The sequence below is a fragment of the Chlorocebus sabaeus genome, chromosome 15, assembly GCF_047675955.1.
Source record: "Chlorocebus sabaeus isolate Y175 chromosome 15, mChlSab1.0.hap1, whole genome shotgun sequence".
Classification (NCBI taxonomy): domain Eukaryota; kingdom Metazoa; phylum Chordata; class Mammalia; order Primates; family Cercopithecidae; genus Chlorocebus; species Chlorocebus sabaeus.
The window spans coordinates 58,298,856-58,587,213 of NC_132918.1; the positions used below are offsets into that span (position 1 = coordinate 58,298,856).

The 288,358-nt window shown below is 38.7% G+C and overlaps 2 protein-coding genes, 1 long non-coding RNA gene and 1 pseudogene across 3 annotated transcripts; 1 reads left to right on the forward strand and 3 right to left on the reverse strand.

The window, feature by feature from the left end:
• Positions 1-9,253: 9,253 nt before the first annotated feature.
• Positions 9,254-129,168, reverse strand: DNAJC13 (DnaJ heat shock protein family (Hsp40) member C13). The gene is made up of 56 exons (XM_008009117.3): positions 129,052-129,168; positions 112,437-112,517; positions 100,243-100,318; positions 99,331-99,480; positions 98,872-98,913; positions 95,962-96,162; positions 93,310-93,516; positions 93,120-93,215; positions 92,649-92,740; positions 90,427-90,593; positions 90,245-90,324; positions 89,996-90,165; positions 89,460-89,559; positions 86,476-86,583; positions 85,624-85,779; positions 84,365-84,421; positions 83,075-83,196; positions 80,815-80,890; positions 80,485-80,580; positions 79,256-79,399; positions 76,066-76,148; positions 73,571-73,724; positions 70,455-70,558; positions 70,206-70,365; positions 69,081-69,143; positions 67,856-67,957; positions 65,966-66,070; positions 64,705-64,907; positions 63,623-63,707; positions 59,873-60,027; positions 59,316-59,361; positions 57,282-57,436; positions 55,714-55,915; positions 53,762-53,877; positions 52,859-52,937; positions 51,342-51,477; positions 48,749-48,933; positions 48,253-48,327; positions 47,193-47,312; positions 45,668-45,847; positions 44,787-44,954; positions 42,430-42,543; positions 40,487-40,603; positions 36,645-36,822; positions 34,765-34,856; positions 33,191-33,290; positions 31,374-31,448; positions 31,054-31,166; positions 24,890-25,059; positions 24,686-24,728; positions 24,173-24,346; positions 22,399-22,578; positions 21,918-22,058; positions 19,863-20,006; positions 17,445-17,544; positions 9,254-10,095 (listed from the first exon to the last, which is right to left on the reverse strand). The coding sequence occupies exons 2-56, from the start codon at positions 112,502-112,504 to the stop codon at positions 9,989-9,991; spliced, it is 6,732 nt and encodes a 2,243-aa protein (XP_008007308.2). The 5' UTR covers positions 112,505-112,517; positions 129,052-129,168; the 3' UTR covers positions 9,254-9,988.
• A 189-nt stretch (positions 129,169-129,357) lies between these two features.
• Positions 129,358-136,694, forward strand: LOC103241668 (uncharacterized). Its single transcript, XR_012095586.1, has 4 exons — positions 129,358-129,525; positions 134,870-135,036; positions 135,782-135,867; positions 136,281-136,694. It is a non-coding gene; the product is annotated as an uncharacterized lncRNA (long non-coding RNA).
• A 9,206-nt stretch (positions 136,695-145,900) lies between these two features.
• LOC103241667 (60S ribosome subunit biogenesis protein NIP7 homolog pseudogene) lies at positions 145,901-146,432 on the reverse strand (annotated as a pseudogene).
• Positions 146,433-165,743: 19,311 nt separating this feature from the next.
• Positions 165,744-223,181, reverse strand: ACP3 (acid phosphatase 3). The gene is made up of 11 exons (XM_008009118.3): positions 222,850-223,181; positions 212,974-213,069; positions 209,601-209,687; positions 208,991-209,143; positions 204,184-204,282; positions 199,110-199,202; positions 196,538-196,670; positions 191,572-191,654; positions 188,767-188,870; positions 184,760-184,929; positions 165,744-170,563 (listed from the first exon to the last, which is right to left on the reverse strand). The coding sequence occupies exons 1-11, from the start codon at positions 222,967-222,969 to the stop codon at positions 170,445-170,447; spliced, it is 1,257 nt and encodes a 418-aa protein (XP_008007309.2). The 5' UTR covers positions 222,970-223,181; the 3' UTR covers positions 165,744-170,444.
• Positions 223,182-288,358: the final 65,177 nt, after the last annotated feature.

Below are 288,358 nucleotides of genomic sequence, written 5' to 3' on the forward strand. Positions count from 1 at the left end.
TGCTTGCATTTTTGGAGGATTTCTGATTAGCCTTTTATTGAGTACACAATTTATAGGAATAGTCACTTATGCCTTAGTCTGGCTTAGTAAAACAATGGGGCAAAGGAGGCACTCAGATATGCATTTTTCCTACAGGAGCAGAGGGATGACTTTGAGGTCTGTCAGTCCTTTGTCCACAAGGAATTTCCCTGTGAGCAAATTGTGAGGGAAGCATGTTGCTTTTTATCTTTGTAGCCATCTTTGTTAGGAATAGAATGGGAGGCAGGTTTGCCTACATGGTTCCCAGCTTGACTTTTCCCTTCGGCCTAGTGATTTTGGGGTCCCAAGATTTATTTTGCTTTCACAGTACATAAGACCCCCAGAGAGGAACAGAATCAGCATCATATAGTTTCTTCATTCCCCTATCCCATGACTTCACCCTGCACTCTTTTACCAATCAGCAATTTGCACACTTCGGCCCACTCAAAAACCCTTAAAGTCCTCAGCCCCAACTCCTTTGGAAAATGGATCTGAGGCATCCTCCTCATTCAGTGGCCCTATGATTATAATTAAACCTCTTTCTCTGCGGCAACCCGATGTCTCAGAGTGTTGACTTACTGTACACATAGAGCAACAGACCTATCACAGTTACGTTGTGCTATGATTATTTTGCTGCCCAACTATTCTAAACTCTTCTCCCAGGTACGTCAATCTTCTTTCTTCTCTCAATATGTTCAAATACGTATATTGCCTATCAATTTCATCTTCTTCAAGAATTTGTTCCCAGAGCCTCTAACCTGTTCCATCTGGATGGGTAGTTGTCTAACTCAGCTGCAAGCCGTTGTCTTAATTTGAAATGTCTTTTCAATACCATTTGAAGAATTCCACCATTCGTTTGAAGAAAACTAAAATATTTCACCCCAAATATACTTCTTTGACGTATCCTGTAAAGCTGTTTTTTTGTTTTTTGTTTTTTTCAAGACCAAGTCTTGCCTGCTGCTCAGGCTGGAGTAGAGTGGCATGATCATGTTGGAACCTAGTTTTTAGATTCCTTCCTGGGCAGGGGTCGTCACGAGAGACCACTTGACACGGAAGTCACAGCGGAGAGATTTATTGCTAGCGCGCTAGGGTCCTATGTCCGAAGTTGGCCACAGGACCCCGAATGCCTAGTACAGACAGTTTATAAAGGCAAAAACCACAAAAATTCACAAAGCTTGAGGCGCAAGATGATTGGAGCAGGTTATGGCCTGAGCAAGGTGTCTTACTCTGATTGGTTGGTTTGAACCTGGTTTGAACCCGCGCGGGGTATTTCCCGGACTTGTTCTTCTGTTTGAGTTCCAGGAATTTGGGTGGGTGTTTTAGATAGCCACACGGACATCGGGCGGGTGCTTTAGATGGCCACCTGGTCATTGGGTGGGTGCTTTAGATGGCCACCTGGTCATTGGGCAGGTGCTTTCAGATGGCCACCTGGTGTGGCTTTTCTATAGCTTCTAAGTTTCTAAGTCTGTAAGTCTCTAAGTTTCTAAGTTTCTAAGTCTATAAGTTTCTAAGTCTAAAAGTCTAAAGGTTTCTAAGTTTCTAAGTCTATAGGTCTCCAAGTTTCTAAAGGTTTCTAAGTTTCTAAATCTATTTTCAATCATGGCTCCCTGCAGCCTCAACCTGCAGGCTCAAGTGCTCCTCCGCCTCAGCTTCCTGAGTAGCTGGGACCACAGGTACACGTTAATAACTTTGCATGCTTTTTCTCCTATTCATCTGCCTTATGTCAGTTGATTTTCAGTGAACCTTCAGAGGGTGATGGGCAAGTTTACACTTTGGCCCCCACACTTTTTTGGGTACCCCCTGCTTTAGTACAGAACATCTTTCTGGAACTTTTTACAAAAGAATGGGAGGTAAATTTGAGACCTCGTGTGTGTAAAAATTTCTTAATTCTGTCCCCTCACTTAATCAATAGTTTCACTGGATATAGAATCCTGGGTTGAGCTTTTTGAAGGCATCACTCCCTTGTCTTCTTTCACTGTTATTGAGCAATCCAGTGCTATTCTGATTCTTGTTCTTTTCTCAGAAACGTTTCTTCTTCTCCTGCCACACCCTGGAGGGTTATAGCATCTTTGTTTTCATATGGTAAAATTTCACAATTACGTGCATTTGTAAGGGTTGATTTTCATCTACTGGGCTGGCATTCGGTGGTGTTGGTGTTACTGGAAAGAGGTCACAATCCAGACCCCAAGAAAGGGTTCTTGGATCTCATACAAGAAATAATTCAGGATAAGTCCATAAAGTGAAAGCTAGTTTATTAAAGAAGAAACAAAAGAATGGCTACTCCATAGACAGAGTAGCCCTGAGAGCTGCTGGTTTGGTTGGCTATTTTTTTTTTTTTTTTTTAAAGATGTAGTCTTGCTCTGTCGCCCAGGCTGGAGTGCAGTGGCACGATCTTGGCTCACTGCAACCTCTACCGCCTGGGTTCAAGTGATTCTCCTGCCTCAGCCTTCCGAGTAGTAGGGATTACAGGTGCACACCACCACACTCAGCTAATTTTTGTTTGTATTTTTAGTAGAGACGGGGTTTTGCCATCTTGGCCAGGCTGGTCTTGAACTCCTGACCTCGTGATCCACCCGTCTCAGCCTCCCAAAGTACTGGAATTACAGGAATGAGCCACCGTGCTTGGCCAGCTATTTTTATGGTTATTTCATGATCATATGCTAAACAAGGGGTGGATTATTCATGAGTTTTCCAGAAAATTTCCTTTTTAGACTATATAGGGTAACTTCTGGATGTTGCCATGGCATTTGTAAACTGTCATGGTGCTGGTGGGAATAATTTGCCATGCTAATATATTATAATTGGTGTATAATGAGCAGTGAGGACCACCAGAGGTCACTTTCGTTGTCATCTTAGTTTTGGTGGGTTTTGGCAGCTTCTTTACCACATCCTGTTTATTAGCAGGGTCTTTATGACCTGTATCTGTGATACCGGTCCTGTTGTCCTCCTGTCTCATCCTGTGCCTGAGAATGCCTAACCTGGGGATGCAGCCCAGCAGGTCTCAACCTTATGTTACCCAGCCCCTGTTCAAGGTGGAGTCACTCTGGTTCAAACACCTCTGACACTGGGACTCATAAAACAAACCCCAAAATGAAGGCCTCAGAAGCAGCCTCAGAACCAGAAGTTTTTCTGACTTTCTTCTACCCTCTTCTACCCTCCTGCTGCTCAGTTCCATTCTCCCCCAAGGCTAGCCACAGAAACTAGAATCTCTCTTCCCCAAGGTGGGTCAGAAACCAGAACCTCTTTTTCCCAGTCAGCCATAAAACCTAGAATTATTACCCTTCCCCTCCACCTTTCTATGTAAAAACTGGCCATAAAAATTATCCGACTTACCTTGTTTGACTACGGGTCAGAGGACCCCTATTCCAGAGGAGGACCCGCCCCATACCCAGAAGGAAGGACTGCGTGCTCAGATAGGCCAAGAAGAGTCTAAACAGACCTTACTGGGTTTCCCCACGTAGTCCCTTAGCATTTGATCTTACCCTTTTGTCCAATCATAAACACGGCCAAAGTATGGCTGTCAATACTTTGTTGAACCTAAGCATCAAAGTGAACAATATCCCCAGGATCTTTGGGCTTTCATTCTGAAGGCTCCTGTGTATACTCATTAAATAAATGTGTATGCCTTTTCTCCAATTAATCTGTGTTTTGCAAATTGATTTTTCAGCAAACCTTCAGAGGGTGAAGGACAAGTTCCCTTGGCCTCTTCAGTGGCATAGTCTTCCTTACTGGGAAAGGGCTTGTATTTTTTATTTTGTTCTCAGCCCCCTTTTCAAAACTAGTATTTTTTTTTTTTTTTTTTTTGAGATGGAGTCTCACTCTGTCGCCCAGGCTGGAGTGCAGTGGCACAATCTCAGCTCACTGCAAGCTCTGCCTCCTGGGTTCACGCCATTCTCCTGCCTCAGCCTCCCGAGTAGCTGGGACCACAGGCGCCTGCCACCATGCCTGGCTAACGTTTTCGTATTTTTAGTAGAGACGGGGTTTCACTGTGTTAGGCAGGATGGTCTCAATCTCCTGACCTCGTGATCTGCCCGCCTTGGCCTCCCAAAGTGCTGGGATTACAGGCGTGAGCCACTGCGCCCGGCCGAAAACTAGAATTTCTTTTGGGATCTAAGTTTTTTGGATAATGGGCTCCCTGAACTGGGTCTATTTTTCCATCTTACTCTGCTTAACAAGATTTCCTCAACGTTCTCTGTCAATGGCTTCTATTGTTTTTCTTCTATTTTTATTTAAAAAAATTTTAAGACCTGATTTTCTGTGGGAGAAATTTTTCGAAGTGGCATCCTGTTGTTTTGTAGATGCAATGCTTATCTCTGAGGGTATAGTTAGACAGCTTTCTTTTCCAATGCTTTCTTCTTCCTAGTGTCCTCCAGATTTCCTTTTTTCTTCCTGTTTTGGCCTCTTTTGTGCTTCTACTGCCATACCTGGAGCATTCACACTAAGGGCTGCCTTCGAAGGCTCTCCGCAGTGCTGAGTCGCTTTAGGAAAACTTCTGCCACAAGAAGGGTGTGCTATCATCCAGCTGTGCATCACTTGAAAAGTTTTCTGCTCCAAATTCTAGATTTGCTTAGGTACTCTGAACTCACCTTGATTGTTTTAGTGTTGACAAGATTGTCCTCAGGTCAGCTCTTACATTTAAAGCTGGGAAAAATGTTCCATTTCCTGCCTTGGAATGCTGGGAGACCTGATAGATACATACGAAGGGCTATTTTGAGTCATGTAAAATACTAAAATGTGAGATTGGGGTTTGAGCTTAAGTAACTCCAGTGACTTTCCTGAACTTATGCATAGCTAAATATTTGTAGAATTACTTCCATATGACCTTTCCTTTTGAAGACAAATGACTCATTCTTTCATTGACTCATGCCACATCTTCGTAAATGTTTCCCTGAAATAGAGACTGAGGGCATGAGTTCCTCTTTTCCTGCTCACAGGCATTGGTTAGGGTCCAGGGAACGAAGCCAGTGTTCTCTGTAGACCTTAGGTTTATCTACTGCCATTGGCCAATAGCTGAAAACTCTTCATACAGGATAACTGCATAACTTGTATATAAACCATATTCTTTTCAATGTTAAAAAATTTAAGCATGAAACATTCTTATTTGTGTAAATAACAGAGTTTTCATTAACAGCTCTGGGCCTTTCTCTTCTCTTACAAAGTTATTTTCATTAACAGCTCTGGGCCTTTCTCTTCTCTTACAAAATTATTTCCCTAAATTGGGGATTTGTAAAAATGATGGAAATGTACACATCTTCTTTCATAAGCTTGATGGCAAAACAAACGTTTTATTTTTATTTTTGAGACGGAGTCTTGCTCTGTCGCCCGGGCTGGAGTGTAGTGGCCGGATCTCAGCTCACTGCAAGCTCCGCCTCCTGGGTTTATGCTATTCTCCTACCTCAGCCTCCCGAGTTGCTGGGACTACAGGTGCCTGCCAAATCGCCCAGCTAGTTTTTTGTATTTTTTACAAAAAAAAATACAAAAACCCCATAGAGACGGGGTTTCACCAGGTTAGCCAGGATGGTCTCGATCTCCTGACCTCATGATCCGCCCGTCTCGGCCTCCCAAAGTGCTGGGATTACAGGCTTGAGCCACCGCGCCCGGCAAAACAAATGTTTTAAACTGGCCACCCTATTTGCTGTATTCAGGGGACCCTGGAACCCACAGTAGCCTCGCCCACCTTTTACTCCCTAAGTTTGGAAATTAGTGGTCAATAATCCAGACGTGAAGTTCTTTGCTTTAAATGCTAAATGACATATTAAACAACACGTGTAGTAACAACTAGTAATAGGAAAGCACTGATGACCAGGAGAAATGCCTGAAGTTTCCACTACAATGGAGGAGTTAAAGAATTTATTTCACAGAAAGTCATCTATGGGAAACAATAATTCTGAGAAGTGATCTAGTTCTGAGGTTTTTAACTGGGGTGACAGTGGGACTGAGTTTTTGGGTATTTTTAAAATATGTGCTTTTGGGCATTTTTGCATAAAGGGTTTATACATATTTCAACAGATTCTTAACACCAAAGTAAGATTTCCTGACCAGGTCAAACGGGCATTTTATAGACAAAATTAATGCCCAATGTCAGAAACCTAAGCAGGGCAGAATCTGCCTGACAAGCCAGTGTTCTTCCTTGACACAACCTCACCGCGCCCAGCTCCTCATTCCTAGACGCTCTGTCTACAAGGCTGACACCCTATTAGGTGTTTACATCTGTTCTTCCTGATCTCCTGAACATCCCCACGAGGGAGACATTAATGACCCCCACTTATTGGTGACAGCTCCAAGGTCACTTGGTGAAGGCCAGAACCACAGTCCAGGTGGCCCCAACTCGGTCCATACCAGCTCCAGGATACCTTACTTCTGTTCTCCTGCCCTGATTTAAACAGACCGGGTGACACAAGATAATGGGTACAACACTGAATTCAACCAAAATCCACACAAACATTTGGGGTTAATATGAGGATGGAATCAACACCTTGGGCATCCAGGAGTGATTCTGATATAACCTGGATACTCAAAACTTAACATATACTCAAAAAAAAAAAAAAACCACAACACAAGAAAAACAAAAACAAAACTGGAAACGCTCCGAGAAGCCAGGCAGTCACCCAGTTCTAACTTAGTGCCCATTCCAAGTTTTGGTGTGTGCTGTGGGCCAGCCTTGGGGGTCTGCCTCCCCAGCTTCAGGACAGGCCGTAAGTTGTTTCTGAAGGTGCTTGAGTTGAATTTATACCAAGTCCCATCAAGGCTCAGGTGGCTCTGGCTCCAACCAGCCCTTTGTCCTACTAATCTATGAGCAAACTCTCTTCTTCTTTGTTACTGGTGCTCCAGCCAACACTACGTATTAGTCTGCTTCGACTGTCATAACAACATACCATAGACCGGTGGCTTAAACAACAAATTTATTTTTCACAGTTCCGGAGGCTGGGAAGTTTAAGATCAATGTGCCAGCAAGTTAGGTTTCATTCTGAGGCCTCTTCTCTTGGCTTGTACTTGGCTCCCAGTGTGCTCACGTGACCTCTTGATGCAGAATGTCAGGTGTCAGGGGAGAGGTACCGGTGGGCTCTCTGGTGTCTAAGGTATTATCCCCATTATGAGGGCTCCACCTTCATGACCTCATCTAACACTAATTACCTCCCTGAGGCCCCATCTCCAAATACCACTGGGGGTTAGGGCCTCACCCTATGAATTTTGGGGGAAGATACAACCATTTACTCCCAAACAACTAGCTTCCCTGAAGTCCTTGTCCTCCTCTGTCCCATCACAAAAGTAGCATGAGTACACGTGACCATGAAACTACATATTGCAAAAGGAGTTTCATTTAAAAGAACACCTGATTAACTCCTCATTGGACAGAAAGCACATCCATCCAACTCCTCGTAACCACTGGTTTTTATCTTATTTCAAGGGGACTGATTTTGATTTTTTTTTTGTCATAATACCCCTATTTAATTCTCGTAACACCCCTTTGAGGAATGGGCTCAGAATTAACCTTATTTTGTAGATAAGGAAACAAAGTCTGCCTCCTTGGTCACACTGCTGCTGGTCAGTAAAAGGAGGGCCATGCATTCCTAGAAACTCAAGTAGGCAGTTAAATTCCTAGTCAGAGGAGGTTGCGAGAAAGTTTATCTGCAATATTTTTTCCAAGTGCTCTTCCCAAAATCCTAATAAAGCTTATTTACACAATTTTCATATAATGAACAATTTCAGCATGAGAAGGATTGCTGAAGTTCTAGACTGAAAGGGATTCTTGAGCTGAGCATCTGGAGATGATCCTCGGTGGACGGACGAGGGTCCAGCATGGTCTCTTGCCCATTTCCAGTTTCTGCCTCTGCACTGCTCCTTAGATGGACTGTGGGTTACTAGGGTGTATCTCTTGAGTTTTGCTAAACAGCCCCTCCCTCAACAAACATACCAAAGTGATCACTCTACACTGCTGTTTAAAACACAGATCTCATTCCTGAATCACTATTAGGTTTGATGTTAATGTGTCAGCCCGGCACTTTGGACACCGTCCAGCTGGCTCCTCCCTGGGTCTCAGGCTGGGTTCTCTCTGGATCCTTATCCCCCAGCCATACCAGACAACCCCCGCCCCTCCAGGTGTCCTATATACATTTTCCTGTTACCCTGCTCAAGCTGTCTCACTTTTGTATCTCAGGACTGGAGCAAACAACTTCATACTTAAATCTCAGATAAAGCCCCCACCCTCAAAGATCAAAACTCAACCTTCCCCATCACGGACACTTGCCTGACATTGCTGTCGTCTTAATGGCTCAGAATACACACCTCAGTGTCACATTAAGAGTTTTGATTTCTTACTCTGTTACTTACTAGTTGTGTGACTTTTAGTAAGCTGCTTTACTTATCTGAACCTCATGGTCTTCACCTGGAAGATGGGAATTATATCAGTACCAGGCCCACAGGTTTGTTCTGAGGATAAAATGAGGTTATACAATACTTTGCAGACAGTAAATATTCAGTAAAGGTTAACTATTATTGACATCTAAACATCAATGATTGCAGACTACTTTAATGGGTCTTTATTGTATTCACAATACTTATATTCTTAGTATTTAAAAGAAAAAATTTCTATGTTGATTTAAGCTCTCCTAAATACCTAATCACAATTTAGCTGTTATAATTTCTTTCAGTGAACATTTTTATGGCCATCTATTGTCTAGAAACTAAAACTCTAGTTACATATTAAAATACTTCCATTAACATATTATTCCATAATCTGTGAGGGATGATAAACTTCATGCAAAAGTTTGAATTGGTGATTTGGAATAGGAGTAAGTTTCCATTTTGGCTGTTCTTACACATCAACTGTGGAATAAACTCGGTTCTTGCTTTGAAAGGAAACTTGGAAGTGTGGGTATTTCCCCATTCTTTAAGAATTGTTTGTTTATATTCTCCATGTTTATATTTTCTTGTAATTTGTGGTCACACTAGAAAATCTATGTGCTGAGACTTGCTATTTGAAAAATCTTCTGGCTATTTAATTTTCTCTTCTTAAAAATAGAATTAATATCACACATTATTAACAGCCTGACCCATTCCTGAGTGTTGTATGAAAAATAAATGAGATGCTGTGTCTGCAGACTTAGATGTGGCTGCAATATTAAAGTTAGGAATGGTTACGAATGTAAGATGAAGTCTGTTTAATACTTCATCTGTCTTAGAAATAAAGATATATGAGGTCTTCAAAGGGAAAGATTAAACTAGAACAAATATATCTCATTAACAAAGCAGTCAATTCCCTTTATTTTTAAAATTTTATGTACACATATGAATGATCTGTATAATGTACATTCAATATAGAAAGCTTTATATATTTGATAGTGTATAGAACATTTCACAATTACACTAATCTCTTACATAACATCTTGACATCCACTTTTAAATTTTTTTGCACAAGCTCCTCTTCATTCAATTTGGTAAAGCCAGTTATACATACTAAGGTGTACTGTGAGCTTTCAGAAGTTAATGATTGAGGATGCCAGTGAGGAGTGCAGGGACAAAACCTAATAGTCTTGGACGGTGGGGGGAGGATGGCCACGCAGACTTGATGCAGGAGAGGGAAAAGTGACTTAGCCCAATTTTTGTTGACTGTAGCTCAAACCTACAGTCATGCTAATTCAAAAAAAAAAAAAAAATTACAAAAACTAGGAAGAAAGTTTTGTCTTTTTGATTCACAGTTTTGTAAACAGATATAAAGGAACAAATGTGCTTACATACACCAAGAAAAAAAAATTCTTGTGTACCCACTTAGGTTGATCCACAGAGTGCTTTCTTATAACGTGATACAATTAGAATCACTGACTTTTTTCCTAAAAATATATTTATAGAAAAAGGAGTAACACTGTCATGAAACCAGGAGAAAGGCAGTAAGAGTTTGCTTCAACGTATCAGCTGGAGGAATGTGGACTCGGCACTGGCCTTTCAGCGTTTATTGTCTGTCGTGAATATTTCAAGTCTGATAGCCAAGGTCGCCTGCCTCATGGTCTACGGGAGGTGGCAGGTTAGACATGACCGACGTGGATGTACCTGCAGTAAGGTAGCCAGCAACTCCAGGTCCTGCAAGAGAGAAAGGAAAACACACACCTCTAGAGAGCAGAGTCAAGTGAAAACACTGACCTTTATAAAAATGTCAGAGCCTGTTCAGGCTCTCCATCACACAAAACTCATCATCTATTTCAATTACCTAAATGTGTATCCATACCTTAATCAACAGCTACACAGTACCATTTTCATGTTTGCCTATACTATAGACTAGAAATCATTTCAAAATGTATGCTGGACAGTAACATTGGTGTGGAAATATGGAAAAAATTTTCCTTCTTACATTTGGGAATCTTTCATTTTCAATCTTTCAAAAAATTCCGAGCACTGAAAAGAACTATGTCGAATGGACAAAAATGGAGACAAAAGAAACTACACTCAGCCCATCCAAAAATCATATGTGACAAAATTCAACATAAACACTTCTGTCAACACTCAAACTAACCTATTTTCATTTGGTGCAAAGAAATGCTATTATAACAAGTAACACCAAATGAACAAGGGTTGCTACACCAAGGACTCTAAGAAAAGGAAGGCTCTGGACATCCATCTATCATAGGTTAAAACAAGAATGCTACGTGAAAGGGTATTGATATTTTAGTCATATATTTCTCCCTTGATTCTGTTTCTATTGCACGAAAATGCTATATATGCCAGCATTTACCATAGGTCCCATGGGCATATTAATGGCTTTAGCCCTCTAGAGTTTATTTTAAACATTGCATAAACATTTAATTACATCTCAGAAGCACTGTACAAACTAACAAGTACTTGGAAGGGACACTGTAGCGTAATACTGCATACTGAGCAATAGTTTTAGCTGAAATTGTAGGAAACAAGGCAAACAACTAAGGAACATTGAAGGGTTAGGACTAGAAAGGCAGTGGGAGTGGCATGCATTTAGCAAAACGTTTCTCTACCTGCTTCAGAGAGCTACACAGAAGTTAGCAAGCTGCCTGGCAGAGCGGATCTAAAGCCCGCTCCTGAGGTGAAGGGGGCTGCTGCCAGTTAGAAGGGAAGGAGAGACACCTGAGGGGAAAAAAGAAATATAAGCAGCAAGGGAAGTTGTGAGGAAGCGCAAACAGCAGAGTAGTTTGATGAAGGTAGAAACAGGGATTGGTGGAGGACAAAAGGCCACCATTCAGATTCATCTTGTTTTTGACCTTAAAAGTATTGGTACTATGGATGTGAAATGGCTTGCACAGATACACGGGCAGAGATGACTCAGTCTGTTGAGCTGTAACTGAAGCCAACCAGAGTGCCCAGGTACTTGGAATGCTGTACTTATAAAAACCTTGTACTTGTAGAGCTTACAAAAAATATTTCCCCTTTTTAAGGTACTGTGGGAGCCTGCATCTATCAACTCCTACCTTGAGCCAATCAGGATGCCAGGCCTTTCACCGTCTGCTCAGGAAAAAGGCCAGCAGGTCAACAAAGACCCTCTAACAACACAGTTCAGAGCTGCAGCAGCACCCTGTGATCATTTCCCACCACCTGTCACTCTCTGAACTTTAGGCTGCAGCACCATTACTGCAAAACCATCCAGTAGGTCTCATCAAAGATGTAACCCTTAACAGTAAGACCTCAAACACTCCAGACTCTGTGGTTTCTCAGCAATTCTGATTGTGGGCTCAACTTGGTTCCCATCAAAATAGTAGGTTACGAGACCAAACCACGAATGCTACATCTAGAAAGTGGATTAATGATGCAGTTCTCAAACTGTGTGCTGAGGCACCCTGGGGCATTGCTGGATATTTATTTATTCCCTTCACCCATGTGTGTGTGTATTTAACAGATGGCAGTCTATGTTGCCTTGAACTCCTGGGCTCAAGCAACTCCCTTAAGAGCCCCCCTTATCCAGGCCTCGAACTCCTAGGCTCAAGTGATCTTCCCACCCCAGCCTACTGAGTAGCTGGACTCGGCCTGTCCACGTGGACTACAGGTGCCTGCCACATCATCCAGCTAACTGCTGGTTATTTTAAATTTGAAACACAGCGCCATCTGCTGACTACCATACAAACAACTACTTTCAAGTTGTCTTGCAATTACTTCATAAACTAATTAGGTATTTCTTTTGGCTTGGGGATGGATGAAAAAATTACTGCGCTACTAAGGGCACTGTGAACTGAGAAAATGTGGGAACCTCTGAGCTAAAATCTAAATGGTGAAACGATGGGCTTGGAAGAAACCAAATTTTAGTACCATCATTTGCCTCTTTAGGAAAGGCAAATCAAAATCAATTCCTGGATAGTTCTACAAATGAAATCCGAGGTGCTCTCCCCAGCCCCCTGGCGTCTCCTTGAGGATGTGTCTGGTTTCTTGGGGCTAAAAGGTGCTGCTTGGTCACTTGCATGGAATAGAGCAGTTGTGTTCTCCAGAGAAAGACGGGAAGAACAGGGGCTGCTGGGAATGGGCATGTGGCAAGTTTGCACAAGGCTGTTGGACTTCAGAGAAATGAGAAAAGATGGAAAATTTACAGAGAATCCCACAAAACCGAATTGGCTACCATGATGAAGTATATATGTGAAAAGTTATCTCCAATTCTGGCTCCTAAAAGCATCTTTGCCCTGGCTTCTGTTCCTTTTCCTGTTATTCCTTCTTTTGCTACTGATTTTCTAGGTGAGGTAATTTGAGAATTTTCACTGCTGAAATTATTTTTTATGAGGCTCTCAGACAGCACCAAGCTGTTCTAGAACCTAACAAATGGCTAAGTGAGTAACCACAATTTATCTGCATTCACAGGAAAAATTCCACTGAGGCACCTTTAAATAAGCATTTGTCACAAAACAAAATATGCCAGGCTAGAGAAACTATGGAAATAGGCAGTCTCATTTCAATTTTTCAACATTGAGTAATCCTACCTAGCTAGGACTTTAAAATTTTTACCCCAGATCTTGAGCATGTGACTGAATGACATTTACTCAGCCGCCAGAGAGAAGACAACATAGTTTTGGTCATTTTTATCTTACTTCGAAGTAGTAATTCACTCCTTTGTCTTTCCCCATGTCCTAAATAAAGTTCACCTAACCTGCCAAACTCACCTAAAGACATCAGTTAGAAGAAAGGGTTGGTGATGTGTGTTGTCACAGCAACCTTGATTTCTTCTTTTTTTTTTTTTTTTTGAGACAGAGTCTTGCTCTGTCGCCCAGGCTGGAGTGCAGTGGCGCCATCTCGGCTCACTGCAAGCTCCACCTCCCGGGTTCACGCCATTCTCCTGCCTCAGCTTCCCAAGTAGCTGGGACCACAGGCATCCGCCACTACGCCCGGCTAATTTTTTTGTATTTTTAGTAGAGATGGGGTTTCACTGTGTTAGCCAGGATGGTCTTGATCTCCTGACCTCGTGATCCGCCTGCCTCGGCCTCCTAAAGTAGGCTGGGATTACAGGCGTGAGCTACCGCGCCCAGTCAGCAACCTTGATTTCAATGATTACAGAGGGGCGGGGTACAATCTGTATCTTCTGAAGTTTGGAAGTAGCACAGGGCACATTTTAATTAAATGCAATCCCAATTCAACACAACACTATAAATTCCTGGAGTTCCACATCATGGTATTTTACCATTATTAGAACTACATGCCCCTTTTATCAAACACATGATACACAATACATCAATGAAAAGCTCAAACACAAAAAACATTTGGCAACTCAAGCAATGAGCACACATCAATCCAACTGGTGGTAAATTTACCTAAATTATCTCTTAATTTGCCTACATCATCTGCAATTAGAGGAAGATGTAGGGTTGACACCTCATATACTACAATTTCAGGCAGACGGCAAGAGTTAGCAGCTTTAACTCTTGAAATAGTTGGTTCATTTTTAATGTAATTTAATTAATTAATTTTTTTGAGACAAGGTCTTGCTCTGTTGCCCAGGCTGGAGTGTGGTGGTGCGAGCTCAGCTTACTGCGACTTCCGCCTCCTAGGCTCAAGAAAGCCTCCCGAGTAGGTGGGACTACAGGCATGCACCAACATGCCTGGCTAAATTTTTGTATTTTTTGGTAGAGACGGGGTCTTGCCGTGTTGCCTACGCTGGTCTGAAACTCGGACTCAAGCAGTCTGCCCACCTTGGCCTCCAAAATTGCTGGGATTACAGACAAAAGCCACTGTAGCCAGCAAGTTGGTCCTTTCAAATAGGACAGACTAGAGCTGACGAAAAAATCTCAAAAAACTAACATCACTACAGAAGAGCATCCCAGATTGATAACATGCCCAGAATTTCACAATTCTGGGGCCAATAATGCTTACGGCTTGTCCAGACTGTTCTACATGGACATGTCTGCAGGCTTCAGTAATGGCCTTCTGGAAGACTCATTATCTCCAAGTCCCTTCCTGGTTGGGTTTTATATCATCTCCCCACTTGGCCAGGCCTGTACAGAACTTGCTGTCCCTTAAGCAGGCTCAGGGATGGGAAGAAATTTGTATACCCCAACTTTTCTTTTTCCCTAACCTTCTTCTAATCCCTTCACAGCCACTTTTCATATCTCATTCAGAAGCTACCCCACAGATCCAAGTAAAAGGAAAGGCAAGAAGCTTTTTACTGCCTATACCTTTTCCCTATAGTTACTAGAGCATGTGGATGGGGGTGAGGAACAAATGAAGTCCAGGTTTCTGAACATAAACCCCTATTTCTTCTGGATTCTAACCACAGACCTTTTAAAGGTTCACACTCTAAGTCAAGGACACATGTTTTTTATTTCATCAAGTCAAAGAATGACAGATAAGACAGAACAAAAGAATTAGAACAAGCTTTCCTGTAGAGAAGCTTAAAATATACATACTACTATTCTTCAGGGCCAATTTACTCTTAGTTAAGAAAAATAAGGCTGAACAGGCGCAGTGGCTCACACCTGTAATCCCAGGACTTTGGGAGTATGAGGCGGGTGGATCATTTGAGGTCAGGAGTCCGAGACCAGCCTGGCCAACATGGCAAAACCCCATCTCTACTAAAAATACAAAAATTAGCCAGGCATGGTAGTGCATATCTGTAATCCCAGCTACTTGGGAGGTTGAGGCAGAAGAATCGCTTGAACCCAGGAGGCAAAGGTTGTAGTGAGCTGAGATCATGCTGCAGCACTCCACCCTGGGCAACAGAGCAAGACTCCATCTCAAAAAAAAAAAAAAAAAAAAAAAAGGCGGAAGTGCTGGCTCAAGCCTGTAATCCCAACACTTTGGGAGGCCGAAGTGGGCAGATCACCTGAGGTCAGGAGTTTGAGACCAGCCTTTACTAAAAATACAAAAATTAGCCAGGCATGGTGGTGCATGCCTATCATCCCAAATACTTGGGAAGCTGAGGCAGGAGAATGGCTTGAACCTGGGAGGCAGAGGTTTCAGTGAGCCAAGATTGCACCATTGCACTCCAGCCTGGGTGACAGAGCCAGACTCCGTCGCAAAAAAGAAAAAAAAAAAAAAAAAAAAGGGCCAGGTGTGGTGGCTCACGCCTGTAATCCCAGCACTTTGGGAGGCCGAGGTGGGTGGATCACCTGAAGCCAGGAGTTGAAGACCAGCAGGGCTAACATGGCAAAATCCCGTCTTTACTAAAAATAATAATGATAATAACAATAATTACAAAAATTAGCTGAGTATGCTGGGGCAAGCCTGTAATCCCAGCTACTTGGGAAGCTGAGGCAGGAGAATCACTTGAATACGGGGAGCAGAGGTTGCAGTGAGCTGAGGTCACGCCACTGCACTTCGGCCTGGGTGAGAGAGCGAGACTGTCTCAAAAAAATAAATAATAAAATAAAAATAAGGCAGATTTTTTTTTCAATCATATCATCCTTATACACAAAGTAATGAATGTAATGCCATGAAAATGTGGTATATAAATTTTTGGACAGAGGCGAAAGAGGTAAAGTTTTTATAGTGCCTGTAAGAACAAACTCCTACTTAGAAGCTATAGTTTTAACACCAAATCTGAAGAGAGATATGGGATAGACTAAGACCACGGTCTAGGTATCTGCTCCATAGATATGAGGGACAGGGGATGGAAAAGTTAAAATAAAAACCTATGACACTGCTCTGAACAGGACAGACCTGCAGCCAAAGCACTGCATGTTTATACATTTCAGGACTCCGCTCCAACTTTAGGAGTGTCAATATTAAAGTGGTTATGGTGAAGAAAAAAAGTGTCACACCAAGTTTAAAATTAAAACCAGGTAAAACTTCCTCCAAAGCCCCTAGTTTTGAATATTCCAGATTGAGTCTTCATGATTTTATAAACTTCTATACTAGCAATCAAGATTAAAACAATTACAATGGTTTAGAAACCGTGGGTGATAAGTTTTTCTCTTAGTTTATCTCTATCATCTTCGGTTAGGAGAGAATGCAGGGCTGACATCTTTTTATATACTACAATTTCAGGCAGACAGCAAGAACCGCCTCATATTCCTAAGGTTAACTTCAAATTAAAAACTTTTATACCAGACAAGATACTGCCTCTTTAGCATTCAGCAATAGTCTGACTTTCTTATGTTGAAGCCTATATGAAAATGACTATTCTAAAATTATGCAATTAGTGTGTCAAACAAATGTTCTGAGTTTTAAACATAGTATCCTTTGAAACCAAAGCAATAAAACATCCTTTCATTCATGATACCTATATATTCCACCCCCATAAAAGGACATACCCTAAATATTTAGCAAAACCATAAACAAATCACTGGAAACTTAGGAGAATATCTTTTTTTGAGGCAGAATCTCACTCTGTCACCCAGGCTGGAGTGCAGTAGCACCATCTTGGCTCACTGCAAGGCTCTGCCTCCCAGGTTGATGCCATTCTCCTGCCTCAGCCTCCCGAGTAGCTGGGACTACAGGCGCCTGCTACCACACCTGGCTAATTTTTTGTATTTTTAGTAGAGATGGGAGTTTCACCGTGTTAGACAGGATGGTCTTGTGATCCGCCTGCCTCAGCTTCCCAAAGTGCTGGGATTACAGGCCACTGCGCCCAGTCAAGAATATCTTTTACATACAATTATACATATTGGAGTTTTAATCTGTTATTCTGACAGATATGGAACGACGATATGTTTCTGATACTGATATTCCTCAGCAGATAATTATTCATTCTCTTTACAAGATAAATACTTTAATACAGACATGCTCCAAATATATTCTATGACCCAATTAACTGGATCAAAACTGAAAAAAATACATGCTTTAGTCAGTACCTATTCAACACAACAACAGTTTGCAAGCTATATAAGGCTAAATTAACCAGAGGTCTACCACATGCTCATAGCACCTCCGAGAAAGGTCAGCCAGTAGCCTAAGAAACACTCTAAACACAATTTTAAGTCTATTTAAGGCAAAAGAAAGGTCCAAGTGGCTTCTGCCAGGTGTCTTATGATAACCAATTAGGTATGGCTTACCTGTGAGGTATCCTGCTGTTTGTGACTCAGAAATGAACAAATCATGTTTCTGATCTTTGAAGGCACTCCAGACTGAAGAACGACACAGGATTTCATTCACCTAGGGAAGTAAAACAAGCCCTTTGAACATAAAATCAAGGGCTGGATGTTGGAAGACAAAAAGAAAAACCAACTTCCAAAGCAACACGGAAGAAGGCCAGTGAAGAAAGACCCAAATATGGAGCAAGAACTAGCATTCATCAAACACGCCATAGCAGGCACTGTGCCAGACACATCTCATTAAGGCAGACCCAAAGAAGTCCTCGAGTCAGTCGTCCTGCTAAAGCTCTGGACTCTTATTATTTGAACCTACCATTACTGATTTATATGTAATTCAAGGAGGAAGATTCCTATGCAGAGTATTTTCTTGTGACAGTAACAGATGGCTTGACAGTGTATGGGCTGATGAGCTATTCTCAAGGAAGGAGTTTGGGGAGAACATACTGCCAAATTGAGCTAAAACTTAAAGCAGTCTTTCAAATTATGACCTAAAGACGTTTATGAAACAACCAGGAGGGTTATGAACAGTATGCTTGAAAAAATAAAACTGGTTAATATAGAAAGCATCAGAGTATCAGAAGTAAAATGGGTACATGTATGTACTTGAAATACATACACATATTATGAGTATAAATAATATATGTGTGAGAATATGCACTAAACTAAGATGAATGATATTTCTGGGTGACAAAACATTCAGGAAATGCCAACTTAGTGAATATCTTTTGCACATCAATGTTCATATCAAATATTTTACTGAGCACCTCTTATGTGGTAGGCACAGTGAACACAAAGATGAGAAAGAGACCGTCTCTGAAGTGCTTACAATCTAGTAGGGGAGACAGAGTCAAATAATTCCGTGGTAAGAATTAAAGCAGGGTTATACAAGGGGACTGTGTGAGTCCAAGGAAGAGGCACCTGCTCCAACCTTGGAAAGAAGCAATAGTGGAAGTGATTAGTTGTAAAGCTGGTAGGGGAGTTCCTATTTAGAAACTACTATACCTCTTTTCCTCCCCTCCCTAGGGTGTAGAAAGTGGGTGTCAGGATTACTTTGCTAATTTCATTACCAGGAATCCTGAGGCAAGTCAAGGACAAGACAACTGCCTGCAAGTGGTACGTTTGCTTGGCGTTTAGAACACTCATAGGCAAAAACCAAGAAAATACTTTTTAAAACACACCAGTTAATGACTGCAGCAATACATGCTGCTTCTCTTCTTTAATATCATTTTAAATCATTTAAATGATCATATCGATAGAATGACAATGGCATGAAAAATGTTTCTTTACTTGAAACATACAAATCCAGTAAATTCACTACAGGAAAGCTGTAGCTGAAGTCAGTTAAAACCTGTAGAAGATTAGCAGAGGAAATAACCCAAACGTCCATCAACAGATGAATGGATAAGCAAATTGGAGCATTTACATACAATAACATATTTAGACATAAAAATGAACCATTGATAACATGGATGATGCTTAAAAACACGTTCAGTGACAAGACAGACACAAAGGGTCACATGCGTATGATTCTATTTATATGAAATACGCAGAAGAGGTAAATCCAGAGACAGAAAACAGATTGGTGGGTGCCAAAGGTTGGGGGAAGGAAGAAAGGCAGAGGAGCTGCTGAATGGGCACAGAGGTGATGAAAATGTTTTGGAACTAGATACAGTGGAATTTGCACAACACTGTTAATGTCCTAAATGCCAATTAACTATTCACCATAAAATGGTTAATTTTATGCTATGTAAATTTCATGTCAATAAAAATGAGCATTAGTAGATGGGGCTATATAGTAACAATGAATGAGGAACTCCTTAAAGGCAATAATAAAAATAAAACCGAGGAGGAAAATTAAATTACTGAACAGGCCTAAAGTCAGCAAACACGTGCAGCTGAAATACACTAATACACACAGGAAAAATGAAGTCACGACAAAAGAAAAAAAACCCCAACACTTTATAAGCACCAGCAAGAAAGGAAATGAAAACAAAAATGATGTTCTACATCTTTTAAAATAGCATTATGGGATGGTTAATGAATTTCGTTATCAATACCCATGAATAACTCCTAGAGCTGAAAGTTAAGCAGCACTAAATGCTGCATATTCCGTGCTAAAGGTTTCCAGCATTTTTCTTCCTGAAGTGTACAACATGCCATCACTATCCAGGAGAATCCTCTTGAATACTGAGTGTACGGTTTATGCTTTTTCATCAGTTATGAGGCAGGTATGCAAGTCCATCCTTGGGCTCTGGATCTTCTCCAGTTACAGCCAGCAGAACCATATCTGTATGTGGAACTTGAACACAGGTTCGTGGATCATCCGCAGCCAAGACCCTGGCTTTCAGAAAATCAAAAGTTGCCTCTATGCAGACTCACCTGTTCTCCATACTGCAAACTTCGAGTCATTGCCTTGAGAGCTTTAACAATCTGAGCCTTAGTGGCTGCTGGGCTGTCCAGGTTTTCCAGACCAATGCCTTCGAGTAATTTTAAGAGGTATGGAACCAAATCTGCTTTTAGGGCCTAAAAAAAATATTAAGCATATATAAACATATAGAAAAAATGGAAATCATCCACTGAAGAAATAATTTTACCCCCAGGACCATACCTGGAAGGCAGCCTGTGCACCATATTTTAATGCCATATATAGGCTTAAGTATCTAATGATATTTTTATTTAATGAGATCTTATTCTGTGCCAACCATCCTAAATGCTATACATCAATTATTTTATTCAATGCACAAAGGGTAAAACAGTAAAAAAATATGTTCATAATCACAGAGCTGGGCAGTACTAAAATATGTATCTGGAACCAGAAAATATAGAACCTGAGCTTTTAGTTCCTGTACTGGGCTGCCTGCCCTAATAACACTGTACTAACAGGCAACGATCTCTGAAATACGTTAGTATATTTTCATATTTTCTTCAAACATCAATCTTTGTGGTCATCGTACATTTCATATCGGCCTAATAAAAGCTGAATAATAACCTGGTATCACAATTTTCACTACCCATTTTGAAACTCAGAGGGAATAGGTAGAAATAAGACACTTAGTGAGTGCACCTCTTTTTTCAGGGACGATTCTCGTAACAACCCTGCGAGATGTCATAACCTTATTTTACAGATGAGAAATCTGAGCATTTTAAGGTTAAATATCACGTCTAAGGTCAGAAAGCCAGTAAGTGGTAGTACCAGCTCATGTTCTTTCCTACACATCAAACTTCTCAAGCCAATCATAAGTCTGAACCTCAGAGCATCCAATATCTCTTTGAGATGTACCCAACAGCTCTGCTTGCCTCAATGAGGGTCCAGCGGGTAAGGCTGAGGAGCTGGGAGAATGGGAAGCCCAGGTAATAAAGATGCAGGGCCTTGTATTCTGTCTAAGGATACCAGATGTCACTTAGTCATCTGGCAGGTAATGAGAAACCACTGAATGGTTTTTAAGATGAAGAATGGCTCAGCTGTATTTCAGAATTCTATTTAAACACTTTATTATTTTTTATCATATCTATTTATGGGAAATAAAGTGATGTTATGATACATGCATACAATGCAGAATAATTAAATCAAGCTAATCAGCATATCTACCGTTACAAATACTTTTTTGTGGAAACATTTAAAATCTACTCTTACCAATTTTGAAATATACAATGTATTATTAACTATAGTCACCATACTGCACAATAGATCTTTAAAGCCTTATTCTTTCTAACAGAAACTTTGTACTTTTTGACCAGCTTTTTCCCATTCTCCCCACCCCCAGCCTCTAGTAATCACCATTCTACTCTCTGCTTCTATGAGTCTGATTGTTTTAGACTCCACTTACAGTCAGATCATGTGGTATTTGTTCTTTGAGTTACATTTTAGAAAGATCGCTTTTGTAAGTTTTTAAATTTATTGCATGTTTTTTGTTCTTTCAACATCTATCTACATGGATATCCATCAAGTCCAGTTTTCATTAGGTGGACAGTCTCTTTGAAAAAGGCATTATCTTCGCATGTTTCTTAAACATGACTTAAACAAAGGAATAAATTAACAGAATGAATTTTTCCAAAGAGGATGAAGCACATTTTACAAATCAAGCTAAGCAAGCTAAGCTAAGCTAATTGCACAATGGATAGCCAAGATTTAAATTTTATACACCATAAAAGTACTTCGAGTTGGTAAGACTGTTGGCAGCTGGCCCCATTTTTCTGTGTGTGTCTATATACACACACCAATATACATGTATATATGCATACACATAAACACACACATATTATATACACTGTATATGTATGTGTATGTATATATAAGATATAAAATTGTGTATACACAAACTCACAAGTGAACTCTCATCAACCTTAAGGAAACCAAATCAGTAGCAAATAAGTGAAAGTCTATTTGGTATGTTTGCTTTCCTAAAATGGTGCTAAATCTAGAAAGTCACTTACTTGTGCTACTAATTCACTCTGCTCCTTCTGAAACATTCGATTAATTGCTTCACAGGCTAGACTGACAGTATCTGCTCGCTTTTTCATTCCATTCATCAGTGGGCCAATGGTCTCTAAAGATGCCATGGCTCGAACACACAGCTAAGTGCCCAAAAGAGAAGGTTACTTGTAGAGTAACAATATTTATATAACATGGTAAATACTATAACAAAATAAGTAAATACATAAAAAAGAATCCCTTTCAGTTTAACAATGAACTGAACCAAAATTTAATCTATTAATTATATCATCTAAACTGGTATTTATCAAAACTGATTGGTAAATACCAGTTTTGATAAACCCAGAACTAATAAAATACCATGTGGTTCATATGCAAAAAGACACATGGCAGAAAGGGGATTTATATAATACTACAACTTAGTCAAGAAGGGAGCGCAGATAAATTCTGGAGCTTATAAGCTACTAAGTGATTCATCAATACCTCATTTTCAGACAAGGCATGGATAACGCGAATGGCACTCTTAGGAATGGCATTGTTCCTATGATTCATTGCCTGGATAACTTTGGGAAGATGGCCCAATGGCGGGACCTGATCTGCCAGTTGAGGCTGTGCACTGAAGAGACACACTGTTGCCATTGTCAAGGTTTCCAGAGTTTCTCCCTGCAGGTGTAAAACAAAAATAAATCAACTATAAAATACTCACACCATCCTAAATATCCAAGGTAATGTATCTGGTGTTCAAAACTAGGGATTCAAAAGTTCTAAGTGCTGATACTTGAAAACAGACTCACAAATCTGAAGAGAACAACGAACTTCCCATTTTCTTTGATAAAAGGCATGAATCCAAAGGACTTTAAGAATGTGCTATTTTAATAAAAGCAAGATTTCACTAGGTTAGGTATACCTAATTTCTACTGCAAGTTTAAGAGATCATGTCCCAAATGATATTACTAGAAATTTTTAGACCATGCTGCAGGTATGTTAGTGTCAGAACAATAATCCAGAAGAATGCAGAACTAGTGAAATGTTTTTCCCAGTTTCATTAAAAATCCTACCATTTAACATGTCTGGCTCCCACAAAGCACTTTCTATTGTGGATAATGGATTGGAAAGACCTTCAGTTTATACCACTAGATGCACCCATCCAGAACCATAATAAAATGCATCTTGAATTAACATTAAAATTGGAATGTGTCCAAAAAGAAAAGTGACATAGAAGGAAACTGCTATGTGCTTTCCCTAAGTTTTAGCTTCTGAGAACTGCATTTTCCAAGCAAACTATGTATGTAGTAAAAATCCTATTAGAGGAATATGACTACAGAAAGTAGCACTGGTAAATACTTGGCAAGCTAATCACGTTTCTGAAATATGTTTTACTAAGTTAATGATAATAACTAATAATTTCTAAGCACTTGAAATGTGCCAGACATTATGTTAAGTATTCTATATATATTAACTCATTAGAACCTCAGCCTCAGAGACAGGTGCTATGATTATTCTATAAACGCAGCAACTGAGGCAGAGTCATGAGGTATTGCTCAAGGTCACAGAGCTGGTCAGTGGTATGGCCGGGACCACCTAATAACACAACTCAGGCTCTTAATCACCTTATTCTGTAGCCAGGCTGTTTAATTCAACAACAATCATGTAGGTCAATTGTCTTCCATCTCAACAAAATCTTAAAACTTCTGAAAACAAAAAAGACTTTGAAAAACAAAATCTTATATACTATCAGGGTATTTGGCTTGCCAAACCAAGAACAAAGATACCTTTTCACTCACTCCTGCTTCCCAGGTAGCCTCAGCCACAGATACAGGATTCAACCACATAGTTACTACTCTTCTGTCAATTTCTTTGACTAGGGTTATCCCTGCCATATACATAAAGTAGAGTGTAGCACATGCCCAAGCAGAACACACTCTCAGAGGAACACTGAACACTTAGGTTTCTCCTTAAAATTACATATTCATTAGAGATGGACAGTAAAAATCTTCTTTTAGGGCTTCTGTAATTTTTAGAAATAGCATCCTCTCAATATAGATACCTTTAACTTTGGTTCATAAACATACTAAAGAGTTTCACTTTTGAACATGGCAAAAAAATGATCGAGGGGCATATGTGAATTTAAATGTGGCTGCTACACTGAAAGAGCTGGCCAGTTCCTAATTCACGGTCTTTGTGAATAAGGTTGTAAGAGAAACACCAGTCTAGTTAGCAAAGTCTTTGAAATGTTTTGCTGATGACTGAAGCTTACATGAGGATTGTTCTTCTCTAGGAGCTCAGTTAATTTTTCTAACAGTGCAATAAGAAATTCTCTAGGCTTTCTTAGAACCCAGGCTGGTTGTGCAATAAAGATCCTCAAGAAGACTCCTCCAACAGCAAGTTCACCCTCTGCTTCTCCAAACACCACGGCAAAATCGTCAGGTAACTTTAAATAGAGAAAGAACCACAGTCAAGGCACTTAATAATCTGGAAGCTAGAAATGCACACCATATTAAAGAATTGTTTATAATGTTAATCAGTCCACAAATAGCCATTAATGTAATCAAATTATGAATTTTTTCTTAATAAAGTTCAGAAAGGGTGCTCTTCTTACTAACTTCAAAAGTAAGTATTCCAATTTTTATGTTTGAAGCCTTATTTTTGAGGGGAATACCCAAGAGTCTTAATGACAAAGTAGTTACAGGCTGGCATTAAACTGACTCAGTAGAAAGTTAAAACAACTAAATCAACAGAAAATAAGATGTAAAATAAAAGCATATTTTACCTTCCAGTTTGCCTCAGGGTTGTCCTGCTGATTTTTAAAGTGCCTTGGGGAAAAAAAAGGGATGAATACCAAACTTCAGTCACAAAATACATTTTCATTAACCTTTAGCATAAGTTTTAGAGGTGATAGGCACAGTAAGAAATGTTTGCCCCTCCCAGTGATTTTATTTAAAGGCTATAAATTATTGCCTTTGTTTTTACTTACTCTAGCATCATTTCCCTAACTGTTGTGGACACTTTATCTCTGGAATTATCATTCCAAATTAACTCAGGATTTTCATGAGTTCCTTCAAAAATATGTACAGCAGCTTCAGGATTGTCTCTCATAGCATCCATGAAAACACTTGGTAGAAATTTCATTAACATAATTCGAACCTATAGGAGGAGGTTTGAGAATGAAAAAGACACCTATTAGAAACATCTCAATATTTTGTTTGTATTTTGCTAATAAGATAGAATATCAATATAATTTGCGTTATGACTTATGTGGGCCATAACCATTACCTAAAAGTTCTGAAGTGAAAAAGATAATCCTCGGTTTATGCAAAGGTACCTTTAAATAAGAGTCAGTACGACCTGATCCTACTTACCTATCAAGTTTCATTTTCTCTGTTCTGCCATGGTGACCAAAAAAAAAGTTTCATTTTTACCCCCTGCCTCAGTATCACTAGTATGGTAAAGTTCCCAGAGCACACCTCATAGGTCTTGCCTTACCTGTGCAGAATGCCCTTAGCCAGGCCTGTCCCTTCCAACTCTCCCTTATAGCCCCTGTCCGCACAAACTAATTTTTCTCATTCTACCTCTGTCTTACAAGTATTTTCTAGTACATTTATTTTGTTGCATGTTTTATGTTACACTGTGTCTTTTTGCAAAAAAGGATTTAAAACACAGTTTTTAAAAAATACATCTAGCATATACATGCAGACAAAATGAAAATTAGTGTGAGGCATGGGGCAAAGGGAAAAATGAGGGTTGAGAAAGTGTTTTTCCTTCAGATCATCACGTTTATCTCCTTCTCTGGGTCAAATTCTGGGCTCAAATCTTATCTTATGGAAACCCTCTAGGCCCAATCTTTCTTACTCATTGCTTGTATTCTCAGCTCTTGGCACATAACATATGCTTAAATACTTGAATAAATGAAGACTAATATGAAGTCTGTACACAAAAGAAACATAAAAAGCTCCGTAACTGCCGGAGATATACTACAAATTTAGCTCTGAATTTCCTAGCAGCCAATGAGCTAAATTTCAGTTACATAACAGAACACCCACAAAATAAAATCATGTCAGTTGCTTCAGAGACACCCAACTATTTCTGGAGGAAAAAAGCAATTTCTCCTGGGGTTCCCATGGAAGGGCATTTGTTATATATTAAATAAAACCACCAAGGTGAACTCAACAAGAGGTTTCACAGGCTTATTTCTTCCTATATTCCCTATGATGAGAGTATTGTGCTGCAATATAACTAAACTCTACAAAGGACAAGAGAAGGTAGAGAAAGTGATTAAGTATGTCCTTCTTGGTCATCAGCTCCCTGAGTGTAAGAACAATGCTTGACCTGCTCACTGTGGTATATCTGCCCCTAGTAGCTCATTCTCACAAAGACCAGAGAAAAACATGCCAAAGCAGCACCTAAAAGTTAGAGCAGGATTTAAAGGCCATTTATTTTAATTTTTTCACTGTGGAGCTAAAGACAGACAAGTTACCCAGAGTCATTAAGTCCATGATCTGTGACTCATAAAGCAAGAGTTTTGCTCTGAACATTATGCTGCCATCTTGCTATACCAGGCCAATTACTTCACCTTTAATACAATTGCTTATTGCTGTTTTTTATCTTTTTTTTTTTTTTTTAATCAGGATCTCACTCTGTCACCAGGCTGGTGTACAGTGGCTTGATCATAGCTCACTGCAGCCTCAAACTCCTGGGCGTAAGTAATCCTCCCTCCTTAGCCTCCTGAGTATCTAAGATTACAAGTGCACTACCATGCTTGGCTAATTTCTTTTTTTTTTTTTTTTTTTTTTTTTTTTTTTTTTATTATTATTGAGCTTGGCTAATTTCTAACTTTTTTTTTTTTGTTAAGAGATGGGGTCTACCTCACCCAGGTTGGTCTTCAACTCCTGGCCTTAAGTAATCCTCCTGCCTCAGCCTCCTGAAGAGCTGGGATTACAGGCATGAGTCACTGTGCCTGACTGTTGTGTTTCAGGTTTTTAACAAAATCCTCTTCTGAAACATACTTAGCTGTCTAATAAGAATCACTGTTGAAATCATTCTACATAAATTTTAGGGCAGAAATATCTGATATGTCTTAACAGATTTCATTATATACTAGTATTTTAAAAAAAACTCCTAATAACTAACCTGTTTTAAAATATTTTATAGCTCGAAACAAAAATTGAAATTTTTATGGCAAGTAAACTAAATTTGAAGTAATAACCTTTTCAGAAGTGAACTATATGCTCGTAATAAGCTGTATTTGTAAGTGACTGCTACAGAAATCATCTATTGACCAGTTGGGTGAACTTAAAATGTCTTATTTAAGAGCTATATTTATGAGTCTTAACAAGTTGATACAAAAGCAAACTTTAATTGTACTTAGGATAAGTGTCTTAACATGAGTCCTTTCATTTCTAAGTTTACTTAATCTAACCTACTGTCATCTGATACTTTTTAAAAAGGCACATTATTTGACCCTGTACAAAATCAAAAGTCTCTTCCTATCATATTTCTGAGAATGCTTTAGTATTCTAATTTAATTCAATTAATGAATGACCCAAGTCTATCATCAGTAAAAAGCAGTATTAAAGCTAATTTTACCAGGATGTTTAAAGCATTTCAAAGGCTAAGAACTACATAAGTTTATTACTCACTGGTGTGTATACTATTAAACATTTGAGCAAAAAACTTACATAAGGCAAATACTGTGACCAAAAACCTTCAGTTACGTTCAGGTTACTCAGATATTGTAGAACAGGGGTTGGCAAACAAGGGGTCACATCTGGCCTGCCATCTATTTTTGTATATAAAGTTTTGTTGGAACACAGCCACATCCATTTGTTCATTTACTGTCCATGGCTATTTTCCTGTCACAACAGGAGAGCTCAATTTTTGTAACAGAGATCACATGCCCCACAAAGGATAGAATATTGACTATATGGTCCTCTGATACGGTTTGGCTGTGTCACCACCCAAATGTCATCTTGAATTTCCACATGTTGTGGGAGGGACTCGGTGGGAGGTAACTGAATCACAGGGGCAGTGCTGTTCTGTTCTCATGATAGTAAGTCTCAAGGGATCCGAGGGTTTTAAAAAGGGAGGTTTCCCTGCACAGTCTCTCCTCTCTTGAATGCTGCCATGTGAGACGTGTCTTTCACCTTTCGCCATGATTGTGAGGACTCCCTAGCCACGTGCAGATGTTAAGTCCAATAAACCTTTCTTTTGTAAATTGCCCAGTGTCGGGTATGTCTTTATCAGCAGCATGAAAATGGACTAATACACCCTTTATAGAAAAAGTTTACTGGTCCACCCCTACCTCACACCATGGATAAAAATTAACTCAAATGGATCAAAAACATAAACCTAACAGCTTATACTATAACACCAAGGAGAAAACATAGCCACAAATCTTTGTAACTGTGGATTAGGCAATGGTTTCTTAGATATGACATCAAAAGAACAAGCCTAACTAAAAAGAAACTGGACTTTCTCAAAATTAAAAATTTTCGTGCTCCAAGAAAGTGGAGAAACAATCAGGAAAATGTGAAAAAATATTTGAAAATCATATCTATAATAAGGGACTAGTATCTAAAACATATAAAGAACAATTACAACTCAATAATAAAAAGATAAATAATCTCAATTTAAAAGTTAGTGAAGGATGTAAATAAACATTTCTCTTAAAAAGTTGTATAAATGGCCAATAAGCACATGAAAACATTAGCCACCAGGGAAATGCAGATCGAAACCATGATATAACACATCATACCTACTAGGATGGTTGTCATAAAACATATAACAAGTTAGAGAAGAAGATGATAAATACATTGCTAGGGGAATGTAAAATGGTATTGCCACTTTGGAAAACAATCTGACAATTCCTCAAAAGGTTTAATATAATATTATCATATGACTCAGAAATTCCACTCCTAATAAAAACACATGTCCACATAAAAACCTGTACACAAATGTTCACAGTAGTGTAATTTAGCAGAGCCAAAAAGTAGAAACAATCCATGTGTCCATTGAGATAAATGGATACCAAAACATAGAATACTATTTGGCAATAAAAATAAATTTACTAATATTTGCTACAACATAATGAAAACATTAAGTGACAGAAGTCAGTCACAAAAGACCACATATAGTATGATTCCATTTATATAAAAAATGCCCAGCATTTGGCAAATCTATACAGAAGGAAGTAGATTAGTGGTCGTCAGGTGCTAGGGGAAAGGGAGAATGGGGAGTGACTGCTAATAGAAATAGGGTTTCTTTTTGGGTTGATGAAAATCAAACCTAAAATTGATTATGGTTGCTCAATCTGTGAATATACTAAAAACCATTGAATTGTACACTAGGTATGTGTGAACTGTATGGTATGTCAACAATATTAATAGCTCAAGAAAACTGTTACCAAAAAAGAAAAAAAAATTTTGGCCAGACACAGTGGCTCACCCTGCAATTCCAGCACTTTTGGAGGCCAAGGCGGGTGGATCACTTGAGCTCAGGAGTTTGAGACCAGCCTGGGTAATATGGCCAAACCTTTCCACCTCTACAAAAAATACAAAAATTAGCCAGGTGTAGTGGTGCACGCCTGTAGTGCCAGCTACTTAGGAGGCTGAGATGGGAGGATGGCTTAAGTCTGGGAGACAGCTTGCAGTGGGCTGAGATTGCACCACCACACTTGCAGCCTGGGCGACAGAGCCAGACCGTCTCAAAAACAAAAAAATTTACTGACCACAGTTCTAGAATAGAATCTCTTGCAATTAAGGCATTGATACTTGTGTTTTTTCTATACAGAAAGTTTAAGTGTAAAAACAGTCAGCTTGATAAAATTTGTTCCGCACATATTTCAAAGGTCAGAAATATAACCAAAGGGCTCAGTTGATTCCAGTACATATTTAAGCACCTAAAACACTATTGAAAAAATAACTAATATTAGATATTACAGTTATGTGCTACATAGCTCTAGCTTTAAGAAAATTCAATATTAAATATTAACTATTTTATAGACCCTCCTGTAGGCTTCCAAATGTAATCTCCCTTGTCTCATCGACCCTGCTGAAGACTATGAACTTATTACTAAAGTAAAACTGTTTCAGGTCCTATGATAGATTCTCAATACCTAGACTGAGAGATCAAGCAAGAAAACAACAACTGAATACAATTTGTTTTATTAATGTAAAAAGTGTTTAATTAGCCTTGGCCTTTTTTTTTTCAAACTGAACTTTACATGGAGGCACAATGTGTACAAGGGAAGCCACCCTGGCTTTAAATAGAGGTAGGGGACCTTAGCCTCCCCCTTATCCAAAGTGCCTTTGTGGACCTGCTTGAATAATGATCCCTAAATATCAGTACTAATAGACTTCAAAAGAATCACTTTGGAAGCATGTTAAGAATGGAGACTCCTGGGCCCCACCCTGGATCTACTGAATGAGACTCTGAAAGTGGGACTCCTGAGCCTTTATTTCATGGTTCCCCTATGACTCTAAGGTGCTGCTTTGTGGTCAGGCACAGAGGACTCTTCAGTGAGTACTACTTGTGAAACTGACTTGGTAACAAAATAAAGGGACATTGATACCACTTGCACCTGAATGAAATTCTATTCAGAACTATTGCTTTAACAGGTTCCTGCTCTTCAAACTGGACCATGGATCCAGAGATCATTTGGTTATCTCCAGATTTAGGATAGAAGATCTCCCTGAAGAGTTAGAAGCCAGAGGTGCTGTTATACTCATGTCCCTATATGAATTCACTGCTGAGGGTGACAGGTGTGGAATATAAAAGACACAAACCACCATCTCCTTCACTAGTTATTTCCACAGGCCAATCCTTGAAGTATGAAAGTCTAACCTATTTTCCGTCATAGTCTTGATATACTTTTTGTTCTCTCTTTGAGGGAGATGAACAGTTTATCACCATAATCCAAACATTCTCTTAAGACTTTTCAATTCCAGCACAGGCTGCCCTGACTCTAGTTTTCTCAAACAGTAATATATAAGAACAATTTCTGGAATGTCAATTTTCCAACTTTCACATCACATCATTTCTTTATCCTCACCATCTCAGATTTTACTAAACTTCTTGAAATCAGTATCAAAGTAACAAAGCTTTAATAATTAATTTCCTTTCAAGAACTTATTTTGTGCCTACCTTTGGACCTATTAGTTTATCTGCTGTCATTTTAGCAAAAAGTTCTGCTGTCTGGGCTCGAACTTGTGGATGTGTTGAATTGCAGAACATATCCAGTAAGTAGATCAAAGCACCTATGAAGGAAAAAGAGAATTAGTGCTTATACAGAATTTCACTTTTCTAATCAGAATTCATTTTCAACCATATTTCAACTCAATGTAGTTTTTAAAAACTGTAAACATTCTAAAGCATTCTTCTAGTTTATCAGGCTGTAAAATGCAGCTCAAAATAAGTTTCATTATACTGCACATGACTAGCTAAGAAAGCACTCTATACATTACCTTTTGCCATTGCTTCTTTGATTATTTTTGTACTTGATGTCAAAGCATAAAGAGTTTCCAGAACAAGCTGACGACCTGCAGAGTAAAAGACATTTCAAGGAAGGCATCATCAGGTTAGCTTATATTTACTTGGCACCAGCTCTGTGTCAGGCACTTAACTAGATGTTCTACACAGGATGTCATATTTAATCTTCGTAATAACCAGTGGGACAGGTATTTTCATGGCCATGTTATCAGTGAGGAAGCTGAGGTCCAGTTTAACCTGCCCAAGGTCTCACAGCTAGTAAGTGGTATAGTTGAGTTTTGTATGCAGGTCTGATTGACTCCAAAGTCCATACTCATAACCACTATAAAACCCTGTCTTCCTACCTCACTGTTCACTGCACATCCAAAAATCTTCTAATTTCCTGACACCCAGAGGACACTCTAATCAGGCATCTAAGATTTTTACCTGGTGCTACTGTCTTGAGGGAAAAAGTAGGAAGCAGCAGTTATAAGACTGGGTTCCATTCTAAGACATAATTGCATCCTTCTGGACAAAGCCTGTATGCCTCTTACCCAGTCACTACCATATTATATGCAAGTATAGCTTACTGGACTTAACTCTTCTAGAGTCAAATGGGAATGACAGACAGGCGGCCAAAGGAATCAAGTGCTGGCAAATAAGGTAGAGACTGCAAAGTATTAGGCTGATATGAAAACAACAAGAACAGTAACAATGTACCTTGGCAAACAGAGTAAGATAATTTAGTCTGAAATCTGAATGATAGAGAGTAGGTTAAAATATCTAGACGCCAGCTATTTTCCCTGTAAGATTAAAATATTGACTGGACCATATAAGTATAAAAATTGTGAGTTCCATAACATCCTTTACTTCACCAACCAGTTTAGTTTTCATTGTTTGAAGTCTCACAAAGCTACTGAAAACCAAGAAAAAAGAAAAACAAACTAAGGTTGCAGGTATGATAAAAACAATCTGCAAATGACTTTACAAAGCTGCCATTTTAAAGACCTGTTTCAAGCATATCATGTATTGAAGAGAAAAAAAATTCCATGGAAATTCAACTCAATTTACCAAACATAACACCAAAAATAAGCAAGCCACTGGTATATAAGATGAACGACATGGTTCCTTCTCTTAAGGAGGTGGACAGACATGAATTCAAGATTAACATGACTTCTAAGGGATTGGCAAAGTCAACTAAGCAATGTATTCTGGTTACTGGTGAGTTTGGAGTTACATGTAATTGCCTACAAACTCAATATTCCTGCCTTTGAAAAGCAATCTTAGGGTTGGTTTTAGCATAATTACAAACCATTAGACTAGGTAATTGTACACAGTAGGGCAGGCTATATTCAGGAAATAAGGTTGGGATATTTTTTAAACCACCTTGGTATTTTATCTTATTAATATCAAATCAGCAAAAGACAAAGTACACAGATTTGAACACTAAGCTGAATACAAGGCCATCAGTATCTTAAGCATGTTTTCTATCATCCAAGATTACTTATGTTTAGTAAGCCATGAAATATTAGTTAATTCTCAATTACCCATGTGTGTATCTCAACAAACTGAAAATCCCAGGTTATTTTCCGTTGGTTTTGGACCTCTCTCACCCCCAATTTTCAACTTTTGACATGGGAAATGCAAGACAGTAACCTATGTAAAACATAATTAGGAAGACAAATCTAGTGTAAAGAACACTTTAAAACTAAACATAGATGACATTTGTTTGAGGTTTTGTATCAATTATGCAACAACTCCCTTCCATGGGCTGATCCTGCTGTGGTTTCCAAAATTCCACCTGTATACATACTTGATGGCAACGAATGCAGAAGAGCCAACAAACTGGACAAAACCATTGATTCAGCAATATTATTGACACAGTCTTGGTTAGATGTCACTATATTCACAACCTGAAAATTAATCAACAGGATAGTAAAAGTTTCAGAAATAATTTTGAACCTAAATCAAATTAAGTCATATAGACTGTACAAGTGAGATAAATGCTTGGGGGACGAAACATTTAACTTTTAGATAAGAGTTTAATTTTAAAAGATTGCCTTTATTACTTTAATCTCTTTGGAAATAATACGTTGAGGTTTCTAAGAAGCCTTCAATCCTATACCCATACATGCTCCAGAACTAAGGTACATACTATAGTGTTTTCCAATTACAAAGTTTGGATGGTGGCTGGTGATCAGGAAAATAATGATTCTCACTACTGGGACTTTTTTACTTTTAGAGGAAAAAAGTAAACGTCTTCAGCACCCAGCACAACAGACTGGGGTTTTCTTTCTATTATAAAGAAACAAGTATGTTTTTCTTTCGGAAAGGATGACCACTCAAATCTTTTAGAGTATACATCTAAACATCATTGGTCAGCGTCTCAGTGCAACATATCCTAGATTTAATAACATTTATTTAAAAAGTTACAAGATGCTTGAAGGAATTAAGTAGAAAACATGTTTTTCAATTGAAATAACTTGCTTGTTAAGCTTGTTGACCAATTTAAGGTTTTTTATTCTATTAAAAATCTGTTTTAAGCCAAAATGTTATCTAAGAACATGTTACACAAATTATTCATAAACCATCTATATACCTGTCACTGCAGGGTTACATTTGGTGTTCTGTGCAATAAACTGTGTTACAAAGATGAAGATCTCAGAAATAATCCTGGGAAGTCTGGGTTGCCTGGGCAAAGAACTACTTGTGACTAAGGACTTCTTGCTTCTCTCTCAGAAGAAAAGGCTACATTTAAACAGCATCCTATGAGACTAGTGGCTTCAATATCCTGAACAAGGGGACTCCAACTTCTCTTGGACTCTTAAGACCCATGGGTTCTGGCAGTTGGCTTTTTTAGGCCACTCCTATAACAGCAGCACACCCAGGTGTCTGTCTGTAACCCTCATAGAAAAGGTAGCTTTTGTACTAGATTTGTAAGAAGGGAGATCAGCTGAGGGGGAGGAACAAGGATCACTCCTCTGGAATGCAAACCCACAGTAGGTAGCCAACAGATATGGCCTCAATATGTCTCTCCATGGGAACACAGCAATCAGGGAAACCCTGCATCATCTTCTTGCTGATGTGTGGCTTCTAAGCTTCCCCAGTAAAGCCCATTCCTTAACCCATACCTGACACTGTACAACACTATCCCAAGCCCTAACACATAACAGAAAGAGAACCACTTTGAACGACATTGTGCAATTGTGCAATATTCACTCTTTAAATTCAGCATGTTAATTCAAGTTTCAAACAATACTGATGTGGCTTAATAGGCAAAATGATGAAACAAAAAAGCACACTTCAACTTCAATGACTGATCAAGACTCCAATCACACATGGTAAATGGTAGGAAAAGTAACATGCTTTAGTACAAAACGTTTTTACCTCTAAAGCCAACTGCTGCACTTGACCAGCTCCATGAACTCGGAGAAGAGAAAATATCAACTTAAAGTGCCCAATGCATTCACTCTCAGAACCTAGAGAATAAGAATAAAATGGTTTTTTATTTCCAAGAGATGTTTGAAATTATTTAGCTTCAGAAAACCGATATACACTGTTGTTTACTGTCAATTTTAAGTCTCTGATAACCCTTTCTAAACATCTGTGACATGAAGTAAGTGGTTGACCTCTAAGCAGCCATAAGTCTGAAAAGGCAAAATGTAAGGTACTAGAGCTTTTTAGGTTTACTTTGTTTGCATTCCCATCCCCACCCCTAACCCTCAGGCTAAGACCTTTATCAAATAAACAATCCAAATATAGCTCAAAAATCTAAAGTGTAAGGTAGTAATTTTATTCTTTACCTCTAGACCTTAGGGTTACCCCCCTCAACCTAATTATACTTTGGGAGACTCTGACATGATTTGGCTTTTAAATAAGACTAGGTTAGAACTCTGCCACTTAACTATAATACAAACAAACTGGTATGAATATACAAAGCACTCCTTGTGAAAATACATAAAATGACATGGTATTTCCATTCCTACCTACCTCAAATCCTAATCCCATATATTTACTCCCATTTTGTTGTTAATAAAACAAAAGCATGAAACAGGTTTTGTTCAGCATATTCTTCCTTTTCTATATGGTAGTAAAACAGTGTAATTTCTTATCTTTTGAGGATTCTTAAGATAACTCAGTAAGCCTCCTTCAAATTAAAGAGTCTGAGAATATTCTATAAATATGTTGCTTTTAAATTCATTTTCAAACCACTTCTTAATAGGGAATAACTGTCAAATACATCAATGACACACAAACCATACTTCTAAATTATAAGAGAGAGTTAATTCTAATAAATGTGATAGATATTATCAGGATTTCTGCACAGGCCTTTCTTCAACTTTTTACAAGTTCCGAATCAACAGTCTGTTCTGCTACAACTTCTTTGTATCTAACATACCACTAGCAATATTCGACACTTTGACAACTCCAAAAAAAAGACAAAGTTTTCTTCAGATTTTATAACACTGTCTTTAATAACATCCCAATGTACGTCTTGTAAATGCGTAATATTCCCAATATTTAATTACTGTTATTTTATTTAAATAACTTTTTGGCAATAACCCAAAAGTCAGAATTTTAATAGTACTTTAATACATACTAAGAAGAGTAAAAATGTACCTGAAAGGTAATGTTCAATGTTATTTTAAAAGATCAAGTAATTTAAATTGAATTTGTATTATTTTAGGTTTATATTCTATATTTACTATCAAAGTTATAGTTGAAAGAAGCTGTTAGACTTTCACTCACCCATCTCCCTGGAGTCAGGCTAGAGTAATATTTTTGAAAATGTCCTCTTAAAGATGATTAAGAGTAGGAACTCTCACATCTTTATTTCAATTTTTATACACCAAAAACTTCAGGCAATTTTTCAAAAATATCAGTGCCCATATGCACATGGCACTGGTTAGAGACCAGAAAGGAGGCAAAAATTAGATTACTTCTTATTAAATAACTCTAATTCAAGCACTTATACTTGATATGTTAACTTATGACATCAATGTGAAATTTTATGCTATCAAACTATTCTGCCTTTTCAACTCATTTAGATACATATTCTCATAGAGACATGAATTTTTCTAAACATGGTGCCTTGACCTCTCTCCCCAGCTTAACTTTTATTGTAAAAATATTACAGGGTCAATTCCCTGTAATGTTATGTTAATACAGTATAACCAAGTATAATTTTCCCTGATCAAATTGATTATTGGAATTTTTAGGGCTCCTGTATTATATGGGTCTTACTGATCAAAGGTTTAGTCACATACCTGGATTATATTTTATGACATTTCTCAGAGCCTCCAAAGCCATTTCTACTCTCGGTAAGCGATCTCCGTGTTGCTCTGACTCCACTTTTGCAGCATGTGTGATGGCCATGAATGTGTGCAGGTACTGGGCCTGGGAGCCTATATAATCCAAGAGACTTGCAGCAAATGCTTTTGGAACCTAATCAAAGCAGACAAGTATTTAAAACACATGGGTGCCCTAAGAAATAACTCCATAGCAAAAGAAAGAACTTTAAGCTATGGAAGTGAATAAACATGATAAAATTATACATACATACGAATACACTTATGCATTATAGGGGACATGTAGAGGGCAGGAAACATTATACGGTATTTCTCAACTTCCAGAGATCTGATATACTCCCATTAGTATCTTAGTGTAACAATTCTGAGATTAGAATACCTCCTCCCTTTATCAATCGAAGTAACAGATAGTATGATATAGAACTTCTAAAATTTGGTTATATTTTTATAATTAGAAGTTATATACAATTTAGAACATAGATTCAAATGACAATTTTCAAAGGGACTTCACAAGTCACTTAACTCATTCTGCTTAATAGCTATTTACATATATATTACTCTGTGGTAAGTGATACACATTATGGCTTAGTAAATTTTTCTTCTAAGAGCAAACTCTAAAACAAAGCCTCACTTCTTTCCTTCTTACAAACAAATCAACCACTAAATCCTCTTTGCCACCTCCTACAAGTCAGGTGCAGTGGCTTGCACCTGTAATCCCAGTTTACTTGGGAGGCTGAGATAGAAGGACTGCTTGAGGCCAGGAGTTTGAGACCAGCCTGGGCAAGATAGTGAGACCCCTGTCTTTAAATAGAAAAAACAAAAAATGAGAGCAAAAACTCCCTGTATGATCCCCAAGCGCTCAGAAGAAGCTCCTCAGTTGTTTCTGGAAGTGATTAGGAATCATCAAAAAAGATGATCTGATGTGACTCCAGTCATCTTCTAAAAAAATCTTTATTTCCAACCTATATTTTCTCCTAATACTGGCCAGAGGAAGCCTCAGGTCTGGTGGTCTGATATCCCTTGTGATGAAATGAGCATGTAACTGGCCTTGTATGTCCATGAAGGACTACTCAGTTAAAGGCCATGGCCCAGTGGGATAGCAGTAGGCATAAAATATAAGAAAAAGTTGGGCAAGGAACAACTTCTTATGAACAAACTTCATAAAATTCAGTTCTTCAACAATCAAGATAAAGAGGCTCACAAGCTGTCAGTGGTCACCCCATCACAAGCATTTGGTATTATTTCAGGTATTATTTCAGTGTAGAGGCACACCTCAGAGATAGTGTGGGTTCAGTTCCAGATCACCAAAAGAAAGCATATTTTTTGGTTTCCCAGTGCATATAAAAGTTATTTTTATATTATACTGTGGTCTACTATTAAGTGTACGATAGTATTATGTCTAAAAAACTATGTGCATACCTTAACTAAAAAATGCTAACAATCATCCAAGCCTTCAGCAAGTCAATCTTTTTGCTGGTGGGAATGTCACCTTGACGTTGATAGCTGCTGACTAATCAGGGTGGTGGTTGCTGAAGGTTGGGGTGGCTTCCCAAAGTAAAACAATGAAGTCTGCTCTATCAACTGACTCTTCCTTTCGTGAAAGATTTCTCGGTAACATGTGATCTGTTTGATAACATTTTATCCACAGTACTTCTTTCAAAATTGAAGTCAATCTTCCCAAACCCTGCTGCTGCTTTATTAACTCAGTTTATGTAATATACTAAATCTTTTGTCATTTTAACAATGTTCACAGCATCTTCACAAGATTTCACCTCAAGAACCACTCTTTGCTTAGTCACAAGAAGCAACTCCTTATCTGTTCAAGTTTTATCATGAGATTGTAGCAACTGAGTCACATATTCAGGATCTACTTCTAATTCTAGTTCTCTTGCTAGTTCCAGCCTATGTGCAGTGACTTTCTCCACTGGAATCTTGAGATTCTCTAAGTCATCCATGAGAGCCAGGAACAATTTCTTCCAAACTCCTGTTAATGTTGATATTTTTACCTCCTCCCATGAATTACAAATGCTCTTATGTATCTAGAAAGGTGAATCCTTTCCAGAAGGTTTTCAATTTACTTTGCCCACATCCATTACAGGAATCACTATCTATGGCAGCTATAGCTATATGAAATATATGTCTTAAATAACAAGATGTGAAACTTGAAATTACTCCTTGATCCATGGGCTGCAAAATGGATGTTGTATTAGCAGGCATGAAAATATTAATCTCCTTGTACATCTCCATCAGAGCTCTTGGGTGACCAGATGCATTGTCAGTGAGCAGTAGTATTTTGAAAGCTCTTTTTTCCTGAGCAGTAGGTCTCCACAGTGGGCTTATAATATAATATGCATAAACAGATGTGTTGTCATTCAGGCTTTGTTTTTCCATTTATAGAGCACAGGCAGAGCAGATTTAGGGTTTGTTTTTTTTTTTTAATAATTTCAACTTTTGTTTTAGATTCGGGGGTAGGTGTATAGGCTTGTTACCTGGAATACTGAAGTTTGGGGTATGATTTCACCCAGGTACTGACTACAGTATCAACCTTGACCACCCCCCTCTTCCCTCTAGTAGTCTCCAGTGTCTATTATAGCCACTTTTATGTCCATAAGTACCCACTGTTTAGCCTCCACTTATAAGTGAGAACAGATTTATCAATCTTAAAGTTCCTAGGATCTTCAGAAGGGTAAATGAGCACTGGCTTCAACAGAAAAGTCAGCAGCTGCATCAGCCTCTGCCAAGAGAGTCAACTTGTCCTTCAAAGCTTTGAAGTCAGACATTGATTGCTCCTCTCTAGCTAAATCCTAGATGGCATGCTCTCCCAATAGAAGGCATTAGAAACTTTAGTGTAGTGACCTTCAATTATCTTAGCTAAGTTTCTGGGTAACTTGCTGCAGCTTCTCCATCAGCACCTGCTGCTTCACCTTGCACTTTTATGTTACGAAGATAGCTTTTTTCTTTAAACCTCATGAACCAACCCCCTTAGCTTCAAACTTTTCTTCTGCAGCTTCCTTACCCTCTCTCAGCCTTCACAGAATTAAAGAGAGTTAGGACCTTGCTCTCAATTAGCCTTTGTCTTATGCAAATGTTGTGACTGGTTTGATCTTCTATCCAAATCATTAAAACTTTCCATACATCAGCAATAAGGCTGTTTCAGTTTCTTATCATTCATGTATTCATTGGAGTAGCACTTCTAATTTCCTTCAAGAACTTTTCCTTTGCATTCACAACTTGGCTGTGTGGCACAAGAGGCATAGCTTTCGGCCTATTTCACCTTCTGACAAGCCTTCCTCATCAGGCTTAATCATTTCTAGCTTTTGATTTAAAGTGAGAGACCTGTGACTCTTGTAGGGTTATTAACTGGCCTAATTCCAATATTGTTGACTCGGAATAGGGAGGCCACAGGAGAGGGAGACTGGGAAATGGATGGTTGGTGGAACAATCAGAACACATACAGTTACTGATGAACTTCACTATCTTATGTAAACAATTAGCAAGAGCAACATCACTGATCACAGATCACCGTAACAGATATGATAAAGTATGAAATATTGAGAGAATTAGTAAAATGTGACAGAGACATGTAGTGAACACATGCTGCAGGAAAAATGGTGCCAATAGTTGTGCTTGGCACAGGGTTGCCACAAACCTTCAATATGTTTTTTTTTAAAAAGAGAAAAGCAACATAGTAAAGAAAGTGCAATAAAATGAAGTGTGCTTCTATACAGTGTGACTACACTAGTAACTTTCAGTAACAGATGATCAAAGGTATCAGATAAAATTAAAAGCAGAGAGCTTACCTCCAGTTGGAAAGTAGGAACTTCGTTATACACCCTAACAAAAATCTCCCCTACAATAAGTTCTTTGGCATGATCACTGTAGACAAATTCTGATCCATAAGTTTTGTCACAATCACCCTTTTTAAAAGATGAAAATAGACTGTTAGATGTAAATCTATCCATGTTCAGTTTAATAACTTAACAGATAAGTAACTTGAGAGATCTATGCATTTTCTAGAGAAAAAATGTGGTGTGATACATGTCACAGCACTTAAAATGACTTTGGAATAGGCACACAATTACATTTTTTTTATTCCAAATATTACTATTATTAACTCATTTTAAAATTTCAAAGGATCAGAGGTCAGCTAACAAAGGTCTCAGAGCAAGAGATTATAAAGCAAGTATGACACTTTATTCTTCTTAATCAACTCAGCAGACATCAGACCTAGTAAGATGTAGTACAACAGAGTTGAGAAATGAGCATATTTGGACTGGGTTTTAAAAAGTAATACACTGGGCCGGGCACGATGACTCACGACTGTAATCCCAGCACTTTGGGAGGCTGAGGCAGGCAGATAATGAGGTCAAGAGATCGAGACCATCCTGGCCAATACGGTGAAACCCTGTCTCCACTAAAAATACAAAAATTAGCTGGGCATGGTGGCACACGCCTGTAGTCCCAGCTACTTGGGAGGCTGAGGCAGAAGAATCACTTGAACCTGGGAGGCGGAGGTTGCAGTGGGCAGAGATCACACCACTGTATTCCAGCCTAGTGACAGAGTGAGATTGTGTCTCAAAAAAAAAAAAAAAAAAAAAGAAAAAAGAAAAAAGAAGTAATACACTGAACAAAAGTGCTGAAAAACAAAAGAGGAATGGGAGAAAAACAGTTCCAAAGAGGATTAGGAATGAAACCAAAAGGAATTTAGGTTAGACTAAAATAACATGTAAAAGTATACAATAAATTATAAAATGCTAAACAAAGAGATGTTATTATGTCTATTCTGGTAAAAGATAATGTACAGAAGGCCGAGTGTGGTGGCTCAAGCCTGTCATCCCAGACCTTTGGGAGGCCAAGGTGGGCGGATCACCTGAGGTCAGGAGTTCGAGACCAGCCTGACCAACATGGAAAAACCCCATCTCTACTAAAAATACAAAATTAGCTGGGCATGGTGGCGCATGCCTGTAATCCCAGCTACTTGGGTGGCTGAGGCAGGGCAGGAGAGTCGCTTAAAACTGGGAAGCGGAGGTTGCAGCAAGCCGAGATTGCGCCATTGCACTCCAGCCTGGGCCAACAAGAAGGAAACTCTGTCTCAAAAAAAAAAAAAAAAAAAAAAACAATGTACAGAAATGTGAGACCTGTCCTCCCTAGCTCTGCAATTCTCAAAAATTTTATCCATAAAGAGTTCTAAGTACTAACATGGAATGAGCTCAAAAACGCTAAATAACAAAGATGTTACAGTAATAGCTACTCTAATTTCCAAAGCCACACACATAATTATCTTCAAAGTCATCAAGATTCAACCATCTAGTGTATGGATTATCCAGGTCTTCTCCTTATTGCCCATCCTACTGCCTTTTTTTTTTTCCCCATGGCTTAGTAATAGCTTCTCCACTAAAAGGTGGTACAGCAGAAAAAAATGTTCAGTTTTGACACTGGAAAGCAACTTTCACTTACTAGGGAAAAGAGGCTGGAGTGAACAACTAAAATAAGGTTTCTGGGTTAAAAAACTGGTTAAAATAGAAAACAGCTGTATATAAGTGGTAACAATAAAAAAAAAATCCTGATGTATTACTACATACAACACAATACTCTTCTTAAATGGGCCAAATATTAGATGGCAGAAAGCCATACTGACTGACACTAAACTGAGAAATAGTTTTCTGTTCTAATCAACACTGCTGTATTTCCAGAGATTCCATCAGAATAAATTACCCAAGAAATTTATAAAACAATGACATACTTTTTTAATCATGTTTTCTTGTTGGGATTCAAGAAATTCAAGTAATTCTGCTCTTGTAGAATTGTTCCATATCAAATACGGACTTTCTGTGTTGCTGTTAAGCATCTTCAAAATCTAGGAGACAATATTACTGTTTTATGACATTTAGTGAAAAAAATTATCGACATTATCAATTATTAAAATTGTCTATCATATGCCAAACACTAAAATAGTTGCCTATAGTATAATGGACCTCAATAATAAGTATCTCAATAATTCTAACAAGTTTGTTGATATGACCCACTTTATGGATGAGAAAAACTAAGGCTGCAAATCATTGAATTATTTGTCCCAGGTCTTACAACTGGTAACTGGTGAAACTGGGATCTGAAACTGAGTCTGACTTCAACATTCTCAAAATCTGCTGTGCCATGGTGAAATTCAGTATTTTTAAAGTATTTAATAAACACATTGTGAATACAAGCTTGAAAAGAATCACAACACAATACCTTTCCATACATGTATTTGAAAACAAAACCTAAGTCTTTAAGAAGCATACCTGTAGGAAGGAAAATAAAATTTATGGGGAGAAAGCCAGATTTTCTTGACCACACCCTGATACTGAAGGCTGTGCAGTCATTCTGCAGGCATAGATTATGGCTGCTTAGGCATCTGGTGTGCTTTCCTATTGTTAAGCTCTCCTCAATTTGAAATGTAAACACAGACATTTCACAATTCCTTAAATGTCTGAATAAAAAGCTTTTATTTTTACAGAGGTCTACTGCTAATAGGAAAACAGAGGAGTATGACCTCCACCTTATACAGACATGCAAGCCTTGTTTTCAAAGGGCTAATTTCTAGTTAAGCATTTTATTAAATCAAGATGGAGCTCATGTCAACATTTAATTTTGAAATGCTATAAAAATTTTTTAGTGGGAATGGCTATAGAAGTTAATCCCGAACTTCTTGTCATTTTTGGAGAGAATGCTTTCAGTCAGCAAAATGTATCACATGGTTGAGTGAAAAGTCCAGGAAAATAACTAACATCAAGAGTAGTCCTGGTTGTCTAGTGTTTAGGAAAAATAGTAAAAACAAAAACAAGATTAAAAAACAAAAACAAAAACAAACAAAAAAAACCGGTGGCATCGGCCGGGCGCGGTGGCTCAAGCCTGTAATCCCAGCACTTTGGGAGGCCGAGACGGGTGGATCACGAGGTCAGGAGATCGAGACCATCCTGGCTAACACGGTGAAACCTCGTCTCTACTAAAAAATACAAAAAAACTAGCCGGGCGAGGTGGCAGGCCCCTGTAGTCCCAGCTACTCGGGAGGCTGAGGCAGGAGAATGGCGTAAACTCGGGAGGCGGAGCTTGCAGTGAGCTGAGATCCGGCCACTGCACTCCAGCCCGGGCGACAGAGCGAGACTCCGTCTCAAAAAAAAAACAACAAAAAAAACAGTGGCATCTAGAGCCACTGCCTTTCACACATGGGGCCTGAAAAGCATGGCAAGCACTGAAAACTGGACTCAATCACATTGGATTAAAAACAAATAAGCTGTTTAAAAGTTGTAAAATTAGTTTGGAAACCTGAGGATTTTGTCACTTACAAAAGTAACGGTTCATCATTAGAGGAAACAAAAGAAAAATTGTCTACAATTCTGCCATTCAAAAATAATTACAGTTAACATATTGGTACAAATCTATCAATCCATTTATTTTGTTATACCAAAAATAGGATCTAGGGTCTTCATTTAAAATCTTTTAATGTCTTTCAGTACTCTTTTTACAATTAAAGGATAATAGTAACCTATTTAATGGATTTCTATAGTTTATCTAATTCTTTAATGCTATATTCTTAGATTATTTCTCAATAATCCTTGCAAAAGAAGTTAAAGAGGTTGGGAGATCTATCATGTCATACTGATTTTTGTAATGCAGCTATGTATGTACGTAGATATATATACATGTACACGTGTATATATGTATTTACTTTCACGATTTTAACTCTGCATCTGAATAAGCTATGGCTTACAATAAATAGCTTGAAATAGACTCTGGGTCTCTTGTCTCCCAGTAGTCTGCCATTGTGAAACACCATTCCAACTTCACTCTCTTGTCCTGTCCCCTTTGTGACTCAAGGTTGGTAAGAATTATGATGGGCTCCACACCTGAGAAACAAAGTTAATTTGCCCTCGCAAAAACTGGACTTGTAGAACTGACATCATTAGCATCAAGCCATTATAAAGTGAGTTTCTTGCTTGAGAGAACAAATGTGAATGTTCTTAATTTTTAGGTTTTCTAGATCAATATTATTGTATTACTTTACTGCTTAAAGGATCTTGCACTATTCATTAAAACCTAGGCTACCTCTGAAGCACATACCTCAGTCACACTAGCCACAGCAAGTTTTCTAGCAACATAGGGTGTCAGCATGCCAGCTAAGCTTTTCCTTATGGTTGGATTCTCTGGAGTTGCTTGTTCTTCGGCCAAATACCCTCCAAGGCGACTCAGAGCATGGACACTCAGTTTGGCAAGGCTGTTGGCTACCTCCTGTTACAAAAAAATTAAGTTGTTAAAGTAGATTTGTTATCTTACACAGCTACTATAACTTTACCGAATCACACTATATGGAACATATTTAAGGAGTAAAAAGCCAACCAAACAAAAAGGGTACAAGAGTACCTAACATTGATATCAGAAAGTTTATGTGTTGGGGCTTGTTTTTTTATTTATAAGAAGGACTAACTTATACCCAATGCAGTATATCTAACAGACAACAGGAAGAAGCACATTTGGTGGTAATGTGGGAAGGAGGGGATAGGTAGGCAGCCCTGCCTGCTAGAAGCACACATTTACAATATGAGCAATAAATGAGAGCACATAGAAGAGACAAAAAAAAAAATCTATAAAAATCAGACAAGTACTCAAGTATTTAGGGGAGCTAGCCTCAATTGCCTGATGGTAACATTATATTGTCCTGTGTTACACAACCATAATTTTGCAATCATAAAGTTGACTCTGAGAAATTAAGAAAGTATTAAATTATGTCCAGCAAATGCCACTGCAAATTCCCTTGCCTTGAATCCTTTCAGCATAAGCAATTACGACTAAAAGTTTTGGGTCTTAAAAAGCTATAAACCTAATTTTCCTGAAAAACAATTTATCTCTGGGGACTCTGGATAGCTGCAGCTTTGCTTTGCATTAGTTTAGCACTAACGTATAGTTTGGGTTCAAATTCAGTATTAAAGCAACGTTAAAGTTACCTGCTGGTTTGTTTCTTCACTTTTCTGAATGCCACTCTCTTCTAGTGTGTAGTCATAATTAAACAGAAAACCAAGCAGATACCACAAAATTCCAGCCTGAAATAGGTGTGTCTGTAGCCAGAAATCCACGGCAAAAGAACTGACACATTCTACCCCAAGAGAAGCCACCCGGGGAATACTCTGAGAAAAAAGAATGAGAGAATAAGTTGTTACAGAGTTTAAAAAAAAAAAAAAAAAAAAACACACAACTAAGAGGAACCGGTTATGCGTGTATGTCAAGCTAACTACGTTATTTTGTAAAATGTTTACCTCTTCTTATATTTTCAATTCCAATTTAAATCTGAATCCTATATCCTTTAAAGCCTAAAATTAAAAGTGACCTCATAACGAGATACCAGAATTACAACCTTTAAGGCTAGTGTCAGAAGACTTGGGAATAGTTTCCTGTTTCATTTCTTCTAATTTTTAAAAATAGTGACATGGCATCAATAGCAACTTACATGCTAGTGATCTTAAATATAACAATAACTTTTGTGCAGTTGTAAAGATTTATGTCAGTTTCTATTCTGTAATCAAATACTTCTAAGGACATCAAGTAGATATAGTAGAGGAGATACTTTCATCAGTTCCCTCACTTATTGATACTTTAGTATGAGATCAGCATCTCAATCCTATTTTATTCAAGACAATTCTCACTCTGCCCAGTTATCTAAGACATCTCTCTCTCCCTCCCAGACAACTATCACATCTACCCACAGTCAACCTTCCTCAGGTCTGGACTGGGAGGAAATAGTAAGTTCTCAGATCTCTAAAGCCTTTCCCACCAAGCAGTGCCTGAACTCTCCAGTTTTCAGGTTTTAATGCCCCCCTCTCTTTTCTTTCTTTCTTTTTTTTTGAGACAGGGTCTTAATCTCTTGCCCAGGCTGCAGCGTAGTGGCCCAGGCTAACTCTGAATCACATACCTTAGTCACACTAGCCACAGGAAGTTTTCTAGCAACATAGGGTGTTAGCATGCCAGCTAAACTTCTCCTTATGGTTGAATTTTCTGGAGTTGCTTGTTCTTCAGCCAAATACTCAGCCTCCCAAGTACCTGGGATTACAGGCGCGTACCATCACATCCAGCTGATTTTTGTACTTTTTGTAGACAGGGTTTTGCAGTGTTGGCCAGGATGGTCTCGAACTCCTGACCTTAAGTGATCTGCCAACCTCGGCCTGCCAAACTGCTGGGATTACAGGCGTGAGCCACCACACTGGACTGGCCTTTTGCTTTTAATAGACTTATTACAGGCTTCTCTTTTCTCCCTGCCACTCATTCCCATGTTCAGATGGAACCCACTTCCCTTTAGCTATATCAATTTAGTCTTACTCTTTGCAGGCCAGCCTAGAAACAAAGCCTCCATTTACAGCAAGGCTTCTGTGAAAAACACTTTTAGAAAACAATATGCTTATAAATTAGGAACTGGCTAGTTGACAAAAAGACACTTTGCTGTCTCCATATCTAGAAAGCATTAAAGATTAACTCTACCTTGCCAAAATATAGTACCCGACAGAGATCCTTGATAATGCTAGGCATTTCCGTGATCTTCTCTCGGCATTCTTCAAACTGAGCAGCCACACTATAGCATTTACTTATGTGTCCACACACCTACAGACAACACAACAGAGCAAAAAAACCAGTAGAGTCACATAGGCATTCCTTATTTAACACATTAGAAATCAAACCAGCAGAGATTTGTGAATAATGCTTAATGGTATATACAATGCTCCAAAATTAAATAGAACGTCTTTACTAGATCACTAGTCTTTCTCATCAAGATCTATAAATGCTGGGGTAGTTGGCAAACCACAGCCACTACAACCCATGGGCCAAACTGACCATGGTCTTTGTACTACCAAAGAGCTAAGAATGGTTTTTAGATTTTTAAAGGGCTGTAAAAAAGTCACAAAAGAAAACGTAACAGAGACTGTATGAAGCCTGAAAGACTCATATATTTACTCCCTGGACCTTTATTTTAAAAGTTTGTTGGCCTCTGGATCAGAATATCACAATTTTATTTACACAATGGACTTCAAAATAGAGGATGGAACTCAACAGCCAGTACTCGTTTTATATTCTGAATTTTGCTGGCATAAGCAAAAGGCCAAATAAAAAGACACACTCTACAAAGCTCTTAATGAACTCCTGATGAATTTCCTATCTTATAACCTTAAATGTTAAGCCAGTTAAAATACTAGGGATAGGAGAATGAGGGATGGAAGATATGTGAAACAAGAATGGCATAAAGCTGGCTAATGGAAACATACAGGTTCAATAAACTCTTCTCTAGAAAGAAAACTTAAGCCAACAGATCACAAGTGCTTTAGTGCAGTTGATACACAGATCAGCAGCATCAATGACACTTGGAAACTTGTTATAAAAACATACTCTCAGGCCACCACCCTAGACCCACTAAATTAGAAACTTGGGGTGGGGTGGAGCTCTGCAACCCACAGTTGAAATAGCCCTCCAGTTGATTCTCATATATGTTAAAATCTGAACCACTGATCTAGTGCAATTTTCTTGGAACCACAGGTTTTAGCCTCACCTGTACTGACATGTCACTTGGTTTACTAGAACGAGTCAAGACAGCCACACAGCGACTAAATGCCTCTTGTAACACCTGCAGAGGAAGAAGTCAGCTATTAACTCTCCATTTTGACTTCAAGTCTGAAAGGCCTTTTCTAGCAGTAATAAAATATAAATAACCCTTTAATGTTAAATATTTGATACATAAATGTTTGATCAACATTTGCTAAATAAATAGTAAACAAAGGACTCCTAAAAGTTTCTTTTTACGCATTTCTAATAAGCTACTTTGTAAACAATATTACCATTATCAGTTTTGAACCCAATACTTTCCAACACACATTATGAAATAAAGCTCCACTTCTATCTTTAATTTGGTATGAGAATAAAGAAAATATTGTGTTATCTGCTAAAATAAACTAAAGAATCTGCATTTGTAGTTGCTAAATTCTTCACTGCCAAGAGTCATATGTGTGTAAACTGGCTTAAAAAGCACAAAGGTCACCCCGTATTACCTCTAGTCCATTCTCTCTTCTGAGCTCTTCAGCATTGAGGGCTGAACAGTTGACAGTATGGAAAGCTAGCTCTGTAGCCGCAGGCAACAATGGTGATTCTTTTGAGAAAAGGAGGTCATCTGAAGTTTCCATTGTTATAGTCCGAATAAGCATGGGGTATCCTGCATATTTATAAGGCTGTAAATCTGAAATAACCAATGTTAGTGTTAGAAAAATGAAACAAAATTAATTATGTTGTGGTTTCAATTTTGATACCATGTTCAATTATGTTGCCTTAAAAAAATAAAAATGGGGCCGGGCGTGGTGGCTCACACCTGTAATCCCAGCACTTTGGGAGACCGAGGCGGGCAGATCACAATGTCAGGAGATTGAGACCAACCTGGCTAACATAGGGAAACCCCGTCTCTACTAAAAATACGAAAACGTTAGCCAGGCGTGGTGGCGGGCACCTGTAGTCCCAGCTACTCAGGAGGCTGAGGCAGGAGAAAGGTGTGAACCCGGGAGGCGGTGCTTGCAGTGAGTGGAGATCTCGCCACTGCACTCCAGCCTGGGCGACACAGTGACACTCCGTCTCAAAAAAAAAAAAAAAAAAAAAAAAAAGATAAAATATTTTATCTTAACATCTTAAATGTCTCCTCATTCCAGTTGATAAAAAAGAAATTAAACCTACTATAAAATCCCTTGGATCTTTCCTTTCTAGTAAACTTAGTTATTTTTCTAAAATGTTTCCACTAGAAATATAACATTTTCTGGTAAATTAACTGCCCTTGGTGTATAGTTTTGATCCTTTGCTGAATACCTACTTTCTATGCTGATTTTTGTAACTTTTCACCTCATCATAGACTGCAAGGTACAGCAAATGCACCAGAAATTCTATTAATATTATATGCACATCTTTAGAAAGAAAAAAGATTGAAGATATTTAAATGACAGTGAATATTTTATATTAAGTTTTCTGGATAACAAGTGCCCTTTTCTATTTTACCAGTTATCTTAAATTTTTACCAGTATTTTCTTCAATTTGAAAACACTGAATACAATTTCTTACTAGAAGTACAAAACAGAAAGTTAATTTTTAAACTGCATTTAGTTAAATCTATGATTTAATAACCAAATTTAAAAGTGAAAGCTAGTAAACCAACATGCCTAATTACTCCTTTCTTTCCATATTCTTTTTTCAATCTAACCTATTAGGCAGAGAGATGCAAATTAATTGGCTGTGACTTTAAAAGTATCTCTGTAATTCCAAATTGAAATCAGCATAAATCTTATTGACTTTTGAGGCTGACCAATAATCTGCCTTAAAACTCATTTCTAAACTGGCTTTTTAAAAAAAGGTCCCTTGGAACAGGTCCTAATTTTCCTAAAAAACAAAAAAAAACCAAAAAAAACAGTGACACATACATGGTAAGAAAGAACAGTGAATAACTAAGTCCTGTCGGATCAGGACCTCCACCTCAGAGCTTCTTGGGTATAACCCCACCTTGGGAAAAGTTAAAGATGACCTTGTTAACAGAGAAACCAGTATGGGCCATAATTGTATCTTGTGGCTAATAATTTAGTTATCAGCATTAAAAGACAACCACGGGTTTTGAAAAAGGTTTCTAAACTCATTCCGATTAGTGGCAAATGCTATATAACTAAAATGTATTATAAACTTATTGTTAAACTCATGTAAAAGTAAATCAACTAATCAGTGCTCTCTTTAATAATCCAGCTGCTAGATCCTCAGGCTGTCCCCTCAAATACTTACACTGCAACCCCATCTCTTGTCTTTAGTTACCCAACACTCTCCATGCTTATCTCAAATCCCCACAGTCCTCTTCCTTCTCTCCCAACATCCCATTGCAAATGGCTCTCCCACTTTGTGCTGTAAATCAAGTTCAGTTCCCAAGCCAATGGGCATCTGCTATATTGAACCCAACCCCTCATCACCAACAAAGGGGGATGTTTTGAACGTACTCTTGGCTTTCTGGACTGCTACTGTTAGGGCTACTGCAAATGGCCCCACAAACACTGGATAATCCTATAATCTGAAATCATACCTATTTCATCTATACCAGTGTTCTTCAAACTGTCCCACAGGACTAGAGGGTCCTGAGAGCTACAATAGGAAATAGAAAATATGAGAAGTACATCATCATTTGAAGTTTCTACTGCGTTTTAAAAACCTGAATGCTCTTAGTGTTTTTAACCTTCAGAGGCTTTTAAAGTTATGATAGGCTTTCATATGTCATTTAAGAAAAATATGAAATGATCTTTAAATTCCAGATTCCATTCTAGATCTCATTTAATACGTTTGCTACTAAACGGCTAAACACAAAAACTAACCAAATAACTGCACAGAACGAAGATGTCAGAAATGCAAAATACTGAAAAACATAGGTATGAAGGGGAAGATATAAAACAAATATTTTGGGCCTTTCTTTAGAAAACTACATTTTCCTTTATTTAAAACACAATTCCAAGAGTCTTTTGCAACAATAATTCTAAATCTATTAAAATATGCTGTAGAAACAGGTAATATGGTATAGGGTTAGCTGTGATAGGGTTAGCTGGAGGATAAATTAAAATCTGAGAACAGACATCTTACCTTCTTTATGACGGTTGAAGAGGATGCTCTGTGTTTTTAGAATTAAAATTATATTCTCTGGATCTGGTCCATCCACTATTTTTGCTGATTTGGTACATAAAAATTCATATGCTTTATTTACTTTTTCAAACATGTCCTATATGTAACCAAAGATAATTTAATGTTAATTTGGAACGTCCCAAAATTCAACTTAAACAAGATACATGGTTTGTATTTTATCAGTAACTTTAGCTATTATTTTATTATTTATATTAAGGAATTCATTCCAACTGTAATCTAGCTGGTATACTGCTAAGGTGAAACGTTGTTTCAAATAGTTGTCTAATGATCACAGTACCATTTACTGAAAAATTCTTCAAATAAGAATATTAAATGTATCCTTAAACACATCATGTTAAACTCATACAACTAGAGACAGATTGCATCTATATAACAAAAATTATGAGCTACTATTAAGCACTGTGCTAAATGCCATAATCTCATTTAATCCTCAAACAGCCATGTAAACTGTGTACCATTATTATTCTCATTTTTTTACATGAGGATGCTGCAACTTAGATGTAATAACTTGCTTAAGGACACAAAATCAATTGGTGGCAGAGCTAAGAGGTACAGCCAGGTTGGCCACCTAACTCCATGCTCTTAAACTGTTACACTGTATGTTTGGTTGATCTATATGTTGATTCTTGTGTGAGTATCATATTGTTTTACTATTGTAGCTTTATGAAGTGTTATAATATCTGGTAAGTTAAGTCTAGCAATTTAAAACAGATTTCAAAATTTCTTCCTTTCTTATTTTTTCTCCTAGATGAATTTGAATTAATACGAGGTTCTCAAAAAACCCCCTAGGGTTTTGATTAAAAATACCTTAAACATATAAAAGTCAGATCTTTTCAATGTCACGTCTTCTCATTCAGGAATACTGTCTGTTTTTTTTCCCAGTGAAAACCAGACCTTGAACCCAGTGGAAATTATTCCAAGTTTCTAGCAACAGAGTCCTGGTTTTGGTGGTTCTTATGTGATTTCATCTTTTATGAAACTTCATTGGATGAGGCGGCATCAGGGAATGATGATTTAAAATCTGAACCAAAGTTTCTATTTTTTCAGTTAGAGTGATATGAAATTGGATGTCATTGGAAAAAATTACATAAATTGCCCAAAGCAATCTGAATAGCAATGGTATCACCTACAACCTATAAATAAATTAAGTGCCCCTGCATTCCTTATTTTCAATTATTCTTATGATTGCCCATTAGAGTTAATTCTCAAACAGACATGGATAAGGAGACACAATAAAACCTATAAGTTACTAGTCATAAAGGCCACTCTTCTGGTAAACTGAGGGAGCATCATCCATGCAGAAGCTATGGGCATGTGGTTAGAAGTTTATTAAACATACACTGGGTATGTATTATGAGGCGGGTACTGGCACAGAAGGTAATATACTTTCTCCTACTAAATAATAGTAGAGCAAGAGGAAGTCAGCCCAGTGCTCTAATTCCAACAGCAGTACATACCCTCCCTTCTGGATTCTTATCAGGGTGGTACTTTTGTGCAAGTCTGAAGTAAGCTTTCCTAATCTTGCTCTCATCATGCCTGTTAAACAGGAAAATTGTTTTATGAGTATAGTAAGGCACAAGAAAAAATGTTTACAAAACCATCCAAAATATTTTAGGAATATTACTTGTATCAAGAATTGTATATGATTATATATTAGTCTTCAAATTAAACCCAGGAAGAATTAAGTTTTTATATATGTATTTTTTACATGCTATCTTTACGGGTGAAAGATAAAACTTAAAAGTTCCCTACGGATTCACTTTAAATTATGAAATTATACTTGAGTTGGAAGAACTACAAAATATATTGTTAAAAATCCACTAACTTGTCAAAATGTCCAAAATGCCAATTTCAAATTCTATAATTCTAAGTTATTATATCAGTCTTGACAAAATACAGTTTTAGTCTATACTTAAGTTTTCAATTTTTCCATAACATACTTAGTCTACATAAAACTTCACTGATAAGACAAATCTGCATTCTTTCATAATCTGTCATTTGGTGTCCTAGGTATATTGCTATCAAATCTCTTCCACATGCGTAACACAAATTACAAAAGGAAGGGAAAAAATGAATATGTGAATGGCAACTGTGTGTCAGATATGGTGCTAGGTACTCGACATACATTTTTCCAATTAATAGAGAAATGAATGTACCAGCAAGAAGAGGACACAATTTGGCTAATAAGTTTGCAATAAATCAAAGTCACACAGATATAGTTCCATATGGTTATTCCCAAGGTGTACATATCAAAATACAGGCAAAAGATTTTAAAATGACTGATTTAAATATAACTTAGTCTTTGATACTGATACTTTAAGGTGGGACAGACATTTGCTACTGTACTGAAAACAACTCACGGTCCCTGTCCTTGAGGCAGATTAAGCACTTCATAAGCATCATCTATTGACATCATAGGTGGCTTCTTCTCTACTTCTTTCTTCCAGGCGTCAAGAGTATCTTTTAGTAGCTTAACCTTAAAGACAAAAGATTAAAATTTATATCAAAGTAAAACTATTTCAGAGTCTAATTTTTAAGTTATAGAATCATTGTGCTGTATTTATTTAAATGGATACTTTTAGCTGTCCAATTAACAGCTTTCTGAAATACAAATAACCAAAATCACCTGAGCACTGCTATATAGTTGGGCAGAGCAAGGTATTTGTTACAAGGCAATATTCCTCTATTTAAAAAATTTTTTAAATTCTCTGCCCATTTGTGTTATATATTAGGCTTCAAATTAAACCCAGGAAGAATTAAGATTTTTTTTTTTTACATGTTATCTTTATGGGTGAAAGATAAAACCTGAAAGTTTTAATTTTTAAAGTGTCCAGAAACCATGAAAGACATCAAAATTAGACGATACACTGTAGGAAGAAAGCAAGCAGTATATTGTGGTGTGCTTCTCAAGGTGATTTAACATAATTATAGGTATGCTAGCATTCAAACAAATGTAAAGGACAGAGAACACAAGGGAATCTGGTTAGCAAATGGGAAAAAAAGATCTAATATTTATTGCCTGCCTACAAGCCAAGGAGCTAGGTACTTTACAGACTATCAAATTTAATTCTTGTTTAAAATTTCATCAATAAATAAAAACACTGAGATTCTAAAAGCTAGCTGCATGTTTCCCAGTTCAGTGGTAGAGCTGGATTAAAACCTAGGTCTGACTAAAAAGCCCATATCTAGTATCTCACGTTGAATCCTGAATAAGTACCCGAGTCTACCTGCATTTTTTTGGTCACTGTATTGTAAAGAGGTGGTGACTAGCAGTACAAATGGCAATTATTCTGAAATCTTTTAGATGGTATTAATGGTGTAAGTTCCACCACGGTAACAGAACAACATGGGCACAGGTGCCCACAGATATACAAAGACTCAGGTTAGAGGGGTCCCAAGGGCACTCTGGACCAGTCAACAGTGCATACTGTTTTATAATTGAGGAGATCACACTCATTGCCTCTTATGTGTGCCAGGAATTACGCTTATGTGAATTCTTAATAATCTTCACAAACACCACCAGATAGCTGCTATTATTACCAATATTTTAGAGATGAGAACTGAGGTTTAGACAAATAAGCAATGTACTGAATATTAAATAGAGTTTTTTTTTTTTTTTTTGAGACGGAGTCTCACTCTGTCGCCCAGGCTGGAGTGCAGTGGCGCCATCTCCACTCACTGCAAGCTCCGCCTCCCGCGTTCACACCATTCTCCTGCCTCAGCCTCCCGAGTAGCTGGGACTACAGACGTCCGCCACCACGCCCGGCTAATTTTTTGTATTTTCGGTAGAGAGGGGGTTTCACCGTGTTAGCCAGGATGGTCTCGATCTCCTGACCTCGTGATCCGCCCGCCTTGGCCTCCCAAAGTGCTGGGATTACAAGCGTGAGCCACCGCGCCCGGCCATTAAATAGAGTTATTAAATATTATGGCCCAGCTGAAATTCAATCCCAGACTGGCTAACTCCACCATCTGTGAGCTTAATCAACCTGCAATAAAGACAAGTTTCCACCAAGCTATTCTAGTATGTCATACTATATACATACAATTATGTTATCTGCATGAAGTTTGTTTTGTCTTTGTCACAAAAGACAAAGACTGCAATATTCTTAATACTCCCTTAAAAAATTATCTTTCAACGTGAGATCTACCCAAATATAATGAACTATACTCAGAGTTGCACAGTGCTTAGTGCTTAAGAAGGAATACTTAAGAAAGCTATTTTCCTTCTTACTGCAGGAGGACAAAATACCCAGAAGTGTTTAGAGGCCTTTTTTTGTGGCTTAAGGCAGCACAAATTAAACTGCTGACTTACCGGGTCTTTAATTGGCCAATCTGGAAATCGGAGTGTATCACACAGTTGTTTGAGGTAATAAATATTACAAAACAGTTCATTTTCTAGTTGTGGATAGCTGATCACAGGAATGGGACAATACTGATAAAGTGCTCTTGTGTTACTCTGAAGGCGAGGTGTGAAATCAGCGAGATGGGCAGCAATCTTCTCTATCATGAGGCGCCTACAATCATAAAAACCTCCAGTCAAGCTTTATGAAGGGATTATTTTAAAGAGAAGGTTAAGATACATAATCATGCAAGATAGTTATATGAATCATTTATAGAATAATTCAATTACTATCCTAAAATGAGAGCTTTTAAATATGTTACTTTGGGCATTTTATTGTATAAACATGGAAAAAACTTATCTATGATACTTATCTGTAAAGAAGATCATAGAGAAAAGGGCTGATACTCTCAGTCCTTCCTATTAAAAAATCAGCCATTAGAAAGGCAAATGGTACGCATCTGAATGCATGAGGGTGTAGCTAGGAAACTCAAACTTGCTATTATCCAAAGAAGCTCACTAGATGGCATCTATTTCAACAAACTTACTGTAGTCTAGGATCTGGCCTCAGATAAGCAGAAACTTATCAGCACAAAGAGCAATCCATCTTTTAGATAGGGCCTTATATTAGCCAATCTCAGGAGAAAAATATTACACAGAAGAACTGTGTTGGTAATTTATTAATATTGTTACATATTTTTTCCCAATGAAAAATATGACTGCCATACAGAATATATTCAAATTGGTGGCTAACACATGACAAGTCCATAGGACATAAGTCAAATGATAACAAGCAGGTGGCATGGAGTGTGTGCAGTCTGACGAGGATCAGTGATTGACGTAGAAGATCTAATGCCATCCAGCTAGGGGAATTGAGGGGTTCTCCAAAAAGAGACAACCTTGACACTAGAACTATGAAGTGTCAAGCCTTGTCTGAACAGAAACTGGCTGGGCATTGTCATCTGCTTCTGGAACTTTCCTTTTTCTGTGTTTCCACAGAAGGTTTCTCCTACGGCATTCCCCCACCAATAAAGACATACCTTAGGAATGCTAACCTCCAGATTAAGGACAAAAAGGTGTTGGGGTAAGGGAGCCCACATTCTAGAATAATTTCGGGTATCTCTGGTCTGATCCATTGATCCAAATTATGTGGGCATAGTTTTTAATTAGTGGGAGTATAGTCCTACTTCCAAATAGCCAGAGGTATGTCTTGATTTTATCCCAATTTCCTATATATATTATCAGTTCATTACCTAAAATCTGACTAGTTCTATAAACTGATTTAAAAAGTACCAGTGGTTGGTAGGCCCTACTGTTATACAAAGTTCTGTTAAGGTAATAGTAATTTTGTCAAATCTTGTTAGAACACAGAAAACCTTAAGGCCTTATGGAAATCCATCATTTGATTTGGCATCAATGATTACCGCCATTTTAGATGATAAAACTAGTGAAAACATGTCTTTTAACAGAAGTTAAAGCAGATGGCGAACAGCAAAGACTAAATTATAAAATACAAATCATTCAATCAACTGGTTATTTACCTCATTTCACTGCTCCAGATTGCTTCTGGAGTATCAAATTCTCCTAGAAAAATCTCAGAAAACTTTTCAGGTTCATAATTTTCTAAGTAACAAACCATTGCTTCAGGTAGGATGTGCCCAAGTATACTTCTTTGAAAAATATCTTGTCCTTTTGTCTTCAAAACAAAACAAAACAAAAGGTAGTCAAAAACATTAAAGTTACCTTTCAATTTTCTAATAAATGATTTATGGTTAGAGAACACTTCAAGAAAGGAATACAATTGGAACAAATTGCTTTTATGCTTTGGGAATGTAGATGGAAACACAGCAAAATGTGAAGTGGAAGGTATCTGGTACAAACTGGCTTGGCATTCTGAGACAGAACCAATAGCCTCTGGTACTGCAGCAGTCTTAGCTTTAAGTGTCACAAGCTGCCAGTATTATTTAGGATGACTGGCCTTTGACCACGTGTAACAGTAATGGACAAACAGGAGGAATATCCCACAAAGATTTACATCAATTATCCTGCATTATATTGTTGGCTATAGGTCCCACCTGTACTTGCTTCCGTTTCCAAAAATAAGTTCAGAAGATCATTAAGAGCCTGTCCTCATGAAATGTAGCTAGGATCTAGATGGAGAATTTCTACTTAAAGTAATTATAATTAACTGTTTTGAGAAGTCCATATCCTCTGGCAGGTCAAATGGGGTCAGGATAATGATCATACTAAATTTTAAACTCATTTCTTTATTCAATGGAAATAAAATCCCAAGGGCTAGCTAGGATTTATACAAATAAATGCTTATTTCCTTCTAGGAAAATTTAAGACACTTTACTTATCTAGGATAAAACAAAGAGACAAGGGAAAAAACCCAAACATGGTTTTATCATGTGGTGCAAAGACAAATTAGAAGATGAATATTTTCAGGCTTTCTGCTAATAAGAGTAAAAAATTCACTATCTGTTAAACTTTTGGGTAAAGAATTGCTAGTTGTATTCTTGAATACTATTATTTGGTAATTCAAACATCCAGATTTGTGCTTTAAATACTGTTTTGCTATAATTATTCAAAATACTGTTAGCTGAAATGATATAAATCATTTCTAATATAAAATTTGGAAAAAATTACATTATGCATAATGGCACAGAAATAAAGGAAGAAAAAGAATGCCCAAATGTCTAATACTACATTAAGGTACTATCATTAGAGACTTTTTAACTTGTTTATATTCTCATTTTCTATTTGTATAAAGCTGTGGAAATTATGCTGCCATGGCCATCTTTCATATTAGACAAATGGGTCACTTTCTAGGGCTTCACTGGCTGCTCTATAAAACATACAATTTAGTGTCTATTGTCAAGGTGGTGCCAGCATTCCACTGTTAGTCTTCTAAACAGTGGTCTGGTTTTGGTTTATTATTCTGCTCTATCTGATCCAAAAAGAAGTCCATGCTCCATGAAAAGTTGAACATATTTCAAAACATCCTTCAGTTTCAACAATAAATATCTCTTTGTAGAAGGTAGATATTAAGTTTAGATTGTCCAAACTACCTAAATAAGTCTTTTTTGTTTGTTTTTCTTTTAATTCCCAGCTTAACTCCTCAGTAAAACGACAAGAACACTTGAGAGCATGTGAAAATCTGAGTAGCTTCGAAAAAGAAACCTAGCACTTCTGCCACTTTGGGATCTGAACAAAAAGGCTGAAGTCTTCCTGAATTTTAGCTGACAATGTAAGACTCAGGTGAATTATTTACGAAAATCACTAATCTAAACCTTATACAGAGAACAACTTATATTCATGGAGGTGTCAGGCTATGATTCACAGCTGCAATCTCAATTATTAAGTCTAATGGGTCAGTGACATTTATTTTCCTTTAAAAATATTACCTTAGACTTTGTATGTGCAAGGTACCACAAACGATGTAAGAACAGAGTAAAACAATACCTGCCCTCAAGTCCTTATAATCTAGTAAACATAATACACAGCTCAGGAAACTTTACAGTGCCAAAACAGCTTACCCAGGGCTAAGTATTCAGAGGATTAATCTGGCTTACCTCTTCTGACTTGAAAGCCTGTTTGGTATGTGTGTATTTCAAAAATCTAGAAAGAAAAATGAATTATCTATCAGATATAAAAAGCGATTTAGTTTTTGTAACCTTAGTTTTCTAAAGACTAGATTTTTTACAGCTAAATAAAACTCACAAATGGCAACTCACATAAATCCATATTCCCAAATTATTTAATTTCTGAATAAGGCAAGAACTAGAAAGATTTTTAAAGTGTAGTCATATTAAAGCTATGTGACAATATAAAAAATTATTAAATTTTAAGCAAGCAAAATGTAAAACTGCATGTACGATATGAATATGGCTATATTAAATACATACTTAAATACTAGATAATACATTCTTATGCTAGATGTGGTATAGTGGTACAATTCTGAGTAATTTTCCCCCATTCTTCTACTTTCCAAGTCTTTAGATATTACTTAAATAGCCTTTGTAATGAGAATCTTAATAAAAGCAATGATGTACTCACAAAAAATTCAATTAAATCAGTCCATGTAAAATTCAAATAATACTTTTAAATAGATTACCCTTAAAGTTCTTACCGAGCAACAGGAAGCACATTGGAACCTGTGTACATCATGATAAAGAAAAATACTCCACTCAGATAAAGGCGGGGTAACTGTGGGTTATCTTGCATGACATGGTATAACAAAATAGCAACCTTCTCAACAAGGATAGGGTCAAAGGTCAGCAGTAGCTGAAAAAAAATTAACATGTTTTCATTGGGTTGTAAAAAACCTGCATCATCACTTTAGGTTTTTTATTTCATATGCTGAGGTTATAGCTCCTTATGTAAGTTATAAAATAAAAACCCATGGGAGTCAGTAAGCTCATCTACCAGACCCACAACAGATTTCAAAAATGATTCATTCTACAACATTTAATGCAGAAAATCAATTGAGAGTTGATCAAAATGTATTCAGAAAAGCCCAAACATGCCTGAAGCTAGCTTTGTCATAACGTTACAGGTAATATTGCTTCTTGTGCAAGAATCTTCCTAAAAAGACTTCTCGGTTTGTTTCAATTCAGCTGAGCTGACATAAGAATCCCTTGAAGGCTTCTTGAGAACTCAAGGAGCAGAGCAGAAAATAATGATCAATGAAACAGCCTAAAAAGTAGATCCAGAAGTGCAGGTAAAAGGCAAGAGGGTAAACAAGTCATCTGCTACCAGAAAGTACCAAAAGATGTGGCCTCTAGAAATCTGAGCTACAAATACGGGAATTTCTGGGATTACTCTAATAAATCTGGGCTAATTAAAAACCATACAGAATTGCTATTAATAAACTTCTGATAAACAATAAGTTTTATCTATGAAGCTTAATAAAGGTGTCGTTCCAATTTTCTATAAACACCTGCTTCCAATGAATCCTCAATTTTGGGTCAAATGCTCCCAGTTAAAAAAAAAAAAAAAGCCAGGCTCAGTGGCTCACGCCTGTAAGCCCAGCACTTTGGGAGACTGAGGCAGGTGGATCACAAGGTCAGGAGTTCAAGACCAGCCTGGTCAATATGGTGAAACTCCATCTGTACTAAAAATTAAAAAAAATCAGCTGGGCGTGGTGGCGGGTGCCTGTAATCCCAGCTACTTGGGAGGCTGAGGCAGAAGAATTGCTTAAACCTAGGAGGAGGAGGTTGCAGTGAGCAGAGATTATGCCACTGCACTCCAGCCTGGGTGACAGAGTAAAACTCCATTTCAAAAAATAAATTAATTAATTAATTAATTAATTAATTTACAATAAAGAGTAAGTAGCTCAAATTAGGAGGCCAAAGTTCTATACTCATGTGAGACTAAACAGCTATGTGTTCTTTTAAGTAAATAACTCAAATTTCTCCATGCTTTGGTATCTTATGTATTCCATAAGGTATTTAGATTAAGCGTTTCATACTATTACATATTTTAAAAAGGAAACATACAGTCATATAGGATTTTCCCTAGGTGTTAATGGCAGTAGTTCAAGACTTGACATTATGGAAATTAGCAGCAAACACACACAGAAGCGCACACACACACCCAACCACCCACAGTATTTCAATCTGTCACTATACTAGAAAACCTAGAACATTTATTCAGCACACACACACACCAGAGTATTTCAAACTATCACTATACTAGAAAACCGAGAACATTTACTCACTGTATCTTGGACCACTCTAAAAATTCTGAAGCTCTAGCAGATGGTAAAAATGAGTACTGCTCTTAAAGTCAAATGAATTATAGATATCCCTTTCCAACCAATGAAGATAACATTCCCGGAAAGTACTATAGCCACCTAACTGTGCTTTGGCAAGATTTGGGTCTCCCAGAATATAAAAAATTAAGAGGAAAACAAAAATAACTTCTTAAAAATATTTTTTTAACTCAATATAAAAAAAAAAAAAAGGAGTCACACACTGTTCAAAGAAGCTAGATTTATCAATACAAATATCTTTAATCACATTGTTCAGATCTTACTGAAAATTTTTGGTTAATTAAAAGAAAGCCTCCCTCCCCCAAGCTTCATGTTATGCTGAGCACATTTCTTAAAAGTTTTTCCATCGATCCTTCCTAGCCTGAAATTTAATGCCATTTGTATTTACTTTTTCCTTTCAGTTTCGTAAGACTTAGAAAAATGGGAGAGGTTGATCTTCTGGGTGTGGTGTTTTATCCACATGTTGAGAGGGTCTATCAAGGAGAACACATTCCTCTCTCTGCATCACCTCAGATATGCAGCCACATGGCCCCACAGGGAGGGGGATGTGGTAATAGTTTAGAGTCCTCAATAACTGCAGTGCTTTTTCACTGAAGGATCTGAATGGAAATGTCCACAAGAGAAAAGCACAGAAATGTTAAAATGTGAGTATGCTTAAATAACAGAAATTGGCAAAAAAAAAAAAAAGGCATTATTGTATTGTATTTAGAATTATTTTTCAGCATCAATGACTTACATAGGTATTTAGGTAGTATATAAGTGAATGTAAAAATATATAAACTGAGTTAACTCTTCTCTCCCATTGCAGACCAATGTATAACTGAAAGGTACAAATGGCACAAATTACTGGCATAGAACTTAATAAAAACATTTGCCTGAAATCTCTAGGACCTGACTTATTTGGGTTTAATGCTAATCTGAAGTTTAAATAGCTTAATTCCAAAAAAGCAGAATAACGCAAAAGAAAAAGGGATGATTGGAAACCTTTTAAGAAATGTGCTCAGCATAACATTAATTCCAGCTCACTGCTTTGAATCATTGGTATCAATGAAAACATAACTAAGAATAGTCAAAATCTAGGGCAGAAGCTAGTGAGACTGCTGTGATTACTACTTAAGATATAAGCCACCAAGTCCACCCCTGTGGCCTGCTGGTGTACCTCCCAATAGTCTTAACAACATCAACATACAGCACAAACTGGAGTAGATCACTTTTCAGATATTAAAGAGGTGTGATTTTAAAAATAGGTAAAAAATAAACTCTTTTAGCACAATTCTGGAATCTGGAAACTTATGTTTAGGTTCAATCTTCCACAGCATATTCAGCAACTCAAGAGTAAGTGAAATAGCCAGGTGCGGTGGCTCACGCCTGTAATCCCAGCACGCTGGGAGGCCAAGGCGGATGGATCATTTGAGGCCAGGAGTTTGAGAACAGTCTGGTTAACATGGGGAAACTCCTTCTCTACTAAAAATACAAAGTAGCTGGGTGTGGTGGTGCATGCCTGTAATCCCAGCTACTCGGGAGACTGAGGCAAGAGAATCATCTGAACATGGGAGGCGAAGGTTGGAGTGAGTCAAGATCCCATCACTGCACTTCAGCCTGGGCAACAGAGAGAGACTGTCTCAAAAAAAAATTAAAAAAATAAAAAATTAAGTGAAATGAATGTAATTCAAAGTTCAGGCTTTTTTTTCTTTTCTTTTTGAGACAAGGTCTTGTTCTGTTGCCCAGGCTGGAGTGCAGTGGCATGATCACAGCTCACTGCAGCCTCATACTCCTGGGATCAAATAATCATCCCACCTCAGCCTCCCGAAGGGCAGGGACTATAGACGTGTGCCATCATGCCTACCGGTTATTTACTTATTTTTTTGTAGAGATGGAGTCTTCCTACGTTGACCAAAGTAGTCTCGAACTCCTGGACTCAAGCAACCCTCCCGCCTCAGCCTCCCAAAGCACTGGGACTGGAGGTGTGAGACTCCACAACTGGGCTGTTTAGGCTTTTTGAAAATGGAATAGACTGCAACAAAACAAAGACTGGTACTGATAATAAAATTAAGAGAAAATGATTCTTAAAATTGCTCCTAGTTTGATTACATAAAAGTAACTCACCTGAATAATATGGGGAAGGCAAGTGCTATCTGACAGCAGTCTTTTCACTTTGGGTAGAGGCCGAATGATGGCATTGTCTTGATCCCTAGAAAACATTTTCTCACGTCAACATTTAATGTATTTATTAAAATTTGTATGTTCAGAGCATATGACATTCTACTAGGCATGAAGCAGGTTACCTTACTTTTTTGTTAATGAAGACTAAGCTCTCATACAGCTGGGAACATGATTAGGTATTTTGGTTTAAATCTATTTGGCTGCTTAATATGACTTCATTTCCTTCCATAAGATTTCCTTGAAAAACAGTATCCTAGAAGAGCCAAAGACTCTTATTTATTATTTAATTGATTAAACTTGGTGTTGTCCAACACACTGTCAGTGGATATTTTCCCCCAAAGGGCATATCAAACTTTGTTACATAAATTTAAACCTTGATTTAACTATGTTTGGTATTTTCTAAGTATTGCTTTAATTTTAATGCTACCTTATTTCTAAATACTAATTGTATAATTTTTGAGTCCAACTGGAACCATGAAAACTTCAAGTGTTTTAAAATGTGACAGTTTCTCAGTAATTTCCATCACAAGACATCTTCAGTACAGTAATGAATCCAAATGATTTATATGTAAATATTCCATAAAGATTAAAAAGTTCCATGCAAGTGTTACATTTATGACTTAGAGAACAAATTCTCACCTTTACTGGTCAAGTGGGGCAAGATGTGGGCCTACACTTGCCTTCTATAGCAGGAATAGCTAGCCTGTCAGATCAATAGCTGGCATTCACCACTGTCTATGGACTGCAGTATGTGTAATTCAAAACATTCACACCAATTCACAGAAATTATAATATTGTAAGTCTCAGTTTTGTAATATTATTTGAAATCTCCCAGAGAAAGCTGTTTTACTTTATTAATAAAATTTGCAAATTCTTTATATCCATTTCAAAAAATGCCAAAAGGTCAAAGCAGCATTCCTCCAAGGCCACAAATAGGAATCTTTGTTTTAAACCACCAGACTGATTCTATGATGTTACTAAGGAAGCATATCAATTATCCATGAAAACATTCAATTACATTTTACCTGCTTGGAAAATATCCACACATTGTGATCAACATGTTCAATATAAGGGTAGCAAGGTCAGTTTCATTCAGGACAGCCTGTCCACTGGCTAAGAGACACCACTTAAGCTGGGGTATGGACTGAAGTGGTCGCCATCCATCCATGCCTTGAGCCCAGCATCTGGTTTTTGCATTTAACATTCCTTTGGTCCACAATTCTTGCATCTTAATGGATGGAAGGCATTATTACAAACAGACAAAATAAAATGAAAAACCTCACTAATGTTTTCTACCTTATAGTAAATATATACTAAACTATGAAACAAACATGCAAGTACACTATTTTAGGAAAATCAAGTTTTGTTGACAGGCCTTTGGGAACCCACATTTGGTTAATACAAAAACAAAAAAACAAAAAAAACCAACCTACCACCACTTTGTCAACCTGCAGAGCATAAAGAATACAGGAAGGAGTAAAAATGATAGGTGGAGTGCTAAATAATTAAATTATATGAGAGCAGAAGGGTTGGTCCTCTATAAAACTATTTTTGCCCCAATTCAAAATGAGCCTAGGAGGCTAAAGATTGGAGTCAGGATCAAATATCAAGATAAAGAGGAAAACTGTCCTTAGTTCTTGGACTGAGTAATTTTCAATGAATTTTAGACTGCATACTAAAACGTACTTGTTCATACCATATAGAGACATTCTAGTTTGACATAAGTACTAAGAGAGCTTTTTTTTTTTTCTTTTTAGGAGATAGGGTTTCGCTATTCATTGCCTAGGCTGGAGTGCAGTGGGTGATCATGGCTTACTGCAGTCTCAACCTCCTGGGCTCACATGACCCTCCCACCTCAGCCTCTCAAGTAGCTGAGACTATAGGCATGCACCACCATGCCTGGTTAATTATTTTTTATTTTAATAGAGACAGTGTCTTGCTATGTTGCCCAGGCTGGTCTTGAACTCCCGGCTTCAAGTGATCCTCCCACAGTGCTGGAATTACAGGTGTGAGCCACTACACACAGCCAGAAATTATTACATTAAAGTCACTAAAAACCTGAGTGCTACATCCATAACAACAACTTTTAAACAAGGCTTGAAGGCATAATTTTATATGTATGTTTGGTTCTCCATTTTTCATGTGGAAACTGAGTTGCAGGGCCCTTGGAGCTAATAACAGGAATTTAAATGACAGTTTTAAAATTTTCCACACCTCTATAAGTGCTAAGCAGGAGGGCATAAGAAATGCTGAGACCTTCACAAAAAGTTTCTCCAAGATACATACCTCATGAAATCCATACGGGCCACTCCTTTCTTTGTCTGCGTTGCCAAAATACCATTCCTTTTCACTCTCTCTTTTCATATCTGGAGCAGCTTCAATTACATTGCTCTAAGTTTAAAAAATATTTAAATTATTTTCCAAGGCAGAAATCTAAGAGACCAGATGTCATAAAACAAAGTTGCACAGCAGTACTTTGGAGTGGTTTATATCCCTTTAAAAGTTAACCTGAAATTTTAAGTGACCTTATTTTAAGATTTAAGAGTTCAGGACAAAATGCCTAACCTAACAGTCCAAAAAAACTATTTCCTTATTAATATACATTTGAAGTAAATGTTTCCTAAGTTCACACTCAGCAATCTAAGCTAAATTCAGTGACATCTACATTCCCCATTGGTCATCAATAAATACCAAGGACACTAACATTTTAGTAGCAAAGAATATTGCAAATAGTTACGTAAATAGCTATGTATCATTAATCTTAAGCAATAATGCTCAAAATATTAAAGTTCTTTCGGGGGAAAAACTTACTCCAACTAAGAGTTCCAGTAAGTATCTGAGATCAAAGCATTAAAATGCTAACAGCAAAGTCAGTTTTCGGTGGTTTTATATACTTAGTCTCAATTTATTATCTATTACCCTTACTACAAATAATTCTTACAATGTTCTCTATCACTGTTTTACAAGAATCTATGTTAAAATTTTTATGTAGTTGGGTTATTTTATCACAACATGGTTCTTACGTTCTTCATCTTTCTTTTTTGAGATAGGGTCTTACTTTGTTACCCAGGCTGGAGTGCAATGGCACAAAAATGCCTCACTGCAGCCTTGACTTCCCAGGCTCATGCAATCCTCCTGCCTTAGCCCCTCAAGTAGCTGGGACTACGGTGTGTGCCACCACATCTGGCTAATTTTTTGTTTTTGTCAAGACAGGTTTTGCCGAGTTGCTGAGGCTGGTCTTGAACTCCCGAGTTCAAGCGATCCTCCCGCCTCAGCCTCCCAAAGTGCTGGGATTACCGGTGTGAGCCACCATGCCCGGCCTGTTCTTTTTCTTACAATCACCTTCTTTGAGAATGAAATAACATGTTTTAAATACTGCCATAATTATCACCTTTCAGTTAGGCTCATATAGAGAGGTACAGCAAAGCTGTTATGAGCATACAGACTTCTGGGTCTTAACTGAAGCTCTGCCACTTATCAGGTGACCTTGGGCAACATAGTTAGCCTCTGTGTTCCTTAGTTTCCTCATCTGTAAAATGTAGATAGTAACCACCTCAAAGGGCTGTTGGGGGATTCAAAAAATTAATGTATTATATGTGTACCAGAACAGTACCTGTTGTAATGGTATATAACAGAATATGCCATATACTAAATACTCGATTAGCACTTTCGGTCACAATTCACACAAAATCTAACATGACACATCTCCTTACATCAGGAAATTAAAATACCAAAAAAAAAAAAAAAAAAAAAAAATCAAATGAGCTAAGGATAGATTCTTCTATAAGTTAAGTATCAGTCCTCTTGGGAGTTTCAGTAAGGTGTCCAGACTCCTTTAAGGCAAAGCATATTCTTACTGCTTGCCAATGTTAAAAGTACTAGTTACATATCTAATGAATTCCGTTTATATCCTGAAAGTCACATTGCCTCAAGATAAGCCATATTAGAGATACAGTTACTATAAGTGAAAAAATAAAACTCAACCGTTACTGTCCATTTTGGATTGTTCTTAGAGTGGTTTCACATTTTCTGTGTGAGATCTCCGAGAACTAGTCCTCTGTAATTACTAGAGAAATATGTGATTGATCATATATTTTCAGATTTCTATGATTCTTTTGACTCCAAAATTATACTCAAAGAATGTTAAGTTTGTAAAACCTAAATAAGGATACGTACTTGCAGTGGTACTGTAGCTCGGCTTACATGGAGATGTGCAAGGGTAAGCAAGTCCACAAGGATTCTTATTCCATTTGAATCCATGAGATCCTTAACATTTTTCTGGAAGAAGAAAACATTTTTTTTTGTAATCTAAACATTTTTCACAATCTAAAACCTTTCCCAACAGTACCTTTCCCAATAGGTACTACCACCTACAAGGTCCTCGAAGAGGAGAATGTTTGGAATCTTTGGAAATAATTGATACAACTGGTATTACTTGGTCTTTTCAGCATTTTGTGTTCAAGGAACCTGAATTCCAATTGATTAAAAGGGCAAAATTATATTACAAAGAGATCACTTAAGAATTTTTACTTAAATATGTTCTGAAGAGAAAACAGCCCACAAAAAAAGAGTAAACAAATTGAAGACTGTCATGATAAACTCTGGTTTTACAATTATTCTGCCAAGGTCTTTTTAATATAAACAGATTATTCTGTATCAGAAATAAAGTCTGCTATATTAAACAATCCTTTAATGTTCCAGTTTGTTTTCTTAAACTTAAAATAACTGGTAATTTCTTAGAAGAGACTATAATTTCAATTAAAATTTCTTTGTACATATAATTACACTTCAGTTTAAAACATTTGCATTACTTACTACAAGAATAAAACTACACAAATTGGTATTAGTATCAAAGTTTTAAGAAATGAAAATCTGCTTATGCTTCAACATAAATTGTGAATTAATTTTATATTACAACTATGAATTCCTCTTGTTCAAAATGAGCATGAACCTATTAAAATGTCTTCAAAAAGAAAACAGTAAAATGACTAATCTTGTAACTTCCAATTACTTTTTATCTGCAAAATGTATACTGATACTTTCCATTTTATGTCAAGCATATATTTTACTTAAAATTTAACCCTAGAAAGTCCCTAAAGAAAAATAAGCTAATAATTTTTATTATTAAAGATCATTTTAATGTATTAAAAGTCATCCACTGTTCCTCATTCAGAATTTTATTATCATTCATTCATTCTGCACCTATAATATTAAGACAGACTATACGGGGAATACTGACAAAAACGTTTCCCTCCAGGAGGTTAGAGCACACAGAACTTTCTGCCTAAAAAGGAGAAGACAGAAAAGAACACTCCTTGGATAATCAACTCAAACTGTGAGTTTATCTTACATTACTTATATGACTTGGAAATAATAATGTATGTATGCGAAACTACTGTACCTTATTAAGGATCAACTTGTTAAGGAAGAGAATCAACCTATCTCGTTCAAGTTTATCTGTGCACTATTGAAATAAATAAGAATCTGGTCAGAACTGAATAGAAATAAAAATTAAGCTATTACTATTACTAGACAAAATCAATCAACAGCCTATAAGTAATGTCATCTTTTAAACATTAAAGAGAAAAATCATAGAAATCTGTCAATTATTGCAATTCCTTAATGAATCCTGAAAATTACATTCTTTATAACTTTATATAACTTGTCTAATTTCCCTAGAAAGGCAGACATTGTAAAGTCATCAAACAGATTAATATATAGCTTTAAGGACATATGTAAAAATTGAAGTAAGTGAAAAATTGGTCCAAATGATACTTTAAGTAAAAGGACTGTAAACACAAAAAAAGTATAAAACATACACTGCAACAAACAGATAGCAATCAAATAAGCTGCATAATTAATTTGTCCCCTTCACCATGTTCCAAGTGTTAAATCACAAATTCTTAAAAAAAAAATTTTTTTTTGAGACAAGGTCCTGCTCTGTCATCCAGGATGGAGTGTGATCACAGCTCACTGCAGCCTCAACCTCCCGGGTTCCAGTGATCCTCCCACTTCCAGGTGAACCACCAGGTACATGCCACCATGTCCACTAATTTTTTTATTTGGCAAACTGTATAAAATTCTTTGTAAAGTGCTAACTCAAGGTTTCTTTTTTGGAGGCTTAGCGTTGTAGTTTTAAAAGGTTTTTGCTATCTTCACACTTTTAAATTTAGTATGCTAGCATCAATTAAGATTTTTCCAAAATGGAAAAATCAAAGGTACATACAACTCTAGAAGTCACCATTTCTTTTATACACCTGTCCAACTCATCCATACTTAAAGACTGACAAGTAGGTCAACTAAAGTCATTTGAAAATAGTAACTGAAACACATACAGTGACAAGAACAAATTCTAACCCATTATTCATTTTCATATTCATCTCAGATTTAAGTATAAATTACAGTAAAATGAATGCAGAAAGTTACAGCAATAATGTGATCAAACAGAATTTAAATTTAGTTTTAAAATTTAACACATGCCCTAGTGACACTATCAAATAGTAATTTCCTTAAATGATATCCTTACCCTCTCTAACATTCCAATGATATATCTGGTATCTGTAAAAGGTCCTATTTCTTCGTGACATCTGCCATAAACAATAGCAAGGGCTTGTAAACATAAACACTTCATGTTTACTTTTGGGGTGAGCAAGAAGCGATGATAAAGCTCATTGAAAAATTCATACCTAGATTAAAAAAAAAAAAAGTTCACAATAGAAATAACCATGAAACCAACAGTGAGAACAAATGCAACAGGATATACAGAGTAGCTCACGATCTCTTAATTGATCCACTTTCTTCATTCTCATCTTCCTCCAATAGTAATCTCAGGTAATAGTCTCCTATTTTAATTTCCTCTGCCAGGCACTCGTATTTAACCTTCATAAACAAAAGCAAATTACACTATTTTAGTTTACAATAGATTTTGGCAATTTCTAATAATTGTTTCTTATAATTCTTTCTGTTCAGAAACTTATTTCTTACAATACTTGTTAATTCAATATTGTTAACATGACTATTTTAGCTAAATGCTGAGAATTACATACCAATTTTATAAATGTCAGACTTGCCGATAAAAACCATCACAGCACTATGTGGTGTCAATTAAAAAAGGAAGAATAAAATCTGCTTTATTCCCTACTGGGTTTGCCATAAAAAAGCAAGGAGTAGATGGTCCTGCATCACACATAATTTGCTCAACACACATACACTACTTCAGGTCTTCCCTCTATCCCGCAGCTCTACCCCCGGCGATGTGCCAAGACTTAAAACCAACACATCAACTACATCTTACACTTTCGTAAAGAATTCCTTCTATGTCAAATCACCCCATTCTACTAAATTGAGGTGATAAATGAGGGCAAAGTCAAACATCAGGAGTTAGGCCAGCACCACCATGCTTGCACTCAGGTTGTGTGTCTCAAGGAAAGATTTCAGGCAATTATAAAAAGGAATTCTCAGATCAAAATTCTTTTTCCAAAGTCTAAAATAATAGATTTCTAAAAATATAAATTATATAAAACCAAATATATATCTTCATTTCACCTTTTCTCGCTCTGTCTCCCAGGCTGGAGTGCAGTGGTGCGATCTCCACTCACTGCAAGCTCCGCCTCCCAGGTTCATGCCATTCTCCTGCCTCAGCCTCCCGTGTAGCTGGGACTACAGGTGCATGCTACCACACCTGGCTAATTGTTTTGTATTTTTAGTAGAGACGGGGTTTCACTGTGTTAGTCAGGATGGTCTTGATCTCCTGACCTCATGATCCACCCGCCTCGGCCTCCCAAAGTGCTGGGATTACAGGCGTGAGCCACCGCGCCGGCTTCACTTTCTATAAAGTCTAAGCATTCAATTCATTCAATTTCTATTAAGCATATACTGTGTGCCATGCACTATTCTAGGCACTGGAGACGCAGCAGTTGAACAAAGGTTTCTGCCCTCACAGGTGAAGCCCATAAAAAAGTGAAATATATTTGATAGCTGGGTAACAGTAAGTACTACAGAGTGAAATAAAGCAGGAAATGGGGATACGGAGAGAGAATGTAAATGTAAATATGTGTGTATGTATAAAAGGGGCTGCATTTTTAAACAAGGTATCCAGGGAAGGCCCACTCAGATAACGACATTCAAAAGATCCAAAGATGAGAAAACAAGTTATGAGGCTATCTGGGGAAAACCTTATTCTAAGCAGAGGAAACAGCAAATAAAAAGACCTTGAGGCAAGAACGTGAGTTTGGTGTTTTCTAAGAAGCCTGTTTGGCTGGAACAGAGTGTGTGAGAGAGGGAGAGGAGTAGGAGATGAGATAAAAGAAACAATGCTTAGCATGGGGGGTTACACAGATTTTGGCTTGTAATTCATTTTAAGGACTCAGATTTTAACTGAGATGGGAAACCACAAGAGCATCAAGGGTTTGAGCACAGAAATAATGTGCTTGCTATTTAGCAAGGTAACTCTGCTATGTTGATAACAGATTCCAGGGAAGCAAGAGTAGAAGCAGTGATACTGTTGCAATCTACCATCAAGAAGGTCTGAATAAATTTTCAAGGTGTACTGTATGGAATTTGCTAAAAAACCTGATATGGGGTTTAAGAGAAAAAATAATGTCAAGGGTTTTCACTAGAAAGTAAGGACTAGTCATTATCTAAGATCATAAAGAGTGTAAGAGACATAGGCTCAGGGGAAGAACAAGAGCACAATTTTGGAGAAAAGTTATAGGTACTTATTAGATACCCAATTATGAGTCTAGGTATGAAGTATGAAGTCTAGGGCTGAAAGTCTAAGCAAGAGATAAAAATCTGGAAGCCATCAGCAAATAAAAAACATTTAAAGCCAGACTGGGCAACATGGTAAAACTTTGTCTCTATAAAAAATACAAAAATTAGCTAGGCATGGTTGTGCAAGCCTCTGGTCCCACCTAGTGGGGAGGCTAAGGTGGAAAGATTGCTTGAGCCAACGAGGCAGAGACTGCAGTGAGCCAAGATGGCACCACTGCAGTCTAGCCTAGGCAATAAAGCAAGATCCTGTCTCAAAAAAATAAAATAAAATAAAAACATTTAAAGCCATGAAACTTAATGATTTCATTGAGGCAACGAATAAAAATGAAAGAGGTCAAAGAACTGAAACTTTGGAGCCAGCCAACATTTAGTGGTCAGCGAGATGAAGCAAAATGAGTAAGGAAAACTTGATAAGTAGACAGTGAAGAAAGAGAAAATCTAGAAGAATACAGACTCCCAAAACCAAGTAAAGACAAGTTTTTCATTTTGCTAAGAAAAGAATGAGCATATTCAAAGTATTACACGTTTTGGAAATGCAACTGGGTTAAAGATCAAAGCCTGCAGGATCACTCACATGTTCAAATTTAAAGCTATTATAATAGTCTAAATTACATATGGTTATAATATACTTCAATTATATATACACCCACACATACAAAATTACCTACCACCATGACCTTTCTTGTTTTTTCTGCTCTTCACATCAATAGTTTAACAGAACAGCAAAATATGGTCACATTCCGAATCAATTAACACACAAAAAAATCAAACAAGTTACAAGGACCAACGCAAACAGGATATGTTTCAACGAAAAAAGAACTCAAAGGTCCCAGAAATGGGGGAGGAGAAAAAAAAAAAAGGAAAGAACAGATTCGGAATGCACAGAATCAAATTTATTAAAATTCTTACATGATTCCTCAGGTACAAAGCTAAGTTACTTAACAACATTTTTTATTTTGTCTGACACAAAGATTAAAGTTTTCCAATATTTCCTACATAACATTAAAGGGGAAAGGTAAAGACAAGTTATGTAATCACAATTAAAAAAAAAAAAAATCAGTCCCCAAATAGTACATGCTTTATTTTTAAGATTAATATACTGGAAAAATCAAACTTTACCTCAAACTCATGGTGGTTCCAAGAGATCACATTAGCACTTCCAAGCTCTCTGTCAATATTAAATGCTCTCATTTCAGATTCAAGAGTATCTTTCAGTTCTTCTCGTGTTTTGAAATTCCAAATAAGGTTTGACTTGGCATGGTCTTGACCAAACCTAGACATACATATTATCAGGAAATAGCAGGATGAACTAAGCATTTTAAAAAACCTATAAATATCCCTTACTGTACCTTATAGTACATTATAATAAGAAAAAAAGTGGAATAGACTTTAGCAAGTGTAAGTAAAGAAAATAAAATCTGTGTAAAGAAGTAGAGTAAAATATTAATGATAGAATCTTGGTGGTAGGTATACAGATATCCACTGCAAAATTCTTTTACCTTTTGTATGTTTGAAAGTTTTCATAGGCCAGGCGCGATGGCTCACGCCTGTAATCCCAGCACTTTGGGAGGCCGAGGCAGGCAGATCACGAGGTCAGGAGTTTGAGACCAGCCTGGCCAATATTATGAAACCCCATCTCTACTAAAAATACAAAAATTAGCCGGGCATAGTGGCACGTGTCTGTAGTCTCAGCTACTTGGGAGGCTGAGACAGAAGAATCCTTGAACCAGGGAGGTGGAGGTCGCAGTGAGCTGAGATCGCGCCACTGTACTCCAGCCTGGGTGACAGAGCAAGACTCTGTCTCAAAAAAAAAAAAAATTTTTTTTTCATAATAAAAAGTTGAGGAAAAAAGGGAACCTAAACTATACAACAAATCTGTGTGAATTTTTTTAAAAATCTGATATTTCAACTTCAATGTTTATTGCTAATACAAAATTCCAGTTAGAAAACAATTCTATTGGCTAGGCGCGGTGGCTCCCACCTGTAACCCCAGCACTTTGGGAGGCCGAGGTGGGCAGATCATGAGGTTAGGAGTTCAAGATCAGCCTGGCCAACATGGTGAAACCCCGTCTCCAGTAAAAATACAAAAAATTAGCTGGGTGTGGTAGCGCATGCCTGTAATCCCAGCTACTCGAAGGCTGAAGCTGGAGAATCGCTTGAACTCGGGAGGCAGAGGTTGCAGTGAGCAGAGATCACGCCATTGCACTCCAGCCTGGGCAACAGGGCGAGACTCCGTCTCAAAAAACAAAACAAAACAAAACAAAACAAAACAAAACACACACACACACACACACCACAATTCTATTGTCAGATACAGAACTTTAGGTTGGGGAGATAAGAATTGCTGGACCTTTGGGTAAAGCATGTGGAATCAGCAACAATCTATATATGTTAGGACTTTACAGACTACCCAAGAAAGAATACTGCAAACTGCCAAGCTATGACTGAGCATTTTCCACGTATCTTCCTCATATGCTTGGAGTAACTATTGTAAAACATTTGGGAACAAGTCTAACTGGGGATGAACGGGCTTCACATATGCTTACTTTCAAGTCTGCAATCCGCCTAGAAAGTTTCATTTCAGGCCGGGCGCGGTGGCTCAAGCCTGTAATCCCAGCACTTTGGGAGGCCGAGACGGGCGGATCACGAGGTCAGGAGATCGAGACCATCCTGGCTAACACGGTGAAACCCTGTCTCTACCAAAAAATACAAAAAACTAGCCAGGCGTGGTGGCGGCGCCTGTAGTCCCAGCTACTCGGGAGGCTGAGGCAGGAGAATGGCGTAAACCCGGGAGGCGGAGTTTGCAGTGAGCTGAGATCCGGCCACTGCACTCCAGCCTGGGCGACAGAGCCAGACTCCGTCTCAAAAAAAAAAAAAAAAAAAAAAAAAAAGAAAGTCTCATTTCAGAGTTCCAAGGAAGTTCTATGGGGCGCAACACAACTGAGAGATAAATCCAAGGCATATACTTAAGGATATACTACATACATACTGTATACTTTAAAAGTAGTGTGGGGGAGTTTTCAAAGGACATATTTTTCTTTACTGGCCAAGGTATAATTGATATGTCAGTTTCTAGAGTGAGTACTGTAAGTTATCTAAAAGAAGCTTTGCAAACTCCCCAAAATGATTGTTTCCCTGTCCTATGTGTATGTGTGTGTGTGTGTCCGGGAAGGGGATGCAGGGTGAGGGTGAGATTAGTGGATGGGAAGAGGTTACCACATTTGAAAGGAGGGAAGGCTCTTCTATCAGCTAACTTGGACACTCATTTCTCACAAGTCTTATGTTATTATCATCTGCCTCTTTTAAGACTCCATTTCCAACTAGGAATTATGCAATTATTTCTAAGCCCACAATAAAGTATTTTAAAGTAATCATCACTAAGCCTTAATAAAGTCTTTCATGTAATTTTAGTTCCTCAGACTATCACTCTATGAAAAGCTTTAATTTTAGGAGCATCTCTAGTCACCCCAATCTTAACAGTTATAGTTCCTGAACTTGATGGCATAAAAATACCTGTGGCATAAAGCAATAGTTTCAGGGAAGAAAAACGTGTCATGGTGCTCTCATGGTAATACTAAATTTAATCTTTACTGGGAAAGAGACCTAAAGTTTACCTATAATAGAAGAGATCCCAATTTGCTTCTATTTTTATTCTTTGTCTTCTCTTTCGAAGAACTACTGGCTTCTGATTTATATTCTGGAATAGAAAAAAACTTCATAGTGCTCAATCTGGGGCTACCAAATAGGCTTAGTCAGAAGATCATCAATTTATAAGTGATGAGAAACATTTCTTTCATCAAATTTTGACGGAAACAAAAATTAACGGAATAAATAAAATCTCTAAAACATGAATATAAATGTAGGATATTAAATTATATCACATATAATTTGACAACATATATTTCCATAGTGTTACTCAAGTATTTTCCATGTAGTCTAAAGCTGTTTCAACACCAAATTTTGTTAAAGTTTACAGTGATTAATAAAATTTATAATAGTCAAAAACAGTGACTTGTTTCAAACATTTACATGCAGTTAACACAAAAGTCTTGGGACAACAATAAACGCAAAAGATTACAGGTTGTTAAAGTGCTACCAAAGCCAAGAGGAGCAAGTACAAATTGAAATAGCTAATGGAGAAGAAATGTGTCTACATTCAAACACATGTGAAGTAAGACTTGAATTTATTAAACAAAGAATTATCAAAGATGACTCCACATGCCAGGCAGCTTAATGCATTTCACACATGTAGCAGGAACTTACTTACACTCACCATATTGTTTTTGTCCTGAATTTAGTCATAAAAAGGAAAAAAAATTAAAAATAAAAACAGAATGAGCCTAGATCTGCTAAATTATATCTATTACACATCAACATAAAATTATCTTCACTTTAAGACTAAAATAGGTGCACGTGCTTCTCTAAGCCTGTGACTCAAATTTTAGGCACTCATAAACCCTCTGAGAATTCAGAGAGAGCGATGGCCCCTGTTTCAGAGATAGGCACATACTTAAGGTTGCAACTGGAAGAGAAGATTTCAAGGAATTCTTAAAGTCTATATATGGACCAGAGGTTAAGAATCTCTGTTCCAAATGAAACCTATGTATATATCAGACATGAAAACTCTAATCCTCATTGTGATAGAAACAAAAAGTAGAAAGTGGTATAGATTAAAACATGGAAGTCTGTAATTTCATTAAAGTGTAAAAAAAACCCCAGACTAGCTGATATAGAAAAAAAGGTAAAATAAATTTTAAAAAATATTGTTTGAAACATAAACCCTGTAAGTTATATAAGAAAATGTTTCCTACAAATTTTAATTCTGTGCACTATCATGAAAGCTAATGCAAAGTGGTTTGAATAAAGTATATAAATAATTCAAAATTTGGTTTAATGACAAACCTTTTCTTAAACTTTCTAATTAAGAAATACTTTCTTCAATCCCTCCTCCCCTCCAGGACAAAAGGCTGGCAGTCCAAAGTAATAAAGATGTAAATGCTATACAGAAAAAGGGCAAAGAGCTCTCCCTAAACTAAGTGACTGAATTGGAGACTCAGGCTAACAGTTCTAACTAGCTAAAACAAATCCCTAAACTGAAAACAACAAAGAAAAAGCAATCTTACACATTAGCCAAAGGTTACTACTAATAGCACAGAGCATCAGCTGCAAATGGAACTGACTTCATAAACACTGATTATATAAGAAATGCAGATTATTTCAAGAATCACCAGTTAATCTTGACAATGATTAGTTTTCAGACTCTAACTACAGCATAAGATAATTCCAAACTTTGATGTTAGTGTTTCTATTGACAAAAGTCACAAAGATTATTTGCTGTTCCCTAAAGAAATTAATGTTAACAATAGGACCCACGCAGAAAGGAGATAAGCCGTTGATGCTAACCAAAAGATCTTCTTGACCAGCATTTATCTGGCATCATTATTTGCTCAAAACTTTAGTAATACCCCATGGAAATGATACCAACAAACCAGTAAAACATTTTTTATATTAAAAATATTCTTTTCCCTCTAAATTGTTTTAAAATAGCAGATTATTGTCTATAGTTTTAGCTAAGACAGTTTGTGTTCATGCTTATGCTGGATAAATGTTACATATGAAGTCTGATGCCAAAAACTTATCTGCAGTATGATAACTATATTTAACAGCTTGGAACAACTGTTATTTTAGAAATCAATTTTAACTACCTGAAGCCAGGAGCTTGCAATTTTTAATAACTGTGAAAATCATTCATATCTGTAGATTTTTCAACTGTTCAAATGCTATACCAGTATTATCCTGACCAGATATGTATATAGTGCCTTTACTATTATCTTGCTTGTATATCAAAGAAACCCTATAAGATAGAGAAGGGAGGTATTGTTATTCCGATTTATGAAAGAGGAAAGTAAGGTTCTAAAAACCCGTAACTTGGATTAACAAGTAATGAAACTAGGCTCAGAGGTTAACCAATTCAAAGTTCAGTATTCTCTTTACTATACTACATAGCCACCTGAAAGCCCGTCTAATGATTCTTTATATTGAATATATCACTTATATAAATTAGCAGTAATCTATTATTCTGGAGCTCTAAGGAATTGAACATTGATCCCAATTTCAGATAGATACACAAGACCATATTTGTTCTGCTATGCTTACGTATTCTGGCAATCCATAAGAAACCCACTTGTTTTAGATATTAAAGTTATTTTCCTTGAATAAGGCAATAGCTACCATAAATAAGGAGAAAGTTAAAGAGGAAGAATGTACATGTGATCAACAAAAACAGAGATCAAGACTGCTTCTACAGGACATCTTAATTCTTACTTAACCACTGCAAAACCCATTATAGATAGAAGAATGCATTACTGAGTCAGGTTCTGCAGAACATAATGCATGCTGAAGAATGAGACTAAAACTGTTTTAGATCTAACTTTGATGTGAGAAAAAATTACTACAAAATTTAAGTATACACAATACATTTAATTTAAAATGTGAATCTTATCTCCAAAACACTTGTCTGGCTAGTTCTGAATAAAAAGGCTAACAGGAAGAGCACCTTTATTTTCATAGGTATAAAACAAAGTCCAGAGAAGAAGGGAAATAAAAACCTAATCATCAACTCATTAAACTATGAATTAAGGAAAATGTACATAACAGTATGAATTAGAAATTAGGTACCATTCATTTTTAAGCTTCAGACATTCAGCAAGAAATATATCAATATCATCTCTGTGAAGAGCTGGAACTAAAGTAGACTAGGACACACAGAAGTGCTAGGAATTTGGAAGCAAATTATATTTTTACCTCTTTTTGAGCAATGCCCATCCTATCCCTCCAGTGCATCAATACAAGATCCACTTTTTCTTTGGCAAATTTTTCAACTTCTTTAGCAGCTTTTCCAGCTAGTCTTTGCCACTCTGGAACTTTACTAAATTTTCCATACTGATCCTGTAAAATAATGTTGAAATCCATTACACGCCTGTTTGCAAATTTATTTTAAAACTCTATGTAAAGCTGTGTCATTCTATCTATCTTATAAGGTAAATGCTGGATGTTATGGTTCAGCGAAGAAACAAACTGAAAACTTCTACAAATTATACTTTTTATCCAAAAAACTTTAACTTTTCTACTTAGTTTTCAAGATGATTCTTTTATGAGGGGTGGCAAGATGCAAGTGGGAGCTGGGTGCAGACAGAGAAGGATGACAGAAAAAGAATACATATAAGAAATTATTATAGTAGTTTATCACAAAGATGTTTAATTTTTCCATGGATGGCCCAACCCTTATAAGTAACACAAATCTTGTAGGGAAAAAAACCCTACCTATAACTTTTTTCATGGTCGGCCCCTTTTACCAACAACATTTATCAATCTCATATGTGCAAAGTACATTTACACACTTATTGGTACTCCAGAACGTACAAATAGGTGAATTAGAGAAACAAAACATAGAATAAAATGACCACTATTCATAACATTAATTTGTGGTGATAGGTGCATAACTCTGGAAATATACCACAAATTATTTAATTGTATACTTCAAAAGATGAATATTACAGGCCGGGCGTGGTGGCTCAAGCCTGTAATCCCAGCACTTTGGGAGGCCGAGACAGGTGGATCACGAGGTCAGGAGATCGAGACCATCCTGGCTAACACGGTGAAACCCCGTCTCTACTAAAAAATACAAAAAACTAGTCGGGCGAGGTGGTGGGCACCTGTAGTCCCAGCTACTCGGGAGGCTGAGGCAGGAGAATGGCGTGAACCCGGGAGGCGGAGCTTGCAGTGAGCTGAGATCCGGCCACTGCACTCCAGCCTGGGCGACAGAGCGAGACTCCGTCTCAAAAAAAAAAAAAAAAGATGAATATTACAGGATGTAAATTTTACCTCAAGAAAGATATCAATAGTTAAATATTACTATTCAATGTAATGAATTCTTTGTTTCTAAAATTTTTAGCGTGTTTCAAAAAAGACATATATATATATAACAGTACCCTTACTCCTAAAAAAGACACACTTGGGACAATCATACTTACCATTGCTATTTTCACATTGTCTCTAACATGCATCCGATCAGCATCCTTCTCAGGTACGAGATCTGAGCTGTCCAAGTACGCCAGCAAGCCTGGCGGCTAAAAACAAAGCACAAAAACCACTTTCAAAACAATGTGAAAAAGAAAATTTGTCCTTAACAACCCAAATCAATTAATGCTATGGCTTAGCTATTGAGGGTAAAACTTTAGGGTAACTCCTATGATAAATACTTTTTCAATCAAAAACAAATCATCCCCTTTTAACGATACAGATAACTTGTTCGAGTAAATTTTATTAGACAGTATATAAACCTAATTTCTCAACTGACTTACCAAAATGCGTTTCAACAAGTTTGTTGCAGTTGGATTATCAGCTGTCCAGAGTCCCACTAAATGTCTACTTAGCTGTCTGAAAAAAGCAGACGTTGAGAAAGGTTTGCTGCTTTATCTCAGCTAGAACAGAAAGGAATTTTTAAGAACAAAATATCACATAATTATAAAAAATATGGCTACAGTAAAAAAAAAATCATTCCGATGTTAAAAATAGTTACTAAAAAATCTAATGTGGCGAGTTATAATTCAAATGTTACTAATATTTTGGAATTTTCTAAAAAATAAAATGTTTTCCTAATACGCTCATTTTCAATAAACCTGAACATGAAAAAAGTAGTTTTTATCCCATTTAAAGAAAAAAACAATAAAAACAATTAAAGTTGATGACACAAATAATTTGCATAACAAGTCCTACTAATACAGTGACAATGGCATCCTGGCATTTTTTGGAATTCTGAACAAGCAAGAAGTCAACAACTATGTTCTAATATAACTGTTTTGGCAAGGTCAGAGAGAAAATTATTTTCACTTCTAGAGTCTGGGCAAAGACCTAAACCACTTATAGCAAATTATTCAACTCATCTCACTTAAAAGCTCTAAGAGTATATTTTAATTCAAAGTAAAAATCTAAGATCCAAGTTCAATCTATGGTTTAGTCATTTACTAATTTTAATCCCCATGTCAACATCTGTCTCCTTAAACTGAAAGCTCCTCATAAGTAGAAACCCTATTTTACTCACCAGTGACCCTTCTGTGCTTTGGTGGGGATTCAATTACCATAGCTACAAGAATGGTCATGAAACCTATGAGGGAAATAACCAAATAACCACCTACAAACATATGTTTTATATATGTTATATTACTGAAGAACAAAATTTAACTGCAAAACTCAAAATATACTTTGTCACCAGAAAGTGAACGCTACTAAAACTGTTCATTCCTGTGCCAGTTTGAAAGCTAACATACTAAAGTAATTAAACTTGTAATTTCCTTCACTGGTATTTGGTAAGTTATGCCAGTGACTCCTAAAAAGGTTTTAGTTAGGGACCAAAGAGATAATACTTTATAACAGCAATTTGTAAAAGATAAAGCAATGCAAATAGAGTGATATTTCTATTATACATTGACAGATCTTTAACAGTCTAATTCAAATATTACTAACCTTTTGGAATTTTCTACAAATTAAAATGCTTCCCTAATACAGTACTTGATCACAGTAGGGGAATTTAACTGATAAACTATACTAAAGAGGAACACAACAAGCAGGCATTTAACATGGGGGGCGGGTTAACGGAATAGGCTATCAACAATCTCTACTTTTAATGAAAGATGGTGTCTAGCACTGCTAATAAGACAATACTAGGAAAACATCCTTCTTATCTTTATCCTCTAAGACTACTTTTGTTGTTAACACAAGTGAGGGAGGTAGTTTCTTCTAATAGTATAAATAGTAAAAAAAAAATCACTGGCAAGGCAGCATACCATGACGTATAATAACTACACATAGGTGACAAAGAAAATGTACAGTATTGCAACAAACTAAACATTTAACTCAGCAACTTATGCTATTATTTAAAAAGTCAAAAAATATAATTAAAAATATTTATGATACTCATTGTTTTTACTAATATGAATCATAGTATGGTATGCTTAAGACAGCTAAAAGGGTCACATGCTAGAAAGAGGGTTAAAAGGGCTGGAATTCATGTAGTGTGGAATAAATGAATACATTTATGTGTTTATATTTGAATGACTATTAGGAAAAAGGGAATCATTTAATTAAAAGAGATTTAGGTTAAGTCTAACTTAGGCTGGATATGTAAGGTTTTCTGTGGTTTGTTTTTAAAGTAGAGTATTTGACCAAAGATATTTAAAAAGCAACTATGTGAGGTTTTCACATGGCGTCATGTGCATGCAAGATGGTCACAGGAATGTAAGGAGAAAAGGCCTGAGCATGTGGTTCTAGTTCCATAAGCTTGTAAGTACTCTTTTCCATACTGGTCCCATGACTGTGGTGTCAGAGCCTGATAATAGGTTACTGGGGGGGAAAAAGTAAACAGTGTTTTCCCCCAAGTTATCCACAGGCAGGGACCGTGATCATTTGGGCAAAATCCTTCTGTAAGGAAAGGAAAAGAACTAGGTGGATCAAAAGAAAATGTAATATTTGTGTAATACAAACACATTTAGTTTTATGTAATATCTGAATCAATTATCTATAGACAGGAAGTTAATTTTTTGCAAATTGAATTAAATCACCTACCTATTTGTAAGCATCCTTTGATCTGAGCTTATTGTAAACATCGCTGTATGCAAGTGTCGAGGTAAGGCACCTTCACTTAGGGCAAGCTCCTGCATTTTTGTAGCAATTTCTTTATCACCTTCCTTTGGAAAAAGGGTAAGATGATCCCTAAGGCGGCAATCCAGGACAAACTATCCAAACTTTAAAGAACTTATTTTACATCTTTAAATGAAAAAAACATTCAGTATGTAATAAAAGTTTAAAATGCATCTTCCACTCACCCAAAAATAACATAGGTGAGTAGTAGCACAGGTAATTTTTAAACCTTTGGAATAAGGTAGACATGTTTCCAGACAACTTTACCTCATAAACTATGCTTTGCTAAACTTAATATTAAAACTAGGTTCAATTCCTTGCGTGTGTAGTTGCCAACAAAAAGGAGAGGCTTGGCTATCGCAAGTTCTGTTAAATTTGGGTACTTCAGAAGCTAATACTGAGCAAAGAACCCATTAGCTAAAGGGAGAAAATTAGCCTTTGGTTGTACATACACACTAAAAATGCAAATAAACTTTGATGTTCCACCCAGTTCAATGCCTATATATAATTACAGCTACTTAAGGGCATACTAATTCTGTGATTGTGTGCTATACTTATGCACAGCAGATGAATTTTTTGGTAAAAGTAGAATTCTTAAATTGTATTCAAATTGCTTCTACGACAACAAAAGAATACAAGAATCCAAAAGCCATTTAGACTGATATTATTGTAAACATCAAAGTATGCAACAGACATTCATAGCCACCTTATCTTTTAAAAAATATAGAAACATAAAGCAACTATCTTAAAGAAGCAGTATCTTCGACAAGATCATGCCCCAATCTCTAGAGCTCAATTACAAATATGCTTTAGCAAGAACTTTTTTGTTGCCTTATTTGATATCATTTTGCTATGAACTAACTCCATCAATAGAGTTCTATTCAATCTCAAGATTTCAACACTGTCAACATTATCCTTCCAAAAAAGAGCAACAGATAGAATAACTTTTAATTACTTTAAGTAAAATGAACAAATAATGCAGTAACAGATTTATCTGCTCTACAACTTCACTTACTATGAAATTAAAACTTTTATTATTGAGGATTGTTTCTGTAACAAGCTTAAAACTAATTTCTAAATAAAGATTTATAATTACTTTTCTTATTCAGAGAAATGTTTATTTCCCAAAAAGACTGAAAGGCAATATTGTCAACTTCAATTAAAACAGCCTATCAACATTCAAGTAAGGTTAAAATTTCAAAACTGTTCTCTCACCTCTATTATTGCCTTCATAACCAACCCAGCTCCTTTTATTATTGCCATGGAAGGATGCTTTAAAGTGAGGGGAAAAAAAGTATCAAAAAATAAAGAAGAATTTTATTCCAACACATTTAGCTGTTACTCTTAAGAAGGATATACATTTTTACACAAGGTATAAGCCATAAAATTAGTAAAGGATATATCTCAAAGTCAGTTTGGTTAAATATTTTAGGTATTTTCAAAATATAGCCTTAGAGATACAGACACATAAACAAAAAATTTATGTTAGTAGGAAACAGCCAACATTTATTTGAATAATTATTTGAATGATACTAAAATAATAAAAACATAAATATCATATATACATACATGTACCTAGTAAGTACTATAGTACTGTATAAAATAACAAACGTTTTCCTGTGTTTATGAAGAGCCCTGCTAAAGCTCATTTTATTATTTGGGAATTTGTAAAGAAAAGGGAACTTTGGGCCTACCACAGAAAAATGAGTTTTTCACGACTAAAATGGAGGCCAGGTGTGGTGGGTCATGTTTGTAATCCCAGCACTTTGGGAGGCTAAGGCAGGAGAATCGCTTAAGTTCAGGGGTACGAGAACAGCCTGGGCAACAAAGGGAGACCCCGTCTCTACAAAACAAACAAATAAATTAGCCGGGTGTGGTAGCATGTGCCTGTGGTCCCAGCTGCTCAGCAATTGAGGTGGGAAGATCACTTGAGTCTGGGAGGCTGAAGCTGCAGTGAGCTGTGACTGCATCACCGTACTCCAGTCTGGGCAACAGAACAAGACCTTTGCCTCAAAAAATAAAAAGCAAGGTATAGAAAATAGGCAGAGTGTCAAAACAGCAGTCAACACCCATCAACAGGGCTCTACATGAAACACCAAGAAATCTGTATGCTCAAAATGTACCAATATGATAAGGTACTAGGTACATTTGTCTATATTATAGATCAAGCTTGTCCAACCCACAGCTTACATAGATATTTATATTTACTCAAAGCCAACCCAGGATGGCTTTGAATGTAGCCCAACACAAATTCTTAAGCTTTCTTAAAACATTTTTGTGATTGTTTTTTCTTTTAGGTCATCAGGTACTGTTAGTGTTAGTGTATTTTCTTCTTCTTCCAACATGGCCCAGGGAAGCCAAAAGACTGGACATCTCTGCTGTAGAAGTATGCAAATGTTATCTCAGAAACAGTGATCCTAAAAGTGGTTCCCTTAGATTCACTGCTATCTGATAAGAAAAATATAAGCTCTCACCTGAAAAAGTTTAAAAAGGGTTCTTCCATTGGATGCTACCATCTCTAAAAGCATATCAAACTGCTGCCCTTCAGTTGTCTCACTATATGGAGCACAGAGGGCAAAGGTAAGGAAGTCCAAGAGTGAACTAATAACTAGGGCACCAGTCCCATGATCCTGAAACAAAGCAACAGATTCTCTTAAAGACTTGAAGATGGGGAGCTTCAGTTACATTGTAATAATAATGTGTTCCTTTCTGTTATTCTATATGTCAGACATAAACATTGACTTTAATTTCTCAACATGAGGTTCAAAGTTGGATGACTCTTTAGTACTTGCTTTGCTCACATAGTGAATCCATTATCCATCATACCTCAAAAGGAACAATTAAAATTCAGTCAAATTTCAAGAGTATAACCAAGACTTCTCAAATGTGTATAACAAAGGTTAATGTTTATTTGCATAAAAGAAATCTTTGCCAATATTTAAAAAACTCTGGCAATCTGCTCATGTTCCTTCAAGATGCTATAGAATGGCCATCTCCAAAATTGTTATCAGGAACTGATGAACACAAGATTTGGCTTAATTTTCTTAGAGCAGTTTATTTAATGATGACATTTTTAAAGAAAGAAAAAACAAAAATTGGAGTACCACTGTGAAAATCTAAAGGCTTTGACATGTATCCTTCCCAGATGAATGGATACAGTCCTGAGACAAAATATTTTATTATCAGTGACCAAGCTGAACTGTGACCAATACTGACCAAAGCTGGGGGCTATAATAAAAAAACAAAATCATCCATGTGGCACTTCTAGATTATCTTTCAATAACGGCATGAGACCTACCATGAAGACAAATTTAATTGTAACTTACCACATGGGAATTAAATTTCTCCAGTAAGTTTTCCAGAAACTTCTTTGATGAGAGAAGAGAAGCTTTGTTCAGCTGTTCTTGTCTTAAGTCATAGTCATCATGCATGGGCTGTTGATGAAAAAAAAAAAAGTGGTAATTCATAAGCAGTCCCACGTGCTAGCATCACACAAAAGTCATTTATAAAGAGTATTCAAATTACACACTGAAACAATTAAAAACCATTGCCTTTAAAGTGTAAGACAAAAAGGAAACTCGTGATAAGCAGGCAGAAGTGATGATTTACCATGATTTTGATCAGACTTCACAGATAATTTGCCCAACAATTAACTCAACATATACACAAGGTACTCTCTCAAAAGTCACAGATCTTATTAAAAGGTAAACAACATTCGCCCAGCCAGAATTTTAAAACTAAAATTTGAAATAAAACTTAGCATTTAAAAGCATGTACTAAACAACAAATACTTGTCTCAAGGGTGATTTTCTTTTGACTATTGAAACATTCCAGCATGATGGTTAGGAGTACAGTTCCAATCCTAATTTTACTACTGACAATAACTGGGAGACATTAGGCAACGTAAGTTACTTTATGTAACTCTGAGTTGCATTTTCCTCAGCTGTAAAGTAGGAGTGATAGTATTTATATAAGATTACTATAATGCTTAGATGAGATAATTCATGTAAGATACACAGCCAACACCTAATATGTAATGAGGGCTCAATGTTTCATAGCACTGTTTACTTTTTTTTTTATTGTGGTAAACTACATATAACACAAGTTACCATCTTAACCATTTTAAATGACACTGTTCAGTGGCATTAAGCATTCACATTTTTGGGCAACTATCACCACTACTCATCGCTAGAACTTTTTTCATTTTCCCAGACTGAAACTCTGTAATCATTAAACAACAATTCCCCATTCTGCCTTCCCCCAGCCCCTGGCAACCACCATTCTACTTTCTGTCTGTGAATTTGACCTCGTATAAATAAAATCATAGAGTATTTATCCTTCTGTGACTGACTTCTTTCACGAGCATCATGTTCTCAAGATTCATCCATGTCGCAACATGTGTCAGAATTTCCTTCCTTTTTGTTTCTGCTCATTTAGCAAATACTGTACGTTGCTATGGTTAATTGTACAAACTTTGGAGCCAGAAAGTGGGCATGAAGCCTCCTCTACCACTTACTAGCTACATGACCTTGAACAAGTTACTTGGGCCTTAAGTCCTTCTCTATAAAATAGATATAATAGTAGTAACTTCTAAAGTTCATTGGAAGACTGAATAATATATGTGAAATTCATAGAATAGTACCTGAAACACAGAAAAAAATAATTATTGTTTATTAAACAGCTTGACAAGGCCCGTTAAAGATAAAAATAAAAATTAAACATTATCATCCTCAGGAAGCTGACAGATTGAAAAAAATACACCATGTTTAGAAATAGCAATAATCCAAAGAAGAAATTGCTAAGAAAGATAAGTGTTATATTTACGAGGGTAATTTCACTTCAGGGAGGGATAAATCACTACCACCTTCAGGAATAGGAAAGCTCCATTTATTTTTAAATTTTTTAATTGTTGTGGGTACATAGTAGGTGTGTATATTTGGTAAGCTTCATTTAAAAGCTGACTTGAGCTCTTAATGAATGATGAGCAGGGAAAGAATTCTGAGCAGAGGGAATATATGACATATTAATATATAGAGAGGTCTCTGTCCTTGGCTCCTGACATATAGCACCTAAAACTCTTGCAGACAGGGGTACTAGCAGAATCTTTTGTTGCAACAGTCTTTTACCCTGGTTCCTGACACAGAGCTCCTAAGGCCTTTGCAATTTCCTGAATGACAGGGGAGCCTGACACAAAGCTCTTTACCCTTAGAATTTCCTGGGTGATAGGAACATCTTTTGTTATAATAAAGCAACTCTCCATATCATTGTTATTTTAAGTTCTAGTTATCTCACTACTTGTTTGGAACAGTAAATATAATTAATTCACTTTTGGGGATGCAAGGTTTTATAGAAGTGTTTACTTATGTTTATGTGCCACTAAGCTTGCCTAAAACACTTTATATAAGGAAAAGTCCCAGGTACTACACACAAAACTGAGATAATGAGAAACTTCAAAACTATACTAAACAATTGTTTCTCCCTCTGTACAAGCTGCCACTGAGTTAGATCTTTACTGCGCAACAGCTTTCAGATGTACCTCTTCTTTAGCCCCTGTGACTACCCTAGCTCAGCAACTCATTTCTTACGTGACAATTTGGTCTACCTGCCTCTAATTTTACTTCTATTCTCCACATACTACCAGTGTGGGTTTTTAAAAACTCAAACCTGATCACGTTACTGCTCTCTTGCTAAAAAATCCTTACAAAAGGATGCAAATCTAGCTCCTCCCTCCTGATACAGAAGGTTTTTTATTACTGTCTGCATACATCTCTAGCCACAACTCCTGATTACCTAATTACCCCCCACCCATACCTCATAACCCAACCATATTTAATTATTTGTTGCTTTCCAAACATGCCTTTGTACATGCTATTCCCCACCCAGGAAGGCCTTTCCAGAGCTAGAAAATTCCTGCCTGTCCTTCAAGATTCAGATCAAATGTAACATCTCCCAGAAAGAGTGGGTGAGAATCTTTCATTTCCCCTCTATCACCAAACAAAAAGTGCTGCTTTTCAAGATCCTATGGCCCCTACTACCTTACCTTGTACAGATATGCCTACCTTACCAAACTGTTAACAAAGTGAAGGAAGAAAAGAATTTCTGTCTTATAGATCTTTGAATTTCTGGCACACAGAACATTGCCTGGTATATAGAATATGCTAAACAAAGGTTTATCTGAATAACTATGAGAACAATTTAAAAAACATAGAAACGAGAACTGATTGGTACAATGAAAATCTGGGGATTGTGGAAATCAAAACCACCAGTCAACTTAAGAAAAACCAGTTTCCTTAAGAAAACTACGACTTACACACATAAGGGCACAAAGCATATCAACTGCTGCATGGATGACTCCATTGTTGCTCCTTTTGAGTGCTTTTACTACCTTCACCCCGAGACGCTCGCGAAACCTTTTGAAACAAAAACCAAGCATATAATAGTAATATCAAAACATTTTAAATTGTTATATTATTGAAATAGGTCATATTAACTTTCCATTGCATTACTGGAACAATGACGTATTTTAAATTCCACCTCTGAAATGTATCAGTCTTCATAATAGTTTTTTCTTCGAGAGGGAAAATACTTTTTAGGGTTAACTAAAACTAAAAGGCATGTAATTTCCCATTCAAATTCAAGAGTCAGGAATATTACTGGTGAGTATGGGACCAATATTCCGCTTCTGCTCCCCTCACCTTCCTTTTTCATTTCTCATGAATACAGTACCATATCACCCTATAAAAGGTATCTGGTTTAGTCAAGGAAAAGGAGGTGAATCGTTCTTTATTTGCCATTTTGAGTAGTTCAAATTCTCTAAGAGAAGTTAAGTTTCAGAAGACAACTTACTTTGGAAGCTGAGTGAAAGCTAGGAAACCAGCTTTGGATGCCACAAGCCTCCTCACGGCCTGGAACTGACTCTCAAGTTCCGCATTTGAAGCAACGACATCCCCTTCTTGGGACAACAATGCTGTTATGGCATTATTAATCAGTTTTTCTTTGTTTTCTGAGAAGAGACCCTAGGTGAAGAAAGAGTATTTCAAAAAAGTTTCCATACCAAAAGTCAGTAACAATGAACAATTATAAAACTTATCTTACATCTTGTGTTACTGCATGCAAGACTCCACTGTATGAAATATTAGCATTGAACCTGAATACAGCATCTGCAAAGTTGCCATCTGTAAAGAGATTAAGAGGTTCAAAAAGAAGATACGAATTCCTAATTCTTAAATTATTAAGTAGATGGGTGGAAATGTAATTACATTTAAATCAATACTTACTTGGAGGCGTAGCTAAGAACCTGAGGTGAAGGCTCTCTACTTCCTCATCAACAGGCATGCTGAGTAACCCCCACCGCTGACCTTTATGGGTTGGTGTCATTTTTACACAAACATCTCTATTACCAGAGGCTCTTACTCCATCCAGCAAACTTGCTAATAAGGAATCTCTAAGTAAGAATAAAAGTAAAAAAAGGTTTTAGCATTGATGATTAAGGGGAATTCTGATCTAGCATGAAGCATAGGCCCTTTAGCAGGTAACCTGCTCAGGGACACACTACAGTTACAATGGGAAACACAAAGAGTGGGGCTAAGGAAGAGCTCTAATACTAGCTCTTCACTGTGCTGCTACATGACATTGCACAAGTTACTTAAACACTAACTTCAACGTCTCTTTCTCTCCCTTTATTTTTAACAGCTTTACTCAGCTCTAACTTACAAATCACAAGTCATCCAATTAAAATGTACAGTTTGATAATTTTTAATATTTATACAACTGTATAATCACCATCATCCAGTTTTGATATATTTTCATCACTCCAGAAAATTTCCTCATGCCCATTTGCAAAAGAACACTCCCCAGCCCCAGGAAACCACCCATCTATCTCTATAGTTTTGCTTTTTAAAGAAACTTCATAAAAACAGAATTACAGAATATGTAGTCATAGGTGTCTTATTTTACTTATCATACATAGGCTTTTAGGATTCACTCAAGTTGTTGCATGTATTAGTTCAGTCCTTTTTTACTGCTGAGTAGTATTCCATTGTATGAACAGACAACATTTTGTCTGTTCATTCACTGGCTGATCTAGACATGGATTGCTTCTGCTTTTGGCTATAATGAGTAATGATATTATGAACATTCAAGTGCAAGTCTTTCTGTGGGCATCTTTTCATCTCTCTTGGATAGATACCTAAAAGTGGAACTGCTGGGCCATATGAGTATGTGTTTAATCTTTTAAGAAATTATCAAACTGGTTTTCAAACTGGTTTTATCATTTTGCCTTCTTACCAGCAATGTATGAGAGTTCTTTTCTCCATATCCTCGCCAACACCTGGCACTGGCAGTCTTTTTGGTGTTAGTCATTTTAGTGAATATGTAGTAGTTTGCATTTTTGTTTCCTAAAGATTCATGATCTTTTCATGTATTTACCATTCATATTTCTCCAGTGAGGTATCTATTTGAATCTTTTGCCCATTTACTATTGGGTCGCTTGGTTTTTTGGTATTGAGTTGTAAGAGTTCTTTACATATTCTGGATAGAAGTCCTTTATTAGCTATATGCTTTGCAAAGATTTTCTCCCTATGATCTGTCTTTTTCTAAATGGTGTCAAAGTTCTAAACTTTAATGAAGTCTAATTAACAACCTTTTTTTCTTCTTTTCTGGATTGTGTTTTTGGTATTACATCTGATAAATCTTTTCCTAACCTCAAGTCACAAAGAATTTGCTGTACTTTCTGCATGTGAGTATTATTGGGAATAAGAGGACCTTCTTCCTATGGTTACTGTCAGGACTAAGCAAGATAATGTATATAAAGCATCTGATAAACAGAGCGTTAAGATCCTTCCTCTGATTAGAACATCTGTACTTTTTTAAAGATGTTCTTTTTCCTTGAATTCAGGACAGGAAAAAACATAACCATTGCTTAACATTCCAGTCTTGTTGACCTTAGATTGAAAGCTCTGTAAGGCAAGAAACCGCTACCGGTCATATGCCACTGGAAATACTATAAAAACACTATACAGGCCAGGTGTGGTGGCTCATGCCTATAATCCCAGCACTTTGGGAGGCCAAGGCGGGCGGATCACTTGAGGTCAGGAGTCCGAGACCAGGCTGGCCAAGATGGAGAAACCCTATCTCTACTAAAAATACAAAAAAAAAGAAAAAAAGAAAAAAATTAGGTGTGCATGGTGGTGCACGCCTGTAATCCCAGCTACTAGTGAGGCTGAGGCAGGAGAATCGCTTGAACCCGGGAGGCGGAGGTTGCAGTGAGCCAAGATCATGCCATAGCACTCCAGCCTGAGTGACAGAATGAGACTCTGTCTCAAAAAAAAAAAAGGAATTTGAAAATAGGATGGTCATTTTAAATATGCAAGAAAATGTCTTTTCCCAAGTTGAACAATTTTAAATTTCTAGACTATAAATCTTTGATTTTCCTTGTTGACCAAGCACTGTGCCTTGCACATACTAGGATTTCAAAAACTTAAATTAAAAAAAAAGATACCTTTCTGTTGAAGAATATTTCCGTACTTGCCCTTTTATAAATTCAATGGTAAAAAGTTGTGGATTTTCTGAGTCACAGACCAATGCAAATACCTAATGAAAAAACAAAAAATAGCTTCAACAAAAAAATGTTTATGGTTTTAGAGTATTTCATTATAAAATGCATCGCTTAGCTTACAAAAGTATTTTAAGATGTGACTTGTTTACAATGTAAGAGTTTAAAACTGCTTAAAAGTCTCATTCAAATTTTCAGTTATTGAGTAACAAGTTCCATTCTTTATATATACTTGGAAAATAACTTTTGTAATAATCATTGTTCTATGATCAATTAATATAAATATGTTAAGAGTTAAATACAAATTCTGTCCATTTCATATGCTTTAGCCATGAGTAAACATTAAAATACAAAGAAAATTATCCTAATTTATCAATAGAAAGAAATCTCATTTAAGCTAATAATGCTGAAACTTACTTCTCCTAAAGGCTTCAATGTTGCAATATTATAGGTTGCTGGATCACGTTCTACTAAACATGTTTCTGTAAGTGCTAGAACTCTTTTTACAGGCTCCTTCAAAAAATAAAATTGAGACATATTAAAAAGTTATTTTTTAAAAAGTCAAAATCAGATGAATAAATTTTCATTTTTAACATATGGGTCTTACCGAATGTCTAGGTGATATTTTTTGGACTACAAACTCTGCTAAAGATGTGATGGATTCATCAGTGCTGTATTTTCCAAAGCGAAGATTCAAATATTGCTCAAATTCTAAAGGCTCTTTCCTGATCCGCAATGAAATACCTATGTAGTTACCAGCATGGTCTATTGCACTTTTAATAATCTCTTCTCTTTGTTCTGATGCAAATAAATGCTGCACAAATTTAGAAATTTAAAAAGTCAGAGTTGAAACAACTGAAATGTGTCTATAGCTAATCAACTCATAGGAAAGGTATTAAAGTAGAAATTCTAGACAAAAAAGAGGTAGGTCTTAGAAGCAAATAAGCAGTTGTTTCAATGAAAAGACTATTACTAAGTTAAAATAATAAAGTCTGGGATACAGAGCCTGGCAAGTAACTCATTGAATGGCAATTATCTCAAAATTTCTCAGGTTCTGGTTCTCATCACCTTACGCAAAACAGCACGCTGGTTCTTCCAAGAAGGGCCTCCAAGGAACCCCAGTCAAGCCACTGGGGGTGATGGGTACTGTGTGGGCAGGACTCTCAGTTTCAAACAAGGCAGCTCTGATTTAATCTGTTTTACATAGTGGGCTTCTTTGCAAGATGATGCTGAAGAATGTTTAAATGTTTACAAGTCATTGGCCTACTAATGTTACAGACCAACTTTCCGGGCTCTACTTACAAAGATAAGGAAACAGGCTACAGGATGAGTATTTGTCATTTGAAATGCTTGCGATCAGAAGTATTTCAGACTTCAGAGTTTTTCAGCGTTTGGAATATTTTCATTGCACTTACCAGTTGTTGAGCATCTCAAATCTGAACCCAAATGTGAAATGCCCCAATAAGCATTTCCTTTAAGCATCATGTTGGCACTCAGAACGTTTCAGATTTTGGAACATTTTGAACTTCCAGATTTGGTATGCTCAACCTAAACTTGCATTTGGTGCCTAGAGGCCAGAAATGCTAAATGTCCTGTAAAGGGCAGAGTAGGTGTCCCACACAAGAAAGAATTGTCCTGCTCAGAATGTCAATAGCTCCCCTGCTGAGAAACGCTGGATCACATCGTGTTTAAGAACCTGATCTTATTCCTAGCAACTTTTTATAGTCACCATAGATGCAAAAGGTATTAAAGGTTTGTTGAATAAATCTGGTATAGTACCATATTTATAGTGAATTGATTCATTTTAGCTACTGTCTTACAGTGAGAAAGTGGATTAATTCAAATCAAAACTTCTTGCTGCCACCAAGTAATATAAAATGTTGGCAAAAAGAAGAGTATCAAACAATCTCCATCCTTAATATTTCCCTTATTATTCTGTTTTATGGCTTGGTTGAATTACTGTGAGACAGTTATCCTATTAAGGCCTGACAGGCCATATTCTTGTAATCGGGTATGTTTACCAACAAGATGTTAAGCATTCCAAATTACCACTGACTAGGGAAGACAGTTTATGGATAGTACTAAGACAGCAGGCTTTGGGCTAGGAGAAGGGCCTTCATCTTTTGGGTCTAGCCTCAGAGGTAACACACAGAGGTTTACCTGTGTGTTCCTCGATGAGGAAAACTAGGATGGTACCCATCAAGTGGGGAAAGAGTAAATCTAAGATGGAAAAAGGCCTGTAACTCTGAAGAACACAACTATATTTTGTACATCAGATTATCTAGCCCCCATTATTGTTTATTTCCCTTTTGCTAACATCTACTCTTATATATGTAAAAGTTCTAGGCTTACTTTGGCTCTGCTACCAAGAGAAGGATATTTTATCTACAAAACACTAAATATTGAAGCAGCATTCCCAGAACACTAAGGTAGCTACAAAAATCAAATTTTCAAGAGAAAGGAATTTTGCAATTAAGTTCAAATGAGTCTCTCCATTTGGAGACCTTCCTCTACTGTACATCTTTGAGATAGAAAGGCAGGATATATCTTTAAAACAAAATAGTTATCTATACTTCAGCTTCTATTACTGATTAATAGGGTCTCAGCATCTTAAGTAGCTTCTGTTACACCCCATAATTTACTTATATATAGTTCTGAATTTCAGAACAAAAACATGTAATGAATTCCAAATTAAGTTTCAATGAATACTCAGATTTCAGATTATAAACAGCTAGGCAGAGGATGAACGACTCTCAAAAAGTAAGCGATTTTAAATTACTTTTTCAATTTTTTTTTTCCTTTTTGTGCAGAACAAGATCTCGCTATGTTGCCCAGGGAGGTCTCAAACTCCTGGACTCAAGCTATCCTCCTACCTCTACCTCCCTAAGTGCTGGGATTATAGGTGTGAGCCACCCTGCAAGGTTTAAATTACTTTTTCAAAGAAAGCTTAGAAACTTTTTGGTAAGACAGTAATACCAATGAAAATAACAACTGTAGTCACTGTTTACAGTACTAAGCCATTCATTGTGTGTAAAGCATTTTACATAAATTATCTCACCAGATCCTCACCCTCCTCCTTTTGGAAAGCAGCAAATTGAGATTCAAGCTCAGGTATCTTTGATACCAAAACCTGCACTCTTATGCTTCTTCCCAGAGGACTCACGTGAAATTTCTAAATGAAGTATAAAAAGCTTTGCTTTCCTTCAAATGGTCATGACCCTTTTAAAGGGTTTTTTTCTTTTTTAAAAAAAGTACTTACCAATCTACTAAATCCTCCATAAAGTATACAAAATCCTCCTTGATAATCTGAGAGATCTACAAATCCTTCAATATTTCTATAGTCATAGGAACAGAGTACTCTGTTGGTTGCTGGATTAATTTGGTCAAAGCCTCCAGGAGTTACTTCCAAAATTACGGGTTTTCTTGAGTCACTCCAGTGATGCTTATAGCAGTTGTATCTCTAGAGACAGGAACAGTATTACTTTTAGGTTTGTAAAATAAAACTATATAAAATAAAATTTAATGTATCAGTCACTATCGAAACAACCAAAAATCTAATCATCAACATAAATATTTAGAACTACTATCCAAATAGTTAAAAATATGATTAATGTTAGCCATTTGGAGGTGTTTAAGAATGTTTGCACTAATTGAAGACAGTATACTCCTTTTTAATTAGCAAAGGTTTGGGGCTACAATATTTTGTGAAGCTATTTTAAGCCACTCTATGTGAATTTATAAAAAGAAAAGAGGAAATCCCACATAGAAATGTATTCTGAAAGAGTTTTATTGGAAAAAAGATCCACTTTCTTTGATGGATTCTTTTAATCCAATTTCAATACTGAAAAGAGCTAAGTCACATTTCAGGGAAGTTGTAATATTCAATTTAAACAACCTGAATCAGCTCAGTACATTAATGTGTATTTTATTTCCACATACCAAAAAAAAAAAAAGCTGAGGCCTACATTTGACCTTAGGCTTTTCTAACCACACAACTGGAAAGTTATTTTCAAGATTTTAGATCATAATAGCAAGTAAAATTCCATTTATATAATATTCTTTCACAAATTAAAGTAGCTGAGTGTCAGAAATTATTAGAATAGTCAATATCCATTTACTATCCAGTTATAGTCTTTAAAAAGAAAAAAGGTTTAATCAAGGCTGCTAAGCAAAATGATGCGATATGAAAGAAGAAAATAAATTTAAAATAAAAGAAAATTGAAGCAAAGAGAAAATAAGGATAACAAAGTTTCAGATGTGAAATGAGTATCCTCTCCCCCACCGACATGCCACAAAGTTTTCTCCCCATCAGTATGAAGTGGGATACACGGTCATTTACCATTTTTAATGTAAAAAATCAATTGGCTGCTCTACGGTACAACTATTTCTAATACTGAAATAACAAATTATCTTCCAGGTTTTCAGAAAAGAGAGTGAGGCACTAAGTAATGAACACCTCCACTAATATCCCAACACTGAAGTCAGCAATGACCTTCACAGGACATCAAGTCTCCTCAACATTACTGATCTATGCATCACACACACACATAGTTCCATAAAAGTAATTGTGCAGACAGACAAGGGGCCTGCATTAACCTAAGAATATAGAACCTTGATTCCGAACTAAAAGATCAATCAATGCCACACCTCTCCTGCAGGAATGGGAGAAGAAGGTAGGGCACAAAAATTGTGAAGCTTTCCAAACTACACTTATGTACATGCCTCGAGACCACTATATAGAATATTCTCCATTCCTCCCAGCTCATAAACAGCTGCCATTAATGAGATGTGCTGATAGAAACATCATTATATCTCAGGATTGCACGGACCAACCAAGAAGGACTTTGAGAAACCCTGATTTAGAAGTATATCTAGGGCAAATGGAGGTCTTAGAGCCAAATTCAACTTAGGCAAGAAGAGTGCCGTTTAGCCAGCACAGCATTTGGGGTGGAATCTAAATTTGTTTTTAGGATGATATAGGTGTCACTTTGAGCCCCTTACTCCTGATGTAAAATTAGGTAAACTATCCTTTGGGCTATCTTCTAGAGGTACTGTTTCTACCACAAGATTTTGAAAAGTATTAAGTGGCGGAAGTTAACTGGTACAAAAGACAGCTTATATAAAAACTCTAAGTATGCTTTTGAAAGCAGTTGTTTCCCAAACAGATGAAGTATGTCACCTGCCAACATAGAATATTAAAATAAGCACACCAAGTTATGATTTATAAAAATTTGACCACGGCTCATCAGGAACAAGAAATAAGCAGCTCGCCGGTTGCCATTAAACTATTTTAAAAGGCTGCTGAGCAACCAGTCAATTGCTGGAGTTGAAATTAATGAGGTTTCTAGGATGCTAAAACAAGCAGCAGAATATTCATAGAAAGGACGAGGGCCTAAGACGGACAGGAGAAGGGTGCTGTCCGCATATTAGAATTCAGTTCCTGCCTTTTGCCAAAAGCTAGGGTTCTGAACAGTACTATAAATTTAAGCATTATTTTTCCCCATTATAAAAGTAATACCTGCTAATGGGAAGAAAGTTAATTATTTCAAGAGAGTGTAAAAGCATACACGCCTATTCCTCTTTCCCAGAAGTCTCTGATTTAGTTTAAATGCTGCTGTTACATTACTGGAAAAGGCCTGGGAAAGTTAAGATGACTCTGATATGCTACCAGTTTCCTCCAAAGCTGTCAGTGTGCCATGCCAAGCTTCAGTACAGGCCAGATCCAGTCCAAGAACATGGAAGACGACAGTTTCAATATGCTCAAATCTTAAAACTTGAACACTTCTGAAATAAGAAACTCCTACACGAAACAACGAATGCGTGTTCCAACAAGCACTATCAGCAGAGTGATGCTCTCTAGTATTGTTTGGAATACTGAATAAGGACTACCTGAATGCTTATAGTGTTGCTTTTAATGCTCCAAAGGTTTTTTTGCCTGATTTTTTTTTCCCATCTACCAGCATCAACATTCTTAAATCTAACTGTTCATATTTGAGTTTCCTATTAAACTACATCATGTATCATATGGTAACAGGAGACATTAAAATTTTGTTTCCGTTTTTTCCCTTTAGCTTTGCTACAAACGGAACACACAGATTACGAAATGATTTTTACAATAAAGGGCAACATTTGAACAAATAAAAATACATAATAAATGTTAAATATTTACCCTTCCTGTGATTTTTCCCTCTGAAAAATCGGTTCTAAATCTCTGAAAGAGAAAACATAACCACAGTTTATAACAGACTGGTAAGGAAGACTTGGCTCAGTCCCTTCTACTCAAAGCAAGTAAAATCCTGACTTGGTAACCTGGACACTAAAAACTTATTCAAGTTATAGTTTAAGAATATTCAATAAAAAGAGTATGAAACCTTATTGAAGAACAAGATAAACATACAATGCTTTCTCCTGCATATGCAATTAAAAAAAACTAATAAGAAACTCTCAAATATAAAAGATTTCCAGCCTGTTAGAGAAAAGTGAACATTCCACAGTGTCAAGTTAAAGGTCAGTAAGAAAAAGTAATCATAGCGCGTATAGAGAACATTAATTTCTCTACTTATATGTAACTACTTCGTTTTAAAAAGAGAAGAAAGAAATTTCATTTATGAACATGGAATCTTCTTACTAATGCTTCTGTAAGAAGTTCTGTTCTGTGCTCTGTAGAAAATTTTAAAGTTTCTGACTTTTTTCCACTGCCTTTACGAAATGTGAGGTTGAACTCTGTTCCTTGTCCTTTTCCCACAGGGCTGATGCTGCAAATATCTCCATAAGGCCACTAAAAAAAAAAAAAGTTATTTTGAGTGGTGCTACTATAACACAGTAAAATGTAATGCTTACTTTTGTCATTTTAATTTCATAATCACTGATTAAATCAGCAAAATTTTACAAAATAGAGGTCTAGAAGTTGTGTCTTATAGTAATTCTGTAAAGAAATTCTTTTAAAGGTTTTTAGTCAGAAAAATTCAATATGCATTCTTATTTTAATGACATTAATCCAAAGAAATTAGAAAGTGACAAGAACTGGGAGGTGAAATTTTATGATTACTTATAAATTTGTTAATAAGTTTGTGAAACATGCCTAATTTGGAATTAAAATAGGCCAGAATAACTTTGAATATGTTTACTTATAAATGTTCAGGTTACTCTTGCCTTTATACACACATAATCCTACTTCCATGACAAGTATTTTATACCAACTGGACTCATGACTTACATATGTTTTTATTACAGTAAAAAGTATAAGCCTTTAAAAATTATAGAGAACTAAACTACTAATCGTACATAAAGGAGGTGGCCACAACTAATAGTAACTTCAAGTTATACCCTTGAGAGCCTAGAAATAAGCATATTCTCCCCCTCCTCTTTATTTATTATTTTTGATCCCCAAATCAGAGTATTACATAAGCACATCAATCTCTTTCAGATTTGACATTTCTATCTTAAAGTACTGATTTAAGGGAGGGTAATGGGTCACAGCCTGGCTTTTAAAATTCAAAGGGAGTTCATACAAACACCTAACAGCTTCCAACAGGATTACCTGATTTGTTACTTCTAAGGTATTGGGATTATATGTAGTAATCGCATGAGTTCCAACTGAAAAGACACGCTTATACCTACAAAAGGAAAACAAGTGCTTAAATTTAGTGTTAAACAAAAAGATATTTTATAAGAAAATATATAACACAAAACAAACACTTCAATAAATACACAGAAATGTATTAGTTGATTAATGGTGACTAAATATAGCTTAGTTATATATTCTCACCTTTTTAAATGTTCTAAAATGTTATTTTTATTAAAACCCACCCACTCATTTTACTGTGAACTATTAACCTATCTAAGTAGAAAAGTATGACTTATATGCAAGCAACCTTGTGTGTTGCTAGTATAAATTAAATTGGGAAAGCATCAGCTGAGGATGCTGAAAGATTCTAAATGGGAAACTTTTATTCTAAAAAAAGACACTGCATACCAATGCTTTCAAAATACCCTTACAACAAAGCCATTCGGAAAGGAAGGAAAAGCTATGGCCTGGGGCAACTGGTCAGTCCATATCCTGGAACACAGCCATATCCTGGAAATCTTAATAGTTTCTACTTAAGCAACTACCTATTACATCTCAGTGTTGCAATTTTATAGAAGTAGGAAGCCTATACCACAAACAAGCAGTTTTCACTTCTCACTTCATTTCCTTTCCTTCAAGTAACATATTTGAAGGAGAAAAAACATTTGGGTATCAGTAATCCTTCAGAAGAGAGAGGAATTCATAATCATAAAAGGAAATTGAATTAGAAAAATTTATTTAAAGCAAAATAGTTCTTTGGAAATAAAATATTAAAATGGATAAAACATTAGTATATATAAAACAAAATTTAGGAAAACAATTCACACAACCATACAGACAAAAATTTTTTAAAATGTTGTGTATAACTCTATGCTGACAAATTTGAAAATTAAGAATAAATCAACCTTTATATGGAAGAATTTAAGAAAGCTGCAAAGAATTACATCCACCAAAAGCACCAGGCTCAAATGATTTCAAGGCAGAAGAAACCTAAGAGGACCAAGTAACTCCCGTGCTTTTTAAATTGTTGCCGATAACTGAGTAAAGGCAGCTTCTCAATTCTTTCAATACTACTAAAATCTGAAAAGACAATACAATAAGAAAAAAAACCCACAAATCTATTTTCAAAGTTAATATTAGCAATATCAAGTTGCACTTTAAAATAGTAATACATCGTGACCAATTAGGTAAACACTTCAATATTAGAAAAATCTATTAATATAATTGGTTATATTTATTGAAATATCTATTTGTATTTTAATATGACATTTTTAAATTTTTATATGGATATGTAGTAAAGATTTATAAAATTGATCATTTTTCTCTTGTCTATTTTTAAAATCAGTATATTATAAAAATTAGAAAGGAAATGATCAATTTTATTAATCTTCACCACATATCCATATAAAAAAGTACTGCTACATTATAAATGCTTTTTTTCCTAATTCTACATGTCCAAAGTAGAGTGAGAAACTAAAGAATTACAGCACTTCCCTCTAACAAAAAAGCAGTCATTTGCTTCTTTTTAAAGTGGAGTGAGGGTTAGGGGACTGGTGAAGTAAACAAGCTATCTAAAGAGCTTAAAAGTCTCAAAACTTCAAAGCCTTTATCAATTAATAGGAACTAAAACAAAGAAATAAGATTTTGCTCAATCTTTGACTTAAAAGCTGCACAATGAAATCAAATGTGTGATGAGATGTGAATTCACAAACTATTTTTCAGAATCACCCTGAAAGTCAAACATGAAAATGCTTATAATCCTGAAATAAAACAACAGAATTTATTTTATTCTGGGAGCAAAAAGTGAAAGAATGCCTGAAATGTTCCAAATGTAACTGCTGGTGTCATGTACAGTCTTAGAGGATTGGCTAAGAAAATATCCTTTTCAGTCTTACACCAATCTTCTCTACCACACCTAAGCCTCTTCTAGTATCTTTCTCATATAATTCTGTCATCTAGATCATACTGTCAAAATAACTTTGAGATGACAATATTTTAGACCTCTATTGTCCAATAAGACACTTTCTGATATGGCAAATTTCCACTGTCCAATAAGGAAGCAGTTCCCAACCTTTTTGGCACCAGGGACCAGCTTTGTGGAAGACAATTTTTCCATGGACAGGGCAGGGAGATGGCTTCAGGATAAAAGTGTCCTACCTTAGGTCGTCAGGCATGAGTTAGATTATCATAAGGAGCACACAACCTAGATCCCTCTCATGTGCAGGAGGTGGAGCTCAGGCGGTAATGCTTGCTCGCTTGCCCGCCGCCTACCTCCTGTTGTGGGGCCCAGGTCTTAAGAGGCCAAAAACCTGGGCTTGGGGGCCCCTGCAATAAGGTAGCAATGAGCCAGGTGTACCGTGGCTAAGGCAACTGAATTTTACATTTTATTTAAAGTTAAATACTTTAAATAGCCACATGTAGTTAGTGGCTACCATATTGGAGAGATCACATTCTGGATCCTTCAGCAAAAGGATCCTGGAGTTGTATGCATGCTAGACCCAGCAGAGTATTGTCATAACTAGTAAACTCAGAGCTATCTTTTGGATAAATACTGAGCTCTAAAGCCATCCTAAGAAAGCTATAAAAAAAAAAAATCCTAAGAGAATTCCCTTCCCCTCTGCATTCCCTTCCGTAAGTACTCCCCATGCCACTCCTCTTTTAAGAGTGGCTATTGAACTTCTGCTTAAGGATGGGGCAATTATTTCTATGTCATTTAAGACATCTTTATAAGCAACCTTGAACTTCCAAAGATTACCAAAAAAGCCTCCTTGGATAACAGATACAGAGATGAAACTCTCTAAAATGTCTCACATGTATGGAAAATCAGTCACAACATTTACAGCTAAAAGATTTTTATCAGCAGAGCATGATGACTCACACCTGTAATCCCAACACTTTGGGAGGCTGAGGCAGGAGGATCACTTGAGATCAGGAATTTGAGACCAGCCTGGTCAACATGGGGAAAACCCGTCTCTACTAAAAATACAAAAATTAGCCAGGCGTGATGGTGGGTGCCTGTAATCGCAGCTACTCAGGAGGCTGAGGCAGGAGAATTGCTTGAATGGGGGAGGTGGAGGCTGCAGTGAGCCAAGATCATACCACTGCATTCTAGACTGGGTGAGACTCCATCTCAAGAAAAATAAAAAATAGAAGATTTTTATCTTTTACTAAGTCAACAGTGTCCCAAGTCAAAGAACAGACAAAGAGTCCATGGATTCAGGGAGGCACAAGTCTTCATCTTTGAGGCTGACTCCTACCATAGTACCCAGCATTGACTACAGTAGATACTCAATAAATGCTTAATAGCTAAATAAAACAATCTATCCAAAAATGTCACTATGACCTATTAGCCTGCTCTTGCCTTTAAAGCAGGATGTCAGACAGCAAGTAATTTTACACCAATTTTTAAATTCATAGATCATCAGAAAAAGGTTAAGTTCATATTTTTATGACGAAAATATTCATTTTATTGGCTCAGAAAAATATTGCCATTTATAAATGACAATTTGCTGTTCTGAGTTTGCAATGAATTTATTGGCTAATTCTTAAAAATTATCATACTAAAAATTAGAAAAATACAGCCATATAAAATTTAAAAAGACTGAAATCAACAGAATATGAGACATTTATGACACATACCATATACATAATGTGAAAAAATATTAAAGACCTTTGCCCCCCAAATGAAAAATTAATATTCATTATTGGCTTTACCTACTGCACCTGTTTTCTTTTTATTCAGGGACTAAACTTACATCATTAAATGCCTACAAGAAGTAGGTATTTCTTAAGTTATCACAATTCAGACTTATTGTAATACAATAGGTTATTAAACATAATTTATGTTACCATTAGGTGTAATGTTATTTAGAATCAGGAAACAACTGCTGCTTAAAGAAACACAAGTGTTTGAAGCAATTGCTTTATCTATGGGGCATTTTACTCCCCCTGCAATTGGTGATAAAGAATAAGGAAAAAAAATGTGCTAATGATAGTATTGGTGGAGATAAGATCGTCTGAACAGGAAGACCACTGAGGCAAAAGCTGGGGATGTAATGAAGTTTTGGATTTGATAAGGTGATGCTTATATTTTTTTAACTGATTAAACTTATATTAATTTGTATTAAAACACTTCTAAATTGGCCGGGCGTGGTGGCTCAAGCCTGTAATCCCAGCACTTTGGGAGGCCGAGACAGGCAGATCACGAGGTCAGGAGATCGAGACCATCCTGGCTAACACAGTGAAACCCCGTCTCTACTAAAAAAAAAAAATCCAAAAAAAAAAAAAAAAAAAAACTAGCCGGGCGAGGTGGCGGGCGCCTGTAGTCACAGCTACTCAGGAGGCTGAAGCAGGAGAATGGCGTAAACCCAGGAGGCGGAGCCTGCAGTGAGCTGAGATCCGGCCACTGCACTCCAGCCTGGGCGACAGAGCGAGACTCCGTCTCAAAAAAAAAAAAAAATCTAAATTATTTTAATTCCTGAAAATAAAAATGTTACAAGCATTCTTAAATTTTCTAGTACTTATGAATACTGCTTTCCTCTTTTAAATAATTTTTTTGGCCAGGTGCAGTGGCTCATGCCTGTAATCAGCACATTAAGAGGCTGAGGCAGGAGGATGGCTTGAGCCCCGAGACCAGCCTGGGCAAGATGGTAGACTCCATCTTGGGGGGAAAAAAAAAATCCTACAATTTTTTTATAACATGATTTTTTTTTTTTTTGAACATATGGTATTTTATAGCATTTTTTTTTTTTACATAAGGTATTTTATAACTTTTCTTTTACATGTTTTCTTTAGGCAAAATAAAAAAAAAACCCAATGTGTTAGGTCAGGTACTGTATTAGGTACTATAATGGATTAAATGGGTATCTGACACTGTGCTGGGTTCAATAATATGGCAGTGAATAAGAGTCCTTTAAAGATTTAGTTTCCTCCCAACATTTTATTAGTTATCTAATTCAGACTTCTGAAATAAACTTCAAAGTAATAAGAGCTAAGATTCTTGTCATTGTCTGAAAGTTAATTTCTGACTCGAATATTTAACTAGCTTCTATCAATCAGGTATGTAAAATAGTGCCAACAGAGATACTACAAAAATACTGGTCACCATCAAAACATCCATTATACTCTTCTGCACCAAAAATCCATGTAATGCAGTATTATCATAATAGAGAAAACTCAACATTTTTGTAAACTGAGAAAGTTTATGTTTACTATAAAATAGTCGTTCTCAATCAAATTCTTGACATCAGAAAATTTTTGTATACATGTATTACTTTTAAAGTTCAAGATCCTCAATCATCTTCAATGGAGAATCTACGCAAACAGGCTTTAAAGGAGCCAAAAAGAGCTATTCAAAGTTAGAAGACAGCGTTTATGTTACACTCTCTAGATCTCATAACACACAGCATAAACCTTTATAATACTGTAGGCAAGGTTGGCTAGTTATAATTGTTCACTACTGGCTAATGCAAGGGAACTAACATACCTTCCCTGAAAGCAATTCTATTCATGTCCCAGTATTGTAGATATTGACAACTGTTCCCTAGAACTAAGCCAACATCTACTTCCCCACAAATTTCACCTGCTGGCCCAAGTTCTGTCTTTCAGCTGCACACAGAGTATACCTAATTCCTCTGCCAGTCAGACCTTCCATTTGAATTCTTTTTCCTAGGCTGAATATCCTAGTTCCCTCGGCCATTTTAAAACAAGTTTTGGCCACCAATTTCTCGAAGCCTTTAGGATCCTCATGGAACCCAGGATTTTTCCTTTTATCATTAAAAGCTTGAGAATCCAGTAACTTGAACTAAAATTTTAGTCCATCTGATAATGAAATTAAGGATAACTGACTTACAACATTTCTTAGGAGATTAATGGTCAGTACTGGTAAAGGAGGCACTACAGCCTAATGGTTAAGCACACCAACTCAAGCCACACTGCCTGGACTACTCACTAGCTGTGTTTTCTCTGATAACTTCCTTAATCTCTCTAAGCTTTGGTTTCCCTGACTGAAAGATGTGGATAATACATACAGTCATGCATTGCTTAACTATGGGAATCGATTCTAAGAATGCGTCATTAGGTGACTTCATCATTATGTGACTATCACAGAGTTCTTCTCAAAATTCTGTACTTACTAGTTTTGTACTTACACAAACCTAGATGGTATAGCCTACCACACTCCTAGCCTACATAGTATAGCTTACTGCTCCTAGTGTACAACATGTTCCTGTACTGAATACTGTAAGCAGCTATAACACAATGGTAAATATCTGTGTATCTAAACATATGGGATCATCATATATGCAGTCCATCCATCATTGACTGAAATGTTATGTAGTACATGACTGTATATCTATTTCATAATGTGAAAAAAGAAATAATCGATGTAAAGTACCTGGCACTTATGTGCCTGGCTAATGAGTAGAACAGTCAATAAATGTAAGCTATTCCTATTGCTATTATTTCACTAGTTGACTAATAGATAGTGGGGAAACCCAAAACTCCAGTAGAATAACGGAACAAATTATAATTAGTGTATTTATGTTTTAAAGTAGCCATAACTGCTTTTTTTTTTTTTTTGAGATGGAATCTAGCTCTGCTGCCCAGGATGGAGTGTAGTTGCGTAATCTCAGCTCACTGCAACCTCTGCCTCCCGGGTTCAAGCGATTCTCCCACCTCAGCCTCCTGAGTAGCTGGGACTACACGCGTGTGCCACCATACCAGATAATTTTTGTGTTTTTAGTAGAGATGGGGTTTCACAACGTTGGTCAGGCTGATTTTAAACCCTTGACCTCCAGCCTTGACCTCCCAAAGTGCTGGGATTACGGTCGTGAGCCACTGTGCCTGGTCCATGACTGCTTTTAGTATTCATATTCAAAACAAAGAACAAAATTAATGGGCAAACTGATCATTCATCTGGTTGTATTGCCAGGATACTCTGTGGTGAAAACTTCACTTGAAACATCAGTTTCACCGAGGAGGGCTCATTCAGATAAAAAGTTGTACTCCTCAGAAAAGAAAAAGAAGAAATGGATAGGACATACTCTGCAAATATCTGTCCTAAAAGCTCAGTAAGAGCTTTCAGAAGAAATAAAAGGGCAACCCATTAAATGTGGTATTTTAAGGCCTTAAAATCCATGATGCAATGTCCATCTTTTCCAGCTCAGATGGAGCTAGCTTTGAACACAACATTGTGTGTAAAACATAAGATTCCGATAAAGGAGACGTGATCCAATTTGCAATTCTAGGTGAAAGATGTTCAAGTCCCAGGTTGCCTGATAATAGTCACAAAATATTAGACAAAGAAAACACAAAAGAATTAATGATAGCTCATCTGAGGTTTAAAGACTGGCAGGGTCAAGAGCAAGAAAAAAAAAAAAACCCTCAGGATTTCTGGAGGTTATGAAGATTGGTAAGGTGTGTAAATGCCAGGCAGTAAAAGAAAAAGGTATCTTTTCTCTTGTAGAACTCCATTCCTACATATAAGAAAGGTATTAGAAATTTACCAGCTTCCCTTTCCCTCAGCACTTCTCTCAATTTCCTGTATCCAGTTATTACAGAGACTATGAATGTAGTGAGCTTCTATTATTAAATTTCATAGACTTTATCATTACACATCCTAATACATTGAGGTGAAAATCCTGTTTAGATACAAAAATGGTACTCTAAATTCAGAGCATTTGCTAAAATTAATGTATGCAATATTAAGGTGATCCACAGGCTAGATTTTACTTATAAATTTTTATCCAGAAAAAATTAAGAACCTGTACCTTGAATATCGCTCTGAAGTTTTCCATAGTGAATCTGCACTTCTGCTTTAACTGAAACATCTGAACCCTCCTTCCTCTCTGAAATGGCTTACTTAGGTCAAAAAAGAAATTTTTCTCCTTCATGAAAGAAAAGTGCCTTTCCCCACTGAATCTACTCTCCTTTTCTTGCTCCTCCCAGAATAAACATATAATTATATTATGTCTATACAAGTTGGAAAAATGAAAAAAGTGTAGAAGAAGCTAATTTGCCAGCTAAGGCATCCACACCGATGATGAACAGACCCTAAATAAAGGCATTCAGCAGCTATCAAGTGAGGTATAATGAAAACTATTACAAAGGTAACAGAAATGGGTCACACAAATATCTTCAAGGGGACTACCTGGAGAGGTTATCTTTACTTTTGTCATATGAAGAGAAGAAAAAATATTTATGCATCTTTACTTCCACAATCAATAACATCTTTCTGAAATGCTGGAGCTAGGTTAGCAACACGGAAACAGGCATGGAGGCTCTAAAAACTCAGGTTAAATCCCAAAAATCACATAAAAACTTTGTTGTACGTAGACATGTTTCTAGACACAAGGTTCAATTAACTATTCTGAAACAACAGAAAATTTTTAATGTTGGCCATTTATTTTTTACATTAACACTGCTGAGGAGTACTTTAAACCTAGATTAGAATTGGCCATATAAATAGGTAAGTATAATAAAAAGTCTCAGTGCCATTTAATAATGTATATAACCCAATGAAATGACAACTATCACCATCTGGAAAATGTAAATTCTTTCAGGGAGAAGTTAAGATTCAAGGTATATACACTGAAATCAACAGAACACTGTTGAAAGACATTTTAAAAGATGTAAATAAATGAAAACACCTACATGTTCATGAATCAGAAGACAATGCTGTTAAGATGGCAACACTCCACTAATGGATCTACAGATTCAATGTAATGGCTACCAAACTGTCAGCTGCTTTTTTTTTTTTTTTTTGAGATAGGGTCTCACTTTATCGCCCAGGCTGGAGTACAATGGCACGATCTCTGTTCACTGCAGTCTCCACCTCCAGGGTTCAAGCAATTCTCCCACCTCAGCTTCCCAAGTAGCTAGGACTAAAGGTGTGCACCACCATGCCCAGCTAATTTTTGTACTTTTTGGTAGACAGGATTTCATCATGTTGGTCAGGCTGGGCAGCTGTCTTTTTAAAAAAATTAACAACTGACTCTAAAATTCATATGGAAATGCAAGAGACCAGGAATACCCAAAATAATACTGAAAAAATAAAAAAAAATTCAGAGACTCATATTTCTAAGTTTCAAAACAGCACAAAGCTATAGTAATCAAGACAATATGGTACTGGCATAAGGTTAGGCATATAGGATCAACGGAACAGAATTGAGAGTCCAGGAATTAATTCTTACAGTCAGAGTAAACTGATTTTTGACAAGGGCGTTGAAACAATTCAAGTGGAAAGAACAGTTTTTTCAACAAATGATGCTGGCACAACTGGATATTCACATGCAAAGGAATGAATTTAGAACGCTACTTCACACCAAATACAAAAATTAACGCAATTAAAGCTATACAGCTCTTAGAAGAAAAAAAAGAAGTAAATCTTCGTTAGCTTGAATTAGGTAACGGCTTTTTAGATCACCAAAAGCACAAATGGCAAAAGAAACAACTGATAAATTGATTTCATCAAAATTAAAAGCTTTGTGCTCCAAACAATACCATTAAGAAAGTAAAAAAACCTGAAGAATTGGAGAAAATATTTGCAAATCATATACAAGGAACTTTAATTCAGAATACATAAAGAACTCTCACAATTCAGTAATAAGACAACCTAATTTAAAAGTGAATAAATGACTTGGCCAGGTGCAGTGGCTCACACCTGTAATCCCAGTAATTTGGGAGACTGAGGCAGGAGGATTACTTGAGGTCACGAGTTTGAGACCAGCCTGGCCAACATGGTGAAACCCTGTCTCTACTAAAAATACAAAAATTAGCCAGGCGTGGTGGCATGTGCCTGTACTCCCAGCTACTCGGGAGATAGAGGCAGGAGAATTGCTTGGACCCATGAGGTGGAGGTTGCAGTGAGCCGAAATCAGTGCTCTAGCCTAGGCAACAGAGTGAGACTATCTCAAAAAAAAAAAAAAAAAAAAAAAAAAAAGTAAAAAAAAATTTTTTTTAATTAAAGTGAATAAATGATTTCAATAGATATTTCATCAAAGAAGATATACAAATGAACTACAAATACAAGAAAAGACACCCAGCATCATGAGTCACTAGGGAAATGAAATCAAAACTACAATGAGAAGCTACTTCATACTTGCACTAGGATGGCTAAAATAAAAAAGTAAGTGTTGATAAGGATGTGGAATATTTGGGACTCACACATTGAAGGTGGAAATGTAAAATGCTGCAGCTACTTTGGAAAACAGTTTGACTGTTCATCAAAAAGTTAAACAGAGTTACCACATAACCCACCAATTCCACTCTTAGGTATAAACACAGAACTGGAAATATGAAAACATTCACAGTGGCATTATTCATAATAGTAAAAAAGTAAGAACACCACAAATGTCCATCAGTTGATGAATGGATAAACAAAATGTAGTATATCCATACAACAGATTATATGACATTAATGAAATGAAGTACTGACATGCTATAATATAGATGACCTTGAAAACATGCTTAATGGAAGTAGACAGTCAAAAACATAGCATTTTGTATCATTCTATTTATATAAGATGTTCCAAACAGACAAATCCAGAGACAGGAAGCAGATTAACGCCTGCCAAAAGAAGGGGAAAAAGGGAGTTAACTGCTGATTTCTAACGCAGTCTTTAGAGGAAGTTTTTTGCAGGGAAGGCGAGGTGATGAAAGTGTTCTCAAAACAGTGATGATGGTTTACAACTCTATGAATACACTAAAATCCACTGAATTGTATACTTTAAAAGGGTGAATTTTACAGTATAGAAATTATGCCTTAAAGCTGTTATAAAAACAAAACAAAGTTTCAAGGCTAAAATAATTTGCTAAGAGCACACAAACAGTTGGACTCCGAATTGTTACAAGGAGGAAAGAAGAGGATTGTTAAGTCTTAGTCACTACTCTAACATTACCAAAAATTTTGATAATCACAGTTACTTACAAGCTCACACAGCAAAAAGCATTGCAGTAAGTTTGTTCTTTAGAATGTATCAGTATGTTATAACCACATTAAAAGCAGAAGTTATATTATGATGACCAAAGTAATCTACCACTTGAGGAAAAAACAAGGATCATTTAAAGATATACTTTTCTAAGGCTGATTCAAAAAACTAAAATGACTCATACTATCCTGGATATGCCACTTTTCTCCCTGACTTCACTCACTGAAACTAACTAGGGGGAAAAAAAATTAGAGACAAGTATTCTACAAGGGTAACAATTATTCTAATTTAGGAGTTCATACAATTGAGCTATTAGACAACAAAATCAAATACTCAAATCTTCCAAAATTATAGGCAGTTTGCTAATGCAAACTAGAAATACTAGAGAGCTCATCCTAAGAAGTTACCACTCTAGTAACTAAAAAATGAAAACTTGAGAAAACACTTACTGGCTTTGTGCATGCATCACATTTTACCTTGTGGCACGATTCAGAATAATGTGGTCAATGATTTGTAAAAGTGTGACACACTCATTTTACTCATTACTGATCAAAAGGACCAAGACTAAACTTTTGTAATGGTCAACAGATGCCATTCACTGAATATTCAATATATTTAAGGCATAGTTTTAAAACTTTCATACATGCTATATCACTTCATTTAATCCTTACAAAAATCTGAAGGGTAGGAATTACCATCCATCTTACAGACAGGAAACAGAAGCACTTACATTTTGGTCTGACTAGTAAGCTACTAAAAAATGCCATTGCTCCCTCCCAAAGAAAAAAGATTAAACCCAATTTTTAAATTTCATTAAAGGCCTAAAAAATGGTTAGACTTCACTAGAATGGCCTATTTTCTCTGACAGTCAAACGGATATGAAAATGTTGGTTACAGACAGGTTAGTCTCTGGGTAACAAAAATGTAGGGTTAACACTGGGCTACTACTACATAACCTCATCATTAATTGATAGCATACAAGAGGGTGGATAACTGGTTTATTTTCCTTTTAACTGTCACTTTTAATTCTTACCAAACTCCTTCCCAAGAAAGATACTGAAAACTGGAAATGTCAAAAGAGAAAAAGAATGTAGCGTTTACATTTAAAATTGCATGTTTTTCAGAAGAGAAGGGCTGTATAGCCTAGAGTTGTGCAGTATTATTCAAGATTATGAAACAGAGTAATGTTTAAAAAGTTTTATAGAAGCACAGAAAAATAAAACCAACAGGAATACTTACTTCCCCCTCCATGAATGTTTTGTTGTGTAGAAACATGCCAGATCCTTATTTTCCCTAATTATGTTCATTTTGTGCTCAAACCTGGAAGATAAAAATATGAGGGCACTTGATACATGTTATATATCTTTAACCTTCCCAAGATTCCCATAAGAAAGGTAGTATGATCTGTCACTTTCACAGCCTGCCATATATCCTTTACAAGACCATCAAGTTTTGTTTATTTTTGAGACAGTCTCGCTCTGTCGCCCAGGCTGGAGTGCAGTGGCGCGATCTCGGCTCACTGCAAGCTCCGCCTCCCGGGTTCACGCCCTTCTCCCACCTCAGCCTCCCCAGTAGCTGGGACTACAGGCGCCCGCCACCACGCCCTACTAATTTTTTGTATTTTGAATGCAGTCTCACACTGTCTCACCGGCTGGAGTGCAGTGGCGCAGTCTCGGCTCACTGCAAGCTCCGCGTCCCGGGTTCACGCCATTCTCCCGTCTCGGCCTCCCGAGTAGCTGGGACTATTGGCGCCCACCATCACGCCCGGCTAATTTTTTGTTTTTTTAGTAGGGACGGGGTTTCACCGTAGCCAGGATGGTCTCGATCTCCTGACCTCATGAACCACCCACCTCGGCCTCCCAAAGTGCTGGGATTACAGGCGTGAGCCACCGCGTCTGGCCAAGACCATAAGGTTTTTAAAGACAAGGACTGGTGTATGCAACTCTTTATCATAACCTTTAGCACCATATTGTGATTGTCCAACTCTCTCCCACACTGGACTGCATTTCTTGAGGACCAGAAACGACCCCTACCAACATCCCCAGTGTATAGAATTTTTAAAATGTCAAACAAATAAAGCTTTAAATCTGACATTGCCAAATAATGCCACGGCACACAATGGACACCTAAACACATTTTCCAAGTGTCAAACCAATTCCAAAAGGTTTTTGGTGAGCTACTAAGTGCTGGCCATTTTGCTGACACTACCACTTCAAAGGGTACCTGCTATAAATAAGGCAATTTAAAAATAATTTTCTCGCGGGCACAGTGGCTCATGCCTGTAATCCCAGCCATTCTGAGGCTGAGGTGGGAGGATCGCTTGAGACCAGGAGTTTGACACCAGCCTAGACAACATAGTGAGGCCTTATCTCTCAAAAAATAAAAGTTAACAGGGCATGGTAGCATGTGCCTACACTCCTAGCTACTTTTTAGAAGAGAAGGGCTGAATAGCACGATTGAATAGTGTGGTATTATCTGAGGCTGAGGTAGGAGGATCACTTAAACCCAGGAGTGTGAGGCTACACTGAGCTATGATTTTGCCACTGTACTCCAGCCTGAGTGACAGAGTGAGATTCTGTCTCTAAAAATAAAACAATTTTCTCATTATAAAAGTAATACATGTCCATAGTAAGAAATCTAAATGTTCAGAAAGCAAATCATTTGTTCTTGCATCTGAAGATGTAATTTTAGCCTTCTTTATTTAGAAAAATCTTTTTAAACAAGATTGCCATTTATACTGCTTAACTTGTTTTCAAAGAATGTTAACCTTTCCCCATGTAATTATTCTATAAGAAAATGATTTTTAAGGCTATATGGTATTCCATTTTATGAATACTCCAGAACAGTGCTACTCAAAGCATAGCTGCGAATGGTTGTTTCCAAGCCACATCAAGTACAGAAATTGAGAATAAGTGTTTAGAAACTTATACGGCGGTTTGATTAACGGACTCCTCTGGTTGAACAGGATATAGAACAGATCAAGACTGTTCAATCTGCATGATGACTCACCAGTGGAATCAGCCTCCTAACAGTCACATGCAAAGAGACCACATTATGTACAATATTCATTGACTATAACCCAGCACATAAAATCCAGAATCCATTTATTTCACTTAAAAAAAGTAAACTTAGCTAATTTTACAGGATAAATTGTTAGAACTGGCTGCTAAAGACTGATAGATTTTGAAAATACTATATCACTTCATCGTGAATAAAAGTTAAATATGGTTATTTCTTTTCTGACTTAGCTATCTCTCCCTTGCCTTGCTAGTTCAAAACGCACTCTAAAAAATATTGTAGAGACCGCGAGTGGTGGCTCACGCCTGTAATCCCAGCATTTTGGGAGGCCAAGGTGAGTGGATCACCTGAGGTTAGGAGTTCGAGACCAACCTGGCCAACATGGTGAAACCCCATCTCTACGAAAAATACAGAAAAACAGCCAGGCGTAGTGGCAGATGCCTGTAATCCCAGCTACCTGGGAGGCTGAGGCAGGAGAATCATGGAACCCGGGAGGTGGAGATTGCAGTCAGCCGAGATTGCACCACTGCACTCCAGACTGGGTTACAAAGCAAGACTCTGTCTCTAAACAAACAAAAATTGTAGAAAATACACAAAAGTGCTAATAATACAAACTGAATAGTTGGAATTATTTAAGCTTGCTTTATACCTTTTTATACTGTGAATACTAAGTCAGCAAGTATTTTTTATATGATTAGAAAGAACTTTTCAGGCAAAAACATTTTTATAATGGCTTGAGACATAATTCACATACCATAAATTCACTTTTATTAAAAGTGTACAATTTGGTGATTTTTAGTACACGTAGAGTTCTGCAACCATCACCACTATTTTCTGGAACACTTTCATCACCCGAATAAGAAACTGTTAGCAGTCACCCCCCATTATACCTCAACCTCAGCACCTAGCAGCCACTAACCTACTTTGTCACTGTGGGTTTACCTATGCTAGTCCATACTGCCAAATAATATTCTGGTGTATGGATATACCTATTTTATGCATTCATCAATTGACTGACATGGGTGTTGTTTCTACCTTTTGGCTATTATGAATAATACAACTATGAACAAGCATATACAAGTTTTTGTGTGAACATACTTCATTTCTCTTAGGTATATACCTGAGTGGTAAAAACATTTTTTTAAAGATACCCTTATTTTGAAATTGCTTTCTTCATTCGTCCTACTTGTTTTTGTATTACCAATTAGCGAGAGCCTTTGTACTCTACATAGAACACTCATCCCCTGGATATTTATATGGCTTATACCTCTTTCTCCTTCAAATCTATGTTCAAATGTCACCTTTCCAATGACGCTGACGCTAACCATCTTGTTTTAAATTGTAACCACTCTCCTCCTCACTCTACATTTCTATTCCCTCTTACTCCTGTTTTTCCCCCATAGCACTTTTCACATTCGAATGTGCAATTTATTATTCACCTAATTCTACTGGAATATCCAGAGAGGTAGTTTTGTCTGTTCAGCTCATTATTGTTTCTACAGAGGCCACAAGAGTGCCTGATACAAAACAGGTGCTCAAAAATCAGTATTTGAGTGAAGGAATAAAATTGAGCAAATATATGGGCAATTCTGATATCTACCTCAAATTTGATGCTGTAACAGGGACTCCCAAATAGGGTTTTGTCAAACCTTCTGGAAAGGCATCAGCAATTCATGCTTTGAAAAATAACAAAAGGAAACACAAGCAACACCAAGTTTAAAGAAGCTTTTATTGTTACCACAAAGAAGAAATTTCTTACAGTCAACTAACGTCTTCCTACTAGTGAGTATAGGGACAGCTAAATATAGTCCTGACAGTTGGTGTGGTGTTTTGTTTGTCTGTTTCTGGATTTCATACCTGGGATGACAAAGGCATCCAACTAAGATTCATTAAACCCAGTAAGCATTATCCCTGCCTTCTGAATGTTTTGCAGTAAATGATATTGCTGAAAAGAAACCTGGGCAGTATCTCTGAAGACTCACCAAAAAGGGGAGACAGACAGACAGACAGACAGACAGATAGGTATACAGATATTTTTCCCCTATATATTATAACTGAAGAGTGGAACAATGGAAGAGAAAGGCAGATAGAAAAGGTAAAGGGCTGACACTGAAGAATGGGGTTTGTATTCCTAGTCTGTAACTTAAGATACTGGAATAACTGACTCTGTATCAAGGGCCTATCTTGGGAAAACTGAGAAACAAGAAAATGTGTTGAGTGGAGACCGGATGATAAAATTTAGGATCTAAAAGTTAAAATGAAAGGCAGAGAAAAATAAAGATTTTTAAATGACAACCATAAAAAACACAGGTCATGACCCAGAAGGAATAAAGATCCCTAATAAACCCATAGGAGGGAAAAAGAACAAAATCATCTCACAATAACAAAAGAAATGTAAGAACTTTTAAATAAAAAATTTTAAATAATTTTTTTAAAAAACACCTAAAGAATGACCTCATAGGTATCACTGATTTGGACGTATATAACTCCAACAGACCTTTTGGGAGATGAATTAAGCAACTTTACATCAAGAAGGCTTTTGAATGTCTACAAACCGGAAGGTGATGAAAGTACCAGACTCCAGAGAGTCCTTAGATTGGGATAGATAAAAGGAGCGTGAGAAGATATAACACATTAAGATAAACGTAAACTACCAACAACCTGGACTATTAGAATAAATATTGTATTCCTGATGCAGATTAGAATGCTGACAGAAAACTAGTGTAGGAGGAAAGAAGTAGTACTTCAATTCTCTGGAAGTTCCTATCATAAGTACAAGTTCCTGTGTCCAATATTTGCACACCTAATTTTCTGTCTCTAATATTTAAGAAAGCAACAAGTGATGTTTTACTCTGCATCCCATAAAAGGCTAGTAAAATGGGCTCTTTATGGAAGAAAATTGCGCCTCTATTTGAAAAGCTTGCCTTCAACTACGTTATATTTAAGTAGGGGTATATCTGAGAGGTAAGGGAGGGAAGAGATACCCCACTAAGTAGCCAAGTCAACCCCAGAAATAGTGGATAATTCAATGCTATATTACCATCTGCCTAACCTCAAAATGGAGATCAGGATAATGCTTTTCCATTTTAAAACTCCATTAAAGACTGCCTTTAATAAAGTTGGGGAGGCAAGGTGACTCTTATCTGAAAATTTATGACATGTCCTGAAATTAGTAAACAACTTGTGTTGAATACTCATCACGTTAGTCATTATGCATTTGCCATGCATTTATTTCCTTTTGTCCCCGTAACAACACTGCAGTACAGGTATGACTCTCATTTTACTGACAAGAAAACTGATACATAAATTATATCACTTTTCTAATGTAACACAGCTAGTAAGCGATTGGGCCAGACTTTGGCCCAACCTGCTTAGTTTCCATACCCTAGATTCTTAATCTAAACTTTAGTACCTTCCCTCAATTAAAAAAAAAAAAAAAAAAATTCACCCTGACCATGTAATTACAGATGTATCATTTGACAGCAAATTCCTGGAATAATTCAGAACTAGTTTCAGTTATTATCTTCATCTGGACAGATGACTGGACACTCGTTAGAAATAACTTTGAAATCTACAATTTTAAGCAGTAAAACAATTTATCATATTCAACATAGGACAAAAGAAATAAAAAAGTCTCCAAAGCTGAAATATTCTATCATCTATAAATAAACTTTCAAAGTATTTCCATCTTTGTATAAGCTAAAAAAACGTTTTTTGGCTGGGTGTGGTAGCTCACGCCTGTAATCCTGACACTTTGGGAGGCCGAGGTGGGCAGATTACACGGTCAGGAGTTGGAGACCAGCCTGGCTAACATGGTGAAACCCACCTCTACTAAAAATACAAAAATTAGCCAGGCGTGGTGGAGAACGCCTGTAATCCCAGCTACTTGGGAGGCTGAGGCAGAATTGTCTGAATCCAGGAGGCAGAGGTTGCAGTGAGCCGAGATGGCGCCATTGCATTCCAGCTGGGCTGACAGAGCAGGACTTCGTCTGGGGGGTTGGGGACATTTTTTAACAAAGTGTTCAAAACAAACATACAATGACAAAAATTTGCTACCAATATATGATCTCAGGATACTCTTTAAAGAGAGTTCAATTATTCTAATCAACATCAAGCTTTTAAAATAACCAGATTGGCCAGGCACTGGTGGCTCATGCCTGTAATCCTGCACTTTGGGAGGCCACGGTGGGAGGATCACTTGAGTCCAGGAGTTTGAGACCAGCCTGGGCAACATGGCAAGACCCCCATCTCCATTTAAATATACATTTTATATGAACAAAAAGATAACCAGATAAATGAGATCTGAGGCTGAGATCTATCTTCCAGCAGTGTAATATTAGCCCATCCACATTTTCAGGTAAATCTATTTTACATTCTCAGTAAAATCTTAACTACTCTTTGATAAAGTCATTTCATCCAATGAATGGCAAGTGGTCTGGAAATTGCATTAACCCCTTTAGACCATGAAGATACTTTTAGACACACAGAAAACTCACTAATGAGGGTAATGGCAATGCATAAAGATCAGAAATACGTACCAACTATGTATCATTCAAAGTGAGAGGTAGAATAATTTCAAGATAATGACTGGCAAATGAGTGAAGACAAGTCTAGAGGTCCTCCAAGTACAGCAGTCAAGTATCACTCAATCTGGGAAGACCCTGGAATACCTCCCTAGGGCACTGATTACAGAGCTGCCATTCTACATGCTATACTTTAACGAGGGACTGGCACAACAAGCTACATGAACATTCCATTAAAGTGATTTTAATAATCTATTACCAAGGTAAGGCTGGAGAATTTTTATAATTGCCATTTACTGGCTGTATAACTTTGAACAAAAGTCTCTGAACTTATCTGATTTACAGTACATCTATAAAATAGGAATAATAACTGTCCCGAAGGGCTATGATGAGGACTAAATGAGATAACCCAAAAAAAGAAGTTATTTTGAGTATTTCTATTATATCTTATTTTCAAGAACTTACCAGCTCTTGTACCTAATACGGCATTTTGGGGGGAAATTCTATTAAATAACTCGATTTTCTCTCAATCTTTTAATTTCCATCCTTCTAGTAGTATGCAATCTATATCACCTAGAATTTCCACCTTCAAAAGTACAGTGTTCTATTGATTTAATCAGCATTCAGTTTTACTTAACCATTCGAAATTAACAATATATATTTCTTAATGATGTACATGAGGGTGGCATTTATTATTGTTACTGTCATTATTATTTATTGCTACAAGTTATGTTTCCCATAAAATGTTTTTAAAAAGAAAAAAATATTGCTGGGTGCAGTGGCTCACGCCTGTAGTCCCAGCACTTTGGCAGGCCAATGCAGGCAGATCGCTTGAGTCTCGGAGTTCAAGACCAGCCTAGGCAACGTGGCAAAACCCTGTCTCCACTAAAAATACAAAAAATTAGCTGGGTGTCATGGCACACGCCTGTAGTCCCAGCTACTTGGGGGGCTGCACTCCAAACTGGGTAACAGAGTGAGACCTTGTCTCAAAAAAAAAAAAAAAAAATACATATATATATACACACACACACACACACGTATATATGTATAAAGACCAAGATAATCAGGATAGATGAAATTTTTAAAAATCATCTTGTCAACTATAACCCAACACTTAAGCTTCTCTTTATTTCAACTTTACTCCTACAAAATACTATTACAAGTCAATCTTATTTACTACATTTTTAATATTCCCCACTTAGGTATTTGAAATTTCAATTGTTAGAATTGTTTCCTTACATGTATCCAACCTAGTATTTTTAAATTTATGTTTGATGGCTATATATTAACTATGGCTTGAGAAACTTTCAAGAAAAAAGAAGTCATAAATTTAATCTCCAGTCAATATTTCCTCTGTACATTTAATAAGCTCTAAAAGTGATTCAAAAAAATCACTTATAGGCAAAAACTTTTAAGCAACCATTAATTTCCAATATTTATGATGAAAAAAATCTGTAGAATTTCTAGTATCAGAAGCTGAAGTATCAAGCAGGTAATATCAGTTAAGTCATGTATAAGCACATGCTATAAACAACCATAAACTGTCCAACTAAAAAATGTAAACAGTTAAATAGGATCTTGAATGTGATTTTGGTAGCAGCTGTATCATTGGCATTTGCCATTCTGCCAGTTGTTTAGAGACTGTAGCAAGAATTTATCTGCTCAAACTAACGTCACTTAAATTTCATCTCCTTCATTCCTGCAATTCTGTTCCATGTTTCAAGTTCTCAAAGACCCATAATTCTTTCTGATGAGGAAAAATCAAATTTACATGCCTTTTGTAATTAAATTACATTGAAAGCATCTCCAATTTTTGCAAGTCAGCTTCACTTGTTTTCATGCTCTATCCTAATATTATACCACCAAAGAAACGTCTGTTTTTTTTTTTTTTACAGAACTGTCCTATGGGTTAAAAAGTCAAATTCAGGGCAACACAGGCACTTTGGCTAGACTTACCTCTCTCAATAAGTACTACTGTGTCATGCTTTCGAACAACACAATATTCTTGCATCCTCTAATGTATTACTGGCAGTAGTACTGGCAAACCATTTAAGATCATTTATGGTTAAAATGAGAATGATCTTTTAGAAGATACATAATTTTGACAGAAAACCACAGGGTTTGGGAGTCCAGTGAGCAGAAGCCTACATCAAATTGACACTAAGAACAAAAGCAGGATGAAGGGACTCAACACTACAGACGCTCAAGCAGATTATGGTCAAGCTATAAGCAAAAGAATTTACACACAGCAAAATTAAGTATATACACATGGCTTGTGTTAAGCAAAAACGCAAACGGAACACTCATTTAACTAGGGATGAATGAATACACTTAGAAAAAATACACTAGTGAAAGAAGGAATTGGCATTAATCAAGACTAGTCACCTGTTTAAAGCATGTATTTAGCATGATCAACTGGAAGTAATTTTTACACAAATATGACAACTTGCAGAGAACAGGTAAGCTATCAGTTTTCCCATTTTGAGTCTGAAAATGCAAGAACAGAACTTACTTTCATCATTAGCTCTGCCCTCAAGTAATTAATTAAAAATGTGAATTTGTCTTGAAGTGCATAAAAAATAAGACGGATTGAGGGAAAGATGGACAGATCTATGATAAAGCAAGTACAGTAAAATGTTAACGTAAAAACCTCGGAGGTGGGCATGTGGGTATCTAATGTAAAGTTCTTTCAACCCGGCTGTAGGTGAAAATGTTTACAATATGTTGTGTGAAAATTGTGAAGTTTGCCTTTTGTGATCAAACTCTCCTACAATAGAAACAATGCTACATTCCAAAATCACACTTAAAATGTAGTAGACATTCACATCATAGGAATTAATTTATGAACGTAATGCTTCCTACAGCTATATCTTACCAAAAAGGGAGGGGTAGTAAGGAGAACCATGGAAAGACTAACCCTTTGAAAAAATAACCAATGAGTGTAATAACTAATCAGAGAGTACTTTATATTGGCTTCTTGAGGATCTAGTTTTGTTTGTAACTGGATTCAAAATCTGAGTAAATCATAGCACTAGATTAGTTTGGTTTCAAACAAATGGCAAAAAATATAAATGGCTAACAGAATGTTAATTTTTACCCACATTAAATAGCTACCACTAAACTGTTTAGATAGAACGTGCTGTATATGGGGGAAACTGCCATACGAACTTTAACCCTTTTTAAATTTTAGCTTCATTTTAACATGTGACTCAAGTACAGGTAAAAGCATTTTCTTCTAAATGAACAACAAATCAACATGCGTAATATGTATGATACCAACAGGAATCTTAAACCATAAATCTATCACAAATTAAGATTTTTAGCAGCTACCATCTTAGCCTTCCTTAACTTACTGAAGAACCTGATACCTCCAAAGATAGATGTTGTTAAAGAATAAGAAAGCCAGTGGTGATATCAAATTTCATCTGATAATCATATCTTCAAATAATTGCCCAGATATTTTAAAGTGAAGTGTTTGCACTGTCTGCCACATCAAAATCAACTTTTAACTAGTTTCACTACCATTAGATAGCTGAAATAATCTGAGATCTCCCCCATTCTTTTTAAAAACTTGGTTCCTTTCAATTACAAACTGGGTATATATTCAAGAAATACAAGAGAAGAAAAATTCAAAAGCAACCCTTAAATCTGAAGAAACAATGCGACGAGGGAACAAGCATACATACCATAGCAGTTAATTTTGTTAACCTCTTCTACTCAACAACATAAATTAGGTATTGAAAAAGAGACTTTTCTATTTCTATCCCATGTATGCTCATTTCACCTGAGAGGAATAATTTGTATTTCTGACAAAACAGAACTTTATCTGTTGTTTAAAAAAAAGTCAAATGTTCTGTGAAAGATGTATTACTATGACCCTTCCCTTTCCAAAGCTTAAAAATGCCTTACAATACTCACCTGAAAGCTTTTTTCTAGAAACATGTTCACTTAAGCAATGCTTTGAAATCATTGCTATTGATCATTTACCTATTTTAGTTTATTTTTAGTTTATACACATTATTGTAACTTTCTAGACTTAATTTCTATTTCATTTTATCTTTGAAGCATAACCTGGCTTATGCAAGAACAAAGTATACTATTTCTATAAGCTCTTCAGCTTATCAACAGGCATTTAATAATCATGCTCTACTACAGTAAACAGGCCCTAAAATGGGCAAAATAAATTTTTAGCAGTCATATTTTCACTTGTTGCTGTTTTTCCTATCATTACATTAAATGCATAATGCGGGACTGAATTTCCTAAGCTTTTAACAAATACAACTTGAAGACAGTTTTACAGAAAGCATCCTGAAAACCCAAACACTGTTCTCTGTATACTAAAAGACCAAAGCTTAATTTGCAACATTTTCCCCTTCACTCAATACAAAATAGCAATAACATACATTTCTAGCTCAGTTCTGAAATATCCCTATTACTCCTACCTCTTCTGTAGTGCTTTACAGTTTACAGAACACTACCAAATGATCTTAAAAAAGCAAAGTTTCACTTTTAAAATTAAGCCCATTAGCTCTAAGGTTTGGGGGGAAAATGGCTTATCTGCTCTAAGATTTGATAAACATTCAAAATACATTATGTAGCTTGACTAGAAGTTTGAGGAGAGAAACCCCATAGCCTTAGATGATTAAGGAATACAGTAAAAGTCAGAACATCATATATAAGCATTTAAATGTATTATAGAATACATGAAACATTAGAGAACATCTCCTCCATTCATAACCTTATCAATCCTTCCATTAAGTTGTAGCAACTAGAGCTGGCAAAAATCAAAGCATCAAAACAATTTTTTAAGGGACAGGGTATTCCTTTGTCACCCAGGCTGAAGTGCAGCAGCACAATCATAGCTCCCTGTAATCTCGAACTCCTGGGTTCAAGCAATCCTCCAGCCTCAGCCTCCCGAGCACACGTCACCAAACCCAGCTAGTTATTTTTTGATGAGACGGGGTTGCTCAGGCTAGGTTTGAACTCCTGGCCTCAAGTGATCCTCCCACCTCAGCCTTCCAAGTGCTGGGATTACAGGTGTGATTATTGTGCACCCAGCTAAAATAATTATTTTGGATTGCTTTAGGGGTTTCATTTTCTATCTGATAATCAAAATATCAAACTCTTACTAATCAATTGCGAAGAGATATCACCACTGGGCATGTGCTAAATATGTGAATAGGCAGTGTTCTTCTAAGGGCAACTTGAGTGCTTAAACTGTAAAATTCCACTGACTTTAAAGCTCACTCTTCTTCACAAGTAGTCCATAAAAGTACAAGTAAAACTCACATACATAGACTGTTGAATAAAGAGCATCTGAAAAGAATTACTAGCAAGTTATATGGTTTTATTGACTGAACCACACCTAAATGTACCTTTGCACAGGTAACTAACTTAAATTAGCAAAGATGATCACAACCATATTGGCTTAAGCTATTTCTTACAAAGAAATCTAACTCATTACTCTCAAAGGAGTTCCTATGATTAAGAATCACTGCACATAACAAGAAGTGTTGTAAGTTGGCATATGCTGAGCATGTGAACACTGCTGAAACAGAAAAAATATGTTGAAAACCACTGATTAAATTTTGAACTAAAGTAGTGGTTGGGGTAGGATGCCATCTCATCTGAGGCACTATGACTGGAGCACTAGCATTTAGTGGATGAGACTAGACACTCGACATATATTACAGTCCCAAAGATAAGTACTGTCTGCACCATAAGACTTTCAAGTGTCTAAGTGAGCCAGGTGTGGTAGTACACACCTGTAATCCCAGCACTCTGAGAGGCTGAGGTGGGAGGACTGCTTGAGCTCAGGAGTTCAAGAGTAGCCTGGACAACAGTGAGACCTCGTCTCTACTAAAAATTTTTAAAAACATTAGCTGGACATGGCGTGCCTATGGTTCGAGATACTAAGGAGGGCTAAGGTGGGAGGATCGCTTGAGCCCAGGAGATTGAGGCTACAGAGAGCTATGATCGTCTCACTGTGCTCCAGCCTGGGCAACAGAATGAGGTCTCAAAAAAAAAGAAAAGAAAGTCCAAAAGTCCAAATGGTTAGTCATGTAGGCAAAAACCTATTTATAATGAATGAATCCCAGAATCTAATTCTGTTTTATATATAACTCACCAAGTACATTTTGCAAGCTTTAATATACAGAGATTTTTCCAGGAATGTAACTACAATGTAAATCAAGAGATTATACTTTATTAACCTTGTTCTTTTCTGACAATGCTAATAATCCCAATTGTGGTATCTGAGTCACCAATGTGATAAATCTGTAGCCATCAACATTTCTGTCAAAACTCAAAATGGGCCAGGCATGGTAGCTCACGCTTGTAATCCCAGCACTTTGGGAGGCCTGGGCAGGCAGATCACTTGAGGTCAGGAGTTCAAGACCAGCCTGGCAACATAGTGAAACCCTGTCTCTACTAAAAATACACACATTAAAAAAACACCCAAAAAAACCATCCGGGTGTGGTGGCGAGCACCTGTAGTCCCAGCTACTCAGGCTGAGGCAGGAGAATCGCTTGAACCCAGGAGACAGAGGTTGCAGTGAGCCGAGATGGTGCCACCGCACTTCAGCCTGGGTGACAGAGTGAGATTGTCTCAAAAAAAAAAAAAAAAAATCTCAAAATGATTCCACGTAAAGGTACAAGCGCCTCTGACATGTCCTTTGTGTATTTTGGTATAATCATACTTAACTATTTACATACTGAAATGCATATAGTCAATTCTGCTATAATGCTTTTCTGATCATGTGAATTTAACAGGATTGGTGTATTACTGAACAATTTGAGCATGATGTAAATTTCCCATTTGCTTATAGTGATTCTTGTCCCAACACTAAGTGAACGCAGAAAATTGTACCCAACTGAACTGAGCCATGTAGAAATTCACAAAATACACACACACACACACTTCAGGTGGTCAATGAACCACATACATTCACATATATATTACTAATTTTCCACTCCATCTTATAACTTTTTTCCTTCTACTACTTCACAGTAATTCACAAACTGCAACTCCATCCAATGCTCACTGCCTCAAGCAAACTTTTTCAAGGCAAAATGCCATAATTATTATAGTATTTAACTTTTACAAAACAGTACTCTTGTTTTTAAGACCCTATCTTTTTAAAAAACGTATCATGACTGTTCTTTCTCTTGGGAGTTTTTGCTTTTTCATGGGTCTCATAATTTTTAGTTAAAAGCTGGACATGTTGTGTAGGAGAGACTGAGGTAATTGTTATGACTGGAAATGAGCATGCCTGCTCTTTGTGAAGCCTTTGAAGGGTTTGTGTTAATCTGGTTAGGAGTTGGACTTAGTTTATGATCTCTTATTGCCATAGTTATCCTCACTGTATTACAGACTTCACATATCTGCAGAACAGTTTGTGTCTCTGGTGGGCGATGGTTACTAGAGCAATGCCTGTTTGATTCTCTGTGTTGTGCCTCTTTGCATAATCTTGTTTCTTTCCTAGTAGTATTTTGTGGTTACTAGTTATTGAAAGCTTCTTAGCTTGGTGGCAGGGGGTGGGGGTTGGGGGATACAGTCTGATGTTCTGATTAAAGTTCAGGCTAAGTCAAACACTGTGTTCCTGAATCTCAGGAGGGTAGCATTCTTGGTTCTGCTGACCACCCCCAGCTGCAGTTTTGGGCTCAGGGCCCTTCCAGGCATAAGATTCTCTCCCACTTCTCGTCTACACCCTGAATGTTCACCAATGGGGCCAACAGAGATGCCCTTCTCCTCACAGATTAAAGCTTTTTTTCACAGAAGACGCAGAGAGGGGAAGAATCACAGCAGTTTCTTGACCCTCTTAAAAAGTTCTGTTGCTGTTCCCCTCCCTCTCAAACTGCACAACAGACACACCCAGGGTTCTTTCCAATCTTTTCTAGTAGACCCACGGAGGTTTGTGGATAAGTTTGCAAGATTATGCATTCAAGCCTTCATCATGCTTTTTGTCCAGTTGTGTCTGAAGAAGGCAAATAGAAATTGACATCTACTCTCTGTAAGCACCGTCTCTCAAATTTTCAGCCAGTGGTTTTGCTCTGTGGACTCAGCTCTTTAACAGATTTCAATAAAGTCATGAATTTGTAGTGTAGGTCTTTTTTTGTTACAGAAGTGAGAGCAAAGCTTTTTTTTTTTTTGTCTCAGGGCCAAAGCCAGAGGTGGTTACACTACTTATAAACTAAAGGTAGCAAAGAAGGTGTTACTAATTATTTTGTATAAAAAGGGAGACTTTATTGGGTCTAATAAAGTTGAGAAACACTGACTCAAGGAACTCTTTCAAAATATTAATAACTCCCCTTTACTACCAAACATTACAGTGAACATTTAGGCCAAAACCTATTTGTAGCAACCAAATTTGTGCTGCAGTTTATCTGCACAGTCTTGTTTCAATTTACTAATTCAAAGTACTTCAATCAGAAGCAGGGGAAAGGTATGTGTAGCAGAAACCTCAAATTCACCTGTGTAAATAGAACTGGTGGAGGAATGAGGCCAAATTAGTTAAAACACGTCTTTTCAATTTCAACCCTAATTTAACTATTGAGAACCAGACTCCACTATCAACATTTTAACAAATTTAATAAAGCCAGTATTGTTACAGTCCACCTGGGCAAGGCAACCATCTTCTATTTATTTGTGGATAAAGTTAAATTACTCCAAATAATTCATTCATTTATTGATGCTATTTTATTTTTTAGCTTAAGTATTTTGTTTACAACTAAGCAATGTTAATATATGACATTAATATATTTTAGGCTATTTATTACTACCGCTTTAGAGAGAAATATTCATTGCCTCTTAGTGGAATACAAACGCTGAATTTTCCATGAACTGAACTCTAGCTTTAAGGTTCTTTACATTCTTATTTCTTAATAATCCTCTGACTCCTCTTTTCCTCCCTTAATATGTTCTACTTCCTGTTTTCAAACAAGGAGTATAATAATTTCTACATAAGGACGTGTGTTGCCTGAATGCATTGTGATATTAATAGCACAAGCCAAGTTTGAGATATAGTAGCTTAAAAAGCGTTTCACATTACACAAAATGTGAACAAGGTTTTACGTTATATGATAAATAATACAGCACTTTCCAAAAAACAAAGAATTGTGTTCAGGATACCGAATTTCTGACAAGTGGTTTCTATAAATTTTTTTTAAGGCAAATTCTGTTTCATACTCCCATAAACTCACAGTACTGGTAATATATTACAAAACCTGACCAGTGTGAGTAATTTTCCCCGCAGGCAGTACTTTCAAACCTAGAAACATATCAAGTCCATAAACTAAGAAAATATAGTAAGAAAGAATTACTGGGGGCAGGTCCTGAACTTCTACTTTTTCCCTGAGACACTACATTACAAAAGGCTCAACATAACTGTACACTATAAAGCCCTCCATAGAGGACGCAACAGCATCCTTTTTGAGGGAAACCAGAAAAAAGTAAAAGGGAAAAGCAGAGAGAAAATGAGAAATAATTACTTTGGGAGACCACCGCCACATTTGGGTGAAATCTACTTTTTTCCCCCCTCTAAGCAAAGGACACAGGAAACAATCTCAAGACAAAAGTGGTTAACGGAACACTCTACAAACGGAGAAAATTTAAGGGAAGGCACTCTTAAGCATAGTTAAGTATCAAATAATCGATGAACAGCCACTTCACTGAGCGTCTAAATCCCACTTCACCCACTCCAAAGGCCACATTCAAAGGTAAAATCACAGCAGCGGAGGAAAGGCCACGTGAATAAGCTGCCTCGCAAGAAGGAAACGGCTTGGGGGAGAAAATGATTTTGGAAAAAGTACTGGAGAAGAGACGACGCGGATGCTCATTTCCTAACAAAACGAAATAAAGCAAAGAAAGTCAGTCTGCAGGAATTGTGCGGAAGGAGGGTCGCTGACCCAAGGAAACAAGAGTTGCCGGCATCCAGCAGGAAGGGTGCTCAGTCCAGGAGACGGGAAGGGAATCCCGAGGGCGGGGCCCACAAGGGAATGAAGAGCGTATGGGGTAAGGATTTGTTAAGGCGACTGAAGGAGCGTACTAGGTAAAAAACAAGAAAACCAGGCAAAAAGAGGGGTGGGGCTGGACAGGGCAGCGCCCTAAGCTAATGTCACTCAAAGCCGGGGGGGGGGGGGTCCAACGGAAGGAACCAGACCAGCAGCCTGGGGGAAGGGTAAGCTGTTAGCAGCTGCAGGCTGCGGCAGCCAAGACCACCCGGTTTTCCCTGCCCTGAGCCCCACAGAGTCCCCACGGCGTGGGGAGGGAGTAAAGCAGAGCCCCCGAGTCCAGTGTCCGGAGTTGGCTTTACCTTCGCGGGAGGCTGGAGAGGCTCCAGCCCTAGCTCCTCCCGCCGCCGGCTCAGCTTCCAGAGTGGGATGAGGCGCCCTCCGGCCTCCTCACCCTCACCACTTCCCCTTTCCCCCGCCGGGGCCCTGTAGCTCCGCTGCCGCGGGTTCCTGGTGCCGCCGCGGCGCTGCCTCCCCGCCCCCTCCGCCTCCTCCCTCTGCCTCTCAGAGTTTCACTCTGGAGGCCGCCATCTTCGCTCAGGCTTTGAGCGACCGCGCTCTAATACGCCTGCGTTGCCACCGCCCAGGCTGTCACGAGACCCAGCCAGCTGATTTCAACCCTTCCGCCTTTGGCCCCGCCCTCCCCCTTCCGACTGTTCTTTCCCTAAAATTTTGCGTTCCGCCGGCCCGCCCCCTAGCAGTTACACATGCGCAGAGTAACGACGCCGACCGTGGGATCTGGATTCCACGCTGCGCGTGAGGGGGCCGGCGCCTCGGTGGGTACTGTAAAGGACACGTCCCTGGGTGCGCGCGCGTGCCCATAACCACGCCCCCCGGCGTGCGCCTTGGGGCCGCGACCCGCGGTTTGTGTCTTGCGGAGAGTAGGGTCGCAAATCGGTACTTAAACTTTAAGCTGGAGGAAACCGTGTTTTAAATCCCCTCTTTTTAGCTCTTGCCGTCAAGTGCCAAGGAGCATCCGCGAGGCAGTCTGAAGCCTCAGTCTATCTCCTGGTTTGGCTGGATTGGGAGCCAGCAGGTTCATTTACTATTGAGACGCCCGGGGCTACAGCAGAGCAGGGTTTAAAGTTATGAATGCTCTGAAAGGTCTTGGAGACCAAATTCTCAAAGACGCCTAAGGCACTTGCTGGTGGGAATGCTGGAAAGATAGTTCTGGTAGCCCCATTTATTGTGTCCGGATCAAGTGTTTAAAAGTTTACTTTAAAGCTACTTAATCTTCAACTCTCTGAGGTAGGAATCATCCTCGTTTTGCAGATAAATTGAGGCCCAGCCTCAGAGTAGTGGATTTGATGTTTGCACCCAAGTAATTTGAACCCAGAACCTGTGCCCTCTAGATAACCATCTTCCTGAACCCCCCCGAGGGGGATCAGGGTAGTGAAAAGAGGAGATATTGGTACTAAAGGATTCAGCTAGAAATTATGTGTTATCTGTGGGCAATGGTTTAAATAAGAAAGGTCTATGTCCACTCCCAGATCTGAGCCGTAAAGACCACAGTTCAAAAATTAGTGATTTAAAAAAAAAGTTATTCTGCTGCAGACTTTAAAGTAGAGGCAGTGTAGGGTGACCTGCATGGATACATCATTGTATAAGGGTTAAAGGTCTCTGATAAGGAGTTTAATACTCATTCTTCGTGGCAGTCCTGAAATTGTGATTTCTTGGCGTCCACTTCAGCAGTTGGCTCATTTTATAAATAACGATTGCAGGATGAAAAAATGTGGAAAAATGGTTTTTACAGAATTTACCTCTTGACTCTATTAACCCTTTGCGCTACCTTAGGGTGGAAAAAGACTATTTGTATTTTTCCTTAGACTTTTCTGTAATGCAGCAGTAAGATAAGGTACATGTAAGGGAAGGTACCAGGAATAGCTGGGTGTGGGAAGACAGAACCCGAAATAGAGTAGGAAGGGAGGAGAAGGAAAAAGAAACAGGAGGGCTGTGTTAAGGGGCCTTATTGGCTTATCCCATGGAAACAGACACGTGTTTATGTGGTTACAAAGCCTTGCAATAATCCCAGAAGTAAATGTGGAGTATATTATTTTGATTTTATAGAAGCAGCAGACCCAGAGAGTCCAGGAGGCTTGCTAAAGGTGACCTAACTCCTAAAGGTTGAGCCACGATTAAGACACAGGGCCTGCCTGTAACATCAAGGCCAGTGAACTATTAAACCTCTACACTGCCTTTCCAATATTTGAGACCAATAAAATCAGTTCTCAGTGTTGAGAGGAGCCTTAGGCATCATGAACTGTCCCCATCCTCTGTGGTGGAAAATTGTCTGCCTCACAAGACACATTTTTCCATTGCATTTTTATAAGCCACTTTGCTTGTATTCAGCCAACTTGCGCTCTCTTCTATGAGTAGTTATTTGTCTTTGTTTCTTGCTCTTTTCCTCTTGTATGTGACATTCATTTAGGGATTTACCAGTACAGCTCATCACCTTGTCCCACTCCCTCTCCCATGCATATCCTTCTGACTACCCCTGCTACAGATACCCATTTTAAGAAACCATATTCAAAGTACTTTCAGCCATTGTTCACAAGATGTAGTTTCAAGCCTTTTCACAACCACTGGTTACTTTTAATTGCATCGGTACAATTGGATCCTTCTTAAAATGCCACAACAAAATACAAGAGTCAGAGAGAGTAGGACTTGTCTTTTCTTTCCCTATTAGGTTACATAAGCTTGATCCTTTCCCCACCCAACTCTTTTTTAAAAGAGTGACAAATGCACACTTCTTTTTCTGGATTTATCTTTTTATTCAAAATTGAAGTTTGCACTAGCCTTTCTGACACTTTCATAGTGCAGATGTATCAGATTTACAATCATTATGTGATGTACACTTAAAATATTTCACAGCTTCTTTAAAAATACATTTCACAGCCTTTTAGACACCAGTAGCCTTTATGAGTCTCCAAAGTTAGCATACAAGGCTGGCGTGATCTAAGACTTTAGAGCACCCACAAGAAAGTCAAACACTTGCTTATCTAATTCCTGTTGCTGCTAAATTGACCTTCCGAGTTTTATCAATGCCTAGATCCAAAATAAATCCTTAAGAACTCATAGCACTCAACAACGCTTGAACTATGTTTTCAGTACAGCAGCCACTAGCCCCATGTGGCTACTGAACACAGAATAAAAATTAAAATTATTATGAAAAAATGTAAAAGGTTGCATTAGCAATTTTTATATTGATTACACATGTTAAAGAAAAATATTTAGGCCGGGCATGCTGACTTACACCTGTAATCCCAGCACTTTGGGAGGCCGAGACAGGTGGATCACCTGAGGTCAGGAGTTCAACACCAGCCTGGCCAACATGGTGAAACCCCGTCTCTACTAAATATACAAAAATTAGGCGGGCCTGGTGGTGCACACCTGTAGTCCCAGCTATTCAGGATGCTAAGGCAGGAGAATCACTTGAACCTGGGAGGTGGAGGTTGCAGTGAGCAGAGATCATGCCACTGCACTCCAGCCTGGGCAACAAGAGTGAAACTCCAGCTCAAAAAAAAAAAAAAAAAAAAGTATTATTTAATGATACTTGTTAAAGCTTGGTAATAGGCTGAGCATGATGGCTCACACCTGTAATCCCAAGGCTTTGGGAGGCCAAGTCAGCAGGATCACATGAGGCCAGGAGTTTGAGACCAGCCTATGCAATGTAGTGGTACCTCATTGCTACAAAAAAAATAAATAAATAAAAGAATTATCTGGGCATGGGGGCATGCCCCTGTAGTGCTAGTTACTCAGGAGGCTGAGGTGGGAGGATCTCTTGAGCCCAGGAGTTTGAGGTTACAGTGAGCTATAATTGTGCCATTGCACTCCTGCCTGGGCAACAGAGCAAGACCCTGTACCCCCTGCTCCCCACAAAAAAGATTTTATTCAGTTTATGACCATCACAATAGGTAGAGGAGCCACTGCAACAGGGGCTTGCAGTAAGGGAGAGAGACTGGGCTCAAGTCAGAAAGCAACATGGGCAAGTATGCGTTTATCTCCAAGGAACAGTGTGTGGGGGTCAGTGGATGGAAAATTACTTAGAGAAAACATCAGGGGTGAGTGGGGATCCTGGCTAAACCTATGTAACAGGATTCTTGCTAAAGACAGGCCAGAGTGATTAGACATCTCCTGGGGGAAGATGAAAGATGAGGAGTCTGATCACATATCAAGGGAATTTTGGCTAAACTGACTTAGCTGGGTTCTTTTGCAGACTAGACTTCTCAAGAAAGCACATGGAGGGGCCTAAGGAAAGGTCCAGAAGCCTGATTAAAATTTGGCTGAGCAAAGACTTTGTCACATGTGGAAATGATAATATTATGGCTGTATATTCAGTTAAATAAAATGTTATTAAAATTAATTTCACTTGTTTCTTTTAAGAAATGTAGCTACTAGTAAATGTAAACTTAAATATATGGCTCCCATTGTATTTCTCTTGGACAGTACTCCTATTAGAAAATCTTGTGCAAGTAAACAGTAAGTGTCAGAAAACACCTAATTTGAGTTGGTGAGCTTGAAGACTCCACAGAATCTTCTACTGGACTTCATTTTAATTTGTTATGTGATTGGTTGGTTGTTGTCCTTAGTGGTTTTTCTCAAGATTTATCTGGCCACACGTATTTGGTTTTCTGTGTTTCTCTATACTTTACTGTAATTGTATAGACTTGAAATTATTTACAACATATGACAAATTATGACATGAGAATTTCTTGACATATATACATTTGTATCTGCATATATATATGTTCCACAATTTTTTTTTTTTTTTGTAAATGATAGCCTGGCTTCCCCAGCTCACTTAATCCTACCCCAGGCACTCTAGTTTTATTATTAATGTAAATGAAAATATGTTTTTAAATAGTATAATTGTGTTCATATATAAAGGATTTTGAATTTATAATATTGTATTAACAAACACATGCTTTCACTTAATTAAAGGAAATTATCTAGATTTGATTATATTTTCAAAGATGGATGAGGAGGGAAAAGAAAATACTTATTCTGTGGTCTAACAATTTTAAACTATTATTGAAATTTTAATTGGTTGAGAAAAAGGCCTATGTTCTTTTTCCTTATTAAATTTAACCACAGCTGCTCTTTTACAATATATACACTGCTGAGGGTTTTCTAATTCAGGTGTTCTTACTAATTAATTCAAATACTTGTATTATCAGATTCGAGAAAACTCAAAAGCCTTATGTGGTTTTTTCCATAAAGGGTTTTGAAGGGAACAAGATTTCCAGTCTGCTATGAAATTATTATATTCAGACATTTTTAGTCATCAGCACTTGAAGGAAATATAATGTAGTTTAAAAAACTCACAGGCAAGTTCGTTATCCTCTTTGTCTTAGTTCTCTCTTCTGTAAACTTCGGATATTGATACCTACCTTGAGAGACATTTTCAGGAGTTAAATAACTTATGTAGAGCACTTCATTACTAACCACACACTATAGTTAATATCAGGGTCTCCAGCTAGTTTATGTAATCCTTGTCCTTGAGTTTTTAAATGAAACAGGTTTGCTGTAGTTCTTATCAGAGGACTAACCAGATGCAGATAATACAGATAATAACTTATGTAAAGCAGTTCATTACTGAGCACACACTCTAGTTAATATCAGGGTCTTCAGCTTGTTTATGTAATCCTTGTCCTTGAGTGTTTAAATGAAACAAGTTTGCTGTAGTTCTTATCATCAGAGGACTAACCAGATGTTAATAATACAGAATGTCAGATAAGCAGACCAGCCTGGCCAATATGGTGAAACCCCGTCCCTACTAAATATACAAAAATTAGGCGGGCCTGGTGGTGCACGCCTGTAGTCCCCAGCTACTCGAGATGCTGAGGCAGGAGAATAACTTGAACCTGGGAGGCGGAGGTCGCAGCGAGCCGAGATCGTGCCACTGCACTCCAGCCTGGGCAACAAGAGTGAAACTCCATCTCAAAAAAAAAAAAAAAAAAAAGTATTGATTACACTTTTTTTTTCTTTTAAGTAAGATAGATAAGCAGACATTCTGTATTATTAGCAGAACGGGGAAAGTTCTAGTGTTCGTTCTTGACAACCATATTTGAATACTCCTATCATGAAAAATCATTAAATAGTTCATTTTATTTATTATAGAGAACACAGAGTTGACTTGCTCAATTCATGTGTGAATGTTAACAATGCAAAAAAGACTTAGATGCATGGAATTTCGACAGTCACAATATATTTGAAAAATGGTGATCCAAAACTTGACCATGAAGAAGTTCTTAGAATGACAATGACTCATTCACGCCTAAATCAAGGTGAGTTAATTAGGTGCGACAAAAACTTTTTCTTCCCACTAATTTTGTTAAAGCTCATTGCAACCACATAGAAAGAAAGGATATCTATTCATTAATCTTGGGTAATAACTTACTCAAATTATGCTCATCTGAGAACATAAAACTTCATTACTCAAATTATTGCTGACTTTGAGCATATAAAGATTATATGACTGTTATTTCCATGTAAAAGTTAATTTTGTCAATGAAAAGATTTTTTTTTCTTCTTGTTAGCAACAGTAAATGAGGTGGCAGCCACCTACTTAGCATAAAGGAAAATAAAACATAAAAGAAATAGTATTTCAAGCTCAACTAATTAGCTTGTAAAGTTATTGGTTCTCAAATCTATACTGTGAATTCTGAGAAAAAAAAGAGTAAATCAATGTAAACCAAAATAAAAGGCACATACTAACAAAGCCAATTTGAAAAAATTGATTTTTTTTTTCAAATTGAAATGCACATATTCTAGTCACTGCAAATGTTAAAGTTACTTTGGGTCTATTCCTAATCTGCCTGTCAGACAAACTTTGAGAGCTGAAGGATTGTAACTCATACTACTATAGAGACACATGCACACATATGTTTACTGCAGCACTATTTTTAATAGCAAAGACCTGGAACCAATCCAAATGCCCATCAATGATAGACTGGATAAAGAAAATGTGGCACAGATATACCATGGAATACTATGCAGCCATAAAAAACAATGAGTTCATGTTCTTTGCAGGGACATGGATGAAGCTGGAAACCATCATCCTCAGAAAACTAACACAGGAACAGAAAACCAAACACCACATATTCTCACTCATAAGTGTGAGTTGAAAAATGAGAACACATAGACACAGGGAGGGGTACATCACCCACCGGGGCCTATTGGGGGGTCGGGGCAAAGGGCAGGGAGAGCATTAGGACAAATAACCTAATGCATGCGGAGCTTAAAACCTAGATGACGGGTTGATAGGTGCAGCAAACCACCATGGCACATGTATACCTATGCAAGAAAGCTGCACGTTCAGCACATGTATCCCAGAACTTAAACTAAAATTTTGTTTAAAAAAAGGCTTTTTTAAAAAAAAGTCTATAACCTTCAGCGCGTGTATCCCAGAACTTAAAGTAAAATTTTAAAAAAAGTATAGTTTGAACGTGTTAAGTTTTAGAAACCCTGTATATTTCCAGAGTAAATACTATTGCCTACCCAATATCATTTTCCTCTTCTTCCTTATAAGTTGAAGGTGGCAATGTGCCACCTACAAGTACTACATCGTCAACCTCCTCTCAAATGGGCTGACCATATCAGAGATGACAAAAGTCTGGCTGATGAAATATAAGCGGACTCTGTTGGTGTGGGCTACCAGATTCAGCTAGTAGGTATCCTTTTTTCCCCACCCTTTATGTTGTTTTTTTGTGTGTGTGTGTGCCCAGAGCATAGTTGTGATGGCTAGAGCTGCTTGTCTCTGGACATCTGCCTCATTTCTGAATTCATTACTCAATGATGTTATATTTTCTAAGGGCTGGGCTATTGAGTGTCACTGTGTTATTCATGCAAATAAAAAGAAATTAATAGAGTATTACTATTTCAGCAAAATATAGTAAGAGGCTACCAATAAAAATAGCCACATTAATGAGCTTTACAGAACAAAGTGTGATTTTGTTTGGTATTCCTTTGAATTTCTTCACCAGAGTACAGCACATACTGGAATCTCTAAATACTACCTAAATAATAAATGTTTAAAGTAGAACAAAAAGAAAATATTGTACTATACTAGAAAGAAACAGAGGTTTAGTTACAGCAAGTAAGGTATTACTTTTTTTCTTGTTTATAACTGTCTTCTGAAAATGTATTTACTTACTAGGGAACATATTTTTTTCTCTCTTTGCTCTACCTTACAAATAGTCAAATCCCAGTTCTACTTTATTAGCCACTTAACTTTTGAGCCTCAATTTCTTTATCAATGAGATGAAGGTAATAATACATGTCAACAACAGTTGTTTTGATATTATATAAGAATGAAGAAATGCTATGCTATCTAATATTGATGAACCAATATTATTTAATATTATAAATATATATAATAGAAAAGTAAAACTCATAAACTCTAAAAAATGGGATAAGGGAGAGAGAGACAGTCTAAATGTACCAATTATTTATCTAATAGTAGGGAGTGAATTAATACTTCCCCAGATTGTAAAAACCAAGAATGAAGGGCAGAAGGAAAATAACGTTTATGGATCGTTTAGTAAGCACCACTGATTCTCCATAAGTGTTAACTTTCTCACTGCCTTATATACCCTTTGTTTTCTTCCTCTGTAATTCTAGAACCAGATAATGCAATATTTGGAGCAGCACTGTATTAAGTAAGCATTTAGGGCCCCAGCAAAGCAAGGACCATCAAGATGAAATAAACTTGAAAAGGATTTGCTAATTAATGCTTTTATTAAAAGCATCAAAATAATAATCATGGTGGAGAAATTAGAACTTTGTGTTTCCTTCACTAATTTCGTGAGTACAGAATTGAGGACCTCTAGCCAGCTCTGAATTGGAGAGATTAAAAAAAAATCTGTGAAAATATGGAACGAGAGGCTTTATATAACTATGATGAAAACAGGAATTGAAGATAGCCCTGAGAGATCAAAGGAGAGTTATAAGAGAGGGCTTTGCTGGACACTGAAAGTTTACCACGCACCCTGCTCTGTTAGAACAGCCTGTTGTTACCTGTTGCTAAGCCCATCTGTACAGTTGAAGATACTCCCCAAAGTTCAGAGAGCTAATGGGATTTGTCCAAAGCCTCATAGTCAAGTAAGTGCCAGAGTTAGAATTTGAACCCAAATCCACTTGGTTCCATGGCCCAGCATTCTCTGAGAGCAATAACTGACTGCTGTTTTTATTTATAAGTCAAATGATACTCTGTGAGTACATGGCATAAACTGACTGAGATCTTCTTTTGGTCCTTTCTCTGGGAGTTTTAAGATTTTATGTCGTGACTAGAACATAAACTGTGTAGTGGTTATTATTACTATCAGTGGGTAGAGGAAAAGATATGTACATGTGGAGGTCACAGATAGTCTTAGGGGGATTACAAAGGTGATAAATAGTGAGAATTTCCACTGGAGAAAAAATGTTTATGTTAATAATTATTTAGAAATGTTGTAGTTATATTTTTCCTGAGATTCATTATCATTTCCACTCTCAGGATTTTCCAACATGTAGTCTTATTTATAGACTTAGTTATATCAGCTTCCCCTTTATGATCTGAAAGCAGTCTTTCAAAAATTATATGAGTAGATTGGATTAAGGAACTCTTTAAAAATATACCAGATCATTAAATATAATTACCTTCTTATCCTTTTTTTTTTCTGCATATTCGGAGAAGGTGTATACTTTCTTTAATATGGATTTCTTTAACCTACGTGTCAGTGTGTAAATATTGATTACTGGACAACCATGTGTTAGTTCATTTGGGCTGTTGTAACAAAATACCATAAACTTGCAACTTACAAGCAACAGAATTTGCTGGGCAATTGGGTGCGGTGGCTTACGCCTATAGTCCAACACTTTGGGAGGTGAGGCAGGCAGATCACTTGAGTCAAGGCATTTGAGACCAGCCTGGGCAACATAGTGAGACCCTGTCTCTACCAAAAAAAAAAAAAAATCTGGGCATGGAAAAAAAAAACAACCTGTGGTTCCAGCTACTCAGGAAGCTGAGATAGGAGGATCACCTGAGTCTGGGATATTGACACTGCAGTGGGCTGTGACTGTACCACTGCACTCCAGTCTGAGTGACAGAGTGAGACTCTGTCTCAATAATAATAATAATAATAATAATAATAATAAAGCCCAGAATGCATTTCTTCCAGTTCTGGAGGCTGGGAAGTCCAAAGTGCTAGCAGATTTGGTGTTTGGTGTGAACTCTCTTTCTGGTTGGTAGGTGGTGTGTGGCAGCGTCCTCACATCATGGAGTGGGTAAGGGATCTCTCTCAGGCCTCTTTTACAAAGGCGTTAATCTTCCCAAAGGCCATACCTCCCAATACCATCACCTTGCAGGGTAAGATTTCAACATACAAATTTTTGGGGGTTGCAAACACTCAGACTATAACAATATGTAACTATTAGAAAACTATGTTTGCCATAAGATATTTCTGTATTTATATATGTTAAACATATAATTTAAGATTGTTTTCAAATATGAAAATGAAATAGCATTTGTTTTTGAATTTAAATATCTGTCAGCAACCAAATTGATTCTAAAACATAAACAAACCCAGATTTAGCAAAAATATCCTTGACACACAGTGAGAAATTCAAATAGACAATGGTTTCACAGTGCCTTAGCTCTAAAACAAGTGAAAGTGGAAAATTCTTTTTATTGAACACTTTCCAAGAAAATACACTATTTCTTATTAAGGTTTTCTATACTATTTAATATAACCAAGGAAAAGATATCCTAGTTAATCCAAAGTTCTGGTTAATTTGGGGCCAATTTTTAAAGAAATGTCATATGTCATATATCATCCTATCTCATATATATCATTTATTGAACAGCTACTTTGTGCTGGGTACTCTACTAAGGACTTTAATGCATCACCTCATTTTATTTTCATAACACACAGGAAGACACTGTTATTATCCCCATTTTACAGAGACTTTAGAGAGGTTTTTGAGTTTTCCACACCTCATATCACTAGAAAGCAGTAGTGCTTTTCAAACCAGGTCTTTTGGATTTCAAAGTCCATGCTGCAAATCACTACATTTCATTTAGTACATACACTCTAGTGGCCATGACTTCCTCTTTCCTTAGTCATTCAGGAGTCACTTCTGGTTATCATTCTACTAAACACTTATGTTAGAGATTTTCAAATGAAGGGAAGACAGTGCAACTCTTTCACACTTTGTTCATAGAGCATTTTCTCAGAATAACATGGCTTACGACTTGTGTTTCATATAATACTATATTATCTTTTTATGAAAATCTGTCCTACAGATAAACTGTCTCCTCAAAAACATCATGTCTATGAGTACAAAATTTTAAATAACAGAAAATATGACCTGCCCACATCTGCAGTCTTCCTCAGTTCTAGCCCATCTGTAGGCTAAATTAGGAGTAAAAGAAATGGAAAGAAAATAGTCTATTTCTAGTGAAAGCAAATAAATGACAAAGGGGAAGTAAAACTGCAAAATAATCTAAAATCAACTGAAATTAAACTGTGTAGCATTTAAGTTGGTAGAATAAAGAGGGGATTTTCATCGGTTTTTTTTTTTTTTTTTTTAAGTAAAACGGTTATATCTTGGTGTTTAATTTATTACATAACCAGTTGACATGAACACAAGGTCCAACTCTACATGACAGCAGGTGGATTAAGAAATCAGGTCCTGGAAGCCATTGGCTCTTTCCTTTGTTTCCCTTAGCTTTACCCCTTAACTCACGTGCTTCCTCTTCCATTTATTAAAAGATGCTTTAAGAAAAGGAAAAACGTAGCTCAACAATGGGAACACTCTCTCAATATTTTAAGAAGGGAGCAGGTGGATTTATTATTACCTGGGCTGTTAGCAGTGATGATGACCTATACAAAATATGGGCAGGGATTGCTAGTTTTATCTCCAAAAATGTGTAATATACCTGTTTTTATTTTCCCCTTCAACTTTAATTTTTTTCTTTTGTTTTGCCTCACTTCCTCACCCTACCCAACTTTACTCAAGGGGACTTTTATATAGAAAATGACCAAAGGCATTCAGCCATCAACAGGTAAAGAGGCTTTCTACATAGTCAGGCCATCTCTCAGCCAACATTTATTAAAACAACAACCCCATTAATGTCATTCTTAAGAGTCTGCTGACTTCAGTGGCAATTCGATTATACAATGTTAGGTTATTAGAATGGTTCTCATTGAGAAGGGGAACCAAATATTCCTTGTTGCTCTCCTTCAGGATATGCTCTTGAATATTTCTTCCACTGAAGGTTTCCTGGAAATGGTGAATCAAGTACGACAAAGCAGGTGGAATGGGGTAGTGAGTTGCCTGTCCAAAAGAAAGTCTGACTGCCTCTGCTTGGTTCACCAGTGGCCAGCTAGGAATACCACAATCACTATTACAGATCATTCTCGTTAACTCATAGTCCCGAGATCTCACTCAGGTCTCTAGCAACTCAGACTGTGAGTGGTAAATTTCAGTTCTGCCTATTGAGGGGCCAGAGTGAACCATGTAATACTGGAGATTCAAGCCTCTGAAGAGAAGCTGCTTATCTGATTTTCATAAAAACTTTGACTGCACTGGTAAGATAGGGTCATCACAGTTTTAAGAATCAATAAATCAAAATTCCCAGATAAATTATGAAGATCATAAAAGGATTTGTTTAGACTAGTTAAATATACTCTGTTGTATTAGAAGGATGGAGTTTTTACAAAACATCAATTTTTACCATAACTACAAAACGCATGTAGTAGGAAGCTAATAAATAATTCTGCTTCCCTGAGGAACTGATTTGACAGCAGTCCAAATAGCCTTCAAAGCGCTAATTTAGTTTCTGTCCCATCCTGCTTTCTGTTATCCCTGTTTCCTCCTTGTGACCCAGTATATGATTCAAATAGAAGCTGTCTAGGGTCATTAAAGCAAGCTGTTGCAGAAGCTGGGCTGTCGATTCAACATTTGGCAGACGTTCAGTGAAAGCCTTGATTTCATTTTTGTTAGGCCATCAAACAATAGCGGCACACTGGCTCTGCTGATAAAAAGAACAAAGAAAACAAACCAATACAACATTTCTATTTCTAAACAAAAGAAGGAGGTGTTTTCTCCCTATTCCACACTTTTCTGGCATCAGAAAGTCTAAAGTAGCCAGAATGAGAATTGGTTAATTCTCCGATAGTAAAGGTTTAAAACCAAAATTCATAAAAATAAATAAATAAAGTAGATAATTGTCTTTCTCCCAGCCCTTCACTTCCTAGACTGATGACCCTCTTCTCTTCCTTCTCTGTCCTACATTGCTATCTGCTCAGTACAATTATTCTCTTTATAAAGCAGCCTATTTAGAAAGGAAAAGATTCACTGCTTTGTAACCTTCATGCTGCCATGAGCAGTGTTCTGGTTTATAGTTCAAAGCTGATATTGACCAGCATGTCAGAAGAATTTGCACAGTACTTTCTAGTTGTCACTGCACAAAATGGAATTTTGATGATAAAGTTAATCACTATAGATAGCTAAATTAGGTAAAGCAAGAGCCCACTTTGGGTGCTTATGTTAATAAAACAATCCAGGAACTAGACACATCTTAGTATGAACCTGCATATCTCCAAAATTTTTGATAAGACTAATGACGATAATCTGAGCACTGAGCAGAGGAGAAATTTTTCATGGCTGAAAGCATAACTAGTTATAATCAGCATAATTCTTATCTCCTTAACAAGCAGCGAATTAATAATGTCACATTAAGGAAGCTTGGGCTTTTGTTGATCAGTGTCTTCTGGAAACAGGCCTCTTGGCATAGTCATATCCTGAATGACTCAATTTTTAAAGGGGTCTTAGTCTAACACAGGGAAGCTTCAGGCCAGCTCACCCTTATCTCCAGTGAGTCTTTTCAGACACTATTTGCTGAGGTCCTTTAATGTAACTTGTCCAATTTTTTTTTTTTTTTACAAAAAGCATGAATCAAAAACTGATGAGAAGCACTATATTGGAATCTACCACAATTAGTAATTTGTGGTGGCATTCCAAAAAATGTTTCTTAATTTCACTGTGCTTTTCTATAGTACCAAAATTTTTGATCTCGAACAAAATAAAACAGTAAGAAATATTTATCAGAATTGTATCATTTTCTAGTTGCTGCGTAGCTTAGGTAAAATTGAATGGGTGAGTAATAAATCAACAGAAAGTCTCAGTGGTCATTTCATAGTTGTATTAGTCCATTTTCACACTGCTATAAAGAACTGCCCAAAAATGGGTAATTTAAAAAGGAAAGAGGTTTAATTGATTCACAGTTTAGCATGACTGGGGAGGCCTCAGGAAACTTACAATCATGGCAGAAGGCAAAGGGGAAGCAAGGCACCTTCTTCACAAGGCAGCAGGATGGAGAATGAACACAGAAAGAGCTACCAAATGCTTATAAAAGCATCAGATCTCATGAGAACTCACTCACTATCACGAGAACAGCATGGAGGAAACCGTCCCCGCAATTCAATTACCTGTACCTGGTCCCTCCCTTGACACGTGGGGATTATGGAGATTTATGGCTATTACAATTCAACGTGAGGGTTTGGGTGGGGACACAACCAAACCATATCAATAGTATCATTTTATTTGGGGGTAAGGATCAGGATCTAGGCATGACTTTGTTATCACAAGGAAGAAAATACCTTGTAAGATCAAATAGTAGGGAGAAAGAATATGGAATCATACTTTAGTTTACCCAAATATGCTAGGCTCTCACATCTCAGTGTGCATATGAAGTTTGAGTAATATCCAGTCAGGATCAGGAACCTCTATCTTCGGTCAGAGTGGATTAGACAGAAGACATGTCCACAGTAGCAATTTGATTTCTTCTCAAGTATACTTCAGCACCTTGGACCAGAAGAATCAGCATCACCTGGGAACTTGTTCGAGCAGCAAAATCTCAGCATATACCCTAGACCAACTGAATCAGAGTCTGTGTGGATAGGGCCCAGAAATCTGTTTTAACAAGTTAAATGTGATTCTGATGCACATTCAACTTAGAGACCTACTGGAATATAAACTCAGTAGCAGTTTAGAGTGGGAACTTTGGAACTAGACTACATGACATTGAATCCCATGTCTATCATTTACTAGTTCTTTAAGAAAGCAGAATTTGGCCAGGCACGGTGGCTCATACCTGTAATCCCAGCACTTTAGGAGGCCGAGATGGGTGGATCACGAGGTCAGGAGATTGAGACCATCCTGGCGAACACGGTGAAACCCCATCTCTACTAAAAATACAAAAAAAAAAAAAAAAAAAAAAATTTACCGGGCGTATTGGTGGGCTCCTGTAGTCCCAGCTACTCCGGAGGCTGAGGCAGGAGAATGGCATGAACCCGGGAGGCGGAGCTTGCAGTGAGCTGAGATTGCGCCACCGCAACTGAGTGAGACTGTCTCAAAAAAAAAAAAAAAAAAAGGCAGAATTTAAGCAAGGAATTAAAACCCTTTGTGCCTCAGTTTCCTTGTCTAAAACTGGGGTTAGTAATAAAAGCTTTTTAATATGTTTGTTAAGACTAGAGCAGTAACTATTTATGAAGCACTTAGAACAGTCTCTGACACATGGTAAGTGCTTTGAAAGAGTTTCCCATTATTCTCCTAGGACTGTAGCAATATCCAACTTAATGTTTCTGGAATCTCTAAGTCCCAACAGAAAAGCAAACATATATCTCATATCAAACAAGTATCATGTCATTCATTTATGCATTCGTTCATCAAATATTTATTGAAAATTTACTAAGTTTAAGGTATAATATTCTTCACATTTTTAGATAGTAACTCATAATCTTTTTTTTTTTTTTTTTTTTTTTTTTTTTTTTTGAGACGGAGTCTCCCTCTGTCTCTCAGGCTGGAGTGCAGTGGCGCAATCTCGGCTCACTACAAGCTCCGTCGCCTCCCAGGTTCACGCCATTCCCCTGCCTCAGGCTCCCGAGAAGCTGGGACTACAGGCGCCCACCACCATGCCCGGCTAATTTTTTTGTATTTTTAGTAGAGACGGGATTTCACTGTGTTCGCCAGGATAGTCTCGATCTCCTGACCTCGTGATCCGCCCGCCTCAGCCTCCCAAAGTGCTGGGATTACAGGCGTGAGCTCCCGCGCCCGGCCGTAACTCATAATCTTAAAAGACATATTTAAGAGTGCATCAGTCAGGAGCCCAGATGATGGTAACTGGATTGGACTGGGAGGGGTAGAAATGGTAAAAACAAAAAACAAACAAACAAAAAAAAAACAAAAACAAAAACAAAAAAAACCAAAAACCTACTTTAAAGAAAAGTGTATCTATTTAACCAAAAACAGTAGAAGATACACATAATACTCCCCATCAATGAGGATTCTAACGTTGTCTTAACTTCTCTTGTAATTTTAATATTATTTTCCATGTGACAGTGGTGGACCGATTACTGTATTTGCTGCCTCAATTTTGTTAAACATGCTTATTTAAAAGAAGGATGTATAACTCTATCAAGAATACAATTATTTCTTTTATTCAACTGATTTTGCGCTCTCCATTTTATTTCCACTTAATGAATTTGCCTGACAATCTTGATGCACATGTGGAAATTTTGCCTTTATAGATCAAAAGCTATCTCAAGTATTGGATTGTAGGTTTTTTGGTTTTTAAATTTTATTTGTTAATTTTTACAATTTCTACCTATCTACTCTGATTCAGGTACTACCATCTGGTCTCCTGACTAACATAATTCACTCTTAAATATGGCTTTTAAGATTATGAGTCACATAAAAATGTTCAGCATCATGTCTTGAACCTAGTATATTTTCAGTAAATATTTGATGAATGAATACACAAATGAATAGTGTACTACTTGCTTCATATGGAAGACATGTTTGCTTTCCTATGAGAATGTGTATATTTCCCATCCTCTTATTTATTTGTTTTAATTTTTTTTGAAACAGAGTATTCTATTTCATCACAAACACAAAAATCTGAAACCCCATTTTTGAGCCATCTCTGTATATAATAAGAATCCGGCCTGCATCTGTCAGTGATAGAGACTACAGTAAACTAAGATGTCCCTGAAGAGGCCATAGTGTTGACAAAATTCAACATGCTGGTGGAGTCTACACAAACACAGGAAACAAAGCTCGGCCCTTCCACACAGCTGTCTGTCCTTGCAATGACTTCGTTTTAAGTCAGTGTCTCTTCTGCCGCGCGTATTCTCCAATGTCAGGTTGGTGAAGTACCACAATCGCCACGGGGTCTACTTTTCTTCAGTCTTGTGTAGATTTTGCTGCCACCCCAAAACCCAAAGGGATGTCTGCCATGGAGTACACCACCACTCCCCAGTACTGAGAAGTATTTCGGTGATTCGACCCAGACCATATTTCAATACATGGTTCCCAAAGAGGAAGGACTGCTCTGCACCAGGCTTTATCCACACTTTATAGTTGGCATAAGGTGCAAGGTAATTCAGGGCTGTGACGTGAACCAAAACTTGTGGGTCTTAGTGAATTTTCTGAAGCAGGTCCCCAGTGATGCCAGCTTGTCCCCGGAGATATTAGCATCCAGCTTCATAATCTCCCTCACATAGTACACCTGGTCATTGTGCAGCCAGAAACAGTAGGTGCCGTCGGGTTGGTACACCAGCAGCTGAAGAGTCTCCCTGATGTATTTCCCAGTCTTCTTAAACATGACACGGGTCTCCTCTTCAGTCAAAGTCCGCATTTTCCTGCTGGGTTGGAACACCAGATCCTCGTATCTCGGTCTTATTTATTTATTTTTAAGAGATGGAATTTCGCCCTGTTGTCCAAGCTGGAGTACAGTAGTCATAGCCTACTGCAGCCTCGAACTCCTGGGCTCAAATGATCCTCCTGCCTCAGCCTCTCAAGTAACTGGGACTATAGGCACACACCCACACTTTTAATCAAAGTATATTATCTTTGAATTGTGTTTCTTGTAAATAGCGTAGAGTTGGGTTATGGTTTTTAAAAATCCATTTTGACAATTTCATTTTTAAAAAAATCTCACTTTATTGAAGTCTGACATATAAAAGAAGGTTTTACATATAACTTGTATATATAAAATGTATACTGCTTGATGAGCTTAGGGAAAATTCCCATTTTAAAATTAGTATGTTTAGATCATTTACATTCATGTTATGATTGATATGTATGGATTTAGATTAATGCTACTACAAAATTTGGTTGCTGTTATTTACTTTTCAGAGTCTTCAAATACTTGTTCTTGCCTTCTGTCCAGGGTTTGTAATTATATTCAGTGTGAGAAAAGGTGTGAAGCATGCTTACTCCTTCTTACCTGAAACTGGAACTCTGGGGATAATTCTTGTTAGAGCTCCCCTTAAATCTAGGGATTAGAGTCCAAGTTTTTGAATCTTAATCATTAACTTTTTTTTTTATCAGATCACAATCTCAAATTTGCTTTTAAAAGCTATTTTCCTCCAGCAATTAAAACAGTGCTCTCCGCCGGGCGCGGTGGCTCAAGCCTGTAATCCCAGCACTTTGGGAGGCCGAGACGGGCGGATCACGAGGTCAGGAGATCGAGACCAGCCTGGCTAACATGGTGAAACCCCGTCTCTACTAAAAAATACAAAAAAACTAGCCAGGCGAGGTGGCGGGCGCCTGTAGTCTCAGCTACTCGGGAGGCTGAGGCAGGAGAATGGCGTAAGCCCGGGAGGCGGAGCTTGCAGTGAGCTGAGATGCGGCAACTGCACTCCAGCCTGGGCCACAGAGCCAGATTCCCTCTCAAAACAAAACAAAACAAAACAAAACAAAACAAACAAAAAAAAGCAAACAGTGCTCTCCAAAACTCCCAGGATGGGCTGCTCAGAAAACTCTTCCCAGTCCACTGCTATGGTTTCAGGAGTTCCCCGCAGTTCGTAGATGCTTGAGGTGAGCATTCATGATGCTGTAGACTTTTCTAACCAGACCAAACCAAATCTCTAGATGGCTAGTGTCACCAAATAACTACATCTATTATTTTTTTTTCAACCAGTGTTATTAAAGCACGTATTATGGGTCAGGCTCTGTTCTAAGCATTGGGGATGTGGTAGTGAACAAAAAAAGGCCCTTGCTCTAGTGGTGAGGGGGAAAAAATAAAGACAATAAATATATAGATGTATGACTGAATCAGATTAGTTTAAGTTAATGCTAAGTGATATGAAGAAATAAAATCAGGGTAATGGGCTAGAAAGTAATGGGGATGAGAAGGGCAGAGTAGCTGCTTTACCCAATTGGTCAGAGAAAGCCTCTCTCGAAGGTGACATTTGAGTTGAGGCCTGAATCTTGATAATAAAAGAATCTGGTGAGGAAATGGGTGGCACAAGGTTTCAGGAAAAGAGAAATAAAATTGCAAAGACTTGATCTACTTTTTTTTCTACCTTTCCTTCTGCATTTCTGACCACAGAATTTAAGTCTACACGAGGCAAAGAGTTTTTTGGGTTTTTTTTCCGCCAACAGCTGGGAACCTTAATTGAAACCCGAAGTGTGTAAGCTAAACGTACAAACCTCAAGCCATGTAAGCTACCCCAGAATTACACTGATGTAACTCACTCCCCAATATTTTTTTCTTCAGATCAGTGATACCCAAATTCTGGCCCAATATTAAGGGAATTTGGACAGAGTTTTAGCTAGGTATAATGTTTTGAATGATGGAGTCAGATCATCAGATGGTGGATAAGAAATCCAGATGTACTATTCCACTCTTTCACAAGAGACACTAAAACATATTTGCATTTAAATCTCATTTTGAAACTGCCATGAAAGTAAGCATGCAAAGACCACCTGTGGACTGTAGATGGCAGACTATACATACAAAGTAGTGGCTGAATCCTCTGCGCAACCTCAGAAACATTTGGGAAAGACTATGGGCCCTAGCTTCTTGTGTCACAATGATTAGACCATGCAAAGGATCTATAACAACGATATTTACAAGTGCTGGAACAATGGGAAGTTTCTATATACTGATAGCACTGAAGTTACCCCCTCACGGTAACGAGACATTTGAGAGGCCCTGCTCTGAGAAATACTATTTTCGTGACTAAAACATCCCAGACTCAGCCCTATAGGATGAAAGCTAACATGTGGATCTTACAGATACTGACAATTGTCTGTGATTAAGACTGTTGAGAGAAAGGGGGTGGAGTGGGGGGGTCTTTGGAGTTCTTAGTACTTTCTAGATTGAAAAACAGTATTTGGTGCACTCAAGAAAAGATAGTAAAACTTTAAAAAATGGCATTTTTATAAATGGCATGATTTTGTGACATCAGCCATTTGCTAGCCTTGGGATTCTGTTTGGTTTGATCTTAGAAAAGTACACTGTATGATTCTATTTATATGACTGCCTCGAAAAGACAAAATTATAAAGATGGAGAACAGATTAGTGGTTGTCAGGAGTTATGGGTAGGGGGACAAGGTGACCAAAAAGAAATAGCACAAGGGATTTTTTGGGGGTGATGGAACTGTTTTATGTCCTGATTATGGTGGTAGATACAGGAATCTATACATGTGTTAAAATTTAGAGAACCATACACAAAAAGAAAAAAAATTACTCAAAATAAAAATAAAGAGTAATAGAAAAGTGATTTTCCTAGTAATAAAGACTTTTCCCTTCAAAAAGCCATTGAAGAAAAGCAAGAGGTTGAAGAAAAAATGCTCTTGAAGAAAAGGAGTCAAATTCTCCACTTCCCTCAATCACAGTTACCAACCTTTGCTCAAGTCTCTGCCTTATTCCATCAAAAATATAGCTACTGAATGAGTCTAAGACAAAAGTCTTCCATAGATACATCATTGAATAATATACACTTACGTTTTAAAGAGTAAATGATAGTTGTTGTGCTATGAATTAGTGTTCACCTGTATCATATACAACTGGGACCATGAACTAGGTCTATCACAAAATGAAAAAATTTTAATTGTAATTCATCAAAAAAATTAACATGTTAATTTAATAATAAGCAGTTTAATTAATGGACATATAATGAGTATTTAGACCTGTATTCCACCAACCCATTTATCTAACTTCAATCTGTAATTAAATTTCACTAAAATTCATTAAAATTCAAAAGACATGCTCTTTTTAAGCTTCTAGTAGTACATTTTGTATCAAGGTGGTAAAACTGACCAATAAAACAATTTTGAGCTATATCTTCCTGTCTTATAGCGGTATACTATATTTCCTAAAACTTTCTAAGGACTTGTTTCATTTGTTTTATTTCTTAAGATGATATATTCTCTTGCCCATGTGAAATTCAAGGCAGATTTATTTCTCTTTATCTATATGCATTCAGGGAGTTTTTAAAACAAATGTAACTTGTCTTGTTCAGAATGAACTAAATTCAGTGTTTTGAATGAGGAACCAGTTTTGGAATCTAGACCATTCACAGAATGATGGCACGATCCAGTGGGTCCCTTAGTCTGTTTTCCAGCAGCCAATCCCCTAAATGAAAATGAGGATGTGATTAATGACATGTGTTTCCTCTCTACTCCCAGGAGTACACAACAATGTGAATTATACTAACTATAATACTAGCTACCACTGCACTAGGTTATTTATATATGTCATCTAACCGGACTGTCACAAGAACCTTATGAAATAGATGTTGTGAGTAGATCTGTTAACTACCAGAAACTTGAAATTTTGAAGTTTAATTCCAGCTCTGATATCCTAGACATCACGACCTTGCAAAGCTCAGGGTCCTTACTTCTGCTCTGCTCCAAAGAAGTCTTCCTTGCTAAAAATGCCTTCACTGTGTCATCTGTTGACCTCTCTGATGATGTCAGCTGTTGGGTCTTAGTTCTTTAAGCTCCTCAGTTGCTACAATTACCCTGTAGACTTTTAATGGTCTACTAGTTGTTCCATACAAAATATTGTTATTGCTTGAATTCAACTCCAATCACTTTATTTTCACTCCAGTTCAGTTACCTGTTCATTGCATTACACTTTGTAATTGGGAATTTGAACCGTCTTAGAAATCAAAGTCTAATGTTCCAGTAACTGACCAAATCTTTCATCCTTCTGGCTCTAACATGCCCAAAGTCCATTTAACCTCATAAAAACCTCTGATCTGTCTGTTCTGTCCATCTTCCCCTTTGTATCAGCTCCACATCCTTTCCACCTCTCTTTGCTCCTTGCACTTGACTTTCTTAATGTCCACCTCTTCCCTTTTTTTAAGCCAGCAAGTCTCAGAGGCTCACCCAAGGCACTCAATGTAGTACCTGAGTATTGCTGCTGGTTATTTGGGGTGTTATTTGTAAGTAGCTCTTCCATTAGCAGGTGATGAATGCCGCTTGCGCTGGGTCCTCTCCTTCAATGCTGAGTTCCCTTTTGGCCCAAGGTGTGTCTAGAAATGTCATCTGGGAGCTAAGGCCTGGAACAGGGGCCTCGTGACTCTGACCAGTGCCCTGTCTTGCTGTGGTTGAGCTGGTATCCAAGACCCAAGATAAAGTCCCCACTCCCCGCACCCCCACTATTTCCTCTTCTCTCCTCAAGTGGAAGGAAGGGAGCCACAAGCTGTGTAGCTTGGGGTTAGGGGAAAGGTGATGCCAGCACTCTCTTGGCTGCCCCAGTGGGTGTGATGCCCCTAGTCCACTGTCTCTGGGCCTAGTTCAGCGCAAGGACTTGCCTAAGAGTTGCAGTCCTTATGGCCTAGACTGCCTTTTAAGTTTTCTTGGAGGGAGACAGCACTACAGCCCTCAGTGGCGAAGTTCATGGGAACTCAAGTTTAAACCCCTGGGATCCATGATTCCTCTCTGGCTAGGGCTGGTTTAAATGCTCCGTCTATAGGCAGGGGTCAGCTGAGTTTAGTCTGGTTTTCCTTTCTGCTCTAACAGGACAGCACCCAGTGGCTGTGTTCTTCCACCCCAAATTCCCGGAAATGCTCTTTGCACCACTCCCTACCACTGCCAGGATGGGGGAGCGGTGGCGCCGGTGATTCAGGCCTGATTCTTCTATCTCTTCAGTGCCTCTTTCAGCGATATGAAGTTAAAACCAGGTACTGCGAGTGCCTTGGGTTTTTTGGGTTTTTTTTTGAGACCGTCTCTCCTTGCTTCTCAGATTGCAGACAGCCTATTGTAGGACCTTGTGATGATGTAAATTAATACTTAATAAACTCCTCTTTATATATATCCTGTTAGTTCTGTCCCTCTAAGAGAACCCTGACTAATACACCTGAGTTTTTTCATTTTGGGAGATGAGCTGAATAAATTCATGTTTATCTCTGAATGGGCACAATGTTAAGTACCAAATGTTAGCTATTATTAGTAAGATGAGTGAATTAGGACTCCTATCCTTCCCTCTACTCCTTTCCCCACTCTTCTGTATGCGCTGTTCTCCCACCCCCACAACTTTTGTCAGCTTTTGTCATCTCTTCTGTAATCATAATTAATCCTTATATACTTTATTCATTGGCTGAATCTAAAATAAAAAATATCAATACACAGTATTTCTATTATTATTATGTTAACATTGTTCACACTCCTATGATTTCAAAGTGTCTTATTTTTTATTGTATGCCTTCATCAAACACTAAGATGATCTATCTTCCTTAAACATAGTCCATCTGTGATAAGGGATGTAATGTAATTGTTGAAGACGGATTTCCCAGAACCATCTGACTTCTTATTATAATCTGGACCAGCTGCTCCCTGGGCTGGATGCCAAGCTGTCATCCTGACTTTTTTTCACCCAAGTCCTGGGTTGGAGTCAGTGTTCTGGGATCTCGAGTTTTTACCTTTCTTGGATTTAATTCTTGTTCTGGCTGGAGAACATCTTCAAGTAATTTTCTTGAAAGGGTGCATGATAAATCAGCTTGCTGAATTTTTACATGCTGGAAAGTGACTTCATTTTTTCCCTCTCACTTTCTCATTGATTGATATTTTTACTGAGTGTAGAATGTTAGGTCCATAATTATTTTTCACAGAAAATTGAAGTTATAGCATCTAGGTATTCTAATGAGAAATTACATTCTTTTTCATTTGTAGGACATATTGTTCCTCCTCTGGAATCTTTCACAATGCTCTCCTTGCCTAAAGTGTTCTGAAACTTCTTGAAAATGTTCTGCTGTTTGGGTCTTTTTTTAAAAAAAATTCATCTTGTGGTCATGGTTACACTCATGTATACAAGTGGTAAACATTATTCAAAAAAATCGCATGTTGAATTGAATTGTGCCATCAGAAAGAAGAAATCCTATAATGCTTAAAACCTGTGCCACAACATTCAACATTAGATTGTACCATTATGTATGATTTCTCTAATTGTTTTATGTGTTTATATGTTTAATGTTTTGAACTTCATCTTAAGCAGGAAATACATTCTTTTCTCATCTCAGTCTGTCCCTGTCAGTCTTTCAGAAGACCAAAGGTGGTAATTTTGTGCATTAAGAATACCCTGGACTGAATGGTGCTCTCAAGAGGCCAGGAAGATTATCTGTGTAGGAAGGAGAAAGGAGATGAACTAAGTGACTTTAATTAACTTGGAAAATTTTCTAGATCACTGTACCCAGGATTTGTGTCCTTTGAGAAAGGGCCATTCATGATTTTCTGTTGGCTTGTGGGAGGGAGAATGCATGTTTTTCCATCCTGGGAAACCTGCTTCATAGTCTGACTTCATGGCCAGACCTGCTTGAAGTCAACCAATTACTAAAGGGCATCCGTTTACCTGTGTAATTGTGGAGATGTTTTTGTCAGCTTCATTGAGGTCATTGAAACTGGGCCCAGAGGAGATGCACTTAACTTTTATAATAAGGAAGTTAAGATATAGCAAGAGACTAAAGAGAGTTGGAAAGATATCTGCCACCTACATTCAATATTTTTGTTTGAAATTATTCTATTTGTTATTAATAAGGTAACAAATCTTTGTAAAACCAACCCTTTGCTTGTTTCTTTCTACAATATCTACTTTCAGATTAAATTGGTAATAACTTAATCTGGCTTTCCTATAGAATCAATCACCACAATTTTAATGGTTTTTATTTTTTAAGCACTCTATTACATTTGACCTTGTTCTGAAATCTGTTTCTTTTGTTTTGTTGGGGGAGAATGCTGAGAATGTTGTGTTCCCTTAGAAAGAAATCCTCAATCATAGTAACAGTTTTAATAAGATCACACGTCTGCCTGTTGTTCTACAAAATGAAATTTCCATGACTTTAACAATAGTTATCATTTCAAGATGTGTATAAGAAGATTGAAGAAAACCCCTGAGGTTTGGCTCTGTGTCGCCATCCAAATTTCACCTTGAATTGTAATAATCCCCATGTGTCAAGGGCGGGACCAGGTAGAGATAACTGAATTGTGGGGGAGGTTCCCCCCATGCTGTTCTCATGATAGTGAGTTCTCATGAGATTTGATGGTTTTGTAAGGGGTTTCACCCTTCATTCAGCTCTCGTTCTTTCTCCTGCCGCCCTGTGAAGAGGTGCCATTCTGCCATGATTGTAAGTTTCCTGAGGCCGCCCCAGCCATGTGGAACTGTGAGTCAATTAAACCTCTTTTCTTTATAAATTACCCAGTCTCAGGTATTTCTTTTTTTTTTTTTTTTTTTTGCATTAGTTGAACCATAAAAACTAGTTTAATAGCTTATTTTAAAGTAACAATACAGTACATGATAATCACTATATAAAAGAATTACATGTTTATAATGTAATGATTTTGTTCTCATCATTTTCTTGACTGAATGCTAAAGACACAGTCACTGAAAAAACTTACCTATTATACTCCCCTTGGCTTAGTATTTAGTATTGAATACAGAAGTTCTAATAGCTTCCATATAATTAGAAAAAAAATGTACAAATGCATAAAATAGAAACCAAGGTGAATTCTCATGCTGGTAATCAAATAAAGGCTTTTTACTTAACCCAAACAAAAAAAGTCACTTCCTTAAATTATAGAAACTAAATATTACAAAGTGTGAAAGTATAAGTTTCTGGTGAGATATTTTAAATAATCTTTATCTTGAATAGTAGAGAACTGTATAAAAGGTGTTAAAGTTTCCATATTGGAAACTGTTTAAAAACAATAAATATCAAACTAACCCAAACCAGTAACAGTAGATGCATTATAGGTCAATTTATAGTTTTCCTCAACATCGAGAGCAAGAGAAAACAGCCTTAAAATATACAACGTTTAGGCAATTGCAATATTTAAGAAATATATATACAATTTATAAAGATGTATAGCATAATTCTTTTTAAAAATCTAATGTCAGTAAGAATTAGGCACTGGTTATAAAATGAATAAGAAAAGAGGGGGCCGGGCGCAGTGGCTTATGCCTGTAACCCCAGCACTTTGGGAGGCCAAGGTAGGCAGATCACAAGGTCAAGAGATCGAGACCATCCTGGCCAACATGGTGAAACCCCATCTCTACTAAAAAAAAAAAATACAAAAATCAGCTGGGCGTGATGGTGCCCACCTGTAGTCCCAGCTACTTGGGAGGCTGAGGCAGAAGTATCACTTGAACCCTAGAGGCAGAAGTTGCAGTGAGCCGAGGTCATGCCACCGCACTCCAGTCTGGCGACAGAGCGACACTCCATCTTTAAAAAAAAAAAAAAAAAAAAAAAGGAAAAGAAAAGAACAGTTATAATACCAACCATTTGACAAAATGACACTGCAGAAAATAAATAACCTACAGGTTTCTCTGATATTCCTTCACCATACAGATTAATCTACAAATCCTAATAATGGAACATCCTTCAAACTAGAAAACATTTCGCAAAATAAATATTTATGCTTTACTTTAAAACATGAATATCCTAAATTATTTACACCATCTTATCACTAGGGCCCTGTCTACATATAAAATAAGTAAAATGAGGAATTGAAGTACCGTTTTTAGTTGTAGCTGACCCAAGTACACTGCCTCTCAACCTGCCACCCCTACCCCAACAAAGTGTGTGTGTGTGTGTGTGTGTGTGTGTGTGACTTATCAGCTTTAATTTCTACCCTAGGGGAGATTAACTAAAACTACAAACCAAAAAATAGCTTTAACTAGGTTTTTTGGTTTGTATTGGTTTTTAAGTGTTATAAAAACAAGGTGGATAAAGAAACAAAATTTTTTTTTTTTTTTTTTTTGAGATAGAGTCTCACTCTGTCACCCAGACTGGAGTACAGTGGCTCGATATCGGGGCCGGCTCACTGCAAGCTCCGCCTCCTGGGTTCACGCCATTCTCCTGCCTCAGCCTCCCAAGCAGCTGGGACCACAGGCGCCTACCATCACGCCCGGCGAATTTTTTGTATTTTTAGTAGAGACGGGGTTTCACCATGCTAACCAGTGTCACTTTTCCCGGCCTGCTCTGCACCGCAGCACGCCGACTGTGAGCAGCCACATTCAACCTGAGGTATTTCTTCATAGCAGTATGAGAACAGACTAATACAACCCCACACTTTTAAGAGTAGGCAGAGAGGTAATGAAAAATGATGTCTCATGTTTGTTTCTTTTAACTTCATAAAATTCACAATAATGATGTTTTTGGCTGGAAATGATAGATTTCTCCCTTTGTTCATTCATTATTTCATTTAACAAAGACTTACATGGTGTTTGTTAAATATTAACTCCTTCATTCTTCATCACATTTTTTTGAGGTAAGTACTATTATTATCCCACATTTTATAGATGAGGAAACTGAGGTATAGAGAAGTTAAGTAACTTGCCTGGGATCATATGGCTAGTAAGTGGCAGAGCTGGGATTTGAACTCATGCTGTTTGGCTCTACTACTTTATTCTCTTCTGTTTTCTATGTATGTGTCCCCTTTAGTCACTTCACTAGAATAGTTACTTCTAACACAAAAGCACTTGGTAAAAAGTGATTTAAAAGACTTGGCCCTCTTTTATAAAATTTTAAAACTTAATTATAGGTGGACCAGACATATATGTGAAAAGATACTGCCAAAAAAATGGTAAGAAAGAAAAGAAACAAAAATACGTTTTTAAAGATTGAAGGAGTGGTATAGAAGTTTTATTTTCCCCTATTCATTTTCTTTACTTCAAGCATGATTTACTTTGTATATAATCTTTGTAAGAGGGATGGAGGAGAGAAATGGTGATGGCAAGTAGCTTTAGATGTTATAACAACAAAGAGTCACATATTAAAATTTGGCTTTAAATTTTCCATGGTATGCCAAAAGCTTCTATATGTGATATTTGTTATAGATTTTTAAGGGTTTTTTTTCCGTATTTGGGCTTGGCAAACATGATCACAGTAAGCATACTATTATTCATTTAATAATAAAATGAGTTTTGGAAACCCTGATTGTAATGGTTCATCTTCCTGAGGAGCCATCACTCTTTGTTCTCAAACCACCATTTTAAAACAGGCCTAATTCTTTGAGTGCCTTTGCTCTTCAGGTGACACTTATTAAGATTACATTTAAAAATTTGAGCTCATTTCCAACTTCTTTTATTCCTTTTTCTAACACACACACACACACCCTAATGCCTACATAATTAAGGTAGTTTTAGACCTCTGAGTTACTTCACAGAATCTTGATTAAGTGGACAAACCTGCATGTTCTACTCACCCTAGGGGTTAATGCATATTTTTTAAAAATTTCAACTTTTATTTAGATTCATGGGGTATCTGTGCAGGTTTGTTACATGGATATAGTGTGTGATGCTGAGGTCTGAGATACAAATGATCCCATCGCCCACGTAGTAAGCATAGTACCCCATAGGCAGTTTTTCAACCCTCGCCCCCCTCTTTCCCACTGCCAACTAGTAGTCTTCAGTGTCTATTGTTCCCATTTTATGTCTATGTGTATCCAATGCTTTGTTCCCACTGTAAGTGAGAATATGTGGTATTTGGTTTTCTGTTCCTGCATTAACTTGCTTAGGCTGATGGCTTCCAGCTTACATCCATGTTCCTGCAAAAGACATGATTCCATTCTTTTTTATGGCTGCATAGTATTCTGTAGTGCGTATATACCACATTTTCTTTATCAATTCACCGTTGATGGACACCTAGTGAAGGTAGTGGCAGGCCATCTGGAGTGGCTGCTGCCATCATGCCAGCTGCAGGAGGAAGGTGTGGCTGGGGCTGCATGCGCCATGGAGCTGGTAGGAGCTAGGGACAAGTGGGAGCCCTGCCCCTTCTGAGTTGGGGTGAGAGCCCCTTGGTTGCCTCTGCAAATGCCCAAGCCATGGCTGCAGATCTGGGCATCCCTGTACTCTCGCAGCCTGTGAGCACGCAGGAGCCCCACCCTCACAGACACAGCTGCAGCCACCCAAGTTGTGGCTGTGGAACTGAGCTGCCTGCTCCACAGAGCAGGCAAGAGGCAGGAGACCCACTCTCCTGGGCACAGTTGCAGTCACTCAAACTGTGGCTGCAGACCTGGGCCTCCTGCTCTCTGGAGCAGGCAGAATGTCCCCCTCCACCAACTGTGCAGCTGCAGCCATCCAAACCACAGCTGTGGACCTAGGCATCCTAAATTCCTGGGGGCCCAGGAAGCCCCCACTATCCTCACAGGCTCAGAAGTGCCTGCTCCTGCTGCCTGGCTTCTCCCTGCTGTCAGCACCTGCTCCTATCTTGGAGCAAAGTTGGGGCCAAGTCTGGGTGCTATTGCAGCCTGACTGGGAGTGTACACACTTGGAGCAGTGCTGACATGCCAGCCCCCTGCCGCTTTGGCCCCCTCTGGACTTTGGGCTCTGATGAGCATAGGAGGAAAGCCAATGGGATGCTGAGGGCAGCTCAGCACTGACCTATAGGCACCCCTTGCCAGCTACAGCCTGAGCACCATGAATGGCAGCAGGAGGCAGACAGGTTCCTGGGCTGAATAGGGTGGATCCCCAGTGAGGCCCCATCTTCAGGCCAGGGAGGGCCTGAAGGCTGGGGGTTGGGCTGCCAATCCCATAGACAGGGGTGGGAACTTGTGGCACCTTTTCCAGGCCTGCCCATGGCTACCCATGGACCAATCAGCACGCACTTCCTCCCCTCTGAGGCCCATGAAAGCCCCAGGCTCAGCCAGACCTGAGCAGACATTGGGTGACCAGCTGCAGAGAGGAGCTACTCTCTGCTGATAGCTGAATACTTGTTGGGACAAGTTGCCTAGCAGAGAGGAGCTACCCTCTCTGCTAGAAGCTGAACACTCATTGGTAATACAGGAGTTATTAAGAAATTATTTTTAGGTGGCTAGAAAGGGTAAAAGTTATCAGTGGAATTTTCCTTTAATAAAAAGCAGTCCCAAACCATTTCTTCTTTAACAGAAAGCAGCCTGAAGAGTCTGGCATAGATATGCAAACTAGGAGCTTTTATATGTAAATGCTGGCAGCTGTACCTGGAAGCCAGATACATTCAATATGGCATCTCTCACCCTCTTTTCCTTGTCACCACGTGTGCTGGTGTCATGTCAACCTCCAGGTAAAACCACGTGTACAGGTATGATGGCCACCACCAGGTAGAGGCCGTATTTGCATAATAAAATACTGTGGTGGGAGGGACAGTTTTTTTCACGGTCTATGTAAATGGCACACCTAGTCAAATCAATCCTCTAAGCCCTATGTAAATCAATCACTGCTTCCTCAAGCTTCTGTACAAAATCTATTGTATTCTGCCCCAAATCAGAGAACCTCTTTTGGGCAACCCACTTTCTCAGCATGAGGAAACCTTTTCTCTTTCTCTTCTTTTTCTATTAAACTTTCCACTCCTAAACCCACCCCCCGTATGTGTCTGTGTCCTGAATTCTTTCTGGACCGTGACAAAGAACCAGGGTATATACCCCAGACAACGGAGCCATTTCACTGGGTCACCCTGCCTGTGGAAAGCAGCTGCCCCGGCGGTTTCCCCTGAGCTGTTCTGTCGCTCAATAAAAGCTCCTCTTCATCTTGCTCACCCTCCACTTGTCTGCATTCATTCTTCCTGGTCTCAGCACTCACTGAATAGTAAGGCTAAAAGAGCTGTAACACAAACAGGGCTGAGACCTGCCCCTTGCTTGCCACATTGCAGGCAAAGAGAAGGAAAGAAGAGCTGTGGCCCTTTGGGGATCCCAGACCTGGGAGTTCCCCAAGCCAGGGCTGTGAATCCCAAAGAGGGAGTCCTGCAGTTCCTGATGTCTCCAAGCTTCCGGGCATCACTGTGTTCCCCATTGCCAGCCATAGAAGCTGCTTGCAGTGTTTCTGGTCCTATCGTAGCCTCAAAGATAGCCAGCGTCTGTCCCGGCACCTGGAGCTGCCCACCCCGCTGCAGCATCCGGCATGTCTGATTGTACGCAGTGGCCAGACACCATGCTTGCTCACACACCTCTCACCATTCCACGTCTGACTCACCCTTGACAGGTTTGGGACCTAGGCTGGTAGCATGAGCTGAGTACAGCCTGCAAGGCTGAGTGGGCAAAACAAGCCCAGTGTGCCCAGGCAAAACTCGGACAAAGGCGCCACTGGCCACAGAGGTTCTCAGCCAGAAAAACACCCCAAGGATCCTGTAACACTAGGTAGATTCCATGTCTTTACTATTGTGAATAGTGCTGTGGTGAACATAAGAGTCCATATGTCTTTTGGTAGAATGCCTTGTTTTCCTTTGGGTGTATACCCAGTCATGGGATTGCTGGGTTGCGTGGTAGTTCTATTTTTAGTTATTTCACTAATCCTCAGAGAAATGCAAATCAAAACCACAATGAGATACCCTCTCACACCAGTCAGAATGGCTATTATTAAAAATCAGAAAATAACAGATGTTAGCGAGGCTGCAAAGAAAAGGGAATGCTTATACATAAAATGTAATTTAGTTCAGTCACTGTGGAAGCAGCTGGAGATTTATTGCATAGCTTAAAGCAGGGTTTCTTAAAGCAAGGTCAGGAACTACCTGCAATGGAATCATGTGTGATACCTGTTAAAAAGGCAGATTGCTGGACTCACTGTAGGCTTGCTGAATCAAAATTTCTGGGATTGAGACCTGGGAATCTGAATCTTGAACACACATCCTAGGAGATTCTCATGCACACTGAAATTGGAGAATTGCTGCTTTAGTTACACTTCTGGTAGAGTTTCTGTAACCAATGAATTTAAATTGGGTCTTCACAAGAAAAATGCTCTAGCTTTAAATTGAGAAATGCTGTTATGTTAGCACCAACCATCATATTAGTTATGATAATAAACAAGTAATTATAGAGGACCTAATTTGAATCTGCCCAATGTATATTTTTGAGCAATGGCCAGAAACAAGTCTTAAGAATATTGTGCAAAGTTAACTGGAAAGAGGGGAGACCTTGTGGTTTAGAACCAGAAATGTGGGATTAAGGGGAAAAATTTGGTGATAACTATTAAAAGGAAGGGACAAATCCTCAAACTCTGAAAGAAAAAGAATATAAACTAGTGAAAAGTGAAAACCCCAGTTAAATTATGTGGCTGTGACACTCCTAAGGGCAGAGGCTATAAGTAATTCAGTGCTGCACTCCCTGTACCAAACAATGGCAATTTTAAAAGATTCCCTTTTAAAAATATAATGGAAACAGGGCTTGGTGGCTCACGCCTGTAATCCCAGCACTTTGGGAGGCTGAGGCGGGTGGATCACGAGGTCAGGAGATCGAGACCACGGTGAAACCCTGTCTCTACTAAAAATACAAAAAATTAGCCGGGTGCGGTGGCAGGTGCCTGTAGTCCCAGCTACTTGGGAGGCTGAGGCAGGAGAATGGCGTGAACCCGGGAGGTGGAGCTTGCAGTGAGCCGAGATTGTGCCACTGCACTCCAGCCTGGGCGACAGAGTGAGACTCTATCTCAAAATAAATAAATAAAAATAAAAAATAAAAATATGATGGAAACTCTGGACCCTACTGAAGGTTAAAAGTAGGCACTTAATATTTGTGAGATTAAATTGTTTACATAGTGTTATGCCTGGTTTCTTCCCTTCACTGAATGTCTTGGCTAGTGTTCTTAACTTTGACACAATTATAGACCCGTTTGCTAGAAAAACAAGTTCGGGTTTCCTGTTTTATGGTAGATGTACCTGATAGCAGTAACTTAAATTTAGCATACCTTGAGAATGACCCTGTATGGCAGACTCACCTGAATGTATGCTTGGAGTTCAGAGCTAAGGAATATGGCAGTGGCCAATGCGGAGATTCATTCCTTATCTATGAGAAACATCTAAACCCATAGCCCGTCCTGTGGCCTGTGGGCCATACAGGGGATCAAGGCCTGTTATTTTGGGTTAAATGAGGTTTGCCAGGTAAGGATCGTTAGGGGGCAGTGGTTAAGTGAAAATGCTATAAAATATAACTGCATGCCTTTTGCAAGTGGTTGCAGTTCTCCTGATCAGCCCACTGCCACTGAACTCTCTCCCCTGTATGTAATTGCCCCAGTAAAATTCCGTGACTCATTTGCTGATCCTGGGTCCCTTGAATCTGGTGCTATCCCCATTGGAGTCAATAGGGGTTTGGCACAACACCTATTTAGGGTAAAAAGACCTATTGTACTGAACTTCCCTTCCTCCCAATCTTTTACTGAAATAATAGAAAAGATGTTAAAATAAGAATAAAATCATAACAGTGCTAGAGAGGACATCAGTAGGTCAGATATTTTGAGAAATTATTCAAAGATAAGCAGATGTGATCAAACCAATGAAGAAGTGAAAATAGAGGAATTGAAGTCACTAGAGATGAATGTGGTTCTTCTTAAGGGAGCCCTGGGGAAGCTAGGAACTTGGCTCATCCATACAACATTAGGGAACTATGGAATACTTGTCAGGTAACGAATTAAAGGGTGCATTCCCTATCAGCTGGTCATCCCCCACCTTCCTCTATAGACACAGGGTGGCCTCCTCCAAGATAAAATCTGGAGGAGTGCTCTCTGTGGAAATGGGGTGCTGTTTTAGGGGGCGACCTCCTAGTACGGCTGCTGTGCCTTGAAGGGGAAGCAGAACAGACATTGTGGGACTCATATCACAGACATGGAAGGGAAATTTTAGAAGGTTGCAATCACTCCACCCAGGAGATATTTACACAGAAACACTCACCTCAGCCATGAGTAAATTCGTTTTATTTTTTGATATGTTCCCAGCTGCCATACCACTTCCCTGCTCACAAACGCTCCAGGGTATCTGCTGCTGTAACTCCCGCCCTTATATGGAACCACAAACCAGCTCTTTCCAATCAAGTGAGAGTATCCACTTCAGACAATGGTCTTGTACCTCCTTTAGACTAACACTTCCACAGATAACTGTACACTTTGGGCAAAATACAGAATACAGCTAGTTGAAAGTAGTTGAAAGCAATTGAAAGAAGGTACTGGCAAGGAGTCAACATTTGAAAAAAGGGAATGGTGCTAGGTGAGTTTTTTTTTTTTTAAGGCTTTTGGCCTGAGGGCGGGCTCACCTGTTTACCTGTGTCATGCAGGGGTAAAGGGTGGGGGCGGATGGCTAAAAACCCAGGTTAAAAAAAAAAAAAAAAAAAAAATTCCATCATCTTGCTGATCTTGCTGGCTTGAAATACCAGAGGATAGAGTTTGGGGCATTCATCACCTCTAAAAAGTGAGAAGGAAATTTGCCAAAATTGAAAGCCAAAGAAGGGGAACCCTATACTCTGTATATAAATTCTGCCCAAATGCTGTGGTGACCTCCACACTTTGAACTAACCATACACAGGGAAGATTTCAAGCAGCCTAAATGAAGACTAAAAGAATTGGACTGAGATTTGACTTACTGCTCATTACAGTTTTTCAGCCAATTTAACTGCCTGCTTAAAAAAAAAGTTTTTAGAGGAACAGAATAGCATCCAGAGTCTTTACAACATATTATTCCAATGTCGAAGACACAATCCGAAATTGGTCTACATAAAAGGGAACAGGAAAACAGAACCCATATAGGAAAAGACAATGAAGACTGGTCCTGAAATGACTAAGATATTGCAATTAGCATGTGAGAATTTTAAAGCAGCTATTCAAGAAGAACTTTTGTGGGGGAAACACATACATGGCTAAAAGGAAAACCAATACTAACCATCTCCATTAATCCTCCAAGCTCTTCGTTTGTGGATTATGATTTACAAGAATTTCAGAAAAAACCATAGCATTAAACAGAAGGTCCAAGATTAATAAATCCAAACAACTGAGCCCAGAAAAAACAGATAATTTAGGGAGCAGAGGAGAACTTGAAAAAATTATTAGTATCCTTAAAGGTATTCAAGAGGAGATTGCACTGATAAAATAGTGAGGCTTCCAGGTGTGGTGGCATGTGCCTGTAATCTCAGCTGTTTGGGAGGCTGAGGCAGGAGGATCCCTTGAGCCCAGGAGTTTGAGGCTGCAGTAAGTTGTGATTGTGCCATTGTACTCCAGCTGGGACAACAAAGTGAGACCCCATTTCTGAAAACAGACAAACCAAAAACAGCCACTTTGAAAAAAGAACAATCAGTAAATACCAAAGAAAAGCATACTTGGAAGTAAAAAAGGAATAATGGATTTGCTGAAGACCAAGCTGATGTTCTGGAAAATGAAATTTTCTAGAATATAGAGAAATAAAATAAATGGCGGAAAATATGAGAGAAATGTTGAGGCATGGAGGATAGACCCAAGAAATTCAAATTCCAGAACACAATTTTTTCTTAGTTGGAGAAAGACGAGTGTCTTTAGATGGAAAAAAATCATGTCAGCCATATAGAATTAGACAGAAAACAAACAAAAACCCAAATACCCATGCCTAAATACAACCTGGTGAAATTTCAGAACTCTAAGCATAAATAGAATATCTTAAAAGAATTAGGAAAAGCAAAACAGATTACTTACATTGGAATGAGAATCAGACTGATAGACTTCTCATCAGTAATCCTGTGTGTTGGAAGACCGCAGAATACTGCCTTCAACGTTTTGGTAGAAAATGAATTTCAACCTGAATATACCCAGCCAACTAGTAGGTAAGTGTGAGGGCACAATGTAGACATGTTTAGATATGTTAGGATCAGAATGCTTACTGTTCATGCATCTTTTAAAAAAATTGCTTCAGGGAAATAAAAAAAAGAATACAAGAAAGAGGATACCATGGGTTGTAAAAGCATGCAAAGATGTGAAATTTTCAGAAAATAAAGATATGTTTTACAAAATTAATGCCTCTCCTTAGAAGAAACAAAACCAGATATTATTTATTGTTGACAGGATTGCCATTAGTGATTGAAACTGGTTAGGAAGACCTTTCACTTTGCATTTTATACTCTTCTGTATTATCTGCATTTTTTTTTGTTTGTTTTGAATACAGATTACTTGCAGTCTTTTTTTTTTTTTTTTTTTTTGAGACAGAATCTCTCTCTGTCCCCCAGGCTGGAGTGCAATGGCACAATTTTGGCTCACTGCAACCTCTGCCTCCCAGATTCAAGCAATTTTCATGCCTCAACCTTTTGAGTAGCTGGCATTGTAAAGGGGCACCACCATGCCTGGATAATTTTTGTATTTTTAGTAGAGATGGGGTTTCACCATGTTGGCAGGCTGGTCTCGAACTCCTAACCTCAAGTGATTCACCCACCTTGGCCTCGCAAAGTGCTGGGATTACAGGTGTGAATCACCGCACCTAGCCACAATCAAAATTGTAACTTAACTTTTAAAATCTACCCACCCCCGGCCCCTCACCAAATCTAGTAGTCCTTATCTTCTAAGCGTGTTAACAAATTCCTCCTGAAGACATTTCATAAGAAGAGGAGCTAGTCCATTTAGTTTAGGATAGTTTTGGAAAAGGTTTGGGCTGCTACTAAGATAAACTTACAAATAAAAGCATTTCAGAAAAATCTTTCAATTCAACCGCACACAAAGATGGTAAGATGTAGACACAAAATAAAAATGATTTTTATTTCTTCACAATGATCTGAAAGTGGATTTTACAAATTATAACAAAGAACACATTCTCTCTGCTTCAAAAAGATTGTCATCTAATGATCAAAAGCAGAACTGTCCAATATGGTAGCCACTAGCCATACGTGGCTATTGAGACTTGAAATGTGGCTAGTCTGCATTGAGATGTGCCGCAAGGGTAAAATGCACATGAGATTTTAAATACTTAATATGAAAAAAACATAAAATATCTCATTAACAATTTTTAATTACACATTGAAGTGATACTTTAGATGCATTGGGTTAAACCATTTTTATTATTATAATTAATTTAATCTTTGCATTTTTACCTTTAAAAAATGTGGCTATTAGAAAATTTAAAATTACATTTGTGGCTTTTATGTGTGGCCCTCATTCTACTTCTATTAGACAGCCCTGGCCTAAAACAACAAAATGTTGCACACATCCATTATTGCCCAAATGAGATTTCTGAAAAGAGAGTTTTTAAAAAAGAAAATGGTAACACTCTGGCATTCATTTACTAAGAAACCTCCCTGGAAATGGAGAAATAATCAATGCTAACATACTAGAACAAGATAGAAAGGAAGTTGGGAGAGTAGAAAACATGACTGATTTTTTCATGTTTTCATGAAACGTGAAAGAAGGGAGAAGAAATACTAGTTCTAAAATAAAAAAAGATTTGTTGAATGACTTCCAGTAAAATGTTTGCCTCTAATGCTTGCACTCTTCTAAAGGCAAAAATTATTCTTTTTATGATCATAGTTTCTTAATGCAATGCCATTCTATCTAGGGATATCCCACCTACAACTCTTCCTTAGTACTTTCCTGTGTATACATGGCTGAGTTTTTTTATGCTAAGGAATGTTCCTCCATTGATGTGATAATTACTGCCTTATTCTCATCCTGTTCAAAGCGTCTATAGTAGTTCAAATGAGAAATACATTTTGAAGCAGAGGTGACCTCAGTTCTAGTGATTATCTTTCAAGCTGCATTTATTATCAGGGCAACAGGACTGATTATCTGAAAAAGTCACTTTTATCATCAGAAAGAATTTACATTCTCTCTTGTTGAAGTGATTCGATTAGCTTATTTCCTGAGAAAGATTACAGTACATTCGTGCTCTCTGCTTTATCACTATAGAGCATTTGTCGGTTGTGATTTTCTATTCTGCTATGAAGGATGAAAACAGTTACAGTGTTTATCAACAAAGTAGCTCTGTGGAAAGTAGAAAAAACAAACCAAGTTGAGAGTGAGAGTTTTCTTTACAATAATCAAAAGCGATGACAGAAGGAAGAGAAATGAGGATGTTAAAAAATCCCTCAGAACCAACAGAAAATAGAGGTCCTTTTAGTTACTGGCAGTGTTACGGGACCCCACCACTTACCAGGGGTTTCCGCCCTATCGTCCCTTCTGCAATCCCCAGAAATATGTACAGGAAAGGGGTCCCGATCCAGGACCCAAGAGAGGGTTCTTGGATTCAGGGCGAGTCTGCAGTGCAAAGTAAAAGCATGTTTATAAAGAAAGTAAAGTAGTTAAAGTACAGCTACTCCATAGACAGAGTAGGATGTTCCCAAAAGTAAGAGGAGGAATGCGTCCACCCTCTATAGTGCTAAATGCTCTATAGTGATAAAGCAGGTACAACGCTGTATCTGTAGGGAGATGTGCTCTGCTACAAGGGTTTGTGATAAAGGATTGATTTCTTAATTACTATATTTTGCAAGAATCAATATTATTATCTTTAAAGCAAAATTAGAAATGCCTTTGTTTTCCAGATATCGGGATATCTGGACACTCCCAAGTCTGGGTCTGTTTAGTAAACATTATTAATTTGTTCCCTTAACCATAAACATCTAGAGGCTGAGAATACCTAACTTTCTGGAAATGCAGCCCAGCAAGTCCCGGCCTCATTTTGGTAGCCCTCACTCCAGATGGAGTTAATCTGGTTCACATGTCTCTGACAGCAGGATTAAAAGATAATATGGGCCAGATGTGGTGGCTCACGCCTGTAATCCCAACACTTTGGGAGGCTGAAGCGGGCAGATCACCTGAGGCCAGGAGTTCGAGATCAGCCTGGCCAACGTGGTGAATCCTCATCTCTACTAAAAATACAAAAATTTGCCGGGTGTGGTGATGCGGGCCTGTGATCCTAGCTATTCGGGAGGCTGAGGCAGGAGAATCGTTTGAACCCAGGAGACAGAGGTTGCAGTGAGCCAAGATCACTCCACTGCACTCCAGCCTGGGTGACAGAGCAAGACTCTCTCATAAACAAACAAACAAACAAAAAATGATATGGAAAAAGTGTTGTGAAAGCTCTTTTACATTCTACCATCTCTGTATAAGGTCGGTGTTGGAGTCAAGCCATTAATAATCACAATTGGGATGGACAATTTAGCATCTAGTTCAGTGATTAGCAAATAATAGTTTTCTCATCCATGTTTGTTGAATTAGCACAAGATATTGTGGCTTACGTACTGATATGGCTGGCTACTTTATCAAGGCAGTAATTTGTCCTTTATTCTTGCTGCTCTAGATATTTTTCCCTTTCCCAAGCTAAGAAGGTAGCCATATCTTGTGTTTTTTGTTTTTACCTAGGTGTTTTTTGTGTTGCATCAGGAAGCAGACATTGCCAAGCAAGAGAAGACAATTCCTTCTTAGCCTTTTGTTTGCAATAACCTTGGCTTAGTGAGAGTTATATAGAAAGTAAGTGTTTGGAACTTAACAGGTAGAAGCTGTTGGACCCAAGGGGAGAGGAAGATTCCTGAAACTAACAGATGGAGTCAGGTTCTGGGAGGCGTTGGGGGTGATTCTGTGCCAGGCAAAAGTATCATTCCAGGACTGCACAGTCTCAGACTGGTGGACTCCAAGAATATAGTCCTGGGAGCAATGGCACAGATATCCCCTGCCTACCATCAGAAGACCATGTGGGCAGGGATGGTGAACTTAACAGAGACTAGCATGGACAGAGGTCTAGAGGACTCTTCTCTGACTTCTCCCACCAGCTATACTCTGGGACCTTTAGTTGAACCTGAGGAGGTAGAGAACCCTACTGAGGAGTGAGATTGAATGTCTCACCAACTGAATGGCTGGTGGTTCAGGGCAGATTAAAATTGTTTAGCATACATTTTCAACTTGCCACAATACTACCATCCTTGACAGTGCTTGCTTGGTCAATGACTCATCTAGAGCATAAAATGAAAAATTATTCACAGTATATGAGAGCTAGCTGTGACTTCTATGTTCATCTAATTCAGATTCTTCATTTTTAGGTTAGGAGACCAAGGTAAAAGTTATAAAAGAACTAGGCCAGGTGTGATGGCTCATGCCTGTAATCTCAGTGTTTTGAAAGGCCAAGGTAGGAGGATTGCTTGAAGCTAGGAGCTCAAGACCAGCCTGAGCAACATAGTGAAATCCTGTCTCTACAAAAAATTAAAAAATTAGCTGGGTGTGATGGTGTGCACTTGTGGTCCTAGCTACTTGGGAGACTGAGGTGGGAGGATTGCTTGAGCCCAGGAGTTAGAGGTTACTGTGAGCTATGATCATGCCACTACACTTAAGCCTGGGTGACGGAGTGAGACCATGAGTCTGGGGGAAAAAAAAAAAGATATAAAAAAATTTGTTCTAAGTCATGAGCCCAAAGCCAGTGCAGGGCTGAGACAGTGGGCTGTCAACCCTCAGTCCACTTTTCTTTCTACCTCACTACTTGTAAAATTCAGTCTACTTTTTTTTTTTCTACTTCACTACCTGTAAAATTCAGACATATTGTAGCAGTTAGAGTATACTATCATTTCATTAGGGCTAGACTAGCCCTTATGAAAGTAAGATCTTACAATTTTAAAATGCAGTAACAATGGAAACTTAAAAAATATCCAGATCTGATAGTGGAGGTATCTGATAGTGGCCATATGTATTTTCCATTTACTCCCCACTATAGAAATTGTGAGCAGACGACCTGAGTCATATATAAAGTGGGTGATACTACAGTTTCTGGGAATTAAATACCTCTTCTGTAGGCATTTTAAATATGGATATGTGTACGTATGTGTGTTATAGACACACATCCAGAAATCTTTCCGCTGTCAAACACTGGGTAGAAATTTCTTTTCAGTTGTGTGTGTGTGTGTGTGTGTGTATGTGTGTGTGTATGTATATTAAACCTACTTAATAGCTAAATAAAAAGTTTACTTATAATTTATGATTGGGTCTTCTTTTCATAAGAATCACCCTGTATGGGCCGGGCGTGGTGGCTCACGCCTGTAATCCCAGCACTTTGGGAGGCCGAGACGGGCGGATCACGAGGTCAGGAGATCGAGACCATCCTGGCGAACATGGTGAAACCCCGTCTCTACTAAAAAATACAAAAAAACTAGCCGGGCGAGGTGGCAGGCGCCTGTAGTCCCAGCTACTCGGGAGGCTGAGGCAGGAGAATGGCGTAAACCCGGAGGGTGGAGCTTGCAGTGAGCTGAGATCTCGCCACTGCACTCTAGCCTGGGCGATAGAGCGAGACTCCATCTCAAAAAAAAAAAAAAAAAAAAAAAAGGAATCACCCTGTATAATACTACTTCTAGTCTAAGTTCCCCCAATATCCAGTATTTTTCTAATCTATGTCTTTGTCCACCTTCTCATCCTTCGCTCTTTGCAGGTAAAAGGCTGATTGGAGTTTGGCTTCTTATTTCTCTCTAGACAACTGTGGCGGAGAATACAACCATCCTATGCATAACAGCCTCTTTCTAGCTGAACTAGCAGCCTGCACTACCACTCCATGATGAGAAGACCTAGGTAACCTTGGTGTTCATTCATCTGTCAGTCCAGCAGCTGTCTGTGGGTCCCTGTGAGTTCAGACCCTGCTCTAGGCAGATTCAAAAGGCAGGGTGTGAGGACGGCAATGCCCACATGGCAAAAGCCTGTCCTTTAGATGCGGCACCACTGAGAGATGCTGTGTCACAGGAGGTTAGCCTGGCTTATCCAGCTGTCTGTTTAGATGTTCCCATAGGAGTCTCTCTGCCAGCAGGGTCCACGGCGAATGTGGATAAACAGCAGTACCATTAGGACAGCAGATATCAGGCAAAAGACAACAGCAAAGATGACCTTTAGAACTGTGGGAAAATAGGAAAAGTATTAATGTAAAATTAATGCATTAGGAAAATATGAAGATCACATGTGAGTGTTGCTTTCTGCCTTAATTGCAAATTTCAGAGGAGTTTCTAAAGAGGCCTTGAAATCAGCATTGTGTGTGGTAAAAAGAGCACAGGACTAGGAGTCAGGAGGTGACCTAGGTTCCAGTTCCTGCGTAACCTTTGACCCTTGAGATTCAGCTCCCCACTGAAAAGGGAGAGTAATTAGCTGAAGTACTTCTAAGTCCTCTTATAGCACTAACTTTATGCATTTTTTTATAGTTAAATTACCAATTGTCCATGATCTCAGGGTCAAAGGAAATTCTGAATGCTCAACTGCAATCAACTGGATCTAAAAGAAATGAAATCTTTCGATTCTTAAATTTGATTTTTAGGCAAATATTTGTTAGAGAGGAGATCTTACGCACATTTTATCTATGGCAAACATTTCTAGCATAACTGTGTACTATTGCTAATATGCACCTGTATTTACATATATTCCTTTGATAGCTGACCAGTAAAAGCAGATATTTGGGGCCATTTCTTAATGAGATGCTAAATCATTATTTCATCTGGAAAGTTACTCTCCTACACACGCACCCTAGTCCACTATAGTATACACATCAGAAATACCAGTTTGTACCATCTCTAAATGTATGTCTTTTCATTGTAAAAATGTAGGTTTCTTGTTGGCTTAGGCAATGGGAGAGCAAACATCCCTCTGATCCCATCACCTCTTTCTACAGAACCCTAGTGCACCATAGAACACAGGTGAAAATCACTGACTTCACCTGACATTATCATTAAGAGAATGAGGAAAATAAGAAGCAGAGCAATTAGATAATCCGGTTACGGTTATTGGGGTTGGGATCTTATCAGTCTCATGATTTTAAAAACCATCTATTCAGTAATTACTTCCAAATATAAATCTCCAGCTCTGACATCTATCTTAAGCACCAGACTCGTATATCCAATTGTATACCTGATATGTTTCTTTAGATAGCTAATAGACATTTCAATCTCAAGTCCAAAACTGAACTCTTGATCTCCCCATCCTCATTCTCCACACCAAATCTGCCCTTCCCAGAGCCTTCCCTCATCTCAGTTGATGGGAACTCCCTTCTTCTGTTGGCTTAGGATAAAACTCATGGAGTCTTTTTTAACTCCTTTATTTTTCTCACAGCTTACGCTATCAGCAAATCCTATTGGTCCTACCGAAAAATATATTCCAACGCTGACTTCTTTTCGTCTCTGACACCACCCTGCTTTGAACCACCATCGTCTTTCGCCAGGATCACTATAATGGCCTCTTAACTTGTTGCCTTGTTTCTATTTATCCTTTCTCCTTTGTGATTTTTTTTTTTTTTTTTTTTTTTTGAGACAGAGTTTCACTCTGTCACCCAAGCTGGAGTGCAGTGGCATGATCTTGGCTCATGCAGCCTCGACTGCCCAGGCTCGAGTGATCCTCCTACCTCACCGTCCCTAGTAACTGGGACTACAGGCATGCACCCCCATGCCTAGCTAGTTTTTGTATTATTTGTAGAGATGGAGTTTTGTCATGTTGCCTGGGCTGGTCTTAAACTCCTGAGCTCAAATGATCCATCTGCCTCAGCCACCTAAAGTGCTGGGATTACAGATGTGAGCCACCACACCTGGCCACAAGGCCACAATCCTTTTTTTGGCGGGGAAGATGGAGTCTTGCTCTGTTGCCCAAGCTGGAGTGCAGTGGCGCCATTTTGGCTCACTGCAACCTTGCCTTCCAGGTTGAAGGGATTCTCTTGCCTCAGCCTCCCAGTAGCTGGGATTACAGATGCCTACCACAATGCCTGGCTAATGTTTTGTTTGTTTGTTTTTTGTATTTTTAGTAGAGACGGGGTTTCACCATGTTGGCCAGGCTGGCCTTGAACTCCTGACTTCAGGTGATCCACCCACCACCACCTGCACCTCCCAAAGTGCTGGGATTACAGGTGTGAGCCACCGCGCCTGGCCCACAATCCATTTTTAACATAGCAGTCAAATGACTTCAAGTCAAATCATGCCACTTCTCTCCTTAAAACAAAGTCTGCAATGAATGCTCATCGCAATCAGAATAAAAGCTACAGTTCTAATGATGATGGTTTATGAAGATCCACATCATCTATCCCCTCTGAGTCCCCTCAGATTTCTTCTCCTATCACTCTACCTTCACTCACTCACTTCTGGCCTCATAATCCTTATGCTGTTCTTCAAACATGCCAAGCAGGCCTGCCTTAGTGACTTTGCTAAACCTGTTATCATGGCCTGAATGCTCTCCCACACATCCCGTGCTTTCTTTGCCTAAATCTCATCTCCGTGAGACCTTCCCATTTAAAAGTGCATCTTGTACACCCTCCTTCACTTCCACCCCATATTGGCCATTGTGATCCTCATCTTCCAAAACACTTATTATGCTTATTATTTGTTATCTATCCCTCTCTCCTTCTAATAGAATATAAGCTTCACAAAGGCAGGAACTTTTGTCTTTTTTGTTCATGAATGTATCCCAAGCACTCAGAACAGTATCTGACACATAACAAGTACTAATAAATATTTGTAGAAAAACATAATGACTTGGAACTTATAAGTTCCCAACTCTTAGCCCAGTATTTTCTGATAATGCCAGGATGCTTCTTAGCATCATGAAAAGGTGACTTTAAGTTATACCCTGAGAGACAGTCTCATTAGAACTGCAGATGGATTTAATATAAGTTTAAGTGAACTAAATGAAATAGAAGAAGGAAAGAAAGGACTCAATGGAAATGAGGAAGGCAGATACTAGTGATCCTTAAAAATCTATTTTCATGGATGACTCTGTATTTGGAAATTTATTTTCAGTTATTTTTATGGACTGTGTTGTCATAGTAGTCCGATGGAACATGCTTTTCCGCTCTTTATCTTTCCTTCTTTCCTTTCTAGACATGTGGTGGGCACACATGTACCAGGTAGGCTGTGCTGGGTGCTGAGGTTCCATAATCTTTGCCCTTGAGGAACTCAATGTCTAGCAGGAGAACCAGATAGATAATTACAAGATACTGTGATAACTACTAAAATGGAGGTGCAAAAGAAATGCTATTGAAACAAAGAGAAAGTTGCAGTCAACAGAGTATATTCTATTTGAAAGATAAAGAGTTTGGAAAGTCTTCTGAGAATTGAGCTGGCCTGCCAGGTGAGTAAGACTTTGCCATGAGACAGAAAGAGTTTCACAAGGGCATGTTTAGGACATAATGAGGAGTTACATGTGACTGGAATACAGACTTCAGGGAGGTGAAACAATATGGGTAAATGGGGGGCCAGTGTTTTTTTGTTTTTGTTTTTGTTTTTTGAGATAGGGTCTCACTCCATTGCTCAGGCTGGAGTGCAGTGGTGCAATCACTGCTCACTGCAGCCTCAACCTCCTGAGCCCAGGTAATCCTCCCACCTCAGCCTCCCAGGGGAAGCTGGGACCACAGATGCATGCCACCATGCTCGGCTAATTTTTTTGTATTTTTTGTAGAGATGGAGCCTCACTATGTTACCCAGGTGGGTCCCAAACTCTTGGGCTCAAGTGATTCTCCCACCTCGGCCTCTAAAGGTGCTGGGATTACAGGCATGAGCCACTGTGCCTGGCCAGGGGCCAGTTTTTAGAGTGCTCGGTTTGACATGGGGCAAATGGAAGTCATCAGCAATTATTACATATGGAAGTGATAGAGCTCACTCTGTGTTTGTTTGTTTGTTTGTTTGTTTGTTTTGAGACAGAGTTTCACTCCATTGCCCAGGCTAGAGTGCAGTGGCACAATCTTGGTTCACTGCAACCACCGCCTCCCAGGTTCAAGCAATTCTCCTGTCTCAGCCTCCCGAGTGGCTGGGACTACAGGCGTCTGCCACCACGCCTGGCCAACTTTTGTATTTTTAATAGAGACGGGGTTTCACCTTGTTGGTCAGGCTGGTCTCAAACTCCTGACCTCAGGTGATTCACCCACCTTGGCCCCCCAAAGTGCTGTGATTACAGGAGTGAGCCACTGTGCCTGGTCACCCACTCTGTGTTTAAGAAAAACAAAGCTGTGGAAAAGATAGGATGGTGGAGATACGTTAGGCCTGATAGAGAATTATTGAAAATACCTTTAATAAGACACTGAGGGCTTAGAACTAGAACTGTGGCCCTGGGAATGAAAAGGAGGGAATTCAAGGGATGCTCCTGCAGTAGAATTAACAGGCTTTAGTAACAGGCTACGTATACTGGTAAGGGAGGAGCTGTGGTCAAGACAATCTCGTGGCTTCTTGTTTGGGTGACTGAGAAGATAAATTGAGATTGGGACCACAAAAAAAATTGGTTTGGAGTAGAGAAGATAATTTATTTTGTCTCCAGTGTGGGATTGAGACAGGTTATTATCCTGATAGAGACTATCAGTAGGCAGCTTGATAAAACAGGTCAAGAATTCTACAGTTAGATGTGGAAATAAGAATTGTAGACATAGAAGACAGAGGCCTGAGTATACTGGCTCATACTGAATGTGGAATGGGGAACCTGAGAACAAAGAAAAGACTCAGGTGAGTGCACGTGCTTTCTCTCCCTGTGATATTTATTTATTTTTAAATGATATGCTTCTTTTTTTTTTTTTTCCCCTAAAGTAACAAGGAATGTCAGTGACTACAAATTAATTGTATGTGGGTTTGGGGAGCTTCAAAACAAATAGCTTTTATAAAATAGCATTATTTTATTATCCACATTCCAATTTCTCATATTTTCTTTTTTTTTGGAAAAATAATATGTCATTCTATTTTACCTTTCTTTTTTTTATTTTTTTATTACTATACTTTAAGTTCTAGGGTACATGTGCATAACGTGCAGGTTTGTTACATATGTATACTTGTGCCATGTTGGTGTGCTGCACCCATCAACTCGTCATTTACATCAGGTATAACTCCCAATGCAATCCCTCCCCCCTCCCCCCTCCCCGTGATAGGCCCCGGTGTGTGATGTTCTCCTTCCCGAGTCCAAGTGATCTCATTGTTCAGTTCCCACCTATGAGTGAGAACATGCGGTGTTTGGTTTTCTATTCTTGCGATACTTTGCTGAGAATGATGGTTTCCAGCTGCATCCATGTCCCTACAAAGGACACAAACTCATCCTTTTTTATGGCTGCATAGTATTCCATGGTGTATATGTGCCACATTTTCTTAATCCAGTCTGTGACTGATGGACATTTGGGTTGATTCCAAGTCTTTGCTATTGTGAATAGTGCTGCAATAAACATACATGTGCATGTGTCTTTATAGCAGCATGATTTATAATCCTTTGGGTATATACCCAGTAATGGGATGGCTGGGTCATATGGTACTTCTAGTTCTTGATCCTTGAGGAATCACCATACTGTTTTCCATAATGGTTGAACTAGTTTACAATCCCACCAACAGTGTAAAAGTGTTCCTATTTCTCCACATCCTCTCCAGCACCTGTTGTTTCCTGACTTTTTAATGATCGCCATTCTAACTGGTGTGAGATGGTATCTCATTGTGGTTTTGATTTGCATTTCTCTGATGGCCAGTGATGATGAGCATTTTTTCATGTGTCTGTTGGCTGTATGAATGTCCTCTTTTGAGAAATGTCTGTTCATATCCTTTGCCCACTTTTTGATGGGGTTGTTTTCTTCTTGTAAATTTGTTTGAGTTCTTTATAGTTTCTGGACATTAGCCCTTTGTCTGATGAGTAGATTGCAAAAATTTTCCCATTCTGTAGGTTGCCTGTTCACTCTGATGGTAGTTTCTTTTGCTGTGCAGAAGCTCTTTAGTTTAATGAGATCCCATTTGTCAATTTTGGCTTTTGTTGCCGTTGCTTTTGGTGTTTTAGACATGAAGTCCTTGCCCATGCCTATGTCCTGAATGGTATTACCTAGGTTTTCTTCTAGGGTTTTTATGGTATTAGGTCTAACATTTCAATAGAAAAAGAGGGATCCCCCTAACTCAATTTATGAGGCCAACATCATCCTGATACCAAAGCCTGGCAGAGACACAACAAAAAAAGAGAATTTTAGACCAATATCCCTGATGAACATTGATGCAAAAATCCTCAATAAAATACTGGCAAACCAGATCCAGCAGCACATCAAAAAGCTTATCCACCATGATCAAGTAGGCTTCATCCCTGGGATGCAAGGCTGGTTCAACATACACAAATCAATAAACGTAATCCAGCATATAAACAGAACCAAAGACAAAAACCACATGATTATCTCAATAGATGCAGAAAAGGCCTTTGACAAAATTCAACAGCCCTTCATGCTAAAAACTCTCAATAAATTTGGTATTGATGGAACGTATCTCAAAATAATAAGAGCTATTTATGACAAACCCACAGCCAATATCATACTGAATGGGCAAAAACTGGAAAAATTCCCTTTGAAAACTGGCACAAGACAGGGATGCCCTCTCTCACCACTCCTATTCAACATAGTGTTGGAAGTTCTGGCTAGGGCAATCAGGCAAGAGAAAGAAATCAAGGGTATTCAGTTAGGAAAAGAAGAAGTCAAATTGTCCCTCTTTGCAGATGACATGATTGTATATTTAGAAAACCCCATTGTCTCAGCCCAAAATCTCCTTAAGTTGATAAGCAACTTCAGCAAAGTCTCAGGATACAAAATTAATGTGCAAAAATCGCAAGCATTCTTATACACCAGTAACAGACAAACAGAGAGCCAAATCATGAATGAACTTCCATTTACAATTGCTTCAAAGAGAACAAAATACCTAGGAATCCAACTTACAAGGGATGTAAAGGACCTCTTCAAGGAGAACTACAAACCACTGCTCAGTGAAATAAAAGAGGACATAAACAAATGGAAGAACATACCATGCTCATGGATAGGAAGAATCAATATTGTGAAAATGGCCATACTGCCCAAGGTAATTTATAGACTCAATGCCATCCCCATCAAGCTACCAGTGAGTTTCTTCACAGAATTGGAAAAAACTGCTTTAAAGTTCATATGGAACCAAAAAAGAGTCCGCATCTCCAAGACAATCCTAAGTCAAAAGAACAAAGCTGGAGGCATCACGCTACCTGACTTCAAACTATACTACAAGGCTACAGTAACCAAAACAGCATGGTACTGGTACCAAAACAGAGATATAGACCAATGGAACAGAACAGAGTCCTCAGAAATAATACCACACATCTACAGCCATCTGATCTTTGATAAACCTGACAGAAACAAGAAATGGGGAAAGGATTCCCTATTTAATAAATGGTGCTGAGAAAATTGGCTAGCCATAAGTAGAAAGCTGAAACTGGATCCTTTCCTTACTCCTTATACGAAAATTAATTCAAGATGGATTAGAGACTTAAATGTTAGATATGCTTCTTTGTACTGTAAAATATTTCAGGAGTTTGGCAGAGCATTGTCCTAGATACTGAGAAAAGAGAACATGATCAATTGTATCTTACTACAAAGAGATCTAGTACAGGTAATGACTGAAAAGAGTCTTCTTAAAACAAGAAGCCAGTTACAGCATCTGTCCTCTCCCTAAAACCTTTCCATGAGCACAACAGCTCAACTTGACCTGTGGAGCTTGCCTCTGCAGCCTCAGCCATCTACACATTCACTAGCCTTTTTCCAGTTCCCAAAGTGCTCTATGCTGCCTTTAGCCTCTTGGCCTTTATGCATCCTCCTCTTTTGTCTGTAACATCCTCCTCTCTACTCACCTTCACCCACCTGCTTAGTACCGTTTCTTCTTCAGGTTTCAGTTTGAACATCACTCCTCCAAGAAGCCTCCTCTGACCCATTAGGCTAACTGCCTGTGCTGTATTTTCTCCTGTATGCCCTTCATCTAGAATTCACCATACTTTGCTGTTAGGGCTGATTTAATTATTTATTTCCTTGTCCACCCCTCCTTTCTCTATAAGGTCTGCAAGCCATATGGGGACAGTCTTCTTGTTTGCTGCTGTTTACTCGGCAAGCTTAATGCTTGATACATAGGAAAATATTGAGTACATAATAGGTACTCAGTAAATCTATGGCTTATTAAATAATCATGTATCTTGACCCACCAATCCTATTTTTGGAAATTGGTCTAAGAAAGTAGTCTATAAGACACCGTGGAATGAAAAGTGAGTATGATATGGTAGAAATCGGATATTGGAAAGTGTTCGGCTTGAATCCTGATCCTATTACTTGTGGCATGTTATCCTCTGAGGTTCAGTTTTCTTCTCTGTAAATTGGGGATACTAATAGCTGCTTCACAAGGAAAGAAAGGCCACTGAATTAGACACTGACGGCTTTCAAAAGAGAAGTTTTTAAAAAAAGAGATGACAGAAGGGTGGACATAATTTTATAGAATAGTTAAGGCATAAGATGGATGTAAGAAAATACTACAAGAACATGTAAATCATTAGTTCAAGAAAATTGGGATTGAAGAGAGTGAGGTGGAATAAGCACTTGAGGGTGTTTTGATGAGAGGATATTTGGGCATTTTCATAGTATAAGGGAAGGAGCCAGTGCAGAGGAAGAAAGTGAAGTTAGCCAAAAGATTCTCTGGGGTTCTGAGGAGACTGTGGAGATGGGCTCACAGGGAGGAACATGGTTTCCTGAGGGACAGCAGCAAAGGAAAGTTAAAGCTACTGAGACATTTTTGAGGTTGTGAGAGTAGAACTTAAAAGACTTATCAATAGATTATCTTGCTTATAAGAATAAAGAAAACAAAATGGAATCAGACATTTGGGACAAACAGGCCTTCCTGCAGGGAGGAGGAAAAGTGTTCAGTAGAGGTGAATACATTTACCAAGAAACATTGACTCAGTTGAGGATGGAACGAAATGTCAACATTCATCGTTTCAAATGATGACAATAGGCTTGGACTTTTGCTTGCTTCAGCTCTACTCACAGATCAGAATGAAAAAACCATGTGACTGACTTGATCTAGAGGCTTAGGTATTGGCGTGGTGAGCAGTGTATGGGACAGGTCAGCATTATAGCTGTCAGAATTGCCTAGGTTTAGGGCAGTAGTGGAGTGAGGAGCGAATCGGAGCATACCAAAGCAAGTTGCCAATGTCTTTAGCAAATGATGAGATATATTCCAAGAAACTGAAGATAATGGCAACAAGAATGAGGAAACAGGTGTTATAATCAGATGGCCCCATCTTTGAGGGAGGAGCAGTGCTGGATATCATTGAACAAGGGATATGATTGAACAAGGGCTTTTAATAGCAATGGAGGAATAGGAGAATGGCAAAGCAACTATGCTGAAAACAGAAGTCAAATAATAGAGACATGTTGGCACATACAAATGTGTAGATGGCCAATGATTGGGTCTCTACAGTATAGCCACTTTTGAGGCTCATTCATAGCTTCTCTCTCTTATTTATAAATAAACTGAGTTCCAGGCTTCTGACATCTGAGCCCAGCCACAAGGAAGTCAGGCCAGGTATGCAGGGCTGAACATGTATTCAGTTAGCAAATAGTGATTGAAGGCACAAGGTTCTAGGCATTGTCTACTGGCTAAAGACTAAAGAGGAAACATGTATGGTTCCTGCCTTTAAGAAGCTCAGGGTTGAATCTTGGGCATATGTATTTGTGCTGTAGATTCTCAGCTTTACAAAGATAATGAGAGAAAACTGGGACTTCCCACCAGTAAGTCTCCTTCTTGTGAAATGATTAGAGTTGGACATTGAGATAGGGGGTGGGAGAGCACTAGTGAAGAAAGTCTGAATGTGTTAGTAAAATTTTGAAATTAAAGAAGCAGTTTGACAAATTTTATTATTTTCAAGCACCGTGCGACGGCCTTAGACTTGTGAATTTTCCAGCAGACTCTGGTGAATTTAATTGATATGATCTGGAATCTGGTTAAGTGAGTCTACTGGCACTAGCTAAAAACACTGCTTATAGTTGTGGGTAGAATTTCATGGGTGGAACCCCCTACTCTAAGGAGTAGGGTTGCAAAGTATCTTGTATATATAGGACATATCCTATATTTAATGATTTTTGTCTTGCTTCCTGTATCGGCTTTTTCAGAACATCCTAAGTGTCCTGTATTCTGTTTTTTTCCCAATGAATTACAAAAATTTGGCAGTTACAGCCATTTGTCAAATTTATCTAGGCATCCTGTACTTTTATTTGCTAGATTTGGTGGCCCAACTAATGAGCTACTCAACCCCTACAGCCTTCCATGTTTCAACCTTCTCTGTAACATCTCTCTTCTAAGGTGAGTGACCACCCAGCCTCATGGGCACTTCTTATCTCAGGAGTTTCCCAACACTGAATGAAAATCTGTCTCCCTGACATTTTTACCTGCTGTCCCTAGCATCTCTCTTTAAGATTATACTGAATAAATCGAATCTTTTTCTTTACAGAAGTTCAAATATTGAACTCACTGTATTAGAGGCCACATCATGTCACAGACTCTTAACAAACTTTCTGTGAGCCCAAACCAGTGGCGTGCTGGTAAGATTTGTAGCATTTAATTTCTTTGGTGAAAATACTCCTGCCACATTGGAGCTGCCCAAGTGAAGTGGCTGAACTGAGAGTTGGGAACTGATGTACACATTCCACTCTTGAGATCTGTATAAGCGGGCTGCAGCACATCAACCCTTACATTTTTCTTTTTATTAACATTTTTTGCTGCTTAATCATATTTCACTCTACCTGCATATTAAATTGTTATTTGTGTTTTGAGGGAAAGAATTCTACAAACATACCACAGGTAGATTTGACAAGAGGAGGTGAGAGACTATGGAGAATGAAGAAGAGGGTAAGGTAAAAAATAACTCCTAAGTTACTAGATATTGCTGCTCATCAAGATAGACAAGAGTAGGTTCAGGGAGAAAAGGTAACCTATTTATTTATTTATTTATTTATTTATTTATTTATTTATTGAGACAGAGTCTCGCTCTGTCGCCCAGGCTGGAGTGCAGTGGCGCGATCTCGGCTCACTGCAAGTTCTGCCTCCCGGGTTCATGCCATTCTCCTGCCTCAGCCTCCTGAATATCTAGGACTACAGGTGCCCGCCACCACACCCAGCTAACTTTTTGTATTTTTAGTAGAGATGGGGTTTCATGGTGTTAGCCAGGATGGTCTCAATCTCCTGACCTCATGATTCACCTGCCTCGGCCTCCCAAAGTGCTGGGATTATAGGCCTCAGGCACTGCGCCTGGCCAAAGGTAACAAATTTATATATTAATTGGGCAAATATTTATTGAGCACCAATCCATGCCTGGCATAGATACTTCTAGGTACTGAGGACAGATAGAGCAGGGAACACACCAGATAAAATCCTTGTGGAGTTGATATTTTATCTTTTTAGAAATGGCCCATTGAATGAAACCTGTGGGACTCTCTTTGGAGACTGAACCTTCTGATGAGTAACTCTCCTCTCCTTTCCAGCTTTAAGGCACTAGGACATTTGATAAATACCTTTTTAGTACCTTGCACCACACCATTAAAGTTCTCCATCCAAACTTATTTTTTATTTTTTTAGACAGAGTCTCACTCTGTTGCCCAGGCTGGAGTGCAGTGGCACGATCTTGGCTCACTGCAACCTCCGCCTTTGAGTTCAAGCACTTCTCCTGCCTCAGCTTCCCAAGTAGCTGGGATTACAGGCATGTGCCACCAAACCTGGCTAATTTTTGTATTTTTAGTAGAGATGGGGGTTTTACTATGATGACCAGGCTGGTCTTGAACCCTTGACCTCAGGTGATCTTCCCACCTCGGCCTCCCAAAGTGCTAGGATTACAGGCGTGAACCACTGCACCCGGCCTCAAACTGATTTTACATGGTGCAGTTGCTACCTTCCTCAGAAAGCCTTCCCTGACCTTCCTTACTTCCCCCACTCCAAATCTGGGTAACTCTTGTTCCCACAGTAACCTCTGTAGTCATAAGACGTAGCCTGGTTTTTCTGTGTTTGTATCTCTTTACTCCAGTATGTATCTCTTTACTTCCCTAGTACATTGTGTACTTCCTGAGGGTGTTTCCTCAGCAAATTCCATCTTAAATAGTTGAGGCAGAGCCATCCACAGCTTTGCCTTTATCTGAAGTGGTAAAGTCCAAACTACATTTTCAATATAAAATGTTCATTTAAGCCAGTCAAATCATTTTACTTTATATTAATATTTTCCATCTTGTTATACTAAAACAAAAACCCCAGACACAAAGGGAGCTCCTGAAATCTGCCTAGAGGAATTTTATTTTAATTAAACACACACATACGTTTTTAAAAGTTCATTATAAAAGCCATGCTTTTGAACTTCCTAATAATGACTTTATTTGCTGTTTTACATTTGGCTCACTGCTAGAAGACAGTTACAAGCATAGGAAATGGACCCAAGGACAGACATTTACTTGGGAAGGAAATAACACAAAGAAGCGTATCAATCGATGTCTTTGTCAGTCATGTGACCAACCAGGAGCGGAGGTGGCTTTGCTCTAGATTCTGGCATCCAGTAGAAACCATCTCTAGAAACCATCTCATCTTTATCCATAATGGTAATAGAGCACGGTGTTCTCTAGACGCCTGTAGATCTGCCACATGGCAAAGCTATAAGACTCTTAAGAATGTCATTTGAACATGATTTCTTCTTGCAAAGTGGGCAGTTTCAGCAGGACCTGTAAGTTTGCTTAGGTTTTCTGAAGATACTGGCATTAAAGACTTAGACTTACACATTCCTTTTGTCCTCCTGACATATTTCGTAACCACACTCTCAACATTCCAATACGTTTTGAACTTGGAGGCCCTTGGAACATAATTACATTTCTAATAAGTTTTGAACTTGGAGGCACTTAGAACATAATTACATTTCTAATTTTGTTTCAGTTTGATATGTGTCACTTCCTTCCTTCCTTTTTTTTTGGTAGAGACAGTGCCTCACTATCTTGACCAGGCTGGTCTTGAACACACCAGGCCTAAAGTGATCCTCCTGCCTCAGCCTTCCAAAATGCAGGGATTACAGGTGTGAGCCACTGTGCCTGGCCTATACTTCCTTTCTTAAATCAACTATTTATTTATTTATTTATTTATTTATTTATTTATTTATTTATTGAGACAGGGTCTCAGTCTGTTACCCAGGCTGGAGTACAGTAGTGCACTCTTGGCTCACTGTAGCCTTGACCTCTGGGGCTCAAGTGATCCTCCTTGAGGACTATAGGCACACACCACCATGCCCATCTAATTTTTTGTATTTTATGTAGAGACGAGGTTTCACCATGTTGCCCAGGCTGATCTTGACCTCCTGAGCTCAAGTGATCCTCCCATCTCGGACTCTCAAAATGCTGGGATTATAGGCGTAAACCACCATGCCTGGCCTTAAATCAACTTTAGAGTCAACATCTATTATCACTGGAGCTTCTAGAGAAACTCCATCATGTGGTGCTCTCTTTCCTGATGTGCTGTGCCCAAACAGCTTGTCATCAGATGACTTATTTGCTATGATGTCTATACTTCAAGAGCTGCTATATGTATTACATACATCAAATCTTTCTGTAAAGTTTGATTTTTGTTTCTATAAAAGGAAAATAAATGTTCCAGGACCAAGGGACACAAAGAGTTTTAAAATTTTTAGTTCTGTAGCCTCATATATTTTAACAGAAATATAAAAACAGATAGTAGCAGTTTTCCAGAGGAGAAAACTTTCCAGGTGTCTCCACTGTATCTCCTTTCTTTGCCTCTCCTTGAGAGAAGGCTGGAACTGATGGGTAAATTGATTTTTTGCCCATCAGCCTATTCACATCTTTCCTTCCTTGCTCCTACCCTAGATTGTGCATTTTTTTTTTTTAAATCTGTTCCATTTCAGACATTTAAAGAACAGCCTTATCTAATCCTGCTCAAGCAAAATCTCAGAATCCTTAAACACAAAAGGTCCTGTGTGGCCAGTCATATAGTTTACGGCAACTCTATGAACTTTGACCTAAGTTTTATCTCTGATTATATTTGGGACTGCTGCCCCTTTACATTAACACTGAAAAACAAAACAAAACTTAGGCAAGTTTTACGGCAAGCTGGGGCAGGGGCATGTGAAGAGGTAGGAATTGCCTGAGGTTGGGGGCCCCTAAAACATACAATAATTACCCAAAGCCCATTTTCCTCAAAGCTGGGGGTAATGGCTAAAGTACATTCTCAAAGCATCATCTGCCCTGAGAAAGGGCAGCTATTCTTTCTGCAGACATCTCTGTGCACACTAATCTGTACTGTCCTCAGTACCTTGATGGCTGCTTGTGGTCATACACTCCGTGGACCAGTCTTGAGGGATCACAGGGCCAACCAGCTCAGCAAACCTCTCCAGAGGACAGCTGGGGCTGCAGCCAGGTAGCGTGAGCAGATACGGCTCGTGCTGCGTCTCATTCCGATAGTACATCTCCACAAAGTACTCCCTGGCAGACAAAGGCAGAGGAGAGAGCTCTGTTAGTTCTGTGTTGTTGAACTGCCACTGAATTTCTTTCCACCTGGACTATTACATGACCGTTGAGGGACTAATGGAAAAACTTATGGGGAGATTTTAGCCAATTTAGGTGTGTAAATGGGGAGACTGGGGCAGGCGGGACAGATTTGCAGGGTGGAAATGGGAGGGCTTGTTTGTTAGATGAACAGGGACATAGGAGGTGGGCACCAGGATGCAAAATCAGAGGAGGTGGTGAGAAGTGATGGTTGCAGGGAGCTGGGTGTGACTTTGAGCCTTTGGATAAGAAGTGGGAGGCAGGTGGGGGTGTTGGGTTTTCCTTCTCCTCCTCCCTTCCTTATAGGCTTCTCATTTACTCCTTTTTTTTTTTTTTTTTCCTGTTTCTTGAATATTTCTTTCAGTCCTTCTTCTGAATGTATCTCCCCTCTCCTTAACTAGGCCATAAACATGGAACTGAATAATACATAACATATGTGCTTGAATATATAGCAAGACTGTATCAGAAAATTATTCCTCAGAAAAAAGATGTGGGTATGTGTTCCAGTCCTTCCATTGTGTCACATTAAGGAGAGCTCTCTCAATGCTTAATCTCAAAAACAAAACAAAACAAAAAAAAAACAAAAAAAAAAACAACAATGTACTATTTGGGAAAGTCCAATGGTGTAAATTAACCTCAGTTAAACCACCATGAGTTGCTTATGGAAGCCATTTGCTAATCAAGGAGGCAGGAGGGGAACTCAAGTAGGATTTAGTGATCCTTCTTTTGGTGGTAACCTTCCAATGGCTACTTTTGGATGTCATTATAAACAAGCCTTTTAAAATATCACTTTAAAAAGCCATATAAACATAGTAACTGCAAATATTCACTTATAAGATGTCTATAATGCCGGGTGCGGGGGCTCACGCCTATAATCCCAGCACTTTGGGAGGTTGAAGCGGGCGGATCACAAGGTCAGGAGATCAAGACCATCCTGGCTAACACGGTGAAACCCCGTCTCTACTAAAAATACAAACATTAGCTGGGCGTGGTGGCACATGCCTATAGTCCTAGCTACTCAGGAAACTGAGGCAGGAGAATCACTTGAACCTGGGAGGCAGAGGTTGCAGTGAGCTGAGATCACACCATTGCTCTCTAGCCTGGGCAACAGAGCGAGACTCCATCTCTAAAATAAAATAAAATAAAATGTCTATAAAACTTACAAAAAACCTCCCTAATATTATATGAATGGATGCTTATATCTTAGAATAACTTTTTCAGTAACAGCATCTTCTGTCTTAAGATGATATGGCCTAGATGATCAATACTCCATCAAACTCCATTATTCTCTTTCCATAGAATTGAATTATGGCTCAGAAGTGACCACATTGCCAAGACTCCCTTGTACCTAGGTGGAACCAAGTCACTAATTTAGCCAGTAGAAAGTGAGTAGAAATGATATGTGTCTCTTTTAAATAGCTGACGTGGTTGATAAGCAGGTTGCTGCCTTCACCCTTTCATTCCTTTCTACAAGCTGCCTGCACGTGAGCATGGCACCCTTGAAACTGTAGGTCCAAAAAGGGAACCCTGGGTGCCTGAATCACCACGTGTGAATCCCATCTATTAATGTACACCTGCATTGTACTGTAAGTGTGAAATTAACTTTCATTGGGTTAAGCCTTCAAGAATGTGAGGTTCATCTACATAGAAGACAAAATTACCCTTATTAGTGAATATATGTGGGAAACAATTTTAAAAGACTCAAAATTGGCTTTAGTGGTGAAGACACAAGCAAAAGATGCATACAAAGAGTTTAGATAAAATCATTTTATAAAATGTAAAAGTGAAACAAAGCAATATTAACTTAATGAATTATTTTATATAGTCTATGATTTTAAATCTCTATCTAACCCAAAATTAAATCTTTAAAGAATATTTTTAGCTACCTTTTCTACCACCTGAACAGTTTACATATTTAAGGTGGCTGAAAATCTAAAATATTCTCTCTTTCTGTCTCTTTCCATATCTTCTCACAAGACAATGTGAGATCACTTCACAGTCAGGATCACCATAAGCAGGCTTAGACAGAATTTATTAACTCGAAGTCTCCTTGTTCCTAATTTAAAAGCAATCATGTTTAACCTTTGATATTTCCCTAGAGTGCCAATAAAAAAAAAATCCTAATATAGCAACAAATTGGACTTGACCTTTATGTGACCCTTGGTTAATTTTTTTCTGTACGTCACTGCCTTTCAGTTGAAAAAATACTCCATACTTGATTCATAATATAGATTTAACTCAGGGTGGTAAGAGAAGGCAATTCAGTGGGAGAAAATGCTTCTGTGCATCCAGAAAGCAAGCTCTGGACCACTGGGGTCCAGAAACCAGAAAACAGGGAGGTACAAGTAGAGTCAGTAGCTTCTCTTGTCTTATCCCAAAGGAGATGGTGCCTGCTCCTGAAGCTGATCCTGGAATTTGGTTGGATTTATTAACTCTGTGCCCAGAACTGGCCTTTTGAAGGGCAGACTTGTGCTGGACTTGTTATTAAGAGAGGGTTGTATGTCTCTAGTCCTTTCATTCCCATTTTCTGCTCCATTTGGCCAATCTCCATTTTGTGGGTCTTATCTCTCCACTCTGACTCTAGATATTTGAGAGCAAGGTTAACTAAGACCACATTTTAGTTCTAGTTCATTGTGCCTGACACCTAGTTAGAGGTTCAATAAAAAATGTATCTACCATTCTCTAACTGTGCAGAACTCTCTTTGTAAGCAGTGAAGATATTGGTTGAGAATGAAGTCTCTGTGCTGTTACTTTCTTACTCTACAAATTCAGGGGCCAGAAAGTTACATCCAAGACTACAAAATTTGCGAAATGAAATACAGGGCCCATTGCTTAAACATTATTACAATTTAAAGATGGCAACAGCAGATCATTAAAACAAGCATGGGCTCTTTTGAGCCAGGTCCCCATGTAACTGCAGTCAGGTTGGGGTGCAGCTATTGTGAATGCCTTGAGGGAAAGGCAAAATAGATCTCCCTGACTAATCCTGAAATAAACTCTGAGGTCACTGCCTTAACTCAGCCCTTTCCTTGCTCTTATTTCACTAATAATATCCCATGAAGTCTGGTAACTTGTCCCAAACACCTCCTTCTTCTCCTCCCAATGAGAATGTCATTGTCACGCAGATAAATATTTTTGACATGACCTTGGCTGTGATAATCAATTCTTCCCCAGTTTTTCCAGGACATTCCTGGTTTTAACAATGAAATTCACATGTTCTGAGAACACCAGATTTCATGGGTCAATTCTGGGTGAACTGGGACACTTGGCTACTCTAACTTTGACCCTTCTAATGGATTTTCAAGATAAGCCGTGGTCATCTGGTGAGGGCCACACCAGGTCACAAAGAGGTAGACACCAGTTAGAAGTTTAAGAATCTTGACTTGTGGATATGAATCATCAGAAGCTGAATGAATATGTTTGAATTCTTTAATTTAAAAGATATTATATAACCATCAATAAATTTTTCTCTTGCCAAGTATATATATAATACATGCCTACTTCTTAGAATACCTTAATTTTTTTTAAAATGTAATTTCTGTTACATAGGCTATTTCCCAAATTTTTCATCTACTGTGCATGTTATTTTCCAATAAAAGTCTTCATGAAAAAGAAAAAAGAGACATGACTAACAAAGAGCTTGTTACCACCATTCTTCCCTCTGAATATAAAACCAAATCAAAGACAAACAGGCACACAACACTTAACCCAAAATAATAATAATGAAACCTAAGGTCCAGTGATACTGGTTTTGAAAAGCACTTAGTCACTTACCCCTTCTCAAAGTACAATTCCATCAAGTGGCAAGCAGCATAGGGAGGAAGGAGTCCGTTGAAAACATCTAGCGCCACCTGTAGGCCACTCACAGTAGTGTCATGCTACAGAGATTGAAATCAATTTTATCAAGCCTGTTCAGATTTACATTCAATAGGTATGAAACACTTGTAGAGCACCATGATGGCTTCTGATTCAATTCAATTTCCCATGCGCCCCATAATGACTTAATAAGTAGAGAAGGAAAGATTTTGGTTGCGTATTAGCGGTGTGCTAGGCAGTAGGATTTAGATATGTATCATTATTTCCACTTAAAAGATGAAGAAATTGGCTGGGTGTGGTAGCTCATGCCTGTAATCCCAGCGCTTTGGGAGCCCGAGGCAGGCGGATCACTTGAGGTCAGGAGTTCGAGACCAGCATGACCAACATGGTGAAACCCCATCCCTACTAAAAAAAAAAAAAAAAAAAAAAATTGCTGGGTGTGGTGGCGTGGGCCTGTAAATCCAGCTACTTGGGAGGCTGAGACAGGAGAATTGCTTGAACCCGAGAGGCAGAAGTTGCAGTGAGCCAAGATTGCACCTCTGCGCTCAGAAGGCGACAGAGTGCAACTCCATCTCAATAAAATAAAATAATTTAAAAAATAATAATAAAAGATGAAGAAATTGAGACCCAGGGAAATTAAGCAACTTGCTTAATGTCATATAACCCCAAAATGGAAGAAAGTAAATTTGAATCAAGTCTCCTTAAGTGCTGTGCCTTTTTGAAATACTTTCAAAGTATTTCAAACACATTAATGTAGATTATATTTTTCTATAGATTAGCATCATCTGTGATTTAAAGTTGTGGAAGAATATATGAGGTTTAAATGTTTAGGGAATATAAAATACCAGAAAGTATAGGGTGCAATTTAAAAATAATTGTAAAGCTAAATGTTTACCCCAGAGTGTCTGGAAGGTATAGGAGAGTGGTTTTCAACCCCTTTTCTGCCACTGATTAGCTATGTAATCTTAGGCAATCCTCAACTTCCGTATCTACAAAATTGGGATAACATTTGGCTGCCTAAACTGTTTGGCAGTATGCACATATTCAAAAGGGGTTAGAAGTAATCTAATAGAGAGAGAGAGAAAAAAAGGGGCTACAGATATGACATGCTGGAAGTCACACCATAAATTAAAACTAGAAATCAGATTAGACACTACAAAAATTGGCAGAAATGACTAATTTCAGGCCTGTCTGTCTCCAGGAAGCACTCTGCTCCTGCCCAGGGCTATTTCCCTAGTCTATACCATTTAGGGCTCCTGATAATAAGCAAACTTCAGTCACCTCTTTCACCTTCTTGCATGAATAAAAACATGACTTTCTTTCTCCAGCCGCAGCTGAGAAACCTTTCGTCATGGAGACGTGAGTGAAAGGAGTCAGCATGCTATGTCCTGTTTACCTGCTCATCCCAGACTCCATGGGCAGCTATTTGAATGTATAATACAATTGCAGAATTTTCCCCCAACACTGTGTCTCCCCCTGGCTTCTCCAAGATGAAAGCCTTTCCTAAGATCTCTTGCTCTGTTTTCTTTCTACTCCCAAATGTCGCTCTAACTTTGAGTTGCAGTCCTTCTTCTCTTTCCTCCTTCTATTCTCTTTGCCATCTGAAGTTTTCTGCTTAGATGCCCCTGTGGCATTTCAAACCTATTGTCTAATCAGTACATTTACCTAGCCCAAGACCACCTCCTTCCTGCCACTGAGAACTGAAAACTAGACTTCATCTGGGGCTTCACCTTCCACATCATTGTCTTCCACCTACTTCCAATTCATCACTGAGAATGCACACTCAGCTTTTGTTGTAACCTGGCTCACCTCTTTTCCTCTCCTGTCACTGCCCTAATTTTAGGCCATATCCCCATTTTTCTAGACTATCACAAAAGCTTTCTACACCATATCCTGTTCCCAACATCCAGTCATTCTACAAAATAATTAATTTCCAAAATACTGCTCCTATCCTGTCACTCCTGCCCTGCCTTCCCTGAGCAAACACTGATAGGGGGTTCTCCCTTGCTTCCTTGCTTCTTTCTACAATTAAACAAAGAAGCAGCAGGACAACATGGCCCTTCAGCTGCCATCCAGCATAAACTTCTGACACTTTATATCAGGGCTGTCTAAAAATCTTTCCTTGATGATGGAAATGTTATATATCTTTGCTGTCCAATTCAGTAGCCGCTGGCTATATATGGTTATTGAACACCTGAAATGTGGCAAATACACTGAGGGATTTAATTTTTCGTTCTACTTAATCATAATTTAAATGTAAGTAGCTACTTGTGGCTACTAGATTCCATATTGAGCAGCACAGTTAATGTCCACTAATTTGGTACCACCTTTTCCACACACTACTCTTGGCCTTCCACCTATGTCCTAATGATTCACTTTATTTGTCCTACACACTAGTGAGGAGCACTTACTAAGCCCTTTCATCTTGATGTGTTGGATGTGCTGCCTTGTCCAGGAATCCTTTCTGCTTCTCTTCTCCACCCTCTTGGAACAGAAGGGATGCCTAGCTTTTCTGAGGCACTAAAGCACTTGCCTGCATGGCATTTCCATACCATTTTGTATAGTGTTTATGTTCATCTTCTTGTTAGTTTAGATTATAAATCCCTTAAAGGCCAGAATGATGCATTTAATTCTAAAAGCTTTGTGCAAGTGCCTACTACGTACGAGGTGATGGGGAAATGAAGATATAGAAGATGAGGTCCTGTGCTTCAAGAGATCACACACTTGAACAAATAGATGCTAAATGAAGACAAAAACACTTACTGTAGAATACATGATAAGTTTTTTGTAGCTTGGCATCTGAGTTGCTCTCTTCATGTGATTGAGGATTTCATTGACCAGGACACCTTAAAGGAGATGAATCAATAACAAAACTGAACCAAACATAAGCTTCTATTTTAGTTCATTAGCTTTTTGTCAATTCATAGCTGAAGACTCTTCCTGCCATGACTTAAGAAGTGGGGCAAAGATCTAATTTTGTTGAGCATCTGCTCTGTGCTAGGTAGTGTGATTTACATACCTTTTTAAAAAACCGAATCCTATGTCTCAACCCTTTTATAGGTAAGGAATCCTAAGTCCAGAGATATTAAGTGACTCTCACAGCCAGGTGAGGAAAGCTGGATTGGCACACTAGGACTGTACCATACCAGGTTTTGTTAAAGCTCAGGTTAGGAGGCTGATAAACTTGGAAGGAACTTCAGATAGCTTTTTCAGATCATAAAAGAGAATTCTTAGCCCATGTTCTTCTCCAGAGCAGACCTGAAATGACAGCACAGCGGGTACTCCTCTGTTTTCACCCATCTTGCTTCTACTCCCTGACAGTCAGACCTGTGGGAAGCCATGGGAGAAAGCAGCTCTCTGGATGTTTGTACAGATCATGGACTATTCTCTGTGGACCATTTTTCCACGTTACCCTAGGTGTCACTATGTGGGGGACAGCCAGCATCTTTAGCTTTCATTTGAGGTTCTGTCTGTCTTCAGTAGAGGAAACTTTTGCTCTTCACACTTTACATCTGAACACCTAACTGCTGTTGCTCCTCAGGTGGTGAAAGACAGATACAGAGCTTACAGTATTTATCCTATTTGTAGGCACTGAGAGCTGTGAGGTACCTTGTGGTGCCAAAACAGATCCTGTTTTAAGGACATGTTGCTTCAGAGATGTCTATAACTATCTGGTGTCTCTGTTGGTCTCTTTACACTGCATGTGCTCTCCTGGCTGAGAATGACCAGTAGGGGTGTGTGTGTGTGTGTGTGTGTGTGTGTGTGTGTGAGTTGTAATGAGCGGGTTATTGATATTAACAGATTGACTATAATCTCAGGTTCTGTAGTGCACTCAGCAAACACATACTGAGCAGCTATGATGGGCCAGATACTGTGCTAGGAGAATCAGACCTGGTCCCTGCCCTCCAAAAACTCATAAAACAGTAAGAAGAGACAGGTCTGTATACACCAGTGAGTATAAAAAGGGGTTAATTAAGGAGGTAGGTGATCTGCTGTATCCGTAGATGCTGGAAATTCCTTGAGGATGAACAGGATAATCTGAATGTACATGTCTAATAGGTCTAAATCCCTCCCTCTCAGAGAGGGTTGCCCTGTGGAATGCATTAGGGACTTTAGCTTGATTAACATGTCATATTGGTGCTAAACTCTGTGGCCAAGCTTTTGGGAGCCATGACAGCCACCTGCAATCAGCAACTTGCCCTTTGTCAACAAGTGCCTTTTGGTCAGGCTGCAGTTTTGGTAATGAATATATCAGTTCTTGGTTCTGGGATGATTACACCCTTATCCCAGGAGTGATTGGGGTGACTATCATGATTATCTTCAGGCTCTGGAATATTAATATTCTGTTTTATAGGGGAAACTGAGGCTCAGAGAGGCTCTGCAACTTAATCAGATTATACAACTTGTAAGCAGGGAAGGAGGGCTTTAAATCTAGCATGTCCTGTGTCAAAAACTTTATTTGTAATCATTAGACCATGCTATAATGGAAAGCTAGCTTCAAAGTTATCTGTTGTATCCTTTTTAAATCTTCATAAACTAGACAAAATATCATTGATTTGAAGACATAAACTTTACTTCTTTCATTTCTAGTCTATAGCAGAGGTTGGCAAACTTTTCTGTAAAAGTCCAGAGAGTAAATGTCTTAGGCTTTGTGGGATATAAAATCCGTTGCAACTACTCAACTCTGTGGTGGTAGCATGAAAGCAGCAATAGACAATGCATGAATGAATGAGTGTGGCTGTATTTCAATAAAACTTTATTTACAAAACCAGGTAGTGGGCTGGATTTGGCATACAGGCAGTAGTTTGCCAACCTCTGGCCTAGAGCAAGAAGAGCTCTCTTTTCACTGATATGACCAGTCATATGGTCCTAAATTTGCCCCAGGGATTTTTTTTTTTTTTGGTTTGTGTGTGTGTGTGTGTGTGTGTGTGTGTGTGTGTTACTGAACAGTGTCACCCTTGAAGTTAAATGATGAAATAAACTTAGACTGGGCACAGTAGTTCATGCCTATTATTCCAGAACTTTGGGAGGCCAAGGTAGAGGATCGCTTGAGCCCAGGAGTTCAAGACTAGCCTGGGCAACATAGGGAGACCCTGTCTTGGCAAAAAATTAAAAAAAAAAAATTTAGCTGGACATGGTGGTGCATGCCTGTAGCCCCAGCTACTTGGGAGTCTGAGGTGGGAGGATCGCTTGAGCCTGGGAGGTCAAGGCTACGGTGAGCCCTGATCATGCTGCTGAACTCCAGCCTGGAGGACAGAGTGAGACCCTGTCTCAAAAACAAACATACAAACAAACAAAAAATACAAAGAAACAAAAACAGAACAAACTAACCAAAGAACTAGCAAAGGCCAGAAGATGGCCCTGATGTTTCCACATTACTCTTTGTCACCTAGACAATGTGTGTTTTCTGTATAGGTCTGTGTTCAGCTGTTTCATCATTGAACAAACATGTAGTTGACAAATCTCTCTTGCCCAGCCAGATCTGAATAATAGTCTGAGCTTTTGTTTTGGCAGAACCACACAGGAGAAAATTTCCTGCTTAACAATGGTGCTGGACTTTTTCCAGAAAGCAGGACTGCTGGTTTCATACAAGTGCCAGCCTTTAGAATCCAAGATCAGGGAACATCTCAGAGAAGGACTCTTATAGACACAATCTAGTTTAATCTCCTCATAGGTAGTGAAACAGAGATCCAGAGAGGAGAAGTAGCTTCTCCCAAATGTAATCTTCTAGTAGCCAAGGGGAATAAAAGAGGAAACATGAGGAAAGTGGAGCAACTCCATTTCTTATTCATATATACACATCTCTACATCTACTGTTAGACTACTGTCAACTCCTGTCTAGTATAAAGCATGCTGGGATTTTATTCAAATGCAGATCCTGATTCAACTCATTTGGGAGTGGGGCCTGTATTTCTAGCCAGGTGGTAGTTGATGCTGATGCTGAAAAGTAGACTGCACTTTGAGTCATGAGGGGCTAGATGCCTGAATCCACCATAACTAGGTTGGGGGAAATAAATCCCAACCCAATTGGGATTTATTTATTAGAAGTCCCACTTCTACCATCTGATGGGGCTTGCAACTGAGTCACACTGCTGGCACCTGGTGGGCCAGAAATTAGGCTGAGTGCTTATGTGGCTTCCATGGCATCCTCTGCATCTTTTGTTGTTAAGCACTTAAGATTGAGCTTCTGCCCATATACACAATATGTATCCTGCCTGGTAATTTTTTCCAATACTCCAGGTTCCATCTAAGACTCCTCTCTGGAGGCTCTCCCTTCCTCAAGGCTAGATCTTGTTGCTCATGTGTTTAATGTGAAGTAAGGACTTGCACATTTCTACCAAGTCTGTCTCTGTGCCATGCAATCAGGATTTCTGTAATAGCAGGTCTACAACATCCTCATGTCATTAATGGCCACTGTCGAAAATTTTTTGCCCCAACCTACTTTATTCATCTCACATGTATTTGCTCCTGACCATCCTGGTTTCATACCTCATTCCCCTAATTACAGCTTGCCTCACTCTTTATACCTGTTGGGTAGCCCTGCTTTTCTAGCTATAATTGACTCCTTTTCTGGTCAGTGATTTGAATTTTTTCCCTAGTTAAGTAGCCTCAGTGAACAACCTCCGAGTCTAGTCCAGCCCTAATATGCTTTGCCTCTAGGCATTCTCTTGGGATTTTGATGGACTTGTCCTGATGCTATGGTGAATAGTGTCTGTCAATGGCTGGAGTCATGATGCAATTTTATTAATCTCAAAATGCCTCGAATATGTGTGCCAATCTGAGTTGGACCATCTCCTGTGGCTTGGACTTTCCTCATTATGTCAACCTGACATGATGGACTTTCTCTTCTTCTTTATCCCTAGTTTTAATACCTATAATAACCACATCTGAGTCTGACACCCCATTTGGTATCTTGGCCTGCCCATCCAGTTTCTCTCATAGGCCCCAACATCTGTCTTTGTCTTTGCTGGTCCTGACTTTTTTCTTCCATCCACTTATCCTGATTACAAGAATCCAGCATCCTCTTGCCTGGGTCTGCCTTCATATGGCAGGGTGTCCTGTGCTACAAAGAGCCAATTCTAACCAAGAAGAGGCATCACTGATAAATAATTCTCAATAGCTTTCAATGTCAATGAAAAATTTCAAACTGTGTTATAAACTTGTCAGTTGCAACGTATTTTAATAGTGCATAATTAGTCTGAAAAATACAACAATTTGCCTGAAAAATATATTTTATCAGCTTTCAGAATGACTACCACTCAGGGTTTCAGGAAAACAGGCCACTTTTGTCCTACCTCCCACTTGAAAAATTCATCATATAGGCCACAAGACACAACTGATTTTCATGGGACTCAGACAAAGATTCTTGATTCTTGATCTGGAAGGGATGGAAAGGATCATTTAGCTTTGGCTTTCATTTTCCAGATAGAAAACTAAGGGCCTGAGTGAGTAATAGTTATGATTACACTAACATATGACATTGATTGACAGTGTATTATGTACCAGGTACTGTTTGTTCTAAGCCCTTTAAATACATACATTCATCTTAATACTCACTGTCTATGAAGTAGGAATCATTAATATCCCCATTTTGCAGAATGGAAGCTGGTGTAAGAGTGATTAAGTGAATTGTCTGAGATCACACAATTGATTAGCGGAGGGACTAGGACTCAGACCCAGATCATTCAACCACAAATCCAATATGCTTCTCTCATTTTTTAATACTTACCCCCTTGGAGCCTAGATTTCTCTTTCTGCTTGTGAATTCCATAGAGGGACAGGAGGGACAATTCTGACAACTCTCTCAGTTTGGTCATGGCGTCCTCAGTGGCCCAGGAAGGTAAAGTGAAATTGTGAACACTCTGTAGCAAAGAAAAAGGAAGAAAAGTGTATGTGTATTTGTATGACTGTCCTCTTTGTTGACTTATTTTATCCTTTTTCATCCCACGAGAACTAGTAGGGCCAGACTTGCTTGTCCTGCCATTTCTTTCTAAGAGAACTTCATATTGTGATAAGTAGTGGTATTGACTTTCAGAAGAGAAGCTTATATAAATGAATTTGTCCATTCCTACCCAGTCCATAGCTTTTGGTTTAACTCTGGATCAGTGGGTGGCTCATATTTTGCAGACTAAGGGTGCAGTAGGGAAATAATACCTCATTCCTTTATGAAAGGGTTAGAAATCTTTCTATGAACCTGATAGAGTTAAATGATATTTCCTTAAAAGCTGAATGGGGGGAGGCTGAGGCAGGAGAATGGCGTAAACCCAGGAGGCGGAGCTTGCAGTGAGCTGAGATCCGGCCACTGCACTCCAGCCTGGGCGACAGAGTGAGACTCCATCTCAAAAAAAAAAAAAAAAAAAAGAAAAAAAGAAGCTGAATGGGCTACCTGACGGGCTAGTTAGGAAAGGCAATATATTTCTGGAGCCTTCAGTAATACATTCTCCCCTACCCCTGTCAAGGTCTAGTTTGCTGACTTTTTTTTTTTTTTTCCAGAGACAGGGTCTTGCTCTGTCACCAAAGCTGGAATGCAGTGGCCATCACAGCTCACTATAACCTCAAACTCCAGGGCTCAAGCAATCCTCCCACCTCAGCCTCCTGAGTAGTTGGGACTATAGGTGCATACCACCACATGTGGTGTTTTTTTTTTTTTTTTTTTTTTTTTTTTTTTTTTTTTTGAGACAGAGTCTTGCTCTGTCACCTAGCCTGGAGTGCAGTGGCATGATTTCAGCTCACTGTAACCTCCACCTCCTGTGTTCAAGCGATTCTCTTGCCTCAGCCTCCTGAGTAGCTGAGGATTACAGGCATGCACCACCATACCTGGCTAATTTTTGTATTTTTAGTAGAGATGAGGTTTCTCCATGTTGGCCAGGCTGGTCTCAAACTCCTGAGCTCAGGCAATCCACCCACCTCAGCCTCCCAAAGTGCTGGGATTACAGGCATGAGTCACTGCACCTGGCCACACGTGGCTAATTTTTAAAAGTGTTTTGTAGAGGTAGTGCCTTGGTATGCTGCCCAGGCTCATCTTGAACTTCTGGCCTCAAAAGATCCTCCCATCTCAGCCTCCCAGAAGTGCTGGGATTACAGGCAGGAGCCACCACACCTGGCTGTAGTTCACTGACTCTTGAGGAAAGCCTGCACCTTGCACACAGTAGATACTTGGTAAATATGTGTTAAAATGAAGGAATAAGTACAAGCAGGGCAGATAGATACCTTGTGCCAATATTTATTGCCCGTTAGGAAGAGTTGATTAGGAGTCCCCCAGTTTCAAATGCAGGATTAAGAGAGAGAGAAAGTGAGTTCGTGAAAGAGGAGACCAAAGTGGGGTGACCTACAGAGGAAATAAGTGAGAGAGATTTGGAAAAGATATCATGTAACATGACCACATTTTGGAATAGCTCAGATCAAACTGTCATAAGGAAGAAAAAAAAAAGTCAAGACTGGAACGAAAATGGGGGCTCCTGCTTTCACTGAAGAGTCTTTTACAGGGCTAATGAATTTTCACTGAAATAGATGCTGATGATAAAGTGAAAATAGCGGGAAAGTAGCATGTGATTGGGTCAATTAACTCTAGGGTGGATGGAGGCAAACTGTGTCATCTGTTAGATAGGACTGTGGAAGTAATTGCTGACCCTAGACTGTCATGATGACCTCAAAGTTAGAAATCAATATGAATTAGGTGGGTGGTCAGAATCTTGCCCCGTATTTAGTGAACTCGTTGGGAAAACAGGAATAGAGAGTACCAGAAGGTGGAGCATGGTGAGTGAGAAACACCATGTAACCTTGAAAAACAATCATAATTTATCTGGCCACAAAGGATATTTCAAATGCATCGCAAAGCAAGAAAGAGGTTCTTTCCTGGTAAGCAAAGATAAATAGCCTGGCTTGTATTTTGCTTGTTTATTTCTACATTTGGAAATCAGGTAATTTTCCCCTCTTTCTTTATAACAACATTGTTTTTTCATTAAGACCCAGGACAGGAACTCAGCATTTTTGAGTGGCTGCAAAATGAATAAGCTCCTACTGAATCCAAACGGGGAAAAAACTAAAGTGGAAACTCATAGAAGAAAAGCTGTTTTGCTTGTAATTTTCCAAAGGGCGAAAACATAAATAATAATAGAGAGAAAAGAGAAGTTAGCATTTTCAAGTTAATCTAAGGAAGTTGTGAATTATGTTTCAACGTCGAAAGAAGTATGAGTAATGCATTCATAAAGAAACAAAAGAAAATATATTCATCTATTTCAAAATAAGCATAAATCATAAAATCAGATTGCAAGTTAACCTGTCATTTTTTTTTCTTTTACCTCACAATATAAAGGGTCGTAGATTTTACTCCAAATTCCAAAAAGGTCCTTGTCATGGAATCCTGAAAGTTTTCCCAAGGTAGCTATAAAATCCTGAAACACAAACAGAGAAAGAAAAATTCCTATACAGGTTTCTCAGCTTCAGCACTATTGATATTTTGGGCTGGACAATTCTTTGTTGTGGAGAGCTGTCCTGTGCATTATGGGATGTTTCGGAGTATCCCAGCCTCTGCCCACTAGGTGCCAGTAGCATTCCTAATCTCCCACTTGTGTAACCCAGAATGTCTCCAGACATTGCCAAATGTTCCTTGTGAGGCAAATGTGCCTCTGCTGAGAACCACTGTTCTTCACAGAAAAATGCACCAGTAATATTGGTTACGATAGTGCCATTCCAAAGAATTTTACAAACACGAATTGATTATTTCTTATTATTACATTTAAAATGTAGATAGATGCTGGCTCTCTGTCACATGTTCCTGGTGTGTGCTGGAATTGGATTGAAGTGCACTGCCTCAGATTATTTTTAGAAGTGAGTAAAGTATAACTCATGTGTAAATATGTCCCAGGTGAGAAAATAAAGCATATTTCAGGCCAAAGCATCCAGGAAAATGCAACAGAAATAGGACTTGGTCTTTGGCTGTACATATAAAACTTGGATGGAATGCAAATCTTTCACTAGGTTCTGAATGTTTCTTGAATTGTCGCAATAATGAGACCCAGTGTTCAGCTCTCTGATTGCTGAAATTGGCAGCCGTTTCTGGGAAGCCTTTTGGAAGATAGTCTGTCTGATGGATGAAATTTCTAGGGAACTACAATTTGCCAATATTAACCCTGACAGATTTTCATAAAATACATAGAAATTATTGTTAAAGAGCTCCTACTGCCATTTTCTCAAACATAAAAGCTCCAGGGCCAGATGACTATCATAGAGGAATTCTACCAAGCTTTTCAAGAGTAAATTATTCTAATGCTATTTTAACTGTTCTGGAGCATAGAAGATGAAAGAAAACTTTCAAAAACTTCTTATGAATTAAGTGTAACACGGATACTGACAAAGGTTGCCCCCAAAATAAAACTATTAGTTCAATGCAATATCAATGCAAAAGGTGTAAATAAAATAATAGGAAGTAATTCAATGTCACATAAAAGGAGATGGGTTTGATTTGAGAAATGTAAAGTCTGTTCAACACTGGTAAATCTATGAATGTAATCAATCATTGTAATTAATCCAAGGAGAAAAATAATTTGATTATATTTAAAAATGTTAATCATTCAGGAGATTAAACAACTAATATTGATTTTAAAAAATACACTCAAGAAAATATGAAAGGTGGATACTTCCTTAATTTGATAAAAATATGTCTATTTTAGTTTAAAAGCCTGTATGCTTATTAGGAAAACTCCTCTAAAATCAGAAATAAGACAAGCATACCCACTACCAACACTGCCCATAACATTACACTGTAAGTAGTGGCCAGTGCAAATAGGCAAAAGGAAGAAATCAGAGGTACACATTTTTGAAAACTGGAGATACTGTAAACCTGAAACAAACTTAACAAAAAATGTAAAGACATATATGGAGAAAACCCTAAAATAGTCTTTAAGATAAAACAAGTAGAAACATGTACCATATTCTTAGAAAGGAAGATTTGACAGTGAAAAGTTGCAAATTCTCCCTAAGTTAAATAAATTTAATATGATCCTAATGAAAATACTAAAAATTAAAAAAAATACTTTTGGAACTAGAGAAGCTGACTCTAAAGTTCACAAAGAAAATTAAAACATAGCCATGGAAACTCAGAAAAAGCAATGAGGGATGACTAGCCCTTTAGATATGAAAGCATATTATAAAGTCTTAATAATTAAAACCCAAGTTTTGGCTAATAAAAAATTAAACAGAATAAAAATTACATAAATAGGCCCCACACATATGGGAATTTTAATATATAATAGCTTAAATAAGTGGGGAAAAAATGAACTTTTCAATAAATAATGATGGGGCAATTAGATAATCTTCCAGGAAAAAACTTAAACAGGATATATACTTCATACCTCCTCACCAGTATGAACTATAAATGAATTCAATATATAAATGAGAAATGAAGCTAGAGTGGAATTAGAAGAAAGCATTGCAGACTTCCTTTATAACCTAGGAGTGGGGAAAGCTTTTCCAAACATGACTCAAAATATAGAAGCCATGCAAGAATACATCGATGCAGAACCTACATGGCAAGAACATGGTAAGCAGTTAATAGACAAACTTTTTTTAAAAAATGCCATTCATTATGTGTGATATTGTGAAATATATATTTGATCTTTTTTTTTTTTTTTTTTTTTGAGATAGAGTTTCACTCTTATTGCCCAGGCTGGAATGCAGTGGCACCATCTCGGCTCACTGCAACCTCTACCTCCTGGGTTCAAGTGATTCTCTTGCCTCAGCCTCTCGAGTAGCTGGGATTACAGGCGCCTGCCACCATGCCTGGCTAATTTTTTGTATTTTTAGTAGAGACAGGGGTTTCACTAAGTTGGCCAGGCTGGTCTCGAACTCCTGACCTCAGGTGATCCAACCACCTTGGCCTCCCAAAGTGTTGGGATTACAGGTGTGAGCCACTGTGCCCGGCCTTATATTTGGTCTTCATCTCCATTTTCTGCCATAGAACTTCTAAAATCCTTGGAGTCTCCAAAATATGTCTTTTTGCATGCTAATGATTGATTGATGGCTGGCAGTCCCTGGCCAGCTTTAGGATGGGGGCTGGTCACCTGAAAACCAAGGCCAGAATTAGAGCATTGGGACTTTTAGCCCTACTTCAGAACCTCTGGGGAGGGGAGGGAGTTAAAATTTAAGTTGATAGCCAACTGCCTATGGCTTAATCAATCATGCCTATGCAATGAAATCTACATAAAGAGCCCAAAAGGACAGGGTTCAGAGAGCCTTCAGACAGCTGAACACATAGAGGTTCCTGGAATGTGGTGGTCCTGAAAAAGGCAGGCAAGCTCCTTGACCTTTTCCTTGTATCTTTTGTAATATCCTTTGTAATAACTGGTAACTGTGTTTCCCTGAGTTCTGTGAGCTGCCCCTGCAAACTGATCAAACCCAAAGAGGAAGTCTTGGGAACCCCAACTTAAAGCCAGTCTGTCAGAAGTTTGGAGGTCTGGACTTTCATCTATGTCTGAGGTGGCGGGTTGGGGGCGGCCAGTTTTGGGGCCCGATCCCTCAACCTGTAGGATCTGATGCTATCTCCAGATAGATGGTGTCAGAACTGAATTGGAGGCCACCCAGCTGGTGTCCACTACAGAACAGGTGGCCTGTTCGTGGGGAGAGACCCCCCGTATTTGGTCACAGAAGTCTTCTGTCTGTGTTGATTGATGTTGTCAAGCGAGAAAAACAGGAAAAAGCACGTTGAGTGTGTTTTTTTCACACACGAAATATCACAGACAGAAATGTTAAAATATATAGAAAAAAGCTTCTAAAAACTTATAATAAAAGGAAAATCAATCATCCAAAAGAAAAATAGTCAAGGGATATTGATATAAAAGGAAATACAAATGGCATTTAACTGATGAGAACACACGGACACACAGAGGGGAACAACACACACTGGGGCCTCTCGGAGAGTGAAGGATGGGAGGAGGGAAAGGGTCAGGAAAAATAACCAATGGGTACTGGGCTTTATACCTGGGTGATGAAATAATCTGTAGCAACAAACCCCATGACACACATTTACCTGTGTAACAAACCTGCACTTGTACCCCTGAACTTAAAATAAAAGTTAAAAGAGAAATACAACCCCAAAAAACAAACCGAAACATGGCATTTAACTAGATGAAGATGCCCAAACTCACTCATCACAAAAAAAAAGTACTACAGCACGATGTTGTACAGTAGTTATAATAGTGAGCTTCCTTGTCTTATTCCTAATTTTAGAGGGGATGGATGCTTCTAGTGATATCATTTTCCACTTACCAGATTTGCAAATATCCTCAGAGTGGTTTACATACTGTTGGCAAAGTTGTGGAGAAATAAGCACTTGCATGCAGTGCCGACAGAAGTAGAAAGTAGTAAAACCTCTTTGGAGGGCAAACTAATAATATCTCAAATTAACCCAGAATGTCTACTTCCAGGATATTATCCCACAGGTATTCTTGTGAAACTATTTAGATGCACAAGATACTTACACATGCTGTTTGTAAAAATGCAAGATTGAAAAATGATCCATATCAATAGGGGCTGGTTAAATAAATTATGGCATAAATATAAATATTACACATTTGTTTAAAAAAAGGAAAAGAAAGAAAAGGAGGAAACTCTTTACATACAGATATAGAAATATTTCTAATATATTTTGTTAAATGGAAAAAAAAAACCAAACCGAGGTGCCCAGCCCTGTGAATAGTATACCATTTTCGTATAACAAGAGGAGAAACTATCAGAATATATTTTTATGTTTGTAAATGCATAAGGAAATTGGAAGACTGCATGAAATATTACATAAAATACATAAAAGACTGCATAAAATTAATACACAAAAGACTACTAGGAAATAATGCTAGTGGTTACCTGTGGGGTCATGAAGACTTCCACTGTATTCCTTTTTAGATTTTCTAATTTTTGGACAGCATGAATGTATTACTCATTCAAAAGATTATTTTAAAAAGTACACAGCATTATATCTACCTTTTGTATTGTGCTGAAAATGGGTATTTTGCAAAATAGAAACATAGAAACAAAAAAGGACTATCCTTTGTATATGAAGACAATAATCCCAGCCCCTCAGCCTGAATAAGGAAGGTAATTTTAGACTTGTATTTATTCTCATCCAGCCATTTACTCACACCTGGTTCCTCCTAAGGCCATGAGTAAAGGGTTCAAAAGGACTGGCTTGTCTATCAGCTTGTGACTCCCGTACAGGGAAGGGAAGCAGGAGTGATGACCCCCCTCGTTAAATATTCTAACCCATTGCTATAGCCAGCCACTGACAGATGCATTCGTCCCATCTTTTTAAGAAGCCAAAGCTTCATCTTGTGTCTTGGCCCTCACACTCAAGTACACTACTAAACAAAACCAGCTTTTAACCTTATAAGGGTGCAGCCTCTTCTGGAATTCCTCTGATGTCAAAGTCTCACTCCCAAGTTCTTGAAAACGAGGGCAGTTCCTGAAAGGCAGGTATAGCAACTGAGGATAAGAGAAAAATCATAAAACCGTTATGAGTCAGAAGAACTTTGCTAAATATGCTGCAGCAATATTTTAAGCCTCATTAGGTCCAAAGCAACCTTAATAAAAGATTCAAATGTGTTTTGAGCCGAGTGGAAATTCCAAAATTGGGGAGAAAGAATCAAATGATCTACAGGTCTTGAAATAGTAGGATATGTATTCAGAAATGAAAATTCTTTTTTTTCTTTCATAAACTTGCCGTGATATAACTGTGCTGTTGGTAAATATTTACACTTCTTGATCTTCCATGTGAACTACTGTTATCTTGCTTCCTCCCCAATCCGTTTCATTTCTTGCACTAGGTGCACATCTGTACACACACACACACACACACACACCCCAACACGTGTACGTATGGAGAAACGAATTTGATTCTGGAAAAAATCGTAAGTCAATTAATCACTCATTGACTTCAGTTTTTGCAAATTTGCAGACTGTTAAAATAAGAGAACATATTAAATACTTAGAAAAATATACTTCAAAAACCTGTTGTGAGGACAAAGTGATCTTCCTAAGATTAATTAAAATTTGACAGCGTTTTGTAATTTTAACTATAACCCACAGGTTTGTGGCTCCCAAGTTTATTTTGTTGCCCTTACTTTCCATCTGTGACTAGTCCTGTATTTCTAGCCCTTGATAGAAATAACTAATTTGGATGTTTCTCTTTTTCCTCAAATTTAACATGTACAAGGCTAAACTTGTACATGTTACAAGGGCCTTCTTGCTGTCCCTGAAGGCACAGGCTTGGGATCTCTGCATAAAATTGTTCCCTGCCTTGAACACTCCCCAACTGACTTCTACTCCTCTTCTAGCCATCCTTCCGCGGCCTCTATCATATTAAAATGAATTCCTCTAGGAACTGCACTGCCCTGTTTTCCTATTACTGTCCCTTGTCACTCCTCTCCAGCAATGCTGTGGGCCTTCTTGCTGTCCCGGAAGGCACTGGCTTAGGAGCTCTGCATAAAACTTTCCTGCCTTGAACACTCCCCAATTGACTTCTACCCCTCTTCCAGCCATCCTGCGCCAGTCTCTATCATATTGACCACCTATTTCATTTCTTTCCAGGAACTCATCGCCATTGGACATTATTTTATTTACTTCTTTATCATCTATTTTCTATAAAATATAAACTTGATGAGAGCAAGGATCGTGTCTGTTCACTGCTGCAATGTCGATGCCCAGCACAGGGCTTGGCATATTAGTAGCTACTCAGAAAACATTTATTTTAAAAGTTGCTTCCTGTCCATCATTTCTGATTCTGTGTGTCACCTTGTCTTACCTTGCTTCTCTTCCTCTAACATCTTTTACCATCTCATTTCAGGCCTTATTTCGTAATTCCCAAATTGCTTCATAGTTATTCTCTGGGGCTCCAGTGTCTTTTCCTTCCAAGCTATTGTCAGGCAAGTGCCCACAAGTACCACTCATCACATGTGCATAATACTGAAGAATGTATACAGGTTTCTTTTAGGTCCATTGCTTTAGTCTAAATTTGCATGCATGGCTTTCAAATTTTTCCACAGGAGAAATTAAATTGTTGAGAGAAAAAGCACAAGACTGTTCATTAAAAGGCCTTGATTTTAATTAATTACTTTCTGGATGTTAGTTTTTTTTCATCCACAAATTGAGTCAGGCTGAAAATAAACAGAATAATCACCGAGACATCTGTCCAGAATTTTGCAGTTTACAGTGTATTTTCCATTTTTGAACTAATTTGACTTTCATAAATCCCTAAGAAGAAGTTAGGTGGGTGCTATTTTCTCATTTTACAGAAAGGAAACTGAGATTTACGGAGGTTACTCAAGGTCATATATCTGAAGTGGTTGTTGGCTCTCAGACGTAGGTTTTCCAACTTCAAATCCAGCCCTTCTTCTCAAGATTCCTCCTGGCTATTAAATTTGGATTATCTAATCTGTGTCCAATATAATCAATTTTATTTTCATTCTCTTTCTAAAAATGAACTCTGGGCACAGAAGAACTGGGATTCTACATATTTACTCACGGTCATGTTTTTGTGCTGCTGCCTTCCTCTTCTTCCTCCCTCTCCTCTGAGTTCTGGTTCAAGTTCTCACTCTTTTTTGAAGACCTGAATGACTGCCCTGTGGTAGCTGCACATATGTCTCATTCTCTGACTTCACCCAGCATATGTGGTTTGTACTTGAAATTATTGCCCGCCATCTTATAATGTCTTCTACACATTTCACACATGCTAATTTGCTTTCATCAGACAAATTATACATTAGAAAAACTGGGCCTCCTATTTCTCTACAGCATTCAGCACAGCTAATTGCTGGGAATAAGCTAGTGTTGATTGGTTTCATTAGACTTCTTAGTTGATATGAGATAATTGTTTTGACCTTAGTGAATCAGATAGATGGAAGCCATAGGTAGATAATGTTCCTTGCTTCCCTCTTTCTCTCCCTCACTTTTCCTGTTTCTTTCCTCCTCTTCTACTGGCACCTGCATTCTCTTTTTGTGTAATTTAATTACTATCATTCAGGATTAATGGTTAAATAGCTGCTGTGTTCTACATTTTGCTAAATTTTGGTGCTGCTATCCAGTCTTTTTATTTTTATTTTTATTTTTGAGATGGAGTTTCACTCTTGTTGCCCAAGCTGGAGTGCAATGGTGCAATCTCGGCTCACTGCAACCTCCGCCTCCCAGGTTCAAGTGATTCTCCTGCCTCAGCCTCTGGAGTAGCTGGGATTACAGGCATGCACCACCATGCCCAGCTAATATTTGTACTTTTAGTAGAAACAGGGTTTCACCATGTTAGCCAGGCTGGTCTCAAACTGGTGATCTGCCCACCTCGGCCTCCCAAAGTGCTAGGATTACAGGCATGAGCCACCGCACCCGACCCCCAGTCTTTATCTCTGCAGAAAAGGCTGCTAAAAGTGATTAGTTTTCTTTTCAGAATAAAATATTCACAAATGCTTAAGAATACTGGTAATCGGCCGGGCGCGGTGGCTCAAGCCTGTAATCCCAGCACTTTGGGAGGCCGAGACGGGCGGATCACGAGGTCAGGAGATCGAGACCATCCTGGCTAACACAGTGAAACCCCGTCTCTACTAAAAACACACACACACACACAAAAACTAGCCGGGCGAGGTGGCGGGCGCCTGTAGTCCCCGCTACTCGGGAGGCTGAGGCAGGAGAATGGCGTAAACCCGGGAGGCGGAGCTTGCAGTGAGCTGAGATCCGGCCACTGCACTCCAGCCCGGGCGACAGAGCAAGACTCCGTCTCAAAAAAAAAAAAAAAAAAAAAAAGAATACTGGTAATCATAATACTTCCCTCCTGATTCTGTGAAGGGAAAGAGATATAAATAAATCATCCTGTCTTTTCAAGAAACAGCAGAAAAATGGTTGGAGTAGATTTACCTCCAGTGACTTTCTACACAGCATTTGGGAAAAATCCTTAAGTCCCTAGATGCAGCAATTAAGTCAAATTTCTAGGGGTGCTGGCAGGGCAAAGAGGATAGTAACCTACCCCAGAGGTCACTGGGCAAAAGTCTGGGTCCAGCAGTCAGGCTAAGCTTCAGTCATAAAGAGTTGAGATGGTCATGCCTATGATGGGACTGCAGGGAAATTATGAAGGGATTCTTTGTCCAAAACTCTTTCCTGCATATAGCCTTAAGTTCCACACGTGGAAGACTAGTTAGATTTATCTGTTACTACTTTAAAAATACCAATTCCTCTGAAAAGGTTAAAGAGTGCTTGGTCGGTCCCACCTTGTGTAAATACGTTCGAGAGTTTCTCTCAAACAGCCCCATTCAGGCAGCTTGGTTTACAGTACTGGTTCTCAAACTTGGCTCCCCACCAGAATCATCGAGGGAGATTATTTTTTAAAAACTGATGCCTAGGTCCACTCTCAGACATTCCAATTTCTTATGGAGAGTGCCCTGGGCATCAGGATTTAAAAAAGAAAAAAACCCACATGATTCTAATATGCAGCTAAGTCTAAGAATCACGATTTTATAGGGAAGAAAATTGCTCTGGAATGAAATAGGCCGAGTTTTAATCCCAGAGTGATGCTTGCCAGCAGTGTGGCTTTGGACCAATTTGTTTGTTATTTAACCTCTCCAAGCACTTATTTCCCTTACTATAAAAGGAGAACAAGAATATTATCCATTCAGAGTTGTTATGAAAGGTAACATGATGATGCCTATAAAATGTCAGGCAATAATTATGTACTCAAATCTTTCTTTTTTGTCTACCTAGGAATGTGGGTTTTCATGAGCAGAGGAGTGTTTGGCAGCATAGAGATCTCTGGATAATCTGGAGAGAGGAGAAACCTGTGTGGGACACCAAAAGCCTGGGAATTAAAGGCAGAACACTGGGAGACTCCTCTCTCTCTCTCTCTCTCTCTCTCTCTCTGTGTGTGTGTGTGTGTGTGTGTGTGTGTGAGAGAGAGACAATGAGGGGGCAAATTGCCAAGAGTTGCAAGAGTGGCAAAACAATGTGGATCATACAGATCCAAAGATAAATTTGGTTCCTACTCTCTGTTAGCTAGGGTTTTCCATGTCCTAAATTGTCCTTTGTATCTTTATTTAAGAAAGAATTAAAACTGCACAGTTCAAGGAGTATCCAGACTCCCAAATCCACAACTACTGAGTAGCCTGCCTTCCTCATTCTAGGTCCATCTGAAATCTCCTGGTTTTCCCAGTATACTGACCTGATCTTCAGAAAGAGGAACTGTGTGCACTGGGATGGGCTGCCAGAGTAGATTAGGATTCCAGATGCTGGCACCCTCTGGGGGAAACAGGGCTGCCAGGTTTGTCATAGCACTCATCAAAGTACGGTCAACGTCTGTGCTTCGAATGTAAACCTAGAGTAGGAAAATCAAAGCAGAAGCGAACGTAAAGGGAACATGAGGTTTTCTTCTGCAGAGCTGCCAAGGTATTAGAGAAAGGACAGGACACCCACAGTGAAATGTTACAGGCATTGTGCTATCATCAGAATCTTAATACTTGTTAAGGAATGAGCAATATTGTGATCATGGTACAAAGCAACCTTGTTGGTCAATAGTTGAATTGACAAATGAGTTCAATTAAGCAGTGGCTACTTGTCAAGCCAAAGTATTTATTCAGGTGTTCATAAAATCTTGAAATTACTCACATTCCAAAATTTCTAGGAACAAAAAGTTGCATAGAGAGGAATATGTTTATAAACAAGATTTCTGACTTGTATAAGTCCCTTAGGAATCAGGCAAACACTTTTATATATGCAGAATTATTTTAATTCTTTCAAAGATCAAAGTTCCCACTCTTGGCTCCCCAACTTGCCTGTTCATGTTTATAGGACTCATTCAAGAATGTTCTATATCTCTTTCTTATATACTCTCCAAGTTCATAATGCTGCTCCATGCCCAGCTATGGGAAAAAAATAAAAGCAAAAATTAATGGAAGTAAGTTCTATGAATCACACTATCATGAACATTTGTTGATTTTTTTTTTCATTTTATGTGTAGAATGAACAATGGTATGGTTTAATAGTTCCACAATAATGACACATATTTAAATGAAAACAAAAGAGCTGGAATCTTTACAGTTCCCTGACTCCATGAGAAAACTCACTTATCTTCATTAGCACTTAACATAGAGAACTTGCACACAGTAAGTGCTTAGTTGATAGTTGGGTGATTGATCTGATTTAAGTAAGTTCATCTCTGGTGTAGTGGGATCCTTGTTGGTAGAGCATTCAAAGAGACCCACTTGGTGGGGATTTCGTGGAAGAAGTTCAACCATCTGATGAGATTAGACTTGATGAATCTGAAAGTCTCTTTCAGCTTCTGTGTGCAATGGTTTACTATCTGCCCAGTTTATTAATTCCTGGTTCATAACAAAATTAGAACATGTTACTCTAAGTGTGGTCTGTATTGGCTTCACTTGAGAGCATTATAGAAATCAAATTCTTGGGCCCCACCCTTGACCTACTGAACCAGAACCTTTTGGGAGTGGAGCTCAAGAATCTTTTGTAACAAGCTTCTGATGGACAGTAATCACTGAGACGGACTGCATTAGTTCAGTGGTCCACAACCATTACTGTGCATCAGAAACAAAATTATCCAGCAGTGCATGTTGAAATGCAGATTCCTCAGCATCTCCATCAGATATTCCAGCTCATTAGGTCCTGAGTGGGGCCCTGACATCTGCATTTTAACAAGTGATTCAGATGCAGATAGTAGAGCACCATGCTTTGGAAATGCAGCATTCAAGTTTGTCTTTAATCCAGAGCCTTACTAGAGCTTTGGGAGCCAGAGAGGAGGTTGTCACTATGGCTGCTGCTTGGTCCCACTTGTCATTTGCTTGTCACTCTTGTCATTTGCTTGACCACCACTATAATCACCTCCCATCTAGGATGGGGATGAGGTGGGAAAGGAATAATATACCATGACCTGAGTGGTGGAGAAGCAGGGACTTTAGGTCTAATTGTGTTCTTACAGCTGACTTTTTAAATACTCATCTGTATAAAGCAGTGATTTTCACACCTTAGCACACACAGAATCACCTGGAGGACTCAATAAAACACAGATTTCTGGGCTTTAATTCCAAAGTTTATGGTTCACTGGGTGTGGGGTGAAGCCAGAGAATTTACATTACTGAGAAGTTCCCACGTGATGGTGATGCTGCTGGTCCAGGGGCCACACTTTAAAAACCACTAATCTAGACAGCCATAATCTTATGATTATGCAGATTAAAAGTACCTAGACAAAACAGATTAAAAGTACCTAGACACTGATCTAGACAGTCATTATCTTATGATTATGCAGAATAAAAGTACCTAGACAAGGCTGGATGTGATGGCTCATGCCTGAAATTCTAGCACTTTGGGAGGCCAAGGCGGGTGGATTGCCTGAGCTCAGGAGTTTGAGACCAGACTGGGCAACATGACGAAATGCCATCTTTACTAAAAATACAAAAAATTAGCCAGGCGTGGTGGTGCTCTCCTGTAGTTCCAGCTACTTGGGAGGCTGAGGCATGAGAATTGCTTGAATCCGGGAGGCAGAGCCTGCAGTGAGCTGAGATTGAGCCACTGCACTCCATCCTGCAGGGACAGAGTGAGACTCCATCTCAAAAAAAAAAAAAAAAAAAAAAAAAAAAAAGGGTACCTAGACAAGGGTAGGAATCTGAGCCCTAGAACCTTGTCACTTCAAACGTGGTCCATGTACTCGTGCCATTGTCCTTGGGAGTACGTTAGACATGCAGAATGGCAGGTCCCACATCAGACCTGCTGAATTAGAATCTGCATTTTGACAAGATTCCCAAATGATTCATTTGCAATGGAAGCTTGAGAAATACTCCCCTAATAGAATCTGATGGGCAATCAAGGTTCTTCAGAAGAAGAATTCAAATCCTGCAGCCTAGAAGAATCTTTTGGTCTTAATGGGAAAACATAGCAACATAACAGGAGTCTCTACAGAGCCATAGGTATTAAGAAGCAAATCTGAATTTTTGTAGCCTCTCTTTCATTCAAAGGGACAGAAGGTATGTAGGCTGTGGTGAGAAGAGCTCTGACCTGGGAGACAGAAGATGCTGGTCTCAAATAGCCTGTCTGAGTTTTCTCCTGTATGAAATATAGTCAGGGCAGTAATTCTCAGCCTTGGCTACACATTAGAGTAAACTGACCACCAAGGAGTTTCTAAGAATCCCAATGCCCAGGACACATACTAGACCAATTAAATAAGAACCTCCCAGGCAGACATCAATATGTTTTTTAAATCTCTGTGGATAATCCCAATGTTGTGGCAGGATTAAGACCCATTAGTTTTGGAGACATTCTACTCTAAAGATTCTGTGACATTTTCTTAATTAATATATTTAAACAGGTTAGGACAGAAGCAGTGCACCTGGCCTTGTAGCTCCAAACAGAAGAGTCATCCAATCTTACAAGCAAAGGGAATAGGGCTTTGGAACAGTGACTAAAGATGGCTTTGCTCCCCAGTTCACCTTCTCCTTAGATGCTCTTCAGAAAGTAGGGCTCCCTGTGTTTAACTGACCAGTTATAAGGAAGGTCGAATCCCAATATATCCAGCTGACCAGAAATCATGTTCTGATATCAGCACTTTGGGAAATCATGTTTCCCAATGCTGTGGATTTAGTTTATTGATTACAAGACTATTTTTCACTTTCTCATGGGAAGCCTAAGAAATTCAAAGCCTGGCTTATAATTACCACTTGGCTGTCTTCAGCATTTCTAAGCTCATATAGTCTTTGTTCCTGTACATCTCTTACATTTAAATAAAGTCAGAAGGGTAAAAAATATCAAAACAGACAATTCTATATACATTTCCCCTTGAGACGCATCAAGAATCTTTTTTTTTTTTTTTTTTTTTTTTTTTTGAGATGGAGTTTACTCTCATTGCTCAGGCTGGAGTGCAATGGTGCAATCTCGGCTCACTGCAACCTCCGCCTCCCAGGTTCAAGAGATTCTCCTGCCTCAGCCTCCTGAGTAGCTGGGATTACAGGTGCCCACCACCATGCCTGGCTAATTTTTGTATTTTTGGTGGAGAGAGGGATTCACCATGTTGGCCAGGCTGGTCTCGAACTCCTGACCTCAGGTGATCCGCCTGCCTCGGCCTCCCAAAGTGCTGGGATTACAAGTGTGAGCCACCACACTCGGCCTCATCAACAATCTTTAGCAAAAAGTCCAACCAACCTGGGTGAGTTGGCCAAATCCTTGTGGCCATGAGGATTCCTTTATGGGGTCAGTGGGAAAGGTGTCAATGGGACTTCGGTCTCCATGCCGAAACACCTGAAAATAGATGTGAGAGAGTGATGTTATAAACGTCACTTAGGTGTTTTGCTTCTGCTCATTATAATAGATTTTTTTTCCCCCCAAATCATTGATTTTCAACTTTGGCTTCCCATTGTAATCACCTAATGAGTTTTAAAAGATTCTGAGGACTGGCTTTCAACCTTAGTGATTTTTATTTAATTAGTCTGGGATGTGGCCAGGACATCAGGATTTAAAAAATCTCCCTGGGTAAATCTCTAGTTAAGAATCACCATTCTAAGCTCACTCTTTCACTGTGTTTCAGGTAATGTAAGAATCAAGATGATCAGCCATTAGAAGGCAGGTGACACACAATGGAAATCAGTTTGTACATAAGATAGGACAGAAAGGAACACAAAGCTTACAAGAGTACTTTACTGCAGACAAACTCTGATGAGAAGTATTCTTCTCTTAATGATTACAGTAATAGTGGTATAATTTTTTTTTTTTTTTTTTGAGACTGAGTCTTGTTCTGTCGCCCAGGCTGGAGTGCAGTGGCGAATCCCAGGTTCAAGCAATTCTCCCGCCTCAGCCGCCTGAGTAGCTGGGACTACAGGCACGTGCCACCATGCCCAGCTAATTTTTGTATTTTTAGTAGAGACAGAGTTTCACCATGTTGGCTAGGCTGGTCTCAAACTCCTGACTTCAGGTGATCCACTCGCCTTGGCTTTCCAAAGTGCTGGGATGACAGGCATGAGCCACCGCACCCAGCCAGTGTAACTTTTTTTTTTTTTTGAGACTGAGTCTCGCTCTGTCGCCCAGGCTGGAGTGGAGTGGCACCACCTCGGCTCACTGCAGACTCCACCTTCCGGTTTCAAGTGATTCTCCTGCCTCAGCTTCTGGAGAAGCTGGGATTACGGGTGTACGCCACCACGCCCAGCTAATTTTTGTATTTTTAGTAGAGACGGGGTTTCACCATGTTGGCCAGGCTGGTCTTGAATTCCTGACCTAGTGATCTGCCCGCCTTGGCCTCCCAAAGTGCTGGGATTACAGGCATGAGCCACCACACTTGGCAACATTTCATATATAATAAAAATAATAGATTTTTAATACCACATATAATTTGTGACCATTTTGAGCCAATGATTTGTTCATTTTTTGAAGATGAGGAGTAAAAGATTGCAGGTGGGGAGGTTAGGAAAGCTAATTCTCAATACTTTCATAACATACTTCTGTATTTGTACCCATGTCATGCTATTGTGATTGCACATTTCTCTTTGGGAAGAATAGTCTGGACTTTTGAAATATTGGTGCTTTGATTCTAATATGCTTTCTCAGTAGAATATCAAACCAAACACAAAGCTATCTTGTGAGCAAAATATAGGGAAAGAAAACACTGAAGAACTACAAGATGAAGTCTACACTGATATCAGCAAATATTTTTAATATAGAGATGGCTGCATAACACTTTGATTTATCTGAGATTACCTGTACCTGTACTTATACTACCTGGCTAAAACGTTCCATTGGAAAGTAAGCCAAGAACCTGCTCTTTTGAAATTCTGTAAAACAGAATTCAACAGACATTAAATAAGAAAACAGTCTCAGACTTTGGTCATTTTTGAGAAGGAATTACAAGAAAGTGGGAGATGCTTGGTTTGTGTCTCTAGTATCTGAAGAAAACAGATCTTTTGGCCCCTTAAATCAGTAAGAAATTAAAACTTCAGTAGAACAGTCTACAGAAACAGGGGCAATGATGCAATAAATGTGAAGCAATCATTTTGGTCAGGTGAGAAATTACTTTCATGAATGATCCCCTGAAGGCAGGAAGGACAGCTGCATATTTTTTGTGAGCACCTGCAGTTACTAGTCTCAGGGGTGACTTGATCATGATCAGAAATGATTACGGTTAATCATTGATGCCTCTTTCCACAATTGAAGTACATTTTAGAGTTTTCATATCCCAGGTAAATGTGTCTTTGAATAACTAAAGTTGTTACATGGTTTCAATCAATTACAAACCCCACACTGTTTTAGTTTCTAGGGCTTCTCAACCTCAGCATTGTTGACATTTTGGGCTAGATAATTCTTTGTTGTGGGGGTTGTCCTGTGCATTGTAGACTGTCTAGCAGCATCCCTAGCCTTTATCCACCAGATACCAGTAACATTTCCCAGTTGTGACAATTGAAAAGGTCACATTTTCTGCCATAGGACCAGAAAATCACCCCAAGTTGAGAGCCCCTGAGTGAGCCAAAGAGAAGTCAGATGAGAGACATTGTAATAAAATAATTTACAATGCTTCCCACCAACCTATAACCACAACGGTAACTCCTTAACATTTGTTGAACACTCACTTTGTCCTGGAAACCGTGCTAAGTGGTTCTTACAGATTTAATCTTCTCATCAGTTCCACAAAGCAGTTACTATTATTATTTCCATTTCGCAGATGAGGAAGTTTAGCTTAGTTAAGTGACCTGTCTAAACTCACACAGCATATAAGAAGTAGTAGGGTTGATATTCAAACACAGGCTGTGCCTCCAACACCAGAATACTTAACCACCTGTGAGAGGTTCATTTCTCTATAATCTCACTCCTCAGAGCCCCACCAGCTAAATCTGAATGGTCTGGAGTCTAACGCTTCTTTATTAACTCAATATACTCTTTTCCTCTAGGATTGGAAGGGGGGTGTGTGTGTGTGTGTGTCTGTGTATGTGTGTGTATGTGTTTTGTATCAGAAGAAACCAAAACCTTGATACGGAAACTACCCCGAAGGCACTGTGAACTACGTATATGATTGAAAGAATAGAACTGAGGTTATGCAACTAAATGGTAGAATGGCCTGAGAGAGAAAAACAAGTGTGGTCACTGTAGCAGAGTGTTTTAAAGAGCAGAGAACTGGAACATAATCCTGAGACTTGGGCAAGCTTTCTCACTCTGTCCCATAGTTTAGAAATAATTGTACTCCCCTACATTTCAGTGGGTTTTAAGTGTTTCCGAGGTAGTTGCTCAAACATGCTGTGAACTCTTTGGAAGGGATGTCCTAGAGAAACACTTAATAAACCATTCTCCACCTCCAGGGCTGGACATCAAAATGTGTGCACACACCCCTCCCCTAGCCAAATGTGAAGCTGGTATTCCTTGAGCTTTTGGAGTTTCAGAATTCAGCTGGAGTTCTTGGACTATGTGAAGACATTCTTTTAAATCTGTGGTAGAGGCCGGGCGTGGTGGCTCAAGCCTGTAATCCCAGCACTTTGGGAGGCCGAGACAGGCGGATCATGAGGTCAGGAGATCGAGACCATCCTGGCTAATACGGTGAAACCCCGTCTCTACTAAAAAATACAAAAAACTAGCCAGGCGAGGTGGCGGGTGCCTGTAGCCCCCGCTACTCGGGGGGCTGAGGCAGGAGAATGGCGTAAACCTGGGAGGTAGAGCTTGCAGTGAGCTGAGATCCGGCCACTGCACTCCAGCCTGGGCGACAGAGTGAGACTCCGTCTCAAAAAAAAAAAAAAAAATGTGGTAGAGCAATCTTCTTAACTGCTGCTTTACCAATTATTACCTCTGTTCTCAGTCCAGCAATCATACTCTGTGAAATCCTTTAAAAACCTAAAAATACTTTACCAGCAATTAGCATTATTTGCAGTAGTAGTGGTAATTGTAATAGAAAGACATCCAAGATAATAGCAATTCCTGGCCGGGCACAGTGGCTCACGCCTGTAATCCCAGCACTTTGGGAGGCTGAGGCAGGCGGATCATGAGGTCAGGAGATCAAGACCAGCCTGGCCAACATGGTGAAACCCCATCTCTACTAAAAATACAAAAATTAGCTGGGCATGGTGGTGTGTGCCTGTAGTCCCAGCTACTCAGGAGGCTGAGGCAGGAGAATCACTTGAACCCGGGAGGCAGAGGTTGCAGTAAGCCGAGATCACGCCACTGCACTCAAGCCTGGCAACAGAGTGAGACTCTGTCTCAAACAAATAAAATAAAATAAAATAATAAAATAAAATAAAAATAACAAAACAATAATTCCTTACATTTGCACAACCCTCCATAGTTTGTAGAATTTTGCCCTGCTACCTCTTTTAAGTATTACATCCCCTTGTGAGAACAGGTTGGCACTATTGCTGCACTGAGCAAGTAAGAAAACTATATGATCAAAGAGATCGTGTAGCTGTCCAGATCTCCTAATTCTCATGATAGTTGACCCACTGTTTCCCCACCACACCACAATCACTTCACCCTTTTAAATCATAGATAACTGTTTTTAAAAGGACTTTTGGTTTGGTGCCCCCATGAATGACCCTGCTCCATTGATTCTGCTAAACAAATCTGGCCGTGGTTTAGGGTGTGGAGAACCTCGTGAGTACAGTTGAGGCTATATCCAGTCCCACTCTCCCTGCAGCAGTCACATGTTCTTTTATAAGATGTCAATCAGAAGTCACTTAATTGCTTAGAACCCTCTAATGTCCTTTCATTGTATTAAACATTCTCTTGTGGAAAGTGTAAAGATATACAAAAGTGGAATTTTGTTTGTTTGTTTTTGAGATGGAGTCTCCCTGTTGTTGCCCAGGCTGGAGTGCAGGCTGGCATGATCTCGGCTCACTGCAACCTCTGCCTCCCAGGTTCACACGATTCTCCTGCCTCACCCTCCCAAGCAGCTGGGATTACAGGCACCTGTCACCACGCCCGGCTAATTTTTGTATTTTTAGTAGAGACAGCGTTTCGCCATGTTGGCCAGGCTTGTCTCAAACTCCTAACCTCAGGTGATCCACCCGCCTTGGCCTCCCAAAGTACTGGGATTACAGGCATGAGCCACTGTGCCCGGCCTAAAAGTGGAGATTTTTACCATGAATCCACCACTGGCTCCAACAATTATCAACTTATATGTGACTAGTCTTGTTTCTTTTACATCCTCATCACTCTTAGACATTATATCATGTTCTATTGCTCTTTGCATAAATTAAAAGTCCTTACAAGGGCTTACAAGATCTTACCTAATCTGGCCCCTACCCACCTTGATATTGTCACCTTGATGTCCTCAGCTTACCCACATGGGCCCTCCTGCTGTTACATCCAATGTATTAAATTTGCTCAAGCTTCAGTGCCTTTGCTCTTGATGTCCTATCTGCTTTGAATGTCTCAAGTCTGCTTCTTCTCTCAGCATACATACCACTCACCAGTTTGAGGTCTGTCCTGAAAATTTGACCTTTACAGAGAGACATCCCTTGACCATCATTATAATTCTTTCTCAATCTCTATCTTATCTCACTGTTTTATTTCAAATAAATATTCCTGATATTTTCTTATTTTTTATTTTTACTAAAATTAAAAAAAATCTGGCTTCCTCCCTCTCCCAGTAAACTCCTTGAAAGCAGAATCCTTGCTGTCACAAGCACTGCTATAACCCCAAAACAGTGTCTGGAACATAGTAACATGCAAAAAAGGCCTGTTTTGATGGATAGGTGCATCTTGCATTGGGTATAGTTCTTCCAGGTACATTATGGATTTGTTTCCAGTCTTCTCATTTCATGAGGGTTTTAGATTGTCATCCTTATTTATCAGCAAGGTGTGCTATGTGTGCTTTTTCCCCCCCTTTCTTTCATCTTCTTGTCTTTCCCCTCTGTCTTAGCCCATTTTCTGTTGCTCTAACAGAATACCTGAGACTGGGAAATTTATAAAGGAAAGAGGTTTATTTTGCTCACAATTCTAGAAGTTGGGAAGTCCAAGATCAGGCAGCAGCATCTGGTCAGCTTCTGGTGAGGGCCTTGTGCTGTGTCATAACATGGCAGAAGGCATGACAGGACAAGAAGGGGCACACTGAGAGCCAAACTGGTTTTTATAATAGACTCACTGACATGATAACTCACCCACTTATGTAATAACCTATTAATCCATTAATCTGTTAATCCATTAATCCATCAGGAGAGTAGAGGGCTCATGGCCCTATCACCTCTTAAAGGCGCCACCTCTTAATGCTGTTACATTGGGATTAAGTTTCAACATGAGTTTTGGAGGGGACAAACATTCAAATTGTAGCCGTCTCTATTAATTTGTGCCTTTGTTTCTAGAACAGTGAGTCTGCTTCTAGACTGGATTGAAGTCTTATAAACTATCATGTTCTCCTTTCAGGTTTGAAATTCGAGACACATCATAAAACTTTGGGATGATTCTAGAAGTCCTAAAAGGAACCTTATCTCCTGACATTAAATTATTCTTCTTATTTTATTAGGGTATACTCCAAGTTGTGAAAATCTCTTGATGCGCAAAGATAACTATGAGTAGAAGCCTATTTTATTTTCTTCTTTTAGGACCTAAGAAATAAATCCATTGGTAAAGAAAATTAAAATAAAGTCGTTTGGGCAGAAATAATTGAGTAATGTAAATGAGTGTCATTTCAGAGGTTAGAAGGAAAGCTGGCTGACCATGAAAGGAATCAGCATGAGAATATGTTCTGTGCTCCCCGTGAAAAAATCAGGACAAGACTAATAAGACTTTGATCCAGAGACCGGGACGAACACAGAGGCCTGCAAAAAAGGGCAGCTGTAAAAACTGTGCATTATGTTATGTAGGAGATGTATGATATATCAGATGTATGATATATCTGGGTTTTCAGTTGGTTAGACCTGGGTTCAAACTCCTGCTTTGTCAAGGTCCTGCTGGGCGACCTTGGGAAATGATTTAACTTCACATTCCGCATGCCTCAATTTCCCTTTGTGTAAAACACAAAAAGCATTATTTCTCATCCAGGAGCATCATGAAAATTAAATGTGTAATATATTGAAAGCCATCAGTATAATACCGAGCACACAGGATGCATTTGATATATGGGATTTATTATCATATTTGTTATAATTATTTTTGTTATTATATTATTCAGACATTTTGCTTAGCTACCACATATATTTTTTTTCCTGCTGGCAATAATTTGCAGCAGATAGAGCAAATAAGCACTGCCTATTGAGCAATGGGAAACAGCACTCTCTTTCAAGACATACCTCTGTTAATTTCTAATCATCTCTCCCTATTTTTATTTCCTTGGCTGAGAGGAATAATTAATTATTCTTTTGGATTTAGGACACTTAGAAGCACCCACAGGAATTACCTGGTTGGCCGAAATGTCTTGGCCAAAAGAACCCTGAAAATTTGTGAAATTCATTGGCATAAAACTGGGGAGAAACTCATGTAAGCAAACTGAACTGAGCTGGCTCAGTACCAACTCTCAGCGCATGGTGCTGTTCCTGGCAAAGGTCTTTGAAAAACCTGTGTTCTCCAGACAGCTTGGCTGTTCCTTGGCTGTAGTGATTAGGAGCCATACAGCAAGGGAGAGAGATTGTATGTAAGGCTGTTTGTGAACTGAGGCAGGAGACCTGATTTTCGCTTTTCAGTGGAGAGTTTTTTCTGATCCTTATTATTATTATTATCATTTCCTTTTTGGCAGAGATGAGGTCTTACTATGTTAACCAGGCTGGTCTTGAACTCCTGGCCTCAAGCAATCCTCCTGTTTCGGTTTTCCAAAGTGCTGGGATTACAGGTGTGAGTTGCTGCACCCAGCCTCTGGTACATCTTTTTATAAGCCAACCCAAGAGACAGGGTTTTTCCCTGTTGTCCAGGCTGGAGTGCAATGGTGTGATAGCTCAATATGGCCTCACACTCCCATGCTCAAGTGATCCTCTAGCCTCACCTTCCCTAGTAGCTCGGAGGTCCTTCATGTCTATAATGTGGAAGTTACCCATTCCAGTGTATAGATTATGTGCTTAGAATTTGGAGGCTACCTCCATCAAGAATATCATATTATTCCAGGCGCAGTTGCTCACGCCTGTAATCCCAGCCCTTTGGGAGGCCGAGGCGGGTGGATCACCTGAGGTCAAGAGTTCAAGACCAGCCTAGCCAACATGGTGAAACCCTGTCTTTACTAAAAATACAAAAATTAGCCAGGCATGGTGGCGCGCACCTGTAACCCCAGCTACTCAGAAGGCTGAGACTGGAGAATCACCAGGAGGCGGAGGTTGCAGTGAGCTGAGATCACGCCATTGCACTCCAGCCTGGGCGACAGAGTAAGACTCCGTCTCAAAAAAAAAAAAAAAGAAAAGAAAAGAAAAACAGAAACACCAAGAATATTATATTACTTGATTAAGTATTCTGCATGAAGAAAGTCAACCATGAAGAATGAGAAGAGTGTATACCTTGTAACTCATCATCCCTTTCTTTGTAAAACAGCAGTGAAATGAGATGGAATTTTTCTGTTTTGGATCAGCTGAACTTGTGGGTTTTCTCTGAGTTAGGGGAGAGAGGTTGCTTTAAAGTGACATTTTTCTATTTCTGGATGAAATAATATGATGCATGAAATAACTTTAAAAACTCAAGTGGGTGTGTGTGGGAAATGAGTGGGTATGTAGATGAAATAAGATTGCATGGGTGATAGTTTTTGAAGCTGGTTGATGTGTACATCCAGATTCACCATACTCACTATTCTTTCCATATAAAGTTAAAAATGTCAGTTCTCTCAGTGTTTTCTACAGGACATTGGGGAAAAAAAGAGGGAGGTGAATGCCGTAATCAAAATTTCAAAAACACAGTTTGGAAAACGCCAGATCTTTTCCTTAAAAGCCACAGTGCGTATTAGCATGTTAAAGACTGAGGATTATTGCATTAAAGAGACCTTTTAAACACAGTTTAACCCAGTTCTAGTCCCAAAGCTAACTTGACTATTGAAACTGATTTTTTCCCCATCCACACCTGTTAACAACTTGTCAGACTAGCATTTCATGGGACACAGGCGCTTCAGTTAGTCTGAAAACAAGAGCCAAGGACAGTTTCCTCCTCTTTCTGCCAAGAACAGCTTTTCAGAATTGAGGAAGATTTATTTTTCTGGGATCACAGAGGAAAAGCAAGGGAACCACCTGCTGATTCAGAGTCAAGCTAATCCAGCAAACCTTACAGGGGGATCTCAGACTAGCTCCGTGAGTACACTTGACAGAAAGAAAATTTACTACTTATCAGCCCACTTTCACTATCTCAAATAAAAAAATGTAGGAAGAGAAAGAAAACGAGAGAGGAAAGACAAGAAGCAGCTTAGAGGCAGAGAAAGAGTGAAACAGAAGGAAAAAAAGATACAGAAACAGAAAATCAGACTCTTAGGTAACATGATGAATCTCCTTCACTTTGCAAACCCTCTTTCCATCTATTTTCAAACAATGTCAACAGTATATTTTCTTTTCCTGACGTTATGCATCAGCCACCCCCCACCTTTTTTCATTACTGGTCACATGTACCAGTGATTTTAATCGTCAACTAAATCTATATATCAGAAAGTCATCCTAAAATTCCAAATTTAGATTCACTTTTATGCTTCAAGGCTGTTTACAAATATTTGTTCTAATATCCTGATAAACAAAGGTGAAAGGACTACTTAATTCAGAAAGTGACTGTTTTTTGGCTTGCAAACAAATAATCATTAAATCGAATGAAGCCAGTTCTTGGTACATAAACAGCGCCAGCTGTGGCTTCTTCTGGACTGGTGTGGCTGTCAAAAGGAATCTGAATTCAAGGCAGTTGTAAAGTAAGTAAATAAATAACATCAGCAAAAGCAAATAAAAAGCAACCCCTAAAAAACCAGCGACCAAAAAAATCTACCTTTTTGTTAAGACATGTTAGGTCTTCATTAAGAGGAACTTACAAAACTTGATGATTCACTTTCTGAGTTTGAGCAGAGCCTGGTCTCTGGGAAACAATCCAAGGGTAAGATGAAACCTGACGCTTGCCTTATCAGACTCTGCTGGGAACACAGTTTTAAGGAAAAAGCAGTGAGAAAAGTCTACTTACCAAAGTCACAAACTTCAACTCCTTGGCTAGTACACCTCGGTCTAGCCAGAAAAAAAGCAGAAACAAGAAGCCAAGGCTAAGGCTTGCTGCCCTGGCCACGAGGAGGGGTGCAGCTCTCATGTTGACGAGAGCTGTTTCTGGCAGGAGTTAGGAGGAACTGCCACCACTTCAAAAGCCTGTAGAGGGGAAGCTGTTTAATTAAGGGATTGAAAGGAAGGAGGAGCCACACTCATAAATAGTAAAGTTTCCAGGAAGCGTAGGGCAGGTTTGGTATGTAAATAATGTCATATAATTTTTGAGCTGAGAGAGATCACAGTTTCCCCATTTAAGTTAGGACACCAAGGTCAAGAGTGGGGAAAGCTGTTGATCAAGGTCACAGAGCATGTTAGTACACATTTCTATTCTTGTTTTCAGTTTACTTTTATCTTATTATTATTATTTTTTTGGATGGAGTTTTGCTCTGTCACCCAGGCTGGAGTGCAATGGCACGATCTTGGCTCACTGCAAACCCCACCTCCCAGGTTCAAGCAATTCTCCCGCCTCAGCCTCCTGAGTAGCTGGGATTACAGGCATGCGCCACCGCACCCGGCTAATTTTTGTATTTTTAGTAGAGACAGGGTTTCACCATGTTGGTTAGGCTGGTCTCGAACTCTTGACCTTGTGATCCACCTGCCTCAGCCTCCCAAAGTGCTGAGATTACAGGCGTGAGCCACTTGTGCCCTGCCAGTTTACTTTTATCTTTTCTTTAGATAGGGTATGATACAGCGTTGGCTTTGTAGCTGCCATTGGGAAAGGGATCTACCCTGGCTTTAGAAACCTTAAACCAGTGATTCTTAATCTGTTGGGAGTCCAAAGTTGTAGGACTGAAATCTGGAAGGAAATACAGGTATTGACATATTTGAGGCCTATTTCCATGCCAAACATGGCTACTTTTTCAAAAACTCTCATGTAGCCTATAGAGGTATTTTTAAATTAAAGAAGAAAAGTTAAGAGCAAGTTTATTTTGAAAAATTTTAGGCTGGGCGTGGTGGCTCACGTCTGTAATCCCAGCACTTTGGGAGGCCGAGGTGGGCAGATCACTTGAGGTCAGGAGTTCAAGACCAGCCTGGCCAGCATGGTGAAACCCCATCTCTACTAAAAATACAAAAAAAAATTAGCCGGGCGTGGTGGCACATGCCTGTAGTCCCAGCTACCTGGGAGACTGAGGCAGGAGAATCACTTGAACCCAGGAGGTGAAGGTTGCAGTAAGCCGAGATTGTGCCACTGCACTCCAGCTTGGGCTATAGAGCAAGACTCCATCTCAAAACGAAACAAACAAACAAAAACAACAACAACAACAAAAAAGAAAAATTTTAGTCACACCTTAAGACAAATTGGACATTACCCGTGGTATCTCAAAATTAGGATTGGAGGTCCCTTTCCAAACCTGACAGAGTTTTTTAAGAAAACAAAAAGCCCAAACCTATAATTCTATATTATTAGTCATCAACTTTGGCCAGAAGCCTTACATTTTGAGTGAGTTACACCCTTGCCTCTCCAGCTATGATCTCATTGGGGACACTACAAAATGCAATCCAGACTGATGGAATTTGCTTTCCATTTTCCCCAACCTGTCAGTTCCATCATGGGCTAAAACAATACAAACTTGAGGTGCACATTGAGATTTTGCAAGATTTAGGGGCAGAGCTGCCTGTCATGACATTCCTATCCTAATGGCAGAGGGAGAACAACGGTTTACCCACAACCCATTTCCTGGTACATTGCGCTTACCTGTGGCAGGAGGAGTGTGTTCTTATGTGATCATAGGATGCCCTGGAATGTGGTATATGGGAGAGCTGTTGCTTCTTCTGGTAGTAGGTAACATGTGCAAATAGGCTGGGCACGGTGGCTCACGCCTGTAATTCCAGCACTTTGGGAAGCTGAGGTGGGCAGATCACTTGAGGTCAGGAGTTTGAGACCAGTCTAGCCAATGTGGTGAAACCCCGAATCTACTAAAAATACAAAAATTAGCCAGGCTTGGTGGTGGGCACCTGTAATCCCAGCTACCTGGGAGGCTGGGGCAAGAGAATCACTTGAACTCGGGAGGCTGAGGTTGCAGTGAGCTGAGATCACACCACTGCACTCCAGCCTGGGCAATAGAGTGAGACTCTGTCTCAAAAAAAAAAAAAAAAAAAAAAAAATGTGAGAATAATAAATGCTTGTGTGATTAGGATTAGACATTCAAGCGAATTTGCAGCCTTCTCTTTGCCATCACATTCTCCACCTGCCAGTCCACACTGTCCATTTTAATGGGTAAGATTTTGAGGAAATGGGTGCAAGAAAAAGGAAATAAAAATTGGAAGGTTTTCCAGTCCAGGGCATACATTAAGTTGATACATTAATCCCTGCTGTGTGCACCAGGCAATCTGAGAAAGGAAGCTCCAGCACCTACATACCATTCACAGGCAAAGTTCTGAACCACATTTCTTAAATTGTGCCAGATGTCTGATTCTGTTGAATGCCTTATTTTCTCAGCTATCTACCTGGGTCCTTGTTCTGTCTCCTTCCTTGTCTCACCCTTGGACTGGTGCTTGGAAGTATTTCAGCAATAGCCTTAGACGTTCCTGATAATGGCTGATTCTCTAATCTACCTATACCATGTTACACTGGTTGGATAAACCCTCTTTCTGACCTAGACCCTAATTTTTTCTGTGGTACTGCCTCTGGGTTCCTTTTAGCTTTTCAAGTGACAATGGCAACAACAACCAAGTTTTCTTTGAAAACCAGAAAAAGGCTGCTTGAATTGAATACATCTCAACTCAAACTTAATCCAAGTTGAATTAAATGGTTTATACTTCTATCTCAATCATCACCCTCACTTCCACTTTGATCATTGAGTTATAAGAGGAGGAGAAGTATTCAAAGTCATAAATGTAGAGTCTTGAAAAACCTGAACACCATGAAACGGAGTGTAAAAGATCCTCAACTCAGATGAAACCTGTTTTAGAATGTTCTGTGGCCCCTTGAACTTTACACTCAATAAGGTCTTTGCAAGACATAAGGGTCATCTGGGGTAAAAATATGGATATAGTATGTATTAGTCCACTTTCATACTGCTGTGAAGAAATACCTAAGACTGGGTAGTTTATAAAGAAAAATAAATTTAATGGAATCAAAGTTCCACATGGCTGGGGAGGCCTCACAATCATGGTGGAAGGTGAAGGAGAAGCAAAGGCACATTTTACATGGCAGCAGGCAAGAGAGTGTGTGCAGGGAAACTACCCTTTATAAAACCATCAGATTTCACAAGACTTATTCACTATCACAAGAATAGCATGGGAAAAGCCCTCCTCCACGATTCAATTACTTCCCACCAGGTACGTCTCACGACATGTGGGGATTATGGGAGCTACAATTCAAGATGAGATTTGTGTAGGGACATAGCCAAATCATACCATAGTAACATCAAAGTGATATTTGAAAAAACATTGGGAAGTCTTCATATAAGAGTGAAGAGTGTCAATAATTTTCCATGATTTATAGGACTTACTGACTGAATCACTTGTGTTCTCTTGTTGTACTTCTTTCTCTATATGTCAAGTGCTCAACCTCTAATGAACTGTTCTAATGAACAGTTAGAAAGTTCCATAAGTGGAGCAGGTTAGGATTTTCGAAAAGCAGACTCCCAGATAGATATTTGCATGTAGGAAGTTTATTAAGGAGTGCACTCAGGATTAACACCGGAGCGGGGGGTAGAGAAATAACCGAGGTTGGACAGAGGGAGTAGTTGATTTGTAATGCAATATTGTTGAAGACCTCAGCGGACCCTGTTACAAGTTCTGAAGATGGGAGGGCCTTTCAGAGTTGTCTTGAATTGAGGTGAGAAGTCAGGCCTTTTTTATTAGTCTGTCATTGGATGCAGTCTGCTCCTGGTAGGGAGTATGACCATGGATAAGGCAAAGGTGACTCTCTTCTGCCAAAATAATTCCCAAAGGGGTTGCTAGCTGAGTGATGTCAAACAAATTTCCAAGAGCTGGGAGCAATGAATCCTTGGGCAGCGTAACACAGAATCTATGATGATGAACACTTACAGGAAAAATAAATTGTGATCCTTAGTAGATCACAGTCTATGAAAGCACTAAATGTGTCTCTGACCGTAAGAGTCTGAGATCCATCAGTAAGTATATGGCTGTTCACCAACATCACAGGGAAGACTGTGTTTAACCTGTCTGGCTTCTTATGGCCTTCATAATAATATTATTTGACTCTCAGGGACTTATGAACTATTGGGCACTCAATAATACTGATTGACCAACTGTCAATATAAAGGCAAATAAAATGACTGCATCAGAGCCCTGTTACAGTGGGAATTGCTTTGAGGCAAAATTTAATTAATAAGATGGCTTTAGAATAAATGTTCTCCTCCTCTGAAACCATCATTTTGTGGGTTTTTTTTTTTTTTGCCCTCGGCATAAAATAACTATTTTGTTGTTTAGTATTTAGACATATATCCCCCATAAAACCAAAGATTATACAGTAAGAATGTCATCAACTAAGGTGTATGTACCTAGGGGATTCATGCAATGGTCTAACACTTTAAAAAGTAGAGAAAGTGTTAAAACTTTTATTTCTGTTTTTTTTTTTTTTAAAAACCTAGGAAAGAAAAAAAGGATTTACAATGGAAATTTATTCACAATGAACTGTTTTAAAATGGACTATTACTTGGCCATTAAAAAGGGATCCAAGTACTGATGCCTGCTACAACATGGATGAACTTTTAAAATATTAGGCTAATACTCCTTCTAAAATAGAACACATATTTGTATGATTCCACTTATATTAAATGTTCAGAATAGAAAAATCTTAGGAAACAGCCTAAGATTTTAAAAAGATTGCCTAGGACGGGGGAAAAGGAGGCGGAGGGTGATGGCTAAGGGGTATGGGGTCTCTTTTTGGGCTGCTAAAAATACTCTAAAATTGATTGTAATGATACTTGAGCAACTCTGAATATACTAAAAACCATTGAATTGTACACTTTAAATGAATGAGTTTTATGACATCTGAATTATATCTCAATAAAGTTGTTATCTAAATAATTTACCACAAAATAAATATTCCAATATTTAATATAAACATGGTAATAGAAGTATATCCTTAATAAATAAACACATATCTGTTACATGTAATACTGATGGAGTCCATGGTTGAACCAGTTTGAACATTACTAAATAAAATTAATAGTAATTATAAAATATAATTTATATGTATATATAAACTTAGAGTATTAAAATTATCTATTGCTGTGAAACAAATGAACACAAACTTAGTGGCTTAAAACAACACACATTTCTTATCTTACCTTTTTCCTGAGTCAGGAGTCTAGGTATAACGTAAAAGGACTTTCTGCTCAGGATTTTTCACAAGGCTCCGATCAAGGTGTTAGCCAGACCTGGGATCCTCTCCCAGCTCCTGTAGTTGTTGGCAGGAATCAGTTCCTTGCAAGCTGTTTGAGGGCCCCAGTTCCTAAATTGCTGGCTGCTGCATGGAAGCTGCCTTCAATTCCTCGCTACTTGGGCCTCTCCAAGAGGGCCGTTTGAGTCATCAGAACATGCAAGCTAAGGCCAACAGAGAAACTTCAGAGATCATCTTTCCAGGACTTCATAAAATGTATCATGTGTAAGGATTACCTGAAAAGTTTAATAAAATACAGACTCTTCCAGGGCCTCACTCCTGGAAATTCTGATTCAGTGGGTTCAGGTAAGATGAGGAACGGTGTCCCACTAATACTTAATGGTGCCTAAGGCAAAAGGCAAAAATCATTAAACCAATGCTGTCATTACATAAAGTTTTGATATGTTGTTTATTATGGATTGTTTAACATTAATTTTTATTTTTCAAAATTTTGCTTTAAAATATTCCTTCTTTTGATTATAGGGTTTTTGGTACACCTTAAGTGTTGTGCCCAAGGAGGATGCCTCACTCACCTCACTCTAATTCCCAGCCATGACTCTAAGATTTGGAAGGCTGGAGATAACATACTTTTTCCTTTTGAGGTGAAATGATCTAACTTTCTCTGATTCTCTCTACAAGGAAATGCAGGCTTGGGTCAGGTGAATCCAGCTTTGGCTGACTGTACTGAGGCACTTAGGACTGAATGGGACTCAGGACTTTTTGTCTATTAGACTGAACAGAGCTGACCTCCAGCTACTCCTTGGACTGTCATTACTTGCATAGAGCTAGCCCCCCTCACACTTCCTGTGTGTAATAAAGCTGCTTTTCTCACAGTCAGGAGGCAAACATTGGCCTATTGCTATTTCACCTTTAATACAGGCTTACAGAATGAACTTACAAAAACATGATGTAATCTCATTTTGTATAAATGTGTATTGAAGAAAAGACAGAATAGAGATGGGCCAATATTTTTAATGGTGATTTTTTTGGGGAGGTTGATGGAATTATAGGTGTTTTCATTTTCTTTCTTCTACTTTTCTCTACTTTCCAAATGTCTTATAATGAATAGATATTTTAATTAAAATCAGAAAACAAATTGTAAAATATCTAGCATTAACTTGATGATAATTCTCATTTAAGTGAGTATCAGAGTTATAGAAGGTAGGCCTAGAAAGCAATTCGCTTCATAACACTGTTCACCTGTCTTCACATGGGCCAGCTCCTAAGCCACTGGAGAAATTTTTCTTTCTTCTGCTCTAGTTTCTGACCCTGTCCCTCTCCTCTTTTGTTTGATATGTCTTATATTAAAGAGATAACTTCTTGTAGTAGCATGAAAGTACGAGAAAACACAGTAACTATTTCGAAAGTCCTGTTTGTCCTTAAGAACTTCCTAAATCAAACCAGGTCAATGGCCTATTAAACATATTCCATCACACTTAGAATAAAATCCAAAGCCTTCCATGGTATATAAGCTTTGCTTATATCTGGCTCCTATGACCTCTTCAACTCCCTCCCATCAGGCTTCTTTTGCTCACTCTATTCTAGCCACACTGATCCCTTATGTCTCAAACGAGCCACAGGTGCTCCCACTTGATGCACTTTGCATTGACTGTTCCCTCTGAGGGAACGCTCTTCCTTCAGATGGGCTGATTCTCTCACTTCACCTCTTTGGATGGCTTACCTTGAGCACCCCAGTTAAACGAGCAGCTACCCCAGCAATCTCTATCATATTGTAGCAGGACAAGCCGCAGACAAAACCGCTCAGACACCGAGTTAAGGAAGGAAGGGCTTTATTCGGCTGAGAGCTTCGGTAAGACTCACATCGCCAACAACCAAGCTCCCTGAGTGGGCAATTCCTGTCCTTTTTAAGGGCTTACAACTCTAAGGGGGTCCACGTGAGAGGGTCATGATCAATTGAGCAAACAGGGGGTATGTGACTGGGGGCTGCATGCACTGGTAATTAGAACGGAACAGAACAGGACAGGGATTTTCACAGTGCTTTTCTATACAATGTCTGTAATCTATAGATAACACAACCGATTAGGTCAGGGGTCGATCTTTAACTCCCAGGCCCAGGGTGTGGCACCGGGCTGTCTGCTTGTGGATTTCATTTCTGTCTTTTAGTTTTTACTTCTTCTTTCTTTGGAGGCAGAAATTGGGCATAAGACAATATGAGGGGTGATCTCCTCCTTTATTCCCCCTCTTTGAGAATCTCACTCAACAGCGGGAGTTCTCACTTTCATTCTCACTACCTATGTCTTCTTGCAAGACAGATCGATTGATTCATATAGTACACTTGTGCAAAAGCATTTTGGTGAACTAAGGTAGCGATGAAGCTTTTTATCATTTGAAGAAATACAGGCAGCAAACAAGGGAGCAGTAAGCAGGTTTCTATTACTATTATAACTCCTATTATAACAGTTTTAAATCTTTTTAGCACTGGGAACCATTTTCCAAACATGGCCCTAGGATCAAATCTATGCCACACTTGCATGGGCACATGTGCCAGTTTTGTCATATTTCTAACTATATCTTCAACTACTTGTCCTTGATCATCTATGTGTAGACAACAATTAGTAAGGTTAAATTTTCTACAGACACTTCCTTCAGCTGCTAGCAAATAGTCAAGAGCCAATCTATTTTGATAGATAGCATTTCTCATCTGAGTTTCTTGCCAGGCCAGAATAGTCAAGGCTCTGCTGGTCTTATTAGTGATTATTTCTAAGACAGCTTGTAACTGTATGATTCGGTTGAGCATGTAAAATGGGGTTCATGAACCATCTTGTGCCCAAGTACCAGGCCTATAATATTGTATGATTCTCTCAGGGGGCCATTCATCATCTTTTTAATTTTTTATAGCTATGCTTCTCTTTTTGTGGGAAGCACAGACAGGGAAGCCCAGGACTTCACCTGTCTTTATGGGCAGTAGGAAGAAAGATGGTTTAATAGTGCCAATAACACAACTACCTCCCCGCTGGTCGGGTAATTTGGTGTAAGGTCTATGCCCACATATCCAGTATAATCCAGTGGGGGCTGTCTAGTCCCAGTGGGACTACAGGTGAGTCCACACGGTTTTCAACTTTGGGAATTTACTAAATGGATTTTTCTTAGTGTGGTTTGAACTCCACTAGGTGGCTGTTTTTGTAGTATTATTATAATACAGATTTTGCCCAAGGCAGCTGAGCCTTCCCACAGAAGTGTGAAGTCCTTCCTTACTCTTGTTATACAGTATTGTCTAATGATTGAGGCTTTTAGGACCCAGAAGTTATCAGGGTGATTCTTTTGGGCCAAGAATTCATCAGGAACTGGGTGTGTAGGTACTAATTCCCGGGCTTCCCGTGGCCATTGATCTCCCATTACAGTCCCTCCACATACATAACATGAAGTGACATTGAGAGACTGGGCTACATTCTCAACTAATTGCAAAAACAAATTTCTTGTTTTTCCTGGAACTTCTGGTACTGGCACATTCAGTTTACCACAGAAGGTTAGAAATACTGGCTCTGGAGAGCGTTTATAAACTCCTCAAACCACGATACTTACTTGAGGATCCAGTCCAGCCCCACTGATTCCTAGGGGTACAAGCTCCCCTTTTATCCAGCGAGGATCAAGGGGGTTGGTTATTACTAGATCTAAGGGGTTACACTGACCACTGGTACAGGAAGGGCCACTTTTCCCTTTCTGAAGGTGGACAGGATCCTTTTAATTTTTATCCAAGTAGACTAAATGACACAAGACCAGTATCCACATTCATTTCCACACAGTCCTAATTCATGACCAATGTTCTTATTTTCTGCCATATAGCCTCTTTCCTAACTAAGATAAACACGTCCTATCCATAACTTATTACTATTAATGACAGCACAGGCATCAAACTTCAAGGTGACTTGTTTGGGCACCCCTTTTTCTTTTGTTTTGGCTAACACTTCACTTGTATTGTTTATGAGCCCCCACCAGTCCTCAGTCCTTAATCTTATTTCAAAAATTGTGGTCATGGAAGGCTCAGATGGGTCATAACACACATCAGGTTGGTCATTTCCTGGGCTACATACCTTGCATAGAATACATTATACAAACAAGGTGTTTTTGTTTTTTTTTTTTTTTTAGAGTCCTGGTACACTTTATTATAATCATAAAATAATAGGACTGTAGCAACTTTTTGTCCTACCTCAGTGACTTGATGTATACACTGGGAACACTCCTCAGTCTGAGGAAGGTCAGTTAAAGTCCTTACTGTACAAGTCCAAATTTTAAGGAAATTGAGTCTCATGATGAGTTTTCTCATGTTTCGGCTGTGTGTGGACCAGTCCGCTTCCGGGTGTGACTGGAGTAGGGCTTGTCATCTTCTTCAGAGTCACTTTGCAGGGGTTGGCGAAGTTGCTTCCATCCATGTACGGCTCACCAGTCTACTGATGTTCAAGGATGGTTTTGGAGGTTGGGCCCACTAGAATAAACTGAGTCCAACACCTCTACACAGTTTTGTTCCACTGGACTCTCTGATACCAGGAGCAAGGTGGCAGGGTTTAGGGTATTGCAAACTTCGATGGTTATGTGGGGATTTTCACATAGCAAGATTTGGGACTTGGTTAATCTAGCATTTGTTAATCAATGATGTCCTTTGATAGTCATTAAAGTTACTACAGCGTGGGGGGACTTTTCAGGTTTTGTCTAAGGATTAGTTTATTTGCTTCTTGTGCTAACAGGGCCTTTGCTGCCAGGGTCCTTAGATATGGGGGGCAGGCTTTGGGAACCCTGTCTAGTTGTTTTGAGAGATAGGCCACTCATCTTGGCCAGGGCCCCACAGTCTGGGTTAAAACTCTAACTGCCATTTTTTTTTTCTCTTTTTGACACATAAAGGGTAAAGTGTTTTGTCAGGTCAGGTATCCCCAGGGCTGGGGCTGACATGAGTATTTCTTTTAACTTAAGAAAAGCTCTTTGCTGTTGGTTGTAATAGATGTAGTTTATTCAATCTACATTTTTTTTAACTGTCACCTACCAAAATATTGACTCAAATCCTGCAGCTATTTGATTTCAAGCTTTAAATTGATCTGGTATTCCCCGTGGGACTCCAACTGCATCTAAATAGATGTGAGAGTCGAAAGACCCATAAGGGGCTTCTCTTGCTTTACGATGTCTTATTTTTCCTCCCTCTGGTTGATGAAATGCCCGGGTGAAAGGGATAGCCAACTGGACTAAAGCATAAGTGCCACTCCAGTTATTCAGCACAGTGCCCAGTAAAGGTCCCCCACAATAGCATCACACATCTGCTCGGGGATGAACAACGGCTGACTGATTGATAAACTCTTGAAAATTTTTAAGCTCACTGCATCCCTTCAGGTCTCCAAGGAATGCTAACTTTCCTCCCTGTTGTGAGAGACATGAAGTGAACTCAGTGTCGGGAGACGGAGGCTGGATGGCTCTTGGGGGCTGACCTGCAGGGTGCTGAACTTTGGGATATAGCAGAGAGAGCTTGGCATGACTTATTACTTCAGGCTGTAGAATCCTAGAAAAGAGCTACTATGCAGCCCACCCCTGGTCGACTGGAGGACCACCTTAGTGGAAAGTAGACAATCTGGGTCTGTGGCTTGCTGTGTGCACAAGCATAACAATTGCTTTTGTTTAAGGTGCAGATGAAATATTTGATCCATTCCAACCAGGCATTTGCATCTTGGTATCCTGTCTTAATTGCCAAAGTTTGTTTTAAGTCTTTAACTTCTATAATCCTCTAGTAAAGTGAATGTATTTTGGGAAATTACAAAAACCGGTTGGTGCAGTCCATTCTTGCTCTTTAGTGGTCCACAGAATGTTGGACCAACTACAGCATAAAAGCTCTACATTGGGGAGCAAACTCCTGGATGACACTGGAGTCTTTATCAAAATTTCCCTGGATTAAATTGTCCTAATTTACTAATGCCCAGTCTGAGGAGAGTCAGGAGGGACAGAGGTACTTTTCTGAAGTAGAGATCTGTCTTTGACTTGGCAAGTCCCCACAGGAGATAACAAGACAAGCATTAAATGCAATAGTTTGAGGCAAAATTGACTTGGTTATGTTAATAACCAGATGGTCAGCAATAGAGAGAGGAAAGAAGAAAGAGTGATAGAATAGATGAAAAAGTTAAATTTTCTTTAGCTTTAGTTTGGTAAGGTTTTCCCCTGGGACTGTGGCCAATGACTCTGGAGGGGGTGGCGCTTTGACTCAGGTGTGATGAGTCCATCCCTTTTCTGCTGGTGCTGGTTTACTGGAAATTCTAGGGTGGTACCTGTACTAAAAGTCTTTTAATTTTCTGAGAAAGGAAAGTGGAAGATAAACCAAGTATATAATTTCTAAGAAATTGACCTTTTGTTTTAAATGTGGGGACATTAGCAGTGGACTTTATAGTCCTTGGTGCCTTTCTACTGAGAAATGTCCTTTAGCATCTATTTTTATTAGTTTTCAGACCAAAGAAAGCCAAACATCATTTTATATTTAATAATGCTTCTTGTATGATTTTTATACCAGATAAGCTAAATTTTACCTTTATATTAGTGTGCTATTAATGTTAAACTTAGTTTTAATAAAACTTCATATACATATTTATTCAATTTTTAATGTCAGACCACAAGGTAAGATTTTTATAGACTCTTTTTAACCTTTTATAATATTTGTTAAAGAGCAGGTTAGTGCTTTAATAAAAACCCATTGTGTTTTTACTTTAATATCCAGTTCACAGAAAAACTGGATGATACCCATTTAACTTTAGCTAATATGTTTACACACAGAATTTTTTTATTTTTATATATAGTTAACATTTTAAAACTTGCTTAAATCTTCAAAACAAAAATTCTTTTAACCTTTTAATGTAGGTAAAAATTTATGTTCTTATGCTTTCTTATAATCCTTTTACCAAAGGTATATTTTACTTTCCTTATACACCTCGCACATACACTGTTTTTTCAATAGTTTTACATTCAGGAGCCCTAGTCGCTTTTAAATTATACAACATTTCTTGCATAAATTCTTTTTTATAACTTTTTTTCCTCTTTCACAACTTTTGCAGACAATTCTTTGACCTGCCTCAACTTTCTGACTTATTACAAGCATTTCTTTCTTTAAACAACCAGTTAATTTATTTCAGGACAAGCATTTACCATATAACACCCTTTTTACATAAGTTCTGCCTCCCCTTTTCCCCCCCTTTTTTTCCCAAAGATGGTAACAATTCTTTTCCAAAGCAAATTTCTTTTATGTCTGTGGATTAGACTGTCTAAGGCCACAAGATTAGAAGTTACTATAATACATGTTACACTGTTAACTTTTAGCAAATTTTACTTTTGTTGAAAACCTTATAAGTTTGGGTTTTCATTATTGTTTGCTGTTAATAAGAACTTGTTTTGTCCAAATTAACTTAGAATTGGTATAGATGGCTTTTTTTTTTTCCTTCAATTACCTCAGAGGAACCATCAGTCATCCTGTCCTGAAGGGAGTTCCTCCTAGGTCTGGTCAGACCTTTGTCAGGTAATTAATATTTAAATCTCCTATTAGGAAACCTGCTGGGGTTAAGGGAATTTTCAGTGGTTAATGTTAAATCATCCTATTTTTTTTTCCTTAGGATACTTCTGAACTGGTGAAGTGTGCTCACAATGAGGTTTCCTCTAAAAGTTATTTTTTTACTTTTTTCTGTTAGCAAAGTAGTTGCTGCTACAAATTGAATGCATTTGGGCCATCCACGGGTTACTGGGTTAAGGATTTTTGATAGGAAGGCCTCAGTGCTTTCAGGATATGCCCTTGTTTACACTGACAACACAGTGGTATTGGAGTGTTGTAGGGTTACAGAGAATACCTTTAATTATCAATTATAGGTTTTAAATTTACCTTGGCTTTTAAAGGAATAGGGTACACTTTTTTTTTTCTTAACTACGTGTGTATCTCTCTCTTTCTTTCTGTCTTTGATTTTCTGTCTCTTTTTCTCTTGGACTTTCCTTTTGCCTCTCTTTCTCTCTCTCTGCCTGTCTCTTTCTCTCTCTCTCTCTCTTTCCTTGACTTCCTCTTTGTTTCTCTGTCTCTTCCTCTTTCTCTCTCTGCTGGTCTTTCCTTGCCTCTGCCAGCCACTTATGCTGCTGTTAGACCACTGTGGTGGAGTGGGGGGTCTAAAACCAGCTGCAACCAAGTGTCTATGTACAGGAACCGGTCTGGGTGCCCTGGCTTACAAGTTACCTTGTGCCATACCTTTGAAACAAGGGACTTATCCAGGCTTCTTTCTGATGGCCAACCCACCTCTAATGCTGGCCAGTCTATTTCACACAAAGTTCTAAGTTTTCTTGGTGTCATAGTAAGGGAGGAGACCACCCCTCATATTGTCTTATGCCCAATTTCTGCCTCCAAAGAAAGAAGAAGTAAAAACTATAAGGCAGAAATGAAATCCATAGGCAGACAGCCCAATGCCGTGCCCTGGGCCTGGTAGCTAAAGATCCACCCCTGACCTAATTGGTTATGTTATCTACAGATTCCAGACATTGTATGGAAGAGCGTTGTAAAAATCCCTGTCCTGCTCTTTTCTGTTCTGATTACTGGCGCATGCAGCCCCTAGTTATGTACCATCTCCATGCTCAACCGATCATGACCTTCTCATGCAGATGCCCTTAGAGTTGTGAGCCCTTAAAAGGGACAGAAATTGCTCACTCAGGGAGCTCGGCTCTTGAGACGGAGTCTTGCTGATGCTCCCAGCCGAATAAACCTCTTCCTTCTTTAACTCGGTGTCTGAGGGGTTTTGTCTGCGGCTTGTCCTGTTATATTTCTTGGTTCCCTGACTGGGAAGTGAGGTGACTGGCAGATGGTCGAGGCAGCTCGTTAGGTGGCTTAAGCCTGCCCTGTGGAACATTCCTGTGGGGGACTCCGACCAGCCCGAGTGACAGGTCCTGAGAGCACTCCTGGGTAGGTATTTGCCCCGGTGGGATGCCTCGCCAGAGCAATGTGTGCCAGACCTCCGTGGAGGATCAACGCAGTGGCTGAACACTGGGAAGGAACTGGTGCTTGGAATCTGGACATCTGAAACTTGGTAAGACTAATCTTGAAAACTTGCCCATTCCATTTGAGTGGAAGCGTGGCCTGATCACCCATGGTGTGCCTTTATAGGCACTTTGGATTTGGTTTTGACTTGGTTTAATTTGCTTGACAGGACTGGTCTTGGGAACTTGCCTACTCCATTTGAGTAGAAGCGTGGCCTGAACAACCACGGTGTGCCTCTACCGGCACTTTGGTTTTTGTTTTTGACTTGACTTGGATTGCTTGATGCTTTGGTTTTGGTTTTGACTTGACTTGGATTGCTTGATGCTTTGGTTTCGGTTTTGACCTGTCTTGGATTTCTGGATACTCTGATTTTGGTTTTGATTTTGGTTTGGTGTAAACTGCAAAGGTGTGTGTGTGCCCTTTTTATCCTTCCTTTGTTTTGTGGTGTGCGTGTAGTGTGAGCATGGTGTTTTGTCTCTAAGAAGCATGGGTGAGGCACAAATAAGCCCACCCTACTAGGAACTATGTTGAAAATTTTCAAGAAAGGATTTAAGGGAGACTATGGAGTAGTATGACACCAGGAAAACTTAAAACTTTGTGTAAAATAGACTGGCCAGCATTAGAGGTGAGTTGGCCATCAGAAGGAAGTCTGAACAGGTCCCTTGTTTCAAAGGTATGGCACAAGGTAACCTGTAAAGCCAGGGCACCCAGACCCGTTCCCATACATAGATGCTTGGTTACAGCTGGTTTTAGATCTCGCCACAGTGGTTGAGAGAACTGCAGCCATAAGCGAGGCAGAGAAAGAGAGAGAGAGAGAGAGAGAGAGAGAAGAGAGAGAGGAAGAGACAGAGGCAAAAGGAAAGTTAGAGAGAGAGACAAAGTCAAACAGAGAAAGAGAGAGATATACAAGTAGTTAAGAAAAAAAAAAGTGTACCCTATTCCTTTAAAAGCCAAGGTAAATTTAAAACCTATAATTGATAATTAAAGGTATTCTCTGTAACCCTATAACACTTCAATACCACTGTGTTGTCAGTGTAAACAAGGGCGTATCCCAAAAGCACTGAGGCCTTCCTATCAAAAATCCTTAACCCAGTAACCCACGGATGGCCCAAATGCATTCAATTTGTAGCAGCAACTACTTTGCTAACAGAAAAAAAGTAAAATAAATAAATAAATAAATAAATAACTTTTAGAGGAAACCTCCTTGTGAGGTTCAGTTCAGAACTATACTAAATCAAAAAAGCAAAAAAGTAGCTTACTAACTCAAAAACGTTAAAGTATGGGGCTATTCTGTTAGAAAAAAAAAGGAAAAAAGGGGGGCAGAATTTATATAAAAAGAGTATTATATGGTAAATTCTTGTCCTGAAATAAATTAACTGGTTGTTTAAAGAAAGAAATGTTTGTAATAAGTCAGAAAGTTAAAGCATGTCAAAGAATTGTCTGTGAAAGTCGTGAAAGAGAAAAATGTTATAAAAAAAGAATTTATGCAAGAAATGTTGTATAATTTAAAAGTAACTAGGCCTCCTGAATGTAAAACTAAAAAAAAAAAAAAACACACACACACACACACACAAAAACAAAAACTGTTTATGTGCAAGGTACATAAGAAAAGTACAATATACCCTTGGTAAAATAATTATAAGGAGGCATAAGAATATAAATTTTTACCTGCATTAAAAGGTTAAAAAATGTATATTTTGTTTTAAAGGTTTAATCAAGTTTTAAAGTGTTAATTGGAAAGAAAATTATGTGTGTAAACATTGGCTAAAGTTAAAGAGGTATCATCCAGTTTTTCTGTAAACTGGACTTTACAATATGAGCAAAACAGGTTTTTCTTAAAGCACCAACCTGCTCTTTAACAGAAATTATAAAAGGTTAAAAAGAGTCTATAGAATCTTACCTTATGGTCAAACATTAAAAATTGGATAAATATGTCTACAAGGTTTTATTAAAATTAGGTTTAACATTAACAACACACTAATATAAAGGTAAAATTTAGCTTATCTGGTATAAAAATCATACAAAATGCATTGTTAAATATAAAATGGTATTTGGGTTTCTTTGGTTTGAAAACTAATAAAAATAGGTGCTAAAGGAAATTTCTCGGTAAAAAGGCACCAACCACTGCTAATGTCCCCACATTTAAAACAAAAGGTCAGTTTCTTAAAAATTATGTACTTGGTTTATCTTCCACTTTCCTTTCCCTCAAAAACTAAAAGACTTTTAGCACGTGTACCACCCCTAGAATTTCCGGTAAACCAGCACCAGCCTGAAGATCATGTTCTCATCAAAGGGTGAATAGAAGAAAAACTTGAGCCAGCCTAGGAAGGAACCTACTTTGCACTGCTAACCACCAAGGCTGCTGTTCGTACAGCAAAAAAGAATGGACTCATCACACCTGAGTCAAGAAAGCGCCACCCCCTCCGGAGTTGTGGGCCATAGTCCCAGGGGAAAACCCTACCAAACTAAAGCTAAAGGAAATTTCACTCTTTTCATCTTTCTATTACTCTTTCTTCTTTCCTCACTCTATTGCTGACCATCTAGTTATTAATATAACCAAGTGAATTTCACCTCAAAGTTTTGCATTTAATGCTTGCCTTGTTATACCCTGTGAAGACTTGCCAAGTCAAAGACAGTTTTCTACTTCAGAAAAGTACTTCTGTCCCTCCTGACTCTCCTCAGACTGGGCATTAGTAAACTAGGACCATTTAATCCGGGGAGATTTCGATAAAGACCCCAGTGCCAACCAGGAATCTTGCACCCCAATGTAGAGCTTTTATGCCGTATTGGTCCAACATTCTGTGGACCACTAAAGAGCAAGGATGGACTGCCCCAACCAGTTTTTCTAATTTCTTAAAATCATACATTCATTTTACTAGAGGATCATAGAAGTTAAAGACTTAAAACAAACTTTAGCAATAAAGACAGGATACCAAGATGCAAATGCCTGGTTAAAAATGGAACAAATATTCCATCTTCATATTAAACAAAAGCAATTGTTATGCTCATGCACATGGCAGGTCACAGGCCCAGATTGTGCCACTTCCACTAAGGTGGTCTTTCAGCTGACCAGGTGTAGGCTGCATGGTAACTCTTTTCCAGGATTCTACAGACTGGAGTAATAAGTCATGCCAAGCTCTCTCTGCTATATCCCAAAGTCGGACACACTGCGGGTCAGCCCCCGAGGGCCATCCAGCTTCCGTCTCCCAACACTAAGTTCACTTCGTGTCTCTCACAACAGGGAGGAAACTTAACATTCCTTGGAGATCTGAAGGGATGCGATGAGCTTAAGAATTTTCAAGAGCTTATCAATCAGTCAGCCCTTGTTCATCCCTGAGCGGCTGTGTGATCATATTGTGGGGGACCTTTACTGGGCACTCTGCCAAATAACTAGAGTGGCACTAGTGCTTTAGTCCAGTTGGCTATCCCTTTCGCCCTGGCATTTCATCAACCAGAGGGAGAAAAAAGTAAGACATCATAAAGCAAGAGAAGCCCCTTATGGGTCTTTCGACTCTCACATCTATTTAGATGCAATTGGAGCCCCACAAGGAATACCAGATCAATTTAAAGCTTGAAATCAAATAGCTACAGGATTTAAGTCAATATTTTAGTGGGTGACAGTTAATAAAAACATAGATGAGATAAACTACGTCTATTACAACCAACAACAACAAGCTCTTCATGAATTAAAAGAAAAGCTCATGTCCTGACCTGACAAAACCCTTTACACCTTATGTGTCAGAAAAACAAAAATGGCAGTTGGAGTTTTAACCCTGACTGTAGGGCCCTGGCCAAGGCCAGTGGCCTATCTCTCAAAACAATTAGACAGGGTTTCCAAAGCCTGGCCCCCATGTCCATGGGCCCTGGCAGCAATGACCCTGTTAGCACAAGAAGCAGATAATCTTTCTCTTGAGCAAAACCTAAACCTAAAGTCCCCCCATGCTGTGGTGACTTTAATAAATACCAAAGGACATTATTAGCTAACGAATGCTAGACTAACTAGATACCAAAGCTTGCTCTGTGAAAATCCCCACATAACCGTTGAAGTTTACAACACCCTGCCACCTTGCTCCCGGTATCAGAGAGCCCAGTTCAATATAACTGTGTAGAGGTATTGGACTCAGTTTATTCTAGTGGGCCCAACTTCGGAGACCATCTTAAACATCAGTAGACTGGGAGCTGTACATGCATGGCAGCAGCTTCACCACCCCTGCAAAGTGACTCTGAGGAAGACAACAAGCCCTGCTCCAGTCATACTTGGAAGCTGACTGGTCCACGCATGGCTGAAGCATGAGAAAACTCATCACAGGACTCATTTTCCTTAAAATTTGGACTTGCACAGTAAGGACTTCAAGTGACCTTCCTCAGACTGAGGAATATTCCTGGTATATACATGAAGTCACTGAGGTAGGACAAAAGATTGCTATGGTCCTGTGATTTTATAGTTATTATAAGTGTACTGGAACTCTAAAAAGAACTTGTTTGTATAATGTTATTCTATATAAGGTTTGTAGCCCAGGAAATGACCAACCTGATGTGTGCTATGACCCATCTGAGCCTCCCATGACCACAGTTTTTAAAATAAGATTAAGAACTGAAAACTGGTGGAGGCTCATAAATGATACGAGTGAAGTGTTAGCCAAAATAGAAAGAAAAAGAGGTGCCCAAACAAGTCACCTTAAAATTTGATGCCTGTGCTGTCATTAATTGTAATAAGTTATGAATAGGATGTGGTTCTCTTAATTAGGAAAGAGGATATATGGCAGAAAATCAGTACATTTATCATGAATTAGGACTGTGTGAAAATAAATGTAGATACTGGTCTTGTGTCATTTAGGCTACTTGAATAATAAAAAACAAAATCCTGTCCACCTTCAGAAAGGGAAAAGTGGCCCTTCCTGTACCAGTGGTCAGTGTAACCCCTTAGATCTAGTAATAACCAACCCCCTTGATCCTCACTGGAAAAACGGGAACATGTAACCCTAAAAATTGATGGAGCTGGACTGGATCTTCAAGTAAGTATTGTGGTTTGAGAAAAAGTTTATAAACGCTCTCGTGAGCCAGTATTTCAGACCTTCCATGATAAACTGAATGTGCCAGTACCAGAAATTCCAGGAAAAACAAGAAATTTGCTTTTGCAATTAGCCGAGCATGCAGCCCAGTCTCTCAATGTCACTCCATGTTATGTATGTAGAAACTGTAATAGGAGATCAATGGCCATAGGAAGCCTGAGAATTAGTACCTACAGACCCAGTTCCTGACGAATTCTCGGCCCAAAAGAATCACCCTGATCACTTCTAGGTCCTAAAAGCCTCAATCATTAGACAATACTGTATAGCAAGAGTGGGGAAGGACTTGCGCTTCCTGTAGGAAGACTATGTGGTGGAGTTCAAACCACACAGAAAAAAAATTTATTCAGTAAATTTCCAAAGTTGCAGACCATTTAGGCCCACCCAGAATCCCACTGGGACTGGATGGCCCACACTGGGCTATACTGGATATGTGGACATAGAGCCTATGCTAAGCTGCCTGACCAGTGGTACAGGTAGTTGTGTTATTGGCACTATTAAACCAACTTTCTTCCTACTGCCCATAAAAACAGGTGAACTCCTGGGTTTCCCTGCCTATGCTTCCCATGAAAAGCGAAACATAGCCATAGATAATTAAAAAGATGATAAATGGCCTCCTGAAAAATTATACAATACTATGGGCCTGCCACTTAGGCACAAGACGGCTCATGGAGATACCAGACCCCCATTTACATGCTCAACTGAATCATACGGTGGCAAGCTGTTTTGGAGATCATCACTAATAAAACCAGTAAAGCTTTGACTGTTCTGGCCCGGCAAGAAACTCAGATGAGAAATGCTATCTATCAAAATAGATTGCCTCTCGATTACTTGCTAGCAGCTGAAAGAGAAGTCTGTAGAAAATTTAACCTTACCAATTGCTGCCTGCACACAGATGATCGGGGTCAAGTAGTCGAAGATATAGTTAAAGACATGATGAAACTGGCACATATGCCTGTACAAGTGTGGCACGGATTTGACCCTGAGGCCCTGTTTAAAAATGGTTCCCAGTGCTAGGAGGATTTAAAACTCTTATAATAAAAATTATAGTAGTAATAGGAACCTGCTTACTGATCCCTTGTTTACTACCTGTACTCATTCAAATGGTAAAATGTTTCATTGCTACTGTAGTTCACCAGAATGCTTCAGCACAAGTGTATGACATAAATCACTATCGATCTGTCATGCAGAAAGACATAGGTAGTAAAAATAAAGGTGAGAAGTCCCACTAATAAAATGAGTGAGAGTCTCAAAGTGGGGGAATAAGGGAAGAGACCACCCCTCTTATTGTCTTATGCCCAATTTCTGCCTCCAAAAAAGAAGTAAAAACTAAAAGGCAGAAATGAAGTCCACAGACAGACAGCCTGGTGCCGCCCCCTGGGCTGGGTAGTTGAAGATCGACCCCTGACCTAACTGGTTATGTTATCTATAGATTCCAGACATTGTATGGAAGAGCATTGTTAAAATCCCTGTCCTGTTCTGTTCCGTTCTGATTACCAGTGCATGCAGCCCCCAGTCAGGTACCTGCTACTTGCTCAATCGATCACGACCCTCTCATGCAGATCCCCTTAGAGTTGTGAGCCCTTAAAAGGGACAGGAATTGCTCACTCGGGGAGCTCAGCTCTTGAGACAGGAGTCTTGCCAATGCTCCTGGCCAAATAAGCCTCTTCCTTCTTTAACTCAGTGTCTGAGGAGTTTTGTCTGCAACTCGTCCTGCTACAATAGTAACACCGTAATCTCCCTTAAATCCTTTTTTGAAAATTTTCAACATAGTGCCTAGTGGGGTGGGCTTACTTTGTGCCTGACCCATGCTTCTTCGAGACAAAACACCAGGCTCACACCACACGCACACCACAAAACAAAGAATGGGTAAAAAAGGCATACGCACACTTTTACAGTTTACACCAAACCAGAATCAAAACCAAAATCAGAGTATCAAAAAATCCAAGCCAGGTCAAAATCAAAACCAAAGTATCAAGCAATCCAAGTCAAGTCAAAAACAAAAACCAAAGTGCCCATATAGGCACACCATGGGTGATCAGGCCACACTTCCACTCAAATGGCGTGGGCAAGTTCCAAAGACTAGTCTTACCAAGTTTCAGATGTCCGGACTCCAAGTGCCAGTTCCTTCCCAGTGTTCAGCCACTGTGTTGATCCTCCACGGGGGCCTGCCATGTGCTGCTCTGGGGAGATGTTCCACCGGGGCAATTGCCTACCCAGGAACACTCTCAGGATCCACGTCACTCAAGCTGGTCAGAGTCCCCTGCAGGGATTCTTCACAGGGCAGGTTTAAGCCGCCTAAGGGGCAGCCTCGACTGTCCATTAATCACCTCGCTTCCCAGTCAGGGAACCAAGAAATGTAGCAGGACAAGCTGCAGATGAAACCCCTCAGACACCGAGTTAAAGAAGGAAGGGCTTTATTTGGCTGGGAGCTTCGGCAAGACTCATGTCTCCAACAACCAAGCTCCATGAGTGAGCAATTTCTGTCCCTTTTAAGGGCTCACAATTCTAAGGGGGTCTGTGTGAGAGAGTCGTGATTGATTGAGCAAGCAGGCGATATGTGACTGGGGGGCTGCATGCACCGGTAATTAGAACAGAACAGAACAGGACAGGGATTTTCACAGTGCTTTTCTATACAGTGTCTGTAATCTATAGATAACATAACCAATTAGGTCAGGGGTCGATCTTTAACTACCAGGCCCAGGGTGTGGCACCGGGCTGTCTGTCTGTGGATTTCATTTCTGCCTTTCAGTTTTTACTTCTTCTTTCTTTAGAGGCAGAAATTGGGCATAAGACAATATGAGGGGTTTTCTCCTCCCTTAATACCATCCTGTTTGATTTTTGTTATAATGCTTTAAATATCAGACATTATGTTATATATTTATTGTTTGCTTGTTTATTGTTTGTCTCCCCCATAAGAATGCAAACTCCACGAAAGCAGGAACTTGTTATATTTACTGCTATGTCCTCATTGCATAGAAAAATATCTGGCATGTAGTAGGGGCTCAATAAATATTTGTTGAATGAACGAATACATTTTTATTATGAGCATCCTTACTTACCAACTCCTTTGTTTACAACAAAACAAAACAAACAAAATATGGATATATATATATACACACACATATATACATACATTGTACACATAAAAAATGTATTTTGTGATATGCATATCCCAGTGTGTTCTGAGATTTCCTTGTGATATTTCTATACTGTTTATCCTGTTACCAGAAGGATGGGCACTTTTACCCACTTGGATGACTTGCTTTGGATAAATAGTCATGCCAGTCTTTATCTCTTGGTTCTGTGACTTTCAAAGCTTTGTGATTTTCTAAGTCTTCTTCAGTAATTTGACTGCTGAGCCTAAACTCCCTGCTATTTTCTGTCAATTGGTATGTGTTCTGGGAGAATTAATCTGCTGATGGAGAGACATTTTTTAATTCCATATTTGATCTGAAAAGTAACATAATGTCTTCATTTTATTTGATATATCTGTATCTATTTTAATAAAAATAAAAATTTAAATTACTTTTCATGGGGTACATACTCCATGATGATGCTACTACCCACCTCTCTAACACACACACACACCCCTGCGTGCGCGCACACACACACACACACACACACTTTGCTGAATGCGTCATCTAAGATAAATATACCCTCCTTTTGGAAGTATGGCAATATATTATCCTCAAAGGGGAATTACTGTAAGAAAAAATAGAACCCTTTGTGATGCTTAATGGGAAAAGCTTTATGATAGGGCATTAAGGCATCCCCTGTTATGTCATAGTAAAATTAGTAATGTTTTGGCATCCCAAAACATCCTAAATATATCCATTTTATCTCATTTCATTCTTCTTTTTTACATAATAAACTTAACAGAGTCTGACAAGAGTGGAAACTGAGCAACCTGACATTCGTACTCTTTATCTGAAACTGCTTATTAGAAATAATGTTGAAGACAGAACTGGTATTCTTAGCATGAGAAAAACAAAAATACTTCCGTAACATAATTTCGGATATTATATAGATAGAGGAAAGAAAAATATTTCTGTAGTCCTAGTTTTGGAAAATGAAGTAGTGGCTTTCTTTTCTTATCTGTATAAAATTACATAATTAAATAATAATTATTGTGGTAATGTACAGACATTAGTGGATTTGACCAGTGACATGGTTTCTTCTTGTTTCCCTGCCCAAATCTCATGTCTGTATTGTAATCCCCAGTGTTAGAGAAGGGGCCTAGTGGGAGGTGATTGGATCCTGAGGTGGACTTCCCTGTTGCTGTTGTCATGATAGTGAGTGAGTTCTCACGAGATCTGGTGTTTTAAAAGTGTGTAGCACCTTCCCCCTCACTCTTTTTCTCCTGTTCCCGCCATGTAAGACATGCCTGTTTCCTCTTTGCCTTCTGCCATGATTGTAAATTTCCTGAGACATCCCAGTCATACTTCCTGTACAGTTTGTGGAGCTGTAAGTCAATTAAACCTCTTTTCTTTATAAATTACCCAGTTTCAGGTATTTATAGCAGTGTGAAAATGGACTAATCTCACCAGATTATAAAGCTACATGGATGTTTCAATCAGAAAAGTCTTTAATTCAAAATGAAACCACAGGAATCACTATTTATTGACTACTTCTTCTCAGTCTCAGAAAGCCTGAGAGGAGACTAGGGTTCTGTAGCTGGAGAGTTTTAAAGTTAGTGCTGCTTCTAGCATTATGAAAAAGTAAGGTCAAGAGTCATAAAATATACCCCAAAATATCAGTTGCTAAAATACACCAATTACTTGATTTAAAAAAACCTTAACCTATAGAAGTTCTAACAGAAATATGTAATTGATTAATGTGCTTAGTACCGTGTTTTCACTTTACAAAATTATTTAATCCACAAAACAATGACTCACATCAAATGACTACCAGTCCACCTTTCTCCAAGTTCCCTCTGGGACAGAGTTACTGTGCTTAATCCTAAATCATCAAATCCACTGTACCTAACTCTGTGGAATGTTTTTTTCTGAGTTAGTTTATTTAGTTGAAGAATTACTATAAGGCAGTGATTTTCAAAGTGTGGCTTGGGGGTCCTGAGACCCTTCAGAGGGCCCCTGAGACTCCTTCGGGGAATTCCTGAGATCTAGTCAGAGGGCTTATGCGGTCAAAGTATTTTCACACCGGCCAGGCATGGCAGCTCATGCCTATAATCCCAGCACTTTGGGAGGCTGAGGCAGGTGGATCACAATGTCAGGAGTTTGAGACCAGCCTGACCAATATGGTGAAACCCTGTCTCTGCTAAAAATACAAAAATCAGCTGAGCATAGTGGCACATGCCTGTGGTCCCAGCTGCTAGGGAGGCTGAGGCAGAAGAGTCGCTTGAGCCCAGGAGGCGAAGGTGGTGGTGAGCCGAGATTGGGCCACTGCACTCCATCCTGGGCATCAGAGTGAGACTCCGTCTCAAAAAAAAAAACAAAAAAAACAAAAAAAACAAAAAAAAACCACACCAACATTAAAATATTATTTTCTTTTTTATTCTCATTCTCTCATGAAGAGTCACTGTAGTTTCCCAGAAGCTATGTGATATGATGACATCATTACTCTCATGACAAATTGAATGTGTGCTTATGTATTCTTGTGTTTTAAAATTTTCTCAGTTTTAATTTTGAATATTGTAAATATCAATAGACACAACCCATATTACCTAAAGCTCTTAAGAATCCTCAATAATTTTTAAGAGTATAAGGGGGTCCTGAGATTAAATGTTTGAGAACTACTGCTATAGATAAGCTAGTGATTCAAATGTTTTATTCATTCAATAAACATTTGTCGATTTTGTACCATGAGCAGTCCTTGGGAATGCCAAGGTTGAAAGACAAAGTCCCTGCCTCAAGGAGGATAATATATTGTAGGAAAAGATAAACAATTATGAGATAAACCCAACAAAACAAGCACAGAATATTATGGTTGCTCAGAAGACACACATTCATTTAATCATTTATTAACCCGGTATTTAGATCAATGAAAAAGACATGAAGGCATAAGAGAGCATGACGTGTCTAGGGAATTGCAAATGGTTTGATGGGGATATCTTGATGGTAATTAATTTCTTTAAAACATAGCTCATTTCTTTAGCTATTATTTTATTGGTTATTTTGCTGTTGCTCTTATTGTTATTGGATCATGTTCAAAAAGATCCACTGAGTTCTATGTTGTAAATGTTTAACAACTGGCGCTGAAAAAAAAGTTATAATTTTCTATAATTTGCATCATTTTTCAATTTCCATGGTGAAAATACTCCTACTGTGGCTGATTTGAAGCTACCAACATGATGTGACTTTACATGGAGGTGGAAAGAGACGAGCACACCATTATACAATATTCCTATTACACAGACACAAGTGAAAATAACCTCAAGAGCTTAGATAATAAAATGAAGTAGAATAACTTGTAAGTGATGAGTTTTGAGCATTCTTACCTTTATTTTAAATATAATTTATTTTAACATATAATTTAATTTTTAATAATGGCTGCATTTAACAACCGATTGGCAAAATTACTGAAAGTTTAACAAATGGTTCTTGTAAACCAGTATAAACTGGCTCCAGCACACCACTGGATCTACTATAACATTAGTACTACATTGTTAATTCTGGCCTTACTACAGTTTCCTCATTTTGGAGGAGGAGGAATATGGGACATCCTAACTGAGAGACAGATGGGTAATTGTAAAACTCCAGTTGTGGGTGTGGTTGTGAGATGATGTGGGTGGCAGAGGAAGTTGTGCAAGGGCTTCAGCAAAAGGGTAAAGAATGGCAATTTTGAAGGCAAGGTCAGAGAGTGAACACCAGATGTTTTGCCTTAGAAGAGAAAGAAAGGAAGGGAGGACACTAACATTTATGGAGTGCCTACTGTATGCAGTGCATGTGCCAGTCTCATGGCACGTTGTATTTCATCTAATCCTCACAGCATACTTGAAAGGCAGATGCTAAGTAGCACTGTGTAAGAAGACAAACTCAAGTCTGGCTAACTCCAAAATCCTTATTATTATTATTTATTTATTTATTTTTGAGACAGAGTTCTGCTCAGTCGCCCAGGCTGGAGTGCAATGGCATGATCTTGGCTCACTGCAACCTCTGCCTCCCGGGTTCAAGAGATTCTCCCGCCTCAGCCTCCTGAGTAGCTGGGATCACAGGTACCCGCCATCATGCCTGGCTAATTTTTGTATTTTTATAGAGATGGGTTTTCACTATGTTGGCCAGGCTGTTCTTGAACTCCTGACCTCAGGTGATCCACTTGCCTCGGCCTCCCAAACTGCTGGGATTACAGGCGTGAACCACCATGCCTGGCCAAAATCCTTATTCTTTTGAGGTTATCAAACAAAGCTAGAAAGCTTACAAGAGAGTAGAATAGTGTTATCTAGAAGCAGAAACCAAAGGGACAAATATGGAGCCTAGGGGGATGTCACCAACAGCACACGATCATAATGTATTGGAACTGGGAAAGTAACTGCTGGACAAGTCAATCTTCAGCATTTTGAGACAGCTTCCTACGAGGAATGCCTATGGCCACCAACACAGAGGACACCCTGTTATAATGAAAGAGAATTACTCTCTCCTTTTTCAGGAAACGCCAAGAGCTATGTGACTGTACCTTCAGCATTACAGTGATCAGTGCCATAGTTAAAGGAATATGTTATAAGTAAGGTGTGTGAATTCAGAGCCATAAACATCTAATTTATGATGGTCTATACAAAGTTCCAACAAGAAAAGAGGAGGAAAGTTCCCGGGGAGATGTTTCTTCTCTCTGCTTTATTTCAATCATAGCTGCTATTAATGGTATTCTTCAGCTTCTTCTGTTTAATAATGGTTGCATTTAACAACTGATTGGCAAAATTACTGAAAGTTTAACAATTGGTTCTTGTAAACCAGTATAAACTGGCTCCAGCACACCACTGGATCTACTATAACATCAGTAGGTGGGTGGCAGAGGAAGATGTGGGTGGCAGAGGTGTGGTTGTGAGATGATGTGGGTGGCAGAGGATGTGGGTGTTTTCCCTTCAATAGACACAAACAGGTTATTGCTGTGGACCCGTAAATTATTGATCTTCCAAGAGTCTCCCCTCCTTCCATTGTACCTGCATCTCATGCTTTCTTCCTCACACCAGTCCCCAGATAGCATGAGAGATGTTGACCTTGCCCTGCACTTGGTTAGTGTGCTGGTTGGCTTCTCCAGAAAGCAAATGCCAAGACGGAGTTAGAAGAGCACTCAATTTATTAAGAGTAATGACTGATAAAGGAGAAGGGAGGGAAAGCCTTCAGACTGTAATGCAAGTCCAATAACTGGGAAAGGAGAGTGGAAAGGAGGAGGTCTGGGTCAGGAGAACCTCAGATTAGTGCAACTCTGAGAAAGACAGCCTGCAAAATGGGGGCTCCAGAGCAATAGAGGAATCTTGAGTTGGGCCGAAAATGTTCAGGTCTGGTACCCCTATCATGCTCAGTCGTCCGGGGCTACCAGAAAAGAATGTGGCCTCAAGCCAAACACTGGAGTAGATCCTAGAGGCACTGCAGCTCGAGGATGTCAGCTAACTGCTCTCCTTGGAATTTATGGTCAAGCTTGGTTTTGAAAGCATATCTGAGGAGCACACCTCCCTGGTTGTTTCTGTGAAGGGCATGTTTTATATTCTTGGCTTGGCATTGATGAAAGGAACAGTGGGATCTCAGTCTAGGTGACGGGCTCCTGACCAGAGTCTCCTTCTCAACCTCTGATGTTGGAACTTTCTTTGAAGCCTGTTGTCCACTATAGTATTCAGGATTCCTTTGGAGGCAAGTAACAGAAATCTAATCTAATCTGATTCATTTTAGGCAAGGAAAATTTTTTGCTTCATGTTACTGAACAAAAGGAAGGGAAAAGATCAGTGGGAACTTGGAAGAAAACTGCCACTGACGTTCATCTATTCCATTCTTCTTCTCTCCCAGTTTGGCTTCAGTTTCTTCAACTATGTATCTTTCCAGTTGAAGCTAGGGCCAAGGCTACTCTAAGCTTCACCTAAGAAGAATGAGCTCTTCTGCTTCAACTTCAGTTGAAAAAACCTGGTTTTAGTTTCTATGCCCATTGCCTTATATTCATTCATCCAAAAAAATATTTATGGAGTGCCTACATGTGTTGGGCACTGTTCAAGGTTCTTACAATGCTGAAGTGAGCAAAATAGATAAGTTTCTTTTAAAAATGAAATATATTTTAGCAGAGAGGGAGAGATAATAAATGAGTAACCAAATAAATAAACAGGATAATTTCAGATAATGACGAAACCATCCCTATAGACTTTAGAAAGGTAATCAGAGTAGAAGAGAGGGGCAGAAATAAAAATAAAGCAAGATTGCAGCACATTTACCATTAATTGTGAGGTCAGCTTACTCTCTGACCTGCCTACTAAGAGTTACTCACCACCTATTCTCCCAGAATCACACAGACCTGTCACCACTTAACTGTTCTGTAGATAACTACTTAAACATTGTGAAATGTTGTTTTGCATTTGAGATATTCTGTCAGGTCCTGCATACCAGTGAAACTATTGATGTCAACTGGTTTGAAGGACCTCACTGATGCCCCATGAAAAGCTGACTAAACAAGGATGCAATTTCCACATCCTGATGATTTTGTAACTCTTACCTGACTAATTAATAACCTCAATTTTCTAGGCCCTTGCCCTCCATGATCCCCTTAAAAATCCCAGCCCAGAACACCTTGGGGAGATGGATTTGAGGGTCTCCTCCTATCTTTTTGCTTGGCCACTCTGCAATCATTAAACTCTTTCTCGGCTGCAAACCCTGTTGTCTCAGCCTACCAATCTGATACTGCACAGCAGGCATACAAACCCATTGGTCCTGTAACAATGAGAACTACAGGAAAGACAATAAAATAAGGTGACATGACAGTGAGTGACTTGAGCTGGGGGATACTTTAGATGAGTCGTCAGAGAAGGTTTCTATGAGGTGACATTTGAGGTGAGACCTGAATGCAGGAAAGTGGGGAGCCATCAGAGCATCCCAGGAAGTGTAAAAACCCTGAGGCAGGGAGTGAGGTTGTGGTCTCAGAGGAAGGAAAAAAAGGCTGAAGAATTGTAAAAATGGGAAAGGGCAGGAGGAGACAAGGTCAGAGAGGTGGGAAGGTGTTGAATCACCCAGGATCTTGTTGAGGCCATGGTGAAGAGTTTGGATTTATTCAAAACGCAGTGGGAAGCCAAATGGGGTGTTTTAATCAGGGGAGTGATATGCATTAAAAATCCTGTGGCTGCTTGTGAAGAATGAGTTATGGAGAAGCAAAAAAGGGAAGGAGAACAGCCAGGAGGCTACTGTAGTGGCTCAGGAAACAGATGATTGTAGCTTGGATCAGGGTGGATTTGGGGAGGTCAAAAGAAGTGAATAGATGAAAAAAATACATACTAGTATTGGATATGAGATGTGAGGGAGAAGGATGAGAAAAGGAAAAATAGCTCAGAGCAGTCTGAGCTATGTGAGATATGCAGAATTTATCAGGCTCAGAGGAACATGAGTATGGGACTTCAGTCACCTCCTCCCCTATGTCTGCGACAATTGCTTAAAGGCATTTTGTTCCTGACTAGCTGCTACATCCATTTTCTTCCTGTTTTTGTGATGCAAAGAACAATATATAGCCAATCATTAGCTTATGTTATTTTAATGTAAATTCTTTGTAAAAAACTTAGGAACTGCCTGTTCTTTTACTCCTTAAAACCTCAACTTGTAACTGCTGCTAATCAGGGTGTATATTTATGGCAACTTGAATCTATGCTCCCATGTGGCCATCCTCAAGCTTTGGACTAATACAAACTCTATACTTAATTTTTCTGGTTCTCATTATTTAAGGCTAATGGGGGAATCAAGGAGTACTCCTAGGCATTGGGCTTCTGAAATTGGATGAATGGCAACAAAAGTGTCAGACACAGATGATGAAGCTTCAGATAGACACAGGTTTATCTTATTCATTTAAGGCATTCTTTTATAGCTGTTACTATACCTGGTTCTTAACCTTAGCCTCACATCGAAGTTCCCTGAGAATTAAAAAAATAGGCCGGGTGCAGTGGCTCATGCCTGTAATGCCAGCATTTAGGGAGGCTGAGGTGTGAGGACAGCTTCAGCCCAGAAGTTTGAGACCAGCCTGGGCAACATGGTGGAAGCCCATCTCTACAAAAACTAAACGAAGTTAGCTGGGTGTGGTGACTTGCCCCTAGAGTCCCAGCTACTCAGGAGGCTGAGGTGGGAGGATGGCTTGAACCTAAGATGGCTGCCGTGAGCCATGATTGTGCTGTTCTTGGATCTCATGCAAGAATTTGAGGCATATCCATAAAGTGAAAACAAGTTTATTAAGAAAGTAAAGATGCAAAAGAATGGCTACTCCATAGGCAGAGCAGCCCCAAGGGCTGCTGGTTGCCGCTTTTTACGGTTATTTATTGACTATATGCTAAAGGAGGGGCGAATTATTCATGAGTTTTCCAGAAAAGGGGTGGGCAATTCTTAGAACTGAGAATTCCACCCCTTTTCAGACCATATAGGGTAACTTCCTGACATTGCCATGGCATTTATAGACTGTCATGGCACTGCTGGGCATGTCTTTTAGCATGATAATGCATTATAATTAGTGTATATAATTAATGTACAGGCCTTTGTGACCTGTACCTTGTGCCAACCTTTTATCTCATCCTGTGGCTTAGAATGCCTAATCTCCTGGGAATGCAGCCCAGTAGGTGTCAGCCTGATTTTACCCAGCCCCTATTCAAGAAGGACTTGTTCTGGTGCAAAGGCCTCTGACAATGCCCCTGCACTGCAGCCTGGCTGACAGGGCAAGACCCTGTCTCAAAACGAAATAACAACAATAAAACAATAAAACAATAAAACCCTGTGCCTAATTAGGTATTAGACAATTTTTGGAGATTTTGATTTAATTGCTATGGGATATGGGATGGATATCAAGATTTGTAAAAGCCACAAGTGATTCTAATATGCCTTACAGTTTGAGAAGCACTGACTTATTACCTGGCTGGTTCTGTTTCAAATGCTTTACAGATGTTAATTCGTTTAATTCTCATAACAGTCATGAAAGTTGATCATAAGAATTGGGTCATTCTTGTCACACATAACTAAAACAGAGTTGAGAAGCCGGGGGAACAAGCACGCAGGGTATGACATTGCTGAAAGAATGTAATTCTCTGCAAGCCCAAATTGCCCGAACTGCTTGTTCCAACCTGAAACCAGTTTTCTCTCTACCTTCTGAGATAACTTGCTGCCAATGGCTAGCACTAATTGTGCTCCACAACCACCATTCACCAGTTGAAGCTTTCCAACTCCCTAAATTCTTACTCATGCCAGTGAACTTTCTCAAAGAAGAATACATAACATTTCTCCTTTTTTATAAAACTGATATGGGAGTAGGGCAGGGAAGTGCTGGGCAGAGAAGGGCAGGTCCCTGGCGAGGGCTCCATCCCTTGGCCTGTGCCCACGGACCTAGGTGAGGTCCAAATGTTACATTTCCCAAGACCACCCTGGCCCATCATGCCCCCATGCCCCCATCCTGTGCCTATAGAAACCCTGAGACCCTAGTGGGCAGACACACAAGCGGCTGGACATTGAGAGGATCACACCAGTGGAAGAAGACACAAGCAGCTGGATGCTGAGAGGAACTCACTGGCCTAAGGACATACTGACAGACGCCGGTAGGCCAGCAGGCGGGCAGGCCATCAACAGGCGGAAGGGCATGGACTTTGGCCAGGGCGGTCTAAGGAGAGCCAGGCTGCTGAGCGGCCTGGCTCCAGGGGAAAACAAGCTTCCACTCCATCTGCCTTCTGGCTCCCCCATCTGCTGAGAGCTACTTCCACTCGATAAACCTTGCACTCATTCTCCCAGCCTACGTGTGATCTGATTCTTCTGGTACACCAGGGCAAGAAACCCCATGATACAGAAAGTCCTCTGTCCCTGCGATAAGGCAGGGTGTCTAATTGAGCTGACTAGCGCAAGCCCCCTACGGACGGCTAAACTGAAAGAGCACCCTGTAACACACGCCCACGGGGGCTTCAGCGGTCAACATTCACCCCTAGACACTGCCACGGGGTCGGAGCCCCGCAACCTGATGTCTGTATGCTCCCACTAGAGGTGTGAGCAGTGGGGCACTGAAGAAGCGCGCCACACCCCCGTTACACGCCCTGCGAGGGGAATAAGGGAACTTTTCCTGTTTCAAAACTTCAAAAAGCCGTTCTTTGCTATTCAGACATACCGAAGACCACCTGGTCTGTGTGAATGGCCCAAACTGCAATTCTTTCTTCCCAGACAAAAGATTAAATTTAGGGATTCATCTCTACATTTTTATTTTGACTTTGACAGAATTATATGAGATAGGTACTATTATTAACTGTCATTTTATAGATGAGGAAATGAAGGCTCAGAAAGATTAAGTTGCTTGTCTGTCACACGACAGAGATGGAGCAGGGATCCCTCTTAGGGCCCCCCCCGACCCCCATCACCAAGCATGGAAATAGAGGAAAATACTGAGTTCCTTCCAGGGAAATTCTATGCAGTGAAGTAGCCGCCTCACTAGCCCTGAGAAGTAAATAAGCAACTTGATAAGCAAGAAGGTAATAGTAGCTGAAAACAATAGCCAAGGTAGTTAGAGTCACGAGATGTTTGGTTCCCTATGGAAACTAAAGACAACATCTTAACCTATGTCCCTGAGTTACTCTTCAGCAACACAGACCCCCACCAAATGGATCCACTGGCATGTAGACCTCAGATAAGGGGCGATTGAGAACTGAACTCTAACTGCAGTTCTTTTTTCTAAATTTCTTCCTCAGGAGCCTAAAGGACATCATACCCGTGGGCCAGACCTAACATTCCTTTCTGCCGATCCCAAGTTTTTAGACAAAGTTTCCCTTCCTTAACCAATTCCATATCAGAAAATCTTTGAATCCACCGATGACCTGTAAGTTCCTGCTTCAATATATACTGTCTTTTTAGGCCAAATCAATATATAACCTCCGTATATGTCTTAAAATTCTGCCTGTAACTTCTGCTTCCCTGAAATTTATCCCTGCTTTTACAAACTCTTGCTCGTAAGCTATTGAGGAGGTGGGGTCTTACAGTGTGAGCTGCCTGATTCTCCTTGCTTGGTGCCCTGCAAATAAATGCCTTCTTTTTCCCCCTGCTGCAAAACCTTGGTTTAGCTTTACTGAGCTGAGTGAGCAGACCCTGGTTTGGTTTGGTAACATGACTAAAAAATTACAAAGAAAAGGACCAAGAACACAGCCCTCTGGTCCTCTGGTATTTAGAGTTGAAATAGAGGAGGAGGGGCCTGAAAACATAAAGGCAGAACTTAGAAGGGAAGCAGGAGAGTGTAGTGTTGCCGAAGCTTGGTGGACAGAGTATTTCAATGAGGAAGTGGTCAGCTTTTTTTTTTGAAAGCCCTGAGTGTTTGCTGAAGAAAGATAAGGGCAGAGAAGTGACCACTGGATTTGGCAAGATGAGGTCATGTTGACTCTGATGGGAGCAGTGCCTGTGGAGTGGTGGAGATGGAAGTACAATCACAACTGATTGAAAAAGGAGTGGGAGTTGAAGATGTAAAAGCAGTAACCACCAAGGACTCTTTGAGAAAAATTAGCTAAGAAAGGGAGCTGAAAACTGGGAGATGGATGGAGGAGATTTGAAGTTGTGTGTGTATTTAAGTATTAATTTTGTATGATGATGCAATAAAGAGTACAGAGGATGGTGGGTACATCAGCTCATGCCCATAATACTGGTGCTTTGGCAGGTCAAGCCAGGAGGATTGATTGAGCCCAGGATTTGGAGGCCAGCCTGGGCAACACAGCAAGAACCTGTTTCTAAATTTTTTTTTTTTTTTTTAAGTTAGCCAAGCATGGTGGTGCATGCCTATAGTCTCAGCTACTCTGGAGACTGAGGCAGAAAAGGATTACTTGAGCCCGGGAGTTGGAGACCAGCCTGGGCAACATAGCAAGTCCCTGCCTTTTAAAAAGGAAAAAAAGAAAAAAAAAGAGGAAGGCATTTTGTTCCTGACTACCTGCCTCACCCATTATTTTCATCTTCCTGGAGTTTTTGATATGAAAAACAATGTATAGTCAATCAGTAGCTTATGTGGTTTTAATATAAATTCTTGGTAAGCAACTTAGGAACTGCCTCTTCTTTTTCTTTAGAAACCTACTTGTAACTGCGACTAATCAGGGCATGTATTCAGGGCAACTTAAATCTATGTTCACAAGTTGTAGTCTTCAAACTTGGTCCAAATAAAATCTCTACTTATGTTAAGTTGGCCTCAGGTTTTTCCTTTAGGTTGACATTCCTTTGATCTTTTAATACGTTGAATTTTAAAATTTCTTCATTGAATCCTTGGTCATGTTGCCTTTTTTTTTTTTTTTTTTTTTTAAATAGCTGTTTTCTTTCTCCATTATTTTATTTCGGCTTTTTTTTTTTTTTTTTTTTTTTTGAGACGGAGTCTCGCTCTGTCGCCCAGGCCAGAGTGCAGTGGCACCATCTCTGCTCACTGCAAGCTCCGCTTCCCGGGTTCATGCCACTCTCCTGCCTTAGCCTCCCGAGTAGCCGGGATTACAGGCGCCCGCCACCATGCCCGGTGAATTTTTTGTATTTTTAGTAGAGACAGGGTTTCACCGTATTAGCCAGGATGGTCTTGATCTCCTGACTTCGTGATTCACCCGCCTCGGCCTCCCAAAGGGCTGGGATTACAAGCGTGAGCCACCCCACCCAGCCTATTTTGGCTTTTTAAATAGTGTTCATAAAATATTGGTCTATAGTTTTCTGTGTTATTTTCAGTTTTCTGTGCTATTTGATGTCAAAGTTATACTGGTTTTGTAAATCCTGATTGAATAGCCTTTTTCCTTTTTGCTTTGGAACTATTTTAATAACACTGGCAAGTTTTGTTCCTTGTGGATTTGACTGAAGTTGATTGAACCCCTCTGTGAAATGGTCTAAATTCAGTGTTTTTAAAAGGGTAACCATTTGATAACTTTCTCAATTTCTTTGTAGTATTTTGTCTCCTTGGTTTTCTCCATCTCTTTTGCTGTCATTTTCGGTAAATGAACTTATATTTAATATGAACTTGTAATTTATATTAAAATAATCTATTTCATCCAGTTTTTATAATGTTTTAAAATTCCCTTTATGTGCATGTATATTTTTCTCACTTCTAAATGTGTGCATTTTTGTGTTGCCTTTTAAAAATTATATTAGCCAGTTAAGGTACCTATTTCATTGTTTTTCCAAGATTCAGTTCTGAGATGCATTTATTAGTCCTGTCTCTCTGTTTCTTTTTTTTTTCTGTAATTCATTGTTTTTTACTTTCATCTTTCGTGTTTTTTTGGTTTACTTTAGCTTTCTTCTTCTAAAATGTTTTGATTTAAAAGCTTAACTTTGTCAATGAAAGGAGTCAAACTCTGTAAAATATTTGAAGAGATTTATTCTGAGCCAAATATGAGTGATCATGGCCTGTGACACAGCTCTCAGCCCTCAGGTCAGGGCGCAGCTTGGTTTTATACATTTTAGGTGGGCATGAGACATCAAATACATTTAGAAATACATTGGTTTGATCCAGAAAGATGGGACAAGACAACTCAAAGTCAGGGGAGTGGGATTCCAGGCTGTAAGTAAATTTAAACATTTTCTGGTTGACAACTGGCTAAGTTTGTCTAAAACAAAAAACAAAAACAAAAACAAAAAAACCCATAACAAATTAGCTTTAGATGAATGTTTGTCTTTTTTCTTTTTTCTTCCAGAGAGACTCAGTTTACTAAGCTGATGTTGCTATCTTTCTTCTCTCCCTCCCTCATCCTCTATTTTGCCCTTTATATTAGTTTCCTGGGGCTTCGCTAACAAAGTAACACAAACCAGGTGGTTTAAATAACAGAATCTTGATTTTAATATAGAGTATTAGAAGCCTGGGTTAAAGCCAGAATGTCCTGAATATAAAGCTGGTATTTCTTTTCTTTTCTTTCTTTTTTTTTTTTTTTTTGTTAACCATCCTGCTATATCTCTGCTAAAAGGTATGTGTGAGCCAAAAGTTTAAAGAAATGGCAATTTTATATCTTGGTATTTTAATTATTGACAAATAACATTGTTTTCTCTCATGTATTTATTTAACAAGTATTTATTGAAATCTGAAATATACTGTCAAGATCAAGAGCTTGTCCTTCTGATAGTTCATTGAAAAGTCAACTCACAATAAGGCAGTGAATCAGGGAAAGCTCATACAAATTTATTTAATGTTATAAATAAAAGCCTCCAGAATGAAGACCCAAAGAAATAAAGGGGAAATTGCCCATTTTTATGCTTAGGTTCAACAAAGTATGGACAGCTGTGTAGAACTACGATTGGACAAAAAGGATAAGATCTCCTGCTAATGGACTGAGTGGGAAACCCAGCAAGGTCTGCCTGGATTCTTCTCGGCCTCTCTGAGCATTCAGTCCTTTCTTCTGGCTGTGGGGCTGGCCCCACTCTGCAATGGGGGGTCTTAAGACTAAAACCACCTATGCAAAATTATAACTGAGGAAATTATGACAGTTGTTAGAAATACCAAAATTGTTAGAAATAATCGGTGCGGCAAAGAAAAGTCAGCACAGAGACAAAAGATCTCCCAGCAAGGCAATCTTTACTTTCTGCAGAAGGGGTGCCCAATCGCAGATGGAACAATGGTGAGAGCACACCTGAACAAAGGAAAAGCAGATGTATTTATCCCTTATGCATTTGCGTTGTCCTTACGGCTGTGTCCAGCATCCATTGACTGGAGCTGAACCTCACGATCTTAAACTGATACCCAATTTGCTAATAGCCTAAAACTTTCCTAAATAGGCAAGTGCAAAGAAGAACAAAGAAGTTGCTTACAAAAGGTTTAAGGAAGCGATAACATTTCCAAATAAGGAAGGGGCATAGACTGTGAGCTGGAATGTGCTTGTGAACATGTCTAACAGTTACATAGGATAGGGCTTAACAAAGAGTTATTAGCACAAAGCAAGGAGGCTTGAAGAAAGTTAGTCTTTAAAAGAAACTATCACTTCTAACACGATTTATTATTTAACAAGAAGGGGTACTTTGAAGAGGAAACTTTTTACTTTCTACAACAGTGAAAGAAATCAGACCTAACCAATTCCATCTTGCTTCTAACCTTTAAGCTGTCCTTGTTCCCTCCTGGGGATAGGCCGAACTGACTTTGGGAAGGAATTCAGTTCATGGTTTGACTTAGGGGTCATGTAGCCACTTGCTCCAAGTGTCTGAACCTCCCCAGATTGCTCCTGGAGATAACATCACTATTGTAAAACCTAAGATCAATGCTGGAGATATTTTGCAGACCCTGCACTGGATGGATCAACTGACACCACCCAGACCTGGCTCAACCAGTTCTGCCACTCCACCCAGGAACAGAAAACAGCAAGAAAAACTCACTTGGACCCTCTATGATTTCATCTCCAACCTGACCAGTCAGCACTCCACACTTTGCAACCCCCTGCCAACCAAATTATCTTTAAAAACTCTGATCCCTGAATGCTCAAGGTGACTTATTTGAATAATCATAAAACTCTGATCTCCTGCCTAGCTGGCTCTGTGTGAATTACTCTTTCTCCATTGTAATTCCAATCTTGATAAATCGGCTCTGTCTAGGCAGCAGGTAAGGTGAACACATTGGGTGGTTACACGATCTGTAGTCAAACAAGGCAAGTCAGATAATTTCTCTATGGAGAGTTTTCTTTTGTTTTCTTTCTTTCTTTTTTTTTTTTTTTTTAAGATGGAGCCTTGCTCTGTCACCAGGCTGGAGCGCAGTGGTGTGTGATCTTGGCTCACTGCAACCTCCACCTCCCGGGTTCAAATGATTCCCCTCTCTCAGCCTCCCTAGTAGCTGGGACTACAGGCGCGTACCACCATGCCTGGCTATGTGGCCAGTTTTTACACAGAAAAACAGAGGAAAATTAGAGTAATATTTTTAGGTTTTATGGCTGGCATTGGGGAAAAGGGGTTCTGGTTTCTATGAACCGCCTTAGGGAAGAGGGATTATAATTTCTACGGCCCGCCTTGGGGCAGAATGGGTCTGGGAGACAGGAAGGCATGAGAAAATCAGAGAAAAAACTTTTGATTCTGAGGCTTTCATTTGTTTTCTGAGCCTCAACAATACTAGGCACTGAAGTAGAAGCTGGTGATATAGAGAAAAACAAAGCACATTCACTCTTGGGAAGTATTTCAGAATGAGGCAAGTTAAATCAGATAAACTAATAATTACCTAACCTGTGTGTGCCCAAAGTGTGCAGAAAAGAGGGAAATTAGTTCTGTGTGTACATCTTGCCCTGAGCTTTATAGGCCTTCTTCCCTTATTCTCTGAAAAACTATGCCCCTCTTAAGTGAAGCCACCCCAGAACTTGAGATTACTTTCCTCACGTGACCATAAGCTTTTGTGCTTTTGTACCAACTTTCGTTCCAGCCGCTTACTTCTTACCTCCACATAAACTATTGTTTGCTCTCTACTCCCTCTGCTCTCAGTATGAACTCACTGTTCCGAGCAATAATCTGTGGTGTATGCCTTTTGAAAAAGAACAAAGCAGGTTATTTGGAGAGGGTGTTTCTCGTATTCCCAAATAGACCCTTATAAGGTCAATCTATGTTGGCTCCACTGGTCAAGTTAAAAGAACACTGTCCTTTCTGGGGCATCTTTGGTCTTTGTTCCTTTACTTGAGTTACATATCTATAATATAAAAACACTGATCTTTTGATATTCAGCTAACAAAATTTATCGGCCATCTGTTGTGTGCCTAGATCAGTTTTAAGTGTGGGTATACGGCAGTGAATCATGATGATAACAATCATAACAAAACAGAAAAAGATCTTGTCTTCCTAGAGCTTATATGAGAGTGGAAGAAGTAGACAATACTCAAACATAAATCTATGATACAGTTTTAGATAGTAACAAGTTCTATGAAGAGACGTTAAACAGGGTAAAGGGACAGAAACAAAAGATGCTTAGAGATATCAGGGAGGTGTCTTTGAACAGGTGACACTTAAGCAGAGACCTGAATAAAGTCAGGGAGTAAAGTGTGGCTTTCTGAGAGCAGAGCATAACTGTGAGTAGTTGTGGAGGGGAGATAGTCTAGAAAAGAGGAAAATATTTGATTCTTCTATTTCATGTTCTTTATTTCTTTGGTACAACTGTGGTTTGAGACTGGACTTCATGGGGGCCTGCTTTTACATGGGTTACACGTGATGAGCAGACTGAGTTGAGTGACCCTAGAAGAGCAGGGGAAATTTGATCCCAGGTCTTCGTGTATAAGTGAAGTTGTCATTCCAGCAGGCCCTGCGGAGCGTGGAAACTTGGAATTTGAACCTGGGTAATAAATCAATTGAGTTATATGGTAGATGTCAGAGATCTCTATTTTACTTGGTAAGTAGCAGCCAAGACTGAGGCACATTTTAGAGGTGATAAAAATGTACTGTGTAAAAGTGTCTTCCCATAACAGGTAATGATACATTACCAGCAGATTTTTTTCCTTTCTGTTTTACTATAGATTTTTCTGATTTAAAAGTTAAAGGAAATATTGATTAAGTGCCTTTCATGTACCAGGCATTTTATATATGTGTCTCATTTAATCCTCACAATAATGAGGAAAGAAGGCTCAGAGAGGTTAAGTAACTTTACCAAGATCACACAGATAGTAAGCAGCAGAACCAACGTTGAAACCCAAGTCATTGAGACTTCAAAGCCTATGAGTTCCTGCTTATACAGCACAGCCTTTGTCAGGCAGGGAGTTTTAGCTATATTAGCCAGTAGGACATTTTCCTCTGAACTTAAAGTTAAAAAATGTCTCTCAAAGGAGGTTCCTCAAATCTTTGAATTGTATTGTGGGTTGAAGCAGGGGGAATTAGTAATGTTTGATAGGCAGCTATTTTCTAAGTTGATCTTAAGGTAAGTTCATAACATTGAAGAGAAGTGCCAATTGAATAATAATTCTCCCACCACAGAGATGTCCTCTTTTGAAAGATAAAGGCTGACCCTATTTGATAGTATCTCTCACATGATGTTTTTTGCATCTCTTCATCCCAACTTTGCATCTATTGAACTTGAATGAGGAGCCAGAGAGAAGATCAGGTTGAGGATATTATGTCTTAGGAGAATTACCATATTTTAGCTTGACTACCGGCAGAATCTGGATTTGAGTGTTCAGTTTAAATACAAATATGTTTTAAGCATCTCCCATAATTACTAATTGCCCTTTCGTTTCTTATATTTTCATCAGTGAGTGATGTCATTTCCCCAACAGTGGTTTAAACTAGAAACCTTGGTGGTGTCCTAGATTTCTTCATCTCCTGGATCCTTGCATATTAGATAGTTACCAAATCCTGTCAAGTCCTATTTCTTAGGTCCAGAATCCACTAAGGTGTAGTTAACATGAGTCCAGAGTTCAGACCCCAAACTAGCTACTTACTAGGAAGTTAATGAACTTTTGTGCATCCATTTCCTTATCTTTAAAGAGTGCTGTATTCATTTCCAATGACTGCTGTAAGAAATTACCCCAACCCTGGTGGCTTAAAACAGTACAAATTCAATGCATAACATCTAGTATTTGAGAGCACAAAAGAGTGACTACAGGCAACAATAATTTATTGTACATTTATAAATAACTAAAAGAGCTGGGCACGGCAGCTCACACCTGTAATCCCAGCACTTTGGGAGTCCAAGGCAGGCGGATCACATGAGGTCAGGAGTTTGAGACCAGCTTGGCCAACATGGTAAGACACTGTCTCTTCTAAAAATACAAAAATTAGCTGGGCATGGTGGTGTACACCTGTAATTCCAGCAACTCAGGAGGCTAAGACAAGAGAATTGCTTGAACCCGGGAGGCGGAGCTTGCAGTGAACCGAGATCGCACCACCCCACCCCAGCCTGGGCAACAGAGCAAGATTCCATCTCAAAAACAAACAAACAAACAAACAAAAAACAAAACTAAAAGAGTGTAATTGGTATGTTTGTAACACAAAGAAATGATAAATGTTTGAGGGGATGGATACCCCATTTACCCTGATGTGATGATTACACATTGTATGCCTGTATTGGTCTCACGTATCCCATAAATATATATACCCACTATGTACCTATAAAAATTAAAAATTAAAAAACCCACAAGTTTATTATCTAATGGTTCTAGAGGTCAGAAGCCTGAAATAGGTCTCACTGGGCTAAAATTAAGGTGTTGGTAGGGCCGCATTACTTCTGGAGGCTCTAGGGGAAACTGTCTTTTGCTTGCTTTTCCATTTCTAGAGGCTGCCTGTATTCCTTGGTTCATGGCCCCTTTCTGTCCTTAAAGCCAGCAGTGGCTGGTTGAGACTTTCTCAAATGGCATCACTCGAACACGGACTCTTCTTCGACTTCCCTCTTTCCCTGTAAGGAGCCTTATGGTTTCACTGGGCCTATCTGGGTAATCTGGGATACTCTCCCTAGCTTAAAATCAGATCACAAGTAAACTTCATTTCCTACACAACCTTAATTCTCCTTTGCATATCGACAGTTTCCAGGGATTAGGACATGAGCATCTTTGGGGGACATTATTCTGTCTACCATAGCTACCTGTCTCATAGGGCTATTGAGAGGATTCAATGAGTTTCAGGTTATAAAGCACTTCGCACAATGCTTAGCGTGATGTAAATACTCAATAACTGTTATCCTTATTGCTGTGAGTATTAGCTTATGTCGTCAGTCTCTCCCTCATTACCCTTCATACTGGACTCAGAGTTATATTTCAGGAGACCAATTTCATCCTATTGTCCCCATCTTTAGTTCTTACTGCCGGTCCTCTTCTGTTCCCCGGCTACCCTGTGTTTTCTATATATCAATTTACCATTCTCTCTCGCTCTTTCTCTTTTTATTTTTTATTTTTGAGATGGAGTCTTGCTCTGTCCCCCAGGCTGGAGTGCAGTGGTGCAATCTCAGCTCACTGCAGCCTTTGCCTCCCTGGTTCAAGTGATCTCCTGCCTCAGCCTCCTGAGTAGCTGGGATTACAGGAATGTGCCACCACATCTGGCTAAGTTTTTGTATTTTTAGTAGAGACAGGGTTTCGCTGTGTTAGCCAGGCTGGTCTCGGTCTCCTGACCTCATGATCTACCTGCCTTGGCCTCCGAAAGTGCTGGGATTACAGGCGTGAACCACGGCACCTGGCCTCTCTCTCTCTTTTTTTTTTTTTTTTTTTTTTGAGTCAGAGTCTCACTCTGTTGCCCAGGCTGGAGTGCAGTGGTGCTATCTCAGCTCACTGCAACCTCCGCCTCTGCCTCCTGGGTTTAAGCAATTCTCCTGCCTCAGCCTCCCGAGTAGGTGGGACTACAGGTGCACTCCACTGCACCCAGCTTATTTTGTATTTTTGTAGAGACAGGGTCTCAAACATTCTGACCTCAAGTGATCAGCCCACCTCAGCCTCCCAAAGTGTTGGGATTACAGGCATGAGCCACCATACCCGGCCTCAACTTACTATTCTCTAATTGTTGACTTACCTGTCTTCCACCAGAATGTAAGTAATTATGTCAAAGTGTGGTGCATGAACGAGCAACATTGGCATCACTTGGAAGGATGTTAGAAATGCAAAATCTAAGACCCTGAACCCCACCCCAACCCCACTTTTGCATCAAATCAATCAAAATTTGCATTTTAACAAGATCTCCAAATCATTCATATGTACGTTAAAGTTTGAAAAATATTGTTCTGAAATATAACTACCTGATAAATAGTAGGCACTCAATAAATGTTTATTGAATAAAGTAATAAATTATACCAGACACTTGTGTTAGATGGGAGAAGCACAGAAATAATAGGCATTGTTTTCCACAGCTCCTTGAATGATTCTGCTCTTGTATTTCTTCATGTCTTTGTATATAGCCTGCGTGATAGTCATCTCGGAATGGTTTAAAGGTGCAAGCTTGATCTCCTATGAAATTACACAGGGGCATCATACAGTTCAGATTGGTAAGGATTTTTTAATCTGTTTTGCTTACCACCATATCCTAACACCTGGGATAATGCCAGGCATATAGCAGATGCTTCATAAATATTGTTGAATGAGTGAATCCGTGTGTGTATGTGTGTGTGTGTGTGTGTGTGTTTTAAGATGGAGTCTTGTTCTGTTGCCTAGGCTAGGGTGCAGTGGCACAATCTTGGCTCACTGCAACCTCTGCCTCCCGGGTTCAAGCGATTCTCCTGCCTCAGTCCCCCAAGTATCTGGGATTACAGATGCCTGCCATCGCACCTGGCTAATATTTGTATTTTTAGTAGAGATGGGGTTTCACCATGTTGGCCAGGCTGGTCTTGAACTTCTGACCTCGTGATCCACTGGCTTCCGTCTCCCAAAGTGTTGGGATTACAGGCATGAGCCACCGCGCCTGGCTGGCCATGTTTCTTTTTCCCCCAGTGGGAAACTTCACCACAAGGGGGACCCATTTTCAGCTCAAATCCATTCAAGAAGGTATTTATTTCACCAAAAAGCCTCAAGATATACCATGGTTTTCTCCTTGTTCCACCACAGGAGACTGCTAATCACTAAGAACAAACAGGAAGCTGCTCTGGAAAGTAAATGTTTAAGTAAGAAAGAGGGAGAGAAAGCTGCAGGGCTTTGTCACCAAAGAGAGAATATGGGAGTTCAGTCAGGCTGGTGGGAAAAATTTTAAGATGAAATTATAGGAATTAAACACAAACCCTCTTGGAAGGCCTGAGAGTTTGCATAAAGTGTTTGGCTGAAGGCAACTGAACTCTCTTAAAAGCTTAGGGCATAGATACATAGGAATATAGAGTAGTTTATCTAAATAGCTTGTTTACTCATGTGGTCCTAAGACCAACCTTTGATCAACCGGGGTTGCATAATTGCTCTCTACTAGGGGATCAGCAATCAGGTCAATTACCCTCTAGCAGTGTTTACTCAAGACCTTTGTCATTTAATCCATACTGAATAAATGTGAGCTTTGCTGGTTGAACGGGGCCATGGCTACTACTCTTTACAGCACCTTCCTTGGTATCTGTGAGGGTCCTGGACCCTTAGCCAGACTGACAGGCAGAATATCTGTGTCAGTGTACATTATTCATCCATCATCGGGTCAGTGTCTGAGGGACAGACCCCCACAAGAGAAGCCATTTGTGGGCCAACAATTCACATAGTAAGCAGGAGAATTCTTCATGGCAAAACTATTGGCAAAGTCTCTGTTATGAAAGTGTCCCTTGAATATACGTTGAAACAGACATTGAAATTACAGGTTCTGGTCTGAGAAAACAGGGCAGATTGTATTGGGATGAAAACAGCTTAAGACTCAGAAGAGTGGATCAGCAGATCACAAATAGTGAAAGAATATTTGAAATCTGGTGTAACAGTTCCAATGGCTAAGACTTTTACCAGTTCCTTGGTGATGAGAAACTGGAAATTAATGCTAAACCTGTCTTAGTAGATATGGAACCGTGTGCATGCTACTGGAGTTGTGCAGCAAACGCTACATGGTTCTCATGCCATAGTCATTCTTTTTGATGTTGTTTTGTTTTTTCAGATAGAAAGCAATTTGCCCACCTTGGCCTCCCAAAGTGCTGGGATTATAGGCGTGAGCCACTGCGCCTGGCCCCACAGTCACTCTTAATGAATTGTTTGCTGTTGTCATCAAGCCCTGAGTTAAACTGTACCTACAAATATAGGCCTGGGTGAACACATGTGACAGATGCTCAATACTGAGATACAGGATTACCCCCTCTCCTCACTGGTTTAATGATGTTTGTTTTTCTCTAAGAAGGTACTTGCAATATGTCTGCATGTCTGTTCTCTGCTTAGAAAACACTGTGTCTTGACTCTCAGCTCTAAGTTCACTTTTATATCTTCTTTTACAGCCAGCATAAATGTCACCCTTTCCCAAGTCTTTCCTGACTCTCCCAAGGAGTTATTTTGACACTATCTCCGCCAACCCGTAGCCTTTGTACATACCTCTCTTATGATGTAGCTACTTATTTACCTGCTTTTCTCTCTAGATAAACTGCCAACTACTATAGCTATAGGTTGCACCTGATTCTCCTTTAATCTCCCCCTTACTCCCAGAAATCACCAGCATGCAGTAGGCACCTGTAAATGCTCATTAAGTAGACCTTGGTCTGATCACCAGGACAGGCAGCCAAGTCTCATCAGTTCTTGGAAGATCTTAGTTAAGGGACAGTTGAATTGCTGTGGGCAAACATCTGGTCTTTAATTATTTAGCTGGTTAAATAGACCGTGATTGTCTCTGGTTGGTAGTTGCTATCTTTTTTACAGGAGAAATCAATCTGCTGATATATCAGTTAGAAGAAAGATAAAGTTATAGATAATACTTATACATGGTGACCTAGTTGCCAACTGAATTATATAAGCTAACAGTATCATAACACTTTGGCTTAGAAAGCTTATTATCGTTATTATTAAGAAATCATTTGAATTTTTATTGCTGGAAGGACTTCATCTGGAATAAAGGCCCAGCTAAAATGAAACAAAATTCTGCCTTTAGAAAGCTATTCAGCTTAATCATTTTGAAGACATGCCAATGGCAAACTACAAATTTAACTAATGGTATTATGTTTCCTCCCTCTTTTTTCCTTCTTCTTTCTCTCTCTTCTCTCTCTCCCTTTTTTCCTTCCTCCATTCCTTCTTTCACTCTTTCCTTCCTTCCTTTTCCTCAGATATTTATCGAGTACTTACATTTTGACAAATTTTTTTTTTTTTTTTTTTTTTTTTTTGAGATGGAGTTTCACTCTTGTTGCCCAGGCTGGAGTGCAAAGGTACGATTTCAGCTCACCACAACCTCTGCCTCCTGGGTTTAAGCAATTCTCCTGCCTCAGCTTCCTGAGTAGCTGGGATTAAAAGCATGTGCCACCATGCCTGACTAATTTAGTATTTTTAGTAGAGATGGGGTTTCTCCATGTTGGTCAGGCTGGTCTTGAACTCCCGACCTCAGGTGATCTGTCTGCTGTGGCCTCCCAAAGTGCTGGGATTACAGGCATGAGCCACCGTGCCTGACTTGACAGGTCTTTTTTATGCCTGACTTGACAGGCATAAAAGTTGCTTTCTTTCTGGGGCTTTTCATTTGGAAAAAAGGAGAGAGAAGAGAGACTTTGAAATTTGTAAAAATGAATTAAGAGCAAGAGTTGGCAGCTAGTGATCAGCTTTGCACCAGTTGAGACAGAAAGCACTAAAAGGGTAAAATGTGACACCAGATAGTAAAATTCATTATTTAATTGCCATAAATCTAGACTGTATTAATTGTTCTTACTATATTCATATTGTATCAAATGAATACAAGATGTGGCCCCTGTCCTTGGGAACTTCATCATTAGAGTTATATCTTTTATGGAAATCTAAGTTCTTTGTCAACATGATGAAAGGCTAGCATTTTTATGTCTATGGAAATGCTGGAGGAAACATGGTTCTAAGGGTTTGCCTTTCTAATCTAGATCAGTAATTCTCAACATGCCATCCGCAAACTTCCAGCATTATTGTCAGTTGGGAATTTGTTAAAAAGGCAAATTATTAGGCCCAAGTCAGAGCTACTGAATCTGAAACTCTGGGGTGGAGTGGGGCAGCAATCTATGCTTTAACAGGTTTTCTGTCTGTAATTCTGATGAATGCCCAAGTGTGACTGAGAACCACTACTCCAGTCCTGACCCTTGATATGCATAGTGTGGTCCCTGGACCAGCAGCAGTCGCTCAGAGCTTGTTGGAAATGTAAAGTCTCAGGCCCCAGTCCAAACCTACTAAATCAGTATTTGCACTTTACCAAGATTCCCATGTGATTTGTAAGCACATTGTATTTTGCAAAGCACTGCTCTAGATTATACCTTGAAGAGCATTGAGTCAGAGCCAGTCTATGACTCCTCCCATCTCAGTCATCAAAGCACTGAAGTAGAAGATAACAGGCTGTTCTTTCCACTTCCCTCAGCACTTGTGTGCCACTCTCTAGAACTGGCATTTTGCAAATTTGGACAACAGTGCAGTTTCTACAGAGAAGACTCTGCTCCTGTCCATGAAGACTGGGGGTGATACCACATGAAACATAACCAGTTTGCTAGTACCAACAGATTGCTATTAAAATCATTTCAGTGTCAGGAGATTTCCTGTTTCTTAAGATACAATTAGGTTTTCTGTCTGGAGGAGGGGTAATACAATTTCCAACGTAAGTGGGTCAAACAGATTTACAAAATAGTGAGTAATAGGAGAAATTTGAAATTTCTCAGCCTGGTATTACTTTGGTATCAGGAAGGGCCAGTTTAGTTAAAGTGATTAATACAAGATATTATAATTCTTCCCTAATGGATTGGTAAATAGCTGCTGTCCCATGCCACTCCAGCTGCCTAGCTCTTCCTTTGGACTCTCCCTAGAGCTCCATATGATTCAGCAGTCTGCAATCAAGGTATTCTTGCCTGGCACATCAGGAGTCCCTAGGACCTTAAATAATGTGGTTTGCAACTCTTCTGGTTTGTTAGTGCTCTTACCCTACCACTTGTTAGATAGAGTCACTCTTTACTATTTGCAGATTCCATATTTGTGAATATACTTACTTGATACAAATTTATTTGTAACTCCCAAATCAACAGTTGTGATGCTTTCACAGTCATTTGTGGACATGTGCAGAGTGGGTAAAAACTTGAGTTGTCCAACAAGTGTGGTCACAGGCTCCAAGGGTTTAGCCAGTAAGCTCTATCAAACATTTGTAAAACAAGTAATTCCAGTCTTAGACACCGTTTTATGTAAACAAAGACTCATTTAATGAATTTAGCATAACTTTGATGTCCAGTCTTCTCAAGTGTGAATAAAAAAATCATGGGAGAATCTTGCTTGTTACTATGGAAGCAAAAATGCTAAGCAAAAAATCAGGAAATTCAATAATGTGTACAAAATGTCACATGAACAAAATGGATTTTTCCCAGAAATGCAAGGATGGCTTAATATTAGAAAATCGTTTCATGTAATTCTCCACCTTAATACACTTATGCCATGATCTCAATAGATAAAAAGAACCCCAATAATATTCATCATTTTAAAAAGAAGAAAAACTAACACATCAAGAATAGATGGGAATCGCTTTAACCTAATAAAGAGTAGCCCCTCTACTCCCCCCAGTAATTAAGATGTTGTGACCAAAGGCTTGCAGGAACCTACGCTGTATTTCCTTAGGAGCAATGGTTGAGTATTGCTAATTGAGAGTTCCAGGTAAATTTATAGTACATAACTACCATGAATAATGGGAATTAACTGTATTTAAAATATCACCTTATGGGTGTGGTTTATAGATATTTTAATCTTTACTCTTGAAAGCTTTGTGAAAAAATGTGAAGAGTGCCATCATCTCAACTTTTCATTGGATTGTGACTGTTTTAAAGTACTTACCAGGTGGGAATGGAGGATGGAATAGTCAAATGTTGCAGAAGGATATTCTCTGCGTGAACGTCTTCATCTTTGCATTCCCAAAGCAGTATTTATTAAATGTTTCCCGAGTATGGTTAATTGATCGCACGTCTTCAAGGGGAAATTCCACCAACCAGTGACATAGTTGTGAGGAGAGATTGGGATCTAGTTAGATCCTTGGCCAGTGATTCTTACAAAATTCTTGATTCTTTTTACTACAAAGTGGATGTCAGGTGCCATAGGGAGAAAGTAGTAGGGAGAGCACAAAGCCCTGAGCAAACAAACAATTCCCATTTTGTAATCATAGCTATATTTGAATGGTTGTAGGAGAAGCTGTGGGAAATCGGAGGAAATACCTGCCTTTTCTTTTTTCTTTTTTTTTTTTTTTTGAGACGGAGTCTCGCTCTGTTGCCCAGGCTGGAGTGCAGTGGCCGGATCTCAGCTCACTGCAAGCTCCGCCTCCCGGGTTCATGCCATTCTCCTGCCTCAGCCTCCCGAGTAGCTGGGACTACAGGCGCTCGCCACCTCGCCCGGCTAGTTTTTTGTATTTTTTTAGTAGAGACGGGGTTTCACCATGTTAGCTAGGATGGTCTCGATCTCCTGACCTCGTGATCCGCCCGTCTCGGCCTCCCAAAGTGCTGGGATTACAGGCTTGAGCCACCACGCCCGGCCCAATACCTGCCTTTTCTAGGCGGTTTCATGGAGAAGGAGATTATTTGACTTGCGTCTTGAAGTATGGAAAGTTGTTTTATTTATTTATTTATTTATTTATTTATTTATTTATTTATTTGAGACAGGGTCTCAGTCTGCTGCCCAGATTACAGTGCAGTTTCTGTGTTGTCCAGGCTGGTCTCAAACCTGGGCTCAAGTGATTCTCATGTGTCTACCTCCTAAAATGCTGGAATTACAAGTGTGAGCCACCAGGGGAAGGAGTTCTTTAGGTAGGCAAGAGGGTGACATCAAATGAGAATTGAGAGGGGGTAGAATTTTAAACAGAGATAGGGGAATTAGCAGAGGAACGGAGTTGTATCCAGCGTGAGTGTGTGCGTGTGTGTGTGTGAGGGTGTGTGTGATATGTATGTAGAGTGTGTGGGGTGTGTGTGTAGTGTATGTGTGTGGTGTGTGTGAGGATGTGAGGGGCATGTGTTTGTGTGTGTGAGAGGGTATGGTGTCTGTGAGGTGTACGTGTGTGTGCTGGGTGTATGTGTGTGTGGTGTATGTGGTATGTGTGAGAGTGTGTGTGGTATGTGTGTATATGATGTGTATGTAGAGTATATGCGATATGTATGGGAGTGTGTGCATGGCATGTGTGTGGTATATGTGAGTGGGTGTGATGTGTATGTAAAGTGTGGTGTGTGTGTGTGTGTGTGTGTGTGTGAAGGAGGTTGAGCAGATAAGAAGGGGACAAAATGTTGGGGATGGGGTGAAGGGTGATGAGTATCCTGCACAGTCAGGGGTTTGGACTTGATCTTGTAGGCCCCAGGGGAGCAGTAACAGGTTTGTTTAGGAAAGGTCACCCTGCCAGCAGTGGGAAGGAGAGTCAATTAGAAAGTCCCTGTGGTAAGGGTAGTGCTGGTGACAACCCCCTTCACAGTGCCTCTCCAGAAAAGTCTCTGTGCTCTTAGGGCCTTGAAAAGCAGACCAACACCTCTAATATAATTCTCTAAATTTAACCTTTTCAGACTTGAGTGGGCATACAATCTTCTTGTTGAAATGCAATTATGGTTCCATAGGTCTGGGTGGAGTCCGAGTCTCTGTAGTTCTAATGAGCTCTGGGTGATGCCAGTGCTGTTGGTCCACAGGCATGCTTTGAAGAGGAAGGCTTCACCCTGTTTGCACACTAGAATAGCCTGGGTTATAAAGAAATATTGATGTCTGGTGCCACCCTAGATATTCTGATGCAACAGGTGTAGGTGTAGGGTTTAGGCAGGGCACTGAGAATTTTAAAAGTGCCCCAGGTGAGGGATCAGTTTTTTTTTTTTGTTTTTGTTTGGTTGTTTTGTTTGTTTTAAATTTTTTAATCCCTTCATGAATTAAAAAAATACATTAAAAATAAATTAATAGAAAAATAAAATTGAGAAAAAAGACTTGCAAATATAAGCCAGAATTAAAAAAAAAATATTGTTAGATTCAACAGATGTGAAATGACTGTGTCAAGTTGCTATACGGGTTCTGTTTGCTTACTCTTCATTTCTGCACTTTTCTTGTTAGTGACCAGTAACAAAGAGTAGACCTACAACTGTTCTTGGACTACACTTTGAGCAGCGTTACAGCACACTCATATCTGAAACCACCAGCCATTCAAGGAGGGCAGAGAATAGGGAATTCATCGTTCCAGGAGGGCAGGGGCAATTCCTTTACCCTGGGATGGCTACCGATGGCTAGAATGGGCCTGATGGAATGAGATTTCTTGCTCACTGTGTTTCCAGATTCTATGGTACCTGGTGAGATCTAGGGCTCTTTAATGATTCCCTAGTGGTGGTGGTGGTGGTGGTGGTGGCGGTGGCTTTGCCTGTCAGAAAAATCATTATGGAAGAAGAAGGAGGGAAACTTTTTCTAGCTTCTTAGGTCTTTCTCTGTAAATCTTCTCTCCTTGCCTTCGAGTTTTGTTGTAGTATAGATATTGGCTTTAAACTTCCTCCTTGAGAATGGTGACAGCTACCCTCTCCCACACTATATTGTGCAATAAGCCTTGTTATTTTATACAGGCTATTTCTTTTCCATGCCTTAAAATGCTAGCTAAAACCCTTAGCACAATGTTACATAGAAGTAGTGAAAGTGATTGAGTGCCCATGAGTTGTTTCTAACTTCACAAAAAATGCATTCAATGTGTTACCACATTTTTTTCATTTTTTTTTTTTTTTTTTTTTGCTGGGGGTGGGAGTTTGTGGGGGTTACTCCTTATTAGATTAAAGAAATTCTCCCCTATTCTCGATATGTTAGGAATTTTTCTTCTTCAAAATGATGAATATTATTGAGGTTCTTTTTTATCTATTGAGATGATGACATAAATTCATAAATTTATTAAGTGGTGAATTAGAAGATTTTCTAGGCCGGGCGCGGTGGCTCACGCCTGTAATCCTAGCACTTTGGGAGGCCGAGGAGGGCAGATCACGAGGTCAGGAGATCGAGACCATCCTGGCTAACATGGTGAAACCCCGTCTCTACTAAAAATACAAAAAATTAGCCGGGCGTGGTGGTGGGCGCCTGTAGTCCCAGCTACTCGGGAGGCTGAGGCAGGAGAATGGCGTAAACCCAGGAGGCGGAGCTTGCAAGTGAGCGGAGATGGTGCCACTGCACTCCAGCCTGGGTGACAGAGCGAGACTCTGTCTCAAAAAAAAAAACAACAAAAAAAAGTGTTATGCCTTCTGATCAAAGTATTTATGGGAAAAATCAATTTTATTCATGTTCTATTTTATATATATCACTGTATTTGCTTTGCTTTGTATTTATCATTTTTTGCTTGGTTAGTAATAAGATTGTCCTGTGACTTTTCTCATTCATACTTCATCATATTGTACATCAAAGTTATGCTAAACTCATCGAATGATTCTCTGTTTACCTGAAAGAGTTTATAGAAGACTAGAATTACCTGTTTCATGAATGCTTCATAGAGCTTGCTGGTTAAACCCTTGAAGCCCGAAGTTTTTATTGTTGGCAGATTTTTAACTAATGACTCAAATTCTATAATTGTTGTAATGTTCACTTATTTTTGTAGTGTGAATACTCCCACCCTGGCCAACATCAAGCTACCAACAGTTGAACAATCAGCTCACAAAATTCCTTAATAATTGACTCAGTAATTGACTCCTGGATTCCTGTCTGAGATGGATGCATGACACTTATTGAAAGGGTTGTATCTTCTTGATTTTTAATTGAAATTGCATTATATTTTTCTACAGATTTATTCGTTTCTTTGTTTTCAAATTTGTTGGCGTAAAATTACACTATTCTCTTGGTATCTTTTAAATCTCTATACCATATTTAGCTATGTCCTTTACATTTTTAATATTATTTGTTTTTTTTCCTTTCTCAATCATGCAAATAGTTTGTCAACTTTTGTCTTTGTTGGTCCTCTCTACTGTATATGTGCTTTATATTGCATTAATTTCTACTTATCTTTACTTTTTCTTCTGTCTACTTTTGCTGGGTTTATTCTGTTTCTCTTAACTTCTTAAGTGGGATGCTTTGTACGCCAAGGTCCTGGCAAGAAATAAATGCACACTCAAAGGAAGACTTAAGAGAGTTTAAGGAGGAGAATATTTACGTAAGTGTGTCAGGGTTAAAGAAACCAGTAAGAGATGAGTTATCCAGAACTAGCAGTAGTCGTAAGCCTCAGTACTAAGTTGTGAGGGGAAGGTAGACTCTTTCCAGACCTTTGATAGAGGGGCTGCTCAAAAAAGCCATGACCTTGGGCTTCCGCTAAAACCATGGCTTTAAGTAAGGAGGGAGCAGATATAATAAAAAACCTTATCGCTCTTTCTAACCTCTTATGTCCTGTCAGTGTCACCCATTGAGTAAACCCAACTGGAAGTCAGAAGGAAAGTAGCTGGGATGATGCAGTCTTTACAGGCAAGCCTTTTGGAAGCACAGAACAATGGACAGAAGGGCAACCAATAGATCTAGAGGGGTACACTGAAGGTGATCAGCAGAGAGACTTAGCTTATTGATTTCAGTCTCTCCCATCCTCTCATTGGTATATTTAAGATTATATATTTCCTTTTAAGTACTATTTTAGCTGCATTTCATAAATTATAAAATGACGTAGTCCATTATTATTCATTGCAGGATATATTGTAAGTCCTATTAAGATTTCTACTATAATCCGTGAAGTATTTAGATGTGTGTTTATTTCCATACATAAGGGGTTTTTTGTGTTTGGTATTTATTTCTAAATTAATCACATTGTGATCTGAGATAGTGTGTCTGACACTAATTCCTGGAAAGTTTTTGAGACTTTGTTTTCTGTTCAGTACATAAAAATTCTCTCTGTTTTTGAAAAGATTGAGTGTTTTGGTTGTAGCATTCTGTATACATCAGTTAGTCCTCAATAGATCAAGCTTCTTATGGTTTATTCAAATTTTCTATGTCTTTACTGATTTTTGTCTTAATCTATCAATTACAGAGATGGGTGTATTGAAAACTGTCATTATGATGATATGTTTTTTCATTTCTCTTGTTTTCTGTCAACCTTTGCTAATACATTTGAAAAATATTTTATTAGAAAGAATTTAGTCAATATTTCTTCCTGGAGAATGCATCTCTTTAAAATATATGCTGACCATTTTATCTTTTGTTTTTCTTTCTGTCTAAAAGTCTATCTTGATGGATAATAATGTAGCTCTACTAGCTTTATTTTGGTTAATATAATAGTGACATTTCTTTTCATGTTGGCTCTTTCATCTGGAATCACTTTTCTTCTGTAGGATGAACATTCATTACAAATTTCTTTAGTGAGAATCTGTTGGTCCATCTGTTAGGCATTTGGAAATGTCTTTACTTGTTCCTGTTTTTCAAAATGTCTTTCCTAAGCATGTATTTCTGAGTGAACATTTATTCCTCAAGGGAATTATTTTCCTCTTCACTCATTTCCAAGTTTTAAAGTGCAATTTTCCTTGCAATTTCTGGGAGTTTGGATAGGGGGATCACCGAGGGCTAAGTGTAGGTTGAACCATAGAAAATTGTTTTTTGTAAGTCAAAAATAATCAAATATTGGCAATTTCTTATGGCTCAACCTAAATTGTCTACCCTTATGCCCAAATTGGATACCTTTGGGAAATCCTAGCTTTAGATAGAGGTGTTTGCTATAAGATCATTCATGTGGGTTGGGCTCTGGGTTTTGTCATCTGTCCTCCATATTCTATAAGGTCATGGAAACAGAAAATCAGTAACTTGACCAGGCAAATGACTTCAAGGTAAGAGCCAACTTTAATATTCAGTTTACTTCTTTTCATTTTTATTTTGGCCTCTAACTATTCCTTGGTTTCTTGCAAGCTTATCAATATATTTAAAAGATATTTTGAGTATTTCGGTGGCATCATTTAGTTTTCAGTGGGAGTGGTAATGGATTCAGTCTGCCACACTGCCAAAAAAAGAAGTGCTTCTCTTTGTCCTTTTTTCTGATACATTTTAAAATTGAGGTATAATCCACATAGCATAACGTTCACTCTTTTATTTATTTGTTTATTTTGAGATGGAGTCTCGCTCTGTCACCCAGGCTGGAGTGCAGTGGTGCAATCTTAGCTCACTGCAACCTCTGCCTCCCAGGTTCAAGTGATTCTTCTGCCTCGGCCTCTTGAGTAGCTGGGACTACAGGTGCGCACCACCATGCCTGGCTAATTTTTGTTATTTTTAGTAGAGATGGGGGTGTCACTATGTTGGCCAGGCTGGTTTTGAACTCCTGACCTTGTGACCCACCCGCCTTGGCCTCCCAAAGTGCTGGGATTACAGGTGTAAGCCACCGCGCCCAGCCACATTCACTTTTTAAAAGTATGCGATCCAGTGCTTTTTAGTTTATGCACAAAGTTATGTAAACATCACCATTATTTGAATGGAAAACAATTTATCATCACCAGAAGAAACTGTACTTGTCAGCAATCACTCTCTATTTCCCCTTCCCCCAGTTCTTGGTAACCACTAGTTTACTTTCTGTTTTTATAGATTTACTTATTCTGGACATTTAATATTAGTGGAACCACACAATACATCGGTCTTTTGTAACTGGCTTCTTTTATTTAACATCGTGTTTTCACAGCTCATCCATGTTGTAGCATATATCATTAATCCATCCATTTTAATGGCTGAATAATATCCATTGTATGGAGACGCCACATTTTGTGTATCCATTCCTCAGTTGATGAACATTTGGGTGTTTTCTACTTTTTGTATTTTATGAATAATGTTGCTATGAACACTTGTAAACATGTTTTTGTGTGAACCTATGTCTTCGATTCTCTTGGGTATATACTTAGACATGGAATTGCTCACTCATCTGAGGTCATAAAAGGGTGTCTTAAGATAAATATCTACGTTCTAAAATCGAATTGCAAGGACTTGCTTGAGAGGTGACCTGTGGCCTTGATGACTTCAATCCCCCTGGCTTCCTTTTGCCCACTTCAACTTCCCCTCTTATCCCTGAACGTGCTGCTCCCTCTGCTGGGAACACTTTTCACATCCTCCTGTTACTTTACCAATTCTTGCTAATCTTTCAAGTCCCAGCTCATATGTCATTGCCTCAAGGCAGTTTTCTTGACACCCCAGATGAGGTCATGCACCTGCTTATGTGAATGATTTAGCATCCTCATTGTCTCTTTTTAGTTATTTTCTTTTTGTAATTTTACATTCGTAAGTGATTATTTGATTTCACATCTGTGTTCCTTATTAGATTGTAAGATCCATAATGGCAGGGAAGATGCCTGCAGTTGTTCACCATTGTGTCTCTAGCACCCAAAACAGTCTTGGGAATTAGCAAGCTTTCAATAAGTATTTGATGAATAAATAGATGCGGTGAAAGCTGATTATAAAGATGCTACATTAGTTTGCTACAGCTGCAGTAACAAAGTGCCACACATTGGGTGGCTTAAACAACAGAAATTTATTGTCTTCACAGTTCTGGAGGCTGGAAGTCCAAGATCAAGTTATCAACAGGGTTGGTTCCTTCTGAGAACTGGAAAGGAAGGATCTGTTCTGGGACTCTCTCCTTGGCTTGTAGACGGCCATCTTCTCTTTTTCAATTCACATTGTCTTTCCTCTAACCATGTCTCTGTATTCAAATTGCCCCTTTTTAGGAGGAGAAGAGTCATATTGGTTTAGACCCCACCCTTGTGGTATTTTTACTTGATTTCCTCTGTAAAGGCCCTATCTCCAAATAGTGTCACATTCTTAGGTACTGAAGGTTAGTACTTCTACACATGAATTTTAGAGGGACACAATTCAACCCCGAACAGATGGTTATAGACTACTGCCTTTAATGGCAACTGGAGTTTGAGGCTGAGAGGGATGGCAAGTTCATGACAGTGTGTGTTTCAAAGGAACAAGTGCCAAGAGGCATTTAGCTAGCAGTTGGTAGATCCAGAATGCAAAATCTTTAACCTAAAACAGGTTTGCTTATTTCCATGTTTGGATCTTTACCTACTGTGGGATAATGCAACCCTTTGAACATACAGGATTTCAAAACATATAGGTCTAGGGAACTTTTCTGCATTTCTTACATAATCTGTACATAAGGGGTTTCATGGTAAAATATATTTAAGAAATGCTTCAGACACACTTTGCTTTCTTAGAGTGTTATAAGGCACAGTGAAATATTAGAGGCGCTGATAAATCTTGCAGTAAAGTGAATTCTTTAATCCAGTATTTCTTGAATTTATTTATTTATTTTTACCAAGGAGTCCCCTCTTGGTGTTAACATGCTGTATCATTTGTCGTTTATTATGTAATTTATTTATTTTGAGATGGAGTCTTGCTCTGTTGCCCAGGCTGGAGTGCAGTGATGCGATCTCGGCTCACTGCAAGCTCCGCCTCCCAGGTTCACACCATTCTCCTGCCTCAGCCTCCCAAGTAGCTGGGACTACAGGTGCCCGCCACCACGCCTGGCTAATTTTTTGTATTTTAAATAGAGACGGGGTTTCACCATGTTAGCCAGGATGGTGTTCATCTCCTGACCTCATTAACCGCCCACATCGGCCTCCCAAAGTGCTGGGATTATAGGCATGAGCCACTGCCCCCGGCCTATTATGTAATTTATTAATTTACTGTATCATTTGGTCAGATAGGTTTGGGAAATGCTAGGGTTTCTTCTGTGAGTGGGAGAGAGATGCTATCCTTGGTGACCACCTTTCCGTCTTTCCTCCCCTTATAAGAGGGTAATTACCTCTCTATATTTCTCTCTTCCTGTTTACATGTCACATTTAGGTTTTGTATGAATATCAAAAGCCCTGGCTGTGGCTGCTGTCACAAAAGATGAGAAGGTGGCTGTGTTTTCTGGTGTAAGTTTGTTTACATGGAGCTTTACAGGAAATATGCAAAGAAACCCTCCCTCATTCCACTGCTCTTAGAAACACTGTAAGCCAAACATAAGATCTTTTCTGGGTCTCTAAGTGCCTCAGCGATGATTTGAGCAGTAGTCATGCATCTGTTGCAAGCTTTTCTTTGTTAAGATCCCAATTTTAAGAGCATCAACAGTATAAAATATCACACTTGAGTGGGAGGCTGATTTTAAAATGGCAGATGAGATAATAAGATCAGATTGATGTTAATTCCCTTACTGCGAATCCCACAGACTTTTGTGAGAACTGAGACCAGACTTATTCTAAAGCATCTGCTTTTTCCCACGTTCCTCCCACTTGAGACTGAGGAGGCAAATTGCTTGGGGAAACCCCTAGTCACGCACCTGTAGCCTCTTTAGAGATGGATAGAGCAGCACGTAGGTGAATGGTATTAGGAAGCAAGTGAGTCACTGCATTTTGGCATCATAACTCATCACTGTCTGTGGCAGAGCAGCAATAGTCATTTTCCTTAAGCAACATCTGGGCATGACTGCATGAAGTTACCCATGGGATAACAAGAAGGCTAAGGAAAGAACATGAATTCTCTGACCTTCATCCTAGGAGCTCAGTTTGTCTTTGTTTTAGCTCTAGAAGTACAGCTCTAACTAAAACCTCACATTGCCTGGTCTAAAGGACCCCGGGAAGGCCACAATGGACCAAGGAGCCAGTTGAGAAGTTTAAGGAAGCTCGGTGGTGAGTTTGATGCCAGGAAACAGAGATGAGCTTGAATGAGCAGCCCTAAAGGGTTCTCTTAGGAGATATTCTCCAAAGTCCATTTGGCTGCTGTAATTCTGAGGTTCTTTATCCTAGAATAAGTCAAGCACTCTGCTAAGTGCTTTACCTGCACGTGTTTTTTAATCCATAAAATAACTCTATGATACATGTTCTGTAATTATCCTTATTTTATAGGTTTTGAAACAGGTTCATAAAGGTAAGCCACCTGCCCAAGATCATGCATCACTAGGATTCACATCCAGATCTGTCTGACACCTGAACCCCTGCTCTGTACCACCATGTTGCCTAACATCATGAGGGCATGCAGCATGTTATGAATGGAAATGCGCTTTCACAATCATCTCCTTCCATCTCTACTATAATTGTGTTAGATAAGTTGAGAGGGTATGATTATTCCCTCAGTGCAGAAGAGGAAATTGAGGCATAGAAAGGCTAAGTGACTTGTCTGAGGTCCTGTAGTGATAGGTGGTCGGATCAAGGGCCCAAGTCATACCTTCTCCAAGTCCAGTTTCTTCCCACCCCATGCTGCTCTTTGTAGTCTGCTGTTTTACAGCCCCTGCTTCTCTAGCCTGAATGTGTGGTCAGGGTTTGTGGTGAATGTGAAATTGAGTCAGAACCCAGTTGATTATGGAGAGTACATCATAATGCCCTTAGGATGAAAAATTATCGTAATTGTTGTTTTTAAACACAAGACTCACCTAAAAACTTTCCATGAACAAAATCTACAGTTTAGTTTGAAATATAATTGTTTCAATGACCTGTTTCTTAACTCTCCTCATTATAAATAACAGGAAAACTATATGTAATAAAACTGACAAAACTGTAAGTTGCCTAAACAAAATCAGTTTAAAAAAAGTGAAGTTTTTACTTTATGATTGTTTAAGGAGCCTGAGGATATGAAAATGGCAGAGGTGGAAGAAACAAGGGCTGGGAGTTAAAAGGGGGTGTTTGGTGGGGAAGAAAAAACAATGAATTGCAGTGCTTTGAGTTAAGAGCCACTGAAATGAAGCGGTATAAATTGCTCATTAAAAAAAATTCTTTGTGAATTAAACTTTTGAGATTAAAAAAAAATTCTGACAGATTATAGCCTGATCAAGGTGCTCGTCTTACCCTTAATTTTTATCAAATTATTAAAAATTATGTATAGATGACATTAAGATGTCTGAGATTTGATTCAAAATAATCCAGTGGGCAGGATAAGTAAACATGATTGGCCACTTGTTGATAACTGCTGACACTGGCTGATGGGTACGTGGGAGTTCATTATATTCTCTCTAGTTTTATTTGTTTGAAAATTTCTACAGTACAAAGTTTTTTTTTTTTTCTTAAAGAAACTTTATTTCTTGTAGCCATCTAGTGCCATCTATGGGTTGTCTATGGGAACTGGCCTTTAGGAGAGGAAAACCTGCTGAATCGCTAAGTATGGTGCACAGTAACTAAGCAGTGAGACTCTTGGCTGGCTACTCAGTTACTTCGAAGGACCAAACTGTGGGCAGTTGACGGGTTTGCTTCTACTTTTGGAGTCATAGAGTTGGGTATAGGTATGAAATATGAACTTTTCGGCTGGGTGCGGTGGCTCCCTCCTGTAATCCCACACTTTGGGCGGCCGAGGGGGGCGGATCATGAGGTCAGGAGTTCGAGACCAGCCTGCCCAACACGGTGAAACCCCATCTCTACTATAAATACAAAAATTAGCCGGGCGTGGTGGTGTGCGCCTGTAATCCCAGCTACTCAGGAGGCTGAGGCAGGAGAATCACTTGAACCTGGGAGACGGAGGTTGCAGTGAGCCGAGATCGCGCCACTGTACTCCAGCCTGGGTGACAGAGCAAGACTTTGTTTCCAAAAAAAAAAAAAAAAAGAAAGAAATATGAACTTTTCATGTCTTAGTCATGTAGTCATCTATAGAAACAAATAGCATATATAAGCCTTTTTTTTTTTTTTTTGAGAGACCTTAGAAAATCATCAGTTTGGAGGGTCACAAAAATTGTATGATAACTTCTGAAAGTAGAAAATAAGATTTTAATGAAATCGTTTCTGCACTAATGTGTTTCTTAGGTTACTCAGAATCTGTACCAATGATAGATTTTAGAGTTCAGAGCCTCAGGGGTTGAACTTTTGTTGTCTAATCATCCCTTGTTGATTTGACCCTCTTCTGTCCAAACAGCCAACTTGCAGATTAAGCACCATTTTCGCCAGGAAAGGGATGGAAAGATAACCACTGAGTGTCTATTTTCTCCTGCTTTTTAATATTTTCTCATTTAATCCTCACAAACCCTCTATAACGTTGGTATTGATATTACAGTGCTGGGGCTGCCATAACAAAGTACCACAGACTGGGTGGCTTCAGCAACAGAAATTTATTTCCTCACAGTTCTGGAGGCTGGAAGTTCAAGATCAAGCTATCAGTGGGATTGGTTTCTTCTGAAGTCGTTTCTCCATGGCTTGTAAATGGCCATTTTCCCCATCTGTCTTCACATGATCTTCCCTCTATGTGTTTCTGTGTTCTAATCTCTTTTTCTTATAAGGACACAAGTCCTGTTAGATTAGGGCCCACCTCAATGATCTCATTTCATCTTAATTACCCCTGTAAAGGCCACATTCAGAGGTACTGACGGTTAAGGCCTTAATACAAGAATTTTTTGGGGGGACACAATTCAGCCTATAACAGTGTTATAATTGTTACCTTTCTTTTTTTCCTGACAGTGATAGAGTGAAGACTTGGAGAATTTCAGTATCCACCCCCCCCAAATCTCATCATGTGGAAGTGGCACGGTCTGGATTTGAATCTGGATTGCTCTCACACTCTTTTCTCTCCCACACTGCGTGCTGGTGTCCTGTTTACCCCTTTCTGCATGCTAGGAGACACTTCTTGTCTCTGACTTCCTCTTGGTGGAACTGAACAGCACCCCTCAGCTCTCTGCTGCTTTGAGAACAAAGGTTTTTGTCATTGCTTTTATTTTAGTAGTAAATTAAGGTTTTAAACCTAAATATTTAAATTCAGTTATATTTATTTCAGTAGTAACGGAAGGTTTGTACTGCTCATTTTTCCAGGGAAATAGACAAGGGCTAACCCAAATACTAAAGTAGTAGACGTTTTTGTCCTGATTTCCTTGTCTGTTGTCTGGGTTGTCCTTCTTGGCTGGCTCTTCAGGAGCCCTGAGCCTTGTTCTCTTCAATTTTTATCCTGCAGATAAGCTGTTCCTCAGTTTCCCCCTCCCTTCATTTGCTCCATCTGTCCATCACGCCATCTTCCCCTGATCTCTTCCTTTAGGAAGATGTCTAGAGCCAATTCCTTACTGCGTTTAGAAGGCTTACTTTGAGCACATCAGCAGTGGCAAATCAGTAGGTGATTCAAAACACTCTCAAGCTATAATTTACATCTTAGGAAAAGCCTGAATAGGTAGCTCTCATTTTTCACAAGATTTTTTCTTACCTGTCGATAATAATATGAACAACGAATCTGCCTGTTCAAGATGGCTGACAGAGCATACCTGTTCAGTTCTCCTCTCTTCCCAAATTCTGTGAGAATGAATGAAGAAATATAAGAACATAATAACTTATATTTCTACTTTCACGTACACTCATTTGATATTCACAACAAATCTGAAAGTCAGGCAGTAATGGCCACATTTTAGCTAAGGAAGGGAAAGCACAGACAGAGACTAGCTTGCCTAAAGCTAACAGCTAATCAGTGGAGGAGCTGGCAGCGCAGCCCAGATGTCCAGAATTGCCTCATTCAGAGTTCTAGTTTGTCAAAGTTATTTTATTGCGCGAGTCCAACCATCCAACCAGGCAGCCTCAGTTTCTAATTGCCTTAGAATTGCTCGTATGGTGAAACAACTTTATATCTAATTTAAAATTCAAAGGTCTGTTTCTATTTGCATTAGATCTCAATCTACAGCATAGGCTGTATCTGGTTTTACCATCCATCCCTCCTGTAACACAGGCGCTCTCCAGAGTATCAGAATTTTCAGTGGTGTCTGGGTGATGCCCAAGATTCATTGAGCTGGCCATCTTAGGCAGCTCTCTATCGCATTTAGTATTATGACAGTATCTATGTTTTGGTTTGGTGGATAAAATAATAATGTATTCATGTAACCTTATTGGTGTCTACATGAAAGCAATGCCAAGTGTCCAGTTTCTAAAAGTGATGAGCAGAAACAGATGAGGCAGGTGTCCATGGAGACTTTGTCTTGTCCTTGAGTTCAAAAAGGTTTGAGAACCATGGTTTCAGATCATCCTAAATAAAGTGCAATATTCCAGAGCAGTTGTGTAAAGAGGAAATGCACCTAATCCACAGCTTTACTGACATCATTAGGCAAATGATTATCGACTAAAAGCTATTTAGGAGAAAACTGAGCATAAATCCTTATACTGGCCAAGGCAAACAACTTTTAGCTGTACATGGCAGATAGGTATGAGTGAATTCTACAAATCAAACCAAATCATGCCAAACAAACAAAACACTAGTACCTAAATCTGAGAATTTGAGAGCTGTCAGATAAGGTGATAACCTACAAGATATATTTAATAATGAACAGATTTGAATATACTGACATTTAAAAAAAATTTTCTTATTTGCTCTATGCTTTTCAAGAAAATTTCTTATTTGATTGCATTTATTGTAGAATTTGGGAATAAACTACTTGTTATTTTACTATATGGACATATTCACTGCTACTTTTTGGTTACATTCTCTACCATCCTCTGTATCTTGTTCACTGATTGTGTATAGACAGTACATATTTGCACACGTACCATGTGTACCACATATGCAGATACGCTATGTAGTTAGTGGCTACCACACATACATACACACATACACATCAGGATTATATTGCACGTGCTATATTGTAAGCTTTTCTCCCTTAAATATATAATGAATTCATTTGCATGGGAACAATTAGACTTATACATTAAAAAGTGCCTTATGTTCTAGGCCAATTTGTAAGCACACAGGCTGTAGAAGATGAGGCCCATATTACTACTGAATTTCCACCCAGCCGGCAATATCCATTGCTTCTCTCCATTGGATTTAATTTTTTACAGTTTATCATTTCCAGATCGGTGTTCAGGGTTTAGGTAGCTGGTTGATAGAGAAGTATAGGCATTCCTTGTTTAGGCATGGGATGAATTCCTGGAACTGGGAGACCAACCAAATGAGCAAAATGAGCAAGAGGTAGTGTTAGCAGAACATAACCTCTCTGAAGGTGCTTTTCTGTAGTTGATCTTGTAACTACCTTGAATTCTTTTTTTTTTTTTTTTGAGATGGAGTCTCGCTCTGTTGCCCAGGCTGGAGTTGGCTCACTGCAACCTCTGCCTCCCGGGTTCAAGCAATTCTCCTACCTCAGCCTGCTGAGTAGCTGGGATTACAGGCATGTGCCACCACGCCAAGCTAATTTTTTTTTTTTTGTATTTTTAGTAGAGACAGGGTTTCACCATCTTGGCCAGGCTGGTCTCGAACTCCTGACCTTGTGATCTGCCCGCCTCAGCCTCCCAAAGTGCTGGGATTACAGGCATGAGCCACCATGCCTGGCCCTTGAATTCTTTTAAAGTCTCCTAAAGTTAGGAGATGCCTCAGGCCAAAGTTTTTTAGGCTATGATTCCCTCGATTTTGGTCATTCTTCCCAAGCTGCAGTGAATGCCCTGACTACTTTTGACAGGCACCCTGTTTTCCCTGCCGTTTCTCTGAAGGCATCTTGAACTGTTTTAAAATTTGTGTTTTAATACTCAGTGTGATAATCTTCCTCGCCACTTTTGAGTCACTTTCAGCACAATTACTTGCAAACTTTTTGTTATCCATCAGGAGTCAAAAACCTTCACTGGAACATGGCATGAGGGCAGGAAGAGACAAAGTGACCAAAGATAGTGGTGTAACAAGGGTGGTATTGGAGGGAGCAGTCCCCTGTGGGTGCAGGCAATGAGTGGGCGCATTGTCTGTAAAGAGCTTAAAAACAGTAATAAGACAAACAATTGGTCTGCTTTGTTATTACTGAGCACCAGCAATTCTAAATGATGTCAGTGATAGAATTCTTCTCTGTACCTCAGCTGACTGTTCCCATCTGCTGCCGCTCCGGGAATACTACTGCTGAGCAAACACTAGATTTCCAGGCTCTGTCCACAGTGAAGGAAGCACCGTTGAGTTCATTAGTACTTTCCGGATGAGAGCATTAAAATATCATAGCCACATGTGGCTGTTTACAGTGATATCAATGAAAATAAAATAATATTACAAATTCACTTCCTCAGACACATTTTAAGAGTTCATTAGCTCTATGTAAGTAATAGCTACCATACTGGACAGTGTAGACATAGAATATTATCATCATTAACGAGAACTCTAGGAGACAGTGTTGCTTTAGACTCTACCAGCAGTCTGGTCATAAGAAAAACATATATTAAATTCACTGCTCAGATGTACTGTATATAGTAAACATTATTGTATGTATTCCATATATACAGTCATAACATTTATGAGAATAAATAGTGGCATAACAAGTCAGCATTTTATGGGGCAGCATTAAATGATATAGCATCTTTGTCCATAAAAGTTTGAGAGTAGTTTAGCCCAATGTTAATACTAAATGCCCACTTTGTGACCAGATACTAGGCTAAATATTGGAGATAGCAGAGTAATTAATCGAATGCCTGCTTAGGAGTAGTTTAGATCTAGTAGGGGAAACAAAGAGGTAAACAAATATTACATTACAGTGAGATAGTTATAATAATTGAAACGTGTTTATAGTATGTGATCAGTACAAAGGAAGGCTTAATAAGCCATCTCTACCTTGAAGGTGGATGTTGGTATTTC

Coding starts and splice junctions, on each gene's coding strand:
- DNAJC13 (XM_008009117.3), bottom strand. CDS start 112,504: ATGAACATAATTAGGGAAAATAAGGATCTGGCATGTTTCTACACAACA. Junction 96,163..98,871: donor AGGGAAAAATCACAGGAAGG/GTAAATATTTAA, acceptor TCCTGTCTCTAG/AGATACAACTGCTATAAGCA. Junction 31,167..31,373: donor CAAAGAAGCAATGGCAAAAG/GTAATGTATAGA, acceptor TTTCCTTCATAG/GTGCTTTGATCTACTTACTG.
- ACP3 (XM_008009118.3), bottom strand. CDS start 222,969: ATGAGAGCTGCACCCCTCCTCGTGGCCAGGGCAGCAAGCCTTAGCCTT. Junction 209,144..209,600: donor AGTCCTATAAACATGAACAG/GCAAGTTGGGGA, acceptor TTCCTACTCTAG/GTTTACATTCGAAGCACAGA. Junction 196,671..199,109: donor ACGACCCTTTATATTGTGAG/GTAAAAGAAAAA, acceptor TCTTTGCTACAG/AGTGTTCACAATTTCACTTT.